We start from the raw sequence: 227,778 nt of genomic DNA, 5'->3' as shown, positions 1-227,778 counted from the left end.
ATCACTCACTCTCCCTGCCACTCTCTCTCTCCGTTTAGGTCCACGCCCATTCTGTCTTGTCTTGCGGACGATGTTTTGATGAGGACAAGGTCCTGCTTCCTTTCCTGGGACATGCCCTTTCCTGTCTGTGGGCCGACCAGGGCGTGAGGGCCGCGGCAGCCAGGGGTTATGAGTTTGAGCTCAACGACTCTGCACTGTAGTGAGTCCTCTTGCATGCGTAAACACACACACACACACACACACACACACACACACACACACACACACACACACACACACAATCAATAGACTCACTAAATCTATCCTTACTCCAGATCAGGGGTGCCCAAAAGGTAGATCACGTTGAATAAATAAATTAAAAAAAGAGAGAAGGACCTTTAAGGGTCAGTTTGCAGCAGTGTACTGCAAAGGAGACAATAGAGATTAAGAGACATCTCAAAGCTGAGCAGTGATATCTGCCAAGAGAGGAGAGGGGAAGGTCTGCATCCACATGCGTGTGTGTTGTGGTCGTTGAGAAGGTGCTGTAGCTCACCAGGGGGCTGTCTGTTCTCATACTCAACCCTAGCGAAAGACCACTTCTGTGGGGTTATCTACCCCGACAGGTCCTCTCGTCCCCACTGAGAACCACTGGGCATCACTATTGCACACCACTCCCTTTGGACATAACACACCCTCGCATATACGCAAAGGCTAAAAGGCGAAACAATCCAAAAAACGGCAGGGTGTGTGCCACTGTAGATGATCCAGAATGACTACTTTTAGAATATCACTGTTGCGTGTGTCACATCTCAGCTGAGCACACATGATTAAAACCCATTACACTTGATATGGTATAAGCTAATTTGTTTGTGTTGGAGAGCTTAGCGTCAGTGTGTCATTACGGTAAGCCATGGTGATCCCACTGCTATGAATATTCAACATGTAGATAAGCCGCCGCTCCCCCTGGGGCTCCAGATACACAGTCAAAGTCCTCAGTGTCAATTTATATTATTAACCCATTTAGGCCTGACGTCGAAATTAAAAAAAGTTCTTCTAAAATCCACCAGTTTTCTGAAATAAATATTTTCACGGTTTCTCAAAAATAGCAGACCTACAAGCTCGTAGCGCGCCACTCGGTGGCGCGCTATGAGCTTGTAGATCTGCTGTTTTTCAATAGCTAAAATTATGTTAAAACACCAAAAGGGGTTCCCGCCCAGAATGGGTAATTTATCCCATTCTGGGCGGGCACCCATTTTGGTGTTAGCATCATGTTATGCTTTATCTATTGAAAAATAGCAGATCTACAAGCTCATATCGCGCCACCGAGTGGCGCGATACGAGCTTGTAGGTCTGCCATTTTTGAAAAATCAAAGAACGACTGACATTTTTAGAATCTGATCTCAGGTCAGAATGGGTTCATCAGACCAGTGTGTGTCCAGTGGAAAACCTCGTATGAATCTGATCTCAGGTCAGAATGGGTTATACTAGGACTGCGCCCTTTTGGGTGCCCGCCTACTTGGGGCCATGCATGTCGAGAGTGCCGCAAGTCGTTCCATTTATTTATATTGACTATGCAGCCGCGACACAAACATTATGCGACGCTCGGCCCCGTCAATTAAGTGAAGTTATTTCTTTATTGAGCACGTGAAGGCAGTGTGCGGGGTGTCTTCTTCTTACCTGCTGCGACCGCTCCACCAAAGCATCTGCCAGTGACCTTTTTTTATCAGGTGTGCAAATGACACTGATTACCTGTGATACCGTGTCGTGAGTCAAAAAATTATACTGAGGATTTTACTGTTTATTTATATACATGGGATTTAATACAGTTTTCATCTCGGGTGTGTCTGTTTAAAACTAGTTATTTTCTTCTCCCTTGTGTTTTCTTTTTCACCTAGTGGTGTGTCTCGAGTTTTTATTTTAGAATTAATTATTTTCCTGTCATTTCAACTCCCTGCCCCCCCACACACACACCACCTCCCCTTTAGTTTCTTTGACAACATGGGCCGTATCATCGCTCCGGATTATGTGCCCACGGAGATGGACGTTCTCCGAGTGCGACTTCGGACCACTGGGGTCATAGAGACCCAGTTCAAAGTCAGCCACCTCATTTTCAGGTAAACCGATTTGAACTCGCCTGTTTTATTTGTGACACTCCCCATTTAGTGTTACACACTATACCAAAACATCAACATGGTTTTATAATGCCAGGGGAAATCTGTATAACCTATGGCTGGTAGAGTTTAACGCTATATGGCTCATGCTTTTACATTTCATTGCTGTTGGGTGGGAAAGACTGGAAACCTTGTATGTCCAAAACTGTTACTATTCAGAAAATGGAAACAAGAATGACACGTCATTAATACATTTCATTGGTTCAATATAAAACCCACAGACACACTTAACCACTTTCACTATTACTTAATTGTTTTTACAAAAATACACTGTAGTACCATGAAGTAGGACATTTATTTATGGAGAGGTTTCTGGCCAACAGCAACAATATGACGCATGCTTAGAGTTTTGCAGTCGGCACGTTTCAAGAGCATGTTGGCAGCCACCAAACCAAATGACTTTCCTTCATCTCTACAGCTTTTGACGTTCTTATCACGCCTTACAGCCACAAGATTTGTCTAAAATGTGAAGCTTCACTCAATACGTCAATGCATTGCCTACAATATCTACTGGTTTTACACTCGCCTACTGACCATGCCGTATGCAGACACACATACAATGCAATGCAGTTGTCTGTCTGCCTGTCTGTCTCTCGCGCACGCACGCGCGCACGCACGCACACAGTCCATAAAATTATCAATTCATCAGTCTTATCAGTGACGGGGCAGATATCTGAGCTCTGGGACACTATAATCATTGTGTCGCATATTAACAGCTTCCTTATCCTCCTCCCTCAAAAGCTAATTTCCTTAATCCACTGATGGTAATGACAGGGCGGTAGATGTTTATGAACTTGACTGACACAGCCATCTGGACGAACATGTAGAACAAAGCTTCAAAGTCAGCCTAGTTACCATTCTATGGTCAAAACAAATCAAACTTTATGTAACACATGTGCAATAAAGTGTAACTGAGTTCTCTGTTAAGATAAAGAAAACTTTATTGTCCATAAAATGTATGTTAAATTAATGAACAATGAAGTATGAGTGAACTGACATATCGTTATTAACTTATTACCCATAGCACAGTGGGCACTGGGCAGTTGACTTGCGTTGTTCTTTAACCCATTCTGACCTGAGATCAGATTTATACGAGGTTTCCGCCGGACACACACTGGTCTGTTAACCTATTCTGACCTGAGATCAGATTCTAAAAATGTCAGTCGCTCTTCGATTTTTCAAAAATAGCAGACCTACAAGCTCGTATCGCGCCACTCGGTGGCGCGATATGAGCTTGTAGATCTGCTATTTTTCAATAGCTAAAGCATAACATGATGCCGACACCGGTCAGAATGGGTTAATGAAGAAAGTAGGAGACGCATAGGAGAGATGGCTCTGTGTGAATTTATGTAGCTGAAGGGTAATTCTTTGATGCATATTCACTTTAATATGTCACTTTAGTATGTAAGATGTTTTGGTTCTCCTTCAAAAAATTCTTACAGTTGAAGGGAATAAAACATTATTTGTATATTTGGAAGCAACCAGTAAAAACACATTGAGACGCACATTGCGTCTCTTTTACACGTGCAGGGAATTACACTTCAATGATACATCGTACATGTCCTGTCATTGCAATTATTTGAGATAATCGCTAAAATGTCTTGCTCAATTTTCATAATACTCCTTGTTGAAACATTTTCATATATACACATAACATTTTCAAAAATAGTTGAAATAGCATACAAGCTCAAAACGCGTAGATCGGGTATTTCCGCTATTCATGTTTTTGTTGCAGTATAAACTTATTCAATAGTTATTTGTCATATCGGCCTTTGTGGACCTATTGTTTATGAAGCCAAACAGAATTTTCGTTTGTATTCAATGACATAATCGTGACAGCCCTATGTGCATCTGTGCTTGTGTGGAGCCTGTGCATGTTTTATCATGCGTAACCACTTTTTAATTTATCGTTCCATCCCAGTGGAGGGTCTTTCTTATCTTTACAATCAGATTTGCTTTGATCCCTCTTTTGTCTCATAACTCTGTCTCTCCTTGTACCATCTCTAAATGATTTCTTCTTAAATGAATACAAGCCCTGCTCTCTCTGGTTGAGCTCATGAGGTCTCTCTTTATCATATAAACACTGTAGAGAGAAGTACTCAACGAATGGCCATATTGGATATTGGTATCATATCCATCTCTTTACTTCATTCTTACATGTGTGTAGTTCTTAATTTTGTATCCTGCATGCAGAAATGCATGGCAGGGTAAACGGGCCTGACGGTTTGTGAGTACGTTTGTTTTTTTAGCAAGAACATTTGAGAATCGGTGTGTTGATTTTCATGAGCCTTGGAGGGAATAATCAATAGGCTGTCCTGAAGAGATAATTAACATTAGAGTTACAGAGTTGAAGGTCTCAATTTTAGCAAAATTATGGATGGGCAGATGATACTGTGCAACATTTCACAGCTAAGCTTTGATCTGCTATCTTCTGCAGACATACCCTGCAAATTATAGTTAAGATCCCTGTGGAATCAAAATCGGGCAGATGGAACTTAGTGTCATTAGCAGTGACGCCATTGCCAAATGATGCAGTCAGATGTGAGGTCCCAGGTGGTTATCCAAGTATCCTAACCAGCCTCCTCACTTGCTTGTTTATTCATTGGCTCTTGAATTAGACAGATAAATTGCTTTTGGTTAATTGATAAACAAGGGCAGTGTGTGTGTGTGTGTGTGTGTGGTAAATGGTAAATGGTGCATTTATATAGTGCCTTTATCCAAGGCGCTTTACATAGATGTGTGTGTGTGTGTGTGTGTGTGTGTGTGTGTGTGTGTGTGTGTGTGTGTGTGTGTGTGTGTGTGTGTGTGTGTGTGTGTGTGTGTGTGTGTGTGTGTGTGTGTGTGTGTGTGTGTGTGTGTGTGTGTGTGTGTGTGTGTGTGTGTGTGTGTGTGTGTGTGTGTGTGTGTGTGTGTGTGTGTGTGTGTGTGTGCGTGCGCTCCTATTACATATTTTAGGGAGTAGATGGGAGTAGGTGGCTTCCATTGTGTCTGTGTGTGTTGAAATAGGCTATACAGATAGTACATATCAGTGTATATCATAGTGTTGTACAGTAGGTTTTGATTCTAGCTAACGTAGTGTACCATAAAACCAGTAAGACGCCATGAGGGCGAGAAGCGACCTCGCCCTTGTGCACTCATCCACCTGGGTGACGGCAGACCGCTGGGCGAGCGCAGGGGCTTTGGCGTGGGGGGGTTAGATCAACATGGAATGAATTCTGTATTGGCCATATATGAGTGTACAGGGTTTGATGAGGGCCCAGGTAGGGCCGGGCCTTCATTTTTGGGCCTGTTGATAACTCTGGGGCTGGCCTGTCTAGAGTTTGAATGGACAGGTAACAGTCAATGGGGAGACATCAAAGAGGAAGGACGGGTGAGGTAGGATCAACATATGGAATGTCAGAACAGGTCAGCTCCATATATGGAGATCTAAAGGGTTTGAGGTTTGAGGTCAGATGTAGAGTTGCTGGCTGGCTCCATATACTGATTATGCAGATCTAGGTGAGGATTCCGTCTTCTCCATTTATGGCTATCCAGGGTTCGATGAGGTCAGTGTCGTGATCTTCATACTGTATATGGAGACGGCCATATATGGAGCGTGTCACGAGGCGTGATGGACTGACAACCATATATGAAGACATGACGGACAGACAGACTGACAGGTTTTGCAGGTTTTCATCGTATTCATAGCAACCTACGGTCGCAATAAAACGTATATTCAGTTATGCTAAATTGTGGAAAATCTATAGTTCTAAAATGTGTGTGATCAGTCAAACGGTGTCCGAAATTAGCTTTCCACAGACACATGGACACACAGATAGATGTGAAAACATAATCCCTGCCTTTTGGCAGGTCCACTTACGTCAATGGTTACACTTTAAGCATTACATTAGCACTGAGGATTTTACTGTCATTTAAAGCCAGTAACATTTCAAATATCTTCATCTTGCCTCTAGTGTTGGTTAATAATAACAGATAGATAATGTAGGAGTTGATTCCATAGCTATGGCAAATTCATTTGTTGAGGCGTTACAGAAATAAATAGGCTGTAGCTTACGGCTGCTCGATTAAGTGTTTTTTTGCATGTGTTAAGTCAGGCGAACGTGAACCCTTCACTTCTGATCGGTTCAAAAATGCGGGTCGACCTTCTAGTATATTAAAACCCATTCTGACTGGGCACCCATTTTGGTGTCAGCATCATGTTATGCTTTAGCTATTGAAAAATAGCAGATCTACAAGCTCATATCGCGCCACCGAGTGGCGCGCTACGAGCTTGTAGGTCTGCTATTTTTGAAAAATCGAAGAACGACTGACATTTTTTTAAATCTGATCTCAGGTCAGAATGGGTTCATCAGACCAGTGTGTGTCCGGCGGAAACCTCGTATGAATCTGATCTCAGGCTGGCTGGCCAGGGGCCGGAACTCTGACGGCACACTCATGTCACCATGACTCAGCCTTAACCATATAAGGAGTTCCCAATGCAGCTACGGCCAAATATAGAGTGTGTTGTCTAACCTTAGACATTACGCTGCAACTCATTCAAATCTTCAGCCATCAGATAAATGAACACTCAACATTTTAGCCTTCTTCATTATAAGGACCACTTTGTGTGAGGGAGTAGGGGCCCCTACTCAAGTCAGTTTGTGCGTGCGTGCGTGCGTGTGAGTGAAAGAGTCGAGAGTGTGTGTGAGGAGTGAATTAATTTCTATTTTCGTGTCTAGCCCATTCTGAACGGGCACCCATTTTGGTGTTGGCATCATGTCATGCTTTAGCTATTGAAAAATAGCAGATCTACAAGCTCATATCGCGCCACCGAGTGGCGCGATACGAGCTTGTAGGTCTGCTATTTTTGAAAAAAATCGAAGAACGACTGACATTTTTAGAATCTGATCTCAGGTCAGAATGGGTTCGTCAGACCAGCGTGTGTCCAGCGGAAACCTCGTATGAATCTGATCTCAGGTCAGAATGGGCTAGTGTCTATTATAAGACACAAACAACATAAATACATGGCCTACGTGCGCACTTGATGACGTATCTTTTTACGTCACCAAGAATGGTGGTCCCTGATTGGCCGACGGACAACACCGTCATACCCAGCCGGTCGCAGTACTTGCGCACTCTGCAATATCACATTCACTTCCTGAGCAAAGAAACTACACAAAAAGATAATATTTGGTTAATACCCCAAAACGGAAATAAATATACAATACATCACATGTTTTTTTTTGTGTATTTGTCCCACACTTTCTCTAAGTATATAAGAATATCTTATGTTCGAAAGTCTAAACCAGTCTCTGCATCACTTAATCATATCAGATCCAGGTTTCCACACCTACTAAACAATTTTTGAAGTTCATGTTTCAGTTTATGATTCAAAGGGCAGTAAAAAATAAAATGGGACTCATTCTCAGTATCGTAACTTCGTTTATATCACAGTAAGTGCAAATCCGCTCTTCTATTACTCCTCTAGTGTCAAGTACTTTTCACTGGCATAACAGCTTTTTACCATAACAAATGTTTCTTTAACCATAGAGATGTTTACAATACTGTTCTTTTGAAAACTGTCAAGTAACCCAGTTCTGAGAGTTAGAAGTGTATTCTACTGCACTTACTGCTGTGTGTGCGTGCGTGCGTGCATGCGTGTGTGTGCGTGCGTGCATGCGGGGGAAGATGAAATAAAGAAGCTGTAAAATCCTATTGAATATGTGGGTCTGAGAGATCACTAGGTGCCATCCACTGACACCATGTATTGGAAAGACTGTTAATCAAAGGTTTTTATTACCAGCAGAGGGGGGGGGGGGGTGTGTGTGTGTGTGTGTGTGTGTGTTTGTGTCCTGGGATATGGCGCAAGGAATACTTTAATTGGTATTCCACAGAACCTAGGGTTCCATGACGGTGCCACCTAGGGTGCCACCCATTTTGAGAAACCCTGGTTGTCTCCACCAGGCCGAAGGCATGTGGGGAGAGTATGTTTTGCACTCCGTCCGTCCGTTTGTGTGTCCGTCCGTCCGTCCGTCCGTCCGTGTGTGTGTCCGTGAACAGCTAATCTCGGCCACCGTTAACCCGGTCGATGCCATATTTTGCACACACACTCCCTGGATGCCAACCATGAACCTCTGCCCCAAACATTCCAGAACGGCCTGTTATAGCGCCACCAGGAGGCCGCTTTGTGCAAAACAAGTTTTTGCACAGTACACCTACAGATTTTGTCCAAACATCACGCAAATTGGTACACAGTCTCTCTAGAGCCATTCAACGAAACGGGTCTTTCAGATTGATCAGACTCCATCCTGATTGGTTAAGATTGGCTTCCAAAGTTCACAGGAGTGCTCAGTTTCAAACAAAATGCTGCAAATCATGAACACATCGCGTGAATTCCGTGAAATTGTGCACCCACATTCCCACTAGGCCGAGGACGAAATGCCACATGAACAATTTCAACTCAGCCTCAAGGTGGCGCTATAACTGGCCGAAAAGTGTTTTTACCTCTAACTGCACGGATCTGTGGATAACCTGGTGGAGACCTGTGCCCGGAAGGGCACTTTTTTTACAAAGTAATTCCCTTAGTCTTTCTTTCTCTCTCTCTCTCACTCAGTCACACACACACACCAAACCCATCATCTTGATCCTCAGCCTACTAATCAACAATTAAACGAGGATACTGAATTTATTCAAGCCATTAACTCTCCAATTTGTGTGCGTGTGCGAGTGTCTGTGCGTGTGCGTGTGATTGTCTTTATGTAGATGTAATTTCACCCACACACCCATCCGGTCTGGTTTGCTGCAGACATCTATATGCCCTTTGACCCCTCTGTATTTCTCCTCAAACAATTGAGGCTCCCTCTTTTCCCCGTTATGAAAATGAAACCATCTGGATAACCAAGCAATATTGGAGAAGAGGGCGAATTTATTTGAGCAGAGAGTCCACAGCAAGAGGGAAAGAGTGGAGGGGTTGTGAAGAGGTGAGATTGGAACAAGAGGAAATTGAGTGAGGGGACATACATTCTTTTAGATTAAGAGAATTTAATGTGCACAATGAGATTTTTGACAGACCCTTGTGGAGGCCAGCCGATGTACTGTATGACTAACTGACCCCCCCACTGTTGAAACACAGATGTAGACAATCATTCAGTGTGCTGCAAACGGGCAGCAATATACACCCATTTCACCATTCTTCATTCCCGACAAACTCGACATGGAAACGGTGTATGCGTCTCATTCTCCATTATCCCTCCACAGATGCAGGCATTTCATATTGTACTAGAGCGGTGCCCGTGGGGCCTCTACAGTGGTACCCGTTGGGCACTGGCCTACTTGGAACGATGCATGTTGGAAATGCATGCCCCACCCAGATATTATGTCTGTGTCCCTTTTATGCCCATATGGAGTTCTTTGTCAGGAATGCCCAAATATGGAGTATGTGCAGACGGCAGAAGGATGTCGGAACAGGCCAGCTCTCCATATATGGACCCTGGGCAGGGGCCCTGTCCAAGGCACAGGCGGGCAGAAGCCTTTTTGGGGGGTTCTGGACAACCGTGGGTCTGACCGACTCAACACCGGGCACTGCACTCCCTGCGGTGGTGTGGCACGCGTGTGTCAAATTTGAAGTCGGTGGGGCGAACGGTTCTCGAGTTACGTGGATTACACACAGATAAGACAGACAGACAGACAGACAGACAGACAGACAGACAGACGGACAGACAGACTCGGTGCATTTATAGATAGATAGTAAATGTTACCCTTTTGTGCCAGGTTCCTACCCTACGTGATCTTGACTCCCATTTTGGAAACTTGCATTCCAGTGTGTACCTGATTGTGCCAACAAGTTGAGCAGGAAAATCCTTCATTGCATTGGAAAGATAAACACGTTAAAAATCAAAACGTAATATTTGATACATTTCTTTAAAGATTCAATTATCAAGTTAATTACCCCATAAATAGTAGTTACCTGGAGACTCAACTTGAGGATAGAAGATGATGGCTCTAATTTAGCAAAGTTTTAAAACAGTTAAGTTCCATCTCTTCCTGCTTTTACGTGTATTCCTATCTGTGTGTTGTTTTTTGAGAGGCGCAAACCACTTCAATGAGTGATCTGTGTCTGTATGTCTAAGTACGACCCATTGACCCCTGCAGCCCTGCCGCTGATTGGGGCCACATACAGATCACACACACACACACACACACACACACACACACACAGCCTACACTGCTCAGTTCACACGGGTGTAATTCTTCTCACTGTTCTGCCTGCCCGAAACAAAGCGACACTCTTAACTTAAATTGTTTCTCCATTTGGACATGCCGAAGCAAAATCCAACCAATTTCAAGTTGGCCTCTGTTCAACACACACGCTGTGAACTTGAATTCCACAGTCATTTCCTTCATTTGCTCATTTAATGTACAGTATGTACAGTGATAGGGGTCTTCTGTATAGTTATTATTTTGTGTATTGCAAGCTAGTGTTTCTGTTCTTTCTCCAAGGTATTGATAGTATACTTGAATGATCCTCCTGTAGGATGTACGATGTCGGAGGTCAGCGGACGGAGCGGAGGAAGTGGATGGGTTGTTTTGAGGACGTCAGGGCCGTGCTGTTTGTGGTCTCCCTCAGCGGGTATGACATGACCCTGATGGAAGACGCCTCCATGGTAAGGCATCGTCCAATCGGCTCCTTTCATTTGACACTTCTATTTAACCCATTCTGACCTGAGATCAGATTCATACGAGGTTTCCGCCGGACACACACTGGGTCTGATGAACCCATTCTGACCCGAGATCAGATTCTAGAAATGTCAGTCGTTCTTCGATTTTTCAAAAATAGCAGACCTACAAGCTCGTATCGCGCCACTCGGTGGCGCGATATGAGCTTGTAGATCTGCTATTTTTAAATAGCTAAAGCATAACATGATGCTGACACCAAAATGGGTGCCCGGTCAGAATGGGTTAAAGGTTTTATGACATTCATTTTCATTTATTTTTATTTTTATTTTTTATTTGAGGTTTTATGACCTCAATTACACCCAAAAAACCTGAACTTTGAACATTCAGTGGATTTTCTGTGGTCTGAAGTTTTCTTTGGGGTTTGGAAGCCTTGGAAGCCTACAATGAAAACAGGCAAACAGTGAAAACAGTTACATCTGCTGGCAAATCCCATTGACATATATGGGATTTGCAGTGTCTTACATCACTTACTGCCGGCAAATCAGAGCACCTGTTTGAGCCAGAAAACCCCAGATCACAGAAAATCTACTGAATGTTAAAAGTTCATGTTTTTTGGGTGCAATTGAGATTAGAAAACCTAAAAAAAATAAGAACAATTCCAAAACCTTTTTTTTTATGTCACAATCCCTTTAAATCAGAGCATGCTTGGTATCAGTATTGCAGCCACCAGCAATCATAGGGTCTGTCTCTGGACCTGACTTTGTTTAAAGATGGTAAAATGCTCTCTCACCACTTTACGATGATGATGATGTCAATGTCTTCCCTTTGTAGAATCGTCTGCAGGAGAGTCTAAAGCTCTTCTCCTCCATATGCAATAATGTATTCTTCAGGAGTACCTCCATGGTAAGCCATCTGCTTAAAAATAAAGTCGTGTTTTTTTTTTTGAGTGGTGCAACCACTCCTACAACCAGCAAAGTCCGTGTACCTGTGTGTGTACCTGTGTATCAGTGAGCACGAGTATGTGACTTTATAATACCAGTAGGGGGCGCCAGAAACCGAGAGAGGGGGGGAGAGAGAGAGAGAGAGAGAGTTGCAACACTCAGTTCACACAGGTGTGATTTTTCTTCTTCGCATTACGTTTTGGACTTTTAGGGACTAGGTAAAAATGTGTATATGTAATACGTATATATAAAAGTCCAAAATGTAATACGAAGAAGAAATGGCATCTATTGTTAATTATATCTCCATTATGACCACAGACCTTTACGGTCTCAGTGTGTCAGCAAAATACAAAGTGTAAATTAACTTAGAACGCCACGGTTGCTAACATAAATATAAATCTGATAATCTCAAACAAGTAAATGCTGAAGACAGAAAGGCAGAAATTCAGATATAAGAAGTACATAAGTACATGTATTCACTGATATCCTGGATATTACAGTTCATGAATGTTTTATGAGTTTCATCGTTCACAGAAGAATCGGAAATATAATTTGCAAAATGTGTGTGTGTGGCCCATAGATGTGTGTGCTCTGGTGTGTGTGTGTGTGTGTGTGTGTGTGCGCGCACACGCGCAACTGTCTAATTACTGTACATACATACACTACGTATAGCAAGTCCGTTAGTGATGGGCAGAGTGGTCACGGATTAATGGAGGAGACCTGTGTGTCTGGGAAAAACATGTAACATGCATGTACGAGTGCACAACATGCACACAAGCAGGGTGCATTGATATAACCTTTCGTCTGCGAGTCCCCTGTCATTCATGATTAAACCGTGTGTGTGTGTGTGTGTGTGTGTGTGTGGAGTCACTGATGGCAGTATTTAAAAGTCAAGACAAAATGCACTTCTCAAAGTGTATGAAGTGTATTGACCAAAACAAAGACTGGTCGACGTGCAAGGATAGAAACTTCTGCTTCACCACACTACCAAAAGTTTGGAAGCAAGACAGAGATTCAGTAAAGTGTGTCGTGCAAACATTGACTGGTTCAGTGGTTTGTAAATGCCATCATTTAGTCTTTTTTCTCTCTCTCACAAAAAATAACCTATATGTGTGAGAGAGATGGAAAAAGCATGAGACATGTTTGTGTCCAGGGTTGTGTGTGGGCATCGGTATTATATGGCTACCAGGCTCATTAAACAAGTGTTTAACGATGCTCTCTTTTTATGTGGGAGGATCGAGGTTGTTACTTCCACCTCAATTAGCTCTTCACTGTGGCTGGTTAGTAGTAATTAGTATTACACACCTAGTCGATCCTACATTCATTGTTCTCTTCAATGAAATCAAATTCGTCTCTGTGATCATATAGAAGCTGAAAGAGAGACCAGTTTTCCGGTAACAGTGGTCACATCAAAGACAAAGGTTTGCATTCAGAAAGAGACAGACAGAGAAAGATGAGAGAGAAGAACATTGAATACTCATATGCACTGCAGGATAAGGGATCAGTGTAAGTATATTACACTGATCACTTTTAGTATTGTATAAAGTTAAATACAATACTAAAAATGTATCAATTATAGCAACAAAACAACATGGCCAACAACATAATAAAACATTGTGCAGGTGAGGTTGTAAAACCCCGTGGGGTTTATAAAGTTAATCTCACGTAATTTACAGGTAATAATGGGCGCGTTCGGAAATGCGCCCTGAACGCACTGGTGTGCTCTCTTGTTGTTCGTTTATTCAGTGCACTCAGTGCGTTGTCGTTCGAAAATCCAGTGCGCTGCACACCGGGTGTGCCGAGTGCACGCACTGAGCGACCCTACCCTGAAGCTGGGGTTGGCCGGTGTGATTCGTGTGAGTCACAGCTGTGGTCGTTCGGAAATAAGGCACACTGAACGCACTCTGTGACGTCACCGCCCACCACACTCAACAAACTGACCACATTCCCGGTGCGCGTTTCCGAACGCGCCCTAAATGTTATTAATTAAAAACAGGTAAAACTATAAAATTAGAAAAGTCACCTGAAAAATAAAACGAACAAAAACATTATAAGTCACAAATATACAGCATACTGTAGTAATACTAAAAACTACAAATGCAATTGATGTATATTTATTTCATACCATACAGAGGAGAATTGTACACGGCAGACATGAGACGAGATGATGTTCCACGATGTTTATTTCAACGAAGTACAGCAGCTTACAGCATAGACTCACGCCCGCCAGCAAAGTGGCCAACGTCTCCACACAAGGCTCGCGCCCTGACTGACAACTCATTGTATATTTGGTCACTACTTTAAGCACTCTACATTGGCGTGGGGGTCGACATTTGTTTGCATATTATTAGTGGCACAGTCTTTGATCAGCCAGTCTGTTCTTTCAGGTCAACAAACTCTTTTGTCATACAGATAGGCTAGCCACCGGACTTCAGCTCCAGGATATATCACCCTGCAGGCCGACACCCTATGCTAATCACCAAAAATAGGTCTACTACAGATTCAAGGACACAAGAGCAATGCATGTCAATCACACAAGGAAGAATATCATTGTATAATTATGGAATCCCATATTCTTCACAATGCTAAAAGCCATGTCCTTCACATTTACTGCGTGCACTGATGCTAAAAGCCATGTCCTTCACATTTACTGCGTGCGCTGATACACAAGTACAACGTACACTGGCACATTGAACTGAAAGATGAAAGATGAAGTGAATAGAATGAGACCAGAAGGCAAGGTTAAGAGGTGTATGAAGTCTCATGCTGTTGAGTGCCGGTGGACTGCTGTAGCTGGGTACGGGGACGATTGATTGTCCACTGATGTGTGGAGCTGGATAATTGGCCCAACATCACCATCTTATGCCGGCATCAACACAACTATTGATTCCCATTGTATCTAAATAACATTGTGGAACATTTTCCATACATTTATCCTTTTAAATATTATTTAGTTTGTAATTACACTGCAACACTGCATTCTTGAAATTGTATCACTGAGCCACATTTGACGTAATATGTCTGTTTTGTTTATTGCAGATTTTATTCATGAACAAGATTGATCTTTTTCAAGAGAAGATTTTACACTCTGGCCGACATCTACGGTTATATCTTCCTCAATTTAAAGGTGAGAATATATGCTGGGCAAATGCAGTCAGAACACTCAATTATTACATATACTGATAACCAAGAAGTCAATGCACTCTCACACATACCCACACCAACTGGGTTATTTCCTTGGTTTGGTCTCAGTGCTTGCTCCCCACATCGCATACAAATGTCAATATAAATGCAAAAAAAAAGAATAAGACAACTGAGATTGGGGTCAGCAAGCAGAGCAGCATTCATTTCACCTACCTTGACCTCCTATATGTGATCATATATGTAGAGAAAATCCATTTTAGTCTTCTTTGATGAACAGAAAGGGTGCGATGTTTGGAAGGGTTTTGAGAGTTAGAAACGTGCTGAAGGTTTTCACCAGGTTTATCTTCCATACTTTACGAGGTGCTGACTGTGACGTGGACACGGCGGCTCGATTCATAGCAGCCACCTTCGTCTCTCTCAACACCATCCCGAACAAGCTCATCTACCACCACTTCACCACAGCAACCGACACCTCCAACATACAGATCGTCTTTCAGGTTGTGATGGACACCATCATCAAAGAGAACCTGGAGGCTGTGTCGCTTCTATGACTTCTATGAAGAGTGGATTTGATCCTAACCTTGTCTCTCCTGCTCCATTAGCCAGTGCCTGGTTTGTTGCTACTGTATTGAAGACTAGTAGGGAAATGTATATATTTTGTGCTATGCACCTTTTAGTGTGAAAGTCCAAGCCACTGCTGTTTGGATCGTGGTCCGGGAATCAGTGTTTGAAGGACACTTCCGCAATGCAAGCTCGGGACGGGACTTGAGAGCGGGTCCTGCTGTTGCAAGGCGTTCTTTCTACACACTATGGCTGGCACACTAAACGTGGCTGGTTTCTTTCAGTCCTACAGGCTGCGGTGCGTTGTGAGCTTGTAGATCTATTTTAGGTGCACAACACCGGTATTAAGTAGGAATTAGGCCTTAGTGCCCAGATAAAGACTGGAAGCCCCTTGCTTGTGTGAAAAAGTCATTCTTTTAAAGTGCAGAAGCACAAAAATGTCGTTATGGCACACAGCATAGCCATTTTTATGTTACCCTTTGAAGACTTTTTTCACACTGTATATCACAGTGTGAATTCTAGCACCAGAAGTGTTTTGTCTACATCTCTTGTGTTTAATATGAATCATAACACTACTAGAAAGAAAAAAATACATTTTGACTAATCTTTAGCCATGGTCCTGAACTTTTGTAAAAGTGTGTGTGTAATCACACTTCTATATTGGTTATTTATGTTTTTGTACTTTGCAAATGTTATGACTCATGGGTATGACGTCACATTTCATTTCAAGCAGTGTCATTTCATTTCGTGTGTGTGTGTGTGTGTGTGTGTGTGTGTGTGTGAGAAACTGTAAAACACATCTCTAAGCTTTCTTCCTACGTTACTTTACAAACTTTACTTTATTCCTCACGCTTCTCTTTTTTGTCTCAAACTAAAGCTAATTCATAGTTTGTCAGATGATTTTATCGCTCGTCAACAATAGCTGATTTTTTTTGCAAGCAACGCCGTTCTACAACAACCAAAACAATAAGCTTAACTGTACTCTTCAGTTAACCCATTCTGAACGGGAACCCATTTTGGTGTCAGCATCATGTCGTGCTTTAGCTATTTAAAAATAGCAGATCTACAAGCTCATATCGCGCCACCGAGTGGCGCGATACGAGCTTGTAGGTCTGCTATTTTTTTTTAAATCGAAGAGCGACTGACATTTTTAGAATCTGATCTCAGGTCAGAATGGGTTCATCAGACCAGTGTGTGTCCAGTCGGAAACCTCGTATGAATCTGATCTCAGGTCAGAATGGGTTAAGCTTATTTTTTGTGGCCTAGTCATATGTTTTCCTGTATTGACATGATAAACACCATTTATAATTATTGTCCGCCAAAGCTGGGAGGGTGCTTTCTTTATAGGGAACTGAATGGCATTTCTACAGATGAAGAATCCCCTCTAGGCTACTGGATGGACTATTTCATCTGTCTTTGTGTCTGTCTTGACTGAAGAGTGGTGTGGTACATCACAGATATTTAACCCATTCTGACCTGAGATCAGATTCATACGAGGTTTCCGCCAGACACACACTGGTCTGATTAACCCATTCTGACCTGAGATCAGATTCTAAAAATGTCAGCCGCTCTTCGATTTTTCAAAAAATAGCAGACCTACAAGCTCGTATCGCGCCACTCGGTGGCGCGATATGAGCTTGTAGATCTGCTATTTTTCAATAGCTAAAGCATAACATGATGCTGACACCAAAATGGGTGCCCGTTCAGAATGGATTAAAGTGAGAACAAAATAAGTCTCCCTCTAGAGAAACTGGAGGGGAAATACATCCTAAGTGCCTTGGAATGAACTTCTTATATTTAAATAATGTTTCATACAATTATGTAACTTTTACATATAGGCCTATGTACTATGCTTAGACTTTGTATTCTCTCTGCTATACCAAAAAATATATAATTAATGTAATAAAGATACATGTTAACCTATAAAGTTATTAGACATCTTTGAAATTATTTTAAATATAGACAATGTGGTAGACAAAGGAAATCATGGAATGTGCATGCCTGGCTGGGCATATTGTTTTATCATTCCGGTTTCCATTTTCAGTTGGTTATGCAGGAACAGAATACAGACAATTCGACTACACAAGTTTAATTGTACTTATTCTTTTTTAATAAATAAAATAAAAGTAGCCTACTTCTGGTAAAGATCCACTCTGCAATCAACATTCTATACATAGCTGCCTGCCCTACTGTATTACGGTATACATTTGCGTGAGGGGTGGAATTATGGGTATGGAGATTATTTGAAAAGAATAACAAACATCTCACGTTTAGGCTACTACGCCTCACTTCGGTTTATTACGGAGCCAAAGCAAATGGTTTTTTTTTTTTTTTTAACGAGATAACATTCAAAGTCTGCAACAGTTCATCGTTAGTCACTCCTCTTCAAACCCCTTACTCCGTTCAATACTTTAACTTCCATTGCACGTCGGTGTGGCGTGCCTACAATAACATTATCTCTACAAGCAGCTGGTAGATCATGATGTTGTTTTGGGCAGGCAACACCGTTATACTATACTACGGAGTATAAATGATGCTGGAGCGGGGGGTGTTTTGTTGTTGATCATGCGGACAAGCAGTCCAAGGAGTCCAGCGTTAGGAAGACTTCAGCCTGGCACTGGAAGGTACCCGTACCGTCCCGGAGCAACTCACAGCTCTTCAGATTTGGAGAGATGTCCTTCAAGCATATCGCCTGTATAAAGACAAACAAAGTCCGGGGCTTCTAAAAGTGTTCCACAGTATAGCCTATTTCTTAGACCTATCATCTGTTTTTAGATCAAACGTAGCATAGCTATAGTTTACATTACAACTATACATTTTTAGACTATAGGGCAAGAGTTAATCGTGGTGCTGAATGGACAGCGTCTTTGGGTGGAGAGTTTGTCAGGAACTTAACTTTGCCTGAAGCGCGCACAATTATGTAAATTATGACTGCTTGCAAGTCTCTGTATTAAAATGTATAGGCCTAGTAATCAGTCACACACAAATAAGTCAAGATGTAGGCTATAGATCATTTCCATGTCAATTTCCTATATTGTTTTTAGCCAGCACAAATAGTTTTGATTCGTTAATCGCGGTGCTGAAGGGACAGCGCCTGTTGGTATAGTTTGTTGTCAGGAACATACAGTAGTTCCCACTTTTGAGAACATATAATAGCCTATATAGGACTGCAACTGCAACACATTTACTGGCTAAGTGCTTTGCAAATAAATGCAATAAATATGTATAGCCTAAGTCGTAAACACAGGAAACGGGGGGGGAAAGGTTAAGGAAACAAAACTGCTAAATAAATAAATGCCAGTTGTTTCGTTATTATTTATCCCTTCAAATAGCACTTACCATGTTTTTAAGAATAGAGATTTGCTTGCTGCCCTCGGGAACCACATTGTTGCCGGCTGTTTCTCCACTGTCGACAGCCGTTTCTTCGGATTCGGACCTTCGGACGTAAGGCGACCTCCTGATACCGGAGAGTAAACCGGAGGCTCGACCCACCGAGTAGTACGCGGGGCCGGTTGCCTGTTTGTACCACGCGTCAATTGGATGGACCGAGATGAGCAGCGAGATGCCGATGCACACCATAGCAAAGCGCACGGACCTCTCCATAACGCACACGACTTTGGACACTTTTTTACGCAGCGAACTTGCGAAGTGGAGTGGAGCGGGCTCTTCGTTATGTCGCTTTAAACTCCCCAGCTCTATAGCTTATATAGGCTAGACGCAACGATGCTATCGTGATTCGTGACCAACAATTTCGTCAAATCGATCGAGATGCAGGGTGGATGATGATTCATCATTACGCGAAAGGAGGAAAAAAAAAAGACCAATCCGATTGATTCATTTGCTGGGGGTCTTCAATTGGTGTGTTCTGTTCTGACGCTAGTGGAAAGAAAAAGTGAATCTGAACATAAACCTTTGTCATTGTGTGTTGTTTACAGGGGGGAAAAAAACTAGTTTTTACAAGTTTCATGACTGACAATGTAATAGCTGCCACTTCTGAATAAAGTTAACGTTCAAACACAAGTCAATACGTTAAACATTTAAATTAATTAATGCAAATATAAACTATACATGGCATTTATATCAAGGTGATATGAATTGGATTGGCATTTAAAAGAATATAAAATAACCAGACGCACACAAGAAGCAAAGGCACACCAGTCTGGTTGGTGGCAGAGAAAACTGACATTTGCGCTCATTTTGATATTTTTTAACACAACACTGTCATTGATTCAGGGCGCAGCTTGCCTGTAAATTGTAACAATATAAGGACCACAGAGGCACAGGTGTGCTCTTGCTCGTCCCAGTGCTCAAGCTGCAGACACGGCAGGAGTGGACGGAACGGAAAGCCTTTCAAAATTGCCAGCACTGAAACTGCTTAGTTTTGTGTACCACGTCTTGACGCCAGTGATAGAAAGGACAATAAGGGATGTCCTTTTGGAAGGCTAAACATAGAACCATGAAGAAAAGCAAGGGCTCGCAACTCTTTGTAATGCTTCAAGTATTTATATTCACAATCATAGCAGGCATAGCAGACATAGGGCCTACAACGTTTCGACCGGTATTGGTCTTTCTCAAGTAGGCTATAAATAAAATAAACAGGAAACTATTCATTTTATACAGTGTGGACAAAAGAGCCATCAGCCCCATCTGCTGTTTTATTTTATTCTAAACATAGAACCATAACATCAGTATCTTGTGTGTGTGTGTGTGTAGTTGTGTCATCCTAATTTACCGTACATCAATTTTTTACTTTATCTTCCTGAGTCGAGTTGTGTGCTGAGCGACCACATCAAACACGAGGTGGACGCTGGAAAATACTGCGGCATGGTCATGCTGGACCTCCAAAAGGCTTTTGACACCGTGAACCACTCCATACTGGTTAACAAGCTTAAAGCTATTGGTTTTGATAGCACATCAGTGAGCTGGATGCAATCCTACCTGGAGGGGAGAGAACAGATGGTGGAGGTGAACGGAACACTGTCCCCTCCCCTCCCAGTGAGCTGTGGCGTCCCACAAGGAAGCATACTAGGGCCTTTACTGTTCCTAATATATGTTAATGACATGACTTCAGCTTGTGACTGCAACTTGTTCCTGTTCGCAGATGACTCAGCACTGCTGGTCTCGGACAGGAACAAACTGCAGGTTGAAAAGACCCTCAGCTCTGAACTCGGTAGAATCTGCACCTGGCTCGCTGATAACAAACTATCCTTACACCTGGGAAAAACTGAATCCATCCTCTTCGGATCAAATAGTAATCTCAGCAAGGCAGATGGCTTCTTGGTTAGAGTGGGTGACAATATTATCACACGAAAAGATCAAATTACCTACCTAGGTTCCATCCTGGAGGCCAATCTTTCCGGTGATAAGATGGCCACCAACGTAATCAAAAAAGTCAATCAAAGAACAAGATTCCTTTACAGGATCTCCTCACTGGTCAGCAAAAACACCTTGAAGACCTTAACAGGAGCCCTCGTACAAGGTTTCTTTGACTATGCATCCACCTCTTGGTACCACAGCACCTCAAAGGCCCTTAAAACAAGGCTCCAGACCTCCCAAAACAAACTGGTCAGGCTCCTACTTGGCCTCACCCCCCGAACCCACCTCACCCCTGCCCACTTTGACAGGCTGGGATGGCTTAGGGTCGTCGACAGAGTACAGCATCTTGCAATGGGTCTGGTCCACAAGATTCGATACACCACCAAGATACCCATGTACCTGTCTAAATACTTCCTTTTTTTTTTTTTTATATATATTTTTTTTGCGGCTTACACCTTTTATTGATTTTTGAAGGGACAGACAGTAGGCTGACAGGAAACGGGAGAGAGATGGGGGGATGACATGCAGTAAAGGCCGTGTCGGGTCCGGGAGTCGAACCCGCGGCACACTGCGACTGGATTACCAGTCCAGTGCCCAGACCGTTACGCTACGGCCTGGGCCTAAATACTTCCTTAATGTAAACGAAGTCCACACCCACAACACCAGAGGGAGTGCAACAAACCATGTACAACCCAGATTCGGCACAAACAAGGGACTAAATTCTTTTCGCTCCTATGCCACCAAAATGTGGAACGCCCTACCAACAGTCATTAAGACATGTGAATCCCTTGACTCCTTCAAAACCGCTCTCAAAGGGCACCTACGGATGGCTGCAATTCGAAACTGGCCTCTGTAAAATCTGAATCCCCCCCACCCCATTTTCCCTCACTGTATATTGTATCTTTTCCCTTTTTTGCTTCCCATATGATGAATTTAGCTACATAGAAATGTCTATTTGTATGTCTCTAAATGTTTGTATGTCTTTAAATGTTTTGATGAATTGAACAATGTGGACCCTGTTGTAAACAAGTGTAATGCTTAATTGGGTCGTCCACTCACAGTTGACAGTCTTTGTATTGAGTTTGTGCTTAAAATGTACTGTAAATTCTACAAACTGTTAATAAATATTTCAATCAATCAATCAATGGGATAAAACATTGAGTTTCAGAGTTCCTGACTCTTCAAACTAATGTCTAAATGGTTTCTACATCCTTATAAAGAGGTACCACTCATGGTCATGATGTTTAATTCAGAAGTTTAAGATGTACCCTGTTCCAGAGTGGCAGCCATCTAATTTGCCCGGTATGGCTACCAGAAATATAATTCAGCCTGCCTGTTGTTATATTATGATGTTATGTCCATTCATCGTACAAACATCAAAAATGGGCAGAAAAGTGAATACTTTAGACAATGAATTATGTGGTTGTTTTGCATAATCAGATTATACCCATAAAACAGTATTCAGCTACTCTTCTGATACATTTTCTCACTCCTGAGTCAGACGAACAAAATTATACCACATATATCACTCAGCCTAAAGACTAATGTTAACAAAATGTTGGAAATGTTCATAACATGAAAAGTCAATAAAACATTGATACTATACCACCATTGCCATACTGACTTGCCACAAATCACCGGAATCTACCTTGTTCGTTTTCCTCATTGAGGGGATGCGGGAAAAAGAGGAAAGCATTTCGTATACCTGAAAACACAAATGAGTATTGAATCATGTCTAATTACATTTCACATTTCCTTTCCATGGGATAAGATATTTATGTGGAGGCCTGGACTACAGGAAATGTACCTTTTAATGTATTGAGAACAATTAAGATGACAACTGACAAAAAATTAAGTAGTAAGATTAGCCATAGACATAAAGGTATAAGTATAAAACACAGCATTTTGCTTATTCTTGGAAAGCAAAACCACATAAGCGTATCAGATATTATAAATACAACGTACACCAGGTACAGGGATTTATTTTTACCAGCAATACCAGTCTTCTAAATCTAATTAAAAAAATAGTATTCAAATCTCCAGATCGGCAGTTCATTGACCTATACTGATCACAATGGCTGAGACATTTCCAGCAAATACAGCCATTGTGTAATGCAGATCATATCAGTCTAAAGTGCTCATCAGAGTCCATTGTAGAGTGGCCTGCAGCGTGGCTCCAGCTTGTCTTCCAGGACATAGTCTGGTCCACAGACCCAGGGGTCTCCAGTCTCCCACTGCCACTTCTGCAGGCTCTGCCTCAGGCTTTCCAGAACACCGCTGTAGGATGGGTCTAATGCCAGGTTTCTCCTTTCCTCTGGGTCCACCCTGCGCATACACATTTGGGATTATTTGAAGACGACTACAAACCAAAGGAAAAACCTCTTCATATACAGTACGTGCATAAAAGGACACAGACAATTGACCTTATGCAGACCACAGCCAATACAGACAGATCTCTATTATGCAAAAGAAAAAGATATAGACATACTGAGACGGAAAGATACAGTGATTTGTGGATTTATTATAGATAATGCAAGTTGGAAATGAATGCCCCACCGATATTATGTCTGTGTCCCTTTTATGCCCATATTTTTGGAAATCTCTATGGGAAAAATGAATGGATTCTAGATCAATGGAACCAGAAAATGGCCACCACTATGCCATGCCCTATTTCTTTATGATGTTAATGTCATCCAACCCTCCAAATCAGAGTGGTGTTAAAGTGGAAACAACTACAGTATGTAAACAATTATTGCCAAAAACGAGTTGTGTTTATGTCAGACCTGGTGTCATAGAGCTCCCAGCGGTCCCTGTAGTAATACTGCTCCAGGGTTTTGAACCAATATGTTGGCTGCCCCAAATGAGTGCGGTTAAGCAGGTCCTGGAAGGTGGGTGACACATAAAAGTCCTGGTCGATGGGGAAAGGCATGCGATAGTTCATGTTGTGCAGTAGGCGGTATGCCCCCTGGTGGACAGAGCGGATTGGATAGTACATGGTCACCTGTAAGTGAGAAAGAAATGTCAACACTCAACACTATCTGGACTTGTAATGAACAGTTCATGCAATTATGACCAGACATTAGCCGACATTGAAGGTAAGTTTAACTTACTGATGAAACTGGGGTTTTGTTTTCCCTTTCCTCTACCATCTGCATCAGTTCACAGCTCATCACACCGATCACTCACTCACTCACTCACTCAGTCAGACCAGTTTCAATCAGCAATCATCACCACACTCTAGTATAAAGCACAGCCATTTTGTCTCAGTCAGTGAGGTGCACATCCCTTTCCTTAAAATTAATTATATTAACACTGATACTGATTGGTTTTAGACCTCCAAATACATACTGATGAACCGAACTGATGAGCTGGAAGAGCTGTAGCACTTGAACTGAATTGGCCAGGTTTCTCCCTTTAGTTCATGAAACCCCGAGCGATGATGATGAACACAATGGCGAGCTAAGCCCCAGAGCGATCCCCTGTTTCTGTCCTACCTGGACGGTAGGATCTCTCCTTCACTCACACACACACTTCCCCCCCATAACTGCTGCATACACTCTAAGAACTGCCTCACATTACCCCTCTGACCTTGAATGACTTTGAACAATTGACTTTGACTTTGGACAAACCATGACTGAGTCTATACTTTTGGGTTGAATTACTTTGTTTTATCTGAATTGATTGATGTTGTTTATTTTATTTTTGTTTCTTCAATAATAATATCCTATTAAGCATAATTTTCAGTCTCTTGGTTCTTTGATTTTCAATGCAAACTCCTTTCTACCATACGCCTACTTCTGACAGCAGTACTGGTCCAAACATATTCCTATATCACTAAGTATATGCTACAGTTACATAATAAGCAATGTAACTACCGGTATATAATATACCCTACTATACAAACAATACTGCAGCTTGGAGATTCCTGGGCAATTTGATAAATAGATTTTTAGCCCATTCTGACCGGGCACCCATTTTGGTGTTGGCATCATGTCGTGCTTTAGCTATTGAAAAATAGCAGATCTACAAGCTCATATCGCGCCACCGAGTGGCGCGATACGAGCTTGTAGGTCTGCTATTTTTTGAAAAATCGAAGAACGACTGACATTTTTAGAATCTGATCTCAGGTCAGAATGGGGTTAATCAGACCAGTGTGTGTCCAGTGGAAACCTCGTTGTGAATCTGATCTCAGGTCAGAATGGGTTAGTACAAGCACCAACAGCTATATGAATGAATGAATGAAACTACTTCTTGTCTAGCCCCACAGACCTCATGCAGAGACTGGCTGGCGTAGACGGTGTGCCAGGCGCTGGGCTCAGATACCAGGGCAGGCAGTAAGGAGCGACCGGTCAGATGGACGGAGTCTGAGCTCCCAGGGAGCTGGTAGGACGGGTAGGGAACAGAGAACCAGTCCAGAAGAGTTGGGGTGATGTCTGAGGAGGAGAAAACAGCTTGATGAAGACATGAAGAACAGGAGAAAGGACAACGCAACAAAAGGAAAAGAGTGAGAGGAATTATTCAACTTTACTCCAGACAATAGACATAGATACTCTAGCAGTATGAAGTCTCCCCCTTGTGGCTATACAATGTTAGTGCTTTGATAAATCATTGCTGACATGTCATTGATTAACAAATACTGTCCACAGCACTTTTACAAATTCCCCTTTTTATATAAAATAAAATTTAAAAGTGAGGAAACTGAGGAGGCACAACTGTGAGGATATAAAGATATGTTTGGTGTATTGTCATTTTATTTGTATTTACAATATTTAATAGTTTTTGCTTTGTTGGTTGTATCACCTTTTAAAACCTGGTTGCAATGCAGATATAATATATAGTGTTCTTTTGACTGTCAACACAGTTTCCTGCAGCCACTCTCATTTTATCCATGTCTCACCCAGTAGGCTGACATAGGCCTGACTGGTTTCTCCCCAGCGCTCGCGGTGCTCAGGAGATGACACCAGCATAGGCTCTGCTGTACCGGAGTGGTACAAGTTGGTTCTGCCATTAGGAAAAGGGATTCCATTATCCGAGCTGTAGATGACCAACGTGTTGTTCTCATAGCCAGCATCTCTCAGCTCCTGAAGAACCAAGCCGATACCTTCCAGTGAAGACATGGTAGAAAGAGAGATAGAAAACAAGCTCAATTTAGTTTGGTGAATTGTTTATTGTTGCAGTGATAGTTTTTTTTTTTATCATAATACACTAGATATACAACAGAGAGGTTGAGCTATACTGTGAAATATTGTTACTGTGCTGTGCTGACGATTTAACAATATTCTTTTAGTTACCGTACTTCTGTCAGCTGGCGGCTGTGTGCATTTAGAATACCTCGCAGCCAATCAAAATGTTTGGTCAGACCTAACTGTGGTTAATTGTACCACGGTGAATGTGAGAGCATGGGTGTTTGGGTGCGTCACATACCCTGGTCCAGTCGACTAACAGTGGTATACTGGGCTGCGAGGTCAGCTCGCGATGCAGGTGTGTCGGGTACAAAACGGGGCACCTGACGGACACAAGAACAGAGCAGACAAGACCTGATAACACATATTACTGTCTGTAACTGATATTTACACAATAAGTGACAGTAGAGATAGAAACAGTAATCATCGGAAAGACAAGATTTTAACTGTTTGTGGGTGATAAATGTTTTCATCAAATAAATCGCATATTAAAACTGGTGGGCCCACTTTTGAACATCATAAATAACTTCTCATCTGTAAGATAAATCCAGTATTGGGGACTGACCGTAACTTGCTCTGGAGAGTAGTATTCTGGAGTCCAGTCTGGAATTCTTCCCATTCCCATTTCACCATTCCCAAATTTTTCACAGAAGGCTCCATACTGGGGCTGGGAATGCCCACATCTGTGGGTGTCGTGGAACGCTACGTATAGAAAGAATGGTCTCTCTTCCTCTCCTCTCTCCTGAATTTTTATTTCATTACTTTCTTTTTCCTCTACGGCTTCGGCTTTGTGGGTCTGGAAAAACTTGCGGACCAAGAGTTTGATACGGGTGATGTTTCGCCCCACCTGGAGGACGGAGTTGTTCTCCTCGGTGTAGGCAAAGTCAAAGGGATAGACAGGTCCTGGACCAACATGTTTTTTCCCAATTATGCCTGTATGTGACAGAAAAAAGACAAGAGAGATACACCAAAGGTGTATTTTATTTTATTACATTCCATGCATGTAGTCCATCTCCATTAAAGTCTACCACATAGGCAAGGCAAGGAATCATCATAGTCATACCAAACACATTGAAGTCATTAAATTAAGGCATTTGCACAATAATCAACATCTAAACCTCTTAATACCCCCACCCACCATTCCAACTGCACACAATGCAAACTAAAATATATTATAATGGAAACAAAAGTAACAGGAGGAGAGGACACTGGAGCGTCACGGACATGTCGAGCCTTTTTAATAGGTGCCAGTACAAGAAAAGACTAACCTATGCGGTCTTCATCATGACTCTGATGAAGACCGCAAAGGTCGAAACGTGCAACTTGTGTCCTTGTTCCTGTGATGCACCGGACCAGCCGTTCTAGGCTTGAGGCACGTTGGTAGACTCCCTTTGTTTCGGGCAACAGAAGTAACTTGACATGACACCCATGTTACACTCATCTAATCACACCTGCTTTGAACAGTTTAGAGAACGCACATGAAAACTTGAAACATGGAGAGAAAAAAAAACATGAAAGCAGAAACAACAATGTGGGTTTTGTTGCTCTCCTTATGCTGTATGCAGTAGTAGGTTACTTGATAATTGTATACCTGTATGTACGTTGGCTTGGCTAAGGAGTAGAGGCAGACTTTGTACTCCGTCAAATGAGTTGAAGTGGTGGACACCCTGATGCAGTCCGTACATTCCATTCTGATGCTAGAGGGGACACATAAAGAGCCTGTAAGTCCCAAATAAGGGGTAAAATGAATCAACTGATTGAATGGATGAGAGACTTGACTGACTGGATGAGTGTACTGTTACCTCTGACAGACTGAATGAATGAATGAGTTCCAATGAGTTTCAAGTCTGCACTGAAGACTAAGAGTGTCTAAGAGACACTTTTGGCAAATAGTTTTTTTGTTTTTGTTAATGTACTGTAAAGCGTCCTTGGGATTTTGAAAGGCAGCATTATATAAATTCAAGTCATTAATGAATGAGTGCTGCGGTACACTGCTATACCTACCTGTGGCAGGCCAGTGAGGATGGCGGAGCGGCTCGGGGAACAGCTACTGACAGAGGTGAAGGCGTTCTGGAACACCACGCTTTGCTGTGCTAACGAGCGGAGGTGAGGTGTGTGGACCACAGAGTTGTTGTACACCTCTGTCTCAAAACCTGCATCATCGGCTGAAGGAGGGAAGGAGGCACACAGTGACAGACAAAGGTTACAAAAAGGTGTGCATGTGATGTGGTGCTAAACTAAAGCTAGTGCTGTCAAACAAGTCTATGAAGCTATGAAATAAATCTATGACAAAGTTTAATCTGCAGCACATCAGATCTCAGGCTCAGCACATTGATTGATCTCTCTTTTAGATAGGGGGGGGGGGGGTCCTTGGCCTGGAAAAACGTTGAAGACCCCTGCTGTAGAATGAACCAGAACACAAGTCTTTCTGGGATGAAATGGGTTGAATCAGAGCGTTACACAAACGTATTAATTACAGACTATAGTTGGTCAATCGAGAGGGCAAAGATTTTGACTCACCGATTATTAGAAGAACATTTCTTTTCTTGGACTCTCCCATGTAACATGTTGCCAAAACCAAAAAGAAAGCCAATGCATTCGGCATAATGCCAAATCTTCTTGGACACTTTCAAGCAGTTCAATTTTGCACGGTTTCCAGACGAAACATGTCCACTGTTTTGCTCAGGGTCTACTCTACGTAAAGTCTAGTGAATCAAAGGCGATATATTTGTTGTTTTACAAATAATTTGAAACAATTTAGTGTTATAGCACATGCCTTCCTGAAACAACTTAGGCCCCGCCTTTTTAGTCACATGACAATAGTCACGTGAAGAACAGTGTTTACTGATGGTTTTACTCTATGGTTTTACAGTACTCTGCATAACACAAGTGGTTTATTGTGTCAGAGTGAGATTGTGCAAACTAGTCATTCTTTTCTTTTCGGTCTGCAATGTGATGAATCTGCGTGATCTTTTGGAGAAGTGGTTTCTTCAAGTAAAGTAAAATCTGTGAATGAACAACACCGCAGAAGTGGATTTAAAGAGAGGAATCTGAGTCTGACTGGGTAAAAAACGATTACAAATATATATATATATGTTCTAGTCTATTTTATTCTATTAATTTGGTCTTAATTCGTATAATTCGTATAAATGTTTGTTCCGTTTTATTCCATTCAATATTCAGTATTCTACTTTTAAAAAGCCGCTGTGACAGGCTGGCAGCTGCTTGATTGATTGATTGAAATATTTATTAACAGTTTGTAGAATTTACAGTACATTTTAAGCACAAACTCAATACAAAACTGTGAGTGGACGACCCAATTAATCATTACACTTGTTTACAACAGGGTCCACATTGTTCAATTCATCAAAAACAAAACAAAAGCTCTTGTTAACTCTGGATTTTGTCAGGTAGCCTAATCTTCGTCTGGAAGACTGGAAGAGCTGTGCAATGCTGACCTTTGCTTCAGCCGAAATGTCATGTGGTTATAAACATAGAGCCATAGGCTACCCTGTTTTATTTGTCTATTATGCCATTTGTCTATTATGTGACATGTCTTTATCATATTATTATTATCAGGCTCTGTTTGGAAGTTATTGCTAAACCTGTATAATAACGAAGTTATAATCAGAATTATTAACTGGACAAATCAACTGTGTGTGTGTGTGTGTGTGTGTGTGTGTGTGTGTGTGTGTGTGTGTGTGTGTGTGTGTGTGTGTGTGTGTGTGTGTCTCTATTTCTCTCTTGTTTGGCATAGATGTGTATATTTCTATACACAACATATTAAATGTTTTGATGAATTGAAAATGGAGGACGTGAACAATTCTTAGTGCTTTTTCTGGTTTCATCCTCTTAGCAGTTTTTGTATTGACCTGTACCTTCATTGGGACTGTGACCCTTCTGCAATCTGTTAACCAACATTTAAATCAATCAAACTAATCCACCTCCCTGACCGATTAACTCTTTGTTTTATTAAACAGGTCAAAGTTGACTGCATAGATATGAAGACATGACAACCAACTAGAAAAAGTGCTCCTCGGAGCACAGGTCAGGTAGGTTATTGTGGGCCAGCAATGTTGATGGAATATGAATAATCAGACAGATGCATCTTGATCACTTGACTGTAGAAGTAATATAAAAAATGTGCTTTGCAAAAATGGACCTGCTGCAGGCGAGTGGCAAGGCTGATTTGATTTGTGCTGTGTTCATTATTTTAGGCATTTTGTTCAAAACGGAGCACTGCAAACTTTGGAAGTTTGTAGGAGTAATACGATGTGTTTTGCAAATATTGACCACCTGGTGATCAGCAGGTTTTTGTCAATATTGTCATGTGCTGGATACTTCACTCATACAACTGGTCAAACCAGTCAGGTTTAAACTGTTCAGGAATAAAGAAAGACACTTGCTCATCCACATTGCACACACACGTCAGTAATGTCACATACTATAAAACTCTCACACACACACACACACACACACACACACACACACACACACTCATTCACTCACGTGGTGCATCCCTGCTTAAGTGTCCAACCTGAGGAGAAGAGGATTCTTCTGAAGGAAATAGAATCTAGCGGAATCTAATCAACTCAATATGTCAACTGCTATGAGCAGATTAATGACTTGAACGAAAGGACAAACGTCCACTCTTCATCTTTCTTTCTTTCTAAGTGTGTTTGTGTGGTCAGCCAGTTTAGGCATGATGTATAGCAATTGCAAAAAAAAAGGCATTATATTTGCTACAGTAGTCTAAGAAAGACACTTTGCCTTCACCGTTTATGCACCAGCTGTTCACCCCTCCTTTCCCCACTCGCAGTATGACAGACACCATGCCCCTGTTGGGAGGGGTCCCGGTCCAGGACCAGGTGAAGACCCTCTGCTCCTACAACACAGTGAAGGCTTGGCTGCCCATCCTGTCATGGTTACCGAGGTACAACCTAAGCTGGCTACGGATGGACCTTATTGCGGGCCTCACAGTGGGGTTGACTGCTATCCCACAAGTCCTGGCTTATGCTGAAATTGCAGGACTTCCTGTGCAAGTGAGTTGGGGGCTGGTTTGAGTTCTGTTGTTTGTGTGCTTGTCTGCTCTAGTAAATAAAGGTTATATGTGTACAGACGCTCTTAATCCAGAGCGACTTACATTAAGCAAGAACATAAAGCATGGCAATTCATCCCATACATAAACAGTAGTTATCATGAAACATGCGTAAGAAGACCTACAAGCTCATATCGCGCCACTCGGTGGCGCGATATGAGCTTGTAGATCTGCTATTTTTCAATAGCTAAAGCATAACATGATGCCAACACCAAAATGGGTGCCCGGTCAGAATGGGTTATAATTCTATGTCTACATAACATTCTAGTGCTGTCTACATAGAATGCTATAAGTCTGCATAAAGTGCTATCTAAGTCTACATAAAGTGCTACTGTATCTAAGTTACATAAGTTGAGCCTTTGCATAGGTCGTCACGGCTAAGGCACGTCTGCATTACAGTAAAGTGACTTTTCTACTTCTAGCTGTTTTATCCGTTATTATAGGCATTACTGATGATTATTCATCAACAATACAATTTGTGTTTTGTGAAAGTATAGCATAGTTACAGTATATTAATATCAGGGTGTTTGGTCATAGTTGATTTTGTCCACATTATCCATGAATGCTTGTCCATAGCAAAAGATGGATCCATATTAGTTTGTATTGCACAGTGCGCTATATCCGAACGCACCCTTAAGGTCTTTACAGACTGAACGCGTTTTTAGGTAAAACGTCGGAAAAACGCTGCAAAATATCCGAAAAGCGCAGCAGTGTGCAGACACCTTTTAGTATTTATTTTTATTTGCAGACTTGAACACAATTTTACTGAGTCAAGAACGACATTAATTTGTGTCCAAATCAATATGACTTTCCACAGTATGGCCTCTACTCTGCCTTTATGGGAGGGTTCATCTATACTATCCTGGGGACCTCTAAGGACATAACCCTGGGTCCTACAGCCATCATGTCCCTCCTGTGTTCCTCTGTTGTGGGGGGACACCCCAACCAAGCTGTCCTCCTCAGTCTGCTCTGTGGAGCTATCCAGGCAGCTCTGGCCTTGCTGAGGTTAGGTGAGGATGGAGATGCATGATTACGGATTTAACACTTAGCCTGCCAGTGTGGTGGCAGGGAGGAGACTAACTAATACCGTGGTTTTGTCTCATTTTCGAGGATGCTTCCTGTCACCTTGGTACCTAGTTAGGATGACCTTGCATTATTAGCTACCTGGTTTGTCCAAAAGGTTACATCATGAGACCACCCTCCCGGGATCAATATAGGTCTTGTCTTGTCTTGTCTTGTCTTGTCTTGTGATTCATTTAAAATGTGATGGAGCTTTGCCTCTGGGTTTTTCTTTGTAATTGTTATAGCCATTATGTCCTGAACATGCTACGTAACTACAGTAGTAAGATGAGACTGAGCCAGTGAGACTGGATTGCAACTGTAGGTGACCTCTATGTATTCTACGGCCCTATAGAGATCATATCCTATGGTATCTTATGGTTGCAGGGTTCCTGTTGGACTTTATCTCTTATCCTGTAATAAAAGGCTTCACCTGTTCTGCTGCTGTAACGATAGGCTTTGGCCAAGTCAAGGTGCGTCACACACACACACACACACACACACACACACACACACACACACATACACACACAGAGGTAGTTTTTAGGTCATGTTATTCCCAATTAAGAGAAAGTTATACACGCCTCCTTTTATACATGCCTCATTGCCTCTTTTTATTGCTCTTTGAGTGAAAACCTCTTGTTTGAAACATTCAAATATCATACAATATTCACCTTGATATTCTATTTCAATACAACAAACAAAACTCCTTTTCTCCCTTGTCTCCACTTGAATGGGAGGAAGTGCAAACATCCTTGACTTTAGGCACCATTAGAATTTAGAATTCTGGGCACCACCCTATTGATGTTACATCATAACAAATATTACTCATGCAGTAGCAGTGGAACAAAATATCCAAGAAATAAATCATATAAACAAAAACTGTTACAATTACAAATAATAATGATGGCAGTTTAATTTAAAGGACCACTTCACCCATTTTCAACCTATCTTCATATAAGTCCTCTTATTATGATAAAATGGTACCATTTCTTTCTACTCTGTCTGCGTCTCATCAGAGAGTAAAGGTCCCCACCCACCGAGCGCGTTTTTCGGATTTTTAGCAGCGTTTCTCCATCGATTTTCCGAAAAACGCGGCCGGTGTGCAACCACCTTTATGAAGAAACCCGCCTACCATTGACATCATCATTACCCAGCATGCACGGTCAGGACCTGGACGAATTAGTGACGTCTCTATTGGGGCCAAATCAAGTCAGATCTGGCCCTGGATATCACCTGATTTCAACCAACCGGAAAAAAAGAGAGAAAAAGGTTTTATTTTTATTAGTGTGAGAACAATGGCTTCCATTCATTATCCATTATGTAGCATGATTAACTTTCCAGGAATAGAAAGCCTGCAGTTTCTATTAGCTTGGATTCCCCATCGATGATGTCACTGGCAGGCGGCTTTACAAACTGCCCACAGCCCTCTTGAGACACAGACTGAGTAGACATAAATGGAAAATGGTACCATATTATAATGAGCATTAGTGAGGACCAATTATATGAAGTTAGGTTAATTATTTTGAAAATGGATGAAGTCATCCTTTAATACATATGTCTTGTACTTATTGTTGCCTTGTTTAGCCCTTTGTAATTATTTTAAGGTGCTCTATATAGATTATCACCCATACCCAGAGCTGAATTCCTGAACAGGCAATCAGGCACGACAGCTAAACAGGTGCAAATCCTGGTCCATTGACATGCTGCCAGGGTTCATTCATCTTTTATTCACACAGTGCCCCTCCCTAATATGATTCGTTACGGTCGTTCTTGTTGTTCTTGAACTTGAACAACGTCCAAGATTTAGGTGTAGTGAGGTAGTGTAGATGTGTCACTGACTGCCAGCCTCCATTATGCAGCAATGCTGTGAACGAAGGTTGGGTTTCTGCTCTGTATTTTGGTTATTTTGCACCCGTTTCTTTTTAGTTTTTTGTATCTATTGTTTTGAATTTTCACAAAATGAAAATATGTTTTCTTGTACATGCACAGTCAAAGATAGTTCAAATCATATCAAGCTCATCTGCAATTCAAGAACATGCATCGTCATGCTCACTCACTCCATGCAATCGTAGAGTTTTTTATATTTGTTTCTATATCTGTGTACAATTGTCTGTGTAGATATCAGGTGTAACTGGGATACATAATTTGAAATGAACTTGGGTGGAAATGATGGAATGCTATAACCGATAAAATGAATGACAGTTTGGAGGCATGCTCGAAAATAATTATGAAACCATACTCCCAGACCGTAATTATGAAAGAAAGCATGTGATATATGAGAGAACAGTTGGCACTACTTAACGTCTTCACAACACTTAGCCTGCAGGGAGTCAGATGTTCTGCGAACAAAGATGGATGGTCACTCTGGACCAGACTGTGTCCCATTGTTTTTATTTGCACGCAGTTAACTTAATAATGAATTGCATTTTCATAGTGCTTTTCCAAGTGCTCAAAGCGCTTTACAATGGTTCATTCATTCATACATTGGGAGGTGAAGCGGCGAACAGTCGACGCCAGCGTCCTCACTTCCCACATTCACACACCAATGGTGGCGAGCTCACACCAACCGACTCATTGACTTGAACCACTCTGGGCATGTCAATATTAGGTGAACATTCGGCAGAAATAGATAACTGCCGATCTGATGGACTTCATGCCGGTCACCACACTCCCTCAGGCGCTCTGCACGTCCATCGGTTGAGCAGTTTATATATGCAGGAAGGACAGACACGCACACTCACAGAAACACACTCGCATGCACAAAGATTATAATTGTAGTTTTTTGTAGCAGCAGTGCAGCACGATTATCATTTATTGTTATTACCATTATTATATGGGGTTTCCCTGTCAGCATACGTCACAGCAGTTTGTCTCAATAAAGTGAAAATGCATACTGTTACTGTAGTTGATGTTGAGTGTGTCATGTGTGTGTCCAGAACATACTGGGGCTCAAAGGTGTTCCCCAGCAGTTCTTTATGCAGGTTTACTACACGTTCTACAAGCTCCCTGAGGCTAGGATAGGAGACGTGGTCCTGGGGCTGCTGTGTCTCGCTCTGCTGGTCATGTTAATGTTGATGAAGAAGAAGCTTGGACCTCCTGCTGAGGACTCCCCCACCTCTAGCAGAGTCGCCAGGAAAATGGTCGTGGGCATTGCTACAGGTCAGTCGGGGTCTGTACTTGGCCCTCTCATTTTTGTCCTCTCTCTTGCAGATATACAAGGTGATGTCATTGTTGTGTTTTGAATGAATGTATCCGACCTGAATGGAAGCAAGACCGCAAAGTATTTTTTCAGTGCTATCCTTTTGGACCATTTCTGCTTGAAAACCTGTCGCAACACTGCAAATTGTGAGCTCGATCTAAACATTTTTTTTTATTTCGATGCATTTATTTATACATTGGTAGAGTAGACTCATAGGAAATGGGGATAGAGATGGGGAGGTACCACGCTACAAAGGTCGTTGGGATTCGAACCCGCAACATGCTGTCTAGCTGCCATTGCAGCCTAGGGTGCCCGGACCACCGCGCCGGTCCGGTCCGGACCTAGATCTGCTACTTTTGCCAAATGTTCGCCTGTTTTCACCAATTGTGACATGCCAGGGACACTAGGGTTCATATGGTTAAATCAAATCTTCCTTTTCTTTATCTTGTCTCCTGTCATGCGCAGTGCGCAACGCTCTGGTGGTGATAGCTGCATCCTTAGTAGCGTTCTCATGGGATGCATATGGTTCCCACATCTTCACCATCACTGGGGAAACTGCGGAGGGCCTACCCCCGTTCAAACCCCCACCCACCACAGACACCACGCCAAACGGCACTGTCATCTCCTTTGGAGAGATTGTAGAGGTAAGCAGTCGACAGCGGTGCTATCATAATAATAACACCTTTTATCTGAACATGACAACTGAACAACCAATCCCTTGGGGCAGGGTTTTGGAGGTGGGCTGGCTGTCATTCCCTTTATGGGTCTGTTGGAGAGCATCGCCATTGCTAAAGCTTTTGGTGAGTTTATTACACCTGTTGCCACTTTAATCCGATTTAGATGAAACTTGACAGATTCCCTTTTTTCTCTCTCACTCTACTAAACTACTGTTTACCGGCTTAATGTATTTGGGCTTCAACTAACCCTTAGGTTAAACAAAGCCTGCTTTTTTTTATTAAATGGAATATAATGTGTTTATACCACTTTTGTATAGTTTTCATTACTGAGACAGGTCAGCATAAATTCAGAGAGGTAAACATGCATACATACTAGCAGGACTCAATCCATAGACAGAATGTGAAAATGTGTCTTAACCACTCCACTGAAAACCAACCTTTATGCTTTTTCCATTGAATTGCGTTCATGATTCATTGCTGATTGGCTGACCTTGGCTTCTGGTCTTGTTCTTAGCCAGTCAGAATGATTACAGGATTGATGCCAACCAGGAGCTGTTTGCCATTGGTTTGACAAACATCATGGGCTCCTTCGTGTCAGCCTATCCAGTCACCGGCAGCTTTGGAAGGTAGAGAGACAGGGTTTCCACACCTGAGCCGAAAGCCGCAGACGTTTTCGGCTGTCTCCCAGCTTCTTTTCCGAGTTTTTAGACAGCTGGTGGATGGAAAAGAAGCTCCACCCACGCGGCAGATTGCCGCGACAGACAGATTCCCGGAAACGCCTGCCCCCGCGGCAGTCAGCCGCGTGGGTGGAGCTTCATTTCCATCCACCAGCTGTCTAAAAACCCAGAAAAGAAGCAGACAGCCAAAAACATCTAAATTGGTAGATGTGGCTACAGCTAGAGAACGAGACAAAGAGAGAGAGTTGTGTGTGTGTGTGTGTGTGTGTGTGTGTGTGTGTGTGTGTGTGTGTGTGTCGCAGATGAGCAGTCAATCAATGAGCAGTTAATCTTGTCTTTTTTTCATCAGGACAGCTGTAAATTCTCAAACTGGTGTGTGCACTCCAGCTGGCGGGGTCGTCACTAGTAAGTCACATATACCTATACGATACCTTGGTGACAATTTAGATTATTCATATTTATTCATGCAGTTGGTGCAGTTAAGTGGTTCTTAATAAAGAGAGATTCCTAAATTGTAAGGAAGCAATGTAAAATATGTTACCCTATATTGATCTGTATTTAATGTATTTTGTGAGGTCACAAGAACCTTGACATTTGTGCCAAATTGAAATATCCTTCAGGTCATGTTCCTGTAGTCGGAGGCTCTCTCCAGAGCCGTAGAGTAAGACAGAGTTACGCAAACACGTTCACTTCATGGAGCCAGTCCAATGGCGGCTCTTCTACATACACTTCTATTGAGCATGGGGATAACCAGAAGTTTACGGAATGCATTGGAGTCTATGGGCTCGCGCGAGTACAGGAACCACGTGACCGGGCTGTTTTATGCCCCCTCAATATCGCAACTCTTCTATTAGATGGCTTTGGTATAGTCATATCAGAAATCCCCGCCTATCAATATTTAGATGTCACCACCAATATTGGTACTGGGAGGTCGAGATCTCTGACATGTCTAAAGACTAGCAGTGTCTAATAATTGGAAGTTTTGAAGGTCAAAGCTCATTTCTCAGAGTGGTAGAATGACAAGGACCCCCCATCTCTCTCACTCTCTCTCTCTCTTTCGTGTTTAGGTGTGATAGTGTTGCTTTCCTTGGCGTTCCTTATGCCAGCATTCTACTACATCCCAAAAGCTTGTTTGGCAGCTGTCATTATCTGTGCAGTAGCCCCTATGGTGGATTACCAAGTAGTAGCCAAGATGTGGAGAATACGCAGTAAGTGTGTGTATGGTTTATAATGGTTTGTGTTTTTAAATGCCCTCTTAACACATGCACACTTGATGCAGGTATCACAACATACCTGTTTTTACTGACACGGGACATTGTATTTTGCACATGCGATGTGCCTCTCTTTACGGTCCCTACAGTTTACTAGAACATTAAAAAAAGAAAAAGTGCTTGTGTTGTTTTGTGTATCTTAATCTTTAATATAAGTTGTATGTTTAATGTATTTGACAGAGCTAGACCTGCTGCCTTTCTTTGTGACATTCCTGCTCTGCCTGTGGGAGATGCAGTATGGCATCATAGGAGGAGTGGCTGTATCTGGAGTGATGCTGCTCTACAACATAGCCAGGCCCAAGTTCAAGGTGGCGGAAAGTCTTGTAAAATTGGTTGGGTTACTTGGGATTGTCCACAAATCACGCACAAATCTCACCCTGCACAGTCATCATTCACACAGTACACTGGATAAGATAGCAGATAGAAAGTAACTTAGTACATTTACTAATATTGTACTCAAGGAACTTTTAGGTACTTTTGCTTCACTGGAGTATTTGAAAAATATCAATACTTTTACTTCTACTCCACTACATCTCAGAGGCAAATGTTGTATTTTTACTCTACTACAATTATTTGAATTCTTATTTATAAACATACTTGATCTTGGTGGTAGTAGCAAATATTCAAACAAGAACTTCAGCCCTATTTAAAGCCCTATTTAAACTTAAATAGCTGATCTACAAGCTCGCAACGCTTTGTGAGCTTGTAGATCTGCTATTTTCATGTGTGCAATGCATGTGCATTTGTATATGTACCCAACTCTTAACAGTGTGTCCATATTGCTTACAGGTTTCTGATCATGATGTGTTACTGATCGAGCTGGGCAGTGGACTCAGTTTTCCTGCCACAGAATACCTCAGTCATGTCATTCACACCCAGGCTCTACAAGGTAATGATCTGCATGCTGTCCTGAGTCCTGTTAATGATAAACCCTCAAAGACCACCTCTTCATGACATGCAACATTTATGTGAGCTGAGCGCCATTGTGTGGTGGAAATCTGGAACTACAGAAATGAAGCCTGGCTAAACAAAGTCATGTGATCAATTAATAAATTACTTCGTTTTTTGGCATAGCATATCTAATAGATAAAAAGGAGGATCGAAGACCAAATGAATGGATAAATTACTAATTAAGGTAGTTAATAAAGTCAATGTAGTTCACTACTCAAGTTACTGGCAACCAGCTAACAAGTTAGTTGGAGACTGTCTGCTCTGCTCTGGGCGCATAGAGACCAAGGGCAAAAGAATCAAGATTGGGAAAAGGTTTAAGACGTAAATAATGTTTAGGGGGAGACATGAAGACTGCCTTGCTACAGGGTCAAACAACAGTTTTCACAGATACACATGCAATCTGTGGCAAATGGGAGAAAAGCTTTATCTGGCTAGGGGATGAGATGAGATGTACCTCAGTGGGGCAGTGTGACATGACGATACAACAAAGGCACCTGATTAAATCATAGGGCATATGTAATGATTCATAATTATTGCAGGGCACATGTAAACAAATGTACAAACAAATCCAAAAATACCTATCAATATATATGGTATGCGTATTTGCGTATGGTATATGTTCACATGCAAGGATATTCATATTTGGTGCCTTTGCTGGTGTAGAGGTAAAACTGGCTCACCATGATTGGTTCAATATGCACCATTGCCTCCTGCACAAACACAGTTGGCTCTGTGCATAACTGTAGCACTGGTTTTCCAGAAAGTGGCATACACATTTCCTGTCCCAATTCAGTTTCTTATAGTTTTGTTTCATTGGCTCGGCAGCAGATTTGACCTGGAAACACATGACACCTTCACATTATGTGAGCCAATTAAACGAAACTATAGGAAAATTAACAGGAATAGGATAGACACTTTCTGGAAAAGCAGAACCACAGTTATGCACAGGCCGTGATAACAGGTCAGAAGTGATCACTGTCACTGCACCAGTGACTCATACTGGTTGGTTTTTGCATGGAAGTTGGAACGAGCTTCAAATTATTTTCTTTCTTCCCTTAATCTCCTACCCCCCTCTCTTCTTCCCTTTCTTTGTTTTCTTGGAAAAATAACACAATGGGAACTATGCGCAAAAACAAATTTCACCCACCTTTTTACTTATAAAACTGTGATGTGACAATAAAGATGATCAGCAGCAGTAAATCGAGGGAAATGTTCACCTTCCTCTAAAAACTTCTCAAGAGAGTGCAGATAATTCATTTATTGTATAAGAAGTTTGTGTTCAAGAGACTTCTAGACTGCTCTTTGACTTGAGTGTGCCTTTTTCCTCCTTTGATCTCTCTCTCTCTCTCTCTCTCTCTCTCTCTCTCATCCAGCCTCTCCACCCCGTTCAGTTGTCCTAGACTGCCATCATGTCAGTACCATAGATTACACAGTGGTTAACGAACTCCGAGACCTTCTGAGACAGTTCAAACTACGGGGAGCAAGCATGGTCTTCTCCAGGCTGCAGGTACAGCCATCGCTCACTTTTCTGTATTCCAGTTAAAGTAGTCATGCAAACATCAGTCTACAATTATTCATTTAAGCTAATGGGAAAATATAATGATGTTATTGTCAACATGAGCCTCACTCTGTAGTTCTGACTATCATATATCTATCCGTTTTGTCTTCTCTCTCTCTTTTCTCAGCCTGCTGTTCTGGAGATTCTGCTAGCAGCAGATCTACCAGGTCTCCGGCATGCAGACGATGTGGAGGCAGCACTGCAGACTGCAGAGCGATTTAGTCAACCCCCTCAGCATAACCAACAGATCAATTGATGCCGGTTTGTGTATCTAGGGCAGGCCAATCGGAACACACAGTGGTGTTCAACAGGAATGGCCTAACAATGGTATAGATTGATTATGCTAGCTGTGTGGCTCAATTGAAGCTATACCCACCAAGTGATAATCGGACCAAATGTTGTCCATTTGTCAAAGGTATGAAACCTTTGACAAATGGACAACACTGATTTTATATAATCTAATTTTAAAGCTTTCCCTGAGTGTATAGATCCAAACAATGTGCCTTTTGTTTAACTGAAGTATCTCTTCAAACTGAGATAGTAGGAACTGGATCTATAAAGGACTAGTCTCTTGAGACAGACTGTTGACACACACCATTTCCCAATGTGTTCCCAGATTGATAAAGGACAGGAGGGAATAATACTGAGGCTACATCCACATGAACATGTTTTTGTTTGAAAACATAACTTGATACATTTGCACCTAGCATCCACATAACTTGAAGCCATAACACAGAGACATTTGAAAACACTGCTGATTTGTTTTGCAAATTGCCAGCAATGGATTGTAGTGGACGGTGTACTGTACAGACACACGTTTGCTTCCTGATTGGGTCTTACCCGTCATGACATGGCCTGCCCTTTCCGTGATTTCTCACACGCATATCACGTGACCCTTTGCGGAAGAATCAACATGACCTTCCCTGATTTGTCATGTCTATCACAAGATCTTTTTCCGGAAGACCAAAAGAACATCTTTACCAGCTTACCAGTGGTGAATTCAACATGGATGAGGAATTATATGCATTGCTGTGCAGTTAAATGATGTTGACGTGGATGTGAGGCTAGACTGAGAAAAGCCACCAAAGAACTCTCAGAGGAAGCAGAGAAAGCAAGCCTCTGGCTGCGACGACGAGGGGGGGGCATTAAAATAAGTTGAGCTGCAGGCGGTATCTGGGAGATGTCCCTGTTCACTGCCCCGCCACCAAGAGACTAGATAAGGGGCGAAACATCTGGTGGTCCCCGGCTGAAGACCCTGCAGCAAAACTTTGGGGACTGCTGGATAAGTCAGACATCCTGTTAGTCAGACCTGCATGGCGGTGCAACAGGTCCAAGGCTTTGCAGGAAGACCATCCTTCTGTATGAAATAATAATTGTTAAACATAACATAACACTAATTTGCAACAATTGTACAACAATTAATTAATTAATTAATTAATTAATTTTTAAAGGGATTAGATCATTACAATCTAGAGATTTTAGAGCAGCAGAGGTTGCTTTTAGTGTCATCATAATGTGCTAAATGGAAGTTGTGTAAGTGATCTGTTTGATACTAAACAGTTTTCATAAACATTCTTGTTGCTTTTTTTCCTTCTTTTTTTTGGGGGGGGGGGACGACGACTTTGCCCTGGCTAGGTAACCCAGGGTGACGTGTGTGTGTGTGTGTGTGTGTGTGTGTGTGTGTGTGTGTGTGTGTGTGTGTGTGTGTGTGTGTGTGTGTGTGTGTGTGTGTGTGTGTGTGTGTGTGTGTGTGTGTGTGTGTGTGTGTGTGTGTGTGTGTGTGAGTGTGAGTGAGTGAGTGAGAGATATAGATAGATTGTGTGATTGTAATTTTAGCATTTCTTTGCAAAGTGCATAAGCCAGTTACCTTTAATTATTTATTCATTATTTGGGGGGAAATTATTCAAAACGTTCATATGTAAATGTTACTGTCTACTACTATTAAGAATGTTGAGTAGAGTGTTCCTTTAACATTCACTGAGCTGAAAATACCGCATGTGGTTTAAATGAGAACTCCAAAAGTATAAAAGTTATCAAACATTTGATAACAGCGATTCCTAAGATAGCTCTACACTTTTATGTTGAAATGTAGTCTGTAAGTAAGCATGTTGAAGTAACATGACTGCAAACGGGTGAAAAGAAAAAAGCTTGAAAATGCATTTACATTGGGCACTTGAAGTTAAATATATATTTAAAAAAAATACTAGTTATTACAAGTACAAATCTCAAGCATGCTTGTCCACAGTACGGTGTTTTTTTTTATTGTGGATCGAGTTTAAAGGTGAAAGTATGAAGGAAATAAGGAATATGGGGGTGCCAAAGTTTCATCACTTAAAGCAAGCAATAATATGTAAAATACCTAGCAATGTGTAAGGGCCGATTCATACTCCTATTTTAGAGCCGAATAAAAGTCGGTTCGGCGCTGTAGAGCCTACAATTTGACGTCATTTGAGGTTCGGGGGGGGCGGGTACCGTCCTAAAGTCGGCTCTTCGGTGCTACTGAAAATTTCTGACGAGCCGAAATCATTTCGGCACTACAGCGCCGAAACAGCGGTAAAATAGGAGTATGAATCGGCCCTTAAACGCTCCCCAAAAATGTAGTCTCTGTGACACATCTAGGGGCCACAATCTGCATTCAAAGATTTTCCTAGATGCTTTGCGCCATTAGTCGATTTGCCTGTCTACTTCCTGATTGGAAGGTGTCATTTGGGGTCACCTGAGTGACCCGAAACCCTGATGACCTTGTTTGGAAAACATCACCAAGGATACGTTCCAGGTGCATCCATGCAATGTTTTTTGTTTTTTTCGTTCAGAACTGTTAGTGGAGTAGTAGTCTGCCATTGTTTTGTGGAAGATACTAGGCACTTTGGACTTAACATCATGTCCTGTGTTTTCGAAATCATGAGGGGGACATAGGTGTGCTCGGCCATTAACAAGGCATAGATCAGCCCAACCTCAGTCTGTGACCAAGAGCACAGTGCCAAAAACAGGCCTTGTTTTCTGTGCTCTGCTCGTCCTGTTCCAGGGAGACTCCAGAGATGTCTTCCTTCAATGTCAACCTGTGTGAACAAAATATTGCCTCCTGCTCTCCTGTAATTCTCACACTAGGCCCAGTTGTCTTCATGAATGTTACGGTGGATCAGTTTGAAGTGGCGGTGTCGTTATGACTTTAATAGCTTATTTCCCAAGCGGTCAGCTCACCTTTGCTACTGTATACATATACAGTGTACATCATTTGCTGGTTTGCTTGAGGAGGGTGCCTTGTACTCTTCCTATTTGGCTAATATTCCTAATATATGATATCTGACAATCAAGGGTGAAATATAATATAGTGATTGACCATGTCCAATAACTAGTATTCACTGTCTTTTACTTCCATTAGCTTTTTTTAGTTTACTTGAATGAATCAGCTGAGCGGTCGGCTGACCTGGACAGTTGCTCTGCTGAGCTCAGCTGACTATCTGAGCTAGGAGCTTGACTACTTACTGTACATGGCCTAGAATGCCTGAACTAACAAGATGCTCAATTGTTTCCCCATGTTGTGGTTCACTTCATTATGTAATTGTGGGTATTTAATTGCATATAATCTGGGAGTCCCTTAATTTCAAAGGGAATACAAATAATGTCTAATAAATGCAATGTGTACTTATACGGTAATACAAAAGATTATTTCACAAGCCAGTGTCTCCAAATTAAAATAGTTTTTATAATCTTTTTTTAAATAAAAAGTTAAAAAAGTTAAATTAACACGATATTACTGTGTGTGACATTTTGTATGCTTTAAATGCGATTGGGCTGCTTAGTGCTTATCACCTCACCTACTTAATATAACCTCAGGTTATGTTTGTCTACAGTGTTTGAATTGCATTAGAGGGTATGTGTTTGCTAATAAAAGTTTGCAAAAGACATTTCCCATTTCAGGACAGCCTTTCAGTATTAGGTGAATGTCAATACACTTGTACCACTGTACCACTAAAACACAGGAAGTTTAAGTTTGGGGCATTTATCGGAAGGACCTAGCTCAATGTTCTCAATAAATCATGATTAGAAGTGGCAGGCATTCAAACACATTAAATCACATCAGTCAAGAAAAGATAGTCGGCTGATAAAGTCCAGCCTTGTTTCCAGGTTTGTGGCCATTCTGCTCAACAGGACAATTGATCCAAATGGTTCAACCGTCCAGTTTTTTCACCCAAGTTTAAGTTTGGGACATTTATGGGAAGGACCTCAATGTTCTCAATCAATCATGATTAGAAGTGGCTTAGTAGATATTTATTTGTAGTTGAAAGTTAAGCATGAAGCAGAGAAAGGCTGCAAAGACTAAGGGATGACATGGTTGCCCAACAAGGCCTACAATGAACTTATTAACATACAAGGCAACCTCTGAAATGTAGGATAAATAGGCCTATAGGTTATTTATCATTGAACTGAAACAAAGCAGTAACATGCAGGAAAAAAGCAGTGAACATTAACTGTCATATTCTGTGACAAAAGGTGATAACAAGCCCAGGCCGTAGCGTAACGGTCTGGGCACCGGACTGGTGATCCAGTCGCGGTGTGCCGCGGGTTCGACTCCCGGACCCGACACGGCCTTTACCGCATGTCATCCCCCCATCTCTCTCCCGTTTCCTGTCAGCCTACTTTCTATCCCTTAAAAAAATCAATAAAGGCGTAAGCCGCAAAAAAATATCTTAAAAAAAAAAAGAAAAAAAAAAAGGTGATAACAAAAAAGGCCAGACCATATTGAAAGGTTTGAACAGGGTTTGGCTCTTCAAAAGGACTTTATTGGTCTTGCATTTACTGTGGCAGCATTGGACATATTGACTCAGGGTGTATTGAAATATATGTCATTTTTGTTTGCCAATTTCATCCGCTAAGGATGAGTACGGTAAGTTAATTATTCACAACCTTTGGCATCATTCTATTTAAAGTTTTTTAGTCACGTCACGTTGCATGGTCCCTATGACACCAACAGTTACGGTATAAATGCTCAGCTGCAGGCTTCCTCTCTTTAACACAACCTCTACCAGGTAAGAAGAGACTGTGAATGATGTCTCCATCACGGCTTTAAGCATATTTTGCAATTATAGTTTTCTACATTTGCATTGAAGCACTTATTAGCATTGAACCAGACATGCCGACGAAATTAGCACAATCGTCGCATCCAACGGCCTTCACCTGTTTCATTTTAATGTGAATAGCCTGAGTCCCAAACTGGCTGAGATCAGACATCTGTTTCAAAACGGTAAGGCAAACATACTGTGTTTCTCTGAAACTAAACTTGATGAGTCTACTAAAGACCCAGAGATTGAAATAGAAAATTACTCAGTCATTAGAAATGACAGAAACAGGCATGGTGGTGGCGTGTGCATGTATATTCACCAAGATACTGAATACATTACTCGTACTGACTTGCAGCATGATGAAATTGAAACTGTGTGGGTTGAATTAATTTTCAAAAATGCTAAATCAGTATTAGTGGGCACCGTCTATAGACCGCCTGATCAGAATGAGTTCTATGATATACTTGAGGGGTGCTTAGCTGGGGAGGAATGTGTAGAGAAAATCCTGATTGGCGACTACAATACGGATATGCATCGTAAGGAAGCTCCTGTGTTTAAGTCATTTTGTCGGTTTTGTGATCTGCATAGTATCAGTCAGCTAATTACCCAACCCACAAGAGTGTGTGATTCTACTCAAACTGTCATTGATCTCATTCTGACTACGGACAAATCCAGAATCTCCAAGAAAGGGGTTATTGCATGTGGGCTTAGCGATCATTTTATGATTTTCTGTACCCGCAAAAAACAAAAACAAAAGTTTGACTGTCACAAAACAGTCATATCTAGGGACCTCAAAACCTACTCTAGGGAGGCCTTTAACCTTGAACTGGAGAGTCTGGATTGGTCCGATGTGCTCAAGAGCTCACTAGTCGAAGAAGCATGGCTTGGCTTTAAATCCAAATTTACATCAGTACTAAACATCATGGCTCCTTTGAGAACCGTTAGGGTCAAAACCCGCTCGGAGCCATGGATGAATTCGGACATACTGACTGCAATGAAAACCACTGTACATCCTAAAAACCCAATGTAACAAGCTAAGAAATGGTGTTATTGCCATGACCAAATCAGCAAAAAGTAACTTTATCAATGATAAAGCCAAGGAAATTAAAAACAATCCTCGGGAGCTTTGGAAGCTACTAAACAACCAACTAGGCTGTGGTCAGAAACTAAAAACCAGGTTTACTAACATAAACATCAAATCGAATAACACCCTCATCACTGACAAGCTTGATGTAGCCAACCACTTAACTTCTTTACAAACATTGCAACAATGCTGGTTAACAAACTGCCCTCCCACTCTGGGCGTTTTGGTGTAGAGCACATCAAAGCCTTCTACAAAAACCTAGGTGTTTGTAAAGATGATTTTAAAATGGCAATGGTAACAACTGAGGAGGTACTTAAAAAACTTAGTGCCCTCCAACCCCACAAGGCCACTGGCCATGACCTTAACAGGAGCCCTCGTACAAGGTTTCTTTGACTATGCATCCACCTCTTGGTACCACAGCACCTCAAAGGCCCTTAAAACAAGGCTCCAGACCTCCCAAAACAAACTGGTCAGGCTCCTACTTGGCCTCACCCCCCGAACCCACCTCACCCCTGCCCACTTTGACAGGCTGGGATGGCTTAGGGTCGACGACAGAGTACAGCATCTTGCAATGGGTCTGGTCCACAAGATTCGATACACCACCAAGATACCCATGTACCTGTCTAAATACTTCCTTAATGTAAACGAAGTCCACACCCACAACACCAGAGGGAGTGCAACAAACCATGTACAACCCAGATTCGGCACAAACAAGGGACTAAATTATTTTCGCTCCTATGCCACCAAAATGTGGAACGCCCTACCAACAGTCATTAAGACATGTGAATCCCTTGACTCCTTCAAAACCGCTCTCAAAGGGCACCTACGGATGGCTGCAATTCGAAACTGGCCTCTGTAAAATCTGAATCCCCCACCCCCCCCCCACCCCCATTTCCCCTCACTACAGTATAATGTATCTTTTCCCTTTTTTGCTTCCTATATGATGAATTCCTGTTCTGTTCTTTAGCTACATAGAAATGTCTATTTGTATGTCTCTAAATGTTTGTATGTCTCTAAATGTTTTGATGAATTGAACAATGTGGACCCTGTTGTAAACAAGTGTAATGCTTAATTGGGTCGTCCACTCACAGTTAACAGTCTTTGTATTGAGTTTGTGCTTAAAATGTACTGTAATTTCTACAAACTGTTAATAAATATTTCAATCAATCAATCAATCAATCAATGCCAGTTCTTTTTTATATTGCTCTGTCTACAAATATATGTATTGTATATTTTCAGAAGGTTTGTGTCACGTCTCCAGGATGGTTTCCATGGTGAGAATGGCAGGTGTTCTTTTAGTCCTGGTCATACAGACTGTTACTGGAACCAGCCCAGGTAAACTGTCTCTAAAGTCCTCATATTAGGATAGATATGAGGCTCAAATATTAGACGAGTTGTCTTATACCACAGGGTGGCCCACACCTTCACCTACAGGTTAATACTGACATATGGATTTCACTTTTTAATTTGTTACTGTCTCGGTGTGCTTTTTGTATTATCCTATGTGTCTGTTTTTATTTTTTTAATGTTATTTTTTTTTTTCATTTGATGTGTCTCAAATTCAATTAAATATTGGCAAATGTATTTCTTATTTTTTACTGGATTAACGGAAAGGGTGGGGTACGTTTTGATGGATTGACCCGCAGCCAATTAGAACAACTCATGCGTATGTAGAGGGCGGGACCTCCATAGATGTGTTCGACTAGCCGGAGCGAGCTTTTACTCTACACCAGAACTTCACTGGATCGACACATTCGCTGTCATGTCAAACAATAATGCAAACAACAACTTGGTCGTCGCTCAAAGGGCCGTGAAACAGCTTCGACTAGAGGCCAGCGTCCGGAGAATGAAGGTATGGACTCGTCAACACAAACAGTGACTTAGATATGCGGAAGCCAGCTGGGGGCAGCGAACTTGAACGATGGAAACAACTCCACTGTTTCTGTCGTTTACTAAATATGTTGTTGCCTGTGAAATTGACAGTTCCACTGTCATCATCAGCATCGCTACACATTGACAGTTCATCTCATCACCAGCATTGCTGAACGAACTTACTAAACAATTTATAGACCATCAATTTTGCATCCCCAGCTGGCTTAGTAGGCTTACTACTATTGTATAAAATCGAAAACCGCATAGCTCTTCGTCTAATAATAATCTAGAGCAATTTTAATTATTCCATTAATTAATTGTTTTAATAGTTATCTAAAACAAATAGCCTAACTCTGGAGCTTTCCTTTGGACCAGCTGTAGAACAGAACTTGAATCTAGATTCAACATTTCATATTCAGCTACGTTTTAAAAGTTATCTGACACTATATCTATAACACATCTCGCGTGTTGCTTGCAAATATTATGCAAAAGATGTAGGCCAAGTGGCCAACAACAGTGTACGTTAGCTCTGGTCCATAGCTAAGTGTATGTATGTGTTGGGAGTGCGAAATAGCCTAGGTATGGAACAGAGTGAGAAATGAATTATGTTTTAAGTCCTAAAATGTGCCTATGATTTACACACACACACACACACACACACACACACACACACACACACACACACACACACACACACACACACACACACACACACACACACACACACACACACACTAGTTTAAAATAATGTGTGGACTCTGTTGTCCTGAGATCATGCATGCAGATTGATTCATTAAGTAATATCAATAAAGTTTTAACTGTCTCTCTAGGTGTCACAAGCTGCTACTGAGTTGAGAAACTTCTGTCTGCAAAATGCACAGAAGGATCCTCTTCTGGTGGGAGTCCCCTCCAGTGATAATCCATTTAGACCCCCCAAGTCCTGCTCACTCTTCTAAGGTATCTTGTGCTTACATCATACATTTGAGGTATTACTTTTAGTTATGTTACGTGACATGTAAAAGTTCTGTACTAGAAAGCTTAAGTTTGGTGTCTTGACACTTAGGCCTGTCACAATTATTACTTAATCGAGATAATTGTAATTCATTTTCTTAATCGTCATAATCATGAGAAAGGTTCATACATTTAGAAACATTTCCATTATTTTATTACAAACTTTAAGGCCTATTCATAGTCTGGATTTTCGGTGGTGAGGTGACCACCGCTCCGGTGGTGAGCTGACCACCGGAGCTGAAATAACGTTGAGCGGTGGTGAGTAAAAACAGAGAAGTGCTGGAGCGGTGGCGGTGGTTTGCTCTTCACCGCGGCTCGTGACGTCATGTTGTAGTTCGGTGGTCACCCCATCACCGAAAATCCAGACTATGTATGAGCCTTTAGAATAAAACATTAAGATGTATTTTGGCCATAATGCATTAACCGTATTTTGATTATTGGTATTTAGACAATGGTAAATACTATTTACCACGGTGACAGCCCTATATCACCTCAACAGGACATAATGGTTGGAGACACTTTGTGGAGATTGAACTTGCATTCCTGCAAGTGTCATTCACCGGCCGGTCCAGTCAGTTTAGAGCTGGCCCAGTCTAACTTCGAAGAGAGGTTGTGAAAAAACAACAAAAGATAGCCTATATACTTTGGCAGCCCTTGCGCATGCAAATTTCTGTTTAGTATAGCAAAGAGCATGCACCCAAACCGTTCACACTTCACACCTATCGGCCGGGGAAGCAACCCCCCCCCCGCGCTACGCGCCTGGTGTCATTTAGGGGTCTTTTTCAGTGGCCGTCTTTTTTTATTTTAGAGTTTGCTGACATGATACTGACATTTAGTAACGTCAAGTCATTTGCACTTTTAAACAATGGGAATTGTCTTATTGTGTACTCTCTCTTTTCAGAGAAGATTATTAGAGCAGAAAGCATCATGGAAGTCTCCTGCCGTTTGACTTCTTATCACCTGTATTGTCGTCTTCTGTCCTACTCCTACTTGATGTCACTGTAAGCAAGTCCTTTGGATGAAGGGACATGTAATGGTTTGGTTAGGACTGCCTAATCGAACGGTTTGAAAAAAATACACCTTGAATGTTCTACAGTGCCAAACTAATATATAATATTCCTAAACTGAGGAGAAATCATGACCACCACTCGGTTCATAATTTAGTAATAATTTATTGTTTTACCCTGCAGTGATAAATAATTATATCAGCCCTAAGTTTAATGTCCGCCCATGTTGTGGGCTCGGACTGTAGTCGTGTATTAAAACTCTTGGGAGAAATTAAACACTTACAAAGCTGGTGCTCTCCAGAATGAGGGCTGCTTGTACTATGTATAAATTGTACTATGTATAATATTTTCCTATGTATTTTGCAGTACACTACAGATGTGTCTGTAGAGTAAACTGACAAATATGGTCAACAAAATGTGTTTTTAAAGTGCTACACTCAAAGTATGCAATGTACACCCACAGAGGTACACATACTGTATGTGTATACATTTGACATTTTATTCTACTCTGCACAATCAGTCATTACCCAACATTTATAGTAGTTGTATCAAACCTAACATTAGGAATCATATCAGTGTTGTCATCTGATGTTACTGTATCGTTGCTGCCGGCAGAAACCGTGTATCCATATTTACATAAATTAATCGCCATTGTCATACGAGACTCTTGCAGATTGGCTATTCTCGCAACGTTTTGAAAGTCAGTGTTGAGTGTTCATTCAATACAAATATTGAATGAATGAAAAGTATTAGCAAGAGCTTGTGACCAAAATAACAAGTTATTTTCCAGTGTGTTTCCTGAAGAGTAAAGGTTTTGACATACAAGTTTTCTGCACCACAGCGACGAACGATTATGCTGTATGGCTATCAATTTTTGTCTTGTATGCCTTTTGTTTTGATGTACATGATGACACATGTATTTATTTGGAAATTTGTGAATTCCATTGAAGACATTGATTTTATTTGGTTTATTTGCCTGAATATGATTTTAAAATATCAATTGGCTAAAACAATATTTTGATATTGACCCATTTTAAAGACATTCATCTGAAATAAAAGTAAACATGAGCTCATTGTTAAACGGCAAATGCTCACATCTTATATGCAATTAAACTAAATACACTGATGTTTTAAACTAGAGTAACCATTTTCAACACTGTAATAATACACCATTTGCATTAACCTGCTGTAAAAACACATAATCTGCCTTAATACTTTATACTGTTGGTGGCTTTTCAGACACTATTAAATTACTTTTTTGATCACTTGAGCATTGTGTATGTATGTCTAATGCCTATTATAATGTGCATGTCAGATGCATACTACTCATACTGCCCACTTTGAGTATCAAACAATTTGAATGGATGCCACAATTATTCCTATTGCCACTAAATGTTTGCTACACATGAACTATCAAGCTGAAGATCCGAGTAGCAAAATAAATCATAATATGTGTATGATGGTGGAAGAAGTACTGAGATTTTTTTACTTGAGTAAAAACAGTTGGTCACAGTCTAAAGTAAAAGGCAAAAGGCCTACATTCAAAGTACAAAAGTATCACATCAAAAATGGCAGCTCTACAAGATCACATTGAGCTTGTACAATGTACACATTGTAGTTCTAATAGCCAACTAATGTATGTTTTGTAATCTGAATCTAGAAAGTAACTAGTAACTAAAGTGTAACTGTACTGGAGTAAAAAGTACAGTGAAGTACTTTTTACTAAGGCTACATTGAAAATGCAAATACTCAAGTCAACAGTACTTAAGTAATGTACTACCACTGATGACGGAACTGAAAAGCAGCCTCATTGGCTGGCTTCTTCCCAGGCCATTTGTGTTACATTTTGCCAATTTAAAACAGGAGGGGCTAGACGTGTCACCTGGCCAATGAGCTGCTGGTCTGACACAGCCAATAAGTTGTAGGACCCCTATGGTTGTAGGTCTGCTCACCTGAAATCACTGAGCTTCTCTGGTGTTTGGCTTTCCTTTGTGGATTACCAGTCTCAATCAATTATATGACACTCACTGCAAAATGTTTTTTGAGAAAAGATTATTTGTTACACAGTTGCCAGTCAGTTGTGAAGTGAAACTACTGCATTGCCATCTTTAAGCACATGGTCTGTTGAGATTAACCTCATTAACCAAAAATACCATCACCTGGAAAAAGTTGACTTGTTCAGGTAAAACATTTCCTCTTATCCTGATGTTTTTGTTTAATATTGTGTTCTTCAAAGATGTTGGCACAAGGAAAACATTATAGAACAGTGAATACAGGTATATGTGTATTTCATGTGAATGTTATAGTTTATGTCTAATGTCACAACATGGTTCCCAGGTGTGGTCAGAGAAGAGTTGTCCCAGGCCCACAGAGAAGAGGTTGAGAGTATTATTTCACTGAGATGTAAACACATTGTTCTATTGATCAATACACAGTGCAAACGTAGAGCAATCGGCTCCCTTTTTTAAATTCTTGTGTCATCATTCGGTTACATATCTCTGACTGCCTGACTGTCCCTCTTGCCTTTTTCCTCAGATCTACATTGATTATACTGACATGAACCATGGAATGGAGCCCAGTTCTCCTTTGAGTGAGATCTACCATAGCTCAGTGGGGACAGACGGGGAGGAACACAGAGACCGATTGTTCTCACTCGAGGTATGTAAGAGATATTAGTATCTGTAACTAAAAGGTTACAAACACTACGATAACAAACAAAAAAACATCAAATGGTTTCTTCTCATAGGGGAAACTTGTAGAGAGCGATCAACATGTGGCCAGGCTTCAGCAGATGCTGCAACATGAGAGAAAGAAAGTAAGACGTGCATGTTTGTGCACATGACACATTGCATAATGGCTCTATTCCCTCAGGAACTCCCCTAATCTATCTCCTTCCTCTGGCAGAGTACCCGTCTGCAGCTGCAGTGTAACCAGCAGGAGGCAGAGTTGAGACAGAAAGAACAACTCGGCAACAGACTCAAGGAACGACTGTCTCAGCTCACTGACAAACACAAGCAGAGGGGCCTCTGTGAGACTTGCATACATTGCATCTATTAATTATAATCAATCATCAATTTAATTCATACCTAGGCTACTCAACTGATTTCTTTATTGTATCTTTTTCTTTTTCTGTGAGTGTGGACATATTTTCCCCACACACCACTTAGATATTTGATCTGTACAATGCTCCTTGTCTGTCTAGCCATAGAGGTGCTGAACCTTCTACCTGGAGGGAGGAGAGATCAGGCAGGCAAATCAGCCCAGTCTAATGGAAGGTACAGTAGGTTGGTTATTGCTGATGTGATATTATTAAGAACTAGACACAGACAACATTAATCATATTATTAAGAACTAGACACAGACAACATGAATCATACAGAAGTCACAAATACATTATGTAGCTGCACAAAGCATATTCCAAGCCTATTCTATCACAAACTTTAATGCTGGATGTCTAATCATGGACCTGGGAAAACCAGGTGAATGCCATTAGCTACCTGACAGAATACAAGTCCAAGACCAGGGATGGGAACCACTATAGAACACCTTCAGTTGTGTCCTTTTCCTCTTCCTAGACTCTCCTCTCACACCTCTGCAGCTAGGCAAGAGACAGCAGCACTTCGTCTGATGCTGGAACGGCAAGGAGCAGAGCTCAGAGAAGCCATGAAGCTCCGGCACAGTATCACCACTCTACTCCACGCAGTAAGAGCCCACATGCAGCAGGTAAGTGGGGAGTGGGATGGAGAAGCTATTACAATTGAGCCTGGACGTGGCAGTAATGACACTATTCGTCAAGAGCCACATTAGGACATCTTGTGGACTGTGCTTAGGTACTAAGCATAGTTGCCATCTAATTGAGCCACTACTAGTGGCTTAAGGCCAATTCATAGTCCAGTTTTCGGTGAAGAGGTGACCAGTGACCACCGAAAACATGACTTCATGGCGCTGGTGGTCACCTTTTCACCAATTGGTCATTAATAATATTGTTGTTTTTGATTTGTAAAGACTGTCTTGGACTGTGGGGATGAGGAAGATGTCCACATTGACACTGATAAGGAGAGCCTAGTCCAGTCAGAGCTGGCATTGGGTCAACATGTGACGGGGGGTGTAGTGCAGGGTTGGCTGAAAGTGCAGAAGAGACTACAAGACTTCCTCCTCACAGGTGTGTGTGTGTGTGTGTGTGTGTGTGTGTGTGTGTGTGTGTGTGTGTGTGTGTGTGTGTGTGTGTGTGTGTGTGTGTGTGTGTGTGTGTGTGTGTGTGTGTGTGTGTGTGTGTGTGTGTGTGTGTGTGTGTGTGTGTGTGTGTGTGTGTGTGTCAGTTAATATTATTCAAACTTGGAGCACACGTTTTTAAACACATTAAAATCTGGCTTCCCTATTTTGGGCAAATTTCATTTATTTTCAAAAAATAATAAATATCTACTTGCTCACAATCACACGATGGGTATTTTCACCATTTACGTTTTAGTGGTTAAGAGCTTTTTCTATAGCCCTGCAAATCAGTCTAATACTGGTGTAAGAGAATATGTTCTTTGGGGTTGTCTGTGTAGGTAACGATGTTATGGCTTCTGATCAGGACAAGCTTTTATTGGAGCTAGAATCCGAACTAAAAGCAAGCCAGGAGCTGATCAGATTACAGCAGCAGCTGCTACAGGTGAGAACCCATCATGTAATACACTCCTCAATATTAACTATTAAGCTATACTGTGTAAACACTACTTTTAATTGTTGATTTGGGGTGTCCAGGTCACACAGGGGTAAATTGTGGAGAAAAGTATAACTGGGGGAGGGGGGGGGGGTTGTCACTCTAAAATTGCTAAGGTACAATCCTTTGCTATATGTATTTGTAGGATAGCCTTTTCTCGCCTGCCCTGCCAGTCCTGGAGGATTCTTATGTCCTGGAGGAGTGTGAGAGACTACAGCTGCGCTGGGCAGAGCTGGCTCACCAGAGGAGGACTTTTGAGAGGGAAAGGCATAATTTCACAGAGGCTGCCATCAAATTGAGTCGTGAGGTGAGTCGGAAGAAAGAGTTTTAACTGACTGTTTTAAAGACATAGGTATATGGTAACAAAATCACTTCCAAAACAGCTCTTGTAACGGAATACTATTAAACAGATTCCTGTTGATTAATATTGAATTTAGCTAGTGTCTGCGACTCTGCATGATGAACTCTCTACTAGAATTGGAGAGCCCTGTGTGTTTGTGTTCATGTTCCCACAGTTTTACATAAAACAATGTCTAGTTAATAACATGGGCTTCAGGGGAAACCTAGCCTGGGAGAGACTGCATAGATCCATCTTGGGATGGTGCAAGGCTAATTTCAAATTTCGACAAGTGAAAATTGGACTTCTACACACCCTGTCAGTTTAAAGGTATATTCAGTGATTTCACTCAAAAAACCTTAGGTTTCGCTTTTGGCTGTGGGACCCAGCCTTTCGTCCTATCAGGATAGAGAGTCAAAACCGAAACCTATGGTTTTTTTGACCCCCAGGGGTTAACTGGGGACAGGGAGGAACTCCTTATATGGCCAGCACACTCTATAGTAGGGAGGATTATCACAACAAAACAAAAAAATAAGTGATATTTGAATTAAGTGAAATCACTGAATGTACCTTTAAAGTGATGGAGACAGTTGGGTGGGGGTGCTAGGTAGAAAATGCAAAAGGGGCACTTTTTTTCTAGTTTTGAGTATTTGTGGCAAAGGCCTCAAGACGTAGTATTTTCTTATGGAGTCCTGTGACTCTGGCTAACATACTGGCTATAATTCGTACTTTCCTAAGGCAGTAGAAAAATATATCTTTGTTTCTACTATAAATTGTTTTCTGAGTTTGTGCACCCATCTGCCTGTACAGCGGCATGACTTTGATCAACAGAAAGGCTCTCTACTGAAGCAGCACTTTCTGTGTGATTCGCCACTCTCTGGTAAAGGAGCACATGTAAGCGACAGGGGGGAGAGCACTGCCCTCGGTGAATATGTATTTTCTTTTTTTCCAGTCCTTCATTCATATCACTGCAAAAGCCCCAAAAACATAATGTAACATATAAAAACATAACGTACTTATTTGCAGATATCTCTGTTTCGGGGCCTATGATTGTTTCTGGCTGTTGTCATATCACACCTTCACCCAAAGAGTCACAGATCAGTCCTCCTGCAGGGTTCTCTGAAAGATGGGTTCAGCAAAAGATTAGAGTTCAAACCCCTGCAACTCCTGACCTCTACTATGTCCTAGGTCTTTCCTACTGCAACAGGTTAGTTAAGCAGCATTGTGCAATTCATCAAATCGTATGGTTTCATGGAAACCCATGATGGTCACAAGAAACGTAACCACAATTTTCAAAATGCTATTCAGATGTTGGTGTTCTCCTTAGACTTCACAATTTAAGTCCTTTATGCCATAATCCATAAGTAATCAGAACACCATTTCAATTGCCGGAAAAGTTTTGACTCTCTGTAACAGTATGGTAGTTGATGATTTAAAAATGTAAAAGATTCAATTGGCTAGACATGCAAGTTGTTCATTATGACTGGGTCCTATAAAACTATCTTCAGAGCCAGAGACGATGAACCCCATGCAGAAGAGCACTGTAATGATGGAAGTGAGAGGATGCTGCTGCAAACACCCCATGCTCAAAACCTAGACCTGTCATTTTAGTTGAGTGGAACTGTGGATGACCTGACAGAACCTGTTCCTGTGATATCTTACATTTTTAATGTGAATTTTGAATAAAGTGTTTGTTTTTTTCATCTTGTGTTTTTGATTCAGAGCTGATTTGAGACATGGATGATGATTAATACATTTCTCTACGTTTTCCAGATTACAACCAATTGGTTGGGATAATAGCATTCACCGACATTTCTAGCATTCTAACATTTCTAACCACTCCAAAGCCCATGCTACCCCACACCCACATGTAGCTTCAGTACCCAGGCTTTTATTTTCGTTTGCATTTGGCTCTAAAAGAAAAGATCTGGCATAGAAGCCCACTTCCTTATATTGTGCTAACCAATAACTGTGCAGAGGTGTGTCGCTCCAATTTAGGTGACATCGGTTCTCTGCCGTTTTCTACCGGGGAGGGGGGGGGGCTCTAGACCAGATATCACACAAGCTGGGCCAGGCTACCCCACAAGTTATTTCTGACCAGCTTAAGTCTCTGCAAACCAAGGGCTTGCAAGCCTTGCATCTAGCAAATTGTCCATACAGTACGGTTGGAGATATTCATCACCTATACAGAGCTACATGCAATGCCTGTTGCCTACTACTTGTGTATTCTGTGGAGGCATAGTAGGCCTATGTGGTCCCTGACCATGTATTCAGTAGTAATGCAGAAAAGTGCTGTTTTTCTTTTTTGGAAAAACTCAGACCACAACTGTTGGTGATACAAGTACACAGCAGGCTATAGCAGTATCAGTTCATTGACATCCAGCATTCCAGTCACACACTATTAAAAGGCAAGAGGCACATCACATGTATGAATTGTTTCCATGTGAAGTTCTGGATGACAGGATGAGTTGCTTATAGTAAAGGTGAAGTGGGTTTTTTTGCAACTAAATGGCTATGAGAATGTTTTTTTTCCCACTGGAATATGTAATTTCAGGGCTAGGTTAGAGACACAAAATGACATGATCCTATCCTATATCAATCCTAGACGGTCCCTAGTAATATAGGCTACATATTATCCCAATCAAGTACTAACATAACAGTGGTCAAACATTTAAATTGTCAGTCTGCAAAGCATGCTGATACATGTTGTAGGCATGTAGGGTCATGCATGTGATTGGCGCCTCACTTGTAGGGGCGTGAACTTTACCGCATGCAGACAATTACCAATCAATAAACCTGCGCGTGCCAGACGTGTGTGAGGAGAAGTTTTTGTGACACAGTTCGTTGAAGGGTAAGAAGAATAGTAAACCAGGGACAAAAGTTGTTTTATCGATAGAATGAATGGTGTTTGCCAATATCTATCGCTATTCATGGAGTCGAACAATAAAAGTTTCCAGCCATGGCGAGACTACATGCGTCTGTCAGACACGGTTCGAGAGATGAATCGTGTCGCCGCTGCTGACACACGTTTCAGTCAGGCCTTGCTGCAGAGGGACATTGAAGAACTTTGTAGCGAGATGGAGCCTTTGCATCTAAACACGGTGTATCAGAGCGGCGACATCTCAGAAGCCAGCGTTGGCCCTCCATTGGCAAATTATCCTCCTCTCCGAAGTCTTTCAATCAATCAAAGTCTTCACGATGGTGCACGGATCGAGGTGGAATACCAGCCTCTTATCCCCAGATTACCCACACCTCCGGGGCGTTGGACCCCGGTAGGTTCTCCTCTCCAACATCTCTATGATGGCACACGGAACGAGGTGGAATCCCAGCCTCTTATCCCCAGATTACCCACACCTCCGGGGCGTTGGACCCCGGTAGGTTCTCCTCTCCAATATCTTCATGATGGCGCACGGAACGAGGTGGAATCCCAGCCTCTTATACCCGGATTACCCACACCTCCGGTGCCATGGTCCGCGGTGGGCCCTCGCCATGACGCACGGAACGAGATGGAATCCCAGCCTCTCAAACCCACAGCTCCGGTGTTTTGGCCCGCGGTAGGCCCTCGCCATGACTCACGGAGTGGGGTGGGATTCGAGGAGCCTCTTCTACCCGAATCTACCAAGCTTTGGACCGCGATGGGTTCTCTCCAACTCCATGACGCACGAAGTAAGGTGGAATCCAAGCCTCCACCCACAGTGGGGACCCGTTGGACCGCGCTCGGTTCTCTGCACGACGCACGAAGTGAGGTGGAAGCCAAGCTTCCAGGCCATCCACCCAAACCGGCGGGCACCCGGGGCCTCAAGGAGCGCAATAAGAAGAGTGGAAAGGGACCACCACTGGAGCCATTGGAACGCAGGTGCTGCAGCTTCTGCAAGCATAACGGGGAAGCAGAGTCCGTGTTCACTTCCCACTGCCTTAAGAATGATGTTGGAGATGTGCTTTGTCCATTTTTGCGACAGTATGTCTGTCCCCTCTGTGGGGCCACCGGGGCCCAGGCTCACACCAAGCGTTTCTGTCCCCTGGTCGACAGCTTCTACAGCTCGGTGTACACCAGATCCACGCAAAAGCAACAGAAGTTCACATAAGACCACCAGCGTTAACTGAGATTGTTGGCTCTCTTTTTTTTAATTATCTTTATACGTGTGTTTCTCTAGCCTAATATTGTTTTGATATGAGTGGTTTTCATTTGCATGTTCGTTTGCTGTGTATTTATTTTGTCAACTGTTTTTTTTAACGTATTTTAAAGCATGTTTATTTATCTTTACTCATTTTGATTTTATCGTTTCTATTTGCATGTGTTTGCTGTCGATTTTGTGTTGGTTTAGGCCTACTTGTCAAATGTGGTGTTTACCATTTGATTTGCCTATTGTAGGCTAGCTACTAGGCATTAACAATAATGTTAAGCTTTTCTTTGAACGACAACCCTATTTGTTTTTGGGGTGAGAAAAAAAATGATGTAGGCTTGTAGTCACTGTTTTTACTTATTTTAAAGTGGTGGCCAGATGCATATCACCATGTCAGCATTTTAAATATTTTAAATAATGTAAGTGTGCTTACTATAGTCAACAATTACTCAGGTGTGCGTGTGCTATTGTTGGTCAATGTGTTTGTTAAAATATATCTTAATGACAACTTGTGTGATCTCAATTCTGTTTTTGACAACTAGCGTCTCTATCGAGATGTCTCTATAGAACAAATCACAGCAGAACATGACATTTATTTAAACAATGTTTATTCAATGAAGGTCATCAAACCATATAAAAGTGAACATTATAAACTAGTGTATAGCTAACATGACTATAAAAGTGAACATTAGAAACTGTATAGCAAACATTAACTTGACTGAACTTAGGGAATGAGGTTTACAGGGTGGATGGTAAAGTTGAAAAGTGGGGGTGCTCTTGACTTGAATCTTGTCCTGGGTCTGGATTTAGTCCGAGCATGGGTCACAGTCAAAGTTTTCCCAACTCCTCATGGGCGACCATTACAATCCAACTAGAAAGTAGAGTGGGTAAAGTCACGTAATTGAAGGCAATGTCTGCTATTTCCATTTTTGCCTGTTAAGCTTAGAAAATCATATAGAGGTAAAGGCAGATGGTGCCAGGCAGTCTACATTTTACAATCAAACAGGCAATGGTCTAAGAGCAGTTGGAACACTGACCAATCGGCACAAGTCAAAAGGTCACCACAGGGAGGAGAGAGGCAGAAATTAACTGGGTGGTGTTGAAGCTACTTTTGAGTTGAAGTGAATGTAACATTTAAGTGTTTTTTTTTAAATATTTAATCATGGAATTTCTAAAGGTAATGTTTATTTACATTAAATTAAACTATTATGTCTAATCAGGTGAAGGCCTTGAGCCTTCATATGCTGGTTGAATGGAAAGTATTGTAGTACAGTAAAATAAGTGTTCATTAATTTAACCCTGAAAGACCAAAGCACAGATCCAATTCATGGGTACAAAAAACTGGCTGTAAGATGCATAACATGTCTGATTGGAAATGGGTGAGGGTAGAACAGCTACAGTATTACATACTTCAGTGCAGAGAGTTCCTTGATCATCCCACAGACCACTTCTGTAGCATCTTCATGGCCGTCTAAAGAACCAGGAGCTCCATCCCTCTCTACCTCACTAGACAGGGGAGAAGGTATAGTGTAAGAGGCTACTACAGATGTTATGGATCTAATATACCTTAGAGATGTGGAAATAATAAATAAGTCCTGCACTTCCGTTTAGCCTAGAACTTGGGGTCATGTGATCAGTGACATCACAAAGATGTACTTTGCAAGCCTAGTTGTGCCACCAGTGTATTTGTCTGTCTTGAAGATAGTTTGACAGGAGCAGTGAGAAGATGGACACATTGTATTTTATAAACTGCCCCAACATGCTTGAGAGCTTCTCCATACTGCTCTCTCCAACAGCACTGTTGAATCAACAAGAAGTTTGTTCAAATTCTGAGACACCATTTGAAAAAGCAGAGCCTTGATGAAGTTTTCTCCCAGGGCAGATTATCTGAAGGATCTCAATGGTGGTTGGGTAATTAACTGAATTCACAGAATAAAGCACTTTCAATACAGGCTGGGTTACAGAGGTGGCTTTGAAACATATGTGATGGCCCTGTTTGATCACAGCAGGAACTTTATTTTACTTTATTTCATACTACCATGCATTGAAATGTTAATGTTTGATATGAATCAAAATTGATTGATTAATAATATTCTATAAGATTCTAAGTAAGGGTCTAGCTGGATAAGTGAATGAGCCTACCTAAAATGGCTTCAAAGGCTCTCTGCTAGAGATGCACGATATATCGGTAGCGTATCGGAATCGGCCTCAAAATAATTATTTTCACCAATATTGATGATGCAATAATAATGTGACCGTCAATAGCTTAAAATTCTACATTTAATTTGTGTATTCAATATTCATCTCATTCGGTAGTCATTCAGTAGTGAAAACAGACACTTGGGGGAAAAAAAGAGTATATTTAGGCTTGTTTCCATTGTGGTCCTCTGTATACTGTAATATCGGAATCGGTCAGAATCGGTATCGGCAGATATGACCCTGCAAATAATCAGAGATTGGTTATCGGTCATAATTTCATAATCGTGCACCCCTACACTCTGCTTTTCTTGTCCCTGAAATGAAGGTCTTCTCAATCTTCAGTACGTTACTTTAGACTTAGAGCTTCAGTATCACCTGCCAGCTGTCACTATACTTTGTCCATACTATAACATAATGGAGATTGAGAGGACCTTATTCACACACCTCTGATTAATTGATTGATGGAGTGATGAGTTCCTCCACATGTGTCTGTGTCCACCATGTCTCGCATAGCCAGACAACTATTCCACAATCTCAGAATGCTATATAGTCTGGAACTACACCTCCTGAAATCAGAGTAAGGAAGCTGCCATTTCCGTTCACAAAAATATATTTTAAAATATCTTTAGACCTTATTTTTTATTTCCATTTCTAAGCAGCATATATATATATATATATATATATATATGTTTAGATTTTATTCATATTAGGATACTGTAAAGACAAAACGGAAGTGGGGAGGAGGCTTCACTTCCACTTTATGTTTTACTCATGATCAGAGCTTCCGTGCTCCAGACTGTATGACGAAGCATTTGAAAATTGCAGGAGGCAACAGTCTGTCCACACAAGACTAGTAGTGTCCACCCAATCCACAACTCCATACCCTCTAACTTACATCACAATGTTGTTCAGCTGAGAGTCAGATATGTAACTCGGGGACCAAGATCCAAACGGGCTGGGGGTGGTCCTGGTCTGGGAGCCCTAAGAGGTAATAGGAAAGGGGTGAGTGCCAAGGTAATTAAGGTTATTATTATTATTAAGTTCACAGTTGAACAGCACAATTTAACGGAGGCGCTGCACGCTGGCGACTCACGATGGTCAGAGCGTGTGTTTGTTTGTTAGTGTATTGATTCTGTTCATTGTTTTTTATGTCCAGTTTAGGTTGCTAGTTGTTTTAAACTTAGAATGATTATACTAGTACTTTGCTGGGTGTTTTATTGTATTTGGAATTTTGGATATTTATGTATTGTCCAAAATGTATGCACTGACCTGAGCAAAATAATTTCCCCTTGTGGATAATAAAAACATCTATTCTAATCTAACACACTTCAGAGGCATGCACACACATGCACATAAATCACAGTTTTTGTGATGTTTGACCTCACGTTTTCATTCTCCTCTGGGCCACTAGGTGTTGCTGCAACCTCATTAGGCTCCTCTGTACCGCCATTGAATCCTCCTATACCAGTCTCTGTGGATGGGACTCCATCACTATTTTTGTCTGCATCCTGAGGCACAGCTTCAGCTCCAACAGCCTCCATAGATGCATACCTGGCCACACTCTCCCTCTGTGGAGACAATGTCTGGTCACCTTCCTGATGCCCTGTCTCAATCCCTGCATTCTGAGGGCTGGCTGTAATAAGCGTGATGGCAGAATAACAGTCTGTTGCTCCACACCCATCGTCCGTTTCCTTCCTCTGCTTCTCACACTTTTCAGTGTCAGTTTCAGTGGCTTCCTCTAGTTCTTGCTCCTCCCCAATCACAGGAATAACTAGCCCACCTTTACTCTCTGCAGTTGGATCGTTCTTGAGATTATCAATGACTAGCCCAGGACCAGGCTCTGTGATAGGGTCCGCACGGTGGCTCTCCTGTTCTGGGCATGATACAGCTCCACCAGCCTGGTTCAATACATTACTCATCATTTCTGAAGTAGTCATAGAAACATGGACTTCTGTGTCTGCCCTGAGAGATTAAAAAAAAAACACTGTTGTTAAAATTATGCAGGTGAAAACAAATACATTTAAGTTTAGTTTTGGCTTCTTCGGTGCACTTGTGTGTGAGGGGAAAAGTTTGTCAGTCAGTGAGTGAGGTGTTTCCTTGTGCACTGGCTCTCAACAAAGGATCCTAACCTGTCCTCTCCACTACAGTATCCTGGCTGTTCTGTCTCTATCTCCCAGTTCTCTGTGACCCTCCCTTCTGAGGGTGGAGCAGAGGATGACAAAATCCTGTCTTCATTCACCAGGTCAGGCTCATTATCACAATGCTGACATGGGTCATCTTTCTTCAGTGTAACTGTCCATTGTCTGCCTCCTCCATCTCGAACAGCCATTTCTGCTTGATCAGCTCCATCTCTGCAGCTTTTTGTATTTTCACGGTTTTGTGTCTCTAAGAAGTGACTCCTCTCCTTCTCGGTCCGACCACAGGTTCCCATTCTTCTCCTCTTTTTGGCTGGTAAGCCCACTGCAGCGGTCCTTTCATCATCATCATCACCAATGCACAGCCTGTTAGGTACCTGTTCGTTTCCTTGGCTTGTCTCCATTCTGTGGTCCACGTTTTCCCCTGTGCACTGTCTCTCTTCACAGACATTTGGACAGGCTGCATCCACGATCTCACCACCATGGGAGGCTGGCTGATTAGGCTGCAAATTATTTGTTGGTAAGTGAATTGGAGACTTCATGGATTTTTTCCCTTCTTTTTCTTCACCCTCGTTATGACTTGACTTGGTTATTATTACTGTGAGGTTCTTGAGCTGAAAATCTTTGTAGGGCGATGTCAGTACAGTTCCTCCCATTGTGTCAGCTATTACATTCTCTGCACAAACGCTAACTGCCATTGAAGATTTGTCTTCTACATCACCCTCTTGCTTGGAGGTAATTGTATGCTTTTCCCCCTTCTCCAGTTGAGCGGTCTTGGTACATCCTTGCACACTGGCCTTGATAATTTGAAAAGAGGCACTTGTGGTGGCATTTTCCTCCGTGTCCTGAGGACATGAGAGAGGAGTTCAACTTCAAACACAGCATTTTTAGAAAGAGTTGTTTATTTATTAACTCAGTTAATCTGAAATTACCTGCTGGGGGTGTGTGGTACAAATATCATCAGATGGGCAAACTTCTTCATACGGGTGTTCTATCTTTTTAGACCTCAGGGACAGTGACCTCAGCTGGGGCGGAGGGAGATTTTCTAACAGACAGACAGACAGAAAAGATACTAATGACATGAGGCATGGAAACAGGTTGTTGTTTTTGTATTGACCTGTACTTTTGTTTGAAATGTACCCAGAGTGCATACTGTGAAAAAAAATAAAAATGAATGAATGAATCAATCAATCAATCCTTGGTGGATTACAAGGTCAGGTAGCTCACTTTGTTGACAAAAATCATACTGAGTGAGTACACATACCTGTCTCTGAGGTGATCTTCACTTTTCTTTTGGGCATTTTCTGTTCCTGAAAGAAAAAACACGTTTTAATGAACTAGCTCATGTAATGTTCCTATTCCTGACGACGCTAGCTAGCTGATTTACTTCAAAACATTGTGAAGGCAACTGAAGTTACTGAACGTTAGCTGGCAAAAGTGGGAATGGAAAGTTGATTCATGATTGTATAAACATAATTCGAGAAAGATCTGAGAAAGTAGATTATTTATAGATCACTCCGCTCCACTTTACACTGTACTTTTCTTGATAAATTGATAATTCCCAGGCAGGTACTGTAGTGTAAAGATACTCTTAGGGTAAAGATTAACCTCGCCTCACCAGGCTTTCCAGGTAAAGATGCATACAGGTTTTACGTCAGTAATGGGGCGTGTTCCGCGAAAGCCGTAAACCACGACTCGTGTTGCTATTGGAGACGCAAGCAGGAAGTAAATTCCATAACTCCGTGCTTATTTTGACACTTAAAACCCAACCTAAGAATACAATTCTGTGTATTGCTATTTATAAACGTTCTTTTTACATTTCTACATTGTGTAGTTGAATAAGTAAATGCTTAGTCCGCAACTTGTCAATCCGTGAAGATCGTGGTGAGACACGGTAAATACCAAGCTGGCACTGACATTGTTTATAAAAGAATACCTGTCTGCAAGCTATTATTATGAGCTAACGTTAGCCGAGCTCACTCCGCGACAGCTAACAGGTGCATGTTTTAATCTATGATTTCGGCCACTATTGTGGCTGGTGTTAAAAGTGTGTTAACTGTATAACAAACCATGTACAACCCAGATTCGGCACAAACAAGGGACTACATTCTATTCGCTCCTATGCCACCACAATGTGGAACGCCCTACCAACAGTCATTAAGACATGCGAATCCCTTGACTCCTTCAAAACAGCTCTCAAAAGGCACCTACGGACGGCTGCAATTCGAAACTGGCCTCTGTAAAATCTGAATCCCCCCACCGCCCCCCCCCCCCCTTTTCCCCTCAATGTATTATTTTCCCTTTTTGCTTCCTTTAGGCTATGATGAATTCCTGTTCTGTTCTTTAACTAGAAGTGTATATTTGTATGTCTCTAAATGTTTTGATGAATTGAACATGGTGGACCCTCTTGTAAACAAGTGGTTTAATTGGGTCGTCCACTCACAGTTAACAGTTTTTGTATTGAGTTTGTGCTTGAAATGTACTGTAATTCTGCAAACTGTTAATAAATATTTCAATCAATCAATAACCTGGGTTGTCTCCAACTAACGTTTAGAAATCAGCAGTCAATGAGTCGCGGTCGGAACCCCCCTCTTCCCCGGGGGTCAGGACAGGGTGCAGCCAGGGCCAAACAGGTAATTCACCCTAGCTCTGTTCCATAGCCCTAAAGTCCTTTGCTGCCGTTGCATCTAATGAAGGCATTAGAGCTATGGAACAGAGCTAAATTCACCCTATGGTCTTTACATTACAATATATTGATTGCAACATGCTTTGGCTAATTACATTAATTTAAATTCAAACCTTATTATGGACTCATGGTCCAGATAAAACACATACTGTACACATCCTATAACAATTGTACAAATGTAACTGGGTCCATTTAGTTAAATGTATACATTATCAGAATTACACATGGATACATTAACACTGAGCATTTTACTGTGTATGTATGTATTGTTATCCATCACTCACACGCTCTCTCTTTCAGTTGGGCCTGCTCCTTGACCTATCCCCAGATGGAGGGATGGATGATGGTGGGAATGAGGAGGAATTGGAAGCAGAGCTCCTGGCCCTCATGGGAGGAGGGGGTGGAGGGACACCGGTGAAGAAGAGAGGAGGCAGAAGTGAGAAAGAAACGCTTTCCTGTTTGTTGCCTGTCTTTTAATATAATATACATTTTGGAGGATGTAGATGTAGACCGGCAATTTAAATGCCACCTACAGTTGATACAATAATGTTAACCCTCTAATGATCATGTGCTGCCTGCTTCATAATGGAGTGATCCTTCTAAATATATATATTTATATATCTAGCTCCCGTGCCTATGGCGGAAATAGAGCGAATGGCTGCTCTCTGTATGAAAGACCTGGATGATGAGGAGGAGGGTGGGGACGAAGATCTGGATGATGATGATGATGATGATCTAATGGTACCAGACTTGCACATTTCTTTACTCATGTATTGTTTTTATGTACAGTGTTTTTGCAGGACAGGTGCTAAGATTATATTGAATTTTAGTGCTCTCAGTCTCATTCAATATAGCTTCTTGGCTTGGGAAACTCTAAAGCCCAAACCACACCAAAGGGTTGGGTGGGGACAAAACAGTTTTTAAGGTCAACCACATCAATGCAATTCCTTGCAACGTTTTGTCCCGACCCTTTGGTGTGGTCTTTGCTTCAGGAGAGAGGTTTGGCTTTATTTTTACTCATTGTTTATAAATTGTTTATTTTCATTAACCCATTAAAACCAGTGGCATTTTAGTATTGGCCATTCATTAAAAATAAATTGTGATGTGCAGCATCTTCTTCTTTCCCTTTTGGCTTTTCCCTTCAGGGGTCGCCATAGCGAATCATCTGCCTCCATCTCAGCCTGTTCTCGGCCTCCTCTTCTCTCACACCAACTAACGTCATGTCCTCTTTCACTACATCCATAAATCTTTCTCTTTGGTCTTCCACTAGGCCTCCTGCCTGGCAGTTCCAACCTCAACATCCTTCTACCGAATACCCTCTATCCCTCTTCTGTACGTGTCCAAACCAGAGCCCTCCAGGCCCGTCGGGACTGACCAGGGCCCGGCCAGGCCAGGCAAAACGGGCCAGGCTTGGGCCGTTTCTATACCTGACCAACGGGCTCGGGCTCACGTGCCATTTGATAGATTTTGCGCAGTTAATTTCAGCCAGCCTGGAGTCCGGGACCATTGTGGGCTTATGAGCATGTCCACTGCTTGCATTCACACATACAATACAACACACACACACACGCTCGTTCCTGATCCTATCCATCCTTGTTACTCCCACGATATAATCGGTAGCGCATTGAAATTGGCCATAAAAATGACATCGGATCAGATCAGCTTAACCCATTCTGACCTGAGATCAGATTCATACGAGGTTTTCCACTGGACACACACTGGTCTGATGAACCCATTCTGACCTGAGATCAGATTCTAAAAATGTCAGTCGTTCTTCGATTTTTCAAAAAATAGCAGACCTACAAGCTCGTATCGCGCCACTCGGTGGCGCGATATGAGCTTGTAGATCTGCTATTTTTCAATAGCTAAAGCACAACATGATGCTGACACCAAAATGGGTGCCCGTTCAGAATGGGTTAAACAGATATCACAGATATTGATGATGCAATAGTAATGTAACTCAATGGCTTTGTACTCACAGAGCAGCCACTCTGCCTGTCTGTCTCTTTAAGAGCACCAGCTGTTAGTGGGGAGGGGGCTTAACATCTACTTTCGCCAACAAACAAAAATTCACATTCAATATAAATATAATATATTAATGTATTATATTGTATATATTTGTATCTCTCCGATATGACCCTGCAAATAATCTGAGATCTGTCATCATTTCAATATCGCGCATCTAAAAAGAAATACAAGATATACAAGATCACAGTGCATCACTTAATGCTTGAAAGTGTGAGAGAACTACTCATTTAGAAGGCATTTGCAGAATCTGCCTCTGGTCTTAATGGGTTAAGCAACTAAAATGTTTAGAAATGCATTATTTTGTGTGATTTGTGTATGTACTGTACACACTACAGGCAGAACTGAACGAGGTGTTGGAGGACGATGAAGCTCCTAAGCCTGCACCTCCTGCCATCACTCTAACTGCCCCATGCTCCGGTGTCACTCCCCGCAGCGGCCCTACCACTCCTAGTGGGCCAGCAGGTTTAGAGTCCCACCTGGTGGAGCGCATTGACATGTATCAGACAGCCATTTCCAATGCCAAGGCAACAGGGGAGTCCAGCAAAGCCCGGAGATATGACCGTGGCCTGAAGGTAAAGTGCAAAAAACAAACCAATTGTTTTTCTTCTGTCCTCACTTTTTATCTTCGAGTCGTTGCATACTAGGGCCTGACTCACACCTTCGCATCTAGCATACAACATTGATGCATGCTATATATAAACGAAGGGTAAGTGTCATGGTCGCCCCAATGCATTTCCAATGGAAGTCACATGGTTTGACACAACATTTTTGTTGTACGGCTTTTGGCTGTGTTTCGACTGCCCCCCTCCCCCTCATACAACAAAAATGTTGTGTCAAACCATGTGACTCCCATTGGAAATGCATTGCGAGCTTGCATCAGTAAACAAGTCTCATGCATCAGCTATACATCAATCTGTTGTGAAGGTGTGTCAGGCCTAAGGAACCTTGTTTTCTGTAGTGGTGAATGCTTATCAAATGAGAAGTCATAAAAAACCAATAGGATCCACCGCCTGTTTTTGACCGGCCCCCGCCCCTCTAGACCTGAAATCACACAGGCTGGGGCAGGCTACTGTTTTGTTTATGTCATTAAAAGTCCACAGGCGTGGCTGCCGTGTGACATAATTTCCGAAAGCCAGATGTTGTGAGGGCTGGTGCCCCACAAAAATCCACCAACACCCCAGATCACAACCGTGACTATGCTTTTTCCTGTGGGAAATAATTCCATCCATTCAAAATATATGTTTTCTATTATCTCTATATATCATTCTTCCTATTTGTACGTTGATTCTGTTGATCGCAACAGTGTCCACTTTTCCCATTTCATCTTAGACATTGCAGTCCATGCTGGCTTCTGTCAAAAAAGGAAAGGCAATCAACGAGGAGGAGATCCCACCTCCTGTTGCTACTGGTGGAAAGCCCAACCTTGCGTCTCAACCTGAACCAATCAAGGAACGGGATCTGACGGCTCCGGCATTTGTACCCGCCCCGCCCACCAATCTGAAACCTCTTAGGGAGGCTGCCTCCCCAGCCCCAAATGCTAGGCCCCAGTTCCTTACTCCGCCACAGAAACCTGCTGCTGCCATCACTCCAGACACACCTGCCATCTCTCCTCTCACCCCTAGCCAGCCTAATGTTCAGCACTCAGGTATATATGCTCACACAGACACACACATCTCTCCAGATGCAGTACATACACTTGTATTTAGGGGTGCACGATTATGAATGACCAATCTCCGATTATTTGCAGGGTCAAATCTGCCGATACCGATTCTGACTGATTCCGATATTATACAGAGGAACCACAATGGAAACAAGCCTATAGGGCCCTATAGGGGCTTGGCCCAAAGCCTGTTAACCCATTCTGACCTGAGATCAGATTCATACGAGGTTTCCACTGGACACACACTGGTCTGATTGACCCATTCTGACCTGAGATCAGATTCTAGAAATGTCAGTCGCTCTTCGATTTTTCAAAAATAGCAGACCTACAAGCTCGTATCGCGCCACTCGGTGGCGCGATATGAGCTTGTAGATCTGCTATTTATCAATAGCTAAAGCATAACATGATGCTGACACCAAAATGGGTGCCCGTTCAGAATGGGTTAATAAAGTATTCAATCAATCAATAAATAGCATAATACTTTTGTGTTTTCACAACTGAATGACTACTGAATGAGATGAGTACACAAATTAAATGTAGATTTATTTTTGCTGGTGAAAACCGATGAAATAATCTGTATTATTTTGAGACCCTTCCGATACCGATATGGCATTTTTTTTTTTTTTTTAAGATATTTTTTTGTGGCTTACGCCTTTATTGATTTTTTAAGGGATAGAAAGTAGGCTGACAGGAAACGGGAGAGAGATGGGGGGATGACATGCGGTAAAGGCCGTGTCGGGTCCGGGAGTCGAACCCGCGGCACACCGCGACTGGATCACCAGTCCGGTGCCCAGACCGTTACGCTACGGCCTGGGCCCGATATGGCATTTTAATGGCCGATTCCGATTATGCTACCGTTTAATCGTGCACCCTTACTTGTATGTGTACACAAACAAGGATTGTAGACTGTCTCTGTCACATACACACGCCACACTCCAAACATCTATAATTGACCAAATCTGTGTTTACTGTATGCGTGTGACGTGTCTCAGAAAGCGTCCTACAAAGCGATCCAAACTTGGTTTGTCTCAAACCATGCGGAACCAATTATTTCCGAGAACCGAAAAAAAAACATCTCTCAGCCCACAGGTCTGAGCAAGACGCACAAATGCTCTGTCTGTTCGGGAGATTGTATGCATCAGCTTCCTTGATTGGTCAACCCAAACCGTTCACGTATTGGTAGAGTACCACGTCACGTTTTGCCTCGGTAAGCCAGTATAAATCCCTGATTAGCTAAGCCGATCCATCGGCTTAACTGATTGATTGATATGTTTATTGACAATGTTTACATGTACAGAAAAATGCACATAGTTATACATCACTGTATCAACAGGAGAAATGCAAGAAAGCCAACGGCTTATTTCCATTGCAGTCCCATAGTTAAAAATGAAACGCAACTATGAGTGTATGAGTGAGCGTGTCCATGTGAGTGTTTTAGGATTGAGTTATATAATAATAATGATGTTATTATTATTTGTAATTGGCCGAGTTTCCATAACGTTTGTGCTTAGTAAGATTTGACTTAACGTTAACGTGTTAACGTGGTTAATGTCACCAATTAGACATTCTAGTTCACTCTATAACTTAACTTCCATTTTCTCTATGTTGATTCCGATTGTTTTGCATGTATCTCTGCTCAACTACACCATTAATTCCAACCACATTTCCACCCATTTCAGAGGTGAAACAGACTGTGTTGTCCAGGCAGAGGGAGTATAAAATAGCTGCCATTCAAGCCAAGCAGTGTGGAGACACAGAATTGGCCAAACGACACTACCTCGTTGCCAAGGTAACACAATATATCTTTACTAGAACCTAACCGATTTATCTGAAGGCTGATCTTATCGGCCGATATTGGCCTATAGCAGATATATCCGTATTAGGGATGGCCATTTTGAGGCATTTTCTTAACCGGTAGCTGAAATGCAATTAGCCGCTAAGATTAAAACCTTTTTGAATGGAGGAATGTTGTACTATAGCCAAATGTGGGTAAACGTAGTAATAATGAATTTCATACATACGCAAGCGGTTTGTCGGCACTTGTTTTTGCTGCTACAGTCTGAGATAGGGGTGGGTAATATGATATCACGATATGTTTTCAAGCCTTATCACGATACACAATATTATCACAATAATTTTCATGTGGTTTTGATGGTACTTAACAGTACAACCACCTACAAGGTATCAACAACTAAAAGAAAAAGGAGTAACAGACCATTTAGACCAAAATACTACTGTTTTTGGCTAATGAATTAACTAGTAACTGCAAATGATAGAATGTGCATTCACTGTATCACGATATATCTCTAAAAGGGCATATCGTGGACTCGTGGAGATATTGTATCGTCTCAACAATATTTTATCACCATATCGCCCACCCCTAGTCAGAGAGAGACCATAAATGTATTAATCAAGTTCTTAATTACTACTTGCATATAAACAATAGTCCTACAACAACGCAAATTAGAGAGAAAGGAGAATCAGAGTGTCTGTTAATGTGATCCTAATCACTGTGTAACATTCTTTATTGTAGAAACTGGATATTGTGGTGGCGGCGTTGGACAGAGGAGAGCCTGTAGAAGTCGCCTCCCTACCACCATCACCTGGTCTGTGGAATCTGTTAGCATGGCATATTGATTGATTGTATACTTTATTAGCAGTTTGCAGGAAAGCATAGGAAAGTACAAGATTAACAATAAATTACAGACAAATATACAATACTATGCAAAACATCATAAATGGTGGGGGGGGGGGGGGGGGGGGGGCGGAGGGGTAGGCCTTGAACAAGCTAGATTAGAGAAAATAATTACCAGTCTATTTATAATTTATAATTGTAGATGAAAAGGTTTCACATTACATGAGCACACATAATTCTCACCACATCAGGAGCGTTTTCAAAGCCTTCCGTTCGTGGCATTCTTGCTTACAACCATGTCCACGCTAGCCACAACTCTGGCTGTGTATGGGGCAACGGATCAGAGAGAATGTAGTGAAGGTTTAGAAAAGAGATGATCACAGTGAAATTCCGCTTTGCTTCCCTCTCCTATAGTCCCATCCCCTCTCCTCTCATGTTGTCCCCTTCTTAACGCCCGTCACAACCTTATCAACTGTCCTGCTGCCGTTCTCAGGAGATGTGGTGCTGGAGCGTTCTGCTCCCTCTGCTCCTCAGTCCTCCAGACCGGCTCCTCAAATGCCTCCTGTTGCTGTAGTGCCCCAGGTGGCATGTGATGGTAAGCTGCCAGTAAAACCACAACTGAGTTTATGAATCCCTCTACCTAGCCAAAAGGTTGTACTGCGTAATGTCATGAATGTTGTCTACAATGACGGGCGGGTGATGATAAATCATTTCTACTCCCATGAAACAGGAATGCTTTCATACAGGTGCCTTGCATGATATGCAATTAGCATCTTAGCATTCAGTGGCATGTATACAAATGTTTGAACAGGCCCAGTTGACAAAATCAAGATAAAGATCTCAATGGGTTCATTATTGCAGTCACAAAGCAGCGTAAGTGCTTCAATAAGAACTGCATTACATCAGGAAAATAATGGTCAGACATTGTGGTCAAAAGCGCACATTCGATGACAGTAATGCAATATGTATTAGTACAACTAGAAGCCACAGATAAAAAAGGTGCATCACAGAAGCCTGTACAATGATGTCCAGAATAAGATATGTAATGCACATCCTCCATTCTTGGTGCTGAGCCAAACTGTTAAAACAGACAACGTAGAAAAAAAGCAGGGGCTCGCAACTCATTTTATAATGCTCCAAAAAACTTTTATTCAGAGACACAGCATGCAGGACATACAACGTTTCGACCGTGAGATCTTTGTCAAGTATCAGTCGCCCAGAGGCGGCACAGCAGTTAAGGTTACAACGTACATATAAGTATAAGAAAATCAAATAATTACTGTAGTATACAGTAGAAACAAGGCAAAAGAAAGACAAGATGCAAGGAACAATAACAACACTAATAATAATAATAGTAAAAATCACACCTGTGTGAAGTGAGGGGTGGTCTTATCATCGTACATTATCACACATCATCTCATTCCGGGCAATCACAATCTGCGTCCTCACCTTCATCGTCAATATTTGTGTTACGTAATGTTTGTGTTTACACTATGACGTACAATTTGACATAATTTGACTGATGTAAAATTGACACTATGATGTAAAATTCTCCATTCATTGTCAATGGGAATTTAATGTTTGTGTAGGACAAAGTTTGTGGACACACACCAAATAGTTGGACATAGGAGGGGCTAGCGCCCCTCAAAAATACTACTGAGCAAACAACGGTAAACCGTAGCATAAACTCTTGTGTGTCTGTCTGTGTCCATCCATGCCTCCTCCAAAGCCCTGCCTGTCCCTGGGAGTGTAGCAGAGGCCCTGCAGCAGAGGATGGACAGATACAAAGCGGCAGCAGAGGGAGCCAAGAGCAAAGGAGATGAGCGCAAGGCCCGCATGCACCAGCGCATTGTTAAGGTACACGAAATGATGTATGTTTATTACGCGGCTTGGTTGAATGCTTGATTCTGATTGGTCAATCGCTGGATTCAGCAGTGTTATTTACTGATAATGACCTCTCTGCTCTATAACAGACCACTGTCTAATCAAAGCCTCAAAGCACCTGCTGCGCTGGTGCCATGTAACAACCACACAATGTAATTTGCAGCTAAACATTGGTCTCAAGAATGTTTTTGAAAACATTTTAAGTGAGAAATAGACGATGCAGTAACCGAAATTTGACCAACTCACTTCCTTGTTTTCCTGTGCTGCAACTTGGCCAACGGCCAGCACGATATTTATGGAATACCTTGTTTTGTCGTGAAAATCAGAAAATCAGAAAATCTATTGCATAACAAATGAACAATTAACCTGTTACCTCATCATTCTGTCTCTCTTAACAGCAATACCATGATGCCATCAGAGCCCACAAAGCTGGTCGACCAGTCAACCTGGCGGAGCTCCCGGTGCCACCAGGTCAATACGTTTCATCGTGACATTTCTTTTAGAGAGACTCTGAACATCATGACAACTGTAGAACTAATGGTAGATTCACTTGCTTTTTTGTTAAAGTCACATCACAAACTGTATTAGTCACTTCCTTGATCAGTAACTTCAAAGGTAGACAATAGTAAAGTGTACTGTGCAATAGTTAGCGTAGCACCCAGACAGTATTCCTTAAGCTGAGAGGGAAGTGGAGGTAAGATGAGTTGAAGAGATGAGTTTATAACCGAACAAAACGGGGTCTAATGACAATGTGTCTCCCATGTGATTCTCCCATGTTCATTTGACTATTTATGAAAGGAAAGGGATTTTTCTTTTACACAGATTCATGTGCTCAGAGACATGTGTAATCTGTTCTTTTACATAGTTAGGTGTAATGTGTGGGTGTTGTGTTGCTCCTCTAGGCTGTCCTCCAATCCAGGGCTCCGAAAGTGGTCAGCAAAACTTCATGGGTGTCTTGGAAACAGCCATGAAACTAGCCAATCAGGACACGGACGGAGATGAGGAAGAGGAGGGTGGCACAAGAGAAGTTGGCAAGGTAACTAAATCAGAACACGTGGAAGGGGGGTGAGGGCAGGGGTGAGGTTCCTGCCGAGCGCTGTGGAGAGCAGATGTTGAATACTGGGCGTAGGAGGGTGGTCTCTTTCACTGCAATAACCACTTCCACAGATTGGTCAGGGCACCCGTTTGATGGGGAGCTGAAGTGAGAAGAATATGCGTTGTTCTCTCTCTCTGTGAAACTCCTCACTGTCGGCCTCGTCAGGTGAAAGTGGTACAATGTTTCATCCACACATGGCCTTCATCAGGTGAGGGGAGTTGTCACGAAACTACCAGAGAAGCCAATTTAGTCAAATATAGGGTTCAAGAGTTGTAAGCCAAATGTCGATATTATAGCACCATCAACCATGAGGCTGATTTGAATTTTGGGCAGAGATTCGTCCAGTGCCATAGTTCCAGTCTGACATCTTCCTGTCATTCTCTCTCTTCAGCCTGCAGTGCGTCCACCCAACCACATAGCCAAGTCTCCAGCTCCTCAGGCCCCAAGAGGCTCCTCAGCACCTTCTCAAGATGTCAAACTGGGACAAAAAGGTAGGTCAGTCCATATGTGTGCACAGCAAGTGGGCGGATTGGTTTTTACGTCCAGATGCCCGTCCAGGACAGGCTATGGACACGCCTCCTCAGGAGACTTGGCTCAGATCTGACATTTGGCATTTGGAACCTACGTCGACCCCAGGCAGGGTTCGAACCAACAACCTTCCGCATGAAAGGCATAATGCTCTAACCACTACACTAGGGCGGCCCCTATGTGTGCAAGTGTTTAGTTTGCACACAGTCCTACATTTTCACACTCCTAAAAGCACAATTTGATGAACTGGAGGAAGTGAGGAAACTGATGAAACCTCAATGGAAGACTACATGAGACAGGTGGACAGGGCCCAGGGGTAACTAAAAAAAGACAGTCTATGGGGTTCTTAAATTATTTTATGGAAAGTAGACTGTATCTTAAAACTCCTTCAGCGCCACCTGGTGGTCACCAGTTTAGGCTCTGAGTGCCAATTCTCCCATTATAAAGAAAGAAAGAATTTGTAATTATATTATGCATGTCATCACCTGTACACCAGATTAGAGGAATTTGGGAGAAAAAAAAAAGTAAAATATTTTAAAATCAATCCTAAAAACAACCGGAAGCCAGTGCAGTGAAGCCAAAACTGGAGTTATATATAAGAAGAGAAAGGCAGGGAAGATAGAGGCTCTAGATATGCTGGACTGCTACTTGGCAGCTAGGGAAGAATGGGACAGAGAGCCAGAAAATGTATGTTAGCAGATGAGAGGAGTGTGATAAGTCTCATTATCGTTTTCTGAAGGGCTTTTACACCAGCCAAGAAGGCTGTCACTTCAAAAGCAGCCAAAGCAGTAAATCTACAAATCCAACAATTGGTACACAAAGCTGAGTTTGGCCCAGCAATCTTTAAACAAACATGCAGGCAGCAGCTTTTTTTTCTAACTTTGTTTTTTGAGTGGTGCAACCACTCCAAGGAACAGCTATGTCCCTATGTCTGTCCCTATGTTTGAGTATGAGTACCACCTCTCTTGCACCACTCACTTCAGACAGATCTGATCTTTATTTTCCAAACAACACAACCGGTCGATTCAAGAAAAAACAAAGACAAACCAGTACACAAAACAAAAAAAGGGAGGGGGGGGTGGTACACACTATTCACTCTTGTATAAATTCCATTCTTCCCAGTGTTTTTCAAATAGCTCTGCCTTGGTCCTCAGATTTTGAGTCATTTTCTCCATGAGATATATTTCTATAATAATTTCCATCCAGTGCTCCTCTAGGAGGGGTCTGCTTTCAACCATCTCCTCGTGATGGCTTTCTTAGCTGCTATTAACAACAACAATATCATTCTTCCAATCCCTTTTGGAATGATAAGGGCCATAAAATGAAATGAAATAAAAAGTATTTATATTTTCCCAGGAAAATGGTGCAGTCCCCCCGTCGTCCCCGAATTGACTTTTGAGTGTGTGTCCTAAGACCGAGTTTGACTTTTTTGAATCATCCCTGTAGCCCAGCAGCAACTGGATTTCCTGTTGCTACGGCGACAGGCATTTATGCGTGCTGCACTGCGATCCAAGCAGATGAAGGTAGGCTGTCGACTTTTTCTTGTTCTTTCTCTTTGTCTTTACTATACTAGAGAGGTGCCCGTGGGGCCTCTACGACGGTGCCCGTTGGGCACTGGCCTACTTGGAATGATGCAAGTTGGAAATGAATGCCCCGCCCAGACATTGTCTGTGTCCCTTTTATGCCCGACGTCAGAATGATGTCAGATTTCTGCATGACTCTCTGTGTCCCTTTATTCCTATATATGGAGTTCCGTGTCAGCCATGCCCAAATATGGAGGGTTGGGATGTCAGAACAGAACAGGCCAGCTTAAGGAGTTCTGTGTCCATATATATGGTCCGTATATGGACCCTGGGCAGGGGGCGGTTCTGGACAACCGTGGGTCCGACCGACTCGACATCGGGCACTGCACTCCCTGTGGTGGTGTGGAACGCATGTGTAGAATTACATTTTCGGTGGGGTGAACGGTTCTCAAGTTCCGTGGATTACAGTCGTACACACAGAGACTTGGTGCATTTATAGTTAGATACACACACACACACACACACACACACACAGTCACACACACAGGATATACTGTATATTTATCTCTCGACTTCTGCACTTTCATAATTTTTTGATTTACTTCCTTGATTGAATTTATTTCCTCTAGGACATGACTGGAGCAGCCCAACACCTCAGACACGCCAAGGGACTGGATCCCATGATCAGTGCTGCTAAGGCTGGCCTTCCTGTAGATATATCCAAGGTAATGTATTGATAACTGTCTGTGTGTTGGGTGTGTGGGGGGGAAAAAACGTATGGGGCTGTAGGGTGAGATCAAGATGTGTATGTGCCTGAAATGTTGCTCACATTTCTCACCATTCATTTCATACCTTCTGTTTTGCATTCTTCCTTAACGGTCTCTTTAAAATGGCAAGTTTCCTTTTTTTGGAACCTCACGCCTCTGATTGATGCTCTCCTCTGTCTGCAGGTTCCCAGCGCGCCAGTCAGCGAGGAGGACTATTCCCTGGCTCGTTCCCGTATCTCCCCTCTCTCCCCTCGCTCCAGTGAGCAGTACAATCACCTCATGGAGCTCCTGCGACAGCAACATGAGGTGAGGACTGGTGCCTCCCAAACCCATTAAGATTCTTACTTATTAACAGGCAAATGCACCAGATCTCCTTAATCAATAATGGCAAAGAGTTGGATTTTTGCTATTATTCTCTATCATTTTAGTGATAGTTTAGTGGTGATATTGAAAGCTCTCCCGTCACCTCTTCAGTAGTAGTTTTCCGACTTTTGTACTTTTGAGTCAAATGAGTCAAATCTCTTAGCCATTGGTGTTTCTCTCCATGTACAGAAATGTCTGGCCTACTCCCAACAGTTCACACACATGGGCAGTGTGGCAGAGACGGCAAAGTAAGTGTGTGTGTGTGTGTGTGTGTGTGTGTGTGTGTGTGTGTGTGTGTGTGTGTGTGTGTGTGTGTGTGTGTGTGTGTGTGTGTGTGTGTGTGCGTGTGCGTGTGCGTGTGCGCAACATTGATTCTACTAGTGCTGCTATACTGTATCCTTATAAAGATCCTTAACTCTACACAGGTTTGAGAAGCTGGCTGAGGAATGCATGAAGAGCATAGAGATCCTGAAGAAGGCCCATGCCAAGGGCCACCCTGTTCCCAAGTGTCACAGTGAGGAGAGGACCTTTAACACTGTCAAGTAAGCAACTGACTATTGCAGACAAAAGGTGCTCACTTGTGCTCACATTTCTTCATATTCTGTATGTGTAATTTGGCACACCCCCAGCTCAGAGAGGATATAAATAATTAGTTAATGTCCCTTCACATGTGCGCTGTTATGCATATTAACACCTGCTCCAATCAAGAAATGGTAAGTGTAAGGTGCAAAGTAGGCCAGTGTGTGCATAGTGCTTATTAACATTTCTACTCAGAGAGCATGCCATGTGCTCATAGGCTATCATTGTTGTGGATGAGTGAACTTTATTGTCCAGATGGACACAGCAACACGCTGGGACTCGGTGACTCACACCCACCACAGTCACAGTCTGGCTCTATAGCACAGTCTCACACTTATAGGGACTGTAGCATTTCACCCAAACTGACTGGCGAGTGGCGACATAATATGATGTTGGTTGTGTGATTGGTCACAATGTGTGTATTTCTTTTCTGTTTTAGGATATTTCCAAACCTGACGGCTAATGACATGGTACTGTACATCATTAAGGGTGTTAATCTACCTGCTCCCCAAGGTAACCCTGTGTGTGTGTTTTGTGCATGTAACACTGTGATTTTATCACAAGTTGTGTCTTTTAAATAGTCATGGTGTGCTAATGAATTCTGTGTCACTTTTACAGTTGTATATTATACACATATGTCTGCACACTGCTAACTATCTTGTTTCTCTGTTCTCTGATAACAGGTGTCTCTCCCAGTGATCTGGATTCCAGTGTGAAGTTTGAGTTTCCTTTCCCCAGTGTGGTGAGAAGCACGTTTTACACAAATCTTCCACACTCAGCCACCAGAGTTTTGATGTGTAAACATTTCAGATTTCAGACTGCCTCACTATGTAACTTTATTTTAATGCTGTCAACAAAATTTTGTCCAATCTCTATGGTAGAGCATGATAATTCAACATCATTTAGACAATCGGGGTGGTTGTATTGTGTCTCCCTGCTCTTCTACTGTGACACAGGATCTGACACAAATTTTGACTTAATGGTCAAGTTTTTATTTATCCCCTGAACAAGCAGGCAGGCTCTATTAGCTCAGTGGTAAAAATGTCAGCACAAATCCGGTTTAAACAAATTTGAACCAGGTTTCCTGCAAAAAAGATGACATTTTTATCAGAAGAAAGAGGTAGAAGAGGACCTTACAGGCTAAACTTAATTTAGATAGCATATTATGTAGACATAGCACTCTCTAGTGTATACTCATAGTTTCATTGTACAGATATTCTACTCTTAGATGGATGTCAGGTTCTTAGCTTGCTTATGCTCCTTGATGACTATTTCTATGTATTTGATGTATTACCATGTGTTGTACTGTAAATCGCTCTTGATTAAGAGTGCCTAAATGCCTAAATTGTAAATTGAAAGTTACATAGTGCTGCTTTAAGAAATTACTTATGTAATAAATGCATATAATGCAAGTAACACAAATAACACCACATGATATATACAACTCCTAAAAAAAAGGGTTTCGGAAACTAGATTATTTCTCCGCTTCAATTTGTAAGGATTGTGCAATCGTGAAATGAGTAACACAGCTAACCGTGTGTGTAGACCCCCCCCCCCCCCCCCCCCAAAAAAAACTAATTTCCAATATCCACTGCAATATTCTTCTGGTATTTGTTCTCGTTTTGAGCTTCAAGTGCTGACCGATGACATCGGTCAGCACTTGAAGCTCAAATTGTGTGCCAGTCACAGGCACTGGAGCATGGGCCCTGCAACTGGAGGATTTAGGCAATTATTTGGTTGGATGTGTTGCTCATTCCTTAAATGCACAATCCTTACATGATATACCTTGTTATAACTTGTAAATGTGACTGATCTGGTATTGGGGGAGAAAGTATTGACCGAAATAAAGTTTCAGAACTTTGTTTTAGGAGTTTACACTAGAGGATATATCTATCTACATATACTGTACATTTGTGTGTGTATAGGAGGAGGCTCAGAGGGACAAAACCAGCACAATGAAGAGCACTAACAGTCCAGAGTTCAAGGAACAGTTCAAACTGAACATAAACCGTAATCACAGAGCCTTTAAACGGGTGATCCAGTCTAAAGGCATCAAGTTTGAGATCATCCATAAGGGGTAAGACCAAACACAGGTCAGCTCTAGTAGTGTATAACAGGTGTGGGTCCCCAGAGTATTTTTGCGGCTGGAAAATGGATGGTTTACATAGGCCTATGTACATACCTAAACGATTATATCTGGTTTAAGTATTTATTTATGATGCATTTTCTCTATTATTAAAAGGATATTTCACTTTTAAAACTGAGAAGAACTGGTAATGTTAACATTAATCTTTTCTTTCCACTCCTGCAATACAGTTGTATTATGTTCTCCGACAGCCAATTTCTCTGTCTATATGTGCTATGAGTTGTAATGGCCTTCTGTACTTTTCAGCGGTCTGTTTAAGACTGACAAGGTGGTGGGCAGTGCTCAGCTAAAGCTGGATACTCTAGAAAACCAGTGTGAGATCCGTGAGATCATAGAGGTCAGTGCTGCCTATAATGCAAATGGTTTTATTTCACATTTTAGGCCAGGGTTTTTCAACTTGTGGAATAACAATTATAAATTGCCGTTTGATAAATCCTGAACATTAATTGCGCTATAATCGAATGTTTAATATTGATATGTATCCTCTTTCTTGGAGAATCTGTTTTACTCTACAACCACCTATTACAAAACAAGCTGCTACCATATGGCCACAATCTGGCCATATGGCCAACAAAACACACACACACACACACACACACACCTAATACACTTTGCTACTGGTGCCAATGACATTAATTCCCCTCTGGGGGTCAATAAAGGGCTATCAATTCTACCCTACAAAGCCAAAGTAACTACGTTTTGGACACACTCAAATTAGCAGTCTATCTAGCAGTAGATTTACAACACACTACGATTACTTACCTTAACACTTTTAAACACTTATTGTCTCCACCAGGCCGAAGGCATGTGGGGAGAGTATGTTTTGCACTCCGTCCGTCCGTGTGTCCGTCCGTCCGTGTGTCCGTCCGTCCGTGTGTCCGTCCGTCCGTGTGTCCGTGAGCAGCTAATCTCGGCCACCGTTAACCCGCTCGATGCCACATTTTGCACACACACTCCCTGGATGCCAACGATGAACCTCTGCCCCAAACTTTCCAGAACGGCCTGTTATAGCGCCACCAGGAGGCCGCTTTGTGCAAAACAAGTTTTTGCACAGTACACCTACAGATTTTGTCCAAACATCACGCAAATTGGTACACAGTCTCTCTAGAGCCATTCAACGAAACCGGTCTTTCAGATTTCTCAGACTCCATCCTGATTGGTTAAGATTGGCTTCCAAAATTCACAGGAGTGCTCAGTTTCAAACAAAATGCTGCAAATCATGAACACATCGCGTGATTTCCGTGAAATTGTGCACCCACATTCCCACTAGGCCGAGGACGAAATGCCACATGAACAATTTCAACTCAGACTCAAGGTGGCGCTATAACTGGCCGAAAAGTGTTTTTACCTCTAACTGCACGGATCTGTGGATAACTTTGTATGCCAACTCCCTAGAGGCCAAGGAAAAACCTTTGCCTGGAATTTTTCACATCTGCTCTTTATAGCGCCACCAGGAGGCCGACATATGTAAAACACATTTTCTATTATTACTCCTTCAGATTTTATCCAAATTTCACGCAAATCGGTATACACTATCTCCATAGTCATGTGATCAACACGGAGCGCCACCATTTCCCATCTTCCATCCTGATTGGCTAAGATTGGCTTCCAAAGCTCACACGATTCGTCCATTTCGAAAAAAGGCCACAAATCACAAACACAGTGTGCAATTTCCGTTAAATTATACACGCACATTTTCACTAGGCCGAGGACGACATGCCACAATTTTTTTCCTCAAAATCAGCCTCACGGTGGCGCTATAACAGGCCAATTCCTGTTTTTAGCTATAACTGCATCGATCTGTATACAACTTATGTATGCACACATGGAAAAACATTGTACCTGCATCCCTCCAACACGAACAGCCTGTTATAGCGCCACCATGAGGCCACAACCTGACCTGCCCTGGTGGAGACCTGTGCCGATTGGCACTTTGTCTAGTTTGCATATGCTACACTGTGGCTTTGGCAGAATAATGTATATTTTGACAGATAGCAAATGATACAATCGCAAAGAGCTTTTAGGATTTTATTTGAATTTATCATAGTAGCTTGTCAAGTTCGGGGGCGTGACCAAGTGGCGCAAACACGGGCCAAAAGCTGCACTCCCCATCTAACCATCTACATGTTTTTATAGGTGCTGGATGGTCGTAAACCCACAGGGGGCAAGCTGGAGGTGAGGGTGAAGATTAGAGAACCTCTCGGTGGGGTTCAGCTACAGGTTGTGACAGAGAAGTGGCTGGTCCTTGACCCCATCTCCTCCCCCTCTCCCCCAGAGAGACAGAAAGACAGGGTGAGTTAGAACAGTTTTTGAGGGGCACTAGACCCTCCTATGTCCAGCTTTAAGGGTTTGTGTAAACACACATTGTTCTAACACAAACATTAATGCCATTGATAATGAATGGCCAGCTTTGAGTGTTTGTCCCAACTCCTAACACACACCTTGAATGTCATTGACAATGAATGGCCAGCTTACAAACATTGTGTAAACGCAAACATTGAAGACGAAGGTGAGGACGCAAATTCTGATTGGCCGGAATGAAATTATGTATTATGTACGATGATAAGAGTGCCCCTCACTTCACACAGCTATGAAAGGTGTACAAAATTACATTGGTCAGAGGATGTTTTTTGTATGTCAAGCCCCGCTTAATGGTTAACTTTTATATAATTGCATTTGTAAATGCTTATCTTTGTGTGATTACTACTAGAATGTTTTTTGAATTACTTTGATTTATTATCATTTTTACTTTACCTCACCTTGTGCTCTGTACTGCATGGTGCAATGCTGTATAAGTTACTGTTAATAATCACCAGGCCCCATCTCCTCGGTCCAAGCCCAGGAATGACCAGAGCGGTCATCCAAGGAGCAGTCATTCCAGCAGCTCTCCGCCTCAGTACAAACTCCACAGCTTCAGTCTTCTGAACTACGACAAGGAAAGGCTGGAGAGGAAGGTTTGAGTGCTTTACAGTTACACTGCTGTTGACTGGTGGGCTGTCTGTTAACCCATGCAGCTTCGATTGAGCATCTAGTGATCTGAAGGTCTTGTTGGGTCTTCATGTTTTCTCCCTCAGCTTGGTGAATTCAGAAAGAACCGGCGAGATCCACCGTCTGACCTGATTCATCAACACAAAGAGATTACCCACAGATTGCAGTGGCAGAAAGCATACCTAGAGAGAGGATCTCCTACTCAGCTGACAGGTCTCACACACACACGCACGCACACACGCACTCGCACACACACACACACACACACACACACACACACACACACACACACACACACACACACACACACACACACACACACACACACACACACACACACATACGCATACATACATACATACACACATACACACATATACACACAGCACACACCTCTTATCCAAACAACAATGCATTTCTCACTCATGTATTTTCCTATTCCCCATCTGTGCAGAGTATGAGAACGTGTTGCAGCGCTTTGCTCATGGGCTTGCTGACTCTGTGAAAAAGTTCTCCAGCCAAGGCAACAGGGTGAGTGCAGGGCTGGCTTTTGCTTCTGCTCGCATGCGTTTCTGCTTGTAATTAAATGCTTCCTTTTGCTCTTTCTCCGGCACAGGAAGCTGCCAAGGATGCTCTGGGCAGGTTGAAGATGGTAGAGAGTGAGGTAAATGGCTGAATGCCTTCCTGCAGAGCTATTATTGTCCCTCATGTTACAGTACATCAGTACTCTCATCCTCTGTTTTCCAACTCTCTTCTTTAGCTGGAATCACTGAAAAGGAGACGCACTGTGTGAGATGAGAGGAAGAGGAGAAGGGAGAGCAAAGGAGTAAACAGTCAGCTGTTAAGTTAGATCCAACACACACACACACACACACACACACACACACACACACACACACACACACACACACAACATAACACTAACAAGGCTACTAGGTTACCTTTAGCATAATGACACACAAGCTGCTCCACATCTTTTGACTGATGCATAAAGATCCCTTTGTTTATGTTGGCAGGTTTTTTTACTGTGGTATTTTGGTTTGGAGGACATTTATGGTCATATTGAATAAAGGGACCCAGAAATGTTGTACAGTTAAAATGATACTATTGGGAGGTGAATGCTTATTTGCACACAAGACAAAAAAGAAAAGAAAATCCAAACAATACAGAAAACTGCCCCAAAAAAGATTATCTATGTTCTCTTCCTTTCGATTTGAGAGTTGCCTGAGTGAGCAATTATCTGGGATGAGTTACACCTGATTATTATTATACATCATCTCAGATGGAGAGTATCTACTATCTATAGATACCCCGTCGTCTGTGTGAGAGAAAGTGTAACTTGGGGACTAGGGTGTCTTTAACCCATTCTGACCTGAGATCAGATTCATACGAGGTTTCCGCCGGACACACACTGGTCTGATGAACCCATTCTGACCTGAGATCAGATTCTAAAAATGTCAGTCGCTCTTCGATTTTTCAAAAATAGCAGACCTACAAGCTCGTATCGCGCCACTCGGTGGCGCGATATGAGCTTGTAGATCTGCTATTTTTCAATAGCTAAAGCATAACATGATGCTGACACCAAAATGGGTGCCCGCCGCCCGGTCAGAATGGGTTAACTCCTTCCTTTATTGTGTGTGTGTATAATGAGTTTAATCTAATCTGTCTGCTCCAGTATTCCAAGATTACAGTAATCTGCACCGTTTGGAAGGGTATGATATGGGAATAAAAAGTGGGGCTCCGGGGCGTCACAGCCACATCCCATAATGAGGGATTAGTGTTTGTGTCACCAAGGAGACAAGGAGAGTGGCCTGCTGGGGTTAGTTGTGGGGGGTGGGGCTGAGGTTATGGCTTGCTGTGAATATTATGGTAAATGCTGAGCTCTGGATTTGGATTGCCTCATCTTATTTTTCTTTGTCAACTACTTCTTTATTGACCTCATTTACTTTTCCCTCCACACTTTATTTAGCATTTACTCATCGCACATTCGGAGGCATATTTTAATAGGCCTCTTTACATAATTAACTTGTATGTCTTTGTTGGAAAATTGACCACTGTGTACTATGTACTATGTACCACTTCCAATGTCAAGAAACAAACATATTCCAACATACATGAATACTGATTTGTCACTGTGGTGTGTGTCAAGTAGCTCTTGGCACCAGCAGAGAGGCAACAGACTGTGTGTGTGTAGGGATAATGTACACCAGGGGTCTACCAGTAGATCACATAACATGCCCCTAAAGAATATTATTTTAAATATAAAAAACATTTTTGGCATCTGCCACTTGAATTAAGTTGACTTGATTGATTGACTGACACAAAAAAGGTCCTGTCAGCTCAAACCCATTATGCAATACTTTGTTTTCAAGAGTGCTGCTGCGCACAAATGTTGGTAGATTACAAATGAAATACAAAAAACCCCTCTACCTACTCCATATCTCCCCTTTCCCATTCCATGTGCATTTGTCTTAAATGTAATGCCAGCGCCGCTATTCCAAAGCCATTTTCAGCAATGGTATTATAATGTTTTCGGTGGGTAGATCTTGTTGAGCTGGTCATTTTGAAAGTAGCTCTCAGGTCAAAAACGAGTGGGCACCCCTGATGTACACAATGCATATTTGTATGTCTGTCCATATGACATGACAGGAGTTTCACATTATGGAATGCATCCAGACTGGCCTGGGATCCTGACTGCTTGACAGGAGTTTCACATTATGGAATGCATCCAGACTGGCCTGGGATCCAGACTGCTTGCTACATTCTGCCTTTTTGTTTTTGTTTTTCTCTCCCTCACATAGCGAAGTGAGAAAAAGAGGAATGTAGCGAATCAGGCTGGATTCCAGGCTACATCCAGACTGACATATGTGGACTAATTGGAATGATTCATGAGTCTCACCATGACGGCAAATGACATAACTATTGCATTATTAATATATGCAGGTGGTAGCCTGTTTGTATGCATTCACCAATATATTATAGACTATGTATTTAGAAATGCATATGTCTCCTTCAGTATAATTTTACAATGCATGATAAACATTGTAAGAAAGCACTATAGTCTATGGACTAATCTCTGTATACCGATGATGACCACACATAATATATTTGGCTAGTGTTCATTAGGTTTGCAAACTTTGCATTTTCATGTTTGATCTTTGATGATGCGTGAGTGTTGACTCTGACAACATATCGACCAGATATAAATGCACAGAGTTTACCCTAATCCACCCCTTGCCCCATGTCAGAGAATCCAGGTTAAAACTGGCCTAAAATGGATTGCCTGTCTATAGAGATCCTTTGCAGAGTATTTCTCTATCTACTACTACTCTATTACTTGTGTCCCATCTCTTTTACCTACTCTTGGTCTCTTCATCTAACTTTCTGCCATCTCTCGCTCAGGAGGCAACATCCATCCACTCATGTCAGTTCAGTCTCTTGGATTTGATTTATTGATTCTGAGAGGGCAAATAGAACATGATACAGCACAGCACAGTTAACAGAAACAAGTGTGCAAAAATCTTTAACACTCAGCTAAAGTTGGGACGAAATTGGGGGAAATGGAAACGTCAGTGATTGAGTGATGCTATTCAGAGCCACTGTTGGGCTCTGATATATCACCCTGGCTTGCACCACAGAACTGTGGTATCTTGACATACTATTTTAGTTAATGCATTTTGGTATTCCAATGCCCCTTTTCACTCATTTTCATGTTGCTGTGCACTTCTTTTCCCCTGCTATCGAGATCAGCAACTTTAACCCCCTGTCCCCCCAAACAAACGCTCCTAAAAGTCATCCCATTCCTTCAGTAACCCTATGACCTCTGAACTAGTCCCAGTTGCTGTGACAACAGTCAAATCTGTATTCTGTGTGATGGATGGCTGGGTAGGGGACTGCAGGCACATTTTAGAAGTTAATCTGGCTAGTCCCTAGCACACTATAAAAATCTAAAACACATTTCTGTGACAAGTTAACCCAACATTAGACAATGGCAGGAATAATGAACACCGTTTATGGACATTTAGGACTCCCATTTGTGCAACAGGACATTAGATCATACTATCAGACTATCATTTAGATGGCAGAATGTTGCCTATGTTATCTTTTTTTTAATCTCTTTTTGATATTTGATTATAAAGGGTAATGTATTGGACTTTTTTTCTGATAAAATATCAAATGTATCCATACAGGGTTGGAAAACGATTGTCTTGCATTTTTATTGGTAATGTCATGTAATGGCAATCAGTACAAATTGTGTTAATATATTATATACATTTGCTCTGGCACTATTTTTTAAAGGAAAATGTGATGTTTTGTGTTCCGAAGGTGGAAATGTATGAATGCCTGATTATTTAGGCTTGAATGATTTAATGTGGTTTATTTGATGGGATCTTGGCTAAATAAAATATAGAAACATTTGATTTTGCCTTGTTTCTGGAACAATAGCCCCATTTGCTTTTGTAGAGGCCATGTATGCTCTGTTGTTGGGGGGAATCTCCAGGCTTTGCTGTTATGCTAATAATTTATCTGAAAAGAAAGAAGAATAGAGGGGGAGGGGTAAAGTCTAGAACCCATAGCCGGAATGAACGAACCGTCACAATGATTGGCCGGCAAGGCAACCAGTCGCACTCGGATTATAGCTGCCAGCGTGATCAAAACCTCCCCATGTGGCTAGTGTAATAAAGGTATAAACTCAAATTTATTACACAATACACACTTCCTTTTCATTAAGATAGCGTTATGGACCGGTCTGAAGTGGGCAACATCTTTCTCTTAAAATTATTTGAAGGAAATGTTAATTAGGTTTATTTTGTTTTACCCCACGTCCGTGCTATTTGACACGATTGACCATTGGGGCAATGGGATTTGGAATGTCAAAAAAGGGTGCGTTCGGAAGAGCGCACTCGTGTATTAGTTTGCATTGCACCCATTGCACCTAGCTCTGGTCCACAGCGTTCTGGGTTCTACTGCTTCACAGAGACCAGAGCTACATTGCACCGTGCGCTCAGTTTCCGAACGCGCGTTAACGCAAGGTTTGGCGAGGGTGACGCTTGCCTTGTTTACAAGCATCGTGACTTTTTATTATTATTATTTTTTTTACCAGTGATACAGATTAGCCAGCCTTATCCCTTATTGTAATATACAGTATAAGTAATTAAAAGATTGGAGAACGCGCGAGAGTTAGGTGGGCGTGAACAGTGCAGGGGGGGCTTCCTGTTAAAAGATAACACGTGGTTCCGTAGCTGCTGCTGCTCTACTGTATTCACTATTCAGTCAGTGTGGAAGCGAACCCATCTCTATTCTTCCTCTCATTCACACGACCAGCTATCTACTATAGACCGATTCCGTACCGGTTTCATGGTTGCAGCCTACGTATTTCCTGTAGGCGGACTCGACATAGCTGCGGGAGTAAAACCCTCACCAGGCGCACCTCTTCCACTACAGTGAACGGCAGAGTGACTGATGTTAGTTTGCCTCAAACTTTACTCCTTTACCTGCTTTTTTACTAACACTAACATTACAAAGATGCCCAGAACATCGAGATGAACCTGTGTAGTTTATGGCTGCTCCAACAGTAGTGGCAACATAAAAAAAACAAAAAAAAACGGAATGTCTAATATCCACCTCGGTGGCGGAGACCAGAGCCATTGAGTAATGGTTGAGACAAAGCAGTGAAGGGTCCCGAAAGATACGTAATTTCAGTCTTACCCAATACCCAATCTTTCTGTTTTATGAACACAAGGCTGCTGTATTTTATACCTCATACTAAGCATTTAAAGTATGAGGTATAAAGTACAGCAGCCTTGTGTTAATAAACAGAAAGATTTGGTATTGGGTAAGACTTGCGTTATGTATCTTTCACTGCTTTGTCTCAACCATTACTCAATGGCTCTGGTCTCCGCCACAGCGGTGGATATTAGACATTCCGTTTTTTTTTTTTTTTTATGTTGCCACTACTGTTGGAGCAGCCATAAACTACACAGGTTCATCTCGATGTTCTGGGCATCTTTGTAATGTTAGTGTTAGTAAAAAAGCAGGTAAAGGAGTAAAGTTTGAGGCAAACTAACATCAGTCACTCTGCCGTTCACTGTAGTGGAAGAGGTGCGCCTGGTGAGGGTTTTACTCCCGCAGCTATGTCGAGTCCGTCTACAGGAAATACGTAGGCTGCGACCATGAAACCGGTACGGAATCGGTCTATAGCGTTCATTCTCCCCTCTTTTTATTCATCCCCACCCACACCCCCTGTCGCTCCGTTCCGTTCCACCCTCCCCTTTCCTTTCTCTACCGCTGACAACCACCAGGCCGTGGTCGAGACGACGTGTGTGTGTGTTTGTGTGTGTGTCAGTGTGTGTGGGGGGAGTGTGTGCAAATCACATCGCATCCACCATCTCCTTGTTCGGGTCATGACGCTCGAAGCGATCCGCTACCGGGCCGGATCTCTGCAGATCCTCAACCAGCTGCTGCTGCCGCAACAGACTGTGTTCGAAGAGGTTCACTCGGTCCAGGACGGATATGAGGCCATCAAGTCCATGAAGGTAAGGAGCTGGGAGATGAGATCCTTTTCTCCTCCTCCCCCTTTATCCCTTCTCACACTCTTGAGTCTTTCTTGAACCCCCTCCGCTGCATGTGATGATGATCTATGTAACGTTTGCGTCTTTATGTATGTTGCCGTTGTTTATAAACTGTGTATTTGCCAGACTGTCTAGTTAGTGGGTACACATTCTCAACAGAACTCAATCTTTTGTGCTCCTATTGGCCGCATATATCATGTTCCTATCGCTGGATTCCTCGGCCGCCTGGTCGGGCTCGTTATTGATGGGCACTGGGCAGTGGGCACCGTCCAGGGGTCCCGGCGGCCTGTATTTGTTTTGAATGCATCTGCGGCAGCGGCACCCTATTTTGGGTGTCTGTCTTCTTCTCGCCCAACGGCGCGTGGATTCTCAGGCCCCGGGATGGAATATTTAAGCAATTGAATGGTCTCGACTCTCGATTCTGCCTCAACCAACCGTATCTGCTCCTATTGCCCAATTAATGGGCATCCCAAAAAACATGACCTGGCGCGGCTCAGCCCATGATTATTCATTTATAGTTTTCGCATTATGATCATGATGTTCAAGCACGACAAGCCGGGTATCTGCACACAACCATCCACCCATGTAATGTATCGTCCCTCGTTCACTGGGAGAGATTGATGAATAATTAATGATCTTTACCAGGGTTTTTGTTCGCTTTGGTTCTGCTGTTCACGCTTTCTCTCGCTCTCTGCGATGTACCCCTTTCACAGAAAGGTGTTCTTGATAATGGAATATTCTTATTTCGTTTTGGGAAAGAACATTTAAAAATGTGCTCCCCCTGGGGTTACATCAGATATACAGCACCACACACATTTGGCATGGTATCAGAAGTGATGGAATGTACCGTAAGTAGAAAGGATGATGTCATGATAATAATGCCTCATGGGAGAGAAAAATGATTCTCAACCAGAGATGATATCATAGCCCTCTCTTTGCTCTATGTGTCTGTTTCACTGCCAGTGTCTGGTGTTCTCAAGCCACGTATGACAACTGTTGGTTCATCATTGTTGCATCAGTGCTTCCTTCCTAGATCTCACATCTCGGAAGCAAGGATGAACACACACACACACGGACACACCAATATCCATGATGTGAAAACCAGGAAGAAAGCCACACTAAAATAGAATGAAACCACTGTGGGAAAGGACAACCTGACAATGAGTGACGAGTTGTCTCTTCCCCCCTTTTCTAGGTGCGAGGTGCTCCCGCCATTGCCATCGTGGGCTGTCTCAGCCTGGCAGTGGAGCTGACTGCAGGTGCCGGCGGTGACGACCCTGTGAGCTTCATCAGAGAGTCCCTGTGCCACCTGACCTCAGCCCGGCCTACTGCTGTCAACATGGGCCGTGCTGCCCGCGAGCTGATGGAGTTTGCAGAGAATGAAAGCATGGAGAAGAACTCTGAACAGCTCCGGGAGAGGTAGGCAGAGAGAGAGAAGAATGGGTGAATGAAAAGAAAAGACAAGGAGTAAAATCTTCAGAATTTAAATGTTCCACAGCCAGGAACATAAAGGGTGAGGAGAAAAAAACATGAAGGTTACTTTAGTAACCATGGTTCTTTATGTAAGTGAGCGAAATATTTCGCTCTATGGGAGGTTTTCGTTCCAAAACCGAGGTGCAGAACTTCATATTAATGAACTCCTCACAGGACATAAATATGTCCTGTGGGTTTAAGAGCGGTGACGTCAGACGCCCAAAGCCTCAGGGTTATAAGACCTGTGTCCACGTCACCGCGCCACTCGAACACTTTTTCCTTCTGCCAAGAGCAAGACAGAAGGGTGTTCAGCGAAATATTTCGCTCACTTACTTAAAGAACCATGGTTACTAAAGTAACCTTCATGTTTTTTTAAGTTGTGTTCGCGAAATATTTCACTCTATGGGACCTTATGAACTCCCGTATCCTGAACTAGCCAGTGAGTCCTAGGACTTGAGGATAAATAAGGGCTGGGGATAAACCTTAGGTTTGTAGCCCGGTCCCACAGGGTGGAAAGGTGACAGTCTTAGACTGTCAGTGTCTTCCCGGAGGGGTAGGGCGGAGACTGCCCCAGGCAGCCTGGGTTTTTATAGAGGGAGGAGGGGCGTTGCCTCATTTCCTCTAGAGCTCTTGTGGGATGGACTTGATCAGAGTCCATTTATGGTGCGGCAGCTCCCAAGACCGAGTGCGCTAAAGAGGGCACTGCCACATCTAGGTTATATTATGAGGCGAAGGTCAAGGAGGAGGACCAGCTTGCCGCTGTGCAGACATCCTGGATTGAGACACCCTTGTGGAGTGCCCAGGATGCTGCCATGCCTCTTGTGGAATGAGCCTTTAGTGTTAGCGGGGGCTCCACTCCCTGAGTGGTGTAGGCCAGGTGAATGGCCTGCACTATCCAGTTTGAGATAGTAACCTTTGTGACAGGCTTTCCCCTGGTTCTGTCACCCCAGTATATGAACAGTTGATGACCTATCCTTGAGGGGCCTGTTCTGTCCATGTAAGTGCGGAGCGCTCTTACTGGACAAAGGCAGTTCAGCCTCCTGTCCTCTTCAGTAGCGAAGGGAGGAGTGTGGAAAGCCTGTAGATCCACCGGTACGCAAACTGAGAAAGCGTTCTTTGGTAAGAAGGCTGGGTTTGCTTTAATGGTGACCTTGGTTGACCTGTCGTCGAATCTCATGCACTCTGGAGTGGTCGAAAGTGCGTGTAGATCGCGGACCCTCTTAGCGGTCGTCAGGGCGACTAGGAGGGCTGTCTTTAGAGTAAGACATTTTAGGTCAGCCGTCTGCAGTGGCTCGAAGGGCTCATTGGTTAGAGCCCTGAGGACTAGAGACAAGAGGGGACCAGGGGTCTGTTGACCCTGTGTTCCCTGCGTACGCCCTTCACAAACTGTTTTACCAGCGGATGTCTCCATACCGTCTGGTCGTTAACACCCACATGGCAGGCCGAGATGGCTGCTAAGTGGGTTTTCACTGAGGAGAGGCCTAGACCTCTGTCTAGGAACTCCTGCAGGAATGTCAGGACGTCAACTACTGAAGCTTGGAATGGGATAACCTGGTTAGGTCGTTCTGAGCACCACTGCTCGAACACGCCCCAGGCTGTTTCGTAGCGGGTCATTGTTGACTGGACTCTGGCCTTTTGAATCGTTGGGACAACATTCGGAGGGAGACCGGCCTCAGTCAGCATTAGCCTCTCACGGGCCAGACCCATAGGTCTAGGTCCTTGGGGCAAGGGTGGAAGATCTCTCGCCCCGCTTGCGTGAGAAGATCCGCTCGTAGAGGGAGCTGCCATGGTTGGCTGTAGAGGAGGGGAGCTATCTCCGTCCTCCAGACGCCCCAGGCTGGTGCTACTAGTAGTACCGTCAGACCCCGAGTCCTCACTCTGTCCAGAGTGGGAAGAATGAGACTCAGTGGGGGAAAGGCGTAGAGGAGGGACCTGGGCCATTGGTGTGCTAGAGCGTCTAGCCCCAATGTCGATGGTCCTCCCATGGCGAAGAAGAGAGGACACTTCGTGTCCTGCTCTGAGGCAAACAGGTCCACCTCGGGTGTCCCGAACCTGTCCCAGATCTGGTTCGCTACCTGGGGATGTAACGACCAGTCTGCGTAGCGGAGGGGTCCTCTGGACAGCAGGTCCGCCCCTGTGTTTAGAACACCCGGGACGTGACACGCTGTGATGGATAGTAGACGAGCATCGCACCACATCGTGAGTGTAAGCGAGGGGACCTGAGTCCCCCTTGCTTGTTGATGTAGCACATAGTGTTGTCCGTCCTGACCAGGACGTGACAACCTCGGATGCGCGGTTCGAAATCCCTCAGTGCGAGGAATACCGCCATCAGCTCCAGATAGTTGATGTAGCAGGACCGTAGTTGTTCTGTCCACATCCCTCTGGTTGTAGTGCCCTCCAGTGTGGCTCCCCAGCCAGTCATGCTGGCGTCTGTGGTGACGACTTTCCTGGTCAGAGGTCTGCCCATAGAGACGCCCTCTGAGAGAGCCCGTCTGTCTGCCCACCATTTCAGGGCCAGCACGCATTGTGACGTCACTGTTACCCTCTGGTGGTGACAGTGCATAGGTATGCGTAAGGCATTCATCCACCGTTGAAAAGGTCTCATATTCAGCCTGGCTAGGCGGATTATGTGAACCACTGAGGCCATAAGCCCCGCCATCCGGAGGCATGCATGAAAAGGAATCGAACGATCCCTCTTGAATGATGTCGCGGAATGTATTATCGCCTCTATTCTCTCTTGGCTCGGGCGAGCTGTGAAAGAGATCGAGTCTAGTGTTATACCGATGAAGTCTATAGACTGTCGGAGTTAACATGCTCTTCTCCTGGTTGATTCGAAACCTGAGAGAGTGGAGGTGGCTGAGCACTTGGTGTGTGTGCAACAGCACCTCCTGTGGCGAGTCTGCTGACAGGATCCAGTCGTCTATATATGTTGCTAGACGAATGTCCTGTTGTCGTAGTGGAGCTATAGCTGCGGCTGTACACTTCACAAAGACTCTCGGACTCAAGGACATTCCGAAGGGGAGGACGTTGTATTCGTATACTCTCCCTTCGAACCCGAAGCGCAGAAATTTTCTGTGCGGGGGGTAAATTGGAATGTGAGAATAAGCGTCCTGTAGGTCTATTGACGTGAACCAGTCCCCTTTGCGGAGTGAGCGCAGTAGGACTGGCGGTGTCAGCATTTTGAAGCGGAATGTCTTCAAAAAGCGATTCAGGGCTCTGAGATCTAGAATGGGGCGAAGCCCGCTCCCCCTTCTTTTTCACCAGGAAATGGCGGGAATAAAACCCGTTGAGAGACTGGCTAATCTTCTCGAAGGTGGGCGGTTTCGAGGCAAATTGGAGCCTGTATCCTGTTGCTATAGTGCGCATGACCCATGGGGAAGCCCCATGCATCTGCCACTGAGCTAGGTGACGTGACAGAGAACCCCCTGTTCTCTGGGGAGATTCTGTCCGTGAGGCTCTGGTGCTCTCTAGCGGCCTGGGCGCGTAGAGGCATGGCCACTTTCTTTCTGTTCCACTCTGTTAGAGTGTGAGAAAAAAGATTGGTGTGACGGCTCCGGCCTGCGACAGCTAAGGCTGTCACAGAGCGGGTTATGCCTCCCACATATGGGCCTATGCCCTTCAGAGTTCGTTTCATGGTTGTTTTTTGTGTTTTTTTGTTTCTTTATTGAAGTTAAAACAGACGCATGTGAATTGCACATTACAACATTCTTTTGAGGGGTTTGTACAGAGGCAGCATCTGCATGTACATCCCCTCTGAAATGCTTGGGTTGCGGTTCGAGAGTGAGGTCCGGGACCACTACTCTCTGCGCTGAACTCTGAACTGTAGGAGGAAGGGGGGGTGCGGCCTTGACCCCCCTCTGGACCCGGCCGGGCACATCACTTACACTTCCCATAGCCACGTCCTCTGGGAGCGTCCTTTTTGTAGGGCGGGGGAGAGCGGCGGTTGTCGTCTCTTGTCTTGGGATGTCCCCGCTGCGATGGTCTGTCCCCGCCACGGTCCTGGCTCCTGGGTGGTCCCTTGTTGTCCGTCTTGGGCTTCCATGGCGCCTTAGCCTTGCTAGGCCGGTTGGAAGAGGCCTGGGCAGCCAAAGGTTCGAGAGCCTTCATTGTTTTATTGGAGGTCTCGGCCTGTTGGATGGATACGGACATTTTCTCTAGGACCCCGTGGAACAGGCTCTCAGGAGAGATGGGGGCTCTTACCATGTCTTTCTTGACGGAGTCTGAGAGGGGAGCTAGGTTGACCCATCTCATTCTCTCCTGTAGGACGGAGGATACAAGGGCCTCCCTGTGTGCTCCGCTATCTCACACTGCAGAGACTCGTGGTTGAGGCGGCGGAGTTCAGCCAGGTCCTCTGGTGTGGACGTGTTCCCCATGTCAGACAGGAGCCTCTCTGCAGATCCCTGTAGGAGAGCTCCAGCGTTGACAGCCTTGGCCACAAAGCACATGTGGCCGTGCAGCCATTTGTTGACCTTTGAGGCTTCTTTATCCGCTGTGGAGGAGAAGACAGGGTCCCTACTTAGAGGGACGACGCGTGGGACCGATGGGTTGGCCAGGTAGGCCGCCACGGCCTTGTCCATTGGCAGCATGCCCTCCAGGCCCATGGCGTTCATGTCCACCATCTCCATGACGCCTCTGGTGCTGCGGGTGGTGCATTCTACCTCCGTCAGGGGGTCTCTCCATGCCATAGTAATGGTGTCGAAGAAACCCTTGCCCTGGGGGAGTTTCTGCTTCTTAGGTGGGGGGGGGAGGACGTCGCTCTTCGTTCATACCTTCCCACTGGATTCTCTTGACTGAGGATTCGGGTCATTCGTGCTCGCAGCGTAGAACCGCCGTCTTGTAAATGCCCAAGATGGAGGACTCATCTATAAGCATTTCGTTGCGGTCCTGCTGCTGTTCGACCTGCATGTCCCCGTCGTTGTCCTCGTAGAGGGGGCAGCGGGGCATGTCGTCGTCATCCTCGTCGTTGTTGTAGTACTCGTAGTCCGCATAGCTGGCTTCGTCGCCGATAACGAAGTCCTCGTCATAGGGCACCTGGTAGGAAGGGAGTTCTCCCTCCTCGTAGCCCCGTGGGGAAGGGTCCAGGCGGTCAGCTAGACGCGACAGCGGGTGCTGCGCGCCTAGGAGGGGGCTCCACGGTGGCCCTGATGAGCTGCTGGCGTGGCCTGGCCACCGAAGCGGGGGGAAAATCCTTCTTGGGCGGTGGTGGCCCTGTTGGAGGGAGTTTATCCCGCCCAGCTGGCTGGTGGGGCTGGGTCGTCGTTTTGGGCCTCGCTCCACAAGCCTCGTAGTCGTGGGTGTTGGCGGCCCTGACTGCTGAGGCCTGGGAGGAGGTGACGGTAGCTGTAGCCGGAGCGTGAGTGCGCGGAGCCGGGACAGGTCTCTCCTGGGTAGCTATGCTAGCACGTGGCGCCGGGGTGCTACGTGCTAGCGGCGGCCAGTCGACTCTAGCCCTCGGTGTAGCGCGTGGAGGCCCTCCGTAGAACTGCGCCGAGGGTGGCGGGTCCAAGGCGGGCTTGTCGTACTCTAACCTCTCGAAGTACTGTCTCACTCGGTGGAGACGGGACTTCTTGATGCTCAGGTCCACCATGTTGTCGCAGGGGATACAGACGGGGCCTTCCCCGGTGATAGCATTACGAGCGTGAGCGAGCCCGAGACAATAGAGACATACCATATGCTCGTCTTGTCCGGACATCGTGTTGCCGCAAGCTCCTATGGCACATCTCTTCTGAGGCAACCCCAAGTGTCCCCGGCGGAGACGGCGTTCCTCAGAGGTGCTGGGTGGACCCTCGGGTACATTCCTGGTCTTCGACGAACATTTAGACATCTTGTCGTCGAATGAGGCTAGCGTTTAGGTGCTTGGCGTTGGCTTGCCCGGCGAAAACAACTAGCCTAAAAGAGCGGGTGTTGGCGGCCCGTTCTAAGCTAACAGGGTTAGCTAGAGTTAGCTGGAAGCTAAAAGTAAAGCCTCTGTGCGTAGGCGGCCCCTTGACTAAACAATGAGAACAAGTTCAACCAACCAGATATGTCGGAGAGTCTCACGGAGCTCGAGGCCTGTCTCTTGCCCGATTTACGAGACGTAAATCACCCCAAACAAAGCTGGCTAGAAAGTTCTTGCGTACCCCTTGGCAGAAGGAAAACGAGTGGCGCGGTGACGCGGACACAGGCCTTATAACCCTGAGGCTTTGGGCGTATAACGTCACCGCTCTTAAACCCACAGGACATATGTATGTCCTGTGAGGAGTTCATTAATATGAAGTTCTGCACCTCGGTTTTGGAATGAAAACCTCCCATAGAGCGAAATATTTCGCGAACACAACTTAAAAGAACACATGTTTATGAATATAGAGAAACGAGTAACTACTAACTAGCCATGCTGTAAGTAAATAGATGCAAGTTGATGACTGATGTTGTATACTTAAGGTAGGATAAGTGCTTTTCTTTGAATATATATATATTATCAGAATATTGAGCTATTTAACACTTAGTTTAAACTAAGTGTTAAATAGCTCAATATTCTGATAATATACATTGTTAGAAGGAAAATACATCGCATGGATGCAAGTGTGTGGGCAGTAACAGGGGTCTCTCTAGCTCAGCTCTTTAAAACATAAAATGCATTTTCAGGATACCAATAATGTATCCAATCAGGATAGATAACTCGGGGCAGAATACAAGATTAAACAAGTAGAATTGGAAGTGATGTCGCAAAGAAATGAAAATGTGTTTTCTGTTATCAAAGAGCCGGAGAGACAGGGAGATTCCTTGTTACTGAACAAACGCTCTATATAGCAATGCATACTATCAGAATATAGTGCTTTAACTTTTAACCAAAATACATCACTTACCCATAAGTCCACAGTGACACACAAAACTTCTTCCCACAGTGTAATTTCTTGGATCGAAGATATGCTGGAACGTGATGTCAATGACAACAAGAAAATTGGTAACTATGGTGCCCAGCACATCCTGTCTGGTGTCCCCAGGGATTCTGTTACCATCCTTACGCACTGCAACACTGGCTCGCTCGCTACCGCCGGATACGGGACTGCATTGGGTAAGGCTGCATGAGTGTTGGAGTGCATGTATGCACATGTTCATGCGAAATATCACCTGTTTAAACTATTGAATGATGGTCTGTGATTCATTCCATGTTCCACAGTTTTACTTCTACATAAAGTTTGTGTAGGCATGTTTCTAGAAGAAAAGAAATAAACCGCAATTATTAACACTATAGGCCTACTTTCGAATATGTCAACCTCTGGTTAAATAAAAATTACATATTTACAGTATTTCACCTGTAGGCTTCGTCATGAACAAACATTAGCAGTGATGTCAAACATAAGCATGAAAAATATCCACCACTTGGATTATACTGTGAGTTTAGATTTGCTATTAAACTTTAAGTATTTTCATATTATTCTTAATTCATTGTAAAGGAATGCGAGAAAACCCTAAATGATAAATGATTCAATTCCTCACAGGGTGAATAACTTAAAGGACAACTTTAGTTTTTTTTTCAACCAAGGTTCATGTTATTATTAGAGAAAGTAAAAGATTGAGTGTTAAACCTTTTTCATTTGCTGCTTTCTTTCGTTTTAGGGAGCTGTTTTTGACAGGGGGCGGGGGCATTCGAGCATGGGGTAAAATGTGTACCGTACTTTTTTACACCATTTTATAGATTTTTTTTAATTATTATTTACTATAGTCCTACTAGACCCCAAGAAATTACATCTGGCCACAAAAGATCCCGAGATCTACTGAATGTGTCAAACTGACACATTCAAAAACGAAAACGAAACAAAGCAGCAAATGAAAAAACTTTAACACTCATCTTTTACTTTCTCTAATAACAACCTAAAACATGAACCTTGGTTGAAAAAAACTAAAGTTGTCCTTTAAGGGAAAATAATATATATTTATATTTTAAAGTATTCCTTTGACTTTAATACTGACCTATTTTAGAATTACAATGAATCGGTGTTTGCGTGTGCAAACACCTGTGGGTTGTGTATACACAATGTAATATACAGTGTGAGTGAGATAGAGATTGTTGAGACACTGATTAGTTCTTTGTCTTGATGAAGACATGAGTCCCAACATTGGCTTTTTTGCTGGAGACTGTTACTGTTTTTTCCCCCTTTAATTAATGCAATTGAACAGTAACCAGGACTGGTTGTGTTACAGGTGTGGTGCGTAGCCTACATGCGATTGGTAGGCTGAAGCGTGTATACTGTACAGAGACCAGGCCGTACAACCAAGGCGCCAGACTGACGGCTTACGAGGCTGTGGCTGAAGGATTCCCAGCTACACTCATTACAGACAGCATGGCCGCCCTAACCATGAGAGAGAAGGGCATCACAGGTATGTCGATTCCTCTATTCTCTTCAACTTAATTTTTCATTTTTTTTACACCATTCTCACATGTACAGTACATCTCTCTTCTTCAACCAACCTGTGCTTTTCTTTTCCTCTCAGCTGTAGTGGTGGGGGCTGACAGGGTTGTTGCCAATGGTGACACAGCCAACAAGGTGGGCACATACCAGTTGGCCATCACTGCCAAGCACCATGGGATTCCCTTCTATGTGGCAGCACCCAGCACGTCCTGTGACTTGAGTCTGGAGAGTGGCAGGGATATTGTCATTGAAGTGCGCCCCGCTGAGGAGCTCACCAGCATCAATGGAATCCCCATTGCTGCTCCAGGTATATAATAGCGTCGTGCATTAGTAGTGAGTTTGTGTAATTTTTATGTCATGGTGTCAAAAGGGCCAACAGTCTAAAAAAAGGTTCGACTATAGGTTTTTTAAAATGTATTATGCACACATAAGCTATTCAGATCGGGGTAAACGGTGCACAGTATTCAGGCCATTCACCACAAATAAGCATGTTTTCATTTATTGAAATGCAAGTGCATGTGTTATGTGTTCTGGATCGTCTGCCTTGCATTTGGAGTGCTGGATCACTGAATAAAACAAAAAAGTGGAAAAACCCGCCCAGTGGAGTGAACACGGGATGCATCTGTCCCGTGCCTATCACTGCCAGGTGATAGTTCACCAATGCTGAACCCGACGTGTCATTCTTCATGCTAGCGCATGCGCATCAACTGCGTCAACTTTTCTGTCCACTAAAGCAGAGACCACTGTATGCATAAAATGAAACCTTAAAAGTTCAAAACAAAAAGTTATATGAAATTAGAGCTATGTGAAAAGAGATGCCAACTACCCGGAACAGAACTCAGAGCTGATTGAGCCGTGTCGTGTGATCTCCAATTAGACAAAGAGGTGCTCTGTGACGTCACTGTAATTAAAGCACACTGGTTTAATGAGACCACAGGCCCTGTGTGTGTGCATGTGTTAGTGTGTGAGATAAGCGATGCGAGTCATTCTCTAATGCTTCTGCTCTGCAGGTATTGAGGTGTGGAACCCAGCATTTGATGTGACCCCCCATCAGCTAATCACAGGAGGAATCATCACAGAGTTAGGAGTCTTCCTGCCATCCGAGCTTCAGGCAGCACTCACTGGCCGCCTCACCGCTCTCTAGTTCCACTCAGCCTCCCCTGCAGGTCCATGTGCGCTACTGCACCTTAAAGTGATCAAACGTCCCCCACTCATAGTCCCTCACAGAGCTCACACACAAAGACATGGCGGTGACGGAAATCATGTTACAGTGGTTCTCAATCTTTATAATTTCAAGGACCCCATGGTCCCGTACGGATCCTTGGTTGGAACCCAGAGGGTCCCTGGACACCCCACTTTAAGAACCACTGCCGTAGTATTGCTACTTTACTACATTGGTGAGTCATTGTTACATGTCCATGCACAGATATCAGTTGCGCACATATACTGTACAAATCACATTTGACAGTCTTACACACACACACACACACACACACACACACACACAGAGATGCACACTGCAGGGACTCAAGCAGAGACACACGTACACTATTTGTCCTTTCCTCCTCTTCCCTTCTTTTTTCTATGGTCTCTTCCGCTCTCATCACATACAAAGGCAATGCTCATTCTGTCTCATTATCTCATGCTTTCTTTCAATGTCTTCTGCAATGATGCATAGTGCTCAGCTTGACACATTCCCAATTTATAATGACATGAAACGCCGGCAAACGGCTACAGACGGGATTATTTCTTACAAAAGTGTCAATAGAGTTATGGCCAGACCTGCATGAGCTTGTAGATCTGCTACTTTTGGTGCCCGACACATCATATGATGGAATGTAAATTAAACATTCGAAGTCATGATTCAGTCATGGTGCTTAAAGGGAGAAATAAGTGCTGCTACCTACTTGTAAATATATATAACCCTAAATGCTAGTGTGTGTACATATGTACAAAACTAACCCATAAATACTTAACGGTAGCATAATTCTAACCAAAATGTTTAATCCATTGAATTAAAAAAGAAAATGTTACATTAACATTTGTTTAAAATTTCTTTTCTGTAAAACTTTTATAAAAAAGATGGTTAGCTTGGTCAGCCGGAATTATAACCATAAAATGAATTGCATTTCATTCCCACAATTTAATACTTCATAAAAAAAATGTGGGACAATTTATTGATCAGTCCACCTTTGTCAGCTGAAGCCTATCATGAAATGTGGCGATATTTCCCTGACATTTGTATCTTGGTGTTCCATATCATATTTTTCCATTCCATATAAATGTCCAACACTACTAAACTAAACACACAACCTAAAATAGGTAATTGGTGTTATTTTCATCAATGACAGCTTCTGAAATGTCAATTTTTATCTACTATATTGTATTTCTGTAATAAGATTCATAGGTATTTCGACTGGTGGGATTATTTCCATTCTGAACAGTCTGCTAGTAGATCGCTCTGTGACTGTATCTGGAAATGCTTCATGGCATAATTACCATCTGTCAGAAAGATGGTAATACTGATTGATTTCTGGATATTTTTGATACAGCAGCGGTGATGCCATGCTATAGCTAAACGGTCACTGTTAAGTTGATTGTTAAGTCTCTCAGGCCTGGGCTACAAGTAAATGGATCTTTTTCAAAACGGATATTTTCGTCCTCTGTTTAAAAAACAATCCCTGCTCATACGACAAAGATATGTCCACACACACATGCATTGAACACAGGAGAGAATCACTGTAGTAGCAGGTTTCAATCGTAGGTGATATTATATTTGATTTTATATTTACACTTACCAAATACATCTACCGTAATTTCCGGACTATAAGCCGCACCTGAATATAAGCCGCACCAGCCAAATTTAGGGAAAATCCCATATACAAGCCGCACCGGACTATAAGCCGCACCGGACTATAAGCCGCAGCTACGTTAGCTCAGAGCCTGAGATGGCTCTGCGTTAGCTGTAAATATCCATAGATTAGCCGCACCGTTGTATAAGCCGCAGGGTTCAAATCATGGGTAAAAAGCCGCAGCTTATAGTCCGGAAATTACGGTAAATTATGAGTGGAAGTGGAACATGTTTCTTGCATTGTCTGTCAGCATGTCACGCTATGTATGTAAATCTCCAAATCCCGACACTTGACTTCTCTCCATATAATTTAAAAATATGATTCTGATTCATACACCCAATGATAGACCAGTTGTGAGCTTGTAGAGTGGCTATTTTCGAGGTGTATAAATAAATGTCACGTTATAATGTAGGCTAATAAAGGACATATTCGGGAACAGCGTTCACACGCGCACATGGTCGGCAGGCAGTGCGCACATGGTCGGCAGGCAGTGGGCACATGGTCGGCAGGCAGTGGGCACAGTGAACGGAATGCATCCAAGGGTGTGCCCTTTATTACCTAAACGGGAGAGAAATGTGCACGGTGCGCTTTGCAACGACATGAACCACTATATACTTTCTTCTCATCCACCACGCTATTTGATGCGATTGCATTCACACCTCTCTCCATGACCATGACTGACACGGAGAGCATGTCTATAGCCTATCCTTCTATCCGCAATGAACATGTCGTAGGGGATGTCACAATAGGTGAGGAAATGCATGATTTTCACCTCCATGTGGCATGCGTAGTGCAGCTGTCAGACAAACTTTACACACGAATAGTTTCACAGGGCTATGCACGCATCATCTGGCGACTGGCGGCCACCGTGGACTGGACTAGTAAGCTGCTATATTATTTATTATTGGACGCAGCAGGCTCGCTGGTGACGTGGTGCAGTTGATGCAACAATACGTTTTAAAGTTGTTAACGGTGATATAAAAACATGCGTTTTGAAAAAGATCCATATATGTGTTGCCCAGGCATCAGACTCATTTGTCATGTTATCGGAGATTGACCATAAGCCCAACAGTATATGAAATCAGAGACCGTGTTCATGAAGAGAACTGAACAGGGTCCAGAGAGTAGCTCATCTGGTATGGGTCTTGAGGTGATGTGACCTGACCTGGTGATCCTTTTAACAGTTTCTGCGGCTTTCTGCATACATATCCAAATGTCTGTACATGCTTACTCGCTGTACTGAATGTCCAAGGCCTGCACTGCTCACTGCCTTACATAACCAGCAAGAACAGCACTAATGAAGCTCACAACATGGACTTCAGCTAGCAAATTGTGGTGTTGTAGTCGGAACAACACACGAACAGGAGAGACTACAGTCCTTTTTAGCCTACCCACCAGTACCATTTTACCACACCTCTCTTAATAACTACACATCCTCCCCTTGTGGGTTTTGACTGTTCAAAGGGGCATCGGCATCAAAAACCTGTATTAATATTCCATGTATTTTGTGATGTTCTAAGCCACTCTCAGGACCACTGCGGGGTCCAGAAAACACTAGATAGAAGCTTGATGTAAAAAAAGGAAGAAGAATCTTTGAATTCTAGAATTAAAATATGTTAAATGTCATTGTCTGTCCCATATATTTGAATTGCGGTAAAAGAGAATCATTTCATTTTCCTCACCTCTTCTGCCCTTGACCTAAAATCTCCTTTCTCTCAAGACTGTCCTGTTACTCATCACCCTACTTTCACAACGATGCTGTTAAATCACACACAAGGGTAGAATACACTTGTGTGTTGTTTGAGTTTGTATGTAGTTTATTTTTTAAATATTATTTCTAAGAAATTTAAGAGAACCAGGGGAAGTATGTAGCAACTGTTTGCCATCAGACGTACAAATTATTTCTCTCTAAAGAGGTACTTTTTTTTTCTTTTTCTAAAGTCATGACGATAACTATTGGACTGTGATCTGTTTTCTTTTATTTCATTGTGATCATAGTGATTAAGCTGTTTAGTACGACACACTGGGGAGGCCTCCTCAACCATACACACTACCTCTCCATCTGCCCACACAGACTTCAAAGATATGAGCATACTATACTATATACTGATTATAGAATCATGGGCTGTGTCCAAAATCACTCATTCACTACTCTATTATTATTATTATTATTTATATTTATATTTATATTATACCTTGAATGAGGTTTGGTGGACATTCCTGAATTGTAAAATGTAATCGAGCTGCCTAAAATTAACCTTACTACCTTACATGTGCCCGTCGGCCACCGGCCTACTTGGGAACGATAAAAGTTGGGAACCTAGTATGCAATACCCATTTTCATAGCACCCGTTTTAACTGCCTGTCCCTTTTTGTGCCCATATATGGAGATCTCTCTCTGTCTGCCTGTGTGTGCAAACTGACTGTGAAAAGTGGACTGGTTAAGTAATCAAATGGCAGGTGTGGGGTTGCCATGGCAATCAATTCATTGGCTCAATTACAGGTGAGGGAACTTTGGCTCCTTGGGTCCATTGGCAGAGCCTGACAAAAGCCTTTTGTGGCGGTTCTGGACAACCGTGTGTCTGACCGGTCACTGCACTCCACGTGGTGGTGTGGAACGCGTGTGTCAAATTTGAAGTCTGTGGGGTTACTAGTTATTAACCCATTCTGACCTGAGATCAGATTCACACGAGGTTTCCACTGGACACACACTGGTCTGATTAACCCATTCTGACCTGAGATCAGATTCTAGAAATGTCAGTCGCTCTTCGATTTTTCAAAAATAGCAGACCTACAAGCTCGTATCGCGCCACTCGGTGGCGCGATATGAGCTTGTAGATCTGCTATTTTTAAATAGCTAAAGCATAACATGATGCCAACACCAAAATGGGTGCCCGGTCAGAATGGGTTAAGTTGAGTACACAGGTGGTATGCTTACCCTTTTTGTATCCTGATGTAGTCCAGTTATCCAGTACTATTATGAAAAGGAAGGAGTCAAGGGCATCACCTTAACCCATTCTGACCTGAGATCAGATTCATACGAGGTTTCCGCTGGACACACACTGGTCTGATGAACCCATTCTGACCTGAGATCAGATTCTAAAAATGTCAGTCGTTCTTCGATTTTTCAAAAATAGCAGACCTACAAGCTCGTAGCGCACCACTCGGTGGCGCGCTATGAGCTTGTAGATCTGCTATTTTTAAATAGCTAAAGCATAACATGATGCTAACACGAAAATGGGTGCCCGCCCAGAATGGGTTAATGGGGATTGCCCATAAATCCGACCTCCCATTAGTCCGACCTAAATGGCCAGTTAAGACTGAGGTTAGGATTAGCAACCTACGTGGCTGGTTAAGACTGAGGTTATGGTTAGCGACCTACGTGGCCGGTTAAGACTGAGGTTAGGGTTTGGTATAGTGTTAGTAATCGGTCAGACTAACGGGATGTCAGAACAATGACGTCTTACCGTCTCCTTGCAGCACTCTGCTTTGGATGTTGTTGCTGTTCCCGTCTGCCATTATGATGTTATCACTTTGGCTCTCATTCCTGTGCACATGAGCAGCCATCAGCTGGGTGAAACTGGTCCAAGTGCTGCACATTTGGTATATCCATACCTTGTGCGTGGCCGACAGGACATTTTCCCAAGCTGAATGAGTGGATGTGTAGACGGGTCTGACACTACTCTTTTGTAATGCCAGGAGAGTCCACCAACTTGAGCATTTACACAGTATGGCTCAAAGGCTATATCTAACATAATCTGTCTGCTTCATCCAACACCAGGCTTACTTAGATCCACCTTTCCTCTTTCAATCACATTCAATAGTCTTCCTCGAGCCCTGCACAGCACGTTGCATCCCTTTAGCTGTCCTGGGCACTCGGGAAGTGGATCTGTCGGGCCAATCATGCAAACTTTGGAAGCCAATGTTAGCCAGTTAGGGGGGAATATGAAATATACCGGACAGATCCATATTGATCACATGACTTGATGACTATAGACTAGTGTGTGTGTGTGTGTGTGTGTGTGTGTGTGTGTGTGTGTGTGTGTGTGTGTGTGTGTTTTGCAAAAACCTGCCTCCTGGTGGCGCTATAACAGGCCCATGTGTAAAAGTTGGGGCAGACGTCCAGCTCTGGCATCCAGGGGCTTCGTACACACATAAAGAACAACTGTGCTGTGCTCTGCCTGTGTTTCATGGCCGTCCCAATGCTTTTCCAATGGAAGTCACGTGGTTTGACCAAACACTTGTGTTTGATTGCCCCAAACCACGTGACTTCCATTGGAAAAGCATTGAGGTGTCCATGAAACACGGACAGCACAGAGCATGTTCGTCTGATATGTGTGTACGAAGCCCCTATGCCTAGGGAGTGTGTGCACAGAGTTTGGCTGCAATCAAGCCAATGGTGCCAGAGATTTGCTGTCCACAGACAGACACACGGAGTGCATACTCTCCCCATGCCTTTGGAATGGTGGAGACAATGATGCATGTAAATGGTGCATTTATATAGCAAGGCGCTTTACATAGATAAACACAATTGAGCGTCCTCGTTCTCTATTCAGAGCGCACTCTATCTCTGATGAGGAAAAGATGCACCAGCTGGCATACAGTATGAGCGAGAAAGTAATTTAAATCTGGTCCGGGTTAGTCTCAAATATGATATGATGGGCGACATTACATATCAGTAAAGCTTAGCATGTTTAAGACATGAAACAAGTCCTTATACTGTACATTGTTTTTTCATAGGGTCCCTTTGCATCTATTCCACGCGAAATGGTATACAGACGTACATACCCTCAGAAAAGGCTGTGCTGCGGCCTTTTGGTGGTGGTGAGATGTTTCAAAAGAAGTATATATCGGCTATAGGAGACAATGGAAACGTCAGCGACTGGCTAGCTCCACGTCCTAGTTACTGCCTCTGATTGGCTGACCGCGTGCATGCAGGATGTTTATAATGCTGTTGTGTCTTTGGATGCGGAACATGGGAATTTCAGAGCAGCCAAAACGGTCAAACAAAGTTAAGTAAAAATACTTAACGGCTTCTGCGCCAAATGAAAATTCTCTGACGTTTCCATTGTCTCCTATAGCCGATATATGCTTCTTTTGAAACATCTCACCACCACCAAAAAGCCGCAGCACAGCCTTTTCCGAGGGTCTGTATACCATTTCGCGTGGAATAGATGCAAAGGGACCATATGTAAAGTAAACAAACTTTACGGAGGGTTCCGAGAGGGGCTACCAAACCTAAAGAGATGGATTTGCCAAAGTAGTTTAGATTCACACAAACTTAACACAAGTCACAATCACAAGTTTCACAACACATTATTTTTAAACAATTGTATTGCCCATTAGGCTTTGGTGTAAGTGTAATTAATTACATTATTACTAATGGTGTTCTGCCAACTTCCCCTTAAAAGGTAGCCTACAATAAATGGCTAATAATGAGACGCCAAAATGATTGGTGCTCGTTGTCACTTTCTACCCACATCTGACCCAACCCACCTGCTTGTGTTCTAGCCATTGATTACTGTGACCTTGGAAGGAGTGTTGTTCAGAGGGCCTCTTTAAGTGCAAGTATGTTCTTCTTGATAATCATTTAATCTGGTTTAGTTTTGTAACGTGGAGATAGTTCAAAACTGGATGTTTTTATATACATGTATATGAATATAATGCTGTAAAGTGCAGTCATGAATCAAGAGATTTCTCTTTCACAGTACAATAAAGAGGGAATAAAGCCACTGTGATCCAAATTGTCTTTATTTCTCCGAAGGTGGATTGATTCAGTCAGAATTGTAATAGTGTTACAACTTACGTGTCCCCTTTATCTGTTAAGGATGACGTAACGTCGAACTAACCATTACGTCATTCTCCCTTTATAAGGCTACACTCAGCCAGAATAAACTTGCAAAGGTAACTCAATTCTAAATCTACCTCCTTAACTTCACGACTTGGTTCAAATCCTTAATTAGTCAAAGACCTGACTAACCTGTCAGACTCCAACCTTCGATCTAAGAGGCATTCAAACCAAAACCTTAACATTATCTGTCGACTATTCTCTTTATTTTACCAGTTCCACCATTTCCTACTTATTTTACCTGACTTTATCTCAAAATTACCGAATCAGTTCCTATTTCTGTCCTGATGGTGGCCCCAACGTTACAGAGAGCGTTTAGATGAGGACGATCTGTATCCGGGTCAAAGGAACAAAGGTCACCCCAGGCATTCATGCACGCACATTTCCAAATTCCAAATAAACATGGCGCAAGGTAAACAGAAGTTCAAATCGCAGCCTGGGGCATCAAAGAACCCCACACAAAACAAAGCGAAGGGACCCAGGAAAGGAGGTAATGTATTAAATGACTGATTAAAAAAAGAAACCTTCCCATTAAGACAACAGTAATAAATAGTATTACGTGTGTGGTCGTAGCATCGGTACCCAGAGTAATACCCTGGGTAGTACTCGTAGCATTACGGCTCATTGTCGAGTTGCTTTAATTTGCTTTTTTGTAAGTGGTAACTAAAATAATAACACCGTACACTGTCTTCACTTGCAGCGCAATAAAGGAAATGTTTAAGAACGTGTGGTAGGTCTTTGACCGAAACGTGCTTACTGCTAACTCATTAAACGTTTTCTTTAATTTTAAGCAGTCCAAGTTAGTATACTTGCCAGCCCATAGAGCCCCATTGTGAACCCGGACATGTTCAGTTGAATACACCAGGTTTTATGTTAGAAATGTTGAGTATTACAGCATTTAGAAACTGCCAGATGCTAACTTGCATATGTTGAGCAATTTTCATAATTGGCAAATGTGACCCAGAGTGTAGAGTAGGAGAGTAGCGACTCGCTTTGGTCTCGCCGCAAAGCAACAACTCGTCATAGATCTCTGTCAGCAGTGTCATAGATCCCCACAACACCCCCTAGCCCTGGTCCAAGGCTTACAGCGAGCCTCTCTCTGACGCCTTGTGGAAGTACCTTCCACAGCCCTCTGGTCATATTTCCACTCCCGTGCGCTGTTTTTCTAATACCAGCAAATAAACAAAACGACGAAACTACTCACCGAAACAAAGCCTGCTAGACCTTGGTAAAAGTCTATTCTCGAACCTGGGAAGCGTCTCAGGTCCCCAGTTTCTCTCTAAAATGCACTTTGTGCCATTCTAATAACGCAATGTACCCTGAATTTAAGGACGGTAACGCTATCCTACACTCGCGAACCGCCAGGATCACATTACTGGCGGTTCGCGAGTGTAGGATAGCGTTAGTCAGTTAAATTCAGGGTACATTGCGTTATTAAAATGGCACAAAGTGCATTTTAGAGAGAAACTGGGGACCTGAGACGCTTCCCAGGTTCGAGAATAGACTTTTACCAAGGTCTAGCAGGCTTTGTTTCGGCGAGTGGTTGCGTCCTTATGTTTATTTGCTGGTATTAGAAAAACAGCGCACGGGAGTGGAAATATGACCAGAGGGCTGTGGAAGGTACTTCCACAAGGCGTCAGAGAGAGGCTCGCTGTAAGCCTTGGACCAGGGCTAAACACCCCCTAGCCTAGCCCCTCTCGGAACCCCCTGGGTTAGCCCTGAAACATGACTGCCATGATGATTATCAATTTATCATGACAGTCATGCAGAAACTTAGCCCTGTTTTTGGCGCTCGCTGCATTTACAAGATTTCCGTATATATAAACATTCAGATTTAAAATATAAAGTACTCACAATTTGGCGCACGGGTGTTAGTTAGTAGCAGCGCCAGCGATTAGAATTGCTGCATCCCGCGTTGTTTAATAAAAAGCATTTTTGTCCGAGCGCCCCGGCTACTTTTTTCAAACGGGGTTCGTTTGGGAAATCCACAGTTGCGCACCGGGAGCGCACTCGCCTATTAGTCTGTATTGGCAGGGCGGTCAGCGTACCTATATCGAACACACCGAGTGCCACCCTGTAGGATACATGCTGCCAGTCCACGTAGGCTACATGCTGCCTGTCAAAACATTTCGTCGTGTAGCCTGGCTATTCCTGTGTGTGTGGCATGCACGGATGACGGATCAGAGAGAGGGGTGTCTGTGTCGGTCCAACGCTTGTATCACGGCATCCTACACGTGCGTGAGTCAAAATTAATTGGAATTTAAAAAATCACACCCGTGTGAACTGAGTGGTGAACTGAGTGGTATATAGTCATACTCGTGCTCATACATAGGTGAACGTCACATAGATAGGTGAACGTCACATAGTCATACATAGGTGAACAACACGGACATTTCTGTTCCTTGGAGTGGTTGCACCACTCAAAAAGACTCCTGTAGTGTGAAATACATAACGATCTGATGACTCGCCGACAACTTTAAAACTCGTACAGTGTGTAGGGGCCATAAGTAACCATAGACTGCGCCGGCCGGTATGTAACTCACAGGACCCACCTGCTGATGTCCATTTGTCAGCATTCTCCTAAGGTTTGTGTCCACGGATAATATATCACACGACTGATCCAATTTGTGCTTCTACTCAACAGGGAGGAAAATTGCACCTAAAAAGACACAAGTGATCCAGTCACAGAAACTGAAGAAGGTAAGATAGTGAGGCAAAGTGATTCAGTCAGAAAGGTTTGAGAACTAATGTTAATCAGACTGGATGACTCCTCATTAACATGTCCACCTCTGTTCTTCCTTCAAGGTCCTGGAAGTAGCGATCAGGAAAAACATTGAGCACGAGATCATTCAGAAGTCCAGCTCCAGCCTCCATAAGCGCCTCAGTGTACTCAAAGGCCCAGAAAAAACGGGCCCCCCTGGAGGCCCCCGTCCAGCTACCAGCTCCAAATAAGATTAGATACACAGACTGCTCACCTAGCAGACATAAGTAGAATGGTATTAAAAAATCACACCCATGTGAAGTGAGGGGCGCTAATATATTAAAGTCTTAACTCATGTTGATTAGGTGATGTAAAACAAACATTAAATTATCTTTATTGTTAATGGCATTTAATGTTTGTTAGGGACAAGATGATGTAAAATTTCCCTTCATTGTCAAACATTACAAAGAGGAATTTTGATTGTCAATGCTTGCACACTGGCACATCTAAATGTATCATACCCACCATTATTAATTTTATTGGCTGCTGCGTTACTTACATCAATGTACTGTAAGATGAGCCTAACTCTAGCCCATGTGGTTTTGAACCTGGACCGGAAAACAAACTACAAAACAAAAATGAGTATAGGGCTTCTGGAAGTTCTGGTCCTTTTAAGTTCATTGATGGACAGCGACAGGCTTTGTCTTTCTTTCAATTAAGTGTAGCCTTGGACTGTGAGATGATTCCACTTCACCAGAGGGCACCACGTGGCATCTCAAATCTTATGGACTGGTTGTTGCTTTCACCTTGCAGGAGTGCACCTCAGTGACCACCTCGGAAGAGCTTAGTTTCACTTTGGTGGCATTCTATCAACATTTGTATTTTTTTGTATGAAAACCATGTACAGAAAATGACCAAATACAAAAGTGAAATTAATATGGAGTTTGTGTTTTTTATTTTGTGTTTGCAGGTATGTGTAGCCTGCATAACTATTATTTCCGGTTAATCCTCCTTTTATATCAACTTTGTGTTTACACTCTCATGATCTTTTGCGATCAATAGACAATATCAGTTATTTTCACTATGAATTTCTGTACCAAAAATTATAAATTAAGTTTAAGCCAATACATCCCTTTTAATGAGGTATTTATTTTATAAGTTTTAAATATTACAAGTTATGAAGTTCAAAGCTTTATAATTAAATTGTAATTAGAATAACCACATTAATATTGTTAAACTTTTCTGTGAACACTTTCTGAATTAGATGACCTCCAAAATCTTCACGACTTCTCCCATTTGCGTTCCATTTGTTGGCTTCTGTTTGCCTGTATCCGATTTTAAAACGCAAGCGGACGACCTACAAGGCAATTAAAGGCATGGCACCCCTCTGCTTCCAAATTTTGAGCGTTGACTGCAATCCTTCCTGCACAGCTAACGCAGAATGTCTGTCCCTCCTTTCATTATGACACGCTGGCCAACATGCCTATGCCTAAACATTTTAGGAATCTTTTACTATATTGAAAATCATTTTTAAATAGTTCAAATAGCCACTTTACAAAGTTAAAAAAAGCGTTGTCATAAGGGGAAAGGCGACACGCAATATAGGGCGGCAGGGCCCTATACTCTTCTCCCTCGACTACCGATTTATTTTCTTTTTTGCAGTAGTCTGAAAACTCATTGCACCCCATTTGACTGTTTCAGTGCATAGAACCGTCATCAGGACCATGCAATGGGCCCAGTATGAACATTTTCCACATACTCACTGTTTCAGTATGTCTTATCAGCTATTATGACGGGTGATAATGGTATTTTTGTGTCACTGATGTCAATGACGGAGGCTCGCCCCCAAAACAGTTGCCCTAGGGCAAATCCGGCTGTATTCACATGTTATTCCTGAAGGTAACCCAAGTAAACTATGCCTAAACCTAACCTTATTCCTAAACATATCCTCAGTAAAACTGCCAATATAGCCTAGTAAAACTATGCCTAAACCTAAGCGTATTTCTGACCTTACCCTCAAAACAAATGCAAGAATACAAGAACCACTGGTCCACAGAACAAATGGGGGTGAGCGTGCTTTCAGGTCAGCCTTCCGGATACCAGTAGGTCTATAATCATTTGTAGCAGTCCAATTATTTTATTTGCACTTGACAATTGACACAGTTTGGTTCATGCTAGCCTGACCTAAGCAGAGACATTTCTGGTCTAGAGGGGCGGGTCGCGCCTCAGAAATGCGCGCACCCTGATTGGATCTCATCGATCTGTCCGTCACCCCCGGCCCCTCCTCTCCCCCCTAGTGCAGCGCTACGTCACATCATTTAGAGCGACGCCCACCCGGAAGGGTTGACTCCCACTTTTAGACTGGTTCAGCCCACGGCTTTTTCCAGGCTTTCATCTTTCGCGCAGACGAAATGAAAGCCTGGGTATCGAGGCTAGGTTCATGCCACTTATTCTCTGATCTTGCACTTTGTAAGTTGCTCTGGATCAAATTTGTAATTGTAAATTGTAGAATACTATAGTGTCTTTTTTTTCCCAGACAACTTTAGAGCATGCAATACTGTTTGTCTGTTTACATTGCCCAAGAACAATTCTACCATATATATAACAATACATACAATCTACTTGATACACAGATTATAAAGCACAATCAAAATGTCAATATAATACACTTTCATAAGCACTTATAAATGCATATCTATGATAATAAATGGTTATGTTGATATTTCTTGGAAGTTATAATAAGGCCTTGGTTGCTTCCATGCAGTGAGAGGAGCGTTGGAAACGAGGGAAGGAGTCTTTGGCCATTAAAGTGTAGATCCTATGCTGTGCATCGTTGAAGGTGTCCACTGCCAGAGAATCCATCATACCTAGCAGAGTCTCGCGGGACTCTGCGTCCAAGTTCACCTGAGAACAATCACTATGTTTAAACTTTAACAGTAGTAAAGTCTACTGATTATCTGGATTGCTACAACTAAGTTCTTGCACAAGCTATGTATACATTATTGATGAAAGCTACATTATTACGATAGCAAGTTGCCCCACTACAGTATGCAGGAGACCAATACTTGGTCAAGATCCTCCTATAGCTGCTGGAACGCTACACAGCGTTTCCACACCCTCATTTCAACACCAACCTCCTGTGGGGCATCAGGGTTGATGAACTGGCTGTAAATGCTGCTGGCCTTGGCCCTCTGCAGATGTGAGGGGGAAACCCTGTAGTCCTCGCATGCCAGCCAGAATTCCAGGTTCTCCTCACTGAACTCTGAGCGTAGGAAACCACGGAATACCTGTAGACCACCTAGACCGGAGGTGGAGGGATGGGGCAAGCAGGGAAGACCAACACAAGAACAAAATAATGTCTATGAATTGATTGCACGCCTAAATTTTAAACAAGACCGCAAAGTTTTTTGCTGTTTGTACATTTCTGTCTAATGAACTATTCAATCAAACAGTGTGGAGATAATGAGTCAATTGTGTCGTCAATTTTATTAAGATGACAACTTTGATCTACTGCTTTTGCTGAATTGTCAGACTGAGCAACATAGGCCCTTGTTGGCAGGTTTGACTTTCACTAATACCAACCATGCAAAAAAAAGAGAAAATGAAATAGCAATAGCACCACTATAGTATCACTAATACAGGCGGGAATGAGCCTACAAATAAAAAGGGAAGCTATTTTCAAAGAGAAATGTTCTTACCCTCATTGTTTAAAAGAGATTCAAGATCCTGAAGGACTTTGTCTTCCTGAGACCTGACAGAAAAAGAGCCATATAGCAGTGAGAATATGTTATAGCCAGATGGCAGCTACACAGCCAAAAGAATATATAGTTTAAATCGGTGTCAAAAATGGATCTTCCAGCAAGCTTACTTGTGGTGTCTGTGGTGAATCCATTGGTGTCTGTGATGTGTCCACTCCTGTTTTTCAGCAAGGTGACTTAACTTCACTCGCATCCCCGCAAAAAACATCATAAAATCACAATTAACATAGATAATCGAGAAACAGTTAATTGTTTAAAACTTTAAAAACCTACAAAAACCCATAATATGATGTTCCATACACACTTCTCTAGGCATGAAGAAGGCAGAGAAGCCAAACCCTTGCACATTGTTGTTTTGAGAACTGTGAAAGTCACAACAGAAGGAAATGAAGAAACACTGTTGTAACAAGCAGTTGTTCTTCTGCCAACCAACCTCCCAGACTATATATTATATATGCACGTTTATCTGGTATGTCAATCTACCAGTAGATGAGATGAGTTAGTTAAATGTTTAGGCCTACGTGCTTGGTTGGGCGCAATGCACCGAGACCTCTGTGCTAGATCTGTTAACAGGTGGCAAAACAATTGAAACAAACAATAAGGAAATTATACCGAGGGCAATTTGTCTGTGTGTGTGGTCAGGGATGAAGAAGAGCACTCTGTACAGTCTATCAACAATTTATAATCTATCCTGGTCTGGAGCAGATGTTTGCACAAAAGAGTGATTTGATAACAATCGAACAGGTGGGCTATTTCAGCTAGCCTACATCACTCAACGAATCACCTTTTGGAGAAAGAATGAGACGGAGTTGGTGCGGTATATGTGCGACTTATGTCAGAGCTTGATGAACCGTGCAGTAAAGGGCAAGGCGACTCGCGCCGTCGCGGTCGCCCTTACTTTGAATGTGCTCGTTACAGTGCATGGTCACTGCAGTGAGTAGCCTATATACACGACTGTGAAGTGTGAAGTGAACCATTATGAAACAAACTAGACAGCCTATAGCCTATACTGTTTGTTTCATAATGGACTAATAGACTATCTAGGCTTTAATAAGTAGTTCAGAGTTCAGACTGTCCAGGACTCTATAGCTACCATGGGTACGGCATGCATTTATTTATTTTTTCTAAGAGAATCACTTGTGTAATGTTTCGTGGCAGCCACCTTAAAAGGCGCAGACTCAAAAAGAGGCTTGCGTAATTAAGGAGGAACCAGTGGTGGAGGACACGCGAAGAACCTTACCAAGGACACTGTCACAGTGGATAATGTGTTGTTCTCTCACTTAAACCCTGACCTATCGTGTCGTTGTAAGTGGCTTATGTAGCATGTATCGTATGGAGATTACAAAGGATTCTCCCCAACGATGCGTTATGCTGTGTGCATGTATCTGCTCTGCCTGCCTTTTACGTGCGCCTGTTTGTCGCCGACACGGTGTGCGTGATCCTCCACCTCTTGGCTCGACTTGCGGAATGAAGGGCGCGTTGGGTTCTATGCTGTGAAGATCGGTACAGTAATTATTAGGCTACATATCTGGATTAAGGTTACGGACATCATTCATGAACCAACCTACTCAAACAGGGTTGCCCTCAAGCACTCCCGGAGTTGACGCCGTTGGTTGTCTCGTCTCCTATAATGTAAGCTACTGTAGGCTACAGTACTAACATGGGTTGACTTTCTCGCTTCCTGGTTCACAAATAAGCAGAATATATTTTATTATATTTTAAATGAGCTGTCATAATAATTTGACCGTTCTGAGCAGAGAGGAGACGAACCCCCAAACAGGCGCACATACACGCGCAAAACTGTTTTTTTAATCCGAATATTACAATCTACAGTCAGTTGCTATGTCTGGGCACCGTCCGAAACAGAATCATTTTGGTCAAACCCTGAATTTCCCCCACACAGCAGCCATCATCGGCCAACCCTATAGCCGCCCGTGAGATGGGAGTCATGGGACCACTGGGGAATTGTTTCCCCTGCGCGCGATGCCAGGCCAGCGGTGGCAGCGGTTCGGACCTAGAGAGGGCGAAAAGGTGGGCCGACCTGTTTGCGCAACTGGACGTCAATAAAGATGGACGAATAGACATCCATGAGCTGCGGACAGGGCTAGCTGCCCGGGGGCTGTCCCGGCGCTCTGTGGACAAGGTAAACCAGCACGCATGGCTTTAAACACAATCTACTCTGCCATCGTGCCCTGGCCTGCTGCTGCAAGCCCACAATGTCAACTTGCAGTGGCGTGCACAGACATTTAGAGGGGCAGGTGCTCAAGTGAAAAAAGGGCACCTTGTGCAGCGCATTTTGGTGCTTTAGCTATTGAAAAATAGCAGATCTACAAGCTCATAGCGCGCCACCGAGTGGCGCGCTACGAGCTTGTAGGTCTGCTATTTATTTTTTTATCGAAGAACCACTGACATAGAAACATAGCTTTAGATTGTGGGGGCCTAAATAATATAGTAGAAGCGTTTTTTTATCAGGATTTGATCAATGTCACCATGGTCCACACACTACAAATTAAGAAAGAAAAAAAATGTTTTTTTTAAGAGCAAAATTGCCAAAAGGGCAAGGGGTGCTCTAGCACCCCCTAGTGTCTATCTGTGCACACCACTGTCAACTTGCACACGATGGCAATAGCGCGCTTGCGTGATGATCATCACACATTCTGTGTGTGTGTGTGTGTGTGTGTGTGTGTGTGTGTGTGTGTGTGTGTGTGTGTGTGTGTAACCTTAAGAGTATACGGCTATATATAGGCCTATTTGTAGTTCTTAATTATAAGATGCTTTCAAAGATATTTCTCAGTTTCTGAAAGCTCACAAAGAATATGCTTTAGAAAACATTGGGCACAAACTAGGATAGAAAAAAAAAATATATATATATATTTCTATCCATGCTTGGTAATCCTTCTTCAAATTCACATTTGAGCACTGAGCAAGTGAGCAGCAATTTGAGGCTGCTTGTTCCCCTGGCAACAAGGGTCTATAACAGTAGGATATGTCATATTCCAGCGATTAAAAAAAAAAAAGAAGAAAAGAAAAGAAAAGTAAAAAAGAAAGTACCGGTAGATCTATGCTCAGATCTAAGGTAAACGATAAAGTCTGTCTTGGTCTAGCCTCGGTACCAGGCTTTCACTTGCAAAAATTGAAAGCCTGGAGGAACGCATTGGCCGCTCTGGTCTAAAAGTGGGAGTCAACCCTTCCGGGTGGGCGTCGCTCCAAATGATGTGACGTAGCGCTGCACTAGGGGGGAGAGGAGGGGCCGGGGGTGACGGACAGATCGATGAGATCCAATCAGGGTGCGCGTTTTTCTGAGCCGCGACCCTCCCATCTAGGCCAGAAATGTCTAGCGTTAGCTCAGGCTAGTCTTGGTCTAGTCAAGTACAACCAAAAACAGGCACCATCATGCACCTGCATACCAAGGTTCCTACAATAGGACACCTATTGTAACAACAATGGTCTGTAATGTATATAGCCTAACAGAATATTTTGACTTGAATCAATTACTTCGCTGCTTCTTTTTAATTTATGCGTAATATGCCTCCTAAAACATTGTGTACGCAGTTCGCACTGTACGGTAATCAGTTGAGCATTTGGGTAACATCCAATGTTATATCCACTTCCTGCTCAACTGTCTGTCACCCAGGCAGCTTGTGTATTTATTTATTTTTAAATCAAAACCTGATTCTGAATTCTCTTTATTGGGATGGCACAATAGTGTCCCATTTCTGCTTTACCGTAACTTTGCTTCAGATTCATTATGAATCTTTGATTGCTGTTCCGTGTGTTGGATCATGTGTTGCTGTTTGTTAATAACAGAAAAACTCTATTGTGAATACATACACTCCCCCAATCTGCATGAGACTGTTTGTTTGTACTGGCAAGAGGTGTGTGGGTGACTGGGTCTGGTCAACAAACAGGCTCTCTAAGGTCACATTCATACCAGAGAGCTTTGCTGCGATTAAAACGAATCCTGCTGCGCATTGTCAGAAAGTGCGCTTCGTTTGGCAGGTGTGAAGGCTCATTCGAATCCTAATGCGCAGCAAATAACCGCATTTTACTCCGCCCAAAAACGTGGGTTTCGCTTCGCTTCGAATCGCACTTGACTACGATTCGGTGCAGGTGTGAATGCAATCCGCAGTAAATAAAGAAAATGAAGCAAACATAATGTGGCGGGTGAGGAGCTGAACACAGTTGGAGACGGAGAAGGCATATTTTACGCAGCGCAAAGATGTCCCGTTACTGTGGATAGACGTGGTCGAATAAGGAGACTGAAGCCCTGATCGAAATGCGCTCATGCAGCGCTGTGCTGCATGCCCAAAAGAACAGTGTGTGGCGGCTGCGTGCGTAGAGAGAGAGAGAGGGGGGGGGGGTCCCAGACGGCACGACACATGCACGTTATGAGTGTAATTTTATCACCATAGATTTCACTGTGTAGGCTATAGTTTATGAATGGAACACATTGATAAAGGTCCCCCCTGCTGCGTTTCCAATTGCTGCGAATGACAGTGTGAAGGCAAACCGCAGCCAATTAAATATGCAAGAATCCCAATTTCCCCGCCCATACGGATCTGAGTCTACCGAAGTATTAGGTGAGAATCTGACCTAAGATGAGAGGAACTACACACACAGCACCTTACACACATCTACTATATCCGTTTTGGTAACTGATGTGAAAATACAGGAGTGTATACGGTACCTGCCCTTTTTGTTCTATTCCTAATACTGTCATGCTCATTTCAGCATGGCTGGATAACTACCAGACACCAGTAGTAATATATAATATAATATTTCATTCCACTTTTCTCTTTTTTTTCTCAAGTACCACTAGTGGTACTACCAGTGGTTGGGAACCTCTGTGCTAGAGTACCATGCAGCAGGTCCACGCATAGTCAAAATGACATTGGATGAGTGCTCCAGCTAGTATCCTCAGTGCATTCCTACTGACCAACAAAGAGATCCTGCCAAAAAATCTTATTCTTTGGTTAACTTTCTTGATGACTTTTGTTGCCATTTTATCATGCAAAGACTCACTCTGGATTCCAAGCTAACTAACTTTCACTGTCTCACTGTGTGTGTGTGTGTGTGTGTGTGTGTGTGTGTGTGTGTGTGTGTGCGCGCGCGCGCACGCACGCACGCACGCACGCACACACACACAAAATCTTTCACTCTCTCTCCCTCTCTCTCTCTGCATAACGAGGATGTTTGTCTGCTCATGTGCAGAACAGCGTGTTATCTATTTTGGTACTAGGGGGAGCAGGCCTTGGTAAGACGAGGAATATAACCTTTCTCTTTCTGTCACTCACAGTTGATCTTACTTTCAGCTTTCCCATAGGCGCTGTTTCTGATTGTTACAACAACACTGATGGTTGATCAGTGTTGTTGTAACATGGTCGACACTGTCTGGTATAGCCCGGCCCCTATATGTCTATGTCAGGCGGTGCTGTTGACTGTGTGAACACAGTGACAAGGTGACCAGCAGTGTTACATTGTAGTGTGACAGTGTCTATGCCTGAAGTATAGTTGTCATTCGTATACCATACTGCAGTGCACTAACTACACTACAGGAAAACAATTTGTTTGAATATGAATTAATAATAAGCAAGGCTTTTGCACACCTACAGGCGACAGGTGCGTAGGAGAGGGTACGGTGAAAAAGGAACAAACACCCGCACACTGTCTTAAAATGCAGTGACCAACTTTTATTTAGGGAAACAGCAACATTTCGGCCTATAGGCGTTGGTGTACTGTACACCGTGCACACTGCACAGGGCCCAAAGGGATCAATAGAAGTTGATCTTATCTTATTTAAGCTAATGTATCAAGACAGATTTTCAATTTGCAATGAAAATCTTATTCAGGCATTGAAACTAGATTGCCCACAGAGGTAATTTTTGGTCAATTTGATTTTGGGTAACTGCTCCCAGCCCCCACCCCTGCAATTTCTTTGTGCCACACTAGGGGGGCCCACCTAACAGTACTTCGAATGCATACTTTCTGTTAGCCACCCAGCCAGGAAGGATATAATAGGAAACCTGCCAGCTTGCGCCCAAAATGTAAATCATTATTGTCTCCACCAGGCCGAAGGCATGGGGGGAGAGTATGTTTTGCACTCCGTCCGTCCGTCCGTGTGTGTGTGTGTGTGTGTGTGTGTGTGTGTGTGTGTGTGTGTGTGTGTGTCCGTCCGTCCGTGTGTCCGTGAGCAGCTAATCTCGCCCACCGTTAGGCGTTAACCCGGTCGATGCCAAATTTTGCACACACACTCCCTGGATGCCAACGATGAACCTCTGCCCCAAAATCTCCAGAACGGCCTGTTATAGCGCCACCAGGAGGCCGCTTTGTGCAAAACAAGTTTTTGCACAGTACACCTACAGATTTTGTCCAAACATCGCGCAAATTGGTACACACTCTCTCTAGAGCCATTCAACGAAACGGGTCTTTCAGATTTCTCAGACTCCATCCTGATTGGTTAAGATTGGCTTCCAAAGTTCACAGGAGTGCTCAGTTTCAAACAAAATGCTGCAAATCATGAACACATCGCGTGATTTCCGTGCAATTGTGCACGCACATTCCCACTAGGCCGAGGAAGAAATGCCACATGAACAATTTCAACTCAGCCTCAAGGTGGCGCTATAACTGGCCGAAGTGTTTTTTCCTCTAATTTACTTTTGTTGCCCTTATCCAACCACCAGATGAAGGCAAGCTGCAATGTCCTACATTCCTATCCTGGTGGAGGCCTGTGCCCAGAAGGGCACTTTTTCTAGTTCTTTACTATTTCTTCCTGTCTTCTCCTGGTCCTGGAATTCTAATCATGTTGAGACATGACATGAGGATCAGCACTATGCCTTTGGTACCAGCGGCTTGTGCTTAGTGACTGCAGAGGAGAATAATGCAGCTTTGTTGACTGGTGGTGAACGACGGGGCACAGATATTCCCACTCACATACACACTCGCAGACAGACATTAACTTATTGTGGCTGTATCACACTCATAAGTAGGTCTAGCTGAGAGGTATAATAACATTCAGGACACGGTGGGATTTGCTAACATACAGAGGAGGTGAATAGCAAGTGTTAAATCATATTTGCCTGTCCCTACGACACAGTCCACCAATCACAATTTAGCACATTTACAAAATGAGTATAACAAGAACAAAAAGAGCTTTCTGCTTTCATGAATAAATTATAGCTCATCAATCAAGGCGACTGTGTGTGTGTGTGTGTGTGTGTGTGTGTGTGTGTGTGTGTGTGTGTGTGTGTGTGTGTGTGTGTGTGTGTGTGTGTGTGTGTGTGTGTGTGTGTGTGTGTGTGTGTGTGTGTGTGTGTGTGTGTGTGTGTGTGTGTGTGAGTGAGAGAGAGAGACAGAGAGGAAAACAGTGCGAGTGTGTGAATGTCTTTTAACATTTCCCCCCTTCCTCGCCATCCTATACCCCCAACCCCTACAGATAGTGAAGTCAGCGGATTCCAACCAGGATGGGGAACTAGACTTGGAAGAATTCAGCCAGTACCTGCAGACTCACGAGAAGCAGCTCAAACTCATGTTCCGCAGCTTGGACAGGAACAATGATGGTGTGTACTGTATTGGCCCACATTATTGTGATTTATGGCAGATCTTTGATACTATAATGCAAAATATTATGGATCCAAAGATGCAATATGGGACAAATTTCATTAGTCTCTTTTCTTTGTTTTTCTGTCTCTGATCTGTGACTGGTATATTTATGCAGGTATCATCGATGCAGCTGAGATACAGCACTCTCTACACACTATTGGTGTGGACATTAGTTTGGAGGAGGCTGCAAGGATATTGGAGAGGTCTGTTATATTACAGGAAATAGTATATTGTCTCTATCGGGTGGAAACATCATATGTCCAACACTATTACTTTTCAAGATACAATGTGTGTGTGTGTGTGTGTGTGTGTGTGTGTGTGTGTGTGTGTGTGTGTGTGTGTGTGTGTGTGTGTGTGTGTGTGTGTGTGTGTGTGTGTGTGTGTGTGTGTGTGCGTGTGTGTGCACGCATGCGGGTGGGTGGGTTTGTGTGCGTGTCAGCTAGTATGGACAAGGACAGCACCATGACAATTGACTGGAATGAGTGGCGAGACTACTTTCTGTTTAAATCTCTCCGAAGCATGGAGGATGTGGCACGCTGCTGGAGACACTCTACGGTGAGATCTTTCTTTCTCTCTTTGAAATCATTCTCTTTTCTCCTCTCTTCCCTCATTCTGTTCCCATATAACATTATTATTCTCCTCACATCTCCCCTCATCGGATGGAATCAGATGTTGGATATAGGTGAACAGCTTACGGTCCCAGATGAATTCTCAGAGGAGGAGAAGAAGTCTGGCTTCATGTGGAGGCAGCTGATGGCTGGAGCCATGGCTGGATCTGTATCCCGAACCGGAACTGCTCCTTTGGACCGCGTCAAAGTTTTCCTCCAGGTTTGGGGTCAGGGAACTCTAATGGCACACTAGAATTGTATGTTCCAAACCAAAGTGAATCACATGCAAACTAGTAGTGACCATCAGAAATCAAAATTATTTTAAAGCCAGGGCAACAGATATGGAATACTATTATACTGGACATTCATAAACATCAGTAGGCCTAATGTAAAATTTGTATATATATATATTATTTTTTTTGCATAGCCATAAATAATACATTATGTTTCTATAGGTTGAAAGATCTTTGAATAGCTAAATCTTCCTGCCCGGCCGCCCCAACATTCAATACTCAGTTTATATTCAGTTGAGCAGTTATGTGATGTCAAGAGTAGAAGAAAACCACCCTGGTAAAGCTAGAGCAAGGTTTGAATGATAAACATTTGCAATGTAGGCCTACATTTATTTATTTTTTAGATATTTTTTTGCGGCTTACGCCTTTTATTGATTTTTGAAGGGATAGACAGTAGGCTGACAGGAAACGGGAGAGAGATGGGGGGATGACATGCAGTAAAGGCTGTGTCGGGTCCGGGAGTCGAACCCGCGGCACACTGCGACTGGATCACCAGTCCGGTGCCCAGACCGTTACGCCACGGCCTGGGCCAAGTAGGCCTACATTTATAGTCAAATATTATACTAAGTACTAAGAACAGTCAATACATTATCTAGCCTCATCCTCAGTTCTTTATCTGTTGCCCTGCCTTTTTCTTAAATTACTATTCTCATTTTTTCCTGAGAGATTGACTTTCCATTTATACATGCAAGGGAAAAAAAAAAAAAAAGAAAGTTACCATAGAAAATAATCTGTGTGTGTGTGTGTGTGTGTGTGTGTGTGTGTGTGTGTGTGTGTGTGTGTGTGTGTGTGTGTGTATGTGTGTGTATGTTTAGTGGGGAGGGAGTTTAGGGGATGTCAGTGACTTCAACAGGACATGCGTGTCTGTGTATCTATCAACACGTTAGTTGTGAAGTGAATTGAAACCTTGGTTACTTACTATACAGTCACTCAACCCACTAAAGGCCTATTCAATCTCCAATTTTAGGTGATAACTTAAGGTGACCACTGCGGTGGTTGATAACGCCATGGTGATAAGCGACTCACCACTCACTCGAACATATCGCTCTGAATTGGCCTTAAGCCTCCTTGCCTCAGTCTTACTGTGCTTCGCCCAGGTACATGGTTCCACTTCAAGAAATCTGAGTTTATGGGATGGTCTCAAGGCTATGGTGAAGGAGGGAGGACTGCAATCTCTTTGGAGGGGCAATGGAGTCAATGTTCTCAAAATCGCCCCAGAGACTGCTATCAAGTTTGCAGCTTATGAACAGGTGGCGTGGACTCAGCATCTCCTTTTTCATCTATATATTTCTTTGCATAAAGGTTCATCTCTGGATTCCCTGTCCTTTATCTTTCAATCTTTCCAACACTGTCATCTTCATATTTTTTGTGTAGATACTGAAGATAGTTAATAATTATTGTCACTTGGCTCAATGTTATTATTACCAAATAATGAATACAAGTTTCCTCTACCTTCTACATAATGCATTCCCTTTGAAATGCTCCATCATTCTGTATACTGTAGATCAAGTCCATGATGCGTGTGAAGGGGGACAGACAAACTCTGAAGGTTCATGAAAGATTCATTGCCGGCTCATTGGCTGGAGCCACTGCTCAGACTGCCATCTACCCGTTGGAGGTAAGACAAAGCACAAGGCCTCCTGTTTACCGCATATTTTCAACTCACTTCTTCTCCTTCACCTCGTCGTCCACCTCCTTTTCCCTCTGACAGGTGCTGAAAACCCGTCTGACCTTGAGGACAACAGGCCAGTACTCTGGGATCATCGACTGTGCCAGGCAGATCCTCGAGAAGGAGGGAATCAAGGCCTTCTACAAAGGCTATATACCCAACCTTCTGGGCATTATTCCATACGCTGGCATCGACCTAGCTGTCTATGAGGTCAGGCACATGCATGTACTTACACACGTTTGTATTATTATACTTGTGAGGACATCAAGATTTTAAGATTTGGCCTTTTTAACCGAAATAGCCAATCCCAAACTGAAGGTTTTCCTAATTCTAAATCTAACTATCAGGAAGATTTTCCTCACGTCTATTTCTCAAATTCTACTACAGTACATACTTCATCATTTGTTCCTCGCAAGTATAGTAATACAAGTACGCACGCACGCACGCACGCACGCACGCACGCACGCACGCACGCACGCACGCACGCACGCACGCACGCACGCACGCACGCACGCACGCACGCACACACACACACACACACACACACACACACACACACACACACACACAAGCATTTAACTCTCTCATTCCTGCTTACCCTCAGACTCTGAAGAATTCTTGGTTGCAAAGAAACAAAGGTTCACCTGACCCAGGAGTCATGGTTCTGGTGGGCTGTGGTGCTATGTCAAGTACCTGTGGACAGTTGGCCAGTTACCCACTAGCCCTGATTCGTACCCGCATGCAGGCCCAAGGTGTGTATATGTGTGCTATAGTGCTCATTGAAAGTATATATTGTAGCTGTCGGGCAGAAACATAATTTCTACCTTTTTCGGTTTTTCATCAATGAATTGTATACTTTGTTGTGTGACAGTGTCGTGCAAAAGTAACACAAATACCATCTAACAAGGGATTTGGTTTTATGAGTTTTATGAATATTTAACCAGTGAAAATAATCACAAGAGCACAATAAGTCACAATAAGTTGTGCCAAAAATAATAACTACGTCAGATCCATTGGAACACACGCTCTTTTTTCCATTTCCTGAAAAGTAATGATTTCCGCCCGACAGCATCAATATACTATATATAAAAGATAAACAAGAAATAAAACACTAGCATCAGTGCACTGTATATCTATTGTATGTATAGTTTCCTCTCTATGTTTAGGTAATTGGTAGTCTTGCGTAGCCAGACAACTATTCCACAATCTTTGAATACTATACAGAGTCTGGAACTACAACCCCCGTTACTGCTAAGTAGCAATATGTATGCTTCTACTCATTTGATTTACAGTAGGACAGATTTACGAGACTGCAAAGACTAAATCGAAGTGGGGGGAGTTGGGACAGCCGCTATAGAGCGTCGCAGTTCCGCCCCCTTTCATGACGATGCCAGGCCCAGGAAATAGTTCCCAATGCATTTTTCCCATAGACATTTCAAAACGTATTTATTTAAAGACCTTATAAGCGTCGTACAAAGCCAACTCTTGTCGTGGCAAATCATGACAACAAACACAATATTTTGGACCAAACAAATAATTACAGAGAAGAAAAACAACAAAATGAATTGTTATAACCTGCTGTTTTCGTCTTCTTTCTAATTATTTGTTCAACCCGAAAAATTGTGTTTGTTGTCATGATTTGTCACGACAAGAGTTGGCTTTGTCCGCAGCGTAAACGTCTTTAAATAAACACTTTCTGAAAAGTCTACGAGGAAAATGAACAGGGATTTCTTTTCCGGGTCTCTCGAGGGGGCGGGACTGCGACGCTCTATACTCCCGGATCATTATCAGCACTTCCTTTGCATAAACTGTATGAACATTTTGTGAGTTAACAGTCTGGCTCGAGAGACTATAGGTAATTGGTTAACAAAATATGTGTTTCTAAATATTTTTTCAAGCATATGTTGTTTACATGCTTGGCTGTTAACAGGATTTAAAATCTGTCATGCAAACAAAATAACCAATACCTGACATTATTTGCTATATTTCACCTCAGCCTCTGTAAAAGGTGGACCCCAGCCCTCCATGATAAGCCTATTCCAGACCATTGTGACTCAGGATGGTGTGGCCGGACTATACCGGGGAATTGCTCCTAACTTCCTCAAAGTCATCCCTGCTGTCAGCATCTCATACGTCATCTACGAATCCATGAGGAAGGTCCTGGGAGTGGGAAATGACAGGAGGAGATGAGGGAGGGAAAGAGGGGGGGAACAGGAAGCAGGGTGAGAACAGGTAGGGCCAGACAGGTAGAGCTGTAGCCACATCTACCAGAGAGCCACGGACGTTTTCGGCTGTCTCCCAGCTTCTTTTCTGTTTTTTAGACAGCTGGTGGATGGAAATTAAGCTCCACCCCCACGGCAGGTTGCCGCGACGGACTGATTCCCGGGGGTTGAGCTTCTTTTCCATCCACCAGCTGTCTAAAAACCCGGAAAAGAAGCTGGGAGACAGCCAAAAACGTCCGCGGCTTTCGGCTCAGATGTGGAAACCCTGTAGGTAAGGAACAGGGGCGAGGAAATCAGCAACTCGCCGATGATTGGCAATCAAGTATTCCAGCAATGCATGAGCCCATGCACATAAATGCACGATAACTACCCACCTCCTTAAAGTATAGGAAAGGCTGGGGATGCAGGAAAGGTATGTGTAGGGAGCAGGGCACAAGATGGAAGGAATGGAACAAACAAGACCCCAAGCATAATCTGGTGTGGATGGTTTGGAATTGGATAACCTCGCCTGAATTGACTCCTAGTGCAACCTCAAATGTCATGTTTGTGTTTGATATATTGCATGCAAAGCATGCCAAGAGCTTTCTTTTATATGAAAGCTAGACTACTTGCTTTTTTTTTTACACAGGTGAGGACTTGAACTTGCTTGAAAACTAACACAATGTAAAGAGTGCTGCTTATGACATGCACAACTGGGAACATGTGACATTCAGCCTTTTTTTTTACATAAAAGGATTATTACATGACAATTTTTCCCCCATTCAACTTTAGGTGGCGCATAGAAAGTGCTTTCCCATGACAAGAGGACTGTTCCATCTCACTTTTTGTTGAAGTCCGTATTCTTCTGTGTTCCAGTTGGATTACAAAACAAGGAGGTCCTTAAAATCACATGCCCTTTCATAGAGATGTTACGTCCTGTTTCCTGTTTCTGGATATAAAACAAGATTTTCACACAAATGAAATTGTGGCAAACCCATATGGGCATTCAAGGATAAGTATACATTCACCAGAATTATGTTTGTGTATTTGAGAATCTTAATTTGGATCAAAATTTTGGTTTAATCAAAACAATATTGATCCACATGAGTTTGAAAATAGTGATACATAATATAAATTTTAATAAATGATCCTCGGCTTTGGTAAACGTTGAAATAAACACATTATTGATATGGTAGTGCTTTCAAGATCATCAGTGGTGTAATATTTATTGTAGTGGTTATTACAGTGGTGTCAAACTGGCGGCCTGCGGATCCAATCTAACCAACAGGATTATTCTCGGTTGGAGAAAAAAACAATTTACAATGTTATTTAGGACGGTCAGTCAGCCAACTCAGGCAGATTTCATGTTGCTGTCAATTGTTTAGTAAGTGCCCACTACGAGCCAGACAGCAGGCTGCTGTCTGGCCCGTAGTGGGTCCTTAGTAAACAATTGACTGTAGTTAAGCACCCATTGTGACTCTTCAAGCCCCCCAGCGCCTCAAGGCCGCAACAAAACTGACTCAGGGTGGCAGGCACTGCAGCAGCCAGACTAAATACACATTTCTGGTCAGTCAGGTCAGTCAAAGTTACAGTCAAAGCAAAACTAGGAGGCCACACATGTTTGTAACACGAACAGAGCACACAGTGAATTTTATGAATGGAAATATGAACGGAGGAGAGGAGTTGACAAAACGCTGAAAGTGAACGTTGCTTGCTGATACAAAACTATTGTTTTATTCAGCATTTTGAAGTACAGAAATCCTGGATCTTTGTTAGTGAATAGGTGGGAGGCCTACATGACGTGGCCTGCATAGCACTTATACACTGTCAGGCATCATGCTCAAGCCCAGATTGTACATAGAAAATGATTATGTGTGTATGCATGAATAGGTGTGAGTCTTGCCTGACAAGGGGTTCAGGCCTCAGGGATCAGTTCTGCCATAAATTGGTTCACTCCTTTCTATGTGTGTACTGTACAATATACAGTACATATCTAAGAGTTTTTAATCTGTCTAAACCGAGATGTAGGCTATTATTCCAATGAATATCTTTTTATTTGATGTGATTCAAATTACTTAAATATGTTAATATTTATTGTGGAACATGCTATTGAATGCATGCATGATTGTGCCTTCAAATAAAATAATGCCATGAGTAAACATTTGTAATAGATTTCATCGTATTTTTGGCTAAACATAAATAATAATAAGTCTTTTACAATAAATTGGAATAGAGCACAACAGACAGCCCCTGTCTGTTGTCCATCTAAAAACAATCTAATGATGTTCTTTTCGTAATAATAAATACAATCTTTATAAAGATATCAATGCAAAAAATAAAGACATAGGCCTACATGTAAAATAAATAAACGGACTGACTGAATTGCTAAGTAATTTGCTGTGTGTGCAGCCGTGCACCTGTATACTTCTCAGAGATGAGCTTTTTGGTGACCCCATGGCCTAAATGTACATTGTGCAAGATATCTCAAAAATATAAAAGGAGAATTGCCATGTAACTTATTGATCACATAATACATGCTATGTACCTGGCTGGAAGATAGCCTATATTGACTTTTGTTAGATTTAATGTAAAAATACTAAAAATCAAATGGGCAGTTGTGTTGTTATCGAATTTAGTTAGATTTAAAATATGTAAAGTCTAATAGGCAGTTTGATACATCACTGAGGATACATCCCAGGTGCATCCATGAGATGTATTTTTGTTTTAGTTATTCTATTTATAGTGACTCATAGGAATAGACTATGTGACAACCAGGAACTGGTGACCACCGGAGAGACGGGTGGAAGCCGGAATGTAGACGGCACAGCCTGTGTCTTCCGTGAGGAAGAAGCCCAACAAACCCACGGTGAGGCCTTTAGGAGGGCCATTCAAGCCTCAAGCGGAGCCTGCAGCACCACCAAGGGCAAGGTGGAGCCTGCGGAACCATTGCAGCTTGAGAATCCACCATTCCTGAATAAAGTGCCTGGTGCTGGGAGTCTGGTGCAACGCACAGGGGCTGGATCTGGTGAGAGCAGGAGTGGTCCTGGTGAGACGTAGGAGGGGCCCGGACAGGAGTCAACCCACAGAGCCTAGTTCTTCCACGAGCCAGAATGGTACCTCCCAGTCCCGGCAGAGTAGTAGCTATACTTTGACGTAAGTCGGGACTTGATCAACCCGGGTGGGTCACCTGAGTGAGGGGTATGATGTTGGGAGACCCGAAACCCTGATGACCTTGGGATACATCACTGAGGATACGTCCCAGGTGCATCCATGCGATGTATTTTTTGTTTTAGATAAAGATAATATGGGCCATTATGTATAATAAATACATTTACGTTTGGCACTTCAGGTATATTATGATCATGCTAATACTTTGTCAATATAAATATAATATAAAATCAAATATAAAATCAAATAGGCTATCAAATACAAAAAGAGTGAGTGGTGCTGTACTCTACTTGTCTGTACTGTACTGTACTGTACTGTACTGTACTGTACTGTACTGTACTGTACTGTACTGTACTGTACTGTACAAGCCCTCCTACCTGGCCTGTGTGTGTCTCTTAGTGTTAGGCTGTGCAACAGTGACACTTGGTGGTGATGAAGAAACGCTATATAACGCTATTTTCGTGCTGCACCCAGACACACACACACACACACACACACACACACACACACACACACACACACACACACACACACACACACACACACACACACACACACACACACACAGCTGTCTATAGGAGTGGTTGCACCACTCAATAAATATTCTACTAGCCTATTGATACTTTTTCTTGGGTAAAAACCCCTATGGGTAAAACCAGAGCCATAGGGGTAAAACATCTGTTACTCAGTACCTCTTAGTCTAGCACCAGCCACCACTGACTGACTACACAGTGATACCAGTTACCAGACCAGAGAGTGATGATAGCATATTTATGATACCCTTGATACAGAGATGATGAGCGATACAGAGATGAGATTGTAGAGCGGCTGTTTTGGCGATCGACCCCGTCGTACGCCGAAGAAGCTGCCCGCAGTGCAGAGTGCAGACCCCTCCCCCCTGCTGGCGGTTCCACTTTATTGCCTTTCTCGTCTTTCCCGCTTCTGCGCATCTCGAGCGGTCGGCAGCTACTAGCTAGCAGTTAGCTTTAGCCCCCCGTGCTGCTCTTCTCCCGTCCCTCCGCACACAGCAGCATGTCTGAGTACGGCGCTTTAGCAACTAACGGGGCCGGTGCTGGGATCAAGAAGGATGCCTTTGCGGATGCTGTGCAGCGAGCCAGACAGGTAAACGCCAAATGGTTATTGTCGGTTCATGATGGAAGATTGAGTCGCACTCGGTGAATGGAAGCTAGCCTAGCTGGTTGGCTGGCTCGGCTTGGTTGGGTTTACTATACACATCATCCATCGCCAAGTACTAGCTTTGCCTGCCCAGCACGCTCGACGCGCCTAGACACTAGTAGCGCCGCTAGCGCGTTAGCTAACCAAGTAGCGTTAGCACAATCTTAGTTGGCTAGCTCGATACTAGTCGCAATGGTCGCAAGGCCCCAAGGTTAGCATGGCACTTAGCCGAAGCGACGGCCACGAAGTCGCGGTGCAGTGTTCGCTTTATGCTGTAAACAGCAATGTTCTATATCGAATCTTAACCGCTAAATATTGTTTTTGTTTTACTGTAGTTGGCAATTATCACAAATTAAAACGCATATAGCCTAGGTTCGGTAAGGTAAATCAGTTATGGTCACGATTACGGCAAAACATCTAACCTGACCCACATCTCACGCAGATTGGATATTACAAACCAATTTTTTGGATCATTAATCAACTAGCGAGATTATATCAATGTCGATTACTACCATGTTATACGCGCTCTTAACACACCATTTAACTCGATAAACACTCCCAGCGGATTTAATTTGATCGTATGTCGTCTAAATCTAAATGATCAGTAGTACCAAGGACCAAGGTGATGCCAGCCAGCCAGGTAGTATTACAACAGCCTGGGATTAATGTGCACTTACTTTAATGGTGAAACAAATCCAAATGCTTAAAGCCCTTTCAGATTTTACTGTGGTTAAGGGCTTGATTTTTCATCCTTAGTCATTAAGATAAGATCTGTTGATTTTGACCAGAAGCAATTCACCAATGATGATGATCCACTTTATCTATGTATAGTTCAGCTGAATTCTGAATTAAAGGGTTTATCTTATAACTACTGCTCGTCATGAGCTCTGCTCTCTGCTTATAACTTAAGATAATTCAATTGGTTTAGTAAGTCTCTCTCTGATCCTGCTGATATTAGATGGATGAATTAAAGTCTCATAAGTCATTCATTGTGAATTGTATATTACAAATGTTGGTTTCTCTTGTTTCAGATTGCAGCAAAAATAGGTGGAGATGCTGTCCCGCAAATGAGCAATAATGGAGGCACTGAGAGTTACGCATTCACGGCACAGAAACGATCGCTTGAAGATGCAGGTTTGGAAATGTAGATGACATTAAGACAATGTTGCTCACGTTTAGAAATAACAATACATTTATCTACATGTTTCCTTTTTTTTTCTCTCTTTTTTTCCAGATCAGCCAGACGCTAAGAAGTTAGCATCACAGAGTGACAGAGATTCTGCATTGTGTAGGTTAAATGCACCCCCACCATTACTAGAATACACTCAAATGTCCAAAGTTTTCATCACTAACGGATTCTACTTCCCTTCCAGCAATTGAAGCTCAGCTTGCTGCCCTTTCACAACAGAGGTACACTACCAACTATACTCACTTTCAGAAATCTACTCTATTGCTGAACTACAAGCTCACAATGTGTTGGGAGCTTGTAGGTCATTGACTGTCTCAAAATAGGAATACCACGTTGAACGTGGGTAACATATAGGATAATGGTGCCCAATTAAAAACTCTGGCATGAGGTACTCATGCCCCAATGAATCTTTTCTCAATCCCTGTCTTTGCAGTGGAGGCAGACCTCCCAACATGACTGTCACTGAAGAGTACCGGGTGCCTGACGGCATGGTTGGTCTCAGTGAGTACACGCACAGACTGCACACACATTCTTTGACCACATGTACTTTCTCATGACATTAGCTGTAAGTAGTGTTTCACTCGCGTACGAGTTCACACGTGTCTAAAGCCTAACCAGTTCCTTGTGGTGTCTTCAGTCATTGGTCGAGGGGGAGAGCAGATAAATAAGATTCAACAGGATTCAGGTTGCAAGGTCCAGATTGCACCAGGTGAGTTTTGTGGTGAGTTAACTATTCCTTAAAACTTACTTTTGTGTATGTGATTAATGTATGCACCAGCTACTGTGAATAATGGGTCAATTGTTTATGTCTTTACATGGTTACATAGGCAGGACTTTTATTGAATGTTTTATGACTTAATCATGCTACAAAAGGATGCAGTGCATTGAGAACCAGCCTGCTTGCTATCTCAAATTCTCAAAAAATGTGTAGTTCCAGACTAGCATGCTACTGAACCATAAAGAAGGAAGCTGCATTTGAATGGCCAAATGAATTGGACAGTTAAAAAAGAAATGTTAACTTTCCATGCTTACGCTGAAGTTTTACCATTACATTTTCTGTATTGTTTGTTTTTGTGCTTGTATATACTGTATATTATATTTTGCTTGTATATATGTCTGATCAAGTGTTCTGCTGAGTGAGTATTCCAACAAGACAAACGCTTGGATTAAATTTAGTATGTATTTCTTCTCCTAGACAGTGGGGGTCTCCCAGAGAGATGTGTCTCTCTCACAGGCAGTGCTGATGCCATACTGTAAGTTTTCTTCATCACACTCAAATTGAACACACATAGTTTCTTTTTCTTATGGATGCATCAGTAGAATCTGTATTGGTGTCTGCTAATGCAGTTGTTCCCAAAATGTATATTGTAAAATGAAAGTTCATTTAACTCAGAGTTACAGACCCATAAGGGTCCATTTGATTCCTAACTATAATTTAGCTGGGGACCCCCTGGAACTCCCTCAAGGACCCCTGGGAGTCCCCGGACCCCACTTTAAGAACCGTGGTGCTAATGCATACAAACTCTAACTGTGCTCATGGAGAGTATGTCAATAGGCTGTGTTCATTAAAGCTGATCCAAATAGTTTGAAGCCAAAAAAATCTTTAAAGATCAGCTCTAGTATTTCCTACTGTATAAAATGTTCTGCAAAATGTTAAGATTTTACTGTAATTCATTCAGCTGAAGGTTGTTTTAAAATGCATTATAATAATTTGGTCGAATTCATTAATCTACCTATTTAAAGCGGTCATGCATCTATTGTGATCATGACTAGATGGCATCTGGGATAAAAAAGTAACCGATGCACCACGTGAGCTTATAGATCTGCTCTTTTGTTGTTTTCTTATTGATATCAAATTGTTTGATAAAATGTTGTTCATTCTTTATTTTCCTTAATTCTTCTCTCCCTTTTGATTCCATTTCCTCCCAGACAAGCCAAAAGGTTTCTGGATGAGATAGTATCTAGAGGACGTGGCACTCCACCCACTTTCCAAGATTCATCCAATGGGCAGCCACGGTCCATGCAGGAGATGATGATCCCTGCTGGCAAGGCTGGTCTCATCATTGGCAAGGGAGGAGAGACCATTAAACAGCTGCAGGTGACAATAACGGGGTTGCTTACGATGACCTTAACAAATCATGAGGTGACTTGCTGTCACGTATAGACCGATTCAGAAAAGGGGCTCATGGTCACAGGCAACGTATTTCCTGTAGGCGGAGACGACATATCTGCGGTTTTCCCCGCACCTTCTACTACAGTGAATGGAAAAGTGACTGATGTTAGTCTGCCTCAAATGTTACTCTTTTACCTACTTTTTACTAACATTACAAAGATGCCCAGAACGTCGGGATGAACCTGTGTAGTTTATGGCTGCTCCAACAGTAGTGGCAACATAAAAATAAATAAAACGGAATGTCAAAATATCTGAGACCAGAGCCATATAGTAATGGTTGAGACAAAGCAGTGAAAGGTCCTGAAAGATACATAACGTCAGTCTTACCCAATACCAAATCTTTCTGTTTTAGGAACACAAGGCTGCTGTACTTTATACCTCATACTTTAATGCTTAAAGTGAGCGCCTTCTAGGGGGTGCGTGACATGAAAAGGCTAATGGTGGTGCTATGTTTTAAATATATTTTGCCTATATGGCAAGTATATGCAGAATATAGCCTATGCTGCATATATATGCCATACCAGGTTCATATTATGTGCATATATGTGGATAAATATGAAATATATGTCTATATAGCGTATGCAATTTATATTTAAAGGGTGGGGTCCATGGCCAAAAAGGTTTGGGAACCATTGTGCTAGACCCAAAACAGGTTGTTTGAACTGATTTTGTAATGTATTTAAAATTGTATTGATTTTTTACTTTCAAGTACATTGGCTGGAGACAATTTAGTTAATGTCTGTAATCTTAATATACCCATCGCTGCTACTTTACAGGAGCGCGCTGGAGTAAAGATGATTCTGATTCAAGATGCCTCCCAGCCACCCAACATCGACAAACCCCTACGCATCATTGGAGATCCATACAAAGTGCAGGTACAACAAATTATACGAAGGAAACGGGAGTGTCCGATTTAGTTTTTAGTCTTTATTCCCTTACTGACTTATCTTTGTCGTGCTGTTTTTGCAGCAAGCAATGGACATGGTGAATGACATTCTACGAGAGAGGGACCATGGCAACTTTGGCGATAGGAATGAATTTGGATCTAGGATGGGAGGGGGAGGTGGAGGTGGCGGTGGTGGCGGCGGCATAGAGGTAAGCTAGATGTATGCATGTTTGTCAATGGAATTTAAATCTAAAAGGCTCACATGGAGTAGATTGCATTACAATGCATGCTCCTGAAAGTGATCAAATATTTTAGAAGTCCTGACTGGTGAATACGTGATGAACCTTGAGAATTGCATTTTAACTGTTGGGGTCACGTGACTGTGACTGGGTGCTGTCCCTATAGGTACCTGTACCCCGACACTCTGTGGGAGTTGTAATTGGTCGAAATGGAGAAATGATCAAGAAGATCCAGAATGATGCTGGAGTCAAGATACAATTCAAACCCGGTTAGTCTTCTCGACAGTTTAATATTGAAATTATTAATCTTCTACCGTCTCTTGTCGTTAATTTCTATTACCGGTACCTTAATTGTCTCAAATTCCTTACAGATGATGGTCAAGGCCCTGAAAAGATCGCCAACATTATGGGTCCTCCAGACAGATGTGCACATGCTGCCTCCATCATCAATGAACTGCTACAGAGCATACGTGTACGAGAGGAAGGTGGCCAGGGGGTTAGTATAATGTGTATATAGCAGTAGATGGTTCACCTGATGTAAACCCATACCATTACAAGAGGCTTGGTGTCCTTCACTTTGTGTGCCCACGCAAAACTTTCAAAAGATCACTTTCACCTAGAAACGCCATTCACACTTATAATTCTGTGGAGACACATGCTGGAACTTTTTTCTTTGTGATGTTTTATAGTTTCTGAGTTATGTAACTTAAACGCCCAATGCATTTTCAATGGCAAAAAAATAAATATATACGGTATATATTCTTTCAAAGACATCCACAAATGTCTTGGGCACAGCACATGCGGTAATACCAAAGACGTCCACAGACGTCTTGGGCACAAGATGTGTTAAGCGGTACTAATCTAATCTAGTAGAGTCTGTGGAAGAAAATAAAAAAACGAAACTATATTTTGGTTTTGAAATATTGTGTGCTGCTTATGACCTCTCTGATCTGGTCATGCAAATCTAAATGAATAACCACGCACAACCGTGTCTAGGGCCATTGATTGCAAAACTATGGGCAGTCTGATATGCTACAAATGTCGCATAAATTTATCATGTCCTGACGAAGACCTCTGGCTGCACACTAGAACTACTAGCTAGTATGCAGTGTAATCTTTTAGTTTTTTCTTAAGATGTGGCCAGCATCTCAACAATAAGGTTGTTCCAAGTTTAGACCGCAAGTCTCAATCTGAAAAATGTAATTTCTAATTGGCTATTGAAGATTCCCAGGCTGCACCTAATCCTGATCTAATGGTTCTATCCCAGGGTCCCCCAGGGCCACCCGGTGACATGTCACCCGGTGGACGAGGTCGAGGGAGGGGCCCAGGGAACTGGGGCCCACCGGGAGGAGAGATGACCTTCTCTATCCCTGCTCACAAATGCGGCCTCGTAATTGGCAGAGGCGGGGAGAATGTCAAGTCCATCAACCAACAGACGGGTGCATTTGTAGAGATCTCTCGTCAGCCACCGCCTAATGGTGACCCCAACTTCAAGCTGTTCACTATCCGTGGGTCCCCGCAACAGATCGACCACGCCAAGCAGCTTATAGAAGAGAAGATAGAGGTAAACGCATGCATGGATATGGGAAACGCAGTGGGATTTAAAGGTCCTACAACATGAAATTCAACTTTTCTCCTTTTTTCTTTCACCCCGTTCACCTAATACCCAATTTTGGGTTTCAGGCTTTCTCATATTTGGGCTTTTATGTACAGTGGTCTCACAACAGGCCAACTGATTTGTCGCTACTTGTGATGTCATAGTTATCTCCCTACTTTGTATAATTCCTCCCTCTCTTCAGTTCCACATTTGCATAAATTATTACATCATGAATCGGCATACATGAGTTAAGCTCCTGAAGTGATCAGGAAAAATGTAAATATGAATCCGTGGCTCATCTCGTTGCTTTGGTCTTAGGCTCCCTTGTGTCCAGTGGGTCCGGGTCCTGGTCCAGGGGGACCAGGGGGTCCCATGGGCCCCTATAATCCCAATCCATACAATGCAGGACCTCCTGGAGGACCTCCACAGTAAGTACAAGCACCGATGAACAGTAAAGTTCCAATGACTTCAGCACATGCCATTACAAGCAACAATTATTTACATTGTGAAATGGTTACAAACAAGTGTGATACTATTCTAACTCTAGACTGGTCTACAAGTAAAATAGCTGCCTGGGGAAAAAAGAGACGTACAAGTAATTAACCCATTTAGGCCTGACCTCGAAATTTAAAAAAAAAATCTTCTAAATCCTCCAGTTTTCTGAAATAAATATTTTCACGATTTTTCGAAAATAGCAGACCTACAAGCTCGTAGCACGCCACCGAGTGGCGCGCTACGAGCTTGTAGATCTGCTATTTTTCAATAGCTAAATTATAACATGTTTAAAACACAAAGGGGTTGCCCAAAATGGGCATGAAATTCTTATCCTTCACCATCTCTCCTTCAATCCTTTCCTCTTTATAGCGGTGGTGCACCACCTGGTGGTCACCAATACTCTCCACAAGGCTGGGGAAATACTTACCAACCACAGTGGCAAGCTCCAGCACCACACGATCCCAGTGAGTACATTGTTTTTCCCACTTGACTCGTATTTCCAAAAGAGCTGCAAACTTATTGCAAATAAATGATTGTGATAATCATAGATAATCAGACATTGTATGTTTGTTTTTTTACATGATACTATTGTTGTGGGCATTCTGTGCAAAGTGTAATACAGAATAGTTATCAACATGACTATTTTCCCGTACAGTAGGAATTTTAAATGAAATGTCATGGTACTCGAGCAATTGGCTAAAACTATAAGATTCCGGGGGTTTTTGTGGCTTTCTTTGGCGTCATCTACTCTTCTTAATTTGTCTTTTCCTCCCCTCCCAGATAAGGCGGCAGCAGACCCAAATGCAGCTTGGGCAGCATACTATGCGCAATACTATGGTCAGCAGCCAGGGGGTGCTATGCCAGGCCAGGCTCCTGGAGCTCCTGCAGCAGCAGCGCCAGGGGACCACCAGGGCCATGCAGCGCAGGCGGCTGGTGGTCAGCCAGACTATACTAAAGCCTGGGAGGAATACTACAAGAAAATGGGCATGAGTAAGTCTGATCTGTTAACCCATTCTGACCTGAGATCAGATTCATACGAGGTTTCCGCCGGACACACACTGGTCTTGCAAAACCATTACAATAGTCCAGGAAGGCATGAAACGTCATATCAAAGATGCATAATATCAGACATGGTGCAATTTGGTCATTATCCTTGGAGGATTAGACTGATTGCACTTAAATGAAATCAAGCATTTTGTTAAAACACAGGTTCATATGGCGATGAGGAAACCACTTAACTCCATTGAGGTTTTTGTTCCATAAATCAATGTTATTGAACACCCTTTACATTTGTGTGTTGGTTAAAAGAATATCGAACCAATGGAAAGTATTAAAGTGCTTCAGACAAAACTTTAACTCCATTGGACCCTCAAACTGTCTGCTGAAACTACCTCCACTACCTCTCCCCTCTCATGCAAGTATTTGACAATATATAAAGTCACAACACCAACTTTGATGCAGTATTGCTTCAAATATTTTCTAAATATAAGGTTTTTTGAAAAATGAACATTTTGGAGTTGAGTGGTTTGTTCCCGACAGCAGAGATATACAAAGTACCTAGATCGAAGAGCTGACAAATCATTTAACCCATACATAGGCTAGCATGTTTGAGTAGATGGTGCGCTGTGATTGGTCAGTCGCTGTGATTGACGGCCTAACCTTAACCTCTGTAAAGCTAGTGGTTGGGTGTTTCCAAGGACCCGGAAGAATGACGGAATCCGCTGAAGATACCATGCGAGCCATACATAGACATCCCTTGCTATCTAGATGGGTATATGGGTTATCTCTTTGAAGGTTAAGCCCCTCGTGTCTCGAAGAGCGATAACTGGTTTCCAATTGTGGTTGAGATATTTCAGAGCATAATGGAATGAATGAGTGCCTTTTGTATTTTAGTTGTCCTGTTCTCATGTATTTTCTATTCTCTGTCCAGCCCAGCCTGGTGGAGCAGCAGCAGCAACGGCGGCTCCAGGAACAGCTGCAACAGCGGGCGGTGCAGCCCCAGCCGGGGGCCAGCCGGACTACAGCGCTGCCTGGGCAGAGTACTACAGACAGCAGGCCGCCTACTATGGACAGGCAGGCCAGGCCCCGGGACAGGCTGCCACTCCACAGCAGGGTCATCAGGTAGGACAGCCCTCAATATCGTCGCTGTAGTGTTGAGTGGAAACTTCATATCTCAAACGGTCTTCATTAAAAAAAACGCCATTGTAGATATTATTTAGTCACAAACTTGTTTAATAGATTATATATTCATTGGTTGAATATTTATAAATGTCCACCGACTTGCCACACTTAATTTTCACTTGCAAATTTAACCGATCACAGAGCCTCACGACGCCCCATTGTACTGTGTTGTGAGCTACTTTTGTGTTACGATGTGATATGACAAAGTAGGGCGCTATAAAAACAAAGTTTCTACCCGATGACTATATGAACATATTTAAAACATGCATGATTTCCCATGCAGAGCACTACAGACCTTGCCTATTGGCTCGTTCCTGCAGTAACGCAGGCATGGCATTGACGGTAAATCACACCCTCGAGTGTAATATTGCGATTACGCAATGGTGACCCGTAAAAAAATATCTTTTTCATTTTGCAGCCACTACGACCGAACATGTCCAAAGAAATCGCTAGTCTAGCAACCCTCTCGGGAGAGCAGTTCGGTTTTTGTTTTGATTAGGTGTTCCATCAAACTCGGCTAGATGGCTATTTCAACAATCAAATTGCTACCTTGAAACAATCTGTGTAATTTACAACATGTCTGTCCTGTCATTTATTACAGGGCCAGTGAATCGGAGAGATTGTCTTTCATTTGGATGATCTATTTTAAGGACTATGATGGTTCTCTGGACTCACGCTTCCATCATGACTTTCTGTTCTGTAAAGGTTTTTTTTTTTTCCTCTTTTGGATCGCCACTGAACCTTCATTTTATTCAACCATCCTGGCATCTACAATGTGCTTTCCCTTGTCCTCCATTTCTTTCTGTATCAGTATTGAAGAGGTGGAAGTTTTCTGCAAGAATTCAAAAAAAGGAGCAAGGCATCAAACGTGCTTGACTCTACTCCAGTCCCATCTAACCCAAAGTTATTGGTGTAATTGCTTGGATGAATTGAACAATTATTTTTTATTTTTCTTTGTGAAGAAAATAACTTTTACACTCACACTCAACAAGCTAGTACTGGTATTGTTTAGCAGCACTACTAAAAGTTTGTAAAATACTTTTTTTCTTTTTTCTTTTTTTACTTTGTTTTTAAAAAAGTCTTCTTTTTAATTATTATCCAACAATTCTGTTCGGACATTCCCAGTGTTTACGGTGCAGATATTTTGTACCTGCTAAAATTTCAGACTTTTACCCTCCCATCAGCAATGCGCATGGCAGGATATTGAAAGTGGTTCCGTCTGTGAACGGAACTAATGGAATGATGGGTGGGAATGATCAATAGGATGCCCCCCAGAGATAATTACCTTTTGGGTCAAAATGACATAATCGATCATGTCTCAGGTACGGAAAATAATCAATGAAACGCATCTGGGGTGCAAGCTCTGCCCACATCGACATCTCTTGCTATGAAACGCCTTGTTCTCTTTAGGGCACCCTACTAGTCATTCCCACCTACATTTATGAGAATCCCGAATTCCGTTAAGACAGACACACACGGAATACAACACACCAAACCTCATCTTTATGTTCTTGAGATATGACTTATGTACTTTTGACCACTTAAACCCAGCCTACTGATCATTCCCACTGAGTTTCATGACATTCTGCCCATCAATCAAATCCCAAGTTTGCTTATTCAGACACATGCAGACAGTAGAAATGATTGTGTCCCAACTCCTGCCATGAATTACTGAAGTTGGGTTAACATGCTTTTCTGTGGGCACGGTATTGAAAGTCACCATTTCTGTGCCCATCTGTTTTTGTTAATGGACATACACTGAGGAGATATTACCAAGGTGTTGCGTAGCAAGAGATTGGAGCCGGCAGGGTTTGAACCCCTTGTGCATTTCATTTTCCTGTTATTGTAAAGGGGTTAAATGTGTACTGTATGCTACTGAATAGAAAAATGTGTGAAAGTTGGCTAAGACACTAACATGACCTTTGTGTCAGGTGTGTTTGTGTGTGTGTATGATGTCATTGGGTAGAACTCATGGCCCTCTCTTTCCGTTCAGTTTTATGGTTGAAAGACTTGTTTGATTTAGTTAAATGTCATGTTATTGTATGCTGTTTTTTTTTTACTGCTTGTTTTTTAAAACTTAAACAATAAAACCACATTAAAATGGGTATTTCCTCTGGCTGTTTTACACATATACATAGTACCTCATGTTTGAGAATTGTTAGATAACAAACTAACACTTCTCAATGAAATAATTTGATACTTGATGCTGAATGTGTTTAAGTGCCGATTTGTTAAAAAGTTATTCTAATGTGACTTGTTAATCGTGTATGAGGTTCGTAATTGGTTAAATGTATTTTAAAAACTTGTTCTCAACGTGGGGTCCTGAAACCTTCCGTTGTTCTACAGTACATGTCATAGATCATACATAGAGGTATGACTATAATGGAATTCTGGATGAAATTACCATATTGGACCAACTCCTCTAAATGTATTTAGATTGGGGTCCCAGAGAAAATGAAATGTATGTTTTATATTATCAAATTTATATATATATTATCAAATTGGTAGACATTGAAATTAAAGATGGAGAGAAACCCCAAACACTGAGAAACCATAGTAATAAAGGAGAAACTTGTCTAAGGACCACTTCCTGTCTCCCTCACCTTTTGGGTTTGATTGACGGGCCTCCGAGCCAATGAAAGAGTGGCTATATTGTGACCGTGAGCCAATCGGGAGGGCCTTGTATGTATGGACAGAAAACAGTTTCAGAGTGGGAGATGGCGCCCAGCTCGAAATCTGAGAAGGACGACAACAAACAGAAAACGCAAAGAAAGCATAAAGACCATGTCGTCAAGCTTCTCACGCGTGGAAAGGTATGGGGCAAACGACGAAGTCTTTGCGGTGTGTAAGAAAGACGCGACGAGACGAGAGAACAGTATGAATAATTGCTGTACGAGTTTCTTATTGCAAGCCTTCTGTCCTTACCTGGGGCTAGCCAGGCTAGCCGGCTAATTAATTAGCAGCATATAACTTCAAGGCCATCGTCCGAACGTCCATTAGTTCACTGTGGGTTCGCCCAAACCGTTAGTAAGGTAATTAATTAGTGACAGGGAATGTTTGAACTATATTACGCTCTCTGTCTACGTTGCCTTAGTTTGCTACTTCTAGCTAACCTGTTAGCCACCAAGCTGGCAGACCCATCATACTGTTCATACACACTGAATAGAACTGACTGGTTGATGTTAGCTTAAAAGCTTAGCTAGCGAGTGACATGGATGTTGGTGACATTAGGCTGCAGATAACCAGTCGGATCCACTGGAGAATTTTCTTCATCCATAATCATTTGTTACTGAGTGACTTCTAAGTAAACATACAGCAAACCTATATGTTTTATGCCACTGTTGGTCTGTGAAGGGTTGTTGAAGGATATTGTGTGTCCATGCAGATGTCAGAGTCTCATGCCCATTGCCCACATATCATTGACCAGAGTTGTTGGTTTCAGTGACTGTCATTCCATCCTACAGTGCATCTCTCATGGCTCACTCTTTCCACGTGTTCCACAGCTGTCAGGCCAGTTTTCACAACGCCTTTTCAGGAAACTACCACCCCGTGTGTGTGTCCCCTTGAAGAACATAGTCAGCGAAGAGTTTCTTAGAGCAGGGTAAGTGTGTGTGTGTGTGTGTGTGTGTGTGTGTGTGTGTGTGTGTGTGTGTGTGTGTGTTCTAATGGAAAATACCAGTTGATTACTGGCTTTATATGCCAGTGGGAACGGGTGATTTAATTAGCATGGGGTTTCCCAGAGTGGCCAGACCTACTTTGACTTCATAACGGTCCTATCTTGGCCTTACATGAAGCATTGCTAACTTCAGGTATGGTATAAAAAAACAAATGAGCAATTTAACTAATTTGTGGGTTTTTTCTCTGACATAATGTGCATGGAAATCAGAAATTCAGAAGCGTAAGTGCCATAAAATATCTGCTGTATAGCATTAAACAGTTTAATTGGAACTATTTGATAAATCAAGAAGGTCATGTGTCATAGAGCATTACCTTGATGTGCTTATGAGCCTGCTAGTAGTCACCATTGTTCCACTGACTGTCTTTATTATGTGGTACCTGGTGCCTGTGTTACTAAAAATGCACAACGTCACCCCTCTGTTTCCAGACACATTTTTCTTGGGTTTACCAAATGTGGCCGCTACGTTCTATCGTACACCAGTGACTGGGGAGAGGACGATGATTTCTCTTTCTATACCTACCATCTGTATTGGTGGGAGTTTAACTTGCACAGCAGACTTAAACAGGTAATCTATTTTATTTTTGCAAGATAGAACTCAAGCATTCTTTCAAATTTGAGGGTTCTTAAGACAACATTTTTAGATGAGTGCGTGTGATAAATATAACACAGAGGGGACGTACTAACTTGAGAGAGAATGTCCTGCTGAATTGTATTTTAGTACTACTGGCATGTCCCTTTTCTCATATGCTTGCCTCTCTTTTTCCCCCTGTCTTTCTATCCAGGTCCATCATGTGCGGCTATTTGCAGGGGAGGACATCTACAGTGACCTGTATCTTACTGTGTGTGAGTGGCCCAATGATGACTCCAAAATTGTCATCTTTGGCTTCAAGTAAGAGAAAACACCCGTTTCATACTCAACAACTGTCCAGTAAAGAAAATGCAATTATTTGTGTCTGTGGATTGGCAACTAATATGAGGGAGATAACATTTCACACCAACATTTCGCTGCTTTTACTTGTTACGACTGTAGGTCGCAGATTACTATGAAAACCTGCAAAACAGTCGATCCGTCCGTCACCATATATGGCCGTCAGTCTGTGATGCCTCATGAAACGTCACCATATATGGCCGTCTCCATAAATTAAGATCACGACACTGACCTCATCAAACCCTGGATAGCCATACATGGAGAAGACTGGATCTTCACCTAGATCTGCATATATGGAGCCGTTCAGCAACATCTGTTCTCAAACCATTAGATCTCCATATATGGAGCTGACCTGTTCTGACATTCCATATGTTGATCCTTCCCCACTACACCCGTCCTTCCTCTTTGATGTCTTCCTAGACGGTCCCGCCCCAAAGTTATTAGTGCAGCTGCGCCCGGCAGCCGGCAAAAACGACAGTTCTCAACAGTCCCGAAAATTAAGGCCTGAGCCCTCATCAAACCCTGTACACTCAAGACACTATCCCGGCTGCCACCCTTAGATCTCCATATATGGAGCTGACCTGTTCTGACATTCCATATGTTGATCAGACCTCATCAAACCCTGTACACTCAAGACACGCTCCATATTCAGTATTTTAGTTGTGACGTGAGCGCCCCCTCCAGAGTTACTTCCGGGTCCTACTTTTGTGTCGCTTTTGTTATACTGTGACGCTCCGTCGGACTAAATCTGAGACGAAAACAACCACGAAAGTCTCCTTTTACCGCTTTCCTCTCAACAACGAAGCTGCTGCTCTCTCAAATCTGGCTGTGACAGGCCGTCTGCCCCACACGGAATACTATCGCCATTTCATTTCATTGTGTCAACTAAATCCTCATTAATTGCAAACTAGATTGAACATACTCAAGCCGGCACACATTCTAAATATGCCCCCGAAATATTGTACTGAGCAAATGGACTGTTACCACCTTCAATAATAATGATGATAATAGTCTTTATTGTCTCCACATCATATATTTTCTTTGTCATGGACACAACATTAATAATTCTACTCTAGTTGGAAGCATTAAGACCCATTTTAACCCTCAATGGCTTCTTTTCTGCATTGTAAAAAGATTCGCGTGTTTAGATATTCTATTTACAATGAATGCCAAAGTGCCAGTGCTCGCCCAGCAATCTGCCGTCACCCAGACGGATGCATGCACACTGCACACGCCCTCGCCCTCAGGGCGTCTTACTGGTGTAAGTAAGTGACAAATAAAACCCTTTTTGATAATTGCTTGCCCCTCTCTGCCTCCAGTGCACGCAGCACCAGCACACCTCTGATTCACCTGATGATGAGCGATGAGAACAACAGAGACATCTACATCACCATTGCTTCTAAGCCTCCTTCTAAATCCTGCTCTCGCTGCTGTCCTGTCCCCTCAGCCACGACCATACGCACAGGTAAACCACACACTAGGCAGTCATCTCTGTTTACCTGTTGTCATTGTCTGAGATGGCCATTGACTCACCCTTAACATTATATTATGACTCTTTCACTTTCAGATAAAATAAACATTAAAAAAAGAAAATGGTAAAAGTAATGGAATAATCATGGCCCTCTCACACATTAGAATGGACATTCTAATGTTTGAAGGATCTGTGATTTTTCTTTTTTATGTTTATTTTATTTGAAAGTGAATTATCCCTTTAATAAATACAGATGTTTGTGACTTCATCATGCTGCAGAGGCTACTAAGCTGGCACCTGATGTGACCTGTTACTGTTATCAGCAACAGGTCAGCATGAAGTGAAGTATTGTTATAAATGTGTCTATCTCTGTGCTGTCTGTCCAGGTGGTGAGTGTCTGGAGCATGGCTATGTGCTCAACAGCAGGTACCAGGTGGTTTACCCCTTCCCCACCTTCCAGCCAGCCTTCCAGCTGAAAAAAGACCAGGTCATCCTGTTAAACACCAGCTACTCACTGATGGCCTGTGGCATCGCCCTCTGCACGGGTAACACACACGCACACGTGTATTAGTGATGTACTTGTCTTCAGGCTGCATAATAGTCCGGCAGCCGAGGTGGACGGGTGGGAAATTTGGTATATAGTCTTTTTTTATTGGCCTAAAATATTGCCTATATACAAAAATGTCAAACTTTCCTTTTGCTTTAAGTAGCATGTGACATGTAAAACTAAGGGGTTTTCATGATTCTGAATCCATTCCAAGCATTAGTTTTGCACAAAATACACTCCTTGGGCTAAAAACGGACATGACAAATGTGATGAGGTCAGCACATTTTGGGCACATTTGGGCTGCTTTTAGCCCAAGGAGTGTATTTTATGCAAAACTAATGCTTGGAATGGATTCAGAATCATGAAAAACTCCTAGTTTGACACATGTCACATGCTACTTAAAGGACAACAGGAGTTGTTGTGAATATTGGCAATATCTGTGTGGCCACTGCACAGTGCACAGGTCCATCATAATTTACAATTCAAGTTTCTCATGTATATATTTTGTTTCTCCTGCAGGTGAACAGAGCCAGTCATCTCAGATACTGTACACCAAGAGAGCAGCTCCATCATCAGGTCAACCCTCTGCTTCCACCTCCATCTCGTCCCCTCCATCTTCCTCTTCTACTTCCACACTACCTCAGGGGTCCCCCGAAGGCAGACATCCGTCCAACAGACCAGGGCCGTCCCCCTTGTCTCCTGGCCAGGCTCAGGCGGCCGCACGGGCCAGGGAGTTTGCTGCCGACCTCTTCCGACGGGCACAGGGAGGAGCAAGGGACACAGAGGGAGGAGCAAGGGACACAGAGAGGGATGGAGAGAGGAGGGCACCAGATGGTGACACAGGGAGAAGAGATGCAGGGCGAGTCCCAGAGGACAGAGGGACAAGTGGCGAGACACAAGTCGAGGAGAAGGAGGACGAGGGAGAGGAGGACTGTAAAGGGAGGAGGGAGAAGGAGGGGAGGCGGACGGGTTTACCACAGCCTTCAACATCAGGAGCCGGGAGCCAGGCTTCTTTGCCCCCCCACTCGGAGCAGGTGATGTCGCCGGCTGCCTCGTCCTCATCTTCGTCCCCGCCAACCCCACCCTCATCCTCGTCTCAAGACGCAAGTCTCAGCGAGCCAGGCTATGTCAACTACACCCGCCTACACTACCGCCTCCCACAGCCAGGGGCAGCAGAGCAAGATGCTGGAGGTAAGGGGTGTGTGTGGGGGAGAAAGGAGACGACTGAGCAATGGCGCCGGTGGCCTAGTCATAGACATATAAACGTAGACGCCTCTTCCGGGCCGTCTGTATCTCAACGGAAGGCAACATGGAGGCAACGGCGATGCGTGATTGCTTTGGCAAGCTTTCCCGAGATTCCTTGCGAAGCATAGGGGAAGCAAAATGGAAGAATGGTAGGCAAATCGGAGGCACATGCCTTCAAGATTTCGCTTGACTTCCTCCTCCTGTTGCAGACGGGTCGCTCCAACGAACTGCAGAGACCAATGAGGCATCTATATGTTTTAATATCTATGGGCCTACTGGTTAAGGCTCGTACCATGATAGGCTCTGATGCAGCCTGACAGCCAGATGTGGATTTGATTCCCCAGCCTGACAGATCGTTGCTGCGTGTAATTCCCAGACTCTTTCCCTGGGCCCTGTCATATCTCCACTGTACTATAAATACAAGGCAGAAAAGCCTTCATATATATATATATAGTATATGAAAGAAGAAGGAGAGAAAGTCAGGCAATCAGAGGTTGTCTTAGGCTAGCTATTCTGTATCCGTCTAGGGCTAGGCTTTGTGGATGATGAGGGTGGTGGTGTGTCTGTCTAGGTTATGTGGGTGATAGGGTGCCGTTTAGGCTATCTGCTATAAAAATGAATGGCAGTTCTCTGGGACATCACAGTTCTTGTATCTCAATATTGCCAAATATGGGTATCCCCCAACAAAGTTGATCACCCCATGCACAGACAGAAAGGTACAGACGGTCCAACCGAATTCCCACTCAGCACAACATATCCCTGGGTCATCGGCGACACACATGGCAAGTTTGAAGTCGATTGGCTAGACGGTGTCTGCGTTATGCCCTGGACAGATGCACAGTACACACCCACAGGTTTTGGGAATTAGTAGATGGATATAACATTAGAGTGAATGCAGTGAAAGGCAAGCGATTAGTGCCTTTAAAATATATATATATATATTTGGCCATTTTGACCTTTTTTATTTGGATAGTACAATATAGATCGACAGGAAACAACTTAAAGGTGAGAGACAGGGTGTGACATGCAGCAAAGGTCGTCGGGTCAGTCCCTCAGCTTAATTTATGCTCTGCAGCAAGAAGGTGCTGTGCGCAGGGAACGGCTGAGAATAGCTGACTTATTTAAACTGTCAAGTTTCCTGAGTTTTGACACCAATGTGTTATTAAACGGCAAATGTCAAATACTGATTTCTATTCAATATATTTGGCAATGTTTTTTTATATAATGTTTTTACCCCCCTCATACCCCCATTTGAGAAAAGGTGATGTTGCTCTGTGTCTGTCTAGGTTATGTGGATGATAAGGTGCAGCTGCCATTCACTGTCACAGATCTGAAGGGAAGGAACCTGCAGTTGGTCACTGGTTCACATAACGGACAGGTGTGTGTTTGTTTCAAAACATCTCTGCACTTAAAGGAATACGATACTGTTGATTCTGTATGTCTCGTCATACATATATGCTCCAAGCTATACTAAGCTATACTATCACACTACTATATCATACTAACAATATAGTAATAAAGTATCATTGAGATATATATATATATACTGCAGGTAACATTTAGGTCTCAAATTACCTCATATATTCTTTATAGGAAATTAGGAATCTAAATCAATGTTGCGTACACAACATTTTTAACTAGAACAAGTGCTCCTCAGAGCACAGGTCTCTGCCAGGTCAGGTAGGTTATTGTGGCGTTTATAACAGGCCAATGTGAAAAGGTTGCCATGTCTTCTTAGGCCTTTCACAGCAATCTTTGTTCCAAAATTAGACCTGCTAGTGGCACTTTAACAGGCCAATTTGAGAAAAGTGACATTTGTTCCTTGGCCTAGTGGGAATTTTGTTCCTGCTAACTTTGGAAGCCAATCTTAGCCAATTGGGATAGAATATGGGAATTTGGACAGCTCCGTGGTGATCACATGACTATCTGAGGTGTACAGATTTGCGTGATGGTTGCGCTATGACAGGCCCATCTGAAAAAGTCCACTCTGTGTGTGCACAGTTTGGCAGCGACGGGGCCATCAATGCCTGAGATTAGCTGTACACGATGGATGGATGGATGGGGTGCAAAACATGATCTCCGCCAGGCCGAAGACAATAAAAATTTTAATTCTGGGAACTTTTATTGGGTAGAACAATGGCTAAAATGGTTCAGAGATATTATGGGTGAAATGTCCCTTCACAGTAGGGAACGGGTGTAGTTTCTTTGTGTAGGACTAGGAGGCTGTATGACAGTATGTATGATTTTGTCTCGGATGATGTTGGAGAGCTGTGATGTCTGCCATCTATTGCAGAGTGTGTGTGTGGAGCAGTTGACACTGGACTTTGAGTATCTTATAAATGAGGTGATCAGGAGTGATGCTGCCTGGGCCCCTCAGTTCTGCTCCTTCAGCGACTATGATGTTGTTATACTGGAGGTAAACTAATACGCACACAAATACTGTTTATACTCTGTGTGTGTGTGTGTGTGTGTGTGTGTGTGTGTGTGTACATATATATACATATACACACTATTGTACACACTATATATTATTAAAAGTAGTTTGTGTATTAGGTGTGTCCTGAGACCAACAAGGTGATGATCAACATTGGCCTGCTTTTGTTGGCCTTTTCCAACTCTGAAGAGGAGCACTGCAGGTACCTCACCTCACCCTACTGTTTAACACTTTGCACAGAGAAGATTAGTTGATGAGAACAGTTTGGTTGCACTGCATTTGGAGTTATTTACAGTCATTGTTTAAGTTTATTTGCTACTTTGCCATTATTTCATGTTTACAATTCACTGCCGGTGATGGAAATCTCCGTCAAGTCTAAACCGACGCTTCACAGATGATGACTTAGATCTCAGTCATGTGGCCTTCAGTGGTTTATGATAGATTGCGCTCTTCGCCAATGTATGAATGGTTCTAGGTTGCCAAGCAAACGGATACAACCAGAAATTAACCGCAATCTATCGTCAACCATGTATCGTATCGCTGTTAAAATACACGCCTATTGTCTTCCATTACCTCTTGATAGCTTTATTTGGCCCTGGTCATCTGTATGGTACATTACTCTGTTCTGCAATCCTCTCTAGGTGTTGACGCATTCTCTTTGTCACCAGGCCCAACACTTACCACTCCAACCTGCAGGTCAGCTGGGACCTTAACACTGGCATGTGTTGTACCATTGGGGTCGGTGACCTCACAGAAGTCAAAGGTCAAACGAGGTGAGCACCATAGAACAAAGCGGAGATCCGGGCACACTCGATGTTAAAAAGGAGGAAAACTTTATTGAACCGACATGTTTCGACCTATACGGTCTTCATCAGGGCTAACAAAACACAGAACATGGGTGGCACACGAAAATGAACTAAAGTGCTTTTATAGGGTACACCCGTGTGAAGTGAGTGGTGCAACTCCATGTGGGGGTCCCCGGAACATCAATAGACTAGTATTACAAATAAAAAACAACAGTGCTATCGGTGTGCAAGTAACGTACTCGGATGTGTGCCCTCCTACCGGTGACACCGTGACATGCCTATTGTCAACTTTGCTGCACTCTATCTTTGCCAAACCCGGGATTTGTCGGGTTTCGTTAATGTCTATTAATCGAGAATGAATACTATTTATTTACAGTGTGCTAGCTGTTTTTAGTATCCGTTGCTAGCCAGTAGTAGCAGTACCGATGGCTCCCATGGTGTGTGACGTCATCGGAAATCCAAAGACACTGTGCACAGACTGCACACGCACGATCTTTAGCGGATAGGCTCTATGCACAGCAACAATTTTGTGAAGAACGCACACAGGAGCAATGCTTTTTATGTGAATTCAACAAGAACGGGGGGGGGGGGGGGGGGGGGGTGGGTGGTTATGAAATCAGAAATCATTTGAGCCTGCATATTTTGCGCGGAAATATATACGATTATGGACCCCCACATAATCTGCGCAACTTGGCTGATTATGAATGCATTGAATTTGAATTATTTCTGCACAGACTAAATTGGTTTCTTTATTGGCCTTTCTTGGATGAGATTGATACTGTGTGTGTATACCAGGGTTCCCTAATTAGTTTTCCCCAAGGGCCAAATTCTGGTCTATTCAAATTTCAACCGAGGAAGAATTGAAGCCAAATTGACATGCTGGCCGATCATTGGTACTGCAGCTGGGTCCACGCATGTGAACGAGCGATACAATGGAGCTCGTACTCATTATCGGCGGTGCTCTTTTATGATGTTGCTAGGCCCCAAATATGCCTATAGGTATAGATGTGCGTGTCCTTTTTGACTGTTTGTTCAGCCTCCTCTACTACCCAAATATGCCGCACCCATCACTTTTACAACCCGGAAGAAGGGGTGAAAAGGGAATATGTGCTGGGTGAGCAACTCCATGCAAGTGGATGGGAGGGAATTTCCGGTGCCATGTCTATTATTTTTTAACTATGGGTCTATTAGGTTGAGCATCGGAGCCCATGAGACCACTCAGTTTTGAGGCGCCCAATCTAATTCAAGGTCACTCTCTCTTCCCCACTCAGTGGAAGTGTTTGGAGTTCTTACAGGAAGTCCTGTGTGAATACAGTGATGAAGTGGCTAGTTCCTGAGAACAGCTCCCGCTACATCAACCGCATGACTAATGAAGCTCTGCACAAAGGTGAGTTTACACACACAAACACACACACACACAATGTCACACACACATTTAACATCTTTATTTGCATTCACATTTTACAAGAAGTTCTTGAACACAAACAATAGTGGATGCGCAAACTTGAAAAAACTCTACAAGTGCTTCAGGATACAGATCACGGGTACAGAAAGCATCGCCTTCTCCATATATGGCAATTATTGCAGACACTGAACAGAATTTTGCCGATGCCTTAGCTCTCGGCTTGGGCATGCCTGCAATCTGCAGGCCCCTCACAACTGATTTATGGACATTACCGAGGCTTCCAAATATGAACACAAGTAGTTTACATTTGTAGCCAAGCTGTATAATAGCTGGTACTTAAGCACCTTAGTAATGCCTCTTCCAGACTGGTCAAATGTACATGCCACTTCAGAAATGGTCACTTCTCTACTGTCCTCATCAACAACAACAATATCTGGTGTATTAGCTGTGACATCTGAGAAGGCATCATTTTCATTATTGTGCATGAACATGGCAGTTGAAACACGTGAGTGCTTATACATTTTGGCCGATGATGAAACATATGAACTTATGTCCTTAGCTAATAGGTCAACAATTCTGTCATGCCTAGCAATGTACATTCCCTTATATACATAGCAGCCATTAAGAATATGTGACAGTGTTTCTGTTTAGTTTAGTTTAGTTTATTTAGGATCCCCATTAGCTGTTACACCTGGCAACAGCTATTCTTCCTGGGGTCCTCACAGAATAATATACATACAAAAATTGAAATAAGAACAACATTACAGATATCACAAAATAAATACATTAAAGCATAACAACCATGCAACAACCGTGCATTCACTCTAGATTACATTAAAATAAACAGAATTACAATTTACCATATATATATAAAAAGTCCTTCAGTCTTTTCTTAAAATGCCTTTTACCCTTAATTTATGTAATGCATACTGGTAGAGAGTTCCAGAAAGTCATTGCCCTGTACATGACTGTATTCTTCATTGCTTCAGTTCTTGGCTTAGGCACTGTAAATCGACCCATTGCAACATGTCTGGTATTATGTATATGTCTATCGCTGGTATAATGAATATTTTTATATAAGCATTTTGGTTTTTTATTTGAACAAATGTTCCTAAAAAATCCAGCCAGACTGGCAGCTAATCTCTGCTCCACCAACAGCCATGACAGCTTCTGATGATTTAACAGTGTACTAGATCTAGTATTGCAGTTCAGGGCAAAGCGAGCTGCCTAAACTGGAGTGTGGTCATGGTGCAGACAATGAGGAGGAAACGTGTTAGGGTACCACAGAGAGAGATTGAGTGGTTGGAAGGACCTGTAATCTGGCTTTGACTGTAAAGGTCACACACACACACACACACACACACACACACACACACACACACACATACATTCTGATTGAAGGGTTTGTAGTGATAATGAAGATGTGTGATTCAACCCCCCCCCCCCCCCCCCCCCCCCCCCCCCCTTTGCTCTGATTTGTAGGCTCTTCCCTGCAAGTGTTGGCAGACAGTGACCGATGCACCTGGATTGTGTTATGAAGGAGTGATCATTTGCATAATATCATAACATAAGAGTAAAAAATAAATAAAAAGAACGAAAAGAAAAGATACACATACACTGCCTCATCTTAAGTGCAGAATGTAACTTTCTTCAGCAAACCTAATATTTCTCATTTTGATAGTTTGTTATTTCACCTGATTGAGCAAAATATAGTTAAGATTTGGAGACGATTTGTTTCCTTTCCAAGTTTTCAGTTGTTTTGTAATTGTGTACTGTATTACATAACTGCGTCTGTCAACCAAGAGCTGGACTGAACAAATGTTTTTTTTATACATAAATGTGTGCAGTTACACTCGTGTGAGCGTGTCTTCTGTGTATTTCACTGTGTGCAACTCTGAATTTCATCGAGCACGAGTGTCTGTCAGGGTGAGTGTGTGTATTGTGCATGTTTTATTATATGAAGGTGTGGTCTCAGAGATTCTGCTGGTCCTGGACTGCTCTGGACTGGTTCAGTCCTATACAAAGTACCTGGACTTCTCTGGACTGGTTCAGTCCTATACAAGGTACACGGAGGAGAATGACCCAATTACCCATTGCTACCCACACCAGCAAGCTGTATGGTCATGGGATATTTTTTTATAAAATAAAATGTTGAAATAGTTTGACCGTTTCTGGTTTACTTTTTCCTGAACTGTGTGGAGTGACATTTTGGCATATTGTGAACAGTATCTATGGTTGATGCCTAATGGCAAGAATGCAACACACACATAATACCAGTGTGGTGTTCTCATGTGTTTATAGCTATCTAGCTATATATCTCGTGTTGTGTTTATAGCAGACTCCTCACTCAAATGTGCACTTGCAGTTTGGGGCAACTCCAAAGCAAACTCCACATGTCCCAACATTTTATTTGCCTGCCATAGTGTCAAACTCTTACCCCTGTGTTGGATCGGTGGTTAGACTGGCATATTTACCGATATGACAAATAAGGGCCGATTTGATTTTCCGATACAGTATCGGGACATCTCTAATTACAACATTTTTTGCCCAGTCACTATGCTGCACCTGGGATGTTCCTTTTTTATTGACGCCAAGTTTTAAATAAGAATTGAATACACATAAATATGACTTACTTACTTAATCCTCTTCGTTCCCGGTGGAACATAAGGCTGCTTCCATCTGGTCCTATCCTGTGCAGCATGTTGTGACTATCTGCTTCCATCTGGTCCTATCCTGTGCAGCATGTTGTGACTATCTGCTTCCATCTGGTCCTATCCTGTGCAGCATGTTGTGACTATCTGCTTCCATCTGGTCCTATCCTGTGCAGAATGTTGTGACTATCTGCTTCCATCTGGTCCTATCCTGGTCCGGCAGGTTGCTTTTGGCCTCCCTTGTTTCCTCTTTCGAGGTGGGGTCCATCTTAAGGTTACTTTAGAAAGGACATTCGAAGGACATCTGAGCTGTCTGTGTTTGATTTCCAGTACCACATTGCAACAGTTTGTCTTTATATACAGTTCCTCGTTGGAGATCTATTCTGGCCAAAAGATGCGACATATCTTCCGGAGACACCCAATATGAATATATCGATATGAAGCAACTGAAAAACATGTTAATGGTAGTGGATGGAGAGGATTTTTGTGCAACCAACCAAGAGGGTCACAACCATAGGCGGGACTTGACAAAGTATTTCAATTTTATTATTTCACCTACATATCTTAGAATACAGACATCAGGCTAGACATCACTTACAAAGGCACAGGTAATGTGTTAGTTGGACAAATTGAAAACAAAAAACATCAAATAGCTGTCAGTCACCAATAAGAGGGATTGCCACTGGGTAGCGATCAGCTCAGCCTCAATACCAATAAGTATTATATACTGTAAATCAGGCAGTGCCATTTAATGTAAAGTCCTGTTCATGTGCATAGTCATGGCTCGCTGTAATAAATGAGGTTTGTAGAGCAGTGGTTCTCAACCCTTTCTGGATCAGTCCACTTTGAAGTCTTGAATGTGTTCTCAGCCAACCGATCTAACCAACCAACACGGTAGCATGCATTTTCAGAGCATTTTTATTTTGATGATTTCATTATGATCAATCAATTGATTTAATTCCATCTTGAATCAATGGACCCATGTAGACTATTTGAAGTTCATATTTATCGGTATGGTATCAAAGAAAAGATACCAATGCATTTTTTTGTACATAATTCATATTAATGTTATATAATCATTATTGTCAATTATTTGGGGGCCCACCAGTGGTCCACAGGTTGAGAACCACTGTTGTAGAGGACACTGCGGCATTAATAAACTCTTCTTGTCCCTCCATGACAGCCAGGTCAGTGGTTAAGGCGTGGACAGGAAGGAATTATAAGTATACAGGTTGTATTGCAACTTGCCTCACAAGAGTCTCTCTGACCGCTCCTCTATACTGTGTTTTAAAGAAAGAAAGGACCACTTTTGAGATCCTAAGAGTGAAAGGCAGGGAAGGCACAGGAATATGGATTGGCAAGGTTCAGGTGGAGAGATAATTTGGCAACAAATAATATATATTATAAAGAAACATGATTCTGAGCTTGTCCTTAATTTCTCACGCGCGCGCACACACAATTCTGATCAAATTGTGAGTTATACATACACAAGCAAGTACACACTCTTTACATTAACCAATACACACTATTGGTAAGAGGGTAAAGGTGGAGGGTGGCAAAGAGAGCGGGATAAGTGATGCTAAATGAAAGGACCACTTCACCACTTTTCAACCAATCTTCATATAATAGGTCCTCACAAATAATCATGATAAAATGGCACGATTCTTTTCTACTCAGTCTGTGTCTCATGGGAGGGCTGTGGGCAGTTTAGAAACCGTCCTCCATTGACATCATCATTAGGCAGATCATTAGGCAAGTTTTTTTTTGCCTTTTGCATTGCAACTTTTCAGGGCTAGAAAGCCTACAGTTTCTATTAGCTTGTATTCCCCATCGATGAAGTCACTGGAGGACGGTTTCTGAACTGCCCACAGCCCTCCTATGAGACACAGACAGAGTAGAAATAAACTGCACCATTTTTTTTCACGAGTATTAGTGAGGACCTATTATATGAAGATAGGTTGAAAAGTGGTGAAGTGGTCCTTTAAGCAAACAATGTCAAAGTAATTTCAGTCAGAGTGTGCAGAGGTAAACAGAGCCTGCACGTCTGTTCTGGACAGCTTGGCGGGAGGTTCCATTGAGCCGCCCTCTCCCTCCATCATGCTGGCAGGGTGACACTGCAGCGACATGTCCATGCCTTCATCTTCACTCTCCTCTTCCTCTTCTTCTTCTGACACAGAAAGAAAGTTGTCAGGTGACTTGGGAGGGGGGCAACACACACTTCGCGAGTGTTATTACAAGATGGAAAGGAATGTAAATTTGCTGTTCTAGTGCAAGTGCTGACGTTTTTACCACTGAGCTAATAAGAGCCTGCCTGCTTGACCTGGGAAGAAATAGAATTTTGAGGGTTGTATCCAACCTAGAGACAGGATCTAAAAATGTTGTGCAGGGAGACCAAATACAACCACCCCCACGGTATAGTCAGACAAGAGATAAAGATGTAATGTCCCATGATAACGGTTATGATCACAAACAGCTACTGTAGAGACGGTAGTTTCTCCTAGTAAGAACTGCATTGTAGATATCTGAAATGTTAGTTGTGGATAGGAGGAATGTCATCGTGGATATTTTGAAATGTTAATTTTGACTAGGAAGAATTTAATTACAGATATAAAATACATACCCTCCACTGGCCTCCAGTCTAAATAGTACATGGTAAAACGGCTTGCCATGCGAGCTGAGACGGAAGAAGCTAACGTTAAAAGAAAGCATAGCTTTTAACTATAGTGTAGTGAGTTACCTTTCTCCAGGTCGAGAGAGTTCCGACCCTTGGCGGTAGCAGCAAACTGAAACACAGAGTGGGAGAGGATCAGAAGGCTGTAGCTTCACTACAGCTTTTTGTCTGTTTATGGCATTTTTTTCTTCCTTTTTAAAGATAATGTGTGTGCACAACCTACCTCTCCCATAACAGCGATGGGTGTCTCTCCTTTGGCCTGGGCCACTCTGTGCTCTATCAGGTAGTACATGTATTCGTCGTACAGCAGACGGATGAGGTGGAAGGAGCCGAAGCTGGCTGCACTGCGCAGGGTTAGGTCCCTGATCACCATTGAACTGCAGAGAGGACACAGAACCTGAACACCATGGAGCTACAGGGAGGACACAGAGAACCACTGAACCCACAGGATTAGAACAGGCTGCTTGTCACTGGTGTCTGACTGGGGTGACTTTTGTGGAGAATTTGTGGCCCTCCACTCAGGTAGCAGATTCATGCAATTTACAAGGTACATGCTACACCAAAGATGTTGTTTCTTATTTGTGCGCACGCATGCATGCATGCGCGCACGCAGTTCATTTGTGGAGTTGTTTGTGAGTTTATATATAGCTGCAACACAAATGACATATTTAGGACCGTGAAAAGTGGAGGGACAAAGAGGTCCCCCCCCCCATATCCCATAACATAACCCCTCTCGTTCCGTGCCTGCTGCTGCCCCTCTCACCTATAGAAGGACCAGTTGAGTAGGAAGTTCTTGGCGGCTTTGGGCAAGGCAGCGGGGTTGTGCTCATAAGGCTTCAGGACCTGGGAGACCACGGCGTCCAGCCAGGCGGCCCACTGCTCCAGGGAGCTCTGCTGCTGTAACGTGGCTTTGAAGTCCTGCTCTAGCTGCTGGACCACTCTGTCCTCGCACCGACACACCCACGACGCCTGCTCCTGGACCAGTGAAAGGAGAGAGAAGGAAGACGTGTCAGCCCAAAGGGCTCTATGCACACACTCCATTTTGAAAAGAACTTGATACTAATGAAGGCTCTGTTCCGTTCTGGCCAAACAGAGTCGGGGTGCTGCTATTGTGTGTGTTGGCTCTGCTACACCAGTGGGTCTCAAAGTGTCCTTGAGTGGGTTCCAAATGGGCCTGTATGGGTCTGTAACTCGGAGTGTACAAATGGAACCAAATAGACCCTTATATGTCCAGTGTACATAATATTCGGTCTGTCTGTCTGTCTGTATGTAATGAGCACTGTCACTGTGTGTGGGGGATCCGAGTGGGGACTTTCTTCATCTCGTTTAAATATAAATAACCTACTTCAAAATTAAACAAATAGCTCAGCATGATCTATAAACTGTAGCTAACATGGCATATGCATAATAATTTTATATGATAATCAGATTCGGAGTAGGATACATATTGTAAACGTTGGATAATTCATTTTGCACTCCCGTTTCCGCTGTGGCACCGCAATGTGCCCAAAAGAACACACACAGTCCCCGACGACACACTGTATCTACGTACGTTACCCTCACTTTACGTCCTATTACTCAAAGTATAATTTTAACACCATAGATACTACATACCACTGCGTCATTTATGAATTGAACACATTGATAAAGTTCCCTACTGCTGTTATACAGCGCAGTGTGAGCGCAAACGCAGGAAATAAAAAATGCAAGAATGATTCAACTTCTCTGCCCATTCGCATCAAGTCTACCGAAGTACAGGTGAGAATGTGACCTAAATGGAACAGAGCCTTAATTAGTATCATTGGTAACACCTTTGAGGGAATTAGGGAAGCGGCCTGGAAGTAGGAATTCTGTGTACATAGAGCACATTCCCCCGTTCTCTCCACCCCTGGGTCACATGGTGCCTTACATCTCTGTACAAACAGGAAAGGCTTCAAGACACACGAGAGACTGAAATGAACAAAAAGCTCAACACTCCCTCAGACCTGAACGTTGGTGAAGTCCACCCTGTTGAGGTCGCAGAGCATCTGGCTGATCTGCGTGGAGTTCTGGAGGACAGCGCGGGCTGCCTGCGCCAGGTGGTTCAGACTGGTGTAGCGCCGAAGCGTCTGGGAGAAGGACGACACACACACCACCTGGACGTGGATGGAGAGAGAGAGACAAAGAGAGAGAAGGGGGGAAGACGCGAGAGACGAAGGCAGTGAATAAGACAGCCCTTTTTTAAAGTAGTTTCGCAAAAATGGATGCAAGAGATAAAAGAATAATGACCTAGCATTCCTCTATCTTCATTCACCATTGACAATTGGCATTTTATTCTCTACAGTCTACCAAGTGGTGTGCAGCAATAATTCACGTGAATCTTACTTTAACCGCTACCATAATAGTTCATAATGCACACCTTTATGCGGACCATCTCCTCTGGGATGTTCATCATGGCTCCAGTGAGCCAGTTCTCCAGACTCTTGGCAAAGTTACGGATGGCCTGAGTTAAGGCACCTGAGTAGAGAGAGAGAGAGATTTTTGAGTCATGACAAAACAGAAACACTAGTTACTAGTAAAACACCAGTGCACGAATAGGAGCAACCTTCTGACTACCAGGCCGCTGTACCCACTAAGCTATGGCCAGCCCATAAGGAAATCTGCTTGTGTGAAAAAACTATTGCTACACTTATTAGTAGGGATGAAATAAATAACTTACTGGGGATAGGCCTGAGTACATCAGGGATGAGGATCTCCACCAGCGTTTGGTAAAGGATGTTGTCACACTCTCTGGTCCAGTGCAGCACAGGCTCAAACTTACACAGCACTACAAGGCACGACCTGGGCAAGCGCTTCTCTGACTCATTGTGCCTGGAGGGAGTACTTCATGTTATATAATGTTGTGTTACTCTCAAATCTGTTATTTTTGAGGGGCTATAAACAGGTATAGTGTAGATTCTGTCTTAACACAAACATTTAATGCCATTGACAATGAATGGAGAATTTACGTGTCTGCTGCATAGACTGTAAAGAATATGGACAAAGCGTTCCCCGGGTCTAACATGGACGAAAAATGAAGCCTGTTATTCCTGCACTGTAAGTCGCCATCTTTCTAGATCCGTTTGGGCCCAGCTGGCCATTGGCTGGCTCCGTTTGGGCCCATCTGGCCATTGGCTGCCCAGACAACGAGGCGGGACTTCCCCCCCTTCTTCTCCGTTGGTTTTTATTTTGACTCGAGTGGGTGGGGACTCCCGATCATAGACTGTAACGGTAGCCACGCCCCTCAGAACATACAGTACGCGACTTTAAGTCAAATTATCCTCAAATCAACCCCAAAATATCGCAAAATATCACATATTTTACAGCGACGCACATAGAGACGGCGCGCGCGCACGATAGCGCACGATCACGCGGATTTCGGCCGTTTTTTGGTAAATTACATCCAACATTAGTGATATTAGCGAAAAAATATTAATTTTTGCTCTTTTGACCCCGCGATAACTGATATTGATGTCATTCCGTTTTTTCCGTTAACGGGAGGTTTAGATTTTTCGATTAATTCCGTTTTTTCCGTGAATTGTAGGCCAAGGGTTAAGGTAATACAGTCTAGGTGAAGTTGGGCCCAAATACATGGACTTCTATGGGGCTATGGGGTTTTTTTGGGTCCAGTGACAGACAGCGCCACAACAGGCCATTATATGAACTTTCAGGAGTTTCAGGCTTCACAAAATATCTGTCTGACTGCCCCCCTGGTCTGCTGTCAGTATGTTGGTGGAAACTGGAAACCCTTGGCCAATGAGGAACCACCATTCTTGGTGACGTAACTAAGGTATGTTTCAAGGTTCAAGGTCAATAATTGATTAGAACACCCCTCATTTCACACGGGTGTGATTTAATTTTTTGTTACACACTGAGCGTGTGTGTGTGTGTGTGTGTGTGTGTGTGTGTGTGTGCACATGCACTGCTCACAGGTTGAGTGATTGTGTGTCGGTGCCCTGGCTGAACCTCCAGAAGGATTTCCACAGCGTCTCCACTAGAGTGAACTGCAGGTTGATGATCACATCCAGAACAGCCTACAAGGTAAAACACACACACAACATGACTCTCAACATCACAACACACTCCGACGCACAGATACAACACACAGTTGACTGACGGCTTGACCCTGATATAATAACCTTACAAAATCACACCTGTGAGAAGGGAGGGCCGCTAATGTTTGTGTTGGGACAATGTTTGCATGTACACCCTCAAAGCTGGACATAGGAAACAATATAACATTAGGATAACAGTACAGTTTAGGACATTCTTATCATTAATAATGGATAGTTGGCCTGGGCTGCGGCTGAGCGGTCCAGGCACCTAGGCCAGTAATCCAGCCTGATTCCCTCTTTCCTGTCCAAAAATTACTGTACCCTATCTTTTTTTTAATAAATTTTCACGATTTTGCAAACCCATTCTTTTCACCCAGTGTAAATTATCGAATGCAATCCGCTACACTTCCTCTGCCAACCTGGGGGGGGGGGGGGGGGCAGTGGACTGACCTATGCATGAGGAGTCCAAGCTGCTTCTTTTTACCTGACAGAGGGGAATTTCCCCGGCCGGACGTAGCGCGTGGAAGGAACACGTTATTCCGACCAGTTCCTTTCCCCTCCATCAGGCGCCCCAGCTGGCCAGGGGAGGTAGTTTAGAGACCAGGATTACGGCATGTTTTTTTGTGAGGGTACCTACCCTAGGGGACACGGGGAGAGCATGCAAACTCCACAGAAGGGCCCTTTCGCCAACCCCGCCTTGGGTATGGGCACTGTTCTCTGGAGGAGAGAACACGCCCCCAACGCCCACAGCGTCCCCAGCGGGAATCGAACCCAGGACCTACCGACTGTGCCACCGTGCCCCCTACTGTACCCTATCAATAAAAGCAAAAGCCAAAAAGAATATCTTTAAGACATAATGCATAGTTTCAGCCCTGTATGAGTCCTTCCTACCTCACAGTGTTCTCTGTACAGAGTCTGGAATGCCTTGAGGTGTTCCACAAGGATGCCATCAGGCAGACTAACCCCCTGAAGATCCATCTGCACAAAGTCTGGCAGTGGCCGGGATGCCTCTATACATGAAAGGTCAGATACACAGACAGACAGCGAGACAAATGTAAACAGAGACAGACTGCACATTAGGCAATGTTTACAATACATAAGGCTTTATTTGGGGCAGGTACATTACAGAAAACAAACCATCTGCTATCAATTAACTGCTAGCAGACAACCAGTGTGCACTCTAGTATTTTCTTCTATGCGCATTGTGTTATTATTCTCTGAATCTGGTAGTAGCATGCAAGACACCTACAATATGATGTGCTGGTAGTGACAAAAGTCAATTCAGCACAACTCATAAAGTTGTTAAAGCTAAACTTGTCTATAGAAGATTGCTAATATTCAGTTTAACTTCCTGATTTGCCTAAGTGGCTCAGGGATAGAGTGGCCAGTGGAGCAGCCGAATGGGAACTGTGAGGTTCCCAGTTCGATCCCGGGCTCCCCCAGAGTTAGTGTCGCCCATAATTGCTCCTGATGTGCAGGTTGGTGCCTTGCATGGTTTCCCCCGCCAACGGTGTATGAATGTGTGTGTGAATGGGTGAATGTAATTCACAATCTATGTAAATTGCTTCCTCACCCAGAAACTGTTGATACTGTTGCACCTGGCCAGAGATGTCAATGAGCCCCGCTCCCTGCTGCTGACCCAGTCCTCCTGACGTCCCATTTGTCATTCCATCTACCTTATGTGCCGGCTTTATCCTGTTGGATAGTACAGATAGAATGAAGACGGGGAGAAAGAGAAGGGAAATATCATGCCTGCATACGTACTTAATCTGTTTTATCCACTTTAATTATGGCATCCTAATTTGGGGCATATCATTATAGGCGAGAATAAAAATGAAAGAAATGTTATTAGTTTTTATTTAGCAATTATTTAGCAAAATGTATGTTGTGAACTAGGGGGAGACAGAGGGGTACATAGTCAGACTACCTGTGTCTCTGTGTGAAGGGCTGCTGCCTCAAGGCCAGGTGCTGCTGTTCATTCATCAGTTGGAGCAGAGGGGAGTTTGACTTGATCCTCAGACCATAGTAGTGATACTTTGAGTTGCCTCTGGGAACACACACGCAGACGCACACACACACACACACACACACACACACACACACACACACACACACACACACACACACACACACGCACACCCCGCACGTAACTATTTGGTCAGATTTGATTTTCTTTTCCCCCCCCAATTTACCATTTCATTTTTGTTCATTAATAATATCTTTGTTTTACACTTGAACTATATATTTTTATACAGCAAATGGGGACAGAACAAACGTTTAGGGTTAAAAAGAAAGAAAGATGAATACCTACCTATTCACAGAGACACTACTCCCCTCTGCATGGGGCTTAGACAGATTAATGTAACAGTATTATTATGAATGGATGCATATGTGCGCGCGCGCACACACACACACACACACACACACACACACACACACACACACACACACACACACACACACACAGTGTACACAGGTCTAGGAGTGTACCTGTTCCCCAGCCTCCTTGTGCGCAGCCCCATGAAGACAGATCTGATGAGCTTGCCGAAGGTGGCAGCGTTCACAGGCTCCAGCTTGTGCTCCTGGCAGTGCATGAGGTAGTGGCAATAGAGGGTGCAGCGGGGCAGACTCACCCCCTCTGCCCCCTCGTAATTATCACACAGCCACTGCACCTGGAGGAGGGGGGAGAGGGTACAGAAACACAGTGCTACTCAGTTTCATACAGAAACACAGTGCTACATCTGTTTCATACAGAAACACAGTGCTACATCTGTTTCATACAGAAACACAGTGCTACATCTGTTTCATACAGAAACACAGTGCTACATCTGTTTCATACAGAAACACAGTGCTACATCTGTTTCATACAGAAACACAGTGCTACATCTGTTTCATACAGAAACACAGTGCTACATCTGTTTCATACAGAAACACAGTGCTACATCTGTTTCATACAGAAACACAGTGCTACATCTGTTTCATACAGAAACACAGTGCTACATCTGTTTCATACAGAAACACTGTGCTACATCTGTTTCATACAGAAACACTGTGCTACAGCTGTGTGGTGGTTAACTCACAGTGGCAGGCGGAGCGCGAGAGTTGGGGTTAGAAAAGCTCTGTCGTCCTTCTGCGGCGGACCCCAGCACGTAGCCTCCCTGGATCACGTACCCTCCCCCGCTGCCCCCCGAGCCACCCGGCGCCACAGACACCGCAACGGGCTGCGGGGTCACCGACGCCGTGATGACCTCGGAGTCTGTGGTGGGTGTAGCTTCATAGTAGGCCGAGGTGGAAGTGGGAGGAGTCTGGGAGTAGAGGGGAGACTCAGAGTATGGGTAGCTGCTGGAGCGACTGGAGACACACACACACACACACACACACACACACACACACACACACACACACACACACACACACAGTAAATGCACTGCTTAGGCCAGTGGCTCTCGACCCCCCAGGGGGACCCCAGATGATTAGCTTAATGTGCAACATTTTCTACTCACATGGTGGACGTGGCGTTGAAGTTGGGGTCTCCGGTCCCATCCACATAATGCACCTGGCCAGTGTACACATGCTCCACCTGGACAACAGGAAGAGAACTAAGAGACCCTTTTCACCAACAGCAAGTGTGTGTGTGTGTGTGTGTGTGTGTGTGTGTGTGTGTGTGTGTGTGTGTGTGTGTGTGTGTGTGTGTGTGTGTGTGTGTGTGTGTGTGCGTACCTCCTGGTTGACATGAACAGGTTGAAGGTTGTTGATCTGAGTTGTCAGGCTCCGCTTGATTGTGTGAGATACTGCCTGCAACACTGACCTCTGCTGGTTAAAATGTAATCCGGTGTTAGACAGATGGGTTTCCACTGGAAAACCAGTACATTGCTGGGTAGAACATTTTACAATGGGAAATGTGAGAATAGGCTGTTTGAATTAGAATTAGAATGAATTTATGACCCAAATAAATGTATATATTACAATCGGCTAATGGGAGGGCAGGGCCGGTATTACAGACCTAATCTGTACAAATTACAGACCTAATCTGTAATTTGTGAAAGGAGCCTCTCACACCAGCATTTTGTTTCGTAAAGGGATGAAAAAGTGTCTAGGAGAAGAGATAAAGTGACAAACGATTTTTGGGGTGGGAAGTGGGAACACCACAGGTTTAGGCTATACAATTGTTTAATATTTTCTTCAGATTCCCAATCTTGGTTTATGACAGCAAGTCAGCAACAACAACCACATCAATCCCGACCGCCTGACAACGCACCACGTCTTCTCCTTTGACAATGCATAGCACGTCATGCAGCCGGATGTAAATAGCATAACCTAACATCACATGACATAAAACTTATATTAATAGTGGTCTCTCATTGTCACAAATTAATAATAAATCAAATGAACAAATCAGATAAATATGTTGTTTTCAGCTTAACATCTTCAAAACCCTGCAACAGTAACGATATACTGTGTCAGTGTGTGTGTGTGTGTGTGTGTGTATTACCTGTGGCTGTGTCTGTACCTGCTGGACGACTTGCGTAGGGACCCCAGTGGGAGGGCTGGATTCTGATATACTGTCATTGGAGTGAGCAGAGCCCTCTGGGAAGAGACAGAGAAAGAGCACATTGGCATAACATTTTCAAAAACATGCTTTATATTCTCAGAAAACAACCATCCAGCACTGTCACCTAAAGACTATTTATACTCACGATATACTGCTCCCAACCCGTAATAACAGTCACTATAGAACATTCTAGAGCTCAGTTTGAACCAAGGAGAGAGGACAGAAAGACAAAGCTGGATGGTGTGTTCCATCCTTATATCCTCTATCCTGCAGGCTGGGGAGGAGGCCGTGGACAACTAATCTCCCCAGACGGAGGCTGAAATCCCCCCATCATGTAAACACGCAGATCAGGTGAGAGTGGTAATTTCAAGATAAGGATACAAGGGATGTAGAATGGAGGGTGGAGGGCAGGTGGCAAGAGAGAAATTCAATTTGACTCTTTGAGACACTATTGCTTGGGTCTCCACTCTACGGTGAGGCTCTGCGTTTACAGCTAAAACGACCATGCTGATTGTTTGTTGAATAATAATAATAATAATTTTATTACATTTGACATGGTTGTCAAATGTAGGTTACTGTGGAAAATAGCATTTCAAGCACATCCTTTATAATAGCTCAATTTTACATCGATATTAACTATCTCCCTATGCTTACATTAAAGCTGCTATAAGCAATAATGTTTTAATGACTTTTTTATTGTTTTTTTGGTATTCAGACAGCCAGCAATGAGTATAACGCTTCCAAAAAAGAATACGTTTCTGTGACACATCTAGGGACCACAATCTGCATTCAAAGATGTTTTGTCAAAAACCCGGTCGAAATGACTAACCAATCAGGAAGTAGACAGGCAAATCGACCAATGACAAAGGTTCTAGGAAAATCTTTGAATGCAGATTGTGGCCCCTAGATGTGTCACAGAGACTAATTCTTTTTGGGAGCGTTTTACCCATTGCTGGCTGTCTGAATACCAAAAAATAAAAAAAGGACATTAAAATGTTGACATAACATTGCTTATAGCAGTTTTAATGCAGAGCAGCTCAATAATGGGGGAGTCAGCAGGTGTTTACTTGATAGAATTAGCTAGTTCTTTGTGACTCATCTTGGACCTCGACCAGAATGTTAATATGCTCCATCTTGCTAATCTTTATCAGTTCTAGATCAGATTTCATGCGAAGGTTTTTTGGTACTGTTGGTGCTAGCTTAACTTGGGATACATGATCATACTCTCTCAAGCTTAATTTATACTCCACTAGTCTCCACCTCACAACAGTGTTGCTTGCCGACTGATTTTCAAGTTGTAGTCATGAGAGGCGTTGTTAGCTTGACAATCTGTTCTTGTCGGCAAGCGGCACTGTCATACTACAGAGCATAAATTAGGCTTTACAATCATGCACCATTGAAAATGAAGATGTTCTCAATTTATTTTCCAAGGCTTTATATAAATAAATGATGTTCCATCAGCCAGGTCTGCTGTACGTGTATAATTTCTGTTTCAAAATGTAATAAATAAATTCCAGGTTACTTTATGAGGCTCAATAGAGATCAGAATATTTACTGTTACTATGTACATTATTGGAAGTTCAACTATATTCAATATCACAGGTCAATGTCTAGGAAGTCATAGCTCCACATTTGTCAAACAGGTCTGTGAGTGTCTCTCTCTGGGTGAGAGTGCATTTGCTACTTGACACTAGCAAGGGAAATGATCTACTAATAGACAGTCCAAAAATAAACACTGCCATACAGACACCAGAGTTGGAGTCAATTTGCCTTTAATTTCAGTCAGTTCAAAATAAAGGCGGTCAAATAAAATAAAAATACATATCAATTTGGGGGTCATTGGCGTTAAGAAGTTTGAGAAGCACTGACCTGCGACTCAGAGGTACATGGAACTAGAATGATTTTAGTATAGAGCAGATGTGTGTTCAGGAAGAGGTCCAACCAGGTCTGCTGTGTAACCCTGGCAACAACTTTCAAGGAAGAACTGTGTGCCGTATTCAGACTGCATGCTACATCATGTCCTCCTGCTGTTAAAGTCAGCTCTAGCTTCTAAAACCAGTGGTTCTCAAAGTGTGGTCCAGGGACCCCAAAGGGTCCTTGAAACCCAAATGGACGATTATAGGTATGTAAAAATAGAATGAGATGATTGGAATGAGAGTGTAAAAAATGGAACCAAACAAACAAAATCCACTCACTGCTCTAAAAGGCAGGTAGTATGATTGTGTGTGTGTGTGTGTGTGTGTGTGTGAGACTACAATTAATCAGTATCTCACCTGTAACCGTCACAATGATGTATTGAGGTGAACTGTTCTGACCATTCTTCTGGATCTCAGTTGTAACATATGGCTGAGAGTGAGTGGCCAGAATCACCGCTTTCTGGGTGGGCGTGGCTTGGGGAGGAAGCGCATCCTGGGCCGTCTTTGAGGCCGCAGCTGATTGGTTGGCTGACACTATGGAGCTAGAGGCTGGTGAGATCTCAGACCGGAAGTGTGGAGGCTTAGATGATGAAGGCGTGGCGGCAGCAGCAGCTGTTGCTATGGCTACTGCGTTGGCCTGCTGAGCCTGAAGGTCCTCGGCGTATCCAGAAGTTGCCATGGCAACCAGTGCTTGAGACTCCACTCGACTGGAGGCGGAGAGAGCGAGGGAATAGAACTCAATAAAGAGAGAAAATATCGTGCAAATGTGTAGAAAGAAAAACGTGTTATTAAAAGTATTTTTATATAGGTCATATATTTATGGTCATGTCAGAGGATGTGTATGTATGCGTGTCCATGTATGTGTGTCAAGGATATAAAAGCCAGAGACAAAGTCTTTTGTCTAAAGGCAAAGCATCACACTAACCCTATCCTGTTTGAGGCCACTGCTGCCTGTGCAGTCTATTCTGGACACGGACTGAAAACAAAGTAAGTGAGGTGGACCGTGGAACTATTGGATTTAATTTAGGCTATGAAGCTTTAATCCACCCTGGTAAAATGAAGCAACCAACTTGCTTTAGAAAAACTAGGCTACTAATGTGAAAATGTCTGCAACTACTAAACAAACTAATAACTAAAATGATCCTGACAGTGTGGAAAGACGAGAGGTCCACGGTGTGATGTTGCTACATTTACATTCTTAAAAAAAAATTAAACGCTGCTGCACTAGCCAATAGTAGCCAGCAGAGCAGCAAACAGGACAAGATCATCAGATGACTGGCTGGCACACACACACACACACACACACACACACACACACTGTTTTTACAGGGCTGGTGAGTTCTCAATTACCGTACGGTAATTCTCACCGCGAAAACTTTTAATATATTACAACAAGAAACAGTACTGTCTGGACTCTGGAGTCATTAAACTTTTGTGTTCTCGGATCCATCAGACAACGGCGGTTGCGTCGAGCAACATTGACGTACAGTACAGTACATAATCTGCAACTCATTGCTGCTGGACGTTGAGTTGTGAAATCTACACAGCTGCTGGCAGCTGTAAAATTAAAAACGACGTGGGTATGTTAGCTGTAAACACGTGACCAAGCGGCCGGAGACACGTCCCGTTGTTTTGTAGTGTTTGGAGTTGAAATATACATGAAACCGTTTTTAGTTATACTTAACGCGCTAGAATAAAAGTACACGAATGTCGTTCCACCGTTCCACCCGCCATTTTGTACTGTTATCAAAGACTTGACATCGCCATAACAACGGGAAAGCAGCTGGCTGCCACGGCGCCGCCACAGGCTGGCTGCCACTTTGATCAGCGACAGCGACCGCCACGCGCTGCTACTTCACTTTCACCGTTTGACGACAACGGCAAAAATAATAATAATAATAATAATAAAAATATTCACACGTAGGCCTACTACATTTCAGAGATATGAGACGATCACTTTAAAATAACTTTATCACCTCTGCTTTCCGTCAGCAATGTCCCTTGTTTTGTCGTTAAAGTTTTCCTTTTAGTAATTTTAGGCAGGTTGTTGTTGTTGTTGATTCTTGTTGCTTGGCTCTTGTCGCCAGGACTACCGTGGCTATGGCGCCCGGTCTTCACCGAGGCAACTGTTGCTACCCACCCGACATCGCCCCGCCCTCCTCGTCGTTCTCATTGGATAACTTGGGAGGTTGCTCGCGCTGTCATCAAAATTCCAGATCAATGATTCGTAGTCAATCGTTGTCTCTCATTTTTCACCACCCATTTTCAGTCAAATATAACTTCTTATTTTACTTTTTAGTAAACTTTCATACTTGACATGTTCTAAATGGATGACATTTATTTTCTATTGCAGACATTGTGATTGTGAATATCTTTATCAGTCAGTAGGTGACTGGTGACCGGAAATTAACTTGGATCTAATTAAGCTGTTCCCTAGCAACGCAATTCCATGGTCTTTCTTAAGGCCAACTGTTGCTCATTCTTCATCTGATGTTTCTTTCTACCACTACTGTATAGCACATTTGGTGACTAGTTTAGTAGTTTTTGAATTTTGGCGTGGTGTTAGCTGTTAGCTATGGGTATAATGATTTCAAAAATCTGTGCAAACGTATTGGGAGCGCCCCCTAGTGTTCTATTTACACAGACTCAAATATTAGACACTTCTGGGTATGGTTGAGGGTATGGTTGAAAACCAAAATAATTGATGAGATTTTACAATTCTGTTACTATTGGGTGTGCTAAATAACATACTAAAATCTTAGGAAAAACGAACAACCAGAAAGGCCTCGTTTTCAAGATGGCGTCCATTTTATCCCCGGTGCAGGTACAGACACTGGAGCAGTGAGCAATTGTTTAGCCTCTGAAAGGAAATTTTGTGTGTGAAGAATGAGATATTTTTGTGAATGTGTGAATCATCCCAGACAGTTAATCAAGGGGTCCAGGGGATATGTCGTCATTTCCTTGTTTGATCCATCCATTGCCAGCCAGAGAAGATAGCAAGACAGACGGTGCCACGGTGGTGACCAAACTGATGTGAAGACAACATGCAGAAAATGTCAGCCAAAGGTCGCATGTGATTAGATTAGCTGACATCTCCAAGTTCCAACCACATACACATTTTATCATAAAACTTCACTTTCTCAGGGCATTGTTGTCCGTAAAGGTCTCATGCCTTATCACTGGCAATTAATTTCCCTCCAGGGATCAAGGTTTATCTTATCTTTATCTAATATTAATAGGAGGATGGAGGATGTCAGTCTTTGGGATATTAAGGGGTATGATATAAGGGGGGAGAAACTCACAGCACTTGCAAGAGAAGTCACAGAGACTCATACACCCAGAACTATCACATTCAAGCTTTCTACTCATCCTTTTCTCATGTGGAAGGCTGTATTGTTAACGTTTGGCCTGTTGTTGGCAACACTTGTAGACGGGACACGATCAAATGAAGACCACCTGCCTTACGGAATGAAACTGTGTGGAAGAGAGTTTATACGAGCTGTCATCTTCACCTGCGGAGGCTCTCGATGGCGAAGAAATGTAGACGACTCAGGTGAGAATTTAATTGACATAGCCTATGTGTCTACGCTTGTGCATGAGTTTGCCTTTGTGTTTAGGGTCTAGTGTCTACTGCACTGGTGGGATTCAGTCAGTGACCCTCAGGGGTCCGTGAGGGGGTTCCAGGGGGTCCCTGGATAAATGATTGATAGTTGGGAACCAAATGGACAGTTACAGGTCTGTAATTAAAACAGGGTATTTGTCCAAATGGACCCATTTATACACTGAGGAATTTACAGTGTAGATTGGGTTAGCATATACTGTAGATATGCATATAAAACTGGGGGTCCTTGAAATTATACAGTTCAAGAAACACTGGTCTGGTGAATCAGGCTGTCTGGTTACAAAATCTAAAACAGGATTTTCTGATATACAATGTACAATCTCTTTGGACCGCATATATGCTAAATCAATATGTTTTCTCATTTTTGTACAAGGTGTCATTGGGGAGGCAACCTTTGACCCATGGAACACCATCTCTGCCCCTGAACTCAACGGTGAGCATCAACCCTCAGAATATCAAGTCTGGAAAAGAGAACCAGTGGATGTGGGGTCCAGTGCTACTGGATTCAGTCGCTTTACTCGCTTGCCCATCTCTCTAGGGAGAGTGGAGAGGGAAGGGCGAGACATAGTGGTGGGACTGTCCAATGCTTGCTGCAAAATGGGCTGCAGTAGGGGTGACATCAGCTCTTTATGTTGAATCAAACTACCACTTCATTTTAACTTTCATGTCAGCTTAATAAAACTTGTAACTGTATAAACATTTATTCTTTGTGTCAAAGATTTTTTAAATATTGTAATTGTTTCATTACTGTCTCTATGTTGGGTGTGAAAAGTATTTTTTTATAGGAAAAGGTAAACTATTTTCTTTCTATAAGTGCCCTATCACCCCACGGGGTCACTGTACTGTACTGTACTGTACTGTACTGTACTGTACTGTACTGTACTGTACTGTACTGTACTGTACTGTACTGTACTGTACTGTACTGTACTGTACTGTACTGTCACACCCCAAATCATCATATATACAGTTAATATGTTGTGAAAACCAATCAAAAGCTATTTTGCATGCTCGGACAGACCCAGCCAGCCAGGGACAGACCCATGGGACACACATAGCCGTCTATAGGAGTGTTTACACCACTCAAAAAATAAATACTGTATATTTGCCCTGGGGACATATTGGCTGAGCACGAATGCCCTTTTTCAGCAACACCCTGCTTCACATTCACAGTTCACACAGACATACAATTCTTTCAAACGGTCTGAGTTGCTCCAATGCCGTGCTGATGACTTGACTGGTCAATTGAAAGCAGGTGGCTGCAATCATGACGGGTCCTACCTGGACCTGCCCCTTATTCCTCATTGGTTCCCAGCAGCTGGGTAATGGCCCTGCTGTCTATAAATGTGCTCAGTCTGTCCTGACTGCCACAAGCCAAGCATTGCTTCAGCTATGGACCATTCCAATCGATCAAGTGATCGAATCAAAGACAGGGAAAGAAGACAGAAAGAGGCGGACGATCCTTTTGTTCTGGCGATGAATTACTTTTCTAATTGTGAGTTGGGACACGATGGTTGCTTTATAACTATTACTAATAGTCTTGGTCTCATTTATTTAAAAGATAAGCATTGAAGCAACAACTGTTGCAGCCTTCATGAAAGCAGTGACGCACAAATAATTAGGCTTAATAGTACATCCAACTGTAACAAGTCAACTGCCTGACCAGGCATTACCTCTCAAAAAAAAAATAGCCTATAATCAAAGCTTCTCTTCCGATTGAAACTCCGATGTGAAAACACCCAAAAAAACACCAGTCCTGGAGCTCCAGGCGCGCTAATTTGCGCCGCGGTCTACGCCGCTCTCAGACCCTTCCGACGAGGCTCTTTCTTGGGGTAGAAAAGTGTGGATGACCGCGGCTCAAATTAGCGCGCCTGGAGCCCAGGAGGTCAAGGGCTTTTCCCCTGTCCCATGCGTGAAATTTCGCCGATTTTTTTTGCCGATTTTGCCGATTCAAAATTTAAAAATCGATTCCCGTGCGTATCGATTGAACATCGATTAATCGATTTTTTTAGGTCAGCCCTAGTAATTTCCAGTATAGAGGGTGCCTAGCCCCTCTCGGAACCCTCCATAAACCTTTTCTGAAATTTTTATGTCACTTTATGTAGGGTCCCTGTATGTATCTATATTTTCGTATGGGAATTTTGGAACGCGGGCATAAATATGCTCAGTAACATCATATCTGCGGCGTTTGACGGCCTCTTTTTGTTTGAGTTATTCTGAATTCGTGAACTATAAGTACCTACTACCTATACATACCGCTGTGAATATCTCCTGTGGCGCAGAAGCCGTTAAGTATTTTTAATTATGTTTGACCGATTTGGAAGCTTGGATTCTTGTTTATTTACCGTTCATTGTACCGCCTCCCGATGTGCGGTTGGCTTGTGCTGGCTACGTTCCTGCCTCTGATCTGCTCTGTCATAGCTATAGCGCCACTAGCTAGCCAGATAGGCGGTACAATGAGGTGTCAATAAACAAGGAAGGAAAAGAAGAATCAAAGCGACCAAATCGGTCAAACAAAGATTAAAAATACTTAACGGCTTCCGCGCCACAGGAGATATTCGCAGCGGTATGTATAGGTACTTATACTTCACACATTCAGAAGCCCTCACACGAAAACAAGTCCTAAAAGAGCGCAGACGGGCCATATTCACGGTGTTTATGTTTTATTTATGTCCGCGTACCAGGTGGCAGGGTAGAGATGGAACAGGACCCCATGCTATCTGGGTCGTCAAAAATGTCAGAAACTTCAGTAGCATTGGGTTCTGCTTGTAGGGCTAGAGGGTGCCCAGCATTGTCAAAGAAGTTTGGTGCAAGTAACGTTCCAATTTCTGAAACTCATTTTGTTGCCCAACATGTTTGTTGTTAACTCACACCTCAACCAAATGTCAAATGACCTATGTGACGTAATGTGTTTCCCTTTGCTCCCCCATAGTTGAAGCAGGTACTGTAATCTACGGAAATCATGTGCTGGAAAATAACCTGGCCCTGGTGGAGAGTGTGGCCTACAATAAAGGACTCCCCCCAGAGGCAATCTCAGTCATGCTGGAGTTGACCATGAGCTCCCGCATCGGTATGCTGCTCTTCTGTGTTGAATAGTTGTTGTTTTTAAATGGGGTTTTCTCACAGCTGGTGCCATATTTTACACAGCTTCATTCTGTATTCTGATTCTGTATTAATTTGGCACCGGAGCTACAGCAAAGTGGGAGGTCAAATTGTCTGTATACTAGGGATGGGACTAAAATAAATGACTTAACAAAATTGAAGGGTTAAAAAAATGCCTCTTTTGTTAACCACAATTTAAATATCCACAATATGATTATTGTGAGCGTTATTAATCATGATAAACTATAATTACTATCATCCTATCCCAATTCCCAAGTAGTACTGTATACACAAATTTCTTGAATGTTGTGTACATATTAGTAATATGTGTTCTCAGGAGGTATCTTTATCGTTCTCTCTGCTTGTGTATTTCTCTGTGGTGTGCCCTGTGTAGGTTCCCGTTCAAGTTTATTGGTACGTGTGCTGAATTGTCTCATCCCTGCCACTGTGGTGCCACAGGATGCTGTTTGTCGTGCCGTGGTTTGGATATTTATTGGGAAAATACCAATTTCTACACGGGTAAAAAAATTGGCAATTGTTTTCTGATTCTCTTAATGTTAAGTGCAATAAAATGTTCACACTTTTAGACCATACCCGTGGTCATAATGAAAACAATTGTCCATCAATGGATGCCACAATAAAAATTCACACTCGTGTGAACTGTGAAGTGAGGGGCACTCTTATCATCATACATCTACATCATCACATTCCGGCCAATCTCTTTTTGCGTCCTCACTTTTTATCTTCACTTTTTAAGCCTACACACGCACACACAAAGCTAAGCATAGGAGGGGCTAGCAGCCCGCAAAAATGTACGTCATAATGTGCCGTCAGCGCCCCTCAAAAATGTAGGTCATAATGTGCCGTCATAATGAAGCACAATGTACTCTAAAATACTCTAAATGTGTTGAAACATTACGTTTTCACTGACAGTGGATCGACACCATAGCAGATAACATGGCCTGCCCTAAATCATTACTGTGTTTTGTCATGTCCAGAGTCTCAACACATGCTGCTGGAAAAGGAGGATCAGCATCAACATAAAGCTTGTCAATGTTTGGTGCTGTAAAATATCATAATAGATGGTTGTGTTGCGACTCTAGACATGACAAAACACAGTGATGATTTAGGCCATGTTATCGGCTGGTGTTGATCCACTGACAGTGAAAACTTAACAATGGTTTCAACACAGCCATCTTTTTAGTACACTGTGCTATGTTATGTTTGTAGAACAGGCAAACTAATATTTTTTATGCGGTTTGCTTTGATTGAATAATTGAGTGAACACGCATGATTCAATTTGCCGTAATATGATTTGATTTGGGTGTGTTATAAATAATAATAAAGTGTTTGTGTTGATTATCGTGTATTAATCTAATTATAGTAAACTAATACTATTATACTAAAATGGATACAGATGAAGGGAAAAGAGACATTTTTACAGTACAATAAGTTTATTTTGATCAAACATCTGCTAGCGTGCTTGCCTTTGGTTGTGGCCTGTGGGCTTGGCGTCCTCACTGTTTGACATAGCCCTGGCCTCTACCATATACTGTAAGTTTGACATAGCCCTGGCCTCTACCATATACTGTAAGTTTCCAAGAATACCGACTGCACGGGCCACGGTTATGCCAGAACTGCATTTTTTGGGCAGAAGAAGAAATAAAACGGTCAAATACAAGCATTGAAGTGTAATGCTTAATTGGGTCGTCCACTCACAGTTAACAGTCTTTGTATTGAGTTTGTGCTTAAAATGGACTGTAAATTCTACAAACTGTTAATAAATATTTCAATCAATTGACTGAAAGAACCATAGGCCCTTCAGGCTTGGCCCCTTAATTACTTGGACAAAAACCAGAGATCTTTGAGTTTCATCCTGCCACATGTTTGTGTCAATGTTTCGTAGTTCCCCTTCAATGCATAGGTTATTAGAAAATCCATCATCCTTTATTATATAGAATTTGCATAAAAGGTGGGTGGAAACTGGAAACCTCTATATATTTCTTTACACACAAGCCGTATCTGTGTGTATCTGTCGTAAACTGTTTATGCTTGTGGTTTCCAGGTTATTTTCTTGAAATGGGTGCTGACCATGTATGACATGATTGATTCTACGGATCATCTTCGATCTATGTACGGCTTCCTGTTCAGCTTGGTGACGGATTCAGATCTGGTATGTGAATTAAGATTCTGGAGTATGAAATGACTAAAATGTATTAAAGCACAGACACTTTTGTAAAAGTTTTGGTTGTGTAGTTACCATGCCATGATGTACTGTAACTACTGTAACAACAAATCTTGGCAAGATCTTGCTCCGTTGACTAAGAATTGATATAGGACAAAATGGTCTCATTGACTTATGTTGCCCAGTAAAACGGCTCTCAAAGTCACCTGTAGCATATAAACAAATGAAAATTCATGTCAATGTCAATTCTGTACGGCAAATCTCAACTTTGTGTTGGTTTTACTGTTTGAAGATCCAGTCCAGCTCTTCTTCCTAATACAAAAATGGCTAAATCAACAGTTTTTTTTATTCGTTTAAAAACTGCTTTAGTGTAACTGCTTTTTGAGAAGCAGGAAGTTATCGATATCGGTTTCAAAAAATCTATCGTGCATCCCTAGTGTATAGTTAATGTTTAATAATACAATTTAGTTTTGCATGGTTTGAAAATCAGATTGATCAGATTGGGGAACCTATCCAGCTTTACATGTACTGTGTGTGTGTGTGTGTGTGTGTGTGTGTGTGTGTGTGTGTGTGTGCGCCATATGCAAGGCATAGGCATACAGACACTGTCAATGGCACTGACTGGAATGCTAGGCCATTGATGCATGTTGTTCAACTTATTAACCAACCAGGAATCCGGAATGGCCGACAGCAAGCATTGACTATGACTGCCTTCCAAATGTTGCAGGTCCTGTAGTAGGCAACCTGGCCTGGCGGGAGTATGCACTTCTCGGAGTGCACTTTTCTTGTTAGTTTATATACTGTATAATGTATAGACGACAAAAGTATATCAAACCTCCAAATAATATGGGTAGTTAGTGTTTATCACTTGTAGCAACCAGATAGACCAATTCAGTCCTGTGTCAATTGTAATTTCATGAGTCATGACTATTGGTCTCCACGACTCAAACTCGATCAGATGAAAACAAAGCAACCTTTTCAGATACTAAAAGGTGGACTAATTAATATAAAGGTGTGCTGTTTTTTTCACAGTGGCCTTATGTCTGTCACCTGCTCTGCCTTTTGACGAGAAAAGAATGTGGTAAGTCTGCCCTGTTTTGTTTATCTCATCTCCCCACAGCAATTTTGTAAACTAAGATACCGTAATTCACGTTTTATTTTCTTTATTTTTGTCCTGAACATAGTGCGGCTCTTCAGAGTAAGGAAGTTATTGGAGCTACAGAATAAAGTGGTAAGCATCTTGTCATCATATTGACTTTTCATAATCGGATGTAATTTTCAGCTCTTATCTTCAGCATCCAAGTAAATGCAGTATATGCGCTGCATGCAGTGTGTTCTGCTTGCAGCCATATCTATCAAACGTAGCCCATTACTCCTTTTAATCAGTGCTGGCATTAATTCGGTGGTAATTCAAAGTACAGTAAAATGTTATATTGCCATACTGGTTTGATATAATGTATGTTAGTAAGTAGTTTTATCCTGCCATGCAATTATGTAATTATTACAGACATCAATCACACTGGCAGTTACATGCAGGAATGTGTAGCAGCTTTTACATATTCTAGTTGCGAACGCAGTGAGCCACTTACTATGACAGCAGGGGCTGAGTGTCTGTGTGTGTGTGTGTCACGCTGTGTGGTGTCACGCTGTTACACCACCGGCCCGCCACCAGAGGGCGCAGCTGTGGCACGCACGCACGCACACACACACACACACACACACACACACACACACACACACACACACACACGGCGCAGCTGTAGCACACACACACACAACCACACACACACGAGCTGCGTTCGCTTCACGCGTTTGCGCGTCTTACTTGTATATTCTACACTTTTTCCTCAGGGTCAGCAGCCAGTCCTCTTACACCTTCTAGCGTGCTACAAAATGCTTTGCCCTGAGCTAGTGCCATGCCCCATTTCGTTAAAAAAGGTTTGTACATTGACTGCATTACAATGTTATTTTTCCATTTCAATCATTATCTTTGGACCATCTTTGAATCTAATCCTGCTTGGTCCGTCAGGCTCCTTTTAGGAACTACAATTCTGCTTGGAAAACGTCACTGGCCGCTGTCCAGAAGAGCAATGCCTGTACAGTCGCCTCTGTCTCTCTCTGGGTATGGAGGCCAGATTGTTTTTCTGTTTTGACTGGAAGAACCGAGGGTGGGTATTCAAAACTGTACAGAGTTCCTAGCCTTTAACGGTGCTGTTTTTCTATCAGAAACATCGAGCACACCTGGAGTTGCCTGTGCTATGTGCCGCAGCTCAGATGGAGACACAGAACGATCCCGTCTACAGGAAGAAGTTTGTCCCTATGATACAGATACAGTCCTTCTCTGAACTACTGAATAATTTGGGCAACATTGAAGTAAGTTCTCTCTCTTTTCTGTTTCTCAGTTCCTCACTCATTTTCTCCATGCTTATTGCCTATGATACTTTCTCAGTTGCTGCATCTCATTCTCTCTTGCCTTTTGCGTGCGATACCTTTCCTCTCTATCCACCTTAATTAATTAATCCACCATTAATATGACAGCCCTGAGCCCTCCCAGTCCATTAGAAGGCATGACCCCTGTCAATTGTAGTTGTGGTGGCTCACCATGGCCACATGGGGGCACTGTGCTACTTGCAGTCAATGCTAAATACTAGTAAATAGCAGACCCATCAACAATCTTCTGCCACACAAACTACTAGGTGGCCTGGGAGGCTTATTTGTTTATTAGAGTCAACACTAAACCTGCCCCATTATGCTTAGCTTGTTGTCTCTACCAGGCCGAAGGCGTGGGGAGAGAGTATGTTTTGCACTACGTCCGTGTGTGTGTCTGTCCGTGTGGGTGTCTGTCCGTCTGTTTACAGCTAATCTCCGGCACAGTTAACCCGGTCGATGCCAAACTTTGCACACACACTTCCTGGATGCCAACGATGAACCCCCCAAATTTTCCAGAACGACCCGTTATAGTGCCAGGAGGCCAACTTTTGTAAAACATGTTTTTTGATATTACTCGTCCATATTCAAAAATCCCACAAATTGTTACACAGTATCTCTATAGTCATGTGTTCAAGACAGATCTGTCCAATATTTTATATTCCATCCTGAACATTGGCTTTCAAAGTTTGCAGGATTGGCCCGTTTTGAACAAAAATATATATATAATACATATATCCCACCCTTTTCACATTGGCCTGTTATAGCGCCACCAACAGGTGGAATTTGCAACAATCATCCAATTGCCATCCAAGGCTTAAGAAGAAATGGCACCCTTTCTCACATTGGCTTATTATAGCGCCACCAGGAGGCCACAACCTGACCTGCCCTGGTGGAGACCTGTGCCCAGAGGGGCACTTCTTCTAGTTTGTTCTGTAAATGTGCCATTGCTCAGTTTACAGACTTTGTTTATGATCTGCCGTAAGTAGAGAATATACAAATGGCCATTAACCCGCTGATAATATTATGAAGTGAACCACATGATAAAAGGTCTCCACATAAATGTGTGTTTACTCAGCAGATGCATCAACCCGATAAATGAATCTTCTCAAGCGGTATGACGTTTGTGCCTTGTGCTGTGTTATTATTAACTCGCCACCATTTGGCCGTTTCCATGGCTGATGAGAAAGGTTTGTCTAATGGGATAGGAGACTAATGGGTGGGCTGTGCGCGGTTGATCATCCACCTGGAATTGTGCAGCCACGACATGACAGGAACAAGGGTGCAGGATGACGGAACAATGATTCCTCCAATCATTGTTCTGTCATCCTGCACCCTTGTTCCTGTCAATAAAAGCACATGTTGCTCCCATTTTAGATGAATGATGCTTCTGCTGCACACTATTATTGAGAGGACTGTGTGTCTGACATACACAAAAAATACTATACAATGTACAATGTCCCCAATGCGAGACAGCTTGTCATACATAAGCAAATGTATTCTCTCATGACAGATTCAGACTAGAGCTCCGCAGCAGAATCTGTCGACAGCTCCTATTACAATGTGTCGAGTTAGGAATGTAAACAGAAAGACTGTGCAACTGGAAGAGGAGGGACCAAAACGGGCCAACATCCTGTTATCCAATCCTATACAATCCAACTTTATTTATGGAGCACATTTAAAAACAACAGAGTTGACCAAAGTGCTTTACATAACATAAACACAAATAAAAGTGCACAAAATCGTCAAAGATAGTACCGGTATAGATACAAATATACATCAAGGTGGGAAAAAAACAGTAAAACATGGAAAAGCTTTGTGCTCTGGCCTGTGCATGTTCCGTATGTGTGTTTATCTATGTGAGCTCCAGAGCGAGAGTTTTTTAAAAATGTGATCTTTGTGGATGCTCTGCGTCGACTGTACTGGCTAGCTTTTTAACAGCATTCATGGTGTTTGTTTATACTACATGCGCGTTTCTTCCTTCCGTCAGCTGCCAGCTCAGATCGGCTCTCTACTGGGCTCCCATCTGGCGCTGCATTACCTGGATTGCGTACAGGATGATTCAGCCTACTTACGCCTCAACGCCTGGGTAGGGAATGCCCTTACTGAAAGTAAGTAGTAGCTCAGAGAGGGAGTACTGGGGACAGACTTGCAAAACGTAACATAACATTCTCTGTCAGAAAGTGAAACACCAATGCAATCTCACCCTGAGATGAACCCCAGACAACATTACCTGTGCTTGGCATATATAAGAAACTCTGATGGAAGGGGTTCACTTTAGGGGGCGGGGGGGCTCACACTGTCGAGCAGTTTACAGAATCAATGACTGACTGCTGTTTTCTTTCATTTAATTGTATAGTTTTTCTTTTATATATAAATATAATTTCCCTCCACAATTTAACCTTTAAAAACCTTTATTTCCCTATATTTTTAGAGGTTTTATGCTGTAGCAATGAAGATCCCTCCAGTTCAGAAGATGCTGTGCATTTTTTAGAGCGGTTGCTGAGCGCGCAGAGCTTCCTCCAGGTGAGCAGTGGTTCCCAAACGTTTAGTTAAGCTTGAGACCCCAAAGGGAGTCTCCCAGGGACACAAAATGGCTCACAACTTGTTGTGATGCGATATGTTGTAATGTTGTTCTTTTTTTTTTTTTAAATAGATTTTCTTTCTAAAACATTTTGATTTGTTTCCCTTCCGTTTAAAATAATTACATAAATTGTAGGAAACGGAAATAAAGGAATATTTATTCGACCCACAAATCATTCACCAAAATTAAAACAAAATACCCCCAATATTTTGCTGTAAAACTGGCTACTGCATTAGTGCGCTATTATTACTATTATTACTCTTTCTTTATTGTTCATCTCTCTACTGTGATTTTATAGAGCACATTGTGAAATGTTTTGCTGTAAAACTGCATTAGTGCACTACTGGCTACTAGTGGCTGCATTCATTCGGCGACTAGTCTGTCTGCTTGCCTCTCTTTTTGGGGGGGCTGGGTACCCCAAAAGTACAGCGAAATTAAAACATAATACCGGGTATTATGTCAATGAACGTGTCCCGTCTCCGTCAGCAGTCATGGCAATGTTGACACTATGTGTCAGGAGACAAATTGAAACTTTCACACCCATGTCTCTTTTCATCCCCTGTCTTTTTACTCACCCAGGAGGGTCTCTCCAGCACAGAGATCTTTCTCAACCGTTTTCTCAGCGTTTGGGATGGTTCCCACCTCCGCCCACAGATCCTGCGTCTGCTGAGCTTCTACCCTGTGGTTCCCATGTCCCGTGAGTTGCTGCCCTACTCCACCACTCTTACCTGTTGTCTTACCTCTGTGTCACGCACATGTATGCTCTATAGTGTTTGGGGCGGCTGTGGCTCAGGAGGTAGAGCATGTCGTCCAATGATTCCTGGGGCGGCGGTTCGAATCCCGGCTCCTCCTGTCCACATGCCGAAGTGTCCTTGGGCAAGACACTGAACCCCACTTGCCTCCAATGAGTTGGTCGGTGTGAGCTTGCCACCATTGGTGTGAATGTGGGAAGTGAGGATGCTGGTGTCGACTGTTCGTCGCTTCACTTCCAAATGTATGAATGAATGAACCATTGTAAAGCGCTTTGAGCACTTGGAAAAGCTCTATAAAAATGCAATTCATTATTATTATTATATGTCCACATATCTACGTATCTATCACATATCTACTAAGTTATGACTTTGTGTTTACATATACAGTAATTGAGCATGCTCACAGACATAGAGCATCTAAGGACTAAATTAATGCTATACTTCGTCATACTGCAGTGTCACACAAAAGTAGCAAAAGGAGAACTGTAAGCCGCCTCCCAACGCTGTGACGTGTTGTGACCTTGTAAATCAGCTCTTTTGTTTTACTATTTTGAAATCCCAAACTGTTTTGGACATACATGAGGTTCCCACCCGGTGGCTTCGTTTGACATATATATTATATATATTATATTATATATATATATATATATATATATATATATATATGCTGCCACATGCACACTGGGGTTTGCGCATATTGAATTATATTTCATTGCATGCATGTGTAATCCTCTATCCTCTGCCACAGATATGAAGCAGCTTGTGTTTGAGCCCATCATGCAGCTGTTCTGTACCTCCACAGTGTTTTTTAAGGCAAGTAATGGGCAAGGCAAGAAGATGATGCTGGCTGCCATCTTTGAATTCATTAGATACTCATTGTGCCTATTTCCATCTTCTGAGTGTGTGTAACCTGTGATCACTCCTTGTGTGTCTGTCTAACCTGTGATCACTGTATGTGTGTGTGTGTGTGTCTCTAGTGCGGTGTGATTGACAGTCTGAAAAACATGCTTCAGAGGTGGTTGACCTGGCACTCGGTGTACGCTGTCGCCGACAGCAACAGTCTGGACCTCAGCCTCCACAGTCATGATAACCCGAAGTGAGTCATCTCTTAGTCAGAGGAGCTATTCCTTTGTAAATGATTGAACCTGTTGTTTCAGACCTATGCCTTATTACTTGTGCAAGTACTGCAATCGGCTGGGTATGTATGCATGTCAGTGTTCACCGGCCAATAAGGGCCCCACCTCCCCCTGGCCAGCTGGGGCGCCTGATGGAGGGGAAAAGAACTGGTCGGAATAACGTGTCCCTTCCACGCGCTACGTCCTGGCGGGGAAATTCCCCTCTGTCAGGTGAAAAGAAGCAGCTTGGACTCCTCATGCATAGAAGGAGGTATGAGGTCAGTCCGCTGCCCCCCCCCCCCCCCCCCCCCAGGTTGGCAGAGGAAGTGTAGCGCCCAGGATTACATTAGATAATTGGCACTGGGTGAAAAGAAAACTGGGTTACAAAATCGTGGGATAAAAATTTAGAAAAAAAAAAAGAATGGTGGCCCCTTATTGGCTGTTGATGGTGACGCAACTATGGTACGGTTCAAGGTTGGTATGGTATAACTTAAGGTCAATAACGGGTCTAAAGCATTTAGAACAGCAGTTGTAATTGACATTAGTTAGTAGCAGTACTTGTGCGCTCTGCAGTACTTGTGCACAAGTTGGCACTTGCATTTCTAGTTAATTGCTGGGGTTGATTGTTCCTGGCTGCTCAGCATTCAGTCCTCAACAGCACCTATGAAGAAAATAGGAACACAACTAGAACTGCACTCTGTCGAGTGCATACTTGCTTGTTGCACACTAGTAGGCCATAAATGGCCAACTAGTGCGCAAGCAGAGCGCGCAAGTCCTTTCGACCGCTGTAAACTGTCAAATCTCAGTATCTCTGTGAAGGAACGTTTGAAATGTATAATTTTTAGATGTAACTATTTGCTACCTACCTACTTTATGCATATAAACACCTAGTATTATTAAGTATGATTCAAGTTTCTATCTATATAAGTTTGGGTGAAGAGCTAGTCATACATATACACACCACGTACTCTGGTCCCAGCAGATCAGGCACAACTTGCTATTTTATTTTTACTGATTATGTATATAGTATACGTATGACTAGCTCTAAATGATGACGTAAGAGATATGGTCATTTGTGGTCGTTTGGTCCCAGCAAAGCAGGCATATACTATATATAGTATATAGGCATATACTATATACGTATACATATATACTATATAGTGTGTAGTTGTAAGTTGATTAGCGGTATACTGTGGTTACTTTGCGCCAAAAACCGTGACGGCTGTCCCGCCATTTGATGTTTATGCAAGAAAACAGCAAATCTGTGCCTAGTTTGCTAGGACCAAACGACCACAAATGACCATATTTCTTACGTCATCATTAAGAGCTAGTCATACATATACACACCACGTACTCTGGTCCCAGCAGATCAGGCACAATTTGCTATTTTATTTTTACTGATTATGTATATAGTATACGTATGACTAGCTCTAAATGATGACGTAAGAAATATATATAGTATATAGGCATATACGTATACATATATACTCTATACTGTATAAAGTGTGTAGTTGTATGTTGATTAGCGGTATACTGTGGTTACTTTGCGCCAAAAACTGTGACAGCTGTCCCGCCATTTGATGTTTATGCAAGAAAACTGCAAATCTATGCCTGGTTTGCTGGGACCAAATGACCACAAATGACCATATTTCTTACGTCATCATTAAGAGCTAGTCATACATATACACACCACGTACTCTGGTCGCAGCAGATCAGGCACAATTTTCTATTTTATTTTGACTGATTATGTATATAGTATACGTATGACTAGCTCTAAATGATGACGTAAGAAATATGGTCATTTGTGATCATTTGGTCCCAGCAAAACGGGCACAGATTTGATGTTTTTCTGCATAAACATCGAATGGCGGGACAGCTGTCACGGCGGAAGAGACCGGGCGAAAACATTACTTGCGCGCTCTGCTTGCGCAAGTAAATATGCACCCCTGAGCTTCCCCTCCCCCATGACTGTCGTTTTGTCACGTAGTCACACCTTTACAGGGGTGGGGGCCACTGGGGGGTGGGCGCTGCCTGTCCCCTTTTACAGAACAGGCATTCAAATGCGAATATGGTGGTACGTGAATAAGCGACCACCACAATTAATGCTACATGTTTGTTGTGAACTGAAATCGTACCACTGTGTTTATGTTTTTTTTTCTCCCCGATGCGGTGGGAGGGGAGGCACCCATGACAGTTATAAGAAGTATTCGCCTCTGCTCAACAGTATGAGTAATCTGATAATACCGAACCCGTAACCAAGGACACAAAAAGATTTTGTATTCATTCTCACATTTACAAACATGCCCCCGGCTGCCAGTGGCACAACAGCTCAGGCATGAGAAGTGGAAATTGCACAGCTGTGCTCTCCTTAAATGACTCTACTGGTGGTTTGGCATGTTTAGCCTGACTATGATTCACAGTATGCTAGCTACTTAACATTATACTTTTACTGACCATTTATACAGTTTGTTTGGTTATTGAGGAAGCTGTGGAATTGCATTCATTTCAGTGTGGTATGAAATTCATCTGGCAAAGACTTTCTTGAGATGGTTAATCCAAAAAAAGACCATGTCACTGCACCTAAAGAAAGAAAAATGAGTGCGGCAGTGGGTGCAATGCTGTGAAAATACTTTTATTATTGACATAATGGTTAACTTTCTCCCAAAATTGGCACTTCATTGGTAGTTTGAGCACAAGCCTCTTCAACAATACCATTTAGGGCAGGCTATTACCTTCACGTTTTGCTTAAAACAAAACTTTTTATTTTTTTTAAGGTTAAGGCACTATATTCTGATGGTAATCATTGCTATATGTTTGTTCAGTAACGGGTCTCTCCAGCTCTTTAATAAACAGAAAATCTGACTATCCATTCTGCTCTCTTCCAAAGGAACATGACGTTGTCAGCATTCAAGAATTCTGTGATGGAGGTGCTTAACTTTGTGGGCCGCCTGTGCTCATTGGGACTGCAGCTTGAGCACTGTCATGCCCTGCTCCTCAGCATTTCCCTGGACTTCTATGAGATGGTAACTGATTGTTCTCTACTCAGTACGATGCTTCTACATAATTCTGTAAAACCATGCCTATAAAAACAGCTTCAGTGTGATTGGTTTTTATGGTAACATCTTTTTATGTACATGCATGAATCCTGAACATTTTCTTCTCTTCTAGGTGTGTGACATCTTTATGAAGTATGGGCTCCCCCTGGTGGTAATGCCCCCAAAAGGGGTTTTCTATCCAGCCCTGCTTTGTACAGACCCCATCAGCGTGGACAAAATGGCCCACATCATGTACAGGTCAGGACCTGCTGTCACCACACATGTAGGCAGGCCTGAAAAGCATTTTTCAAAAATTGGGAATTAACCCACACAGGTCTGAAAAGATTTTTTTTAATGGGGAATTCCCGCCTTGTGCTTCAAATGGGGATGGATTCATCCACTTTGGGGTGAGAAGAGGTATTACTTGTGAGCTTAACTTAAGGTCATACGTTGCCTTATTATTACCTCTGATTGCATTGCTTTGCGTTGCTCTACTCCAACTCAGGGTTTCTAACTATGCCTCTTTCTACTTTTACCTAGTGGTTCTTATGGTGGCACTCTTTTGTCTTCATGCTTTAATCTTGTACTCTTCATCCTCTGCTTCATGTACAACTTTGTTGAAACATAAGAAAATATAGTCTGCACATTAGATAATATATATGATAATCAAACTCAGGGCTTAAAGTTCTCAGTCCTGGGGATGGATTTCAGTCCTGAGGATTTCATAGGGGTCATTTAATGATATCGGTGCAATTGCAAAAATCATTTTGGCTTTAAGCCCTGCAAACTGCTCACACGACAGCAGTTTTTACTCCCTTGGTTGGCATCAGGAATTTAATTAACTATATTTTAATGTATATTTTACAACGTTCCTGATGGCAAGTGTACACAGACTGATGTAATTTTCTTTTTCATGGTGGCTTTCCACGCTTTACTTTACTTGCAGTCTCCTCCACTCTGCTTCATATTCACCTAATGTTATACAAAAATAAAATGCTCACATGAGATCATCAGTCTTTGCTCACTTGCCATGGATATAATTGTGACCCAGACACCCAGTTAGGCTAAATCTTGTCTTTTGGCTGATTCTTCACCATCGGTAACATTGCTGTCATCTGCTTAGGATCCAGAGCATTGGCACTGTTACTTTAATTTGTGCCATTTACTTTCATTATCTGTCTGATTTTATGCTCTGTTGCAACAAAGTATAAATCGGGCTTCAGGAACCAGGGTTTTAACAATGTTATTGTCATTGTTTTTGCACCAGTGCTTTCTGGGTCTGGTGGTTTTCCGGAGCGGTTCCCCTTTAACCCATTGATGCCTGGTGGTAAATGGTAAATGGTGCATTTATATAGCGCCTTTATCCAAGGCGCTTTACAGAGATTGTGCATTACATTCACCCATTCACACACACATTCATACACCGATGGCAGCGGAAACCATGCAAGGCACCAACTAGCACATCGGGAGCAATTAGGGGTTCAGTGTCTTGCTCAAGGACACTTCGACAGTAACTCTGGGGGAGCCCGGGTTCGAACTGGCAACCTTACGGTTACCATCCAGGCGCTCTACCCCTGAGCCACCGCCGCCGTGGTGCAATGTATACGTTGTTCTACCCTTGATGCCGCTCTCTGTGTCTCATCAGCTATTGCTATACATGTAGCAACATAACTATTTATAATTAAAAAAAATCATCAGAATTAGAAGGTTTTCAGAAACCTTAGGTCAGGCCATAGAAGGCGTTCCCAGATTCGTCCTGAGGCATCAATGGGTTAAAATATGTTAATTTCAACACTTTAAATTTCACACTGAAAACTGCTCGTCATACACTCATAACGATGATCTAGCCAGGGCCACAGCCTTCTGGAATTAACGTGACACTTCGTCCAGTTGTTCCTGCATTCACATTTATATTCATAATTATGTTAATAACATCACTGTAAATGTGTGCGGGAATCACTCGCATGTATTGATTTGGGCGAATCAATAGAAATATGCACAATTCAGGCCACACACACAGGTTCAATGTTGATTCCAGAGCCTGTTGGTTCCATATTGTGCACGAAACACTGCTTGTTAAATACCACTTATGCATGCATATTTGATGCTGAAAAGGATTTGAAATCAGAAATGGCTGTCAAACTTCCTCATCTGACATTTATGATTTATGATGATGAGAGTCCAAGAAGCACTGCACTTTAATATATGCTGAATAAGAGCAGTATTTATGGTGTAACCTTGGTAAAACTATTTTGCATAGATTGTAAACATTTACATGACATTTATCAGAACAAGACTAGCACAAGCACATGTGCTTGTGCTAGTACATGTGCTAGTGCTGAAACTTACTGTATTTTATGGTCGTTCTGACAATGTTGTGTGCCTGAATATGGTTAGTGAGTGGAGGAAAGGCCTGTAAAATCTAGAGTTTAATATGCCTAACAGAGAAAATATGTTGTATTGCTCTTTGTTGATAATAAATGCACTTGGTTTCTTCAGGTACAAGATGAACATGACTGCAGCCAAGGAACAAGAGCGACAGACAAAGGTCATAACTTATTTTCTTTCTGTGTAACTTAATTTCTACATAAACATGCATAGTTTAAGGAAGGCTGAATAAAACCATTTTAATAGGAAAGAACTGTATAAAACCTTTTTAATCAGAGAGAACTGTATTAGGACTTCTGTCACATAATCAAAATGCTGCTTGTTATATTGGCATAGTTGGCTTTAATAATACATCCAATATCTATAGCACATTTCTAGGTAGTCAAAGTCTACACCAACTGAGTGTTTGTGTGTGTGAGTGAGAGAGATACTGGTTTGTAAATGTAAAACCCTCCAAACTGCCTATCGTAGTTCATTTTGTACTGATCTAGACATGCCGTTAATAAATGATTGATGGATAGATATTAGCTTAAGTAGATGCCGCTCAAATGAAAATGTCAGCACTTCTTATGAAGAAAGATGAGCCCAGTAAACGCCATGTAAATTCCAGCGTTATTTGACCTTGGTGAAATTCATAGACACACTAACTTGAGTGGTTTAATTAGAACCTTCTCTGTCTGTTCCCTCACGCTGCTTTCCTCCTCCCTTTCTCACTCCTTTTCTTTTTTTTAAACAGGACGTTCACCTCAGCCGTCAGACGTGGCAGGAGTTCAACTACTATGCCCAATGCATGTTCAACTGCCTGTGGAACATTCAACTGCCTGTGGACTTGCCGATACCACAAGAACAGCTGTCCATAGGCAAAGTGCCAGATTTTGACCTAAGCCACCATCCGGCATTCTTGATTTACGCCATCCACTTTCATCGCCAGGTTGGATGCTTTGGTTTATGTTTGTCACATCACGCGTGAAAGAATTTGCATAATGATCCTGTCTGGTGCGTTGCAGTCAAGAGACCGGTTAACCAAATTGGGGTCACAGCAGTGTATCGCAAAAATGTTTTCCTTGAAAGCCACTCCCTCCAGCTTGGGTAATAAACCCTTTCATTGAAGAACTATTAATAAAGAAGCACTTTTTATTATTCATGCATGGGAGCTGGATGAGACTTGAGTTCTTATCATGTTTAATAATACACATACCTTTTTTTTGGTTAGACTGCAGCAACCAGCAATGTTCTGCTGAGATTTTTACTGGAGAGGGCTGACCATGAATATTTATGTTTCTTTATCAGCACTGGCCAGAGAGCAGAGACACAGACCTCAATTCCATAAAGGTATGGTATCATTTTCACCTTTTCTAACATATTTTCCTGTAGTTGCAGTGATGCAAGTTTTAACTTTGTCATTTAAGTTGTATGACTTGTTGTGTCTTTAAATCTCACACACTCAATAATCGTGTGTGTGTGTGTGTGTGTGTGTGTGTGTGTGTGTGTGGTGCGTGCGTGTCAGTCTCCCAAAGAGTGGAATTGGTACAAGGAGTATCTGTATGCCAACTTTGAGGGCCTTAAGGAGTTTGCGACAAGCATGATCAAGTGTGTCACGAGTGATGACCCCACTGCTGCTGGAAAAGGAAGATCAGCATCAGATGGTGGTCCTATTTAAAAAAGTGCCCATTTGTCATGTCTGTCTGGATCTTGTGTCCTGTTAATGTCTAAGATGAATTAAATGCTTCTAAACATGCCATTTTTTGGTACTTTGTGATTATTATTGTGCCTATAATGTGTTCACTTTACACAAATGTGCTGTTCTTTGCTGGTCTATAAGATGTTCTGTAGTATGGTTCATTATGTTTTGTGAAGTCAACAGATGCCCATCTGTATGGTGCTGCATCGCAACAACAAATTATCTGCATCACTTGTTTGTACTCGCTGTGAATACAACACACATACTTAAACCATTATCTCAGTGGCAACTGTACTCTAGAACAAACTTGAGGGAGAGAGGGAGTTTACAATGTTTTGGTCTAACTTTGTGTATTATACTTACTTTCAGACAGATATGTTTGGCACCTCTTCACGGTTGAGCAGTGGTCATGTGATTGTCGCTGAATTCCTGGTTTCACAGCTTATTTTTGAAGTCGTGGTGTAGTCATGGTTCAGCTTTATAGTTTTGGCTTAGTTAATCTCTATAAAGATGGTAGCCGGATATCATATTAGCGGATATCATGAACGTGTGTGCGCGTGTGTGCGTCTGCGCGTGCACGTGTGCACGCATAATCACTTATTTGACCAGATCATATGGCTTGTACATTGGACTGTACAATGTTAGAACAAAAATCTATTGTAATTTTTCTGCAGTGAACTTTTTCTACATATTTTTTTACCTTTTGTAGGTGTGATATTTTTTGAAGCAATATTTATTTATTAATTGGACAGTCTTATTTGTAGAGTGACTTCTCTAAAAGTGTGCCTCGTTAGTGATCGCATAGGACACTGACAGAAGCCCTGAATAGAAAGCAAAATCTGAACATATCTGTCTAAAAGCCCACTGGCTATTGTATATTTTCTTCAGTTTAGAGTATGGAAAAGTCTAAAATTTAATAGTTTTGTTTGTTTTTCTTTTCTTTAGTTCTACCTAACATTGTTTGTTAAATTGTAACTTGCATTGTTTCTTATGGTATATCGTGCCTATATACTTTGATTGCATTATGGCGCTCTCTCATTTAGTGCTACTACCTGTGTTTTTCTGTCGGGAGAAATGTATTTTCTACCAGTACTTAAAGCAGTCTCTTTATAAAATATACATGGTACATGTGAGACTTGCAAAAAAAAAGAAATTTATTTAGCAATAGTATAGTATTCACATACTTTTTCCTTCTTCTGATCAACCGCTGGTTGAAAGGAAAGGACATGTGGTGACAATGACTTTTACCTCTTTACTGATCCATAACCTGTGCTGGGCAGAGCCCTCTGATTGTAGTCAATAGGGTGTTCAATATGGGAAACCTGATTCGAGATAAACCCCACATGTTAACTCCTGGATTTGAAACTGGGTCTCCCACATGGGAAACCATGTGGGATACCGGATGCTACCGGTATAGTAATAATACTGTATGTGTATGTCTCACTACTGTGACAGGTGTTAATTAAATCAAAAACAAAACATTCAATCCTATGACTGACGAAAATAACTGTAGTAGAATCAACAACACTGAGGGCTGGGACTAATTCAAATTAGCTAATTCAAATGTAGTCGTGTAGGTGAAATACCCCTTTAATCTCTCACCTTTTCGGCAGCAGTATGCACCCGTTGTGTCTGCAACTTTGTTTTGTCTGATATGTGACTGTTGGCTTGTTATTATGACTTCTAAGGACTGTTCCCTTCAACTTAACTAGATAATATTTACTCTATATTTGTACTGACATCATTTTCTATTGCTTAGAAACAAGCAGAAGCATAAAAACACCACGGATAGAGCCCACATTGCTTTTCTTGAACTATTGTGTGCAGAAAAAATTAATGATCCCTGTTGCATCAAGATTTTTCAAGAATGTTTACGACTGGTAACAAACAAACAAAAATAGTTTACCTTTGACTTCCATATCTGCCATGGCAAAGACAGCAAGACTGTATATGTGGTTGTAAAGTGGAGTAGTTCATATGACTATTATTTGCAAAAAGAAAGTGTTGTTTTTCTAAAGGGTGTTCTACTGTATAATTCTTACCTGGAGCTCTTCTTTGTGTAGTACGCATGTATGAGAGTTCTTGTCAGCTTTATTGCTGTGGTGTTTAGTCATAGCCTCGCAGTGGCCAGACGTGAATCTGCCGGTGGTAAAATAAATTGCCTTCGGCAGATAGTGTGATATGAGTCTGGCCAAGAAGCCAGGCTAGTTTAGCCATAGACCTTGGTATGTGCCGTAGGCCTACTCTATATGGGAGGAGAATTATCAAATGGTATACAGGAATATGATGCCTGAACATGGTGTAGCGGTTTATCGGCAGAACACACTGTAGATCATACTATATGACCTACTGTAGGGGTTTAATAATATTTTTTGTTACAGTGTACTTGTATTTAGAAAATCCCCTGTCATTTTGTTCTGCGATATTTCCGATAAGAAAACACCACATTGAAATGCTAGATTTCCCTAAAATTCCCTGTAGAGTTGAGCGTGACGTTCACTCCAGAGAGCTTATCATGAGGCCAAAGTTGATTGTTGTTGGTCTTTGTTATAACATGAAAATATCTGTTAATATGAATATCCAAGCCTTTTTACATATTTTGCCATACAGATTTTTTTTGTATAGTTTGTATCCTTATGCACTGCATGGCCAGTTAATTTATGCACAAACTGATACATGTTCACAATGAGATGCTGTCACATTATGTATTTTGTTTTCTTTTGTTAGGTAATTATTTAGTTTCATACTTATATTATATTTTATGTTTTAGCTGCATTATAATTAGGTTAAGCTCTGCCATTCTTTATTTCCTCCCAGGATATATCACTGCTTTTTCAGTTTTCCAACCATGTTGGACATATCAATCAACAGCTGTGGAAATGTGTCAAAAATAAATGTTACCAAGTACTACACAATTAAGCGTATATTGTTTGTGTTTCCAATGCATGATTTGATGTTTGACAAATTACATATGGGACTAGGACTATACAATACAATTATCTTTGTAAAGATCGTTTTAGCCAGTGTACAGACAATCGTATGACTCTCAAACTGATCTCACTGTGGGATGAACTGTATGAGTTTATGTTTAAGAACTAACAATACATTGAAAAATACATTCTGGATTTGTCACTTACAAGCAAACAAACAAACAAAAAAGCAGTGTTAATTGTCTGGAGCCAGTGGCTCAGTGTGTTAGAACACTGTCCACATGTTTGGGAGATGGTGAGTTCAAACCCCAAATAATTATTTATTTTCAAGACCAATTTCAGAAGAAGAAAACAAACAAAAAAGCATTGTGAATTGTCTCGAGCCAGTGGCTCAGTGTGTTAGAACGCTGCCACATGATCGGGAGATGGTGAGTCTGCAGTAGAAATGAGGTACAGACAACCGTATGACTCTCAAGCTGATCTCACTGAGGGATGAACTTTGAGTTTATGTTTAAGAAATAACAATTCATTGAAAAATACATTCTGGATGTGTCACTTACAAGCCGAAATAGCTCAGTTGGAAGAGCATTAGACTGAAGATCTAAACGTCCCTAGTTCAATCCTGGGTTTCGGCAGTTGAAATGAGTTACAGAAAACTGTTTATAGTTTCGGAAGACTTACTATAATATGTTGTTTTTCATGATTTTGAAGGATAAAAAAAGACATACTATAGTTCATGGGTTTGGAAGACATACATGTGTACTTCATGATTTGGAGGATTAAAAAATATCAGCCAAAATCTAACTCACAGGCAAAGGAAGACTGTTGTTGCAGATAGCAATAGGTAACTGAGTTAGGGCGCTGTCGTGGTTTTTGACGTGCCAATCATTCTGATTGACAGATTCCTTGGCCAATCAGATCGGTCTGCCTTCAGCCAATCCTAGGGCTCCTTACATTGTCTCCTCCAATCAAATGGTCGCAGACCCGGACCACTTCCTTGTTTATAACAAGAAAGCTTAGAGAAGGAAAAGACACCAGCGTCATGGTGTCACGTGACTGGACGCCAGGGCTGCGCCATGACACCCCACCACGCCCCCATGTGCAAGAACTCGCAGCGGAAGTTCGATGAATACATTGGAGTGGATGGGAGCCCGCTGGACATCTTGTAAAGAAACATTATTTATGAACGATAGCGACCTTTGTCATATAATCGGTCCAGGAATATAATAGAAGACATATCACAGATTGTTTTCCGACTGGGTGTTTTTCGACTTGCTAACTGTTTCATTTTATTCAGAAATTTAAAGAGCACAGGGTACGTTTCTGGGCTGCATGGGCTTAGCCTGCTGGTGGCAGTATTGGGTTCACATCACAATCCTGCCTTCAAAAGCCTATATTGTTTTTAATTCATCAACATTACAAACTATAACGCTTTAAAAATGTTGAGAATAAAGGATTTTGCAATATTACAAGTCAGTGGTGTTTGATGAAATACTTTTTTTCATATTAACAGTAGCCTTAGGACCAACCCGCCCACCTCCCCCTATTTTCACACCGTGTAAAGTACCGTGCCGAATTCAAATAGCCACTACTTTGCATAACAACAGCTTTAACTGTTTATATACCTGAGCTGACTGTGAGCGCACGTAGCCGGTAAGCATGCCATGCACACTTGACTTAAGTTACAGGAGTGTGACTGCTATGGCTCCAGTAGGCTACTGCTGCTGTGTGGTGTTCTCCTCCATCAAATAACAGTTACAGATATATTCGTCCAAAGCAAACCTTTTAGTTTCGCTAGTGTCCAGTAAGGATGTTTGTCTGACCATTTTAAGTCTACTTTTGTGTTTTAGGCTTAGGCTATAGCCTACAGCTGTTCTGTGTGCATGCCGCGATGCGTGCGTGCGTGCGTGCGCGTCACGTTCCGTGGTACCAGTACAATTTCATTTATCCAGTCATTCATTCATATTTAACTTGAAACTGAATAAGGCAATGTCTGGAGTTGATAGAGCAAGCATTAACTTCTTTAAGGTATGCCTATGCCTACTATATTTTGAGGGACACATGACTCTTAAATCGTTTAATTACCTCTACATTTCACATGCAAATATTATACTTTCACTACAATTATTAGTTATTACTGGACTACTATTAAGTTGTATTGTACTACTTAAAACTACTGTTGTATTATACTAGGTGGGTTGGTCCCAAGGCTACTGTTAATTTGCGTATTTATTCTGAAACTTAACCACTTGTAGAGCATATTACATTGTGATACTGCTAGGCAACTTTTACTTTAGTGAAAAAAAGTATTTCATCAAACACCACTGACTTGTAATATTGCAAAATCCTTTATTCTCAACATTTTTAAAGCGTTATTTAGTTTGTAATGTTGATGAATTAAAAACAATATAGGCTTTTGAAGGCAGGATTGTGATGTGAACCCAATACTGCCACCAGCAGGCTAAGCCCATGCAGCCCAGAAACGTACCCTGTGCTCTTTAAATTTCTGAATAAAATGAAACAGTTAGCAAGTCGAAAAACACCCAGTCGGAAAACAATCTGTGATATGTCTTCTATTATATTCCTGGACCGATTATATGACAAAGGTCGCTATCGTTCATAAATAATGTTTCTTTACAAGATGTCCAGCGGGCTCCCATCCACTCCAATGTATTCATCGAACTTCCGCTGCGAGTTCTTGCACATGGGGGCGTGGTGGGGTGTCATGGCGCAGCCCTGGCGTCCAGTCACGTGACACCATGACGGTGGTGTCTTTTCCTTCTCTAAGCTTTCTTGGTTTATAACTGGATGAAATACTCTGACCTGTTTTAGTTTTATAGTGATTATTCAACTTCATTTTCTTCATTTTCACAGTTTTTGACGTTTTATTAATATAATTGATCATTCTAGATCACTGCTAGATCTGTAACAATCTTCTCTTATGGGGTTAGGGTTAGGGTTAGGGTTAGGTTCAGGTTCCACAGGTTAATAAAGTGTAAATGTGGGGGTCCTTGACAAGAAAAGGTTTGGTATGGGAACCACTGTTGTAGAGGGACTATAGAATAGATAGATGTTGATAGTATTAAGTTAGTTACTTTGACAGTGTACAAATGGAACCGGTTTTCAGCAGGTCAAATGAGGTACAGAAAACCGTATGACTCCCAGGCTGATCTCACTGGGGGAAAACTCTGAGTGTATTTGTTTAAGAACTAACAATTAATCAATTGAAAAATATATTCTGGATGTGACACTTACAAGCCAAATTAGCGCAGTTGGTAGAGCATTAGACTGAAGATCTAAAGGTCCCTGGTTCAATCCAGGCTTTCGGCAGTTGAAATGAGGTACAGAAAGTCCTATGACTCTTAGGCTGATCTCACTGGGTGAAAAACTTCATGAGTTTTTTTGTTTAAGAAGTAACAAGTAACAGTCAATGTAAAAATAAATACTGGATGTGTTACTTTCAAGCCGTAATAGCTCAGCTGGGAGAGTGTTAGGCTGTAGATCTGAAGGTTCCTGGTTCAAACCTGAGATTCGGCAGTTGAAATGAGGTACAGACAACCGTATGACCCTCAAGCTGATCTCACTGTGGGATGAACTGTATGAGTTTATGTTTAAGAACTAACAATACATTGAAAAATACATTCTGGATTTGTCACTTACAAGCAAACAAACAAAAAAGCACTTTGCTTTCCACACTTACATCAAATAGCACAAAAAAGCTGTGTAGTACTATCCAGCAGTTAGCTCAGTGTGATGAGAGGCTGTCCTTGGGAGCCACAGGTCAAGGGTTCAAATCCCACATTAGTCATAACTGTGACACTTTGCTTTGCACACTGATTTCCAGAAGGACAACTTTAAAGCAGCCCAGAAATTCACCATGTTTGTGTGCCTCAGTGGCCCAACGGATAAATCACAAGTTATCTGTAGAGTACCTTGTAGAATTATGCTTGTTCAAACCCAACACACTCAGTAGGAAGGTGCTTTTTTTTGACGTGCCAATCATTCTGATTGACAGATTCCTTGGCCAATCAGATCGGTCTGCCTTCAGCCAATCCTAGGGCTCCTTACATTGTCTCCTCCAATCAAATGGTCGCAGACCCGGACCACTTCCTTGTTTATAACTGGATGAAATACTCTGACCTGTTTTAGATTTATAGTGATTCTTCAACTTCATTTTCTTCATTTTCAGTTTTTGACGTTTTATTAATATAATTGATCATTCTAGATCACTGCTAGATCTGTAACAATCTTCTCTTATGGGGTTGGGGTTAGGGTTAGGGTTAGGGTTAGGGTTAGGGTTAGGGTTAGGGTTAGGGTTAGGGTTAGGGTTAGGGTTAGGGTTAGGTTCAGGTTCAGGTTCAGGTTAATAAAGTGTAAATGTGGGGGTCCTTGACAAGAAAAGGTTTGGGAACCACTGTTGTAGAGGGACTATAGAATAGATAGATGTTGATAGTATTAAGTTAGTTACTTTGACAGTGTACAAATGGAACCGGTTTTCAGCAGGTCAAATGAGGTACAGAAAACCGTATGACTCCCAGGCTGATCTCACTGGGGGAAAACTGTATGAGTTTATTTGTTTAAGAACTAACAATCAATTGAAAAATATATTCTGGATGTGACACTTACAAGCCAAATTAGCGCAGTTGGTAGAGCATTAGACTGAAGATCTAAAGGTCCCTGGTTCAATCCAGGCTTTCGGCAGTTGAAATGAGGTACAGAAAGTCCTATGAATCTTAGGCTGATCTCACTGGGTGAAAAACTTTATGAGTTTTTTTGTTTAAGAAGTAACAAGTAACAGTCAATGTAAAAATAAATACTGGATGTGTTACTTTCAAGCCGTAATAGCTCAGCTGGGAGAGCGTTAGGCTGTAGATCTGAAGGTTCCTGGTTCAAACCTGAGATTCGGCAGTTGAAATGAGGTACAGACAACCGTATGACCCTCAAGCTGATCTCACTGTGGGATGAACTATATGAGTTTATGTTTAAGAACTAACAATACATTGAAAAATACATTCTGGATTTGTCACTTACAAGCAAACAAACAAAAAAGCACTTTGCTTTCCACACTTACATCAAATAGCACAAAAAAGCTGTGTAGTACTATCCAGCAGTTAGCTCAGTGTGATGAGAGGCTGTCCTTGGGAGCCACAGGTCAAGGGTTCAAATCCCACATTAGTCATAACTGTGACACTTTGCTTTGCACACTGATTTCCAGAAGGACAACTTTAAAGCAGCCCAGAAATTCACTATGTTTGTGTGCCTCAGTGGCCCAACGGATAAATCACAAGTTATCTGTAGAGTACCTTGTAGAATTATGCTAGTTCAAACCCAACACACTCAGTAGGAAGGTGCTTTTTTTTGACGTGCCAATCATTCTGATTGACAGATTCCTTGGCCAATCAGATCGGTCTGCCTTCAGCCAATCCTAGGGCTCCTTACATTGTCTCCTCCAATCAAATGGTCGCAGACCCGGACCACTTCCTTGTTTATAACTGGATGAAATACTCTGACCTGTTTTAGATTTATAGTGATTCTTCAACTTCATTTTCTTCATTTTCAGTTTTTGACGTTTTATTAATATAATTGATCATTCTAGATCACTGCTAGATCTGTAACAATCTTCTCTTATGGGGTTGGGGTTAGGGTTAGGGTTAGGGTTAGGGTTAGGGTTAGGTTCAGGTTCAGGTTCAGGTTCCACAGGTTAATAAAGTGTAAATGTGGGGGTCCTTGACAAGAAAAGGTTTGGGAACCACTGTTGTAGAGGGACTATAGAATAGATAGATGTTGATAGTATTAAGTTAGTTACTTTGACAGTGTACAAATGGAACCGGTTTTCAGCAGGTCAAATGAGGTACAGAAAACCGTATGACTCCCAGGCTGATCTCACTGGGGGAAAACTGTATGAGTTTATTTGTTTAAGAACTAACAATCAATTGAAAAATATATTCTGGATGTGACACTTACAAGCCAAATTAGCGCAGTTGGTAGAGCATTAGACTGAAGATCTAAAGGTCCCTGGTTCAATCCAGGCTTTTGGCAGTTGAAATGAGGTACAGAAAATCCTATGACTCTTAGGCTGATATCACTGGGTGAAAAACTTTATGAGTTTTTTTGTTTAAGAAGTAACAAGTAACAGTCAATGTAAAAATAAATACTGGATGTGTTACTTTCAAGCCGTAATAGCTCAGCTGGGAGAGCCTTAGGCTGTAGATCTGAAGGTTCCTGGTTCAAACCTGAGATTCGGCAGTTGAAATGAGGTACAGACAACCGTATGACCCTCAAGCTGATCTCACTGTGGGATGAACTGTATGAGTTTATGTTTAAGAACTAACAATACATTGAAAAATACATTCTGGATTTGTCACTTACAAGCAAACAAACAAAAAAGCACTTTGCTTTCCACACTTACATCAAATAGCACAAAAAAGCTGTGTTGTACTATCCAGCAGTTAGCTCAGTGTGATGAGAGGCTGTCCTTGGGAGCCACAGGTCCAGGGTTCCAATCCCACATTAGTCATAACTGTGACACTTTGCTTTGCACACTGATTTCCAGAAGGACAACTTTAAAGCAGCCCAGAAATTCACCATGTTTGTGTGCCTCAGTGGCACAATGGATAAGTCAGATGATATCCGTAGTATACCTAGTAGAAGTGTGCCGGTTCAAACCCGACATACGACATGCGGTGTTCAAATCACCAACACCTAGACTAGGCGTGTCCAAGCGCTCTTTCTTTACTGTGACACTTTGCTTTCCACACTTACATCAAATAGCACAAAAAAGCTGCGTAGTAGTATCCAGCAGTTAGCTCAGTGTGATGAGAGGCTGTCCTTGGGAGCCACAGGTCCAGGGTTCAAATCTCACGTTAGTCATAACTGTGACACTTTGCTTTGCACACTGATTTCCAGAAGGACAACTTTAAAGCAGCCCAGAAATTAACCATGTTTGTGTGCCTCAGTGGCCCAACGGATAAGTCAGATGATATCCGTAGTATACCTAGTAGAAGTGTGCCGGTTCAAACCCGACATAAGACATGCGGTGTTCAAATCACCAACACCTAGAGTAGGCGTCTCCCAGTGGTCTTTCTTTACTGTGACACTTTGCTTTCCACACTTACATCAAATAGCACAAAAAAGCTGTGTAGTAGTATCCATCAGTTAGCTCAGTGTGATGAGAGGCTGTCCTTGGGAGCCACAGGTCCAGGGTTCAAATCCCACATTAGTCATAACTGTGACACTTTGCTTTGCACACTGATTTCCAGAAGGACAACTTTAAAGCAGCCCAGAAATTCACCATGTTTGTGTGCCTCAGTGGCCCAACGGATAAGTCAGATGATATCCGTAGTATACCTAGTAGAAGTGTGCCGGTTCAAACCTGACATACGACATGAGGTGTTCAAATCACCAACACCTACAGTAGGCGTGTCCCAGTGATCTTTCTTTACTGTGACACTTTGCTTTCCACACTTACATCAAATAGCACAAAAAAGCTGTGTAGTAGTATCCAGCAGTTAGCTCAGTGTGATGAGAGGCTGTCCTTGGGAGCCACAGGTCCAGGGTTCAAATCCCACATTAGTCATAACTGTGACACTTTGCTTTGCACACTGATTTCCAGAAGGACAACTTTAAAGCAGCCCAGAAATTGTTTGTGTTTGTGTGCCTCAATGGCCCAACGGATAAGTCAGATGATATCCGTAGTATACCTAGTATAAGTATAAGTGTGCCGGTTCAAACCCGACATGCGGTGTTGGTTCAAATCACCAACACCTAGAGATAAATCAGATAATATCCATAGGATGGTGCTGTTTCAAATCAGGTAGGAGGAGATTAGTGTGGTCAGGTAGGAGGAGATTAGTCGGGTCAGGTAGGATTTGAGTAGTGGCTCAGGTAGGAGGAAATTAGTGGTGTCTGGTAGGAGGAGAGTAGTGGGTCAGGTAGGAGGAGAGTGGCGGGGTCAGGTAGGAGGAGAGTAGTGGGTTCAGGTAGGAGGAGAGTAGGAGGAGTTCAGTCCGGGCTGTGTAGGAGGAGAGTAGGAAGGGGAGGGGCCAGGCAGGAGGAGAGTAGGAAGGGGAGGGGCCAGGCAGGGGGAGAGTAGGAAGGGGAGGGGCCTGGCAGGGGGAGAGTAGGAAGGGGAGGGGCCTGGCAGGAGGAGAGTAGGAAGGGGAGGGCCAGGCAGGTGGAGAGTAGGAAGGGGAGGGGGAGAGTAGGAAGGGGAGGGGCCTGGCAGGAGGAGAGTAGGAAGGGGAGGGGCCAGGCAGGGGGAGAGTAGAAGGGGAGGGGCCAGGCAGGGGGAGAGTAGGAAGGGGAGGGGCCAGGCAGGGGGAGAGTAGGAGGGGGAGGGGCCAGGCAGGGGGAGAGTAGGAAGGGGAGGGGCCAGGCAGGGGGAGAGTAGGAAGGGGAGGGGCCAGGCAGGGGGAGAGTAGGAAGGGGAGGGGCCAGGCAGGGGGAGAGTAGGAAGGGGAGGGGCCAGGCAGGGGGAGAGTAGGAAGGGGAGGGGCCAGGCAGGGGGAGAGTAGGAAGGGTAGCGGCCTGGCAGGAGGAGAGTGGGAGGGGCCAGGCAAGGGGAGAGGAGGGCCCTAGCCCTTCCTACTCTCCCCCTGCCTGGCCCCTCCCCTTCCTACTCTCCCCCTGCCCGGCCTCTCCCCTGCCTGGCCCCTCCCCTTCCTACTCTCCCCCTGCCTGGCCCCTCCCCTTCCTACTCTCCCCCTGCCTGGCCCCTCCCCTTCCTACTCTCCCCCTGCCTGGCCCCTCCCCTTCCTACTCTCCCCCTGCCAGGCCTCTCCCCTTCCTACTCTCCCCCTGCCTGGCCCCTCCCCTTCCTACTCTCCCCCTGCCTGGCCCATCCCCTTCCTACTCTCCCCCTGCCTGGCCCATCCCCTTCCTACTCTCCTCCTGCCTGGCCCCTCCCCTTCCTACTCTCCTCCTGCCAGGCCCCTCCCCTTCCTACTCTCCCCCTCCCCACTCTCCACCTGCCTGGCCCCTCCCTACTCTCCCCCTGCCTGGCCCCTCCCCTTCCTACTCTCCCCCTGCCTGGCCCCTCCCCTTCCTACTCTCCTCCTGCCTGGCCCCTCCCCTTCCTACTCTCCTCCTGCCTGGCCCCTCCCCTTCCTACTCTCCTCCTGCCTGGCCCCTCCCCTTCCTACTCTCCTCCTGCCAGGCCCCTCCCCTTCCTACTCTCCCCCTCCCCTTCCTACTCTCCACCTGCCTGGCCCCTCCCCTTCCTACTCTCCTCCTGCCTGGCCTCTCCCCTTCCTACTCTCCCCCTGCCTGCCCACCCTACTCTCCTCCTACACAGCCCGGACTGAACTCCTCCTACTCTCCTCCTACCTGAACCCACTACTCTCCTCCTACCTGACCCCGCCACTCTCCTCCTACCTGACCCACTACTCTCCTCCTACCAGACACCACTAATTTCCTCCTACCTGAGCCACTACTCAAATCCTACCTGACCCGACTAATCTCCTCCTACCTGACCACACTAATCTCCTCCTACCTGATTTGAAACAGCACCATCCTATGGATATTATCTGATTTATCTCTAGGTGTTGGTGATTTGAACCAACACCGCATGTCGGGTTTGAACCGGCACACTTATACTTATACTAGGTATACTACGGATATCATCTGACTTATCCGTTGGGCCATTGAGGCACACAAACACAAACAATTTCTGGGCTGCTTTAAAGTTGTCCTTCTGGAAATCAGTGTGCAAAGCAAAGTGTCACAGTTATGACTAATGTGGGATTTGAACCCTGGACCTGTGGCTCCCAAGGACAGCCTCTCATCACACTGAGCTAACTGATGGATACTACTACACAGCTTTTTTGTGCTATTTGATGTAAGTGTGGAAAGCAAAGTGTCACAGTAAAGAAAGACCACTGGGAGACGCCTACTCTAGGTGTTGGTGATTTGAACACTGCATGTCTTATGTCGGGTTTGAACCGGCACACTTCTACTAGGTATACTACGGATATCATCTGACTTATCCGTTGGGCCACTGAGGCACACAAACATGGTTAATTTCTGGGCTGCTTTAAAGTTGTCCTTCTGGAAATCAGTGTGCAAAGCAAAGTGTCACAGTTATGACTAACGTGGGATTGGAACCCTGGACCTGTGGCTCCCAAGGACAGCCTCTCATCACACTGAGCTAACTGCTGGATAGTACAACACAGCTTTTTTGTGCTATTTGATGTAAGTGTGGAAAGCAAAGTGCTTTTTTGTTTGTTTGCTTGTAAGTGACAAATCCAGAATGTATTTTTCAATGTATTGTTAGTTCTTAAACATAAACTCATACAGTTCATCCCACAGTGAGATCAGCTTGAGGGTCATACGGTTGTCTGTACCTCATTTCAACTGCCGAATCTCAGGTTTGAACCAGGAACCTTCAGATCTACAGCCTAACGCTCTCCCAGCTGAGCTATTACGGCTTGAAAGTAACACATCCAGTATTTATTTTTACATTGACTGTTACTTGTTACTTCTTAAACAAAAAAACTCATAAAGTTTTTCACCCAGTGATATCAGCCTAAGAGTCATAGGATTTTCTGTACCTCATTTCAACTGCCAAAAGCCTGGATTGAACCAGGGACCTTTAGATCTTCAGTCTAATGCTCTACCAACTGCGCTAATTTGGCTTGTAAGTGTCACATCCAGAATATATTTTTCAATTGATTGATAGTTCTTAAACAAATAAACTCATACAGTTTTCCCCCAGTGAGATCAGCCTGGGAGTCATACGGTTTTCTGTACCTCATTTGACCTGCTGAAAACCGGTTCCATTTGTACACTGTCAAAGTAACTAACTTAATACTATCAACATCTATCTATTCTATAGTCCCTCTACAACAGTGGTTCCCAAACCTTTTCTTGTCAAGGACCCCCACATTTACACTTTATTAACCTGTGGAACCTGAACCTGAACCTGAACCTGAACCTAACCCTAACCCTAACCCTAACCCTAACCCCAACCCCATAAGAGAAGATTGTTACAGATCTAGCAGTGATCTAGAATGATCAATTATATTAATAAAACGTCAAAAACTGAAAATGAAGAAAATGAAGTTGAAGAATCACTATAAATCTAAAACAGGTCAGAGTATTTCATCCAGTTATAAACAAGGAAGTGGTCCGGGTCTGCGACCATTTGATTGGAGGAGACAATGTAAGGAGCCCTAGGATTGGCTGAAGGCAGACCGATCTGATTGGCCAAGGAATCTGTCAATCAGAATGATTGGCACGTCAAAAAAAAGCACCTTCCTACTGAGTGTGTTGGGTTTGAACTAGCATAATTCTACAAGGTACTCTACAGATAACTTGTGATTTATCCGTTGGGCCACTGAGGCACACAAACATGGTGAATTTCTGGGCTGCTTTAAAGTTGTCCTTCTGGAAATCAGTGTGCAAAGCAAAGTGTCACAGTTATGACTAATGTGGGATTTGAACCCTTGACCTGTGGCTCCCAAGGACAGCCTCTCATCACACTGAGCTAACTGCTGGATAGTACTACACAGCTTTTTTGTGCTATTTGATGTAAGTGTGGAAAGCAAAGTGCTTTTTTGTTTGTTTGCTTGTAAGTGACAAATCCAGAATGTATTTTTCAATGTATTGTTAGTTCTTAAACATAAACTCATACAGTTCATCCCACAGTGAGATCAGCTTGAGGGTCATACGGTTGTCTGTACCTCATTTCAACTGCCGAATCTCAGGTTTGAACCAGGAACCTTCAGATCTACAGCCTAACACTCTCCCAACTGAGCTATTACGGCTTGAAAGTAACACATCCAGTATTTATTTTTACATTGACTGTTACTTGTTACTTCTTAAACAAAAAAACTCATAAAGTTTTTCACCCAGTGAGATCAGCCTAAGAGTCATAGGACTTTCTGTACCTCATTTCAACTGCCGAAAGCCTGGATTGAACCAGGGACCTTTAGATCTTCAGTCTAATGCTCTACCAACTGCGCTAATTTGGCTTGTAAGTGTCACATCCAGAATATATTTTTCAATTGATTGTTAGTTCTTAAACAAATAAACTCATACAGTTTTCCCCCAGTGAGATCAGCCTGGGAGTCATACGGTTTTCTGTACCTCATTTGACCTGCTGAAAACCGGTTCCATTTGTACACTGTCAAAGTAACTAACTTAATACTATCAACATCTATCTATTCTATAGTCCCTCTACAACAGTGGTTCCCAAACCTTTTCTTGTCAAGGACCCCCACATTTACACTTTATTAACCTGTGGAACCTGAACCTGAACCTGAACCTGAACCTAACCCTAACCCTAACCCTAACCCTAACCCCAACCCCATAAGAGAAGATTGTTACAGATCTAGCAGTGATCTAGAATGATCAATTATATTAATAAAACGTCAAAAACTGAAAATGAAGAAAATGAAGTTGAAGAATCACTATAAATCTAAAACAGGTCAGAGTATTTCATCCAGTTATAAACAAGGAAGTGGTCCGGGTCTGCGGCCATTTGATTGGAGGAGACAATGTAAGGAGCCCTAGGATTGGCTGAAGGCAGACCGATCTGATTGGCCAAGGAATCTGTCAATCAGAATGATTGGCACGTCAAAAAAAAGCACCTTCCTACTGAGTGTGTTGGGTTTGAACTAGCATAATTCTACAAGGTACTCTACAGATAACTTGTGATTTATCCGTTGGGCCACTGAGGCACACAAACATGGTGAATTTCTGGGCTGCTTTAAAGTTGTCCTTCTGGAAATCAGTGTGCAAAGCAAAGTGTCACAGTTATGACTAATGTGGGATTTGAACCCTTGACCTGTGGCTCCCAAGGACAGCCTCTCATCACACTGAGCTAACTGCTGGATAGTACTACACAGCTTTTTTGTGCTATTTGATGTAAGTGTGGAAAGCAAAGTGCTTTTTTGTTTGTTTGCTTGTAAGTGACAAATCCAGAATGTATTTTTCAATGTATTGTTAGTTCTTAAACATAAACTCATACAGTTCATCCCACAGTGAGATCAGCTTGAGGGTCATACGGTTGTCTGTACCTCATTTCAACTGCCGAATCTCAGGTTTGAACCAGGAACCTTCAGATCTACAGCCTAACGCTCTCCCAGCTGAGCTATTACGGCTTGAAAGTAACACATCCAGTATTTATTTTTACATTGACTGTTACTTGTTACTTCTTAAACAAAAAAACTCATAAAGTTTTTCACCCAGTGAGATCAGCCTAAGAGTCATAGGACTTTCTGTACCTCATTTCAACTGCCGAAAGCCTGGATTGAACCAGGGACCTTTAGATCTTCAGTCTAATGCTCTACCAACTGCGCTAATTTGGCTTGTAAGTGTCACATCCAGAATATATTTTTCAATTGATTGTTAGTTCTTAAACAAATAAACTCATACAGTTTTCCCCCAGTGAGATCAGCCTGGGAGTCATACGGTTTTCTGTACCTCATTTGACCTGCTGAAAACCGGTTCCATTTGTACACTGTCAAAGTAACTAACTTAATACTATCAACATCTATCTATTCTATAGTCCCTCTACAACAGTGGTTCCCAAACCTTTTCTTGTCAAGGACCCCCACATTTACACTTTATTAACCTGAACCTGAACCTGAACCTGAACCTAACCCTAACCCTAACCCTAACCCTAACCCTAACCCTAACCCTAACCCTAACCCTAACCCTAACCCTAACCCTAACCCCAACCCCATAAGAGAAGATTGTTACAGATCTAGCAGTGATCTAGAATGATCAATTATATTAATAAAACGTCAAAAACTGAAAATGAAGAAAATGAAGTTGAAGAATCACTATAAATCTAAAACAGGTCAGAGTATTTCATCCAGTTATAAACAAGGAAGTGGTCCGGGTCTGCGACCATTTGATTGGAGGAGACAATGTAAGGAGCCCTAGGATTGGCTGAAGGCAGACCGATCTGATTGGCCAAGGAATCTGTCAATCAGAATGATTGGCACGTCCAAAAAAAGCACCTTCCTACTGAGTGTGTTGGGTTTGAACTAGCATAATTCTACAAGGTACTCTACAGATAACTTGTGATTTATCCGTTGGGCCACTGAGGCACACAAACATGGTGAATTTCTGGGCTGCTTTAAAGTTGTCCTTCTGGAAATCAGTGTGCAAAGCAAAGTGTCACAGTTATGACTAATGTGGGATTTGAACCCTTGACCTGTGGCTCCCAAGGACAGCCTCTCATCACACTGAGCTAACTGCTGGATAGTACTACACAGCTTTTTTGTGCTATTTGATGTAAGTGTGGAAAGCAAAGTGCTTTTTTGTTTGTTTGCTTGTAAGTGACAAATCCAGAATGTATTTTTCAATGTATTGTTAGTTCTTAAACATAAACTCATACAGTTCATCCCACAGTGAGATCAGCTTGAGGGTCATACGGTTGTCTGTACCTCATTTCAACTGCCGAATCTCAGGTTTGAACCAGGAACCTTCAGATCTACAGCCTAACACTCTCCCAACTGAGCTATTACGGCTTGAAAGTAACACATCCAGTATTTATTTTTACATTGACTGTTACTTGTTACTTCTTAAACAAAAAAACTCATAAAGTTTTTCACCCAGTGAGATCAGCCTAAGAGTCATAGGACTTTCTGTACCTCATTTCAACTGCCGAAAGCCTGGATTGAACCAGGGACCTTTAGATCTTCAGTCTAATGCTCTACCAACTGCGCTAATTTGGCTTGTAAGTGTCACATCCAGAATATATTTTTCAATTGATTGTTAGTTCTTAAACAAATAAACTCATACAGTTTTCCCCCAGTGAGATCAGCCTGGGAGTCATACGGTTTTCTGTACCTCATTTGACCTGCTGAAAACCGGTTCCATTTGTACACTGTCAAAGTAACTAACTTAATACTATCAACATCTATCTATTCTATAGTCCCTCTACAACAGTGGTTCCCAAACCTTTTCTTGTCAAGGACCCCCACATTTACACTTTATTAACCTGAACCTGAACCTAACCCTAACCCTAACCCTAACCCTAACCCTAACCCTAACCCTAACCCTAACCCTAACCCTAACCCTAACCCCAACCCCATAAGAGAAGATTGTTACAGATCTAGCAGTGATCTAGAATGATCAATTATATTAATAAAACGTCAAAAACTGAAAATGAAGAAAATGAAGTTGAAGAATCACTATAAATCTAAAACAGGTCAGAGTATTTCATCCAGTTATAAACAAGGAAGTGGTCCGGGTCTGCGACCATTTGATTGGAGGAGACAATGTAAGGAGCCCTAGGATTGGCTGAAGGCAGACCGATCTGATTGGCCAAGGAATCTGTCAATCAGAATGATTGGCACGTCAAAAAAAAAGCACCTTCCTACTGAGTGTGTTGGGTTTGAACTAGCATAATTCTACAAGGTACTCTACAGATAACTTGTGATTTATCCGTTGGGCCACTGAGGCACACAAACATGGTGAATTTCTGGGCTGCTTTAAAGTTGTCCTTCTGGAAATCAGTGTGCAAAGCAAAGTGTCACAGTTATGACTAATGTGGGATTTGAACCCTTGACCTGTGGCTCCCAAGGACAGCCTCTCATCACACTGAGCTAACTGCTGGATAGTACTACACAGCTTTTTTGTGCTATTTGATGTAAGTGTGGAAAGCAAAGTGCTTTTTTGTTTGTTTGCTTGTAAGTGACAAATCCAGAATGTATTTTTCAATGTATTGTTAGTTCTTAAACATAAACTCATACAGTTCATCCCACAGTGAGATCAGCTTGAGGGTCATACGGTTGTCTGTAGCTCATTTCAACTGCCGAACCTCAGGTTTGAACCAGGAACCTTCAGATCTACAGCCTAACACTCTCCCAACTGAGCTATTACGGCTTGAAAGTAACACATCCAGTATTTATTTTTACATTGACTGTTACTTGTTACTTCTTAAACAAAAAAACTCATAAAGTTTTTCACCCAGTGAGATCAGCCTAAGAGTCATAGGACTTTCTGTACCTCATTTCAACTGCCGAAAGCCTGGATTGAACCAGGGACCTTTAGATCTTCAGTCTAATGCTCTACCAACTGCGCTAATTTGGCTTGTAAGTGTCACATCCAGAATATATTTTTCAATTGATTAATTGTTAGTTCTTAAACAAATACACTCAGAGTTTTCCCCCAGTGAGATCAGCCTGGGAGTCATACGGTTTTCTGTACCTCATTTGACCTGCTGAAAACCGGTTCCATTTGTACACTGTCAAAGTAACTAACTTAATACTATCAACATCTATCTATTCTATAGTCCCTCTACAACAGTGGTTCCCATACCAAACCTTTTCTTGTCAAGGACCCCCACATTTACACTTTATTAACCTGTGGAACCTGAACCTAACCCTAACCCTAACCCTAACCCCATAAGAGAAGATTGTTACAGATCTAGCAGTGATCTAGAATGATCAATTATATTAATAAAACGTCAAAAACTGTGAAAATGAAGAAAATGAAGTTGAATAATCACTATAAAACTAAAACAGGTCAGAGTATTTCATCCAGTTATAAACAAGGAAGTGGTCCGGGTCTGCGACCATTTGATTGGAGGAGACAATGTAAGGAGCCCTAGGATTGGCTGAAGGCAGACCGATCTGATTGGCCAAGGAATCTGTCAATCAGAATGATTGGCACGTCAAAAACCACGACAGCACCCTAACTCAGTTACCTATTGCTATCTGCAACAACAGTCTTCCTTTGCCTGTGAGTTAGATTTTGGCTGATATTTTTTAATCCTCCAAATCATGAAGTACACATGTATGTCTTCCAAACCCATGAACTATAGTATGTCTTTTTTTATCCTTCAAAATCATGAAAAACAACATATTATAGTAAGTCTTCCGAAACTATATACAGTTTTCTGTAACTCATTTCAACTGCCGAAACCCAGGATTGAACTAGGGACGTTTAGATCTTCAGTCTAATGCTCTTCCAACTGAGCTATTTCGGCTTGTAAGTGACACATCCAGAATGTATTTTTCAATGAATTGTTATTTCTTAAACATAAACTCAAAGTTCATCCCTCAGTGAGTACAATATACGCTTAATTGTGTAGTACTTGGTAACATTTATTTTTGACACATTTCCACAGCTGTTGATTGATATGTCCAACATGGTTGGAAAACTGAAAAAGCAGTGATATATCCTGGGAGGAAATAAAGAATGGCAGAGCTTAACCTAATTATAATGCAGCTAAAACATAAAATATAATATAAGTATGAAACTAAATAATTACCTAACAAAAGAAAACAAAATACATAATGTGACAGTATCTCATTGTGAACATGTATCAGTTTGTGCATAAATTAACTGGCCATGCAGTGCATAAGGATACAAACTATACAAAAAAAATCTGTATGGCAAAATATGTAAAAAGGCTTGGATATTCATATTAACAGATATTTTCATGTTATAACAAAGACCAACAACAATCAACTTTGGCCTCATGATAAGCTCTCTGGAGTGAACGTCACGCTCAACTCTACAGGGAATTTTAGGGAAATCTAGCATTTCAATGTGGTGTTTTCTTATCGGAAATATCACAGAACAAAATGACAGGGGATTTTCTAAATACAAGTACACTGTAACAAAAAATATTATTAAACCCCTACAGTAGGTCATATAGTATGATCTACAGTGTGTTCTGCCGATAAACCGCTACACCATGTTCAGGCATCATATTCCTGTATACCATTTGATAATTCTCCTCCCATATAGAGTAGGCCTACGGCACATACCAAGGTCTATGGCTAAACTAGCCTGGCTTCTTGGCCAGACTCATATCACACTATCTGCCGAAGGCAATTTATTTTACCACCGGCAGATTCACGTCTGGCCACTGCGAGGCTATGACTAAACACCACAGCAATAAAGCTGACAAGAACTCTCATACATGCGTACTACACAAAGAAGAGCTCCAGGTAAGAATTATACAGTAGAACACCCTTTAGAAAAACAACACTTTCTTTTTGCAAATAGTCATATGAACTACTCCACTTTACAACCACATATACAGTCTTGCTGTCTTTGCCATGGCAGATATGGAAGTCAAAGGTAAACTATTTTTGTTTGTTTGTTACCAGTCGTAAACATTCTTGAAAAATCTTGATGCAACAGGGATCATTAATTTTTCTGCACACAATAGTTCAAGAAAAGCAATGTGGGCTCTATCCGTGGTGTTTTTATGCTTCTGCTTGTTTCTAAGCAATAGAAAATGATGTCAGTACAAATATAGAGTAAATATTATCTAGTTAAGTTGAAGGGAACAGTCCTTAGAAGTCATAATAACAAGCCAACAGTCACATATCAGACAAAACAAAGTTGCAGACACAACGGGTGCATACTGCTGCCGAAAAGGTGAGAGATTAAAGGGGTATTTCACCTACACGACTACATTTGAATTAGCTAATTTGAATTAGTCCCAGCCCTCAGTGTTGTTGATTCTACTACAGTTATTTTCGTCAGTCATAGGATTGAATGTTTTGTTTTTGATTTAATTAACACCTGTCACAGTAGTGAGACATACACATACAGTATTATTACTATACCGGTAGCATCCGGTCTCCCACATGGTTTCCCATGTGGGAGACCCAGTTTCAAATCCAGGAGTTAACATGTGGGGTTTATCTCGAATCAGGTTTCCCATATTGAACACCCTATTGACTACAATCAGAGGGCTCTGCCCAGCACAGGTTATGGATCAGTAAAGAGGTAAAAGTCATTGTCACCACATGTCCTTTCCTTTCAACCAGCGGTTGATCAGAAGAAGGAAAAAGTATGTGAATACTATACTATTGCTAAATAAATTTCTTTTTTTTTGCAAGTCTCACATGTACCATGTATATTTTATAAAGAGACTGCTTTAAGTACTGGTAGAAAATACATTTCTCCCGACAGAAAAACACAGGTAGTAGCACTAAATGAGAGAGCGCCATAATGCAATCAAAGTATATAGGCACGATATACCATAAGAAACAATGCAAGTTACAATTTAACAAACAATGTTAGGTAGAACTAAAGAAAAGAAAAACAAACAAAAAAAAACTATTCAATTTTAGACTTTTCCATACTCTAAACTGAAGAAAATATACAATAGCCAGTGGGCTTTTAGACAGATATGTTCAGATTTTGCTTTCTATTCAGGGCTTCTGTCAGTGTCCTATGCGATCACTAACGAGGCACACTTTTAGAGAAGTCACTCTACAAATAAGACTGTCCAATTAATAAATAAATATTGCTTCAAAAAATATCACACCTACAAAAGGTAAAAAATATGTAGAAAAAGTTCACTGCAGAAAAATTACAATAGATTTTTGTTCTAACATTGTACAGTCCAATGTACAAGCCATATGATCTGGTCAAATAAGTGATTATGCGTGCACACGTGCACGCGCAGACGCACACACGCGCACACACGTTCATGATATCCGCTAATATGATATCCGGCTACCATCTTTATAGAGATTAACTAAGCCAAAACTATAAAGCTGAACCATGACTACACCACGACTTCAAAAATAAGCTGTGAAACCAGGAATTCAGCGACAATCACATGACCACTGCTCAACCGTGAAGAGGTGCCAAACATATCTGTCTGAAAGTAAGTATAATACACAAAGTTAGACCAAAACATTGTAAACTCCCTCTCTCCCTCAAGTTTGTTCTAGAGTACAGTTGCCACTGAGATAATGGTTTAAGTATGTGTGTTGTATTCACAGCGAGTACAAACAAGTGATGCAGATAATTTGTTGTTGCGATGCAGCACCATACAGATGGGCATCTGTTGACTTCACAAAACATAATGAACCATACTACAGAACATCTTATAGACCAGCAAAGAACAGCACATTTGTGTAAAGTGAACACATTATAGGCACAATAATAATCACAAAGTACCAAAAAATGGCATGTTTAGAAGCATTTAATTCATCTTAGACATTAACAGGACACAAGATCCAGACAGACATGACAAATGGGCACTTTTTTAAATAGGACCACCATCTGATGCTGATCTTCCTTTTCCAGCAGCAGTGGGGTCATCACTCGTGACACACTTGATCATGCTTGTCGCAAACTCCTTAAGGCCCTCAAAGTTGGCATACAGATACTCCTTGTACCAATTCCACTCTTTGGGAGACTGACACGCACGCACCACACACACACACACACACACACACACACACACACACACACACACACACACACACACACGATTATTGAGTGTGTGAGATTTAAAGACACAACAAGTCATACAACTTAAATGACAAAGTTAAAACTTGCATCACTGCAACTACAGGAAAATATGTTAGAAAAGGTGAAAATGATACCATACCTTTATGGAATTGAGGTCTGTGTCTCTGCTCTCTGGCCAGTGCTGATAAAGAAACATAAATATTCATGGTCAGCCCTCTCCAGTAAAAATCTCAGCAGAACATTGCTGGTTGCTGCAGTCTAACCAAAAAAAAGGTATGTGTATTATTAAACATGATAAGAACTCAAGTCTCATCCAGCTCCCATGCATGAATAATAAAAAGTGCTTCTTTATTAATAGTTCTTCAATGAAAGGGTTTATTACCCAAGCTGGAGGGAGTGGCTTTCAAGGAAAACATTTTTGCGATACACTGCTGTGACCCCAATTTGGTTAACCGGTCTCTTGACTGCAACGCACCAGACAGGATCATTATGCAAATTCTTTCACGCGTGATGTGACAAACATAAACCAAAGCATCCAACCTGGCGATGAAAGTGGATGGCGTAAATCAAGAATGCCGGATGGTGGCTTAGGTCAAAATCTGGCACTTTGCCTATGGACAGCTGTTCTTGTGGTATCGGCAAGTCCACAGGCAGTTGAATGTTCCACAGGCAGTTGAACATGCATTGGGCATAGTAGTTGAACTCCTGCCACGTCTGACGGCTGAGGTGAACGTCCTGTTTAAAAAAAAGAAAAGGAGTGAGAAAGGGAGGAGGAAAGCAGCGTGAGGGAACAGACAGAGAAGGTTCTAATTAAACCACTCAAGTTAGTGTGTCTATGAATTTCACCAAGGTCAAATAATAACGCTGGAATTTACATGGCGTTTACTGGGCTCATCTTTCTTCATAAGAAGTGCTGACATTTTCATTTGAGCGGCATCTACTTAAGCTAATATCTATCCATCAATCATTTATTAACGGCATGTCTAGATCAGTACAAAATGAACTACGATAGGCAGTTTGGAGGGTTTTACATTTACAAACCAGTATATCTCTCACTCACACACACAAACACTCAGTTGGTGTAGACTTTGACTACCTAGAAATGTGCTATAGATATTGGATGTATTATTAAAGCCAACTATGCCAATATAACAAGCAGCATTTTGATTAAGTGACAGAAGTCCTAATACAGTTCTCTCTGATTAAAAAGGTTTTATACAGTTCTTTCCTATTAAAATGGTTTTATTCAGCCTTCCTTAAACTATGCATGTTTATGTAGAAATTAAGTTACACAGAAAGAAAATAAGTTATGACCTTTGTCTGTCGCTCTTGTTCCTTGGCTGCAGTCATGTTCATCTTGTACCTGAAGAAACCAAGTGCATTTATTAACAAAGAGCACTACAACATATTTTCTCTGTTAGGCATATTAAACTCTAGATTTCACAGGCCTTTCCTCCACTCACTAACCATATTCAGGCACACAACATTGTCAGAACGACCATAAAATACAGTAAGTTTCAGCACTAGCACATGTACTAGCACAAGCACATGTGCTTGTGCTAGTCTTGTTCTGATAAATGTCATGTAAATGTTTACAATCTATGCAAAATAGTTTTACCAAGGTTACACCATAAATACTGCTCTTATTCAGCATATATTAAAGTGCAGTGCTTCTTCTTCATCATAAATCATAAATGTCAGATGAGGAAGTTTGACAGCCATTTCTGATTTCAAATCCTTTTCAGCATCAAATATGCATGCATAAGTGGTATTTAACAAGCAGTGTTTCGTGCACAATATGGAACCAACAGGCTCTGGAATCAACATTGAACCTGTGTGTGGCCTGAATTGTGCATATTTCTATTGATTTGCCCAAATCAATACATGTGAGTGATTCCCGCACACATTTACAGTGATGTTAACATAATTATGAATATAAATGTGAATGCAGGAACAACTGGACGAAGTGTCACGTTAATTCCAGAAGGCTGTGGCCCTGGCTAGATCATCGTTATGAGAGTATGACGAGCAGTTTTCAGTGTGAAATTTAAAGTGTTGAAATTAACATATTTTAACCCATTGATGCCTCAGGACGAATCTGGGAACGCCTTCTAGGGCCTGACCTAAGGTTTCTGAAAACCTTCTAATTCTGATGATTTTTTTTTATTATAAATAGTTATGTTGCTACATGTATAGCAATAGCTGATGAGACACAGAGAGCGGCATCAAGGGTAGAACAACGTATACATTGCACCAGGCATCAATGGGTTAAAGGGGAACCGCTCCGGAAAACCACCAGACCCAGAAAGCACTGGTGCAAAAACAATGATGACAATAACATTGTTAAAACCCTGGTTCCTGAAGCCCGATTTATACTTTGTTGCAACAGAGCATAAAATCAGACAGATAACAATGAAAGTAAATGGCACAAATTAAAGTAACAGTGCCAATGCTCTGGATCCTAAGCAGATGACAGCAATGTTACCGATGGTGAAGAATCAGCCAAAAGACAAGATTTAGCCTAACTGGGTGTCTGGGTCACAATTATATCCATGGCAAGTGAGCAAAGACTGATGATCTCATGTGAGCATTTTCTTTTTGTATAACATTAGGTGAATATGAAGCAGAGTGGAGGAGACTGCAAGTAAAGTAAAGCGTGGAAAGCCACCATGAAAAAGAAAATTACATCAGTCTGTGTACACTTGCCATCAGGAACGTTGTAAAATATACATTAAAATATAGTTAATTAAATTCCTGATGCCAACCAAGGGAGTAAAAACTGCTGTCGTGTGAGCAGTTTGCAGGGCTTAAAGCCAAAATGATTTTTGCAATTGCACCGATATCATTAAATGACCCCTATGAAATCCTCAGGACTGAAATCCATCCCCAGGACTGAGAACTTTAAGCCCTGAGTTTGATTATCATATATATTATCTAATGTGCAGACTATATTTTCTTATGTTTCAACAAAGTTGTACATGAAGCAGAGGATGAAGAGTACAAGATTAAAGCATGAAGACAAAAGAGTGCCACCATAAGAACCACTAGGTAAAAGTAGAAAGAGGCATAGTTAGAAACCCTGAGTTGGAGTAGAGCAACGCAAAGCAATGCAATCAGAGGTAATAATAAGGCAACGTATGACCTTAAGTTAAGCTCACAAGTAATACCTCTTCTCACCCCAAAGTGGATGAATCCATCCCCATTTGAAGCAAAAGGCGGGAATTCCCCATTAAAAAAAATATTTTCAGACGTGTGGGTTAATTCCCAATTTTTGAAAAATGCTTTTCAGGCCTGCCTACATGTGTGGTGACAGCAGGTCCTGACCTGTACATGATGTGGGCCATTTTGTCCACGCTGATGGGGTCTGTACAAAGCAGGGCTGGATAGAAAACCCCTTTTGGGGGCATTACCACCAGGGGGAGCCCATACTTCATAAAGATGTCACACACCTAGAAGAGAAGAAAATGTTCAGGATTCATGCATGTACATAAAAAGATGTTACCATAAAAACCAATCACACTGAAGCTGTTTTTATAGGCATGGTTTTACAGAATTATGTAGAAGCATCGTACTGAGTAGAGAACAATCAGTTACCATCTCATAGAAGTCCAGGGAAATGCTGAGGAGCAGGGCATGACAGTGCTCAAGCTGCAGTCCCAATGAGCACAGGCGGCCCACAAAGTTAAGCACCTCCATCACAGAATTCTTGAATGCTGACAACGTCATGTTCCTTTGGAAGAGAGCAGAATGGATAGTCAGATTTTCTGTTTATTAAAGAGCTGGAGAGACCCGTTACTGAACAAACATATAGCAATGATTACCATCAGAATATAGTGCCTTAACCTTAAAAAAAAATAAAGTTTTGTTTTAAGCAAAACGTGAAGGTAATAGCCTGCCCTAAATGGTATTGTTGAAGAGGCTTGTGCTCAAACCAATGAACCAATGAAGTGCCAATTTTGGGAGAAATAGTTAACCATTATGTCAATAATAAAAGTATTTTCACAGCATTGCACCCACTGCCGCACAGCGGTCGAAAGGACTTGCGCGCTCTGCTTGCGCACTAGTTGGCCATTTATGGCCTACTAGCAAGTATGCACTCGACAGAGTGCAGTTCTAGTTGTGTTCCTATTTTCTTCATAGGTGCTGTTGAGGACTGAATGCTGAGCAGCCAGGAACAATCAACCCCAGCAATTAACTAGAAATGCACTCTGTCGAGGTGCCAACTTGTGCACAAGTACTGCAGAGCGCACAAGTACTGCTACTAACTAATGTCAATTACAACTGCTGTTCTAAATGCTTTAGACCCGTTATTGACCTTAAGTTATACCATACCAACCTTGAACCGTGCCATAGTTGTGTCACCATCAACAGCCAATAAGGGGCCACCAATCTGTTTTTTTTCTAAATTTTTATCCCACGATTTTGTAACCCAGTTTTCTTTTCACCCAGTGCCAATTATCTAATGTAATCCTGGGCGCTACACTTCCTCTGCCAACCTGGGGGGGGGCAGCGGACTGACCTCATGCCTCCTTCTATGCATGAGGAGTCCAAGCTGCTTCTTTTCACCTGACAGAGGGGAATTTCCCCGCCAGGACGTAGCGCGTGGAAGGGACACGTTATTCCGACCAGTTCCTTTCCCCTCCATCAGGCGCCCCAGCTGGCCAGGGGGAGGTGGGGCCACCATTCTTTACAAGAATGGTGGTCCCTTATTGGCCGGTGAACACTGACATGCATACATACCCAGCCGATTGCAGTACTTGCACAAGTAATAAGGCATAGGTCTGAAACAACAGGTTCAATCATTTACAAAGGAATAGCTCCTCTCTGACTAAGAGATGACTCACTTCGGGTTATCATGACTGTGGAGGCTGAGGTCCAGACTGTTGCTGTCGGCGTACACCGAGTGCCAGGTCAACCACCTCTGAAGCATGTTTTTCAGACTGTCAATCACACCGCACTAGAGACACACACACACACAGTGATCACAGGTTAGACAGACACAAGGAGTGATCACAGGTTACACACACTCAGAAGATGGAAATAGGCACAATGAGTATCTAATGAATTCAAAGATGGCAGCCAGCATCATCTTCTTGCCTTGCCCATTACTTGCCTTAAAAAACACTGTGGAGGTACAGAACAGCTGCATGATGGGCTCAAACACAAGCTGCTTCATATCTGTGGCAGAGGATAGAGGATTACACATGCATGCAATGAAATATAATTAAATATGTGCAACCCCCAGTGTGCATGTGGCAGCATATATATATATATGTGTGTCAAACGAAGCCACCGGGTGGGAACCTCATGCATGTCCAAAACAGTTTGAGATTTCAAAATAGTAAAACAAAAGAGCTGATTTACAAGGTCACAACACGTCACAGCGTTGGGAGGCGGCTTACAGTTCTCCTTTTGCTACTTTTGTGTGACACTGCAGTATGACGAAGTATAGCATTCATTTAGTCCTTAGATGCTCTATGTCTGTGAGCATGCTCAATTACTGTATATGTAAACACAAAGTCATAACTTAGTAGATATGTGATAGATACGTAGATATGTGGACATATAATAATAATAATGAATTGCATTTTTATAGAGCTTTTCCAAGTGCTCAAAGCGCTTTACAATGGTTCATTCATTCATACTGTAAAGGCAACTTTTCAAAGAAAGGATGCCAGTGAGGGATATGGTGTGAAGCTCTTTCCAACGCGTGGTGATGATGACAGTAAATCAGGTCGTCTCGTTGAGTGCATTTAAAAGGTTTTATTTTTGCTTGCAGGGTGGATAAGGCATAACATAAACCGGGTATTTAACTTAAACTTAAACAATACCTCGTGATGCAAAATAAACAAAGGATAACTCAAAACAACTGAAAACAAAACAAAACACGCACGGTTGAAAAACTGTGTGGCTTCCCTGTGGCGTTTCCCAAAATCCCTGCTGCCGTGCACCTGTGACACATACAAGTAGGCTGTGCCTGTGATTGACTGAACCCGCCTATTCCCAGGTTGTCATAGCAACTTCACCACAAATTAACCACAGAATAAAATGATCAAATTGGCTACAACACTCCGGCCCCTAATTGTTACTGTATGAAAACATAACAATTCAACAAATACAAAACATTGTAGCCAAATAAATAGTCCACGTCAGTGTTCAATGTTCATGTAGTTCATAATGTTCGTGTAGTTCATGTATGTATGTATGTATGCGTGTATCCAATAGGGTTGGTAACCCCAGTAGTAGAGAATGGGTTTCAGTCTATTCAGCTTCCAATAGAAGACAGATCTTTGTGATCGGTCGCTCCAGGACGTTGTACTTGGTCCGGACTTTCACAGACCGCACAAGTCCATGTCTGTCAGGAAAGGTCTGCAGGACCTTGCCCAACAGCCAGGATCCACAAGGCGCATTAGAGTCTGCTACCATGACGACGTCTCCTGCGACGAAGTTCCTCTTGTCCCTTGGCCACCGTTGCCTCTCCTGCAACAGTGGTACGTACTCACGAATCCATCTGTGCCAAAAAGATTGGCGAGGAATTGAACTTGCCTCCATCGCCGTTTGGAGTACGAGTCATTTTTGTTGAAAAGCCCAGGTGGTAGAGAAGGTTTGCCTTTCAACAAGAGAATGTGATTAGGAGTCAATGGTTCGAGATCATTTGGATCCTCTGAGGTTTTTGTAATGGGGCGGTCATTCAATATGGCTTCCACTTCGCACAGGAGTTTTTGTAGTCCTTCATCATCCAGCTGTTGCTGATGAAGAATGGAGTTCAACACCTTCCTGACCATGCGAATGACCCTTTCCCACACTCCTCCATGATGGGATGCAGCTGGAGTATTGAAGCTCCACTTCACTCCAGAATGAAGTAGTGCATTTGAGATTTTCTCCTGGTTCAGTTGAGATAGAGCTTCTCTCAGCTCACGTTCTGCATTGATGCAAGAACTGGTGTCCAATGAATAGGCCATTTCCAGATGGACTGCCCGACTGGCCATGCAGGTGAAGATGACTCCATAGCGTTTGATGAGGCTGCGGCCTCTCTTCACCTCAAACGGTCCAAAATAGTCTATGCCAACATTTGTAAATGGCGGAAGGTCAGCTTGCAGTCTTTTTGGCAAATCTGCCATCTTTTGTTCACCTAGCTTTCCCCTGTTTCGTCGACAGACAACACAGGAAGTGAGGATCTTTCTGGCAGCAGCATTTGCTCTGGTGCTCCAGTATTGTCGACGAAGTCCAGAAAGTAGATGATTTCTTCCACAGTGTCCCAGCTGTTCGTGTATGTGGCGTAAGATGAGAGTAGTGATGTGTTGGTCCTTAGCAAGAATGACTGGATGTTTTGTGTCATCAGGCATTGCTCCTTTGCTAAGCCTTCCTCCCACTCTCAAGAGCCCTTGCTTTAGCACCGGATCAAGTTTGTAAATGTGGCTGCTTTTCTTCACTCCAGAGGTTCCTCTTTTCAAAGCAGTGATTTCATCACTAAACTTGTTCATTTGACAGTGTTGAATGATGGCACTTTCAGCCGTGTCAATATCTTCAGGACACAAGGTGTGACCACCCATTGTGGCTCTGAACCTCTTCATGTCCTCTTCCACTTTGTTATTTTGTTGAGTTGGATCAAGCCTGCTGCTGGACAGAGAAGCGTGCATTCGTTTTCTCTTTTGACTCAGCAACTGCAACATCTTCCTCAGTTGGAGAAACCACGCAACTGAGGTTTTAAGCCTTTTCCACGAAGAGAAGTAGGTTATCAGTTGATCGGTTGCATTTGGTGCATCGTTGATGATGACAGCATTAACTGAGACCTCTCCTCTGACCTCTGGGTCCTCACTGCTGATGGAACTTGAATCCACGATGTTAAGAGGCCATTCCTCTTCACTCTTGGACAGAAACTCCGGGCCATGGATCCATCTGCTGCAAGTGTTGGCAATCTGCATACATTTTAGATCCATGGACATTTCTGGCTTGTCTGCTGTTGATTTCTCATTGAAGTCATGATTGTATTGCTTGACCAGCAATTCCTCTATCTGAGCAATGGAGATGTGATTGGCTGTGATAGTGGGGCAGCTAATCCCACTCTCGTTGTCTCCTCTCAATGGTCCGTTGACAACCCATCCCAATAGGGTTCTAACAGCATATGGTCCTTTACCCCTGCTGTTTATCACTTCCCATGGTTCCATTGCTTCTGGAGAGTTCGTTCCAATTAACAGCTCCACCTCAGCATCAATAGCAGGAATTTCCACAGAGTTCAAATATGGCCAAGCATACAAGTCTTCCTGTCGTGGGATGTTGTCACAAGTCACAGGCATCTTACATTGGGTGTATACATCAGGCAGCTCAATGTAGGTGTCACCATTTAGTGCAGCGACCTCTAGTCCTGAGATGACATGACTGTTGACAAAACTTTCTTGGTTCATTGTTTTCATTAGGAATCTAGTGGTCCTTCCTCTCACATTTAGCTTCCTCATCAGGTGCTCAGAACAGAAAGTGGATGAACTGCCGGGATCTAGGAATGCATAGGTCTTTATAATTGTGCTGCCTTTCTTTGCCTTGATCTTCACAGGCACAATGGACAAGACGCAATCCTGTGCTCCGGCCCCTATGTGACCACAAGTCTTGGAAGTGGTGGCTTGATTTATTCTGTTTTCATCCTGTGTGTCATCTTGATGTGATCTCATTTCCTTCCATTCCCTTTCATGGATATGAAGAATGGTAGGGTGTTTCAGGTTACATACCTTGCACGACAGCCTACTATGGCACTGTGAACGTACGTGCCCGACAGACAGACACCCATGGCTCCCAGCTCATGCTTTTCCTTTAAGGCAGCCTCCATAGTCAGGAGTGCAGCCCTTTCAGCCTCTGCCATGATGCATGCATAGGCAGTTGAAGACACAGTGTGTCTAGAGCTCCCACGTGACACATTTGATTTGCCAGTATTAGAAACACTGTCACTTGGCCCAATATTATCCACATCCTCATTTCCATTTGACACAGCATTGTTATTTGAACAGTCATTAATATTCAGAACCTCATTTGCATGTGACACAGTATTGTGATTAGAACCATGATTGAACACAACCTCATTTGCATGATTTGACACCTCATTGTCATTTGAACCAATATTTCCAACAACCTCATTTGCATGATTTGACCCATCAGTGTTATTTGGCTCACCCACAGCCTCATTTGCATTGATTGACACGTCATCATTGATTTCATCATCATATGTGGGCATGCATTGCTCCCTGTTTGCAAGCACCCATTTTTCCATTTTGTCAATTATTTCATTTACATTGTGCATATGACCCTGAAACCATTCATTTTGTGTAAACATTTCATCATCAGGCAATACAGGCTTTAGTGATTCATGCAACCTTGTTGTTTCCCCACACATTTTCCACAACATTTCATGTTTGATTTGTATGATAGAGACATTTTCGTTTGAATCCATCATTTGATCCAATTCCTTAGCCATTTTGCACACTCTCTTTAATCCAGCATTCCTTTCCTTTTGTAATGACATGATTTTTGCCTCCAGTGCTTTATACGTGGGTTTAGAAAGCCTTTTACCAAGTTCAGTCTCTGTTTCAGTTTGACTGACAGCTGGATTCATTTCCTGATTTCCCACGTTACTCATCTTTGTTTATCAATCGGCGGAGTCTTTGTTTAGAGTTACTCGGGATTTTCCTGTATCCCGTTGCGCGAAGGCCACTCCTTCCGCAACTTGTATTCATTCATAAATAAAGTCTCACCGTCGCTTTGATGTTTGTTGGTCCGCGTTCCAATGCGGGCTGTTGTATCGTGAAGAATGAGTCGGCAAGAAGGCAGTGAATGGGGCGTTGTCCTTTCGTCAGTTCCGTGTCCATCCGTCTTCAAACGATTTTGTTTGGAAGCTAGTTTTTCAACTTTATGTAAAGGCAACTTTTCAAAGAAAGGATGCCACTGCCAGTGAGGGATATGGTGTGAAGCTCTTTCCAACGCGTGGTGATGATGACAGTAAATCAGGTCGTCTCGTTGAGTGCATTTAAAAGGTTTTATTTTTGCTTGCAGGGTGGATAAGGCATAACATAAACCGGGTATTTAACTTAAACTTAAACAATACCTCGTGATGCAAAATAAACAAAGGATAACTCAAAACAACTGAAAACAAAACAAAACACGCACGGTTGAAAAACTGTGTGGCTTCCCTGTGGCGTTTCCCAAAATCCCTGCTGCCGTGCACCTGTGACACATACAAGTAGGCTGTGCCTGTGATTGACTGAACCCGCCTATTCCCAGGTTGTCATAGCAACTTCACCACAAATTAACCACAGAATAAAATGATCAAATTGGCTACAACACATACATTTGGAAGTGAAGCGACGAACAGTCGACGCCAGCATCCTCACTTCCCACATTCACACCAATGGTGGCAAGCTCACACCGACCAACTCATTGGAGGCAAGTGGGGTTCAGTGTCTTGCCCAAGGACACTTCGGCATGTGGACAGGAGGAGCCGGGATTCGAACCGCCGCCCCAGGAATCATTGGACGACATGCTCTACCTCCTGAGCCACAGCCGCCCCAAACACTAGAGCATACATGTGCCTGACACAGAGGTAAGACAACAGGTAAGAGTGGTGGAGTAGGGCAGCAACTCACGGGACATGGGAACCACAGGGTAGAAGCTCAGCAGACGCAGGATCTGTGGGCGGAGGTGGGAACCATCCCAAACGCTGAGAAAACGGTTGAGAAAGATCTCTGTGCTGGAGAGACCCTCCTGGGTGAGTAAAAAGACAGGGGATGAAAAGAGACATGGGTGTGAAAGTTTCATTTTGTCTCCTGACACAGTGTCAACATTGCCATGACTGCTGACGGAGACGGGACACGTTCATTGACATAATACCCGGTATTATGTTTTAATTTCGCTGTACTTTTGGGGTACCCAGCCCCCCCCAAAAGAGAGAGGCAAGCAGACAGACTAGTCGCCGAATGAATGCAGCCACTAGTAGCCAGTAGTGCACTAATGCAGTTTTACAGCAAAACATTTCACAATGTGCTCTATAAAATCACAGTAGAGAGATGAACAATAAAGAAAGAGTAATAATAGTAATAATAGCACTAATAGTGCACTAATGCAGTTGCCAGTTTTACAGCAAAATATTGGGGGTATTTTGTTTTAATTTTGGTGACCGATTTGTGGGTCGAATAAATATTCCTTTATTTCCGTTTCCTACAATTTATGTAATTATTATTTTAAACGGAAGGGAAACAAATCAAAATGTTTTAGAAAGAAAATCTATTTAAAAAAGAACAACATTACAACATATCGCATCACAACAAGTTGTGAGCCATTTTGTGTCCCTGGGAGACTCCCTTTGGGGTCTCAAGCTTAACTAAACGTTTGGGAACCACTGCTCACCTGGAGGAAGCTCTGCGCGCTCAGCAACCGCTCTAAAAAATGCACAGCATCTTCTGAACTGGAGGGATCTTCATTG

General features: G+C 42.7%; 16 protein-coding genes across 22 annotated transcripts in view; 11 read left to right on the top strand and 5 right to left on the bottom strand.

Moving 5' to 3' along the window:
* The window catches only part of gnav1 (guanine nucleotide binding protein (G protein) alpha v1), a 34,943-nt gene extending 18,033 nt beyond the window's left edge, over positions 1 to 16,910 (top strand). The window contains exons 4-10 of the mRNA XM_083764969.1: positions 39 to 199; positions 1,965 to 2,093; positions 10,663 to 10,792; positions 11,637 to 11,708; positions 14,786 to 14,873; positions 15,251 to 16,429; positions 16,683 to 16,910. Coding sequence (XP_083621095.1) covers positions 39 to 199; positions 1,965 to 2,093; positions 10,663 to 10,792; positions 11,637 to 11,708; positions 14,786 to 14,873; positions 15,251 to 15,441 — 771 coding nt within the window. The 3' untranslated portion in view covers positions 15,442 to 16,429; positions 16,683 to 16,910. The remainder of the gene's footprint in view (positions 1 to 38; positions 200 to 1,964; positions 2,094 to 10,662; positions 10,793 to 11,636; positions 11,709 to 14,785; positions 14,874 to 15,250; positions 16,430 to 16,682) is intronic.
* Positions 16,911 to 17,677: 767 nt separating this feature from the next.
* npb (neuropeptide B) lies at positions 17,678 to 19,067 on the bottom strand. The gene is made up of 2 exons (XM_083764643.1): positions 18,791 to 19,067; positions 17,678 to 18,143 (listed from the first exon to the last, which is right to left on the bottom strand). Exons 1-2 carry the CDS (start codon positions 19,052 to 19,054, stop codon positions 18,015 to 18,017), a joined length of 393 nt encoding a protein of 130 aa, XP_083620769.1. The 5' UTR covers positions 19,055 to 19,067; the 3' UTR covers positions 17,678 to 18,014.
* A 3,231-nt stretch (positions 19,068 to 22,298) lies between these two features.
* On the bottom strand, positions 22,299 to 28,731 carry sgsh (N-sulfoglucosamine sulfohydrolase (sulfamidase)). Its single transcript, XM_083765937.1, has 9 exons — positions 28,471 to 28,731; positions 27,955 to 28,115; positions 27,542 to 27,647; positions 26,516 to 26,883; positions 26,192 to 26,273; positions 25,665 to 25,868; positions 25,037 to 25,200; positions 23,551 to 23,768; positions 22,299 to 23,092 (listed from the first exon to the last, which is right to left on the bottom strand). Exons 1-9 carry the CDS (start codon positions 28,553 to 28,555, stop codon positions 22,909 to 22,911), a joined length of 1,572 nt encoding a protein of 523 aa, XP_083622063.1. The 5' UTR covers positions 28,556 to 28,731; the 3' UTR covers positions 22,299 to 22,908.
* A 249-nt stretch (positions 28,732 to 28,980) lies between these two features.
* On the top strand, positions 28,981 to 42,030 carry slc26a11 (solute carrier family 26 member 11). The gene is made up of 15 exons (XM_083765207.1): positions 28,981 to 29,014; positions 29,931 to 30,002; positions 30,770 to 30,992; positions 31,866 to 32,058; positions 32,495 to 32,580; positions 35,047 to 35,269; positions 35,775 to 35,953; positions 36,037 to 36,109; positions 36,501 to 36,612; positions 37,013 to 37,068; positions 37,731 to 37,871; positions 38,115 to 38,242; positions 38,724 to 38,823; positions 40,259 to 40,392; positions 40,571 to 42,030. Exons 3-15 carry the CDS (start codon positions 30,771 to 30,773, stop codon positions 40,697 to 40,699), a joined length of 1,776 nt encoding a protein of 591 aa, XP_083621333.1. The 5' UTR covers positions 28,981 to 29,014; positions 29,931 to 30,002; position 30,770; the 3' UTR covers positions 40,700 to 42,030.
* Positions 42,031 to 53,031: 11,001 nt separating this feature from the next.
* Positions 53,032 to 57,298, top strand: LOC310858795 (afadin- and alpha-actinin-binding protein). 2 transcript variants are annotated; one of them, XM_083765058.1, is made up of 12 exons: positions 53,032 to 53,138; positions 53,227 to 53,295; positions 53,385 to 53,508; positions 53,683 to 53,755; positions 54,056 to 54,203; positions 54,486 to 54,642; positions 55,031 to 55,134; positions 55,331 to 55,492; positions 56,333 to 56,447; positions 56,636 to 56,729; positions 57,031 to 57,132; positions 57,245 to 57,298. In XM_083765058.1, coding segments are annotated over exons 1-12 (1,251 nt in total). In that variant the 5' UTR covers positions 53,032 to 53,036; the 3' UTR covers positions 57,246 to 57,298. The 2 variants fall into 2 exon arrangements, with proteins under 2 accessions (XP_083621184.1, XP_083621183.1); XM_083765057.1 differs by lacking the exon at positions 57,245 to 57,298 and having other exon boundaries at positions 57,031 to 57,225.
* A 3,043-nt stretch (positions 57,299 to 60,341) lies between these two features.
* On the bottom strand, positions 60,342 to 65,631 carry LOC310858851 (uncharacterized protein). 2 transcript variants are annotated; one of them, XM_083765139.1, is made up of 7 exons: positions 65,589 to 65,631; positions 65,245 to 65,290; positions 64,913 to 65,025; positions 63,231 to 63,807; positions 62,741 to 62,826; positions 61,057 to 61,152; positions 60,342 to 60,517 (listed from the first exon to the last, which is right to left on the bottom strand). In XM_083765139.1, the coding sequence occupies exons 3-7, from the start codon at positions 64,960 to 64,962 to the stop codon at positions 60,475 to 60,477; spliced, it is 852 nt and encodes a 283-aa protein (XP_083621265.1). In that variant the 5' UTR covers positions 64,963 to 65,025; positions 65,245 to 65,290; positions 65,589 to 65,631; the 3' UTR covers positions 60,342 to 60,474. The 2 variants fall into 2 exon arrangements, with proteins under 2 accessions (XP_083621265.1, XP_083621264.1); XM_083765138.1 differs by lacking the exons at positions 64,913 to 65,025; positions 65,245 to 65,290; positions 65,589 to 65,631 and adding an exon at positions 63,975 to 64,645.
* Positions 65,632 to 65,694: 63 nt separating this feature from the next.
* cc2d1a (coiled-coil and C2 domain containing 1A) lies at positions 65,695 to 89,271 on the top strand. Its single transcript, XM_083766253.1, has 30 exons — positions 65,695 to 65,874; positions 66,535 to 66,613; positions 66,967 to 67,102; positions 67,292 to 67,407; positions 69,030 to 69,266; positions 70,024 to 70,339; positions 72,034 to 72,143; positions 72,888 to 72,960; positions 73,483 to 73,584; positions 74,719 to 74,846; positions 75,272 to 75,344; positions 75,776 to 75,909; positions 76,361 to 76,460; positions 77,944 to 78,020; positions 78,650 to 78,745; positions 78,971 to 79,093; positions 79,340 to 79,398; positions 79,576 to 79,692; positions 80,169 to 80,242; positions 80,413 to 80,471; positions 81,655 to 81,806; positions 82,122 to 82,212; positions 84,012 to 84,167; positions 84,692 to 84,829; positions 84,950 to 85,076; positions 85,318 to 85,394; positions 85,480 to 85,527; positions 85,624 to 85,731; positions 85,776 to 86,214; positions 86,473 to 89,271. Exons 2-28 carry the CDS (start codon positions 66,548 to 66,550, stop codon positions 85,654 to 85,656), a joined length of 3,018 nt encoding a protein of 1,005 aa, XP_083622379.1. The 5' UTR covers positions 65,695 to 65,874; positions 66,535 to 66,547; the 3' UTR covers positions 85,657 to 85,731; positions 85,776 to 86,214; positions 86,473 to 89,271.
* Positions 89,272 to 91,069: 1,798 nt separating this feature from the next.
* Positions 91,070 to 104,100, top strand: mri1 (methylthioribose-1-phosphate isomerase 1). Its single transcript, XM_083764573.1, has 6 exons — positions 91,070 to 91,399; positions 92,631 to 92,854; positions 99,793 to 99,962; positions 101,093 to 101,269; positions 101,384 to 101,608; positions 102,312 to 104,100. Exons 1-6 carry the CDS (start codon positions 91,268 to 91,270, stop codon positions 102,443 to 102,445), a joined length of 1,062 nt encoding a protein of 353 aa, XP_083620699.1. The 5' UTR covers positions 91,070 to 91,267; the 3' UTR covers positions 102,446 to 104,100.
* A 6,262-nt stretch (positions 104,101 to 110,362) lies between these two features.
* On the top strand, positions 110,363 to 113,638 carry cUnh19orf53 (chromosome Un C19orf53 homolog). Its single transcript, XM_083765186.1, has 3 exons — positions 110,363 to 110,491; positions 112,646 to 112,701; positions 112,807 to 113,638. Exons 1-3 carry the CDS (start codon positions 110,404 to 110,406, stop codon positions 112,951 to 112,953), a joined length of 291 nt encoding a protein of 96 aa, XP_083621312.1. The 5' UTR covers positions 110,363 to 110,403; the 3' UTR covers positions 112,954 to 113,638.
* A 1,561-nt stretch (positions 113,639 to 115,199) lies between these two features.
* LOC310858422 (regulator of G-protein signaling 5) lies at positions 115,200 to 116,808 on the bottom strand (the record flags this gene model as incomplete). Its single annotated transcript, XM_083764529.1, has 5 exons — positions 115,200 to 115,606; positions 115,837 to 116,000; positions 116,401 to 116,453; positions 116,571 to 116,659; positions 116,761 to 116,808. The coding sequence occupies 5 exons, from the start codon at positions 116,806 to 116,808 to the stop codon at positions 115,436 to 115,438; spliced, it is 525 nt and encodes a 174-aa protein (XP_083620655.1). The 3' UTR covers positions 115,200 to 115,435.
* A 1,043-nt stretch (positions 116,809 to 117,851) lies between these two features.
* slc25a23a (solute carrier family 25 member 23a) lies at positions 117,852 to 130,972 on the top strand. Its single transcript, XM_083765750.1, has 12 exons — positions 117,852 to 118,092; positions 118,364 to 118,603; positions 123,893 to 124,016; positions 124,175 to 124,262; positions 124,503 to 124,614; positions 124,729 to 124,887; positions 126,058 to 126,210; positions 126,465 to 126,578; positions 126,672 to 126,839; positions 127,234 to 127,381; positions 128,626 to 128,783; positions 129,624 to 130,972. Exons 1-12 carry the CDS (start codon positions 118,015 to 118,017, stop codon positions 129,648 to 129,650), a joined length of 1,569 nt encoding a protein of 522 aa, XP_083621876.1. The 5' UTR covers positions 117,852 to 118,014; the 3' UTR covers positions 129,651 to 130,972.
* Positions 130,973 to 132,976: 2,004 nt separating this feature from the next.
* khsrp (KH-type splicing regulatory protein) lies at positions 132,977 to 144,039 on the top strand. Of its 2 annotated transcripts, none has more exons than XM_083766159.1 (18): positions 132,977 to 133,120; positions 134,206 to 134,308; positions 134,409 to 134,462; positions 134,548 to 134,584; positions 134,797 to 134,864; positions 135,001 to 135,072; positions 135,559 to 135,616; positions 136,293 to 136,461; positions 137,313 to 137,411; positions 137,506 to 137,631; positions 137,828 to 137,930; positions 138,033 to 138,157; positions 138,929 to 139,225; positions 139,577 to 139,686; positions 140,123 to 140,217; positions 140,534 to 140,743; positions 141,684 to 141,874; positions 142,536 to 144,039. In XM_083766159.1, exons 1-18 carry the CDS (start codon positions 133,031 to 133,033, stop codon positions 142,542 to 142,544), a joined length of 2,016 nt encoding a protein of 671 aa, XP_083622285.1. In that variant the 5' UTR covers positions 132,977 to 133,030; the 3' UTR covers positions 142,545 to 144,039. The 2 variants fall into 2 exon arrangements, with proteins under 2 accessions (XP_083622285.1, XP_083622284.1); XM_083766158.1 differs by having other exon boundaries at positions 135,001 to 135,084.
* Positions 144,040 to 144,635: 596 nt separating this feature from the next.
* Positions 144,636 to 156,602, top strand: dcaf15 (DDB1 and CUL4 associated factor 15). The gene is made up of 13 exons (XM_083764798.1): positions 144,636 to 144,747; positions 145,438 to 145,535; positions 146,040 to 146,178; positions 146,396 to 146,502; positions 147,861 to 148,006; positions 148,399 to 148,557; positions 149,079 to 149,750; positions 151,091 to 151,182; positions 152,098 to 152,220; positions 152,358 to 152,440; positions 152,907 to 153,011; positions 154,316 to 154,431; positions 155,932 to 156,602. The coding sequence occupies exons 1-13, from the start codon at positions 144,652 to 144,654 to the stop codon at positions 155,985 to 155,987; spliced, it is 1,992 nt and encodes a 663-aa protein (XP_083620924.1). The 5' UTR covers positions 144,636 to 144,651; the 3' UTR covers positions 155,988 to 156,602.
* A 1,021-nt stretch (positions 156,603 to 157,623) lies between these two features.
* rfx1b (regulatory factor X, 1b (influences HLA class II expression)) lies at positions 157,624 to 172,491 on the bottom strand. 4 transcript variants are annotated; one of them, XM_083765420.1, is made up of 18 exons: positions 172,289 to 172,491; positions 170,670 to 171,019; positions 168,337 to 168,431; positions 167,565 to 167,657; positions 167,348 to 167,424; positions 166,925 to 167,195; positions 166,335 to 166,516; positions 165,772 to 165,891; positions 165,418 to 165,539; positions 164,736 to 164,854; positions 163,720 to 163,823; positions 162,470 to 162,621; positions 162,170 to 162,267; positions 161,757 to 161,906; positions 160,535 to 160,746; positions 159,995 to 160,148; positions 159,838 to 159,883; positions 157,624 to 159,264 (listed from the first exon to the last, which is right to left on the bottom strand). In XM_083765420.1, exons 2-18 carry the CDS (start codon positions 170,989 to 170,991, stop codon positions 159,107 to 159,109), a joined length of 2,475 nt encoding a protein of 824 aa, XP_083621546.1. In that variant the 5' UTR covers positions 170,992 to 171,019; positions 172,289 to 172,491; the 3' UTR covers positions 157,624 to 159,106. The 4 variants fall into 4 exon arrangements, with proteins under 4 accessions (XP_083621546.1, XP_083621544.1, XP_083621547.1 ...); XM_083765418.1 differs by having other exon boundaries at positions 157,624 to 159,267; positions 172,289 to 172,490; XM_083765421.1 differs by having other exon boundaries at positions 157,624 to 159,267; positions 167,565 to 167,654; positions 168,355 to 168,431; positions 172,289 to 172,490.
* Positions 172,492 to 172,995: 504 nt separating this feature from the next.
* Positions 172,996 to 174,600, top strand: rln3b (relaxin 3b). The gene is made up of 2 exons (XM_083765422.1): positions 172,996 to 173,865; positions 174,308 to 174,600. The coding sequence occupies exons 1-2, from the start codon at positions 173,481 to 173,483 to the stop codon at positions 174,568 to 174,570; spliced, it is 648 nt and encodes a 215-aa protein (XP_083621548.1). The 5' UTR covers positions 172,996 to 173,480; the 3' UTR covers positions 174,571 to 174,600.
* A 598-nt stretch (positions 174,601 to 175,198) lies between these two features.
* Positions 175,199 to 205,458, top strand: LOC310858421 (centromere protein I-like; the record flags this gene model as incomplete). The annotated part of the gene is made up of 14 exons (XM_083764528.1): positions 175,199 to 175,253; positions 176,864 to 177,001; positions 177,428 to 177,498; positions 179,099 to 179,206; positions 181,445 to 181,591; positions 183,636 to 183,756; positions 184,080 to 184,171; positions 184,809 to 184,926; positions 185,730 to 185,794; positions 185,959 to 186,077; positions 188,984 to 189,119; positions 189,265 to 189,414; positions 192,256 to 192,450; positions 205,423 to 205,458. 14 exons carry the CDS (start codon positions 175,199 to 175,201, stop codon positions 205,456 to 205,458), a joined length of 1,551 nt encoding a protein of 516 aa, XP_083620654.1.
* Between the last annotated feature and the right edge of the window lie 22,320 nt (positions 205,459 to 227,778).

The sequence above is a fragment of the Protomyctophum parallelum genome (genome assembly GCF_964188405.1).
Source record: "Protomyctophum parallelum genome assembly, chromosome: 5".
In the NCBI taxonomy this organism is placed as follows: Eukaryota; Metazoa; Chordata; class Actinopteri; order Myctophiformes; family Myctophidae; genus Protomyctophum; species Protomyctophum parallelum.
The sequence above is the reverse complement of the archived record's forward strand: the minus strand, read 5'-3'. Positions and strand labels throughout refer to the sequence as shown.

Bases quoted from the DNA above. Each gene is read 5' to 3' on its own strand.
- npb (XM_083764643.1), bottom strand. From the start codon at position 19,054: ATGGAGAGGTCCGTGCGCTTTGCTATGGTGTGCATCGGCATCTCGCTG. The intron at 18,144-18,790 runs GTAAGTGCTATT...GTCTTTATACAG, and splicing joins TCTCTATTCTTAAAAACATG to GCGATATGCTTGAAGGACAT.
- sgsh (XM_083765937.1), bottom strand. From the start codon at position 28,555: ATGCCGAATGCATTGGCTTTCTTTTTGGTTTTGGCAACATGTTACATG. The intron at 26,274-26,515 runs GTCAGTCCCCAA...TGTGTCCGTCAG, and splicing joins ACTCTCCAGAGCAAGTTACG to GTGCCCCGTTTTGTACCCGA. The intron at 25,869-26,191 runs GTATGTGACGCA...CTTCACTGGAAG, and splicing joins TGTTAGTCGACTGGACCAGG to GTATCGGCTTGGTTCTTCAG.
- slc26a11 (XM_083765207.1), top strand. From the start codon at position 30,771: ATGACAGACACCATGCCCCTGTTGGGAGGGGTCCCGGTCCAGGACCAG. The intron at 30,993-31,865 runs GTGAGTTGGGGG...GACTTTCCACAG, and splicing joins TTGCAGGACTTCCTGTGCAA to TATGGCCTCTACTCTGCCTT. The intron at 32,581-35,046 runs GTGCGTCACACA...GTGTGTGTCCAG, and splicing joins TAGGCTTTGGCCAAGTCAAG to AACATACTGGGGCTCAAAGG.
- LOC310858795 (XM_083765058.1), top strand. From the start codon at position 53,037: ATGAACCATGGAATGGAGCCCAGTTCTCCTTTGAGTGAGATCTACCAT. The intron at 53,509-53,682 runs GTGAGACTTGCA...TTGTCTGTCTAG, and splicing joins ACACAAGCAGAGGGGCCTCT to CCATAGAGGTGCTGAACCTT. The intron at 55,135-55,330 runs GTGAGAACCCAT...ATGTATTTGTAG, and splicing joins TACAGCAGCAGCTGCTACAG to GATAGCCTTTTCTCGCCTGC.
- LOC310858851 (XM_083765138.1), bottom strand. From the start codon at position 64,636: ATGGGAGGAACTGTACTGACATCGCCCTACAAAGATTTTCAGCTCAAG. The intron at 62,827-63,230 runs GTGAGGTCAAAC...ATTACCTCTTAG, and splicing joins GCCCAGAGGAGAATGAAAAC to GGCTCCCAGACCAGGACCAC. The intron at 60,518-61,056 runs GTATGTAATACT...TCTACTTTCTAG, and splicing joins AAGGAACTCTCTGCACTGAA to TTGGATTGTAATGGTCGCCC.
- cc2d1a (XM_083766253.1), top strand. From the start codon at position 66,548: ATGAGTCGCGGTCGGAACCCCCCTCTTCCCCGGGGGTCAGGACAGGGT. The intron at 72,144-72,887 runs GTAACACAATAT...TCTTTATTGTAG, and splicing joins GACACTACCTCGTTGCCAAG to AAACTGGATATTGTGGTGGC. The intron at 76,461-77,943 runs GTAGGTCAGTCC...TCATCCCTGTAG, and splicing joins TGTCAAACTGGGACAAAAAG to CCCAGCAGCAACTGGATTTC.
- mri1 (XM_083764573.1), top strand. From the start codon at position 91,268: ATGACGCTCGAAGCGATCCGCTACCGGGCCGGATCTCTGCAGATCCTC. The intron at 92,855-99,792 runs GTAGGCAGAGAG...TTCTTCCCACAG, and splicing joins TCTGAACAGCTCCGGGAGAG to TGTAATTTCTTGGATCGAAG. The intron at 99,963-101,092 runs GTAAGGCTGCAT...GTTGTGTTACAG, and splicing joins CGGATACGGGACTGCATTGG to GTGTGGTGCGTAGCCTACAT.
- cUnh19orf53 (XM_083765186.1), top strand. From the start codon at position 110,404: ATGGCGCAAGGTAAACAGAAGTTCAAATCGCAGCCTGGGGCATCAAAG. The intron at 110,492-112,645 runs GTAATGTATTAA...TCTACTCAACAG, and splicing joins GAAGGGACCCAGGAAAGGAG to GGAGGAAAATTGCACCTAAA. The intron at 112,702-112,806 runs GTAAGATAGTGA...TCTTCCTTCAAG, and splicing joins AGTCACAGAAACTGAAGAAG to GTCCTGGAAGTAGCGATCAG.
- slc25a23a (XM_083765750.1), top strand. From the start codon at position 118,015: ATGAACCAACCTACTCAAACAGGGTTGCCCTCAAGCACTCCCGGAGTT. The intron at 126,840-127,233 runs GTCAGGCACATG...GCTTACCCTCAG, and splicing joins TCGACCTAGCTGTCTATGAG to ACTCTGAAGAATTCTTGGTT. The intron at 128,784-129,623 runs AAGGTCCTGGGA...TTCAACTTTAGG, and splicing joins TCATCTACGAATCCATGAGG to TGGCGCATAGAAAGTGCTTT.
- khsrp (XM_083766158.1), top strand. From the start codon at position 133,031: ATGTCTGAGTACGGCGCTTTAGCAACTAACGGGGCCGGTGCTGGGATC. The intron at 135,617-136,292 runs GTAAGTTTTCTT...ATTTCCTCCCAG, and splicing joins GGCAGTGCTGATGCCATACT to ACAAGCCAAAAGGTTTCTGG. The intron at 140,218-140,533 runs GTGAGTACATTG...CTCCCCTCCCAG, and splicing joins TCCAGCACCACACGATCCCA to ATAAGGCGGCAGCAGACCCA.
- dcaf15 (XM_083764798.1), top strand. From the start codon at position 144,652: ATGGCGCCCAGCTCGAAATCTGAGAAGGACGACAACAAACAGAAAACG. The intron at 148,007-148,398 runs GTAAACCACACA...CTGTCTGTCCAG, and splicing joins AGCCACGACCATACGCACAG to GTGGTGAGTGTCTGGAGCAT. The intron at 151,183-152,097 runs GTGTGTGTTTGT...CATCTATTGCAG, and splicing joins CTGGTTCACATAACGGACAG to AGTGTGTGTGTGGAGCAGTT.
- rfx1b (XM_083765418.1), bottom strand. From the start codon at position 170,991: ATGGCAACTTCTGGATACGCCGAGGACCTTCAGGCTCAGCAGGCCAAC. The intron at 167,658-168,336 runs GTAATACACACA...CATTTTAACCAG, and splicing joins AGGTACAGACACAGCCACAG to CAGAGGTCAGTGTTGCAGGC. The intron at 165,540-165,771 runs GTAGTCTGACTA...ACTATCCAACAG, and splicing joins CCCTTCACACAGAGACACAG to GATAAAGCCGGCACATAAGG.
- rln3b (XM_083765422.1), top strand. From the start codon at position 173,481: ATGCCTTATCACTGGCAATTAATTTCCCTCCAGGGATCAAGGTTTATC. The intron at 173,866-174,307 runs GTGAGAATTTAA...TTTTTGTACAAG, and splicing joins AAGAAATGTAGACGACTCAG to GTGTCATTGGGGAGGCAACC.